This window comes from Heteronotia binoei, chromosome 1, assembly GCF_032191835.1.
Source record: "Heteronotia binoei isolate CCM8104 ecotype False Entrance Well chromosome 1, APGP_CSIRO_Hbin_v1, whole genome shotgun sequence".
NCBI classification, from domain to species: domain Eukaryota; kingdom Metazoa; phylum Chordata; class Lepidosauria; order Squamata; family Gekkonidae; genus Heteronotia; species Heteronotia binoei.
Window position 1 is genome coordinate 163,548,575 of NC_083223.1, and position 288,358 is coordinate 163,836,932.

The 288,358-nt window shown below is 43.3% G+C and overlaps 3 protein-coding genes across 3 annotated transcripts; 2 read left to right on the forward strand and 1 right to left on the reverse strand.

The window, feature by feature from the left end:
* The first annotated feature begins 4,844 nt into the window (after nucleotides 1–4,844).
* WDR64 (WD repeat domain 64) lies at nucleotides 4,845–172,553 on the forward strand. The gene is made up of 28 exons (XM_060242140.1): nucleotides 4,845–5,122; nucleotides 5,682–5,812; nucleotides 13,880–13,982; nucleotides 22,298–22,401; nucleotides 38,167–38,196; nucleotides 69,794–69,904; nucleotides 71,771–71,988; nucleotides 73,239–73,373; nucleotides 73,844–73,923; nucleotides 80,091–80,230; nucleotides 98,279–98,405; nucleotides 106,643–106,791; nucleotides 107,241–107,364; nucleotides 107,630–107,802; nucleotides 110,302–110,481; nucleotides 113,630–113,763; nucleotides 120,007–120,099; nucleotides 122,587–122,677; nucleotides 126,486–126,528; nucleotides 126,633–126,784; nucleotides 133,201–133,306; nucleotides 142,517–142,578; nucleotides 143,034–143,143; nucleotides 146,741–146,929; nucleotides 148,809–148,908; nucleotides 152,949–153,029; nucleotides 172,059–172,163; nucleotides 172,545–172,553. Exons 1-28 carry the CDS (start codon nucleotides 4,969–4,971, stop codon nucleotides 172,551–172,553), a joined length of 3,234 nt encoding a protein of 1,077 aa, XP_060098123.1. The 5' UTR covers nucleotides 4,845–4,968.
* A 12,166-nt stretch (nucleotides 172,554–184,719) lies between these two features.
* Nucleotides 184,720–204,296, forward strand: EXO1 (exonuclease 1). Its single transcript, XM_060243508.1, has 14 exons — nucleotides 184,720–185,047; nucleotides 186,872–187,052; nucleotides 188,648–188,767; nucleotides 189,819–189,942; nucleotides 191,487–191,624; nucleotides 192,281–192,493; nucleotides 193,224–193,411; nucleotides 194,927–195,023; nucleotides 197,110–197,329; nucleotides 198,249–198,495; nucleotides 199,377–199,863; nucleotides 200,094–200,195; nucleotides 202,659–202,849; nucleotides 203,935–204,296. Exons 2-14 carry the CDS (start codon nucleotides 186,892–186,894, stop codon nucleotides 204,074–204,076), a joined length of 2,430 nt encoding a protein of 809 aa, XP_060099491.1. The 5' UTR covers nucleotides 184,720–185,047; nucleotides 186,872–186,891; the 3' UTR covers nucleotides 204,077–204,296.
* Nucleotides 204,297–247,719: 43,423 nt separating this feature from the next.
* Nucleotides 247,720–258,266, reverse strand: MAP1LC3C (microtubule associated protein 1 light chain 3 gamma). The gene is made up of 4 exons (XM_060259174.1): nucleotides 257,743–258,266; nucleotides 257,019–257,074; nucleotides 256,776–256,882; nucleotides 247,720–248,250 (listed from the first exon to the last, which is right to left on the reverse strand). Exons 1-4 carry the CDS (start codon nucleotides 257,813–257,815, stop codon nucleotides 248,040–248,042), a joined length of 447 nt encoding a protein of 148 aa, XP_060115157.1. The 5' UTR covers nucleotides 257,816–258,266; the 3' UTR covers nucleotides 247,720–248,039.
* Nucleotides 258,267–288,358: the final 30,092 nt, after the last annotated feature.

Consider the following 288,358-nt stretch of genomic DNA (forward strand, 5'->3'; position numbering starts at 1 on the left):
AGACTACCAAGATAAATTTAATCTCAAACATCATACCATCATGGCCCTTCCTGAGACCCATCAGGAAACCATTCCCACTTTTTTTTTTCAAACTGGGAATCCATTCAAAAGGCCCTGGAAAACCCATCAACAATCATTAACTGGATCATTTCCCTGGAGGGAGCACCACTCCTCCAAACAGTGTAAAACATGAGAGCAAACTTGGCCTCATCATGCAATCTGTGGGCACCAATATAGATTGTACTCCCTGTTACTCTTAGTAACTGGGCCTCTTTGCTGTGTTATGCTGGTCGTGTATGTGTCCATCTCCATTTTTCTACATGGACGTCTGCACATCTGGACAAGTAATATTGCCTCTGTAATGATCCCTCAAAGTCTCTATTTCTCATTCTACTTTTCCTAGTTTTCTTTTATTGTATTTTTCAATGCTTCGTGATTGTATTTTCTGTGCATATTTTTCTAAGAAAACATTTTAAACCATTTTAAATCTGGGGTCTTCTTTCTGAAACTGGACCTTGGTATATATTTGGTTAGATACCACTCCAAATTAGCTCTACCTATGGTCTGCCACCTCTAATTTCCCCCTAAAAAGGGGAGACCCCAGCATTTCCAATGACACTTTGCTTGGATCCTACAAAGAATTATTGTTCTCACTGTCTGGTTTTGGGATGGGGTTGTGTGTAGCCAATCGAGCACTTCACCTCCATTGGGCTACCTTGGCCCAGGTCTTCTGCCACTGCTGTTCCCGTACTGTGAGAGTATCCCCTGGGGGGCTATGGGCCTGGGTTCACATCTAGTCCAGCAGTTATTTCAGGGGGCAGTTGTGAGGTCAACCTTGCAGGCTGTAGCAGAGGATCCTCTGGCTCTGCTGGAATATTGGCAGCCATAGTGCATTCTGTACAGTTCTATTTGCCCTGTCTCTAAGGGGCTACTGGAGACCTGGAAAAGTGCAAAAGGGTACACCATCAGGGAATCAACTAAAGCTTTTCAGATTAAAAAAAAAAAAGATTTAGGGAGTACATAATAAGAGTTTTATAAAATTATGAATGTCAGGCAAAAGTGGATAGAGAATCCCCCCCCCATCTTCCTAGAACCCAAGGGACTGGATTAGCCGCAGATTCAGGAGAGATAAAATAAAGAATTTCTTCACACATCACACCATTATGCAGGGAATTTTGCTATCCAAGCTGCGTTGATGGCTGCTAGCCAGCTGTTCTTCCCATTTGTTTCATGTCCCTTTTCTCCCATCCTCAGGGTCAAACTGGATAAGATGGAGAACACAGACCTCCTTTTCCCCACAGACCTTTGAAAATAAATTTTAGGCATATGTAGCCCTGATTTGGACTGGGGCTATGGGGAGAGTGAAGCTGTTTAATCCTTCCATGCCCATAAAATTCTGTTCATTGCAAATAGATATTTAAAGAGGAAAAAACCTTGCTTCTTTTTGCCCCTTGCTTTTCATTAAAAGGTTAATAACTGCAGGGGGATGTAGTTCCAGTTAGCCAAGACTTCTTTGACTGGTGGAAGGATTAAATCCTCTCTCCACTCCCATCAGGCTCTGATCTGAATTGCAATTGTGCAAGTCTGAAATTGCTGTTTTAAAAACTCTAACACAATCCAGTCATAGCTCTCCCAGGGTCTCCTGTGTTCTGACCTTTCTTTTCCTGAACATTTCCCTTAAAACATTTCCAGACGTTATAAGAGGTATTTAGCGTATTAAGAAGGATTTAGTAATGAAGATAGTGAAATGTAGCTGGAGATTAATTTCCGAGCTCCCAAGATGAAGCAGATAGAACTGATTTGTCAGCTGGGTGATGTGAAGTCTAAAATGCCATGATCAGCCAGTGATCTTGATTCTTTGTGGCATCTGTTCCATAGCAAAAAATAGGCCCTGAGCTCTTTAACTATAGTCTGCACATTTAACATTTGCTTTTCTCTTTAGTAAAGTTGGCATTTTGTTAGCCTTCAGGGCAGAGGACAATCACCAGCTCTGTGTCTATATATAACTGAACCACAAAAGAAGACCTTTAAGGAAAAATTGAGGATTTTTGTGTGTGTGTGTGGTGCATTCTGCCATTGCTGAATCCTGTGTGACTAAATCAGCTATAGTGATTTAAAAGTGCTGGAGTTATGATTATAGAAGTTAATTTGGCAAATATTGAGAATAGTAGTTTGACTGCAACCATACAATTAAGCCCCATTTGGAGGGGGGAGAGATTTCAAGATTTTGAATCAGCAGCTATATCTTCTAGGCAAACTGGGAAACCTGTGATGTCATCACAGGGACAGTTTGGGAATCCAGCCATCCAGATCTCCCCACCCAAGGTCTCTGGGACTCTAAGCTTCCTGCTCCCCCTCCCCCATTTTTTCTTCAATACATGATACTGGCAAGGCAAAATCACTTTGCATTCACTCTTCATGTCATTTAAACTGGGCTCCAATCCATAAACCAGGCTGATGTTGCATTGGCATGATAATTAAGCACACATAGCTGATTTGCAGGGATAGCATGCCTATTTAAATAAGATGCTGTGTGAATGTAAAGTTAATTCAGGTAAGTTGTCCTGTTCCACCAATAACATTTAAATCAGCATTGATACTTAGCTACTTTCAACTTTCAGTCCTTTATACAGTATATTTAGGCATTATATCTGGGGAAACCCGCCATATAGGGATGGGCATGAATCAAATTACAAAATGAAATTAATCCTAAACCAGACCCAGTTTGTGGTTCGCAAATCTCAGTTTGTGCCATCATGCCCCCCCAGACCTCCCACAAAACTGCCAAGTGGCTTTGGGTGGTTTGCATCAGAGAGATGCTGATGTCGGTGGTGGGGCTTGGGGAAGGCATTTAAAGAGACCACATTTAAAGACATACTGTTTGATGTAGTGTTTAAGAGTGGCAGACTCTAATCTAGAGAACTGGGTTTGATCTCCCACGCCTTCACATGGAACCAGATGGGTGACCTTGGGTCAGTCTCTGTTCTCTCAGAACTGTTCTCTCAAAGACTCTGAGTGAAGGACAGGGTATAAATCCAACTCCTCCTCCTCCTCTTCTTCTTTCACTTGCGAGTTGCACTGCTGCTACTATGCACAGCTTGCAAAAGTCATTTAAAGGGAATCATTTAAATGGCTTTTGCAAACCTTGCCACGTCACAAACCTCAAACTGGTTAATTAAATGGAAAGGTTTGTGGTTTGTGAGACCCCAAGAACCATGAACCTTTGTTTTCCCAGTTCATACGCATCCCTAGCAGAGACTCTTACCTTCTCCGTTAGTGGTCCTATTCTGCAGCTTTCAGTATCTGCCAAAAACTCCATTTTATGTCATGACTGAAGAGATCTTTGAAGTCAGAGAGTTCACATTAGTGCTTGAAAAAACTAAGAATCCTGAGGTTTCGGTATGTCTGCTGTTACAGGGATGCTGACAGGGTATAAGTCACAGTTCGCAACTATGTGCCATAAAATTTGCTTCAGTATCTGACAGCTTTTATCGGATTGGGGACTATCTGAAAGATACTCTGAAAACATTGTCCACAAACTGTGGTTGGGCTCGGTAGCCATTTGTTATTTTCTGCTAGCCAGCTGTAAAATCCAGTTCCATCACAATATTACTTCTAATGATAAAATAATTCCTAGTGTGCTCAGACTTTAACTGAGTTAATAATAGGAAATAAATTCATTAAATGTCTGACCTTGCTCAAGTTATCTAATACCTCTGGTTTTTTGTTCCTCAGAATTTGAGTTTCAAGTCCTATTGAGTTTTGCAGCTTCAATACCTCCTGCAACCTTAGTTTAATTTAATTTAATTTTTGGATTTATATCCCGCCCTATCCTCCAACTGGGCTCAGGGAGGCTTACAACAGTGCCTACTCCTGTTTTCTTACAATTTCCTGCCTCACACTGCATATGGATCAGTCCTTCATAGCCCAGTAGGGATGCCAACTTTTAAGAAGAAGAAGAAGACTGTAGATTTTTACCCCACTCTTTTCTCTGAATCAGTCTCAGAGCAGCTTACAATCTCCTTTATCTTCTTCCCCGACAACAGACACCCTGTGAGGGAGGTGGGGCTGGGAGAGCTCTTACAGAAGCTGCCCTTTCAAGGACAACTCTTGCAAGAACTATGACTGACCCACAGCCATTCCAGCAGTTGCAAGTAGAGTGGGGAATCTTTTCCCAGATAAGAGTCCACACACTTAATCACTACACCAAACTGGCTCTTTTAAATAATTACCTTGTCCCTTTACTGGCAATTTGTAGGTGATTACATTTAGCTCCATGGCATGGAAACATGTCAGTTTCTGCATGTCAAATAAAGGGACAGGAGCAGGTTCTGTTGCTTTTTTTCTAGCTACTTGGCAACTCTGTGTATTCAAGGTCCCATCTGTGGCTATAGATAGAATATTTTCTTACTTTCCTGTTTATATACATTGTGTTGAAATGAAATACACAGTTTTTAAACTTTGCTGATCCTCCTTCTTGTGATTTCTTTAAGAATCTCAGGCAACTCTTGTCCCATTTCACAAATCCAACTGAGAATAGAACAAAAAGAAATGTATCTCCCATGTAGCTGGATGGAGGAAGAAGGCTGGAATCCCTGTATGAGCACTTCACCACATCAACAAGTGTTTTGAGTCTCATTAGTGAGAGCATTTGTTTTCCAGTTTGTACCACCTTCAGCAACCTCCCAGTGATGCTGGTTTGTGATCTAGGCTCACTCTATGACCAATGAGACTCAATGAGGAGTTATGACATCAGGTATTTGCTGGCACACTGGCGTGCTAGAGATGTCTTGCAGGTTAGTCTAGAAATCACTTTCCATTCACCTAAGCAACACTTAAGGCCATGCAGCTGCCATTTCCTTAAACATTCACGGCAAATGGTACAACTAAAAGAAGACAAGCAAATAAAAGTAACCGTGAATAGAAATAAGAGCTTGCCGACTTTCATCCATTCCATCAATTAGCCTAATGTCTAGAAGAAAGATTCCAGAAGATACAGACCATCCTGAAATTCCTGATGGAGCCCATTTTAAAAGTTCCTTGAAGGAATTTCAGAAACTTGTTGACAAAATAGTAGCTCAGAAGAGGGAGGAAAGACTAGGGTTGGAAACCAAAGATGCCGGTAAGGAAAATTCTGCTTTCAGTGTTAATTGTGTAATTTGGGGCAAGAATAGAAAGCACATATTTTAAAAGTAAGCAAATCAACCCTCATAGCAATCTACATTCCTCCCCCTTAATTGTTCTAAATGTTAAAAATATATTTCTTTTGGGGGACTGGGAAACCAGTTTCAGGATTAGAGATGTTGGCCAATGTATGTCAGAGAACATACACTGCATGCAAACGATCATGGATTTAATCCCTGCTATTTCTAGTTAAGGGGTTAGGTAAATGGGGATTGGGAAAGACTGTTCTGCTGCCAATCAGATTCAGAATAGACAATATTGAGCTAGATGAACCAATATTAATCTGTATAAGGCAGCTTCATATGTTCAGGGTTTGCTGCAGATCTTTAAAAAATACCGAGATTTTCATTCATATAAATGAAAATGAAGTAGAAAATGAAATCACTAATGCCATGAAAATTAAGCAGAGAAGAGGGGGAGGAAAAATGAAGCAGAGGACTAACACTACTAGAAGCAATATTCTGTTAGATTTTTATTTACATTTTATTTCATTGCAGAGGAAATGGATTATGATAAATTCTGTGCTGCAGTCCAGGCTCTGTTTGGTCCTGAAGTGAAGCCTCAAGATGTTAAAACCTTCTATAGAAAGATCAGTAACAACCCAGATGGTCGGACAGAATGGTGTGAGGTATATTTTTTTGCTTGTTATGGTATATTAATATGCCTTAGTCACACCAAAAACAAAACACCTGATCTGTTTTCAGACATCTTATTAGGGGTCAACAAATGCAAAGTCTGACACTGATGTGCTTACCCCCACAAGAACCACTTGTATTTACCCCCAAAGTGTTAAGAGCACAATTACAGGGCCCCTGACTGAGGGATGTCTGTATCACATTCTCCATTGTTGCTTGAGCCCAGCTCCCTTTCTGCCATCACTGCTGCCCCACCTGCCCCCTTCTGGGGACACCAGAAGGTCTCAGTTTGGCTGGGCACAGGGCAATTACTTCACCTTTACCTGTTAGCACAACCTGTCAGCTCCTTTCTCTCTCTTGGCACCAGGGAGATTGATATCCTCCTTCTTGACCTTGGACTTTTTACCCTTTATATATTTATCCGAGATTGCACACCCTTTTTACTGTTGGCCCTGCTTCCTTCATAGAGTCTGATGAGCTCCCTTTGGCCAAGTATAGTCCTCCCTGTACCTCCAGCCTCTACATCAAGACTGCTGGCTCTTTTCACTTCTGCCTGAAGTCTTGCCCTGCCCATCCCTCAAGCCCTGCCTGCCTAGCCAGTGCTGTTAACATGCCTGACCAGGCTGCATTCCACTTCCGCTGCTTTTTGTAAGGAGGCTGCATCACAGAGCTGATCAGTGGTGGCCCTGTGGATGCAGACAGTTGTGTTTTGCTTTGCGGTGAGTTGACTTCCTCGGGGCTTTGCCAGTGTTCTGCTCCATCAGTGGGCTGGCATAGGGCTCTTCCCTCAAAGGGTAGGCCAGGGTAGACAGGCTGGAGACACCCATTCCCAGGCAGTCTGGGTTACCTTCTCACACAGAGAACAGCTAAGCTTTGACCTTGCGAATGATTTGATCTTGTATCCTTTGATTTGTCAACAATGAAGCAGAAAATGTCCAGGTAAGATAGCAGTTCCTCATTTACAACTCCTGCATAAAGTGTCACAGAACTTTTGTATTTATACTTGTAGATAATCTGCCTGTGTGATAGTAGCAATGCTTAGTGAATTGTGAGGACATTTTATCTGCTCTGGGAAAGTGGATTGGCCTCTGTACAGTGAGAATGAGAAGCACTATCATCCAGAAGGTGTGGGCTGCTGAATATATCGTGACTATTTTCTGCTGTTCTCGAGAAGCCCATGAATATGACTAAGAAAAGCCATGTTGGATCAGGCCAATGTCCCATCCAGTCCAACACTGTGTCACACAGTGGCCAAAAAACCAGGTGCCATCAGGAAGTCCATCAGTGGGGTCAGGACACTTGAAGCCCTCCCACTGTGCCCCCCCCCCCCGCAAGTACCAAGAATACAATACGTTGTGGCTAATAGACACTGATGAACCTCTGCTCCATATGTTTATCCAATTCCCTCTTGAAGCTGTCTATGCTGGCAGCCATCACCAACTCATGTGGTAGTGCATTCCATGTGTTATTTACCCTTTGGATGAAGAAGTACTTAGGACACAGCAATCATTCAGCAACCTGTGCCATTGGCTTTGGATAGGAAGCTATGTTCTTTTTTTTTTTTTTAGATTGATCTTGTCAATCTAGCATGACCCAAAAGTGAATGCCATGCTATAAATCTAATGAGCTGGTGCCCTAAGAATACAGAAATCCTTTCCTACAATGCTCCCTGGGGTATCTTATGTTGTTTTAATTTTTAAAGGCTACTTATGAATGATCAGGAATTATAAATAACATTTACAGGCCTTTCAGCTGTGAGTTGTTCTGACAGAATATAGATTTTTGCACTCTGGAGCCTTCAGTTCACCCCCCTGTTGGAAGTGATGCAACCAGTTTTTGTGCTTAAAGTATTATGCTTCAGTAACAATAAAGGTTCTGACTATCTACAGCAGCACTCATTTAGCTGCTCTTCACAGATTAGCTAGGTAGGCATTCAGATTCCACATGGCCCTCTTCAGATGAATGTGCCACTGATGATAAAGCCTTTTTCACCAGCAATATCAGTAGACCATATCTAAGCACTTTATATATTATGCTATTAATCTTTGGAATGTTGGTCTTATATCATTTTTTCCTTCTCTCTCATTTTTTCTCTAGCTACTAGCAGACATTAAAAGTAGAAGAGAGCAAGAGTCCAGTAGCACCTTAAAAACTAACAAAATTTGTGGTAGAGAGAGATGAGGAGGTTACATGTTCCATGCCTGTCTCCATTTGGTATAATCTTGAGCAGTTTAGCAGGAAAGGAATAGTATAAGAACTACTCTGGTCTTTTCCAAACCTCTTCATTATTTGTATTATTTCTACTAAATAGCACTCAATATATAAAGTAGTAGATAAATCCTGTCTTTATTCACCCTAACAACAGCACCCTGAAATAAATTCTTACTGTTTATTTTTGAGAGCGAGAGAGATCAAATACATTGTATGTGTATAGTTTCAGGTGGGTAACTGTGTTAGTGTGTAGTAGGAGAACAAAATTTAAGGGCACTTTAAAGACCAACAGAATTGACATGACCTCTGTTGGAGGTTCCAGTCAAATGTAGATTCAAGTAAAGCATAAGGTTTCCTATAGGCCATCAAAGCAAACACAGATAACCTCACATCTCACAGAGGTCTGAGAGGAGCAGAGCAGAGCAGCTCTGATAGCTGAGACAGCTGGAGAAATTGCTGAGAATTTCTGAGTTTTGAAGGACTACATTCTAAGGTTTGTGGGGCTGCCTAAAATTCTAAGGTGTGATAGCTGGGGAACTGCTCTTTGTTTGGTTGACTGCTCTTTGTTTGGTTGACTGCCTTAAGGGTGAAAGAGATTGAGAGTGATTGCTGCTGATTGAGAGTGATTGCTGAGGAGTGCCTCTGCTCCACCTCTTTGCATTTTAAGCTGCGCCTTGCCAAAGGCGCGAGCCTTTGGCGCGAGCCGAAGGGCGAGAGCTAAAGGGCTCTTGGCCTGTGGCTCTTCGCCTAGGGGCTCCCTAAGGAACAGGAACCCAGATCCCTGGCTTCCTTGTTCTCCAAATAAGGTAAGTTCCCAATAAGGTAAGTTGAGGTAAGGTAAGTTGACCCACCAGAAGGGGAGCCACTTAAACAGCATTTAAAGAGGACTGTATATTTTAATATATATATATACAATGAAGATAGAATGCCAGCAGGGGGTTGGGGGCTTTCCAGTGTTTTGCACTGAGTGTCACATGTATGACTATCTGCCCAAAGGACAGAAGTCTTGGGTGTGTGCTCGATGCAAGGAGCTCCTGGTCCTCAGGGGACGAGTTCGTACCCTTGAGGCCGAGGTGACTGCCCTGGAGAAGCAGAGACGGTCAGTTAGGCACTTGGGGAAGACTCTCGGGGGCGTATTAGATGAGCCCCGCTCTGAACGTAGCAGCCCCGTTGCTGCCAGAGAGCGTGAGGGTCGAGAGGGAACAGGGCACCGTGCTGAGGATAAGGGGAATGCGCCCTCAGAAGGGACCTCTTCTTCGGTTGGTGAGCGGGAATCCTTTCACGCCAAGGAACCATCCCTGAGCAGGGGGAGAGGGGGGGTATTGGTAGTTGGTGATTCGATCATTAGGCAAGTAGACAGCCGGGTGGCGAAACCGCGTACTGACCGTATGGTGACTTGCCTGCCTGGTGCGAAGGTAGCGAACATTACGCATGTAGTAGATAGACTGATAGACAGTGCTGGGGAGGAGCCTGTGGTCGTGGTGCATGTTGGCACCAACGATGTGGGGAAATGCAGTCGTGAGGTCCTGGAGGAAAAATTTAGGCTGCTAGGCAGGAGACTTAAGGCCAGGACCTCCAAGGTAGCCTTCTCGGAAGTGCTACCTGTTCCACGTGCAGGGCAGGAGAGACAGGCACAAATTAGAAGTCTCAATGTGTGGATGAGACGATGGTGTAAGGAGGAAGGGTTTAAGTTTGTTAGGCACTGGGATGCTTTCTGGAACAAGCGGGAGCTGTACAAAAGAGACGGTCTCCACTTGTCCCCGGATGGAACCAGGCTGCTGGCGCTTAAAATCAAAAAGGTGGCAGAGCAGTTTTTAAACTAAATCTTGGGGGAAAGCCGACAGGAGATGAAATGTCTCTGGTTCGGGAGGACTCGTCTCAAAGAGATGAAGGGTTAGCTACTATTTTTCTACCGGGTAACGGACCGGAGTTGTCCACTGTGAAGGTGACAAACAATATGGACTGTCTGCCAGTGTCTCGAGGCGGCAGGAGGAAGGTGGCGGGCCTAGCTCGCCTGGGAAATTATAGATGTTTGTATGCAAATGCTAGAAGTGTTCGAAGTAAAATTGGTGAATTGGAATGTTTAGTGTTGGGAGAAAACATAGACATTGTGGGAATTTCAGAAACTTGGTGGAATGAGGAGAATCAGTGGGACACGGTGATTCCTGGATATAAGCTATATCGGAAGGATAGGGAGGGAAGGGTTGGAGGTGGGGTGGCTCTGTATGTCAGAGAGGATATACGGTCCAGTAAGGCTGAGATCAGAGAATTAGATTCACTTTTAGAAATGCTTTGGGTTGAAATAGAGGGCCCAAAAGGAAATTTAACTATGGGAGTTTGTTATCGCCCACCAAATCAAAAGAGAGAGGACGATTATAATATGATGGAAGGCTTAAAGATAGCGGCTAAACGTAAAAACTGTGTTGTAATAGGTGATTTTAACTACCCGCAGATTGGGTCAATATGTGTTCTGGTCGAGAGAAAGAGATTGAGTTTCTTGATGCTCTCAATGACTGTGCTATGGAGCAGATGGTCTCAGAACCTACCAGGGGTGGGGCGATCCTGGATTTGGTCCTAAGTAATGCCCAAGACTTGGTGAGAGATGTAAAAGTGATTGCGCCGCTTGGGAGCAGTGACCATAATGTTATTGATTTCACCGTTTGTATAAATAGGGAGTTGTCCAAAAAGACCGCCACAACCACGTTTAACTTTAAAAGGGGTAAATACACTGAGATGAGGAGGCATGTGAGGAAGAAACTGAAAGGAAAGGTACATACGGTCAAAACCCTTGGGGAAGCTTGGACGCTATTTAAAACTATAATCCTAGAAGCTCAGATAAAATACATACCACAAGTTAGGAAAGGCACAAACAGGCATAAGAAAAGGCCTGCGTGGTTAACAAACAAAGTAATGGAAGCTGTAAAAGGTAAGAAGGACTCCTTTAAGCGGTGGAAAACCAGTCCAAGTGAGATTAGTAAAAGGGAACACAGGCTGTGGCAAATCAAATGCAAGACTGTGATCAGGCAGGCAAAAAGGGACTATGAGGAGCATATTGCAAAAAACATAAAGACCAACAATAAAACTTTCTTCAAATATATTAGAAGTAGGAAACCAGCCAGGGAGGCAGTGGGGCCCTTGGATGACCATGGGGTAAAAGGATTACTGAAGGAGGATAGGGAAATGGCTGAGAAGCTAAATGAATTTTTTGCCTCCGTCTTCACTGTAGAAGACGAGAACTTTTTGCCCGCCCCAGAACCACTAATTTTGGAAGGGGTGTTGAAAGACCTGAGTCAGATTGAGGTGACAAATGAGGAGGTCCTACAACTGATAGACAAATTAAAAACTAATAAGTCACCGGGTCCGGATGGCATACATTCGAGAGTTCTGAAGGAACTCAAAGTTGAACTTGTGGATCTTCTAACAAAAATCTGTAATCTTTCATTGAAATCTGCCTCCATTCCTGAGGACTGGAAGGTAGCAAATGTCACCCCCATCTTTAAAAAAGGTTCCAGAGGAGATCCGGGAAATTACAGGCCAGTCAGTCTGACTTCAATACCGGGAAAGTTGGTAGAAACCATTATCAAGGACAGAATGAGTAGGCACATTGATGAACACGGGTTATTGAGGAAGACTCAGCATGGGTTCTGCAAGGGAAGATCTTGCCTCACTAACCTGTTGCATATCTTTGAGGGGGTGAACAAACATGTGGACAAAGGAGACCCGATAGATGTTGTTTACCTTGACTTCCAGAAAGCTTTTGATAAAGTTCCTCATCAAAGGCTCCTTAGAAAGCTTGAGAATCATGGAGTAAAAGGACAGGTCCTCTTGTGGATCAAAAACTGGCTGAGTAATAGGAAGCAGAGAGTGAGTATAAATGGGCAGTCTTCGCAGTGGAGGACGGTAAGCAGTGGGGTGCCACAGGGCTCGGTACTGGGTCCCATGCTCTTTAACTTGTTCATAAATGATTTAGAGTTGGGAGTGAGCAGTGAAGTGGCCAAGTTTGCGGATGACACTAAATTGTTCAGGGTGGTGAGAACCAGAGAGGATTGTGAGGAACTCCAAAGGGATCTGTTGAGGCTGGGTGAGTGGGCGTCAACGTGGCAGATGCGGTTCAATGTGGCCAAGTGCAAAGTAATGCACATTGGGGCTAAGAATCCCAGCTACAAATACAAGTTGATGGGGTGTGAACTGGCAGAGACTGATCAAGAGAGAGATCTTGGGGTCATGATAGATAACTCACTGAAAGTGTCAAGACAGTGTGTGTTTGCAATAAAAAAGGCCAATGCCATGCTGGGAATTATTAGGAAGGGAATTGAAAACAAATCAGCCAGTATCATAATGCCCCTGTATAAATCGATGGTGCGGTCTCATTTGGAGTACTGTGTGCAGTTCTGGTCGCCGCACCTCAAAAGGGATATTATAGCTTTAGAGAAGGTGCAGAGAAGGGCAACTAGAATGATTAAAGGGCTGGAGCACTTTCCCTATGAAGAAAGGTTGAAACGCTTGGGACTCTTTAGCTTGGAGAAACGTCGACTACGGGGTGACATGATAGAGGTTTACAAGATAATGCATGGAATGGAGAAAGTAGAGAAAGAAGTACTTTTCTCCCTTTCTCACAATACAAGAACTCGTGGGCATTCGATGAAATTGCTGAGCAGACAGGTTAAAACGGATAAAAGGAAGTACTTCTTCACCCAAAGGGTGATTAACATGTGGAATTCACTGCCACAGGAGGTGGTGGCGGCCACAAGTATAGCCACCTTCAAGAGGGGTTTAGATAAAAATATGGAGCACAGGTCCATCAGTGGCTATTAGCCACAGTGTATGTGTGTATATAACATTTTTTGCCACTGTGTGACACAGAGTGTTGGACTTGATGGGCCGTTGGCCTGATCCAACATGGCTTCTCTTATGTTCTTATGTTCTTAACCTTCATGGATAAATATTACAGCCAGTTTTTCAGGGAGAAATGGACTGTTGACTTTTTAATGACTCTAGTCCAATTGCCATGCTAAAAATTTCACATTCGTTGCAGCTTCAGCTCTTTAATATTCTGGTAGAATATTAAAAGAAATTATTCCTTGCCCAGAGTCCCTCTGCTGAGGCCATGGATAAATCAACCCTTGAATGTAAGACAAAGATTGTTTTTTGTGCTGCCCAAATGTATAAATCAAAGGGGAAAGATATACTGATTTTAAAGTACATTGACTTTAAAATAACCCTTTCCCTCTCTGATAAACCAGCCTGTATTGGGCATGATGCCTTAGAATGCCACTCTGGTTTCTATTTCAGAAGGTGCCCTAAATCCTGTACTGGACCTGATCTGTCATCAGAATAATACAAGCCATGTTTTTTTTTTATCTCCAGTGACTCTCCTAGTCTTGTTGTTTATCAACAAGAGGTGTGCATTCGGCTAAATCCTAGCTGAAAAAATATCAAAAAAATACCTTCTTGGTATTTTCCACACATTCTTTCAGCCAGATAGATTTGGCTGCTTTTTGGCTATCCAAAATGGTTCAGGCCCAAAAAACTGGATTTTTCTGGGCTGATGGGATTGCAGTCCCCTTAGAACACTTTCCAGGTGAACTTGCCACTTGGATAAGGTGTTTATGGACTGTGAGCCCTTTAAATGCCTTCAGAGTTCATTTGCAGAGTCCTGATCGTGATCCCTTTGAACACCTTTCCCCCTCCATTGAGCTACATACATACACTCACACACACACACACACACACACACACACACACACATTTGGTACATATATACACATTTGGTATGCTGGGGTAATTTGAGCAATTAGGTTTTTAAAAATCTTTGGTGTTATAATTGTATGCTTTTTGTTTTGTTTTAGATCTTTGGCTATTTTATAGTGGAAGGTGATGCTCTTGCTGCCCAACTTGATGAAGAAAACATGGTTTTCCTGGTATCCAAAAAACAGCGAATTACAAAAGCAGGTTGGATGTTTAGTCCCAAATAAAATTTCTGCATAATTTCTCATGAATATAGATAGCATAATTAAATTCATATAGCTACTTTTGTTCTCAAACTGTCATATGTTCCATTAACAGCTTCCTTTTAATGCTGGTTACTATCTTGATTAAGTTTTCATTCTTCCGAAATGAGTGGAACGGATTATGCCCTTTGTCTCAGTTTTTTCATCCAAAATCCATACCAATCTGTTCTTAACTTTAGTTAAGAAATATATTTTAAGTAAGTATCCTAAATTATTATTTTATTTATTTTACCTAAAATATTTATATCCTGTCTTTTGACCATGATCACATAAAAGCAAAAAGTATCAAAATGCCAGTAGCAGCAAGAATGGCTAAAACAAATGAATTGCAGGGCCAGATGAATTGTATCCAAGGGTTCTAAAAGAGCTTGCGGATGTAATTTCTGAGCCTCTGGCTATTATTTTTGAGAATTCTTGGAGAACAGGAGAGGTGCCAGAAGACTGGAGGTGGGCGAATGTTGTCCCCATCTTCAAGAAGGGGAAAAAAGACGATCCAGGTAACTACCGACCCGTCAGCTTGACGTCTATACCTGGAAAAGTTTTAGAACAAATCATCAAACAGTCGGTCCTGGAATATTTAGAAAGAATTGATGTGATTACTAAGAGCCAGCATGGTTTTCTCAAGAACAAGATACGTCAGACTAACCTGATCTCTTTTTTGAGAAAGTGATGACCTTGCTGGATCAGGGGAATGCTGTAGACATCGTTTATCTTGATTTCAGTAAGGCTTTTGATGAAGTTACACATACTATCCTTGTTGACAAGTTGGTAAAATGTGGTTTGGATCCTGTTACCGTTAGGTGGATCTGTAACTGGCTGACAGATCTCACCCAAAGAGTGCTTGTGAATGGTTCCTCATCCTCTTGGAGAGGAGTGACAAGTGGAGTGCCTCAAGAATCTGTCCTGGGACCTGTTTTGTTCAACATCTTTATCAATTATTTGGATGAAGGAATAGAGGGAATGCTTATTAAATTTGCAGATGAAACTAAATTGGGAGGGGTTGCAAACACAGAAGAAGACAGGATACAGGATGACCTTGACAGGCTGGAAAACTGGGCTAAAATCAATAAAATGAATTTTAACGGGGATAAATGTAAAGTTCTGCATTTAGGTAGGAAAAATCCAATGCATGGTTATAGGATGGAAGAGACTTGTCTTAGCAGTAGTATGCGTGAAAAGGATCTAGGGGTCTTAGTGGATCATACGCTGAACATGAGTCAACAGTGTGATGCAGTGACCAAAAAGGCAAATGCAATTTTGGGCTGTATCAACAGAAGTATAGTGTCCAGATCACGTGATGTGATGGTATCGTTTTACTCTGCTCTGGTAAGACCTCACCTGGAGGTCTTACCAGAGCAGTTCAGTTTTGTGTTCAGTTTTGGGCACCACATTTTAAGAAGGATATAGACAAGCTGGAACGGCTCCAGAGGAGGGCAACAAAGATGGTGAGGGGTCTGGAGACCAAGTCCTATGAGGAAAGGTTGAAGGAGCTGGGGATGTTTAGCTTGGAGAAGAGATGGCTGAGAGGTGATATGATCACCATCTTCAAGTACTTGAAAGGCTGTCATATAGAGGATGGTGTGGAATTATTTTCTGCGGCCCCGGAAGATAGGACCAGAACCAATGGGTTGAAATTAAATCAAAAGAGTTTCCGGCTCAACATTAGGAAGAACTTCCTGAATGTTAGAATGATTCCTCAGTGAAACAGGCTTTCTTGGGAGGTGGTGGGCTCTCCTTCCTTGGAAGTTTTTAAACAGAGGCTAGATGGCCATCTGACAGCAATGAAGATCCTGTGAATTTAGGGGGAAGTGTTTGTGTGTTTCCTGCATTGTGCAGGGGGCTGGACTAGATGACTGTAGAGGTCTCTTCCAACTCTATGATTCTATGAAATGTTTATGGTATGCAACTAAACAGTTTTATGCAGGCAAAGGCAAATAGAACTGTTTTTTTTTACCAGAAGCCTAATGTTCTTTATCATGGGCAAACATATAAAGGGAGGGAGGAGCACACGGAGATGATTCTCAGTAATGGTGCCTCATTGCTGGTAGCCACCCACCTGACCTCCAAAGGGGGAGCATCCAAAGCAGAGTCTCTGAGGAATGCTCAGGCAGGTTTGTGTGAGAGCAAGTAGTCCTTCAGATATCCTGGCGGCAGGCCATTTAGGGCTATATAAGACAACATCAAATCTAGTAGTAATGTATGGCTGTGAGAGTTGGACCATAAGGAAGGCCGAACGCAGAAGAATAGATGCTTTCCAGCTGTGGTGCTGGAGAAGAATCTTGAGTCCCTTGGACTGCAAGAAGATCAAATCAGTCAGTCCTAAGGGAAATCAACCCTGACTGTTCTCTGGAAGGTCAGATGCTGAAGCTGAAGCTCAAATACTTTGGCCACCAAATGAGAAGGGAGCACTCACTGGAGAAGATCCTGATGCTGGGAAAGACAGAAGGCAAAAGAAGAAGGGGATGGCAAAAGATGAGATGGCTGGACAGTGTTACTGATGTAACTAACAGGAATTTGAGCAGACTTCAGAGGATGGTGGAAGACAGGAGGACCTGGCATGACTTTGTCCATGGGGTCACAAAGAGTCAGACTCAACTGTGCAACTGAACAACAAGAAGACAACATTGTGATTGCAAGCAAACTGGTAACCAATACACAGTACACAATCTATTCAACTCAGCCATGCTGGGGCACCAATAAGTCAGGGTTTTTTTATGGCCTTCATGAATAGTTTGTTTATTTAAAATCACTCGCACAAACAGATTTCTGATTGCCTCTTGGCAAAACAGCTCTCTTATGAAATGATCAACTATAGCAGGGCTCCATTGACAGCAACAAAACAGCACTCAAGAAAGTCCCAGAAGAAGATATTATTGGGATCACAAAGACTCAGATTCAAAGTGTCCAAGCTTTAAAAAAAATGTTCTTGACTCTCCAAAGACACTATTGTATTAGCTGGAAAATGCACTGTATAACCCTGCTGGAAGACACAGTAAATGAACATCAGCCATCTGTTCCATTTTACACATCTGTTCCTGTTTACACATCTTTAAGCTGTTCTTTTGCTTAATAAAGCAGCTGCATGCTGAACTGAATGTCTGAAAATGCCCACTTTGCTATTAAACCCGTGCCTTGTTTTCATTGCAGTGATAAACTTGTAGTGTAATTTGTTGGTGAGGTGTGGAATGGTATAATATAGCCCAGTCTTGTCAGATCTCAGAAGCTAGATTCTTGGATGGGAGGCTACCAATGAAGACTTTGCAGAGGAAGGCAATGGCAAACCATATCTGCTTAATCATTTGCCTTGATAACCTTATGGGGTCACCATAAGTTGGCTGCAGTTTGACAGCACTTGACACAATTTGCTAATACTCTAGAAAGGGCAATATATATCCTCTCTCTGTGTTAGGGTTGCCAAGTCCAATTCAAGAAATATCTAGGGACTTTGGGGGTGGAGCCAGGAAACATTGGGGCGGAGCCAGGAACAAGGGTGTGACAAGCATAATTGAACTCCAAGAGACAGCACACCTTTTAAAATGTCTTCCTTCCATAGGAAATAATGAAGGATAGGGGCACTTTCTTTTGGGGCTCATTGAATTGAACCCCCTGGTCCAATCGTTTTGAAACTTGGGGGGTACTTTGGAGAGAAGCATTAGATACTATACTGAAAATTTGGTGCCTCTACCTCAAAAAACAGCTCCCCCAGAGCCCCTGAAACCTCCAGATCAATTCCGCATTATACACTATGAGAATTGATCTCCACATAGGGAATAATGAAGTGCTCAGCAGACGTTCTCCCCCCCACCCCTGTTTCTGGTGACTCTGAAGTGAGTCACAAGTTGCAGCCAGTACATGTCAGAAGCAAAAGCCTACTCATGAGTTGCAGCCAACTTCTTCCAAGTAACACAGACACCCCATCCCAAGAGAAAGCCTTTCCAATCGGAGATTGGCGCCTCCGGAGGGGGAAAGTCACATGGTGGCTTTGGGGGCGGGGCTTCCCCCGCCGCCAGCTGACTGGGGGCAGGAAGGAGCCTGGGAAAGCGGAAGAACCCCCGTTGGGACCTGAGGATTGGCAAGCCTACTCTGTGTAGAAGGAACAGAAAATGCCTGAATAAATAAGTTGTTACGTTACTGAGACCACTTGTACAGATTTGTTTGTGGGAAACCAGATATATAAAACAGGGAAGCATTTCTAAAAACTCTGTAGAGATACAACCTGTCCAGATAACCCATCTGTTGACTTCTTCAGAAAACCCAGAAAACAGGCAGCCAGGCATGGAAAGGGGGAGACTGGGGAGCAGGGACATAGGTGAGCAGCTGTCAACAATGGCATGCCATTACTTCTGGGAAAACCCAAAAGTGATGTCACACCTCTGTAGGAATTGCTGGAAACTCTGTGGTAAAACTATAGAGTTTCTGGCAACTTCTGAGAGGACTGATGTCATGTCCATGTTTCCTCTTGATGCTACTCAACATGACAATGGGAAACAGAAGCCAGGTGGGAGATCCCCTGCCTCAGTGGGGATCTGGCTACCCTATTTACCACTGAAAGATATATTCCTGGGTAGAAAAGCATCCCAGCTGCTAACAACATTGGCCATTCTTAATGTTAAGTGTCTTGTGTGAAAGCCTTATTCAGGCTCTGGGTATTATGAAACATATTTTCTGCCATGACAAGCAGTTTATTTTTTGTTTTGGTTTTCTTATGGGACATTTTTCTATCACAAGATACATTGTAATGCAGCTTGAGATATTAATTTTTTTGTTCCCCCTCCCCCACTGGGTTAAATTTTAGATGAGGACTCCAGTAATAGAATACTCCTCAAATAAAATTCTGCCCCATAGAGAAAACAAGTACAGGGGTGGGGGGTGGGAGTAGGGCTAGTTTAGTTTCCTGACACATAGTTTAACCGGAGGGAATTCAATTTTTGATGAAGATGCATTCAGTCATGTGAGTCCTACCTGTGCTATGAAGTTTCACAGCCATGGACCTAGGTTAATTAACCCACAGTTGCTGCAAAATACTCCAGAATCTTTAAGATGCTTAACTATATCCAGACCATGCTCATAATTTTCCTTGGCATTAAATCTGTTTAAATATAAGTATTTCAGCCTACCTGGTTATGGTTCGGAGTGCCATATACTTAGTATCTATCTCAGTTTTATTTTTCTCTTCCTCCAAGCAGCACAAAGCAGAATATAGTAAGGTTACCAACCTCAAGGCGGGACCTGGAGTTCTCCCTGAATCACTAATAGTATTCAAGATTCTCTCCTGGAGAAAATGAGAGCTTCAGTGGGCATAGCTTGTGGTATACCATAGAGTCAAGGAGAAACTAAACTCCTAGATTATTTACGAGAGAGTGGATGCTCCAGGATATCCATTTCTCCTGCCATTTTAATATAGCGATTATGTGAAATTGATCCCTACCTGTAAAAGACACTAAAGGCCAGAGGCCAGCTGGGGATTAAGAGAAAGATGGGGTGATGTTGACTGGTATCTTCCAAGGTACCTTCAAAGAGGATTTTTCTCCTTGACAAAACCCAATGAAGCTATTAAGAGGTTTTTTACAGCTGAGTGGAACATAACTGGATAGCTGCAAATTATACACGTACAGGTATTTTGGATCAAAGAATGAATATGACATTCAGAACATATGCATACAAAATCCTATAAGTGATATAAGGCGAGAGGAAAAAGCAAGGAGAAATGATATGAAGTAGAAAATTAAATTTTTAAACTTGAATTTTCCAGGGAAAATAGCTGACCAGAAAGGGGAGGGAAAAACTGAGCTTTGAACTGATCATATCATTAAAAGATGTAACATCATAGTGAATGACATCACTTCCTGTTGAGTCCCCTTCCCCTCCCTGGACTCTGCTCTCCCCAGGCTCTGCCCCCAAATCTCCATACATTTCTCAAGTATATATAGCTCTCTCCTCTGTTTTAGCCTCACAGAAACCTGTGAGGTAAGTTAGAAACTAGTGGTTGCAAATTTACCCAGTTTACCTCGTGGCTGAATAGGGATTTAGACTGGGGGAGACCTGAGATCCTAGTCCAACAATCCAACCATTATGCCATTCTGGCTTTGGTGGAGCAACATGTATAAACATGGATATTTTTGGAACTACTGTCCTACAGCTTCCTCTAATTTCTTACATAACAGGGCTTGCAGTGGTTGCCTCCTGCACACTGCTTTCCAGCTCTTTTTTTCTCTTGGTAAGTGCTTTTATGTTGTAGTGAGTCTTAGGTATTGTGAGTAACCAGAAGCCATGAATTATGGTGACAAAACAGACTGGGAAATCTATCTTCCTATCATGCCCTGCATAATTACTGAGATAATAGGCAGTTTAAATGGATCAGCTGTGCCTACAGAATATCTCCCCTGATACAGATACAATTGTCCTGATAGCTGTTGTTCAGACCATAAGTTAGAGTCAGGTGTAAATGTCAGTGATGCATACATAATCATAAACATGGAAGAAATATCTTTTTTTCGTTAGAACTATTTATCTTATAGGCACACATTTGCTGATTTATAGTTTAATCAATTAAAACTCATTAGTCAACCAAGATTCTATAATTAGGTGCCAGCCTCTGAAAATAACTAACTATAAATCATCTTGTAAATACAAAAGTATTAAACTTTCTATTTATTCTCTTTTATAATGTAGTAGGCCATCTAGAACTAGTCTGGGGCCACGCTGTCTTTTTCAAAGGGGCAATAGTATAATTTTGTCAGGCTTGGTCACTGTGAATGAGTTGGAAGAAAGAACAAGAAAGGAATGGGATTTTCTCGCTAGGATTAGCTGGAGTTGGAGTGCAGCTTTTTTGGGGGGGGGAGGCGTCCATTCATGTGTGAGATCTAGGGTTGCCAAGTCCAATTCAAGAAATATCTGGGGACTGGGGGTGGATCCAGGAGTTGGGGGTGGAGCCATAAGCAAAGTTGTGACAAGCACAACTGAACTCCAAAGGAAGTTCTGGCCATCACATTTAAGGGGACCACATACCTTTTTAATGCCTTCCCTACATTAGAAATAATGAAGGCTAGGGGCACCTTCTTTTGGGGCTCATAGAATTGGACCCCCTGGTCCAATCTTTTTGAAACTTGGAGAGCTTTTTGAGGGGACACATCAGATGCTATGCTGAAAATTTGGTACCTCTACCTCAAAAACTCGCCCCTCCAGAGCCCCAGATACCCTGGGATTAATTCTTCATTATACCCTATGGTCCAGCAGAAATTTCCCTCTCTCCCCCCTCCCCATTTCTGATGACCCTGAAGCTCCAGAGTGCTTCCAAATAGGGCTCCCCTGTCCCCCACCTGGGGATTGGCACCTCTACTCACAAGTTGCAGATCTTTCAAGTTTTTCACAGTAGCACAGAGCAACCAAATGTTCAAGTTTACCTTCACACTATGCAAATGACCTCTGCAAGGATTGTGCAACAAACGGAGGGTCTGGGCTCCTTTCACAGCCATGTTGTTCTGCCTCCTCCTCCCCCCCCCCCACTCCCCTTCAGCCTTAAAGACGCAGACACAACATCCAAAGAGGAAGGCTTTCTCAAGTAGAGACTGAAGCCTCTGGAGGGGAAAAGGCACATGATGGCTATGGGGGCGGGTCTTCCCCCCATCAGGCAGCTGACTGGGGGCAGAAAGGAGTCTGGAAAGCAGGAGAACCCCCACTGGGACCTGGGGATTGGCAAGCCTAGTGAGATCTTCTTGTAGCAGGAAGTGCCTCCATTTATCAACTTCTTGTATGTAAAGCAAATATTGGAAAGGTAGCTTGAACTTCTACTCTTCCATTCAAAGGAAACTAAATTCAGAACGTCTCACTAGGAATGCTGCCATGAATGTGTTCAACAGTTGAACTTAGTGTGTTCAAAGGTATCAATCATATATGAGCCAATCATTTAGCCTGTTGAGTTTTCATCAAACAATCATGAACGCCTGTTAAATAAGTTTGCTTTGGGGTTTTGGCAAAGTGATTGACAGCCATTAGGTCTCTAGGGACTACTTAGATGAATACTGAAGCCCTAGCCTTTTTATTAGAACACATTTATTAGAGCATTTATTTATGCCTGATCTAATTTTTTTGTAACTGTTGAAATTGCCTATTTATGTGATAAGGATAGTAGAACTCAACCAGGCTGTATGAAAATGTTCATGTGCGAAAAGCCATTTGCGCTATATTGCATGTTTTGGAAGGAATGCATTTAATTGTGGTGCATTTTTAAAAAATAAAGCATTTTGTCTTTCACAGGAGTCAAGAGACGTGATGTGATAAAATGCATGGTAAAGATATCACAACTGGATTTCTTGGTAACAGCATCTCAGAAAGGAACACTAACTATTTTTACCAGCCAGGTAATTTTAAAGCAACTTCCATTGTTCTTTATTGCAGTAACTGTTCTTAATATGAACAGAATGGGCAAATGTTTCTTCCCACACTCAGCACAATATTTGCTGACCTTCAGCTTGTTCTCTCTAATAGGCATCAGGCCATTGTGCTTGCTGTTGCCTTATATAGGCCATTCACAGACAAGGGTGGAAACATCTCCAGGGATTTTTTTGGTTGAGGACAGCAATGGTTTCCACTCCAGCTGGTATCTTTTCTTCCTTTCAAGGCTGCTGTTTCTTCCCCATCCCTCACCATCTATGAGGTAGCCACAGTCAAGAATAGAAAACTGAAAGAAATTTTGCCATCTGACTTTTTTAGATTTATTGTATTAGTACTGTTTTGTATTTATTTTATGGTTTTGATGTTTTTACGAAATGATGTACATTGCCTAAAGTGAAACAAGGCTGTCAATAATAGGACATTTTGGAGGTCATTAGTTCATAGGGTCTCTATAAGTTGCAAGCTACTCAATGGCACTTAGCACAAATGCAAGCCAGTCAGTAAGCAGTGATTATCAACACTAGGTTTTTTTAGAAATGTCTAACAATTTCCAGTTTATGTCTCAGATACTGATGCTATTTTATGAGACTTGATGATACAGAACACACACACAGGGATATTTGAAAGCCTATTCACTGCTGAATATAAATATTCTGTATATAAATAGCTCCACTATCCACTCAGAAAGACACAGAATCAGAATTTGAGCTTTTCTTAGCCATTGTTCCCTTGCATTTTACATATGTACGCATGCTGTGCAATTTTGTCAGAGTATCCATTTCCCAATTTACACAAAGGGACAGACTGGCCCTTTGACTGATTGGGAAATTTCCTGGTTGGCTGCTGCCCTGGAGGATTGTTGCCAGCCAGAGGCAAGCCAAGCTAAGCCCCAGTAGTGTTGGAAGTCCCTCAAGACCTACTTGGCTCAGACCCAACCAATGGCAGTGATGCCAGGAACAGATTCACGTTGCCTTCTTCATCAGCCAGACCTGATGCTCATTCACATCACAGATCTATTTTTTTTTCTGTTTTCTCCTCTACATGAACAACCATTACAGCTCAGAACATCTGTAATGGATTGCCAAAGGATTAGCTAAAGTGGTGCCTTAATCATTTTCAAAACAGCAGGTAAGGTTGTGCTAGCATGACTCAAAGGTTCCGTATAAAGCTTTCAAAGATCAGGGTGAGAAATTGGCAATGAAATGGAGGCACTGATGTCAACATGACATCAGTGGGAAGTCTGAGGGAACAGCAGCAGCAAAGGACTATCTGAACTACTTGGGGAATTTTTTTTTAGAGCTCTGCTTTGTAGAATGTCAACTTCCCTTGGTGTACAAGAAGCAGATGCTGACAGATAAATTGCTTTTCAGATACATTTATTCAACAATGCCTCTGTTTGGCTTAATCACCCACAAGAATCACCACGTTGTTTACTCCTAACATGCACATTATGGCCTTTTTAAATAAAACCCCTAGAGTGTGTTATTGCTGCTTTGAACTATAACCACACTTTCACAAATTTTAATAGATAGTTTATATTAGAGATACAGATTTGTAAAGTTATAATTTGCACAAATGGCTTATATTGGTCTGCTGTGTCTTATACCAGAGTTGTGTACAACATTTTAATAGATAACATAATGGATTAATGTTAAACATGAGGATTCATTAGCATGGCTTTTTCTTCTTCCAAACACCTGGTATTGAAATCACTCTTAAACTGCTTGCAAAATGTAATATTAAAATGAGGAATGCTGCAAACAATCCAGATTTGATTGTCAGGTGAATTTATCTCTCTCAATGCCCTTGATCAAAAATTATCAGATCACCTTGATGTTCATTGTCAAAGTTTATGTTGAATTTTATTGCTATGCAGTAGTCACTTATTCTATAAGGCAAGGTTGTTGCAGCTGAAATTCCAGTTGTCAACCTCAGAACAGGTTGCTCCAGTTGCCATTAACTCCATTAAGTATTATACCATTACTCCATTTCCACCATTACACAATATTTCTGGTATCATAGCTAATCGCATTCATTGGCTCAAAGCTTTGCAGGATAGGGTAATGTATAAATCACAAATTAAATTAATTTTTTAATATATATATAAAATGTATATATATATGGTGGTATACTTCTGCCATGTCAGTAAACAGAGGGAGAAATGAGTTCATGATAATAAAGAGCAGACACTCTCAAAAGACTTGCTTCAATTTCTTCATTGTATTCCAATTTATGTTGGAAAGGCTGTGAGCATGTTGGTTCATTTGCACATTGTAGGTGGCAATGCCCACTAAAAGAATATTTCTGGAGACAGATTCTTGAACACATTAAATGCATTACTGGTTACAACATTCCACACTCTCCTGAAGTCTTTTTTTTTTTTTGCAATACTTGCAAACTCTGAAGATTCCAAAGCTTTCTCCCGATTTGATTGAAAGTCGTCTTGCTAAAATGACTATAGCATCTGTATGGAAATTCAGCACCTTACCATCACTTGAACTCTGGTTTACAAAAATCTGGGACATTTTAATCATGGAGAAAATCATGGCACAACTTTCCTTGTACAACATTTACCCCAAGGTTACAACTTTTGAAGAAAAATGGCTTCCGTTTCTGGAATATATTGAATCTAAAAACATCTTACCAATTAAAACAATTTACCTTCAATTTCTCTAACTATAATTCTTTCTAACTTACGCTATCTCTTTCTCTTTTTATTTAAGTATTCCTTTTTGTTTGGCTTGGGGTGGGACAAGGCAATATTCTTAATTTAAGAGTAAAAAATGCTGGCCCAATTATAAATTAATTTATCTTTAATAGGATATTTATTTATTTATTTGTGAACTGGACTTTATATTAAATGCTAAATAATATGTGCTACAAGGTTATATATACTATAGTACTTTATGCACAGTAGAATTTTGTTATGTGTGGAATTAATCTACTTGATACTACTTCATTCAACAAAGTTCTGTATAACTTGGAGACACATAGAGATACCAAAATAGTAAGTCTAAATACATTTTTTTCTTTTAATTATCTGCCTTTTAAAATTGTAGGTGACATAGGACAAGTGGTAAGGGAAGGGAAGGTGACTGCTATGATAAATCACTATAATTGCTCATGACACAGATTCATTTAGACCAGGGGTGGCCAACGGTAGCTCTCCAGAGGTTTTTGCGTACAACTTCCATCAGCCGCAGCCATTGGCCAGGCTGACTGGGGCTGATGGGAGTTGTAGGCAAAAAACATTTGGAGAGCTACCGTTGGCCACCCCTGATTTAGACACATTTAAACAGATTAATGAAAGATCAACTTCTTGCTCACAACCAGTGAACAAAAAATGAGCCAAATCAGCCAAAGCCCAAACATGCCTCATTAATATGCAGTTAATGACTAATGAAGTGGAATGGATTTATTATTCTGAGAAACAGATGCTTGAGTATGTGAACATATAAATATTTGCATAAGTACATACACATTGTTGCACTTGAACACTTAACATGGTAACACACACTCTCACTCTCATACCCCACAATGCCACAAACTTGCATATACATGTTCTCACACTGACACATATTCTGTTTTGCATGTTTATGCACTCATCCTTTCATGGAATGTATAGAAAATGATATTTTTGCTTTTTTCCTCTTCATGCTGATCTACAAAAGAATGAGCCATCTTGCAAGTAAATACTGTAGTTTTTCAGCACCCCTCCATATGCCCAGCCTCAGCAGCTGAGTACAGCTATGATTCATATCTCACTCTTTGTTTCTTCTCTTCCCCATTCTAATTCTGAGGATCTTGAGGAGACTACAGCAGACTCCTCCCTCCAATGCCCCATCCCCACCACCAACAGCGCTGTGAGGTGTGCCTCCTCTGTGGCTGTTCAGACATGCAGTGGTGACAGAAGTGCCCTTTCCCTTTGCTCCTCCACCCACTTCCAAGGCCGGGACATCTTTTCCATTAGAGCAGCACATACAAAACAGTCCAGTTGCCTCCCAATCCACATACCAGCCCTTCTCCTCCTCTTTCTCCTGCCAGCCCCATCTCTTTGTCAGCAAACCGCGGTTCCGAGGACCTGCTCTCACCAACCCCCTCTCAGTCACTGTTTGAAAGACATGCAAAGCTGGTTGGTACGGCAGCAGCAGCAGCACCTGCTTGGCTCTGCCCCTCCCATGTAGTGGCTTTGCCAATCCTTGCTGAGCTGTAGTCAGGAGGGAAAAATACCATGTCTCCTCTTTCTCCATCTTCACTGCCATTCCCTCCCACTATTTTTCCTCAGCCTCTTAGCCCTGTCCCCTAGCCTTTTCCTTTATATTTCTTGACAGTTTGACCAGACACATGTCATCATGTGCATCCACTATGGTTGCCAGATTCCGTCATCACACCAGCAGAGGGATTTGGGGGGGTATAATATAGTGAGATCAATGCAAGGAAAAGATGCTGATGTAGTGATCATAGCTCTTTTATTAAGTACAGCATGGTACTGACTGAACTCAAAAGACTGTTGAACTGGGCCAATGGGGCCAACTATATACACTTCAAGGTTCCCACACTAGGATGCCAGTGGAACATTCAAACCAGCAGAGGGCTCATGATTGGAGCAGGGCAGCAGGGATTTGGATCCTACTGCCCATTGTTCCTGAGTCCCCAAGCTCAGTCCTCAAGGCTCCAATGAGCCAGGCAGGAACACTACTAATAACATACATATTAGTCCATATACACAACATCCCTCCCCCCTAGTTTGCAAGCCTTAGCAGACATAGTCCTTTAGGTGGGCCGACTTGCAGTGCTCCCATGTAGACTGCCTGGGTGCCGGAGGGGGGGGGGAACCAGAGTGGGCGGACAAGCGGTCACCACTTCTGGCGTGGCATGCAGAGGGGTTGGCGAGCTGCTGTTTTGGCCGGTGTCTCAGATTCTGTGGGAGCCGGGGCCTCTGATTTTGCCAGCTTGGTCAGTGAAGGTGGCAATATGGCTGGTGGGTCATAGAGACTGTAGTCCCCTATCTCGTCTTCTGGGACCTCAGTTGGCCAATGTGCCGCCTAAGTGTGGTCCCGCCCTCTGTGGTCACCTCATATGAGACTGACCCTAAAACTCTGGCGACCCTGGCTGGGATCCATGTTGGTCTGCCCCCAAAGTTCCTTGCATACACCAAGTCTCCTGTATCAAACCTGTGGGGTACCTGGAGTGCCTCTGGCAGCTCCTGTAAGTCCAGGGCTCAGTCTGGGTACAACTGGTCCAAAAGGGTGGACACCCATTGGCCTATTAAGAGTTCCGCTGGGCTACAACTGGTGGCATTGCAGGGGACAGCATGCTGGTACAAGAGAAACTTGGCAAGGTGGGCCTCCCACTCCCCATGGACAATGCAGTGGAGTGATTCCTTAGTCGTCCTCACCATCCTTTCTGCCTGGCCATTCATGGCCGGTGGAAGGGGGCTGACCTGATGTGCCTTATCAGATTCCTGGTGCAAAAGTCTTGTACTCACCCAACATAAATGGTGTCCCATTGTCCAAAACGAGGCTGTCTGGCAGGCTGTGCATGGCGAAAACGATACAGAGGGCTCCGATGGCAGCTGAGGAGGAAGTTGACGCTACCAGGGCCACTTCCAGCCACTTGGAGTAGGAGTCCACAATCAGAAAGAAAATCTGTCCCTGGAAGGGCCCTGCAAAATCCAGATACAAACAGGACCAAGGGTTGTGGGTGGCCTCCCAATGTTGGGGGGGGGGCACGAGGTGGCACTGGTCAGGTCTCTGGCAGAGTTGGCAATGGGCGACCCAAGACTCGATTGCCTCATTGATTCTAGGCCACCATACATAGCTGTGGGCAAGCGCATTCATCAGCATGATCCCTGGGTGGGTCTCGTACAGCATGGTTAGGACTTAGAAACATTGAATTGGAAGGGATCTCCAGAGTCATCTAGTCCAACCCTATGCACAATGCAGGAAACTCACAAATACCTTTCCCCAAATCCACAGGAACTTCATTACTGTCAGATGGCCATCTAGCCTCTGTTTAAAAACCTCCAAGGAAGGAGAGCCCACCACCTCCCAAGGAAGCCTGTTTCACTGAGGAATCGTTCTAACATTCAGGAAGTTCTTCCTAACGTTGAGCCGGAAACTCTTTTGATTTAATTTCAACCCATTGTTTTCTAATCCTACATTCTGGGGCCACAGAAAACAATTCCACACCATCCTCTATAATATGACAGTCCTTCAAGTACTTGAAGATGGTGATCATATCACCTCTCAGCTGCCTCCTCTCCAGGCTAAACATTCCCATCTCCTTCAACCTTTCCTCATAGGACTTTGTCTCCAGACCCCTCACCATCTTCGTTGCCCTCCTCTGGACCCGTTCCAGCTTGTCTATATCCTTCTTAAAATGTGGTGCCCAAAACTGAACACAATACTCCAGGTGAGGTCTTACCAGAGCAGAGTAAAGCTATACCTGTCATGGGCCTCGTTTGAAGTTCTTCAAGTTCTGACATTACCATCACTTCAAATGATCTGGACACTATACTTCTGTTGATACAGCCCAAAATTGCATTTGCCTTTTTAGTCACCACATCACACTGTTGACTCATGTTCAGCGTATGATCCGCTAAGATCCCTAAATCCTTTTCGCACATACTACTGCTAAGACAAGTCTCCCCCATCCTATAACCATGCATTGGATTTTTCCTACCTGAATGCAGAACTTTACATTTATTCCTGTTAAAATTCATTTTATTGATTTTAGCCCAGTTTTCCAGCCTGTCAAGGTCATCCTGTATCCTGTTTCTGTCTTCTTCTGTGTTTGCAACCCTTCCCAATTTAGTATCATCGGCATATTTAATAAGCATTCCCTCTATTCCTTCATCCAAATCATTGATAAAGATGTTGAACAAAACAGGTCCCAGGACAGATCCTTGATCCAAGACTTGTTAATGCAGAGCTGGGGGCACCACCACCCTACTCCCCCACAGAAGGCACCCCTTGTGAACAGAAAGTTTGTCCCGGTGGGGTGCGTAAGCTGTAAAATTTGGGCCCACCTGAGTGGTGGGCTATCCCTTCCACACCCTGTGCAAAAGGCAGGAAAGGATCCGGTCCTTTGACAAGAGACAAGCAATGTCCTTTGCATGGACTGGCCGGTCCAGAAGGGACTCGAAGAGGAGGATCTGGTGTGCTGGAGCAGGATCCAGGTCCTCCGATGGCAGTGGCAGGAGGCTCAGGGCATCTGTGTGGCCCATTGCCTTCCCCGCCCGGTACTGGAGAGCACATTGGTACCTGGCAAGGAAGATGGACCGCTGCAAGACCTGGGATGAGAGCATCTGGGGTGTCTGGCGGTTGGGAGTAATGAGGCCAAGCAAGGATTTGTGGTCTGTCAGGATGGTGAAGGGCCAGCCATCAGGGTAGTCATAAAACTTATTCACCCTTGCCACTTTAGACAGGCCCTCCTTGTCGATTTGTGCATAGTTGCACTCTGGTTTCTGCAAAGTTCTTGAGTAGTAAGCTACTGAGACTTCTCGGCTGTCCAGCAGCACATGGGCCAGTACAGCACCCACCCATAGGGAAAGGCATTGCAGGCCAAGATTATGGGCAGCCGCTCATCGAAGTGTACCAGCAAGCTGTTTGAGGATAGGAGGTTCTTTACCGCCTGGAAGGCAATAGCTTCCGGTGGTCCCAAACTCAGGGAGCTCTCTTGTCCAAAAGTCTGTGGAGAGGCTCAGCCATGTCCACCTTCTGGGGAAGGAAGGTGTGGTAAAAGTTCAGGAGGCCAAGAAATGCTTGTAGCTCTGCCTTATTGGTGGGGTCCGGGGCCTTAAGAACATAAGAGAAGCCATGTTAGATCAGGCCAATGGCCCATCCAGTCCAACACTCTGTGTCACAGTGGCAAAATTTTTTTATATATACACACACACTGTGGCTAATAGCCACTGATGGACCTCTGCTCCATATTTTTATCTAAACCCCTCTTGAAGCTGGCTATGCTTGTGGCTGCCACCACCTCCTGTGGCAGTGAATTCTACATGTTAATCACCCTTTGGGTGAAGAAGTACTTCCTTTTATCCATTTTAACCTGTCTGCTCAGCAATTTCATTGAATGCCCACGAGTTCTTGTATTGTGAGAAAGGGAGAAAAGTACTTCTTTCTCTACTTTCTCCATCCCATGCATTATCTTGTAAACCTCTATCATATCATCCTGCAGTTGACGTTTCTCCAAGCTAAAGAGTCCCAAGCGTTTCAGCCTTTCTTCATAGGGAAAGTGTTCCAGCCCTTTAATCATTCTAGTTGCCCTTTTCTGGACTTTCTCCAATGCTATAATATCCTTTTTGAGGTGCGGCGACCAGAACTGCACACAGCACTCCAGATGAGACCGCACCATCGATTTATACAGGGGCATTATGATACTGGCTGATTTGTTTTCAATTCCCTTCCTAATAATTCCCAGCATGGCATTGGCCTTTTTTATTGCAAATGCACACTGTCTTGACATTTTCAGTGAGTTATCTACCACGACCCCAAGATCTCTCTCTTGGTCAGTCTCTGCCAGTTCACACCCCATCAACCTGTATTTGTAGCTGGGATTCTTGGCCCCAATGTGCATTACTTTGCACTTGGCCACTTTGAACCGCATCTGCCATGTTGATGCCCACTCACCCAGCCTTAACAGATCCCTTTGGAGTTCCTCACAATCCTCTCTGGTTCTCACCACCCTGAACAATTTAGTGCCATCCGCAAACTTGGCCACTTCACTGTTCACTCCCAACTCTAAATCATTTATGAACAAGTTAAAGAGCATGGGACCCAGTACCGAGCCCTGCGGCACCCCACTGCTTACCATCCTCCACTGTGAAGACTGCCCATTTATACTCACTCTCTGCTTCCTATTACTCAGCCAGTTTTTGATCCACAAGAGGACCTGTCCTTTTACTCCATGACTCTCAAGCTTTCTAAGGAGCCTTTGATGAGGAACTTTATCAAAAGCTTTCTGGAAGTCAAGGTAAACAACATCTATCGGGTCTCCTTTGTCCACATGTTTGTTCACCCCCTCAAAGAAATGTAACAGGTTAGTGAGGCAAGATCTTCCTTACAGAACCCATGCTGAGTCTTCCTCAATAACCTGTGTTCATCAATATGCCTGCTCATTCTGTCCTTGATAATGGTTTCTACCAACTTTCCCGGTATTGAAGTCAGACTGACTGGCCTGTAATTTCCTGGATCTCCTCTGGAACCCTTTTTAAAGATGGGGGTGACATTTGCTACCTTCCAGTCCTCAGGAACGGAGGCAGACTTCAATGAAAGATTACAGATTTTTGTTAGAAGATCCACAAGTTCAACTTTGAGTTCTTTCAGAACTCTTGGATGTATGCTATCCAGACCCGGTGACTTATTAGTTTTTATTTTGTCTATCAGTTGTAGGACCTCCTCTTTTGTCACCTCAATCTGACTCAGGTCTTTCAACACCCCTTCCAAAATTAGTGGTTCTCGGGTGGGCAAAAAGTTCTCATCTTCCACAGTGAAGACGGAGGCAAAAAATTCATTCAGCTTCTCAGCCATTTCCCTATCCTCCTTTAGTAATCCTTTTACCCCATGGTCATCCAAGGGCCCCACTGCCTCCCTGGCTGGTTTCCTACTTCTAATATATTTGAAGAAATTTTTACTGTTTGTCTTTATGTTTTTTGCAATATGCTCCTCATAGTCCCGTTTTGCCTGCCTGATCACAGTCTTGCATTTGATTTGCCACAGCCTGTGTTCCCTTTTACTAGTCTCACTTGGACTGGTTTTCCACTGCTTAAAGGAGTCCTTCTTACCTTTTACAGCTTCCATTACTTTGTTTGTTAACCATGCAGGCCTTTTCTTATGCCTATTTGTGCCTTTCCTAAGTTGTGGTATGTATTTTATCTGAGCTTCTAGGATTATAGTTTTAAATAGTCTCCAAGCTTCCCCAAGGGTTTTGACCGTATTTACCTTTCCTTTCACTTTCCTTCTCACATGCCTCCTCATCTCAGTGAATTTACCTCTTTTAAAGTTAAACGTGGTTGTGGCGGTCTTTTTGGGCAACTCCGTATTTATACAAACGGTGAAATCAATAACGTTATGGTCACTGCTCCCAAGCGGTGCAATCACTTTTACATCTCTCACCAAGTCTTGGGCATTACTTAGGACCAAATCCAGGATTGCCCCACCCCTGGTAGGTTCTGAGACCATCTGCTCCATAGCACAGTCATTGAGAGCATCAAGAAACTCAATCTCTTTTTCTCGACCAGAACACATATTGACCCAATCAATCTGCGTAAACAATTACGACACAGTTTTTACGTTTAGCCGCTATCTTTAAGCCTTCCATCATATTAGAATCGTCCTCTCTCTTTTGATTTGATGGGCGATAACAAACTCCCATAGTTAAATTTCCTTTTGGGCCCTCTATTTCAACCCAAAGCATTTCTAAAAGTGAATGTAATTCTCTGACCTCAGTCTTACTGGACCGTATATCCTCTCTGACATACAGAGCCACCCCACCTCCAACCCTTCCCTCCCTAACCTTCCGATATAACTTATATCCAGGAATCACCGTGTCCCACTGATTCTCCTCATTCCACCAAGTTTCTGAAATTCCCACAATGTCTACACAAGTTTTTGAAATGCCCCACAAATTCCACAATCGCAGATGGCCCTGATCTTGTCCTGCACTAGGTGGATCCCGCTGGCATCCACTGTGTAGCCCAAAAAGTTTATACGCGGAACTCCAGGAGGCACCTTTTCCGCTTTACCTTCAGCCCAGCCGAATCAAAGCGTTGGAGCACAGCATGGAGGCGGAAGGCAAACTCTTCCTCAGTGGTGGTGCTGATCATCACATCATCAAAGAACAGCTGGACCCCAGGGATGCCTTTTAAGAGAGAGTCCATTAAGTTCTGAAAAATCCCTGGGGCTACGCTGACCCCAAACTGTAGGCACTTGACCCTGAAAGTGCCCCTATGCATGACAATAGTTTGCACTTCTGCCATGGCTTCGTCCACAGGAAGCTGTTGGTAGACCTGGGCCAAGTCCAGTTTTCCAAAAATCTTGGCGCCTACCAGGGAGGCCAAGACATGGCTGACCACCGGGACCGGATAGGTGTGGTTCTGCAGCACCTTATTGATGGTGCATTTGTAGTCCATGCAAATGCAGACACTGTCGTTGGGCTTCACGGGGGGTTACAATGGGGTCTCCCACTGTGCACTGGCTACCAGCTCTAAAACACCTTGCGCCATGAGGTGATCCAGCTCTTCCTCTATTTTTGGTTTTAAGGCGAAGGGAACACATCTGGCCTTGAGCCTTACAGGCTGCACTGCTGGATTGAGCTGTAGGGAAATGGGGTCCTACTGTAGGTTCCCATAGACCTATTGAAAACAGACAGAAACTCTGCACAGACCTATTGGAAATCCATGCTCAAGGGGGCCTGATTGATGCCTGCCACACGGAACTCCAGCGAACCACAACCAGCCCAGCAAGCTTACAAGGTTCCCTGCCACAACTAGCAGTCGCAGGGTTCCCTCGTAAAGCCCATATTTGACCCGAACAATTCCGACCCCATGTACAGCAACCTCCTGTTTTTGAAAGTCCCAAACAACTATCGGTGAGGGGTTCAAATGGGGTCCCCCCTTAGGGCATAGTTGCTTAAGAGTCTTGGCCGAGATTACTGTAAAGGTATCCCCCAAGCCTATCTCCATCCTACATGAAGTGCCCTCTATGAACATGGTCATTTTTAGCTTATCTGGTGAAGGCATTGATAGCTGGCATACCTGGCTGGAGGACGTGGTGAGGAAGTGCAGCTCCTCTATGATGGTGGCCTCATAGTGTCAGCCATTTTGGTGTTGGGCCATGGAGCAGGATGGCTTGGAATGGCAGACCCGTGCCAGATGGCCCGTCTTCCCACACTGGTGTCCCTGAACTTGCACAACCTCCATTCGTGGGGCTCACCACAGCTGGCACAGACCTTAGATGTCGCTGGCTCTGAGGCATATGGGGGCTGGTGTCGCAGGGCCCTCTGTGCAGCTTGAGAGCGTCGTCGCCCTCTGAGTCGTCCAACACTGCAGGCAGTGGAAGCTGGTGGGCGCTTGCTTTGGGACAGCCGCTTTTGTCCTTATCTGCCTCTTCAGCTGCTGTGGCTACGTTGAGGGCCTTTTCCAGGGTTGGGTTGTCCTCTGCTGCGATCTTCTGGTGGGTTTTCCCGTTGTGGAGGCCGTGCGTGAATTTCTCAAGCAGGGCCTCTTCCAGATGGGCGGCGTATTCCGTTTTCACCCCGATTTCACACAAGAAGACGAGGTAGTTGGCAGCGGACTCGTTCAGCTGCTGATGCCTGTCAAGGAACTGCAGCTGTCAGGTCAGGCGGGTCAGTTGGGGAGCAAAGTGGCTGGTCAGCGCCATGATGATCAGCTCATAGGATGAGGATTTGAGCATGGCGGGCGCAACAAGGCTCTCGGCTAGCCTCAAGGTGGTGATGCCACAGGTACTCAGTAGGATTTTTTTTTCATCTCCTGGTCTTCTTCCCGGGTTCTGATTTTTTGGGCCACAAGGTAGTATTTGAGTCATTTGACCTAAGATTCCCATATCTTGGGATGAGCTGTGTTGAACTCGGGCAGCGTTCCCGGAGTGGTAGCCATGTCGTCCGGCAGTGCCGATGTGATGCACGGAGCTGGATATGGAGAGCAGTGATGCGCAGTGCAGTGCCAGTTGCCAGGGCTCCTCGCTCACTAGGATCCCACCTTCGTCACCACTATAATATAGTGGGTTCAGTGCAATGAGAAGACGCTGATGTAGTGATCATAGCTCTTTTTATTAAGTACAGCATGGTACTGACTGAACTCAAAAGACTGCTGAACTGGGCAAATGGGGCCAACTATATACACTTCAAGGTTCCCATGCTAGGATGCCAGTGGATCATTCAAACCAGCAGAGGGCTCATGATTGGAGCAGGGCAGCAGGGATTTGGATCCTACTGCCCATTGTTCCTGAGTCCCCAAGCTCAGTCCTCAAGGCTCCAATGAGCCAGGCAGGAACACTACTAATAACATACACATTAGTCCACATACAGAACAGGGGGCATTCTGGGATGTCCCTGATATGATGACATAACTCAGAAACGATGTCATCACATTGGGGATGTTATGTGGCGACACTCTGATTTCTGGGCAAAGCTCTGTTGTAAAACCGGGTTCAAATCATAGAGTTTTGCCCTCAAGCCAGAGTGTTGCCATGTGACATCCCTGATGTGATGATGCCACTTCCAAATGATGTCATCACATGGGGGGCATCACACAGTGATGTTGCTGTTTGTGGGCAGGGTTTCCCCTGGCTGGTGGTGGTCAGAAGCAATGTTCCCTCTAAGCTACAGATTCTTGTGAGCAAAAATTCTACTTTGTGAGCTACTGGTATTAAAGTTATCTACTGGCATTAAAGTTGTGAGCTACTGCATAAATTATTGTTCTCTGGGGTCATCCTTCCTGAGCTAAGACAAAAATGTGTGAGGTGGAGGCTGAAAATCTGTGAGCTAGGTCATGCTAACTCAGCTTAGAGGGAAGACTAGTCAGAAGCCCCCCAAAATGGGGGAAAACCAACCAGGACCTAGGGACTGGCAACTCTAGTGCCCACTCGCCCCTCTCCCTAAGCAGCCTCCTGCCTTCCCTACCTCACAAAGTTGCTTGGGCTGGGTAAGAGCCCTGGATAGGCCAGTTTCACTCCATAGGCTGTATGTTTGACACCCCTGGCCTAGAGACTCACTTTCAAAAATAAAAATTAGGAATTCAGAGAACCTGGTACAGGTATTGGTATAACTTTATTTTGATGCAACAATGTTCTGGTGATGATTTTTCTACAAAAGATAAAAAAAGTCCTGGTGGTCCAAAGGGGAAGGGGGGTGGCCACTGCTGGGAGACTGGGGCAGGGAAACTTGCTGTGTAGAAGTTCTGTTGCTGCTGTGCTTTATCAGTAGCCACACCAGCAATGGGCAAACCATGCAAGACCATCTCATGTGGAAACAACCTCCATATCTCCTGATAAGCGATGGGCATGTTCAGCTGTCATCATGCTTTTTGAGGTGTGTGTCTTTTTAAAATTTCAGAAACTGTTTTGTTTTATATATTAATTAAATTAAATTTATGGATCTCCCAATCCCTGCTAAATGCATTCTCTAAGCCACTGGCTGGCTTCGAGAACTGATTTAAAGAGAGAAATGCCTTCTCCAAGCCAGCCATCAGTGGGGGCTTTGAAAGCCACATCATATGTGTGAAAGGGCCACATGTGGCTCCTGAGCCACAGTTTGGCCACCCCTGTTCTATATTATGCACTAACTGTGGATTTTGGCCATCCAGTTCTGGTTGAAACATATGTTTTTTCCTAAGGGCTTGATCAGTTTAATTCTGCAAGATACCTTGGTCCCAAGATGGAATAGGGCCATAGAGGAAAGAATTCATTACTACGGCCTTTCAAAACAATACCTCAGTTCTCTCACTTACGATGATGCTAGGGAGATAGTGAAACAGAGAATATTGGATGTTGTCAGACAAAATGATCTTAATAGCACAACCAAATGGCGAGCTCTGACAGAGCCAATTAACAGGATGACCTCGATGCCCTATCTATACCGCTTAACAAATAATGAATACAGGAGAACGTTTACTCATATGAAGTGAGACGTTGTCCCGTCAGCAGTGGTGGTGGGGAGATACAAAAAAGTGCCATTCCAAGAACGATTATGTACCTGCTGCAATGATGGTATCAAATCTTAGTCCATGTCATATTTGACTGTGAGGCTTATAATGATCATCGAGAAGTACTTCCATTTTCCACGGCCATACTTTTTACCAGTAGCCAAAAATTGTAACTCCTTAAGAATCTTCTTGGCAATAAAAACCCTGAGGTTACATACCAATTAGCAAATTTCAGCTGGCTTGCCACAAGGAAAACTTTAATAATTCAGTCAGGAAATGGCTAAATACCTTTGCCAATCTGTTTGCTGTAACTGCCATGTTCTGTTATATTTGTAGTTTTACAACAGTATTTTATACCTTTTTATGTATGATTTTATGGTCATTCAGTTTTAATTTTGTATGATTTTACTGTTTTAAATGCTGGCTTAGGCTGTGAATAAACAATCATCACAAATCATCAACTTTGTGGTCACTGACTGCATTCCTATGCATTTTTACTTTGGAGTAAGCTCCTTTGCATTCAGTAGCACTTCATAAGAACACTTTTCACCTTGCCATAAGACCATGTCATGGCATTCCACAACAGAAACACGAATTCAGTTACAGATATTGACACTTACATTTGAAAACATTTAAAAGATTATCCCCATCATTTAAAGCCAGGCATGTTTTTAATTATAAGTCCTCCTGAAATTAATAAAAGTTTTTAGCTGGCATTGGGAAGTTAGCAGGAAGGCACTGGGAGGTTGGCAAGAAGGCGTTTGGAGGTTAGCAGGTTAGGAGGTCTTTGCTTGTGTCTCCATCCCATATTAAACTCAGAGAATGTGCTGTTTCTGCAGCATAGCCACATCTGGTAGTCTCAGAGTCCAGATGGGTATTAGACTGTGTGTTTGATGTACAGACACTGACCTGGTGGCACATTGTTGTTTACTGCTACCTTGCTCAGAAAACATGGATCAGCAGGAACAACATCCCTTCATTTTCCTTGAGCTCAGCAGGCTGAAGAAATTTTAAGTTTATTTCCAGTTACTTATTGCTATGTTTTGTTCCTGTTTTCCAGATGAGAGTGATGACAACCACCAGCATTCCAGTAAGTTTAGTATTTCTAACAAATTCAATCACAATTAGAAATTAAACTGAAATATTGAAACTGTTTATTTGAGCTTTTAATTTTTCCCTAATGTTGCATAGTGCAATATTTGCTATTTCTAATTTGAGTATGATGATACTACAAATGAGAATGAATAAGAAAACCATATTAAATAAAGTATAACACACTGTCACACATTATTTCTGTTGTGTATGCGAACTTTAGTAAAGACTTATTGGGTGTTCCTGCAAGACTCATTGGAGCCATAAGGACTGAGCTTGGGGACTTGTCACTAGCACCTCGCCTCTTCCTTGATTGAACCCACTATATTATAATTTCCTTAGTCCCCTTTTAATCTTTGAGTTGCAGCGGGTGGTATTGAAGACCATTTCAGTAATTGTGTTTTTTGAAATTACAAAAGTAACACTAAGACAAGTGCAGGCTGAGACTGTTTCTAATTAAATTGTGGTTTGCAGATTAAACTACATTAATACATTCCAATGCAATCCTAAACAGAGTTCCTTCCTACTAAGCTGATTGACCTTAGTGGCCTCAATTTGTAGTCCCAAACACTTGCAGCGTGCAAAAGTCTGTTTTAAGCCTGTGTCTTAAAGATTTCTGAAAAATAAACTGCAAGTATGATTGTGGAGGAATTTCAACCCAAGGTCAAAGAAAACTTTAGCTGCTTAAATCCACTCAGGAGTTTCTAGAAGATGAAATGAAACAATACAAGAATGGCTCTCACCTGATATCTCTATATGTTTGAGCACATAAAGAAAGTTTCTGAGATGAAAGATCTCATTTGGTTGAACAATTTGTATAATGGAGTTCTGACCCTCTGTTCTGGAAGAAAGCCATTAGGTTTCATAAATTCAGGTTTTGCTGACATCTTTGTAGAACTTGCTCACATCTATGATGTATTTTAAAACTGGTTTTACATAATATTTGATTTGTAACACAAAGTGAATATTATTTTAAGCTATGGAATTAGGCACATCTTTAAAAAGAAAACAAGTTTTTCTGAGAAACAAGTTTTTCTTAGGATTTCATGAATGCCTACTTCCATTATTAGTGATGAGGCAAAAGCTTGCATATTGGACTGTTCTGAGACATCCCATTCTATAGCAAATTTTGGTGATATAATATAGTGGGTTCAATGCATTTAGGAGACAAGGTTGTGGTGATAATCGTCTCTTTATTAGATACAGCATAGTATAGGGCTGCACTAAAAGACTGGTGAACAGGGCCAATGGGGCCAACTATATACAATTCTGGATTCCCATGCAAGCGTGTTATTGGATCATTCAAACCAGCATGATTTGGAGCAGGGCAGCAGGGATTTGCTGCCCATTGTTCCTAAGTCCCCAGGCTCAGTCCTTCTGGCTTCAATGAGCCCAGCAGGAACACCCATCACAGTCTTCACTTTGGTCCACCCCCCACCCCCCTCTTACTCCTGTCCTCACCCTTTGAAGCTCTGAGGCTGCCAAGATTCCCAGCTCCTTCTGCCTTGTCTTTGCCAGTTTAATTAGGAATCTCTTCTGGGCTTGCAAAGCTGCAAAGAAAATGCCAAATGGGTTTTCCATTACAGGAATAGTCTTTCTGGGTCCATTCTGTGTTTTCCTTGCAACTTTTCCCATGCTGCAATGTATTTCAAAGGAGTGGAGCTTGTTTCACTTTCCATCATTTGTATTGCCAGTTTATGTCAGATTCAACCCACATAACAGATGAGTTTTACATCCCTGTGCTAATCAGTTTGACAATTCAGAAATAATAATTTGGATACAGCACTTTGCTTCCACCAGCAGTCCCTTTGGTCCCATCTTCTAATTTGTAAGGTTTTTTCCCTGTATGAAAAATATATATAAGCTGATTTGCATGTCGTTGGATGTCTTTTTCCTTTTTATTGTTACATTTTTCTGTGTCATGTTTTTACATTGCTTCAGCACTCACAGTTTGGGACTGGAAGCTTAAACAAGTATAATTTTTAAAGTTAATACTCCTGAGTATATAGCTAAACAGCTGGAGAATCCTCCTATACTTCCATCTACTACTCATCTACTACTTCAAACATCTGGAAGTAAATGATACATTTGCAGAAAATACAAACAAGTATTAGAGAAGTGGAAAACAAGGATAGAGCTGCGTCTTCCTTCAGAATGATATGTTGAAATGTATACTAATAGGAACATGGATTAACAAAGAGCTTGGAATATTTTAGCAAGATGAAAAAAATTTAGTGCTATATTTAGTCATTGGACAAGGATTCTTATTTTGGGCAGTCCAGTAAAGAAGCTGACAATGTTAATGACTCAGCCTGGCAACTCTCTGTTTTCAGTGATCTTTCTGTATTCATGAAGAAGAGCATCTTGTCTTAGGAGATGCAGGGGAATGATCTGGCACAATGGGGGTAGCCAATAGGTCAGAGTGGTTCAATATATCCGCTGATGATTCTCATACTTCTTGTTGTTGTATACTGAGTTCAATTATACGAATGAGGATGCCAAGTATACTGATCAGCTCCTTTTATTGTGATTTCAGCAAAAACTGACTTGCAACACACAAGATCCAGCATGATTATATACACTAAAATTCCACCCACTCCCTAAACTATTGGAAGGTTTAAACTGACCCCAGACACCCTACTGGCTGGCTGTTCGCAGCCCATCCAATCAGTCTATGAATTCCACAGTCCTAGTGGTCTATTGTTCCAAACACCAAGCTTCCACTGGGTTTTGGAGGACAAATCCAGGCATGCCTCCTCAGTCAGTCACAATTCAGCAAGGTATAAGAAAACAACTTGTCAACCTGAATTGAGTTGGGCATCAAGTTTGAGGACATGGAGGCTGTTTGGCCACACTGAAGCACCATATTCTTTAGTACTACACACCAACTCCAAATTGAGCATCTAAGTGTTGTTGCAGATGTACCCCAAGTTGTACCACAATTTTTGGAGAATCTTGTTTCATGTGCATATTTTTTGCTCTACATTGGTAAGATGGTGCTACCCTTAAACAAGAAAAGAAGATTTTAATTTACTATTTATTGGACAAAATTGCTACCAAGGACCAATAAGATTAATGAGTAGGGAATTGCCATTGGTTCCTTCTCCTCACTGTGATTACTTATGGGTCAGGACAGACATTACTAAATGTATGCATAACTGGAGAAGGAGAGGAGAGAGAAGAAACTATGAGTTGTGTACAACAGCTGTTATCTTTTTATTCCCAGCTTCAGATTTATTATTTCAGAACTAATGGATGCACCCAGAACAATTTTTGAAAAGCCGATTGTTTGATCCTAAGGAGTGTTACAGTAATTGCAGCTATTACAGTTTTTTAAAACATTGCCTCCTAGATTGTTGTTCACAATCTGGGCTTTTTTTGCAGAAAAAGCCCAGCAGGAGCTTATTTGCATATTAGGACTCACACCTGACAGCACCATTGTTTCACTCGGCTTTTTTTGTAGAAAAAGCCCTACAGGAACTCATTTACATATTGGGCCACACCCCCTGACCCTAAGCCAGCCAGAACTGCATTCCTGTGCATTCATGCTCAAAAAAAGTCCTGTACCTGATGCTGTGAATAAAGTAAGGAGGCAACTGAATCATAATACAGAAAAGCATCGTAATCAGGCATTCGTGGGAAATGAGCAGTTGCCGGTTAATCAAATGTGTTGGATAGTCAAGCTCATTGCTCTGCCTTGACCTCCAGCCAGAGAAAACTGTAGCTACCAAGGCCCATCCCACTGGGACCAGCATGGGAACTGCACCAATACCTGGTGGGACCCTTCTCCTCCCAAGCCACAGAGCCATCCTATACACAGCTTGAGGCAAACGGAGGAAGAAAGAAGCACCTGAGGATGATATCAGCTTGAAGAGCCAGTTATCAGGAGTCAAGCACAAGCCAGAAACATCCAGCTAGGGAGGTAGGAGTGGGATGCTCATGTGCCCAAAGCTGCAGTGTGGCAGTGACCGATGGGGAGGAGCTTGTCCTATGGGCAATATTATTTAACTGAGCATTCTGGATCTTCAAGTGCCAGATAACAAAGCTTTAACTGTAAATGTGACTATGATCTTATATGTGAGACCATTACTTTGATATAGTGGGTTCTTAGGCATTGAAGAGGCAAGGCAGTTGTGATAACAAGCTCTTTATTGAGTACAGCATGGTGGGTGGCTGCACTAACTGAACTGAAGAATGGAGCCTGTTGGGCCAACTATATACAATACTGGGTTCCCGCGCTAGCATGTTATTGGATCATTCAAACCAGCAGGGGGCCTGTGATTGGAGCAGGGCAGTTGGGATTTGGATCATCCTGCCCATTGTTCCTAAGTCCCCAAGCTCAGTCCTTCAGGCTCCAATGAACCAGGCAGGAACACCATTTGGTACACACAGATTCATATACATAACAATTGCCATTAGGTTTGCTGGGAGAATGTTGACTGGGGAAGGCAATGGCAAACCACCCCAGAAAAAATGTCTGCTGTGAAAATGTCATAACGCGACGTTACCCCAGAGTCGAAAATGACTGGTGCTTGGACAGGGGACTACCTTTACCTACCGTTTATATAAGCAAGAACAAATATGATTTTGTCCTGAATACCAGTCCCACACTCCACTGTATATACATCCTCATGGAGTTTTTGTCTTGAAAAGGAAAGAATATATATAGGTACAATTCTGCATCAAAGCCTGTTTTGAAATATAAATTGTTTCTTTTTGTGACCTCAATAAAGATTGAATCTAAAAGTTTCAACAAATTTCTAAGTATAAAGTAAAAGCATAAAAAGGTGCATGATGGTGGTTTGGATTGTGGTTTGATTATGCTTGATGCCACATCATTGTACAAAAGCATTCCCTAATGTTAAGTATTGGAAATAACTGAGGATATCAGAGATAATGTCCTAGCAATTATTTATTTATTTATATGTGTTATTTATAGTCTGGCTTTCTCACTAGGACTCAAGGCAGATTACACAGAGTAAGTCAATAAATACATTCAATAGGCTTCCAGTTTTGGTCATGGATGATTGAGCTGCTCTTCAGCATACGGGCAGATCAGAACCTCTGTTCTGAGCAGAGAAGGTGACTTCAACACCTGCTGCCTACCCCTTCCAGGTAGGGAGGGGGCCAAGATATGCATGTGAAATTCTGAGGGGATTTACTTTGGCTGACGAGGAACTCCAGTGGGGTTTCTTTTTGGCTTTGAAGAGTCCCCCGAGAAGGACTTCATTCCATCATCTACAGAGGATCTCTGAGGCCATTAATTGGCTTAAATCCATCAAGATACAAAGCTTCTATGAGACTGATTAACATCTGAGAACTTATGGAACAGTGCGAAGAAGGATAAATGAACTGAAGGTAATAGATTAATATCTATCACTCTGGGGCAAATAAAAGACTAAATAAAACTAAAAGCAAAGGTCTGGAGCCAGAAAAGTAATAATATATCTAGGAGTTTAAAGGAGGGGCTGAAATTGGGACTTTAAAATTGTGAGAAACAAGCTTAAAAGAAGAAAAATAGAAGTTGTTTGGCATTCCTGTGGTTTGAACAGAAAGCCCCTCCCAGCAGATCGGCTGAGCTGGTGACTATAGTACAGGAAGTTTTATCATTGAAACAACATGAGACTTCATAACAATAGAAAACAAGATTTCGTGTCAAGAAAGGAAGGAAGGTAAAGGATGGCGCCATTAAGAGAAGGGAAAAATAACAAGTCCTTCAGCCCTCTCTAGGACCCAAAACCATAGAGAAGTATCAGACACCATTAAAAGAAGGTCAAAATTTTAAAAGTTAATAAAAAGAAATTTGGACATTGAAAAATAGCAGAGCTGGCAGATATCATCATTAAAAGGTAAAAACTATTGTACTATATACTTAAAACTAATGTTGGTGCTGTTTTGGAGAAAAAAAGGAAAAAAGTTTTTAAACTGACAGAAAAACTGTGGTGGCCATTTTGTACAATTTTTTTTTAAAAAAAAAATTAATATATTGACTTAGGAGTATCGGAGAACAGCGGTTTTGGGCTTATTTAACAGGGCATGATCTAATCTATAAGACTGTGTGCTCAAAATTTGAATTTGAGAGGTCAACTTTTGAACCTATTTAAGGCGACAGCCAAGCAGCTATGATGGAGCTGAGATCAGCAGCAAAGCAGCAACATATGAGGGCTGGATCACTTGAAGGCGAGGGAATGGCTAAACCTAAACCTAAACCAGACAAGATAGATAAAGCAGAATGGCAAGTAGCAATGAATGCTATGGAAGCAAGATTGGCAAATATAATTAGAGAAACAAAAATAGAGCTAAAAAGAGATATTGAGATAAGTTAAGAAGATGTGAAAAATAGATTTGAAAAAGGATATTGAAGATCTTAGAAAAGATTCACAAGCAGCTTTGCAAAAAGTGCAAAAAGTAGAAGAAAAGGTGAAAGACCTAAATATGAGAATGGACCATGCAGATTCCACTATGCAAAAATTGCAGGAGAAAGCATTACTAGTTGACTATAAATTTATGGAGAACCAACTACAGCTAAGAGGTGTGCCTGAGTCTACTACTACTGATCTAAGAACATATATAATTAAAATTATTGCTGAATTTTTAGGAGAGGACCCAGAAGAAACTGATCATCACTATGATTATATCTACATAGTAAATTTGGAATATGTAAAAAAAATAAACTACCAAGAGATGTGGTGGTAAGATTTGTGACAAGAGACATGGTGGGAAGAATTCTCAGTAAACAATTTAAGAGCCCACTGGAGGTGGATGGCAGCAAAGTAAGAATTATGAAAGAACTGCCAAGGAAAGTCATCAGTGACAGGAGACACTACAAAAGGCTGACAGAAAAGCTGAGAGAAAAAGAAATAAGATACAGATGGGAACTTCCAGAGGGTTTGAGTTTTGAATTCAAAGGACGGAGATTTACCATCACAACCAGTCAGCAAATGGCAAACTTTTTGAGTGAGCATAAAGACTTTGGGGAATCAGATCAAGAATAAAAACCATTATGGGTTACAATAATATCTTGGAATATAAATGGACTTAACTCACCACAAAAAAGAAGGGCAACTTTTCATTTGATTGGGAAACAAAAATGTAACATAATTTGTTTACAGGAAGTACACATCAAACAAATGGATTACAAATTTTTATGGAATAAACAACTTGGTGTGGAATTTTTTTCATTAGCTAAGGAGAAAAAAGAGATGTAGTATTTTATATCAAACAAGAACTTGACCTGAAATTAATTTTGAAAGATGATGAAGGCAGATATATTGCAGTAAAAGTGACACTGAATTATAAAAGAACCCTGTTGCTGGGAGTATATGCTCCAAATGGATGCAACAATTGGATCAAGTTGTGCACGATCAAATTATGATAATGGGAGACTTTAATGGAACAGTGAAAAATACTCTGGACAGAACTGGGGGAAAAATAATGAAGGGAAACTACTGAAATCATTCTTTGAACTGGTTAAACAAAAGAGTTTAGGGGATATATGGAGGGAATTAAACCCCAAAGAACATGATTATACTTATTTCTCAGCAAGGCACAACTCTTTTTCGAGAATTGACATGATCTGGACCACAAAAGATCTTGGACTTTTAACGAAGAAAATAAAGATACTTCCTAAAATAAGAGCAGACCATAATCCAATATCATGGTCTGCAAAATCAGGGAAAAAGACTCTAAGATGGTGGATAAATGAGAATTTGCTGCAGAAACAGGAAATAGTGGTTTCTCTGGAAAAGGAAACTAAATGCTTCTTCCAAATAAATGAAAAAGAAGATACCCAGTTTCAAATTGTGTGGGATGCATATAAAGCAGTAATGAGGGGCATTTTGATTACATTGAACAACAAGGATAAAAGACCAAAAATAAATAAATGACAGACATTCAGAAAGAAATTGGCAAAAAAGAGAAAGAGCTTAAAAAACAACCTGGGAAAAAAAGATTATAATAGAAATTACAATACTACAAAGCCAACTGAGCCATTTGCTGAATAAAGAATTGCAATGGAATTTAAAAAGACTACAGCAGAAATCTTTTAGGTGCGAATAAACCCGGAAAATATCTTGCAAGGCAAATGAAAAAAAGAAGGGCAAATAAAGTAATTAACAAAATTGTATCTGGAAAAAAAGACATTATTGACCATGAAGGCATTAAAAGGGAATTTTACAATATTATGCCAAGCTGTTTAAAAGCCAAAATGTTGATAGAAAAAGAATTGATGAGTATCTACAGAATATTAAGGTCAACTCATTAACAAAAAACATGGAGAATTTGTTGAATAAACCAATTGAGAGAGGAGAAATAGAAGAGGTGATCAACTTAATAAAATTAGGAAAAACACCTGGTCTAGATGGCTTCACGGCAAAATTTTGTAAAGTTCTCGCTGAGATGCTATTACCAAAACCTTAGACATTGATGAACACTATAAGATTAGATGGGAAAGTTCCTAGTACATGGAAAGAAGCAGTAATCTCTTTGATACCAAAAGAGGACAGAGACACCACAAATGTGAAAAATTATAGACCAATTTCATTGCTAAACAATGACTATAAAATATATGCAAGGATCTTAGCAGAACGCCTTAAACAGCATTTTAACAGTTCTATTAAAGAAGAACAAGCAGGATTTCTTCCCAAGAGACAAATCAGAGACAACATAAGGACAGTTATAGATATTATTGAATATTATGAGAAACACCCTGAAAAAGAAGTAGCATTATTTTTTGCAGACGCAGAGAAAGCATTTGATAATGTGCATTGGGACTTTATGTTTGCAGTGATGGAGAAAATGAGATTGGGAGAAAATTTCATTAGAATGGTAAAGGCGATATATTCTGAACAATCAGCAAGGCTCTGCATTAATGCAGACTTAACAGAAAAAATGATGATATATAAAGGAACAAGACAAGGCTGCCCTCTATCTCCACTGATATTTATAATGACTGATATTTATATATTTGTTAATTCAAATCCAAGACGATAAAGAGATAGAGGGGCTAAAAATGAAAGGTTTTTCTTACAAATACAAAGCATTTGCAGATGACGTGATGTTTATAAATGAAAATCCCACTCATGAAATACCATTGCTGCTTCATAAGATACAAGAATATGGAGAATTGGCAGGTTTTTATATAAATAAAGAAAAATCAAAAATTTTGTGTAAAAATATGATAAAGAGCAAACAGGAAGAACTACAGCGATTAACAGAGTGTGAAATTACTTCAAAAGTAAAATATTTAGGTATGGAAAATAAGAACGAAAAATATTGATTTGTATAAAAACGATTATGAAAAACTTTGGCGCAAGATTGATGGAGATATGATTAAATGGAACAAACTGAACCTGCCTATGCTGGGTAGAATCTCTGCAATTAAGATGAATATTTTACCGAGAATTATGTTCCTGTTCCAAACAATCCCAATAGTGAAAGACAATAAACAATTTGATAGGTGGCAAAGGAAACTTTCAGAATTTGTATGGGCTGGGAAAAAACCAAGAGTTAAAATGAAAATTCTGATGGATGCGAAAGAAAGAGGTGGATTCCAACTGCCTAACTTAAAGCTGTATCATGATGCAGTTTGTTTGGTGTGGATTAAGGAATGGATGACATTATCAAATAGAAAGTTATTGACATTAGAAGGACATGGAAATGTCTTTGGATGGCATGCTTACATGTACTATGGGAAAAATAAGTTGGATGGTTTCTTCTCACATCACTATATCAGAAACAATCTGTTAAAAACCTAGTCAAAATATAAAAGATATGGTGATGAGAGGAAACCGCTTTTGATCGTACCAACAGAAGTAATAAAATTGTATTCAGATATTAAAGAAAAGAAGTGGCTAACATATGAACAACTTTTAAACATCCAAGGAAAAAAGGTGGAATTAAAAACAGCTGAAGAAATACAATATAAATATAATTGGTTTCAATTGCAACAAATAAAGAGCTTGCTTGAACAGGATATTAAGAACTATGGAATAAGACAAGAACAAACAGAAATGGAAAGAATGCTATTTGGAGAAAGTGAAAAGCTGATTTCAAGGACATCCAAACTATTATTGAAATGGTTTACGGAAGATGAAGTAGTTAAATCACAAATGATAAAATGGGCGGTAAATATAAATAAGGAAATACAGATGGAGTTGTGGGAACACCTTTGGAAGAACTCTGAAAATTTCTACATGTTATAACATTAAAGAAAGTTGCTTCAAAATGTTATACAATGGTACATGACACCTAAGAAACTGGCAAAAATGAACAATCAGTTGTCGGATAGATGCTGGAAATGTAAATGTCACAAAGGAGCTTTTTATCATATGTGGTGGACTTGTGAAAAGGCGAAGCAATTCTGGCAAATGATTCAGCAGGAGATCTCGAAAGTTTTCAGATATAATATTAAGAAAGCACCAGATATCTTCCTGCTGGGATTACAAATGGAAAAATTTCAAAAGCAAGATAGAACAATAATTTGGTATATGCTTTCAGCTGCACGGACATTATATGCGCAAATGTGGAAACAAGACAAAATACCAGAAGTATGGGATTGGACTCTGAAAGTTATGCATTGGAGTGATATGGACAAATTTATGAGAATCTTAAAACAACAAGATTTAGAGAAATTTAAAAACGATTGGGGAAAGTTTCAAAAATACATTGAAAAACAATGGAATGTTAAAAGACATTTGGTGATCTTTGACTATGATTAATTTTTAAAGAAACAATGTATGGATTACAGTTTAAAAGACATGATTATTGGATTATAACTTTTTTTCTTATTCCTAATGACTAAGAAGAAATATGAAGACGGATTATAATTTTTGAGTTGTTTGGAGAAAGATTTTCTAATAGACAAAGTTTATTACCTTATAACAAATTAGATTAAATAATAATACAGGGATGTTTGATGAGGAGGCATGCACTGTTGGGGGGTCACAAAAGGGGGGGGTGTGGTGGAGAAAATGTTATATATGTATACTAATATTTAATGACAAATGAAGCTACGTTATTACAATATATTACAATAAATTGGTTTAAATTTAAAAATAAATACAATCAATAGAATTGGATATCTAATAAGCAATACAACAGGATTTGAATTGCAGAAATCTGGAACCAATCAGAAATCTGAACACTGAACTGAAATAAAGTATAAGTATGGTAGTAATATTTCCATGGTTGAGATCATAGTCAGAACTCTGTTTTCAGTGCTAATGTTTTTGGAAAACAAAAAGTTGCAACAGCTTCTTCCATGGCATCTGAGTGCCAATTTGTTTGTGAATCAATTTGAGGGCTTATATATTTAGTCTCTGACTAATCCTTATGCCAGAGACATTAAATGTTAGTTGAAATATATTGCTGGCATGTTTGTCATTTGGCAAGAGAAACATATTCTAACTTGGACAAATACAGGAAACATTAACATCAAATCCAATTTGATGGTGATATTTGATTCAACCAGAATATACAATTAGATGCTTAGACAGTAGAATAAAAAAAGGATTGCTTTCCAAACCGCTATGTTTAGGAAATAACTTGAAAACTGAAGTTTGATAGTTTTCTCCCTGGATGTAGTTGCTATTTGATTACAAAAATTATATTTCTGCCCAATCAGGGACACCAAGATGGCTAAAAATTAAAAACAAAATCAATTTAAAATTAAATAAATATATAAAAACACAACCAGAAATTAAAATATAGGGCAGGGCAGACAGGTCATTGAGGAAATGCTAAAACAAATAAAAATGTTTTCAGCAAATGGTGGAAGGCCATAGCAGAATAGGAAGGGAGCATGGTTCAGTGGTAGACCATCTGCTTGACGCACAGAAGCTACTAGGTTCAATCCCTGGCATATCCATTTTTTTAAATTTAAAATAATTATTAGCCACCTTTCTTCCTTACAGAGCTCAAGGCAGCTTACAACATAGTTAGAACAGATAAAATACATTAAAAACATAAAAAACAAAAATTAAAATCACAACTCAGGACTGTTACTAAACTTAACCAAATTATGTCCTAAATAACATCCTCTTCAACTATCTCCTAAAGTTTGAAAGCGATGAGGGCAGGCACATCTTCCTGCTGAGGTTGTTTCTTAATTGTAGAGTTGTCATGGAAAGGGACCTCTCTTATGTACCTAGTTAAAAGGGCCAGGCTGTAGGTGATGTGAAAGACCCCTACCTGAGATGCTGGTGAGCAACTGGCAGTCTGAGTTGACAATATTGATTTTGATGAACCAATAGTCTGATTCATTATACAACAGCTACATGTATTCAAGCGGACAGAAGAGTATCCAAGGGAAGGGAGTGCCATAATTTTGCCACCATGATGGAAAAGAAGACTCTCTTTCACATTTTCACCAGCCAGATGTCAGAAGGAGGGGGTCCCCAAAGCTGGACCTCAGAAGATGAACATAGGACTTATGTAGGTTTGGGCTGCTGTTGTCATGTCTTAGACCTGATAGTGCAATACTATCTTTACAGTCCATGCAATTGGATGTTCCTGCGATAAACTCCAACTTGGGGAAATATAAGCAGCGTTCCATCTAAAATGAGTTAGTGTGAGCTAGCTCACAGTTTCTTAGTCTCTGGCTCACACATTTTTGTCTTAGCTCAGGAAGGATGGCCCTAGAGCAAACTAATTTAACCAGAGGCCACATCACACACTCAGAACTTTAATGCCAGTAGCTCACAAAATAGAATTTTTGCTCACAAAACTCCACAGCTTACAGGGAGCATTGGTCAGAAGCCTTGAAAAGGAAATGGAGAGTGTCTAAGAAACTGGACAAAAATAATAGGGAGGAAGGGACGGTGGCTCAGTGGTAGAGCATCTGCTTGGTAAGCAGAAGGTTCCAGGTTCAATCCCCGGCAACTCCAACTAAAAAGGGTTCAGGCAAATAGGTGTGAAAAACCTCAGCTTGAGACCCTGGAGAGCCGCTGCCAGTCTCAGTAGACAATACTGACTTTGATGGACTAAGGGTCTGATTCAGTATAAGACAGTTTCATATGTTCATATATGTTCACAATACAGGAAAGTCATTATTTCAACATTGGAATTTCGGGCATTATTGAAAAAGCTATGAAATTGAATTAAAAAATTATTAGAAAGGTAAACCTGATGGGTTATCAAATTACATAGTCTGGTACCTATTGGGTAAATAAGCTGTTTGATCTCAACCCACTGCTATAAAAGCATCCATACTAATTGGCTTCAGGTGCAGCACCCTGTTGATAGTACAAAGGCTCTTGTTTAAAATAGTAGAATGTTGTCTTTTAAAATTCACATGTGTGGAGAACAGGTCTGACATAGTGTAAAAAGTACCTGATTTAATTTGTATATTTTGAGTACAAAATGAAGCTTTTTAAGGTAACAGATTTCATATGGCTTTTAACAGTTTGTGCAATGGAATGATCTCATGTTTTGAAAGCTGTTTTCTAAACCTATGGTTGGGACCAATAGCAAGGGCAAGCAGGTGCAGCCTCTCCAAGAGTGCCTTCCACCCACAACTCTGCATTCCCTTCTGACCCAAATGTTCCCCCTGCCCCTGTCAAGGGACAGCTAACCTCAACAGACCTTTAGAGTGAAAGAACTGAATTGATTCAAGGAACCATCATGACATTGTACTGCTGCAAACATTAGCAGGCATAGTGGGACCCAGCCCCCATAGCTAAGAGTCACAGGCAGAGGGGACCATAGGAGGGGGGCCATGGGGGTGGTGGCCACCCCTCTCCTTCCCCCCTCCAGTGTGATTTAAATTGCATGTAAACTCTGATTCCCTTCTACCTTTCCTGGAGCTCAGCCTGCAGTGATCAACTTTCAGTTCTGAAGTTCAAAAGAAGGCTGATTTGTATCTCTGCACTGCCTCATTTCACTGCTTTCCTACGTCTTTCCCCAACTAGGAGCAGCAGGGAACGCACATGGCTTGTACACACTGGCTGGGGATGACATGTCCTGGCTGTCCTCCTCCCTCCCTCCCAACCCCAAAAGGACTCTAGCTGCCCTTGAAGCCTGAGCAATCTAGAGACCTCTCCTGCCACCCACCCAAGAATGTACTGTTCAGACTTATGGTGGTGGAAAAAAGGCAGCACGTGGAGCCCCTAGCTCTTCATGGCCAGACTAAGGGCTTCTGGGAGCAGGGGCTGGGGCTGGCTGCCCACCTACCCACTTTCAGAATCAACTTTCAGAATCTGCCCACCCAACTCTGCTCAGACTGCTTCAGGGGAGAGCTTGAAGGTGCTGCTACCTGCTTCATGTGCTGAGGCAATGGGGAGAAGGGTTCCGAGGAAGGGGGGGAGCCAAGGCTTGGGGAGGGGGCCTGTAAAATCCACAAGGAGGACCCTCTGGATCCTGTAGGACACTACGGGTCTTGTGCAGTCCAGTGTGTTTCCTTTTGCAGTGTGTTCTCAGAGCAAGAGAGGAAAGACAGTCATAAACAAAGGGGCTCATGAACTGCTCTTCTTCTCACCAGCCATCATAAGTGCTGTTCATCTTACAGTGAATGCACTGACAACCTACTTATAGGGGTGTGGATTCGGTTCGGCCGAATCGAAGAAACCTCCGAATCACCCCTGATTCGGAAGTATACAGCGCCATATACTTCTGAATCCAATTGGAAGTCATTATACGGGAGCCGTATACAGCTTCCTGTGTACTTCCAAATCGGAAGTATATGGAAGTCCATAGAAAAGGCGGGAAAGGAGCTTCTGCAGCCACAGGGGAGTTGCTTACCTCCTTTCCCACCTTTGGAAGCCTTTTCCCGCCTCTCCCATAGCCTCCCTGGGATCAGGGAGGGAGAGGTAGAGAAGCCCCAGCAGCCATTCCAGAGCATGCATTTGCAAAATGCATTGTAAATGCATGCTTTGCAGGGCTGTTGTGTAGCTGATGGCTGGGCTAATCCCCCAGCCATCAGCAACATTGTTGTTCTTTTGTTTACTTTGGTATCCAAGTAAACAGTGTTCTCTGGCCAATCACAGAGCAGTGCTATTTTTCGAAACTGCTCTGTGTAGGGCCAGAGAACCTTTTTAAGGAGTCTGCCTGGCTGGATTCCATTCCATTGCTGCTGTGTTGGGGTTGGTGTGAGAGAGAGATTGTGCTGCACTGGCGCTTGGCCTCAGCTGCTGCTGCTCTGTCTCAGCCTTGCCTGACCTGCCTGGAGAAGAGAAGAGAAGACATCTAAGGTAAGACAGTCTTGGGGTTCTTGTTTTTATTTTAGTTAGTAAAAGGACTTTTTAAGACTCAGAGTCCCTTTACTTATCCAGATTTGGGTGGGTGGGTACTGGGTAGCTTATTTGGGGTTAGGGTTAGAGGGTTCTGCTGGGGGTGGGGGCCTGGGGTGGGGGGGTTGCCAATTTGCCTATATCTTACTTTAGTGAGAGGACTTTTAAAAGTGCAGTGTCCTTTTACTTTTCTGTGGCTTGGATTTCTTGGGGTTAGGTTGAAGGTTTTTTGGGGGGGAGGGGTTGGTAAAGTTCCTGTATTGTTAAAAGTCAAGGGTTTTTTTACTGTTTTAAAAGGATTATGTGTTTGAATTGTTGCTGCTGTATTGTGCTGCTGTTGTTCCTTTTCTCTTCTGGTTCTGGTTCTTGGGGGGGCTCTTTGGCTTAATTTTCATTGTTAAAAAGGTCACTTTTTTAACAGTTAAGTTTGTTGGCCTTTTCTCAGTGATTTGGATCTGTTGTTGTTGGTTTTGCATCTTGTCCTGTTGTCCCTTTTCCTGGTTCTGTTTTTTTTTTTGGGGGGGGGGGGTTGTTGACTGATTTGGCCTGAGGTTTTTTATTGTTAAAAGGTCACTTTTTAACAGTGGTTTCTTGAACTTTTCTCAGTGATCTGTTTGGATCTGTTGTTGGTTTTGCATCCTGTCCTGTTGTCCCTTTTCCTGGTTCTGGTTTTGGGGGGTGGGTGGGTTACAAGTTAAGTTTCTTTCTGTCACGTTTTGGTTGTTTAAAATTACCTCTGGTTGGTGTGTGGGCTGTGTGGGGTGGGTCACTTTCATGTTTTTATAGTGTTAATTTTGGAGTCTGAGGGTGCTTTCGGTTTGGCTAGGGCCACTAAATAGGCTGCCCCACTAATAAGGGTGTTTTTAGGCATTGTGTTTTTTTGAAATTTAAAAAACAAATTAATCCAGTTTAGAGCTTTATCTTCTTTCAAAATTCAACTAGACCAGATAGGGGCAATGAAAAAAGATTTTAGGTTTGTCATAAAAGGCAGCGTGACTACTAAGCCATATCAGGCTCACTTTTAACGAGACTAGAGTTGCAGTGCATCGTGCTTTCAACCACTGAAAGCTGGTGCATCCTTAGATTTCCATAGGGTAAACCACAGCTTCTTTCTAGTTATAGGGGACACCTGATTTCTAGTTTGCAAGGAAATCTGGTTTGTCCCAGGATCTAGTTAGGAGAAGTTTAAATAGGAAGATATAACAAGGATTGCCTTCATCTCAAGGTAGCCTTTTAAAAACTGAAGCCAGGTAGAGGCAGGATCACCTAATCTGCTAAACTTTACCAGACTACTACTACCCCAACCCAAAGAAGGACAGGTTAGGAACAACAACAAAAAAGTTTTGGTGGGAGGGTTTTTAAAAAGAAGTCAGGGCACCTGCTGGTTCAGGGTACAGTGTAGTGAGTTAAGTTTGTAAAAAACCACACTCTCAGTTCAGGTTGTGTGAGACTGGCCAAGGGTGACATGAGTGACAGGCAGCAGAAGAGGGGCCTTGGAGGCAAGGCCAAGGAGAAGACTAGAGGGGTGGAGGGGAGGGGGAGGACCCAGGTTTCCCCCCCACACCACCTGTGCATAGGGCCAGAGTGTCGTGCAGGAGCTAGAGGAGAAGCTGGTTGAGGAGGACCAGCCCCCATCTTCAGATCCTTCGGGCACCAGCAGTCCTTCAGGGGATGATCAGGAGGGGAGGCTGCATGGGGTAGAGGGGGAAGAAATGGAGACACACGAGGTGCCTCCATCTCCGCCCACTTCCCCCCGGTGGCCAGCCCTTCCTGCCACCCCAAGACATAATGTGCCTGCCCCGAGCACCTCACAGGAGGTGGCTCCAGACACCCAAGCTGCCGGTCAGTTTGGGCATCTGTACACCTCCGAAGTCTGGAAGCATTTCCAACTTATGGAGGATCCACGCTATGCACAGTGCCAGCTGTGCAGGGCCTGAATCAGTCGTGAGCGGGACCCTGTCCACCTGACTTGGGGGGGATGCAGAACCACCTGCGGAAGCACCACCAGGCAGTGCTTCTTAAGGGGGAGAAGCAGGCTGGTGCTGGGGTGCCCAACTGGCCAACACCACCCACCCTTGAGCTGGCACTAGAAACGAGGCCAGGTGCTCACGGGCCATGTGGACCGTGGGGACGACCAGTGTGATGCTTGCCGTGTTAGACGAGAGCATTTCTGTGTGGCCTGTTATTTCCCGGATCTCATCTGCAGCCCTTTTTAAAGATGGGGGTGACATTTGCTACTTTCCAGTCCTCAGGAACGGAGGCAGATTTCAATGAAAGATTACATATTTTTGTCAGGAGATCCACAAGTTCAACTTTGAGTTCTTTCAGAACTCTTGGATGTATGCCATCTGGATCTAGTGACTTACTAGTTTTTAATTCATCAATCAGTTGTAGGACCTCCTCTCATCACCTCAATCTGACTCAGGTCTTTCAACACCCCTTTCAAAATTAGCGGTTCTGGAGTGGGCAAACACTTCTCGTCTTCCACAGTGAAGACGGAGGCAAAAAATGCATTCAGCTTCTCAGCCATTTCCCTATCCTCCTCCAGTAATCCTTTGACTCCTTGGTCATCCAAGGGCCCCACTGCCTCCCTGGCTGGTTTCCTGCTTCTAATATATTTGAAGACATTTTTATTGTTGGTCTTTATGTTTTTTGCAATATAACATATCATCCCTTTTTGCCTGCCTGATCACAGTCTTGCATTTGATTTTCCACAGCCTGTGTTCCCTTTTATTCATCTCACTTGGACTAGCTTTCCACCGCTTAAAGGAGTCCTTCTTACCTTTTACAGCTTCCATTACTTTGTTAACCATGCAGGCCTTTTCTTATACCTGTTTGTGCCTTTCCTAACTTGTGGTATATATTTTATCTGAGCTTCTAGGATTGTAGTTTTAAATAGCCTCCAAGCTTCCCCAAGGGTTTTGACTGTATTTACCTTTCCTTTTAGTTTCCTCTTCACATGCCTCCTCAGCTCAGAGAATTTACCCTTTTTAAAGTTAAACATGGTTGTGCTGGTCTTTTGGGGCAACTCCCTATTTATACAAATGGTGAAATCAATAACGTTATGGTTACTGCTCTCAAGCGGTGCGATCATTTTTACATCTCTCACCATGTCTTGGGCATTACTTAGGACCAAATCCAGGATCGCCCATTCCTGGTAGGTTCTGTGACCATCTGCTCCATAGCACAGTCATTGAGAGCATCTAGAAACTCAATTTCTTTTTCTCGACCTGAACACATATTGACCCAATCAATCTGCGGGTAGTTAAAATCACCTATTACGACACAGTTTTTACGTTTAGCTGCTATCTTTAATCCTTCCATCCATAGTTCTCTTTCTTTTGATTTGGTGGGTGATAACAAACTCCCATAGTTAAATTGCCTTTTGGGCCCTCTATTTCGACCTAAAGCATTTCTAGAAAGGAATCTAATTCTTTGACCTCAGTCTTACTGGACTGTATACCCTCTCTGACATACAGAGCCATCTCACCTCCAATCCTTCCCTCCCTATCCTTCTGATATAACTTATATCCAGGAATCACCGTGTCCCACTGATTCGCCTCTTTCCACCAAGTTTCTGAAATTCCCACAATGTCTATGTTTTCTCCCAACACTAAACATTCCAACTCACCAATTTTACTTCCAACACTTCTAGTATACAAACATCTATAATTTCCCAGGCAAGTTAGGCCCGCAACCTTCCTCCTGCTGCCTCGAGACTTTGGCAGGCAGCCCATACTGTTTGTCACCATCTCAGTGGACAACTCTGATCCATTACCCGATAAAAAAGTAACAGCTAACCCTTCATCTCTTTGAGATGAGTCCTCCTGAACCAGAGACATTTCATCTCCTGTCGGCTTTCCCCCAAGATTTTGTTTAAAAACTGTTCTGCCACCTTTTTGATTTTAAGCACCAGCAGCTTGGTTCCATCTGGGGACAAGTGGAGACCGTCTCTTTTGTACAGCTCCTGCTTGTTCCAGAAAGCATCCCAGTGCCTAACAAACTTAAACCCTTTGTCCCTACACCATCGTCTCATCCACACATTGAGACTTCTAATTTGTGCCTGTCTCTCCAGCCCTGCACGTGGAACAGGTGGCACTTCTGAGAAGGCTACCTTGGAGGTCCTGGCCTTAAGTCTCCTGCCTAGCAGCCTAAATTTTTCCTCTAGGACCTCACGACTGCATTTCCCCACATTGTTGGTGCCAACATGCACCACGGCCACTGGCTCCTCCCCAGCACTGTCTATCAGCCTATCTACAACACACATAATGTCCACTACCTTCACACCAGGCAGGCAAGTCACCATACGGTCAGTATGTGATTTTGCCACCCAGCTGTCTACTTGCCTAAGGATCGAATCACCAGCTACCAAGACCCTCCCCCTCTCTCCCTTCCCAGGGATAGTTCCTCGACATGAAAGGATACCCACTCACCAACTGAAGAAGAGGTCCCTACTGAGGGTGCATTCCCCTTATCCTCAGCCCGGTGCCCTGTTCCCTCTTGACCTTTATACTCCCTGGCAGCAACGGGGCTGCCACGTTCAGAGTGGGGCTCATCTAATACGTCCCCAAGAGTCTCCCCTGAGTGCCTAACTGTCTCTGCTTCTCCAGGTCAGTCACCTTGGCCTCAAGGGTATGAACTCGTTCCCTGAGGACCAGGAGCTCCTTGCATCGAGCACACACCCAAGACTTCTGTCCTGTGGGCAAATAGTCATACATGTGACACTCAGTGCAAAACACTGGAAAGCCCCCACCCCCCTGCTGGCATTCTACCTTCATGATACCCTTTTTCAAAAATATACAGTCCCCTTTTAAATCCTATTTGTTTATGTGACTCTCCTTCTGGAGGGTCTACTTACCTTATTGGGAACACAAGGAATCTGGGTTCCTGGTCCTTACAGAACCCCCAGGAGAAGAGCCACAGGCCAAGAGCCCTTTAGCTCTCGTGCCTCTGGCAAGGCGCAGCTTAATAATGCAAAGAAGGTGGGTAACGTAGCCATTCCTAATCAATCAGCAACGATCACCTTCAGCCCACTCAAACCAAACAAACAGCAGTTCCCCAGCAACCACAAACTCAGAATTTTCAGCAATCACACAATCACACAAACTCAGAAATTCTCAGCAACTTCCCCAGTTCAAGAACTAGCGTGCTTGTTGTGCTTGGCCAGCTCTCCCCACATTGTTCGGGGCAGGGCTGGAGAGCTGGCATCTGTAGATTGTGTGTTCTGTGGCAGAGAAGCTGGCACCTGGGTGAGAGACCCAGAACCAGCATGCTTGTTGTGCTTGGCCAGCTCTTCCTGCATTGTTTGGGGCAGGGCTTGAGAGCTGGCATCTGTAGATTGTATGTTCTGTGGCAGGGAAGTTGGCATCTGGGTAAGAGACCCAGAACCAGCATGCTTGTTGTGCTTGGCCAGCTCTCCCCGTGTTGTTTGGGGCAAAGCTGGAGAGCTGGCATCTGGGTTTGTTGCAGCTGTTTTGTGTGACAGTGACATTGGCAACTGGGTTTATATTGGTTCCAGGCCAGCAGGGTTCATAGAGTAGATAGATGGATGTAGTGCATTTGGGTCCTATAGAGATTCTCTGGTGTGAAGTTAGGTTTGGCTTTGGGTGCCCCAGGAATTGGACCCCCTGGTCCAATTTTTTTTTTTTTTTTTTTTTGCCTTTTGAGTTTTGTGTGGGACAGTGTCCTGAAGCTGCACAGCAGTTTGGGAGGCTCTCTTCAAACCCCCCTGCTCTCCAGAGCCACTTTTCCCACAACAATTATAGTGGGGGAAGTGGCTCTAATTGTTTTTTTCTCACAATTGGGAACAGTGTTCCTTTTGGGGTGCCCACAGATAGGTGCAGTCTTTTTGGGCCAGGGGGGCTGCATGTGAGGGAGTCCCCTGAAGCTGCCCTGCAGTTTTGGGGTCTCTCCCTCAAACCCCCCTCTGGCCAGAGCCACTTTCCCCACAGCAATTATATTGGAGGAAGTTGCTAATTGGGCTTTCCCCAGCATTGGTGGCAAAGGGCCTTTTAGGGAGCCCAAAGACAGGGACCCCCTGGCCCAATCTTTTTGGGACTTGGGGGTTTTGTAGGGGAGAGTTTCCTGCGGATTCCCTGCAGTTTTGGGGGCTCTCCCTTTAACCCCCTGTCCCTCAGTAGCCTCTAATTATGCCCTATGTTGCCATTGATTTCAATGGCCCATATGGTATAATGGTGGGATAGGGGCACCCTCTTTGGGTGCCCCTGGAATGGGACCCCATGGCCCAATATTTTTGGGACTTGGGGGGTTTGTAGGGGAGAGTTCCCTGCAGGTCTCCTGCAAATTTGGGGGCTCTCCCTCAAACCCCCTCCTCTCCAGGCTGCTTCCAATATACCCTATTTTGCCATTGATTTCAATGGCCATAGGGTATAATAGGGCCGTATATTGAGAAAAAAACGTACATCTACTGTATATACAGCTATTCCGAGTACCAGTATTCATAAATATATGGTATTCTGAATATGTAGGCCCCATATATTTCTGAATCTGATTAATTCCATTTTTTTTTTTTTGCATACCCCTACTACATATATGTGCATTAGGGATGGGCACGAACTGAGAAAATGGTGGTTTATGTTGGTTCATGGTTTGTTTGGTTTGAGTGGTGGTAGAACAGCCTACTTCTGAGTTAGAGATGTCAAACTCACAGAAAGTCTTCAGCCAGCTCTTCTCCACCAGCCCTCCAAGGTGGGCAAGATTTAGTTATTATTTGTTTGTTATTTTGGAGTTCTATCATGCCCCTCCCCCACAGGCAGGCTCAGGGTGGGTAACAGATTTGATTTGGGATGTCCAAGTTATAGCCTCCCAAAGCATCAGCCCCCAGGAAAGCTCAGTTCTAGCTTCAGGTTCAGTCCCTGAAACCGCAGCGAGAAACACCTTCCCACCCAGGAGATGTGTTTAAAAAATTGTCCGTCTGTGTGGGGGGAAAAGGAGTCCCTCAAAGTTTCCCCTAAATCAGTGACAGCAAACAACAACTGAACTAACTCTTCTCTCTTTGTGCTGCAGCAAAGTGAAAGCAGCTGAGTCAGGGTGCGGTGTTATACTGGTATATAATCTGCTCCCATAGAGTAGAATGGGAGCCCCATGGTTGGCTCCCAGAGCTGTCAATCAAGCTATGAACAACTGCTTTGGGTGTTTCTAGGGCTCTCCACAAGTCCACCCCCAGCGCTGCCTAGAAATTGGTTGAAATGGCACCAAGCTGTCTGGAGAGCAAACTTCAAAAATTAACCAAATGAACCACCATGGAAAAAATGTGGTTTATTTTTTGGTTCAGGAATTATGCAACCAAACAAACTGGTTCAAAGTGAACCACAAACTGACATGTTAATGGACGTCCAGCATTACAGTGCCTTAGAATAAGATACTGTATCCTGTTTGAGTTAGGCTATGTTCAGCCACTGCTGATTTTTCAGGTTGGCCAAGTCTGCAGTGCCTTTCATGTTCTTTTATTCTTGTCTGGATGCTACATTGTGTGGTCCCACTGTAAACCTGTCCACAACTGCAGGGTAGAGGAAACTACAAGAAAGAAAGTTTAAAAATGAATAGGGCATGGTTTCCTGTCCTGAAAAACACAAAATGCTCTACGTCTTACAACAGCACTACAGATAAGATTAGAATTTCAACAGCCAATCCATATGCAAAAGAACCTCCTCAGGGAAGCTCCTCCATTAGCATGTCACAGCCTGGGAAACTTCTACAAGATGATGATTCAGCCCTACACCACCTTTCTTAGTAGATATAAATTACCTGCCTACCATCGTCTTCTCACTTTGACACAGAGAACACTCTAGCCTTCTGCATTATACCTCAGAGGATGCCAGTCACAGCTACTGATGAAACATCAGGTTCTACAATGCCAAGACCACAGCCATACAGCCCGGAAAATCTACAACAACTAATGAACTCTGGCTGTGAAAGCCTGCAACAACATAGTTTATTATATGGTTGGCTGGCTGCCTCCTTTGGCTGTCAAAGGCCACCCTGTGCTCTTTTTGTGCCACTGCCTCCTTTCATAGGAATGCAGCCCACATGTTTGCTGCTGTTGTAACTATGTTCTGCCTTCCAAGGTATGCTGAATACTTGCTCTGCCCTACTCTGCTGCTGCCTGCCTGTTTTTCTTCGGAGGAAAGCTGAGGCTTTGAAATGTGTCAGGATCTTTTTATAAATACTAGTTTGCACAACTGTGGATTTTTTTTTCATTTTGTTGTCATCTTCCAAATCTTAGAATGTTGTATCTTTCATGGCTTTTAAAAGAAAAAACTGCAAGTTTCCTGGATCCACTAGGCACAGTGCAACAGAACAATCTCATTTTAAAAGACTTTAAATAGATTTAGTGGTGCAGCTGTAGTTCCCTTTGTTAATGAAATACTCTGAAATGAGATACAACATATTATCTTATTCTTTGTTCCTGCCATAAGAGGTCAGGTTCTTCCTGCCAGCACACTGTAATTTTAAAAGTTTAATTTTATATTGTTTATTAATCTACCTTTGACCTTTTCTTGGCCATGTTGAAGTTCCCATGAGCTGTGGCATATCCTGTTTCAGAACAGTGTTTCTTACTCAGTTTGTATGGTTTGTATGTTGTATTGTTCTGGGAGGCTGAAGAACATCACACTATATCTACATGGAGAACAGTTGGATGCAGATTTTCTGCACCACTTACCTGGAGACCAACAACTGCCAAGTTCTATTTCGAGCGAGTCTGAGTTGCTAGTTAAGCACTAAGAATTGCTAGCACTGAGTTAACTAGCACTGAGTTGCTAGTTAAGCACTGGGCTAAGAATCCCAGCTACAAATACAAGTTGATGGGGTGTGAACTGGCAGAGACTGATCAAGAGAGAGAGTTCGGAGTGAGCAGTGAAGTGGCCAAGTTTGCGGATGACACTAAATTGTTCAGGGTGGTGAGAACCAGAGAGGATTGTGAGGAACTCCAAAGGGATCTGTTGAGGCTGGGTGAGTGGGCGTCAACGTGGCAGATGCGGTTCAATGTGGCCAAGTGCAAAGTAATGCACATTGGGGCTAAGAATCCCAGCTACAAATACAAGTTGATGGGGTGTGAACTGGCAGAGACTGATCAAGAGAGAGATCTTGGGGTCATGATAGATAACTCACTGAAAGTGTCAAGACAGTGTGCGTTTGCAATAAAAAAGGCCAATGCCATGCTGGGAATTATTAGGAAGGGAATTGAAAACAAATCAGCCAGTATCATAATGCCCCTGTATAAATCGATGGTGCGGTCTCATTTGGAGTACTGTGTGCAGTTCTGGTCGCCGCACCTCAAAAAGGATATTATAGCTTTAGAGAAGGTGCAGAGAAGGGCAACTAGAATGATTAAAGGGCTGGAGCACTTTCCCTATGAAGAAAGGTTGAAACGCTTGGGACTCTTTAGCTTGGAGAAACGTCGACTGCGGGGTGACATGATAGAGGTTTACAAGATAATGCATGGAATGGAGAAAGTAGAGAAAGAAGTACTTTTCTCCCTTTCTCACAATACAAGAACTCGTGGGCATTCGATGAAATTGCTGAGCAGACAGGTTAAGACGGATAAAAGGAAGTACTTCTTCACCCAAAGGGTGATTAACATGTGGAATTCACTGCCACAGGAGGTGGTGGCGGCCACAAGTATAGCCACCTTCAAGAGGGGTTTAGATAAAAATATGGAGCACAGGTCCATCAGTGGCTATTAGCCACAGTGTATGGAGCACAGGTCCATCAGTGGCTATTAGCCACAGTGTATGGAGCACAGGTCCATCAGTGGCTATTAGCCACAGTGTATGTGTGTATATAACATTTTTTGCCACTGTGTGACACAGAGTGTTGGACTTGATGGGCCGTTGGCCTGATCCAACATGGCTTCTCTTATGTTCTTATGTTCTTACTAAATTTAGTGATCTCTAACAGCTGCAGTTGCCACAACAGTAGGGAATAAATCGGTACATTTGAGATTACTTCTGTTGCTTTCTCTTGATTTCCAAGCTTTATCTTCTGTTCTGATTGTATTTCCCAGGTGATCAAATGATTGGAACATGGTTCTTATTAAAAACATTTTTCCCCATGGCAGGCTCGCCTAGTTCTCACTATATTCATTTGGACAAGTTATATAATGTCACTGCATCTGCTTCCCTTCGTTAAGTCTTGCATGATAAGCTAGAAAGAAATTCTGGGCACTCTGCCAGCCATAGGAGTTCTCTTTTGAATTTGATTTAGAATCCCATATACTAGCTTTTCAAATTGCTGTACTTTCTTTTTGTATCGCAAAAAACATAAAGATGTGAAATTAATTTCCAGTTTTATTGAAGTTCAGAAACTTTGGGTGGGTTCCATCATAAACTGATCATTTATAGTATGTGAACAGTTGTGCTGACTGCAAAAATGTAAATAAACACTGAAGGGAGATATGATTCCCCGTTCTCCAGAGATTACCTCAGCAGGTTCAAGGCTGCTCTTTTCTCTCACAGAGCACCTTACCACAAAATCTACGCACACAAATTAGGAATTATGAGCCCTTGACAGGATGTTTATTTCTCACACTAAAATAAGCTTTCTTCCCTAAACCAATTCCCAAACCCTAACTGAAAGCCAAATAAAAGCCCTCCTCCTTTCTAGAACCAGAAGGGAAGAGGGAAAACAATTCTCCCCCACCTTTCTTAAAGTGAAGTTGATTCACCCCCCCTCCCATCCAGTGGAGTTCTAAGGGCTCTGATTGGCTGACAATCACTTGGCTTTGTATGAGGCCTGAACCACAAGGATTGGTTCAGAGCCCTAGAGGAGAGGCAGGACTTTTGAGGATGATCATAGAATCATAGAGTTGCAAGGGACCTCTAGGGTCATCAAATCCAAACCCCTGCACAATGCAGGAAACTCAAAACACTTCCCTCTAAATTCAAAGGATCTTCATTGCCGTCAGATGGCCATCTAGCCTCTGTTTAAAAACCTCCAAGGAAGAAGAGCCCACCACCTCCCGAGGAACCCTGTTCCACTGAGAAATCGCTCTAACGGTCAGGAAGTTCTTCCTAATGTTATGGAAACTCTTTTGATTTAATTTCAACCCATTGGTTCTGGTCCTATCTTCTGGGGCCACAGAAGACAATTCCACACCATCCTTTATACAACAGCCCTTCAAGTACTTGAAGATGGTGATCATATCACCTCTCAGCCGCCTCCTCTCCAGGCTAAACATTCCCAGCTCCTTCAACCTTTCCTCATAGGACTTGGTCTCTAGACCCATCACCATCTTTGTCGCCCTCCTCTGGACCCATTCCAGCTTGTCTATATCCTTTTTAAAATGTGGTGCCCAAAACTGAACACAATACCAGAGCAGAGTAAAGCTATACCATCACTTCATGTGATCTGGACATTATACTTTTGTTGATATAGCCCAAAATTGCATTTGCCTTTTTAGTCACTGCATCACAATGTTGACTCATGTTCAGCGTACGATCCACTAAGATCCCTAGATCCTTTTTGCACATACAACTGCTAAGACAAGTCTCCCCCATCCTATAACCATGCATTGGATTTTTCTTACCTAAATGCAGAACTTTACATTTATCCCTGTTAAAATTCATTTTATTGATTTTAGCCCAGTTTTCCAGCCTGTCAAGGTCATCCTGTATCCTGTTTCTGTCTTCTTCTGTGTTTGCAGCCCTTCCCAATTTAGTATCATCGGCAAATTTAATAAGCATTCCCTCATCCAAATCATTGATAAAGATGTTGAACAAAACAAGTCCCAGGACAGATCCTTGAGGCACTCCACTTGTCACTCCTCTCCAAGAGGATGAGGAACCATTCACAAGCACTCTTTGGGTGCGATCTGTCAACCAGTTACAGATCCATCTAACGGTAACAAGATCCAAACCACATTTTACCAACTTGTCAACAAGGATAGTATGGGGAACCTTATCAAAAGCCTTACTGAAATCAAGATAAACGATGTCTACAGCACCCCCCTGATCCAGCAAGGTAGTCACTTTCTCAAAAAAAGAGATCAGGTTAGTCTGACATGAACTGTTCTTGAGAAAACCATGCTGGCTCTTAGTAATCACATCCATTCTTTCTAAAGGTTCCAGGACTGACTTTGATGATTTGTTCTAAAACTTTTCCAGGTATAGACATCAAGCTGACGGGTCGGTAGTTACCCGGATCATCTTTTTTTCCCCTTCTTGAAGATGGGGACAACATTCGCCCGCCTCCAATCTTCCTGCACCTCTCCTGTTCTCCAAGAATTCTCAAAAATAATAGCCAGAGGCTCGGAAATTAAATCCGCAAGCTCTTTTAGAATCCTTGAATGCAATTCATCTGGCCCTGAGGACTTAGTTTCATTTAAAGAAACTAGGTGTTTATGCTGATCCTAGGTTGGAACTTCATACCTTCCTTATATGTTCTGTTTTTGCCATGTTGAGCACTGTTTCCCTCAGAAGAAAAGACCGAGGAAAAATAGTAATTGAGCAGTTCCGCCCTTTCTTGTTACAGTTTCACTTTCTTGCCCTTGCAATGGGCCTACCATGTCCTTGCTCTTTTTCTTACTCCGAACATAAGAAAAGAACCCTTTTTTGTTGTTTTTAGCATCTTTGGCCAGCCTAAGCTCATACTGAGCTTTAGCTTGCCTAACTTTTTCTCTACAAGCACTGGTGATTTGTTTATATTCATCCTTGGTTATAAGGCCCTCTTTCCAATTCCTAAAGGAGTCTTTTTTATTTCTCAAGTCTTTAGAGAGCTGTTTATGGAGTCACGTTGACTTTTTTAGGCTTTTCCCATTTTTTCTTCTCATAGGAATCATCTGTGATTGCACTTTCAGTATTTCAATTTTAAGAAACTCCCACCCCTCCTGAACCCCCTTTTTCCTAAGTATTTCTGACCATGGGGTTTTACCCAGCATAGTTCTAAGTTTATCAAAGTTTGCCTTTCTGAAGTCCAACCTATTAGTCTGACTACATATAGCTTTTCCCTTCCCTAAGACTGTAAATTCCAAAATCACATGGTCACTACTGCCCAGGATGCCCAGTATTTCTACTTCTTCAATCAATTCTTCCTTGTTGGTGAGAATCAAATCCAAGATAGCAGATCCCCTTGTTTTCGTCTTCACTTTCTGGAAAAGGAAGTTGTCAGCAAGACAAGTCAGGAATCTGTTTGACCTTTCATTTTTAGCAGAGTTGGACTTCCAACAGATGTCTGGGTAATTGAAATCTCCCATGATCACTGTATCCCTTCTATTGGAGAACTTTGCAATCTGCTGTAGAAGTATTTCATCCAAGTTCTCTGACTGACTTGGTGGTCTATAGCAGACCCCCACAATAATATCACTGTTATTTCTTATGCCTTTTATTTTTACCCAGAGACTCTCAACTGAGCTGCCATGCTCAGAGTCACATATTTCTTCACAGGTATATACCCAGCATAGTTCTAAGTTTATCAAAGTTTGCCTTTCTGAAGTCCAACCTACAAGTCTTACTACGTATAGCTTTTCCCTTCCCTAAGACTGTAAATTCCAAAATCACATGGTCACTACTGCCCAGGGTGCCCACTATTTTTACTTCTTCAATAAATTCTTCCTTGTTGGTGAGAATCAAATCCAAGATAGCAGATCCCCTTGTTTCCATCTTCACTTTCTGGAAAAGGAAGTTGTCACGTATTTCTCCTTCACATATACTGCTACGCCTCCAACTTTCTCATTTGCCTGTCCCTTTTAAATAAGTTGTACTCCTGAATCCTAATATTCCAGTTGTGAGTGTCATCCCACCAAGTTTCAATAAGGTCTATTATGTCATAGTCTCCTTCCTTTATTAGGACTTCCAGTTCCTCTTGTTTGTTTCCCATACTCTGTTCATTAGTGTAGAGACATCGGAATCCATGTTTTATGCATCCTGAGGGTTTGTTTTCCATACAAGCCTGCTAGTTAACAATACCTAGTGTATGTGCCACTCTTTGCAAATTTTTAATGTTCTTATTCCCAGTTTCTGGCATCATATGAGGCTTTGAATTATTGTCTCGCTCCCCCATACAATTTAGTTTAAAGCCCTCCTTATTAGGTTAGCAAGGCTGTTACCAAACACCCTTTTCCCTACTGCCGTAAGGTGCAAACCATCTCCCGATAGAAGACCACTATCTAGAAAGCGTAAACCATGGTCCAGAAATCCGAATATTTCCTGACGACACCATCAACGTAGCCAGTCGTTTATTTTAAGTATTCTTCTTTCTTGTCCTAAGCCACGGTCTTGAAGCACTGATGAGAACACAACCTGTGCGCCCAGCTCCTTCACCTTCTGACATAGCCACATAGTCCTTTCTAATACGTTCAGGGCTATGATGGGCAGTATCGTTCGTTCCCACGTGGATCAGCACGAAAGGATAGTAATCTGGGGCTTGATAAGTCTTCCAATCCTTTCTGTCATGTGCTGGATGCGTGCACCTGGCAGATAGCAGACCTCTCGGGATGACAAGTCTGATTGGCACACTTTGGGCTCCACCCCTCTGAGCAAGGAGTCTCCAATCACCACCACCTTCCTCTTCCTATATTGGGGAGCAGAAGCTCCAGGCTTCTTATCCACAGGATCCTGAGAAACTTTCTTCAAGCTTCGTGGAGGCTGGGGAAGTAACCCTTGTTCCAATGGCTCAGAATCAGTTACTGTGGGGAGATCCTGGAACCTATTGCTGAGCAGCAGGGGCTCAGAACATCGCCACAGTTCTCACAGTTTTGATTGCTTCATGAAATCTGAAATAGATGTTTTTTTCTCTCTGAATTGCCAGATCTTTATTTGCAGGACAGCATTAAAAAATTCTTACCTGCAGTCTGCACTGCTATAGTCTTCTATTGCCTCAGGATTCCACCACCTCATACTTTAGTAATGAAACATGTCCCATAGTATTCCTTAAATAGCAGCACATCTGCCACACATGAACCTGACAATTGTAAAATGGGGATTTCATAAGGAATTTTCATTATTTGCATTCTTCCTCTCCATAATCTGATGTCTTACATTAAAACAATATATAATTAATAAAAAAATAGTGCATTGAAATGTATTAAGCAAAACTAATCTAATTATATTTCATGGGCCCAAACCACTGTAGTATCTACTTATCTACATACAAAGGACTTCCCCTGTTTCCCTCATTTCCTGACCAACACCAGTGGGCTCAATCCAGATAACTGGGAAGGTTTAGTGGAAGTTGATCTGCTTTGCATGCAGAAGATTTCAGGTTCTGTCTCTGGCATCTCTAGTTTAAAGAAGCAGGTATTAGGAGATGTAAAAGATCCTGGAAAGCCACTGCCAGTAAGCTCAATATGAGGTAGGGATGCTCACTTCCAGGTGGGACCTGGGGATCTCCTGTTAGTACAGCTCATCTTCAGACTTCAGAGTTCAGTGCTCTTGGAGAAAATCGATGCTTTGGAGCATGGACTCTATGGCATTGTACTCCACTGAGTTCCTGCCCCCCCACCCCGGGCTCCATCCCCCAAGCTCTAGGAGTTTCCCAACCTGGATCTGGCAATCCTACCCTACATTCCCCACCAGCGACCAGGGGGGACTTGCCCATATTATGGGGCAATTTCATGTGTGTGCTTGAATACTTGTACCTGAGCACAGTACATGGAGAGTTAGGAGGCACTGCAGGAACAGCATGTCCTTGTGTTCTGTTCCTTTTGTTCTGTTGTGTATGTGTGCTGATGTAGTATTAACCGCTTTCCTGCCTGGTTCATTGAAGCCTTTAGGCTTGAGCTTGGGGACCCAGGAACAATGGGCAGCAGGATCCAAATCCCTGCTGCCCTGCTCCAATCACAGGTCCCCTGCTGGTTTAAATGAGCCAATAGAGTCCTTGTGCGGGAACCTTGAACTGTATATAGTTGGCCCCATTGGCCCAGTAAAGCAGTCTTATAGTTTACTTGTTACCATGCTGTAACAATAAAAAGCTATGATCACTGCAATCTCGTCTCCTCCATGCATTGAACTCACTGTATTATATGTTCCTTGCATCTTCATTATTTACATGGATTCAGGATAAAAAGAGCAAACAGATGTGATTGTCAAATCTAGTTTGGGCACATCTACCTTGCTAAACCTCTCCATGGAAGAAGTCAGGTCCAGATGTAAGAAATCCTAAAAAGTTCTATATAAATTATTAATAAAATACTTATATACACTGCCACACACATATATTTCCATGGCTGAGATTATAACTGTTAAGCAAGCTAGAGTTTCATGTCTGTGATTAACACTTTCATTACTGCCTGAAGTCCTCCTCTCCATTTGTATTAATCAAATTGATGAAAAGATCTTCAGATATCAGTTAAGAAAGAAATTTCCTAGTAAACCAACAAAGGAGTTGATTCTGCCAATGTTTCTCTTTCATCAGGATAGTCCATGGATCAATGGATGCGATTACCTATATCAGCTCAAGCGTGTTGTGGCTGTGACTGAAAGAAGCATCATCATCTGGGATTACAAATCACAAGGGAGTATTCTGGTACTTTGCTGAGTCACACTGATGTTTCTAACTGTTTAACTGAGTACGTTCTGGTCTTTGTAGTGAAAGGCTATGCAGAAAGAAAAGTTAGAGTGTGCTGTTGAATATGTTGCATTTTAATAATATATCTGAGAAAGAGCTGATGAGAGAATTCTGAAATCAGATGATATATAGGAAGTATCTCTTCAGAGCAAAAAGACAGAAACCTGGGCAACATAGGGTCATAACTCACATAGAAAGATTACCACTATGTTAGTGAAGGTATAAATGCTTGTTGTGGTCAGTAGTAAAAACTCGTAGTAATGCAAATACTTTTCAAGTGCAGTCCTATATAGTGTGCATTATAGTAGACTGTCCTGAAAATGATGGGGCTAAAGCATATCTCTGCAAATAGGAGTCACCTACTCAGGACACATACAGTACCTGGACTTCTTGAGCCTCCTGCATGAGAATAGAACTACATTCTATTTAATACAGATTGCTTTAAAATTGACATCTCTAAGTCTCCACCATAATATGCAAGTTCACTTACCTAATGTGGCATCAACATGGTGTGCATTTTGCTACTTGCACCTCTCCATATCTTGGCTGCTGCTGGAGGGTGGGCAAACATGCAATATGATGATATCACAACATGGTATATATGATCTTACATTAAGAATTCAACATGGGTCTGCCATTTAAGGCAGTAGCCCTGTATTCAGCCTCTTTGATATTTCATTTCTGAGCACTATTTGATAGTATTGCATATCCTTCCTATCTAGAAAGGGTTCAAGCAAGTATAAGGAGGAGATTTTGGACACTTATTTTGAATGATGCATTCAGTTGTGTGTTTTTCAGTATGGCGCTGAGTGGCATACATAAACAAACATATTTGATTGTATCTATCATTTGTTTTCTCCTTCCCAAAAAGGACTCTTCTTCCTCTGTGGGGAGAATGAGTTTTGCTGATTCCCTCCTCTCACAGAAGACCCTTCACATTGTGCTCAGTGCTGTTCCTTGGAGATCCCCTGAAATTTCATTTTTTTCCCCTTAAATAATTTTGATTCCCTGCCTTCAAAACATGTCAATTGGTGGAAATACCAATTAGGGTTGTCAGCCAGTGACTGGCACTTGGTGGAAGCCTGGAGGAGCACAGACGTGGCAGAGGCAATGTGGTGGCAATGCTATGGTATCATTTCTGGGGCAAACTGGGAAGTGATATTATGGCATTGCCACAATGCTGATTTTCCCATTGTTTTTGCCCCCACTGTCCTACTGAGTGGCAACAGGGGTCAGGGGTTGCTATAGTGAAAAACCTGGCAGTCCTAATGCTAAATGATTATACAATATAAATTGACTGGTAATAGCAGTTAAACCTGCAGTTAAAGATCAAAGGTATATTTATATTGCAAATGCATAGCTGATTTATACCTGCTTAGTTACCATTCGCCCCTCCCAAGAATCCTGGAAAATTTAGTCTGGTGAGAGTGATGAGAATTCTGAAGATCCAAATACAGTAGCACCCTTAGGGACAACAAGATTTCAAGGGTATAAGCTTGGGAGAGTCAAAGCTCCCTTTGTCAGATACAAGTAGGGATGGAAAACCCTGAGTCCTTATATCCCAGACAGAAGGTGGATGTTGCAAAGAATTTTCAAGTAATAGAAATACAGTTCCTCTCATAAAATGCTTTTCTCATCAGGAAACCAAAATATGATACAACCAGCTTAAAGTTGTGGTGATCATATGACTTATCTCTGAGCTAATTTTAATTCATCATTTTCTCTAAAATTGTTTGCCTTTGAAACTGGAGGGTGGTTTTTTTGTCAGTAGGGCAATAGCATCAAAGCAAAAGCATCCAATAAACAAGTGCTTTTATTTCACAGGATACTTGTTTTATCATCAAGCCCATGGAACACTGTATGCTCTGCATTTGTTCAGTTTACCATCCAACAGAACAGCTGGTGAAGGATGATGTCTTAATGGGAGATGATGCAGGACATGTCAACTTGTTTACCTTGACTAGTGATGACTTTGGGCTAAAACAATCTAAGTCTAAAAAGAAAGCACACATCCAAGTTTTAGACTCTAAGAAATTCAGGCAGTAAGTCCAGTTGTTTTGACAGTTCTTATCACTGAGATGTTAGTCTGTCTGTAGCAGTAGAAAAGAGCAAGAGTCCAGTAGCACCTTAAAGACTAATAAAAAATGTAGCAGTGAACAGTGACTCATCCCTGCCACAAATTTTCTTAGTCTTTAAGCTGCTATTAGACTCTTCCTCTTTTCTATTGTTTGGGGGGAGACAGAACAATGGGTCTGATGTTCTCACAGATGGAACAAAACAAACTGGGAAACAACTTATCAAGGAAATGTTCCTTTCAAATCTAACTATGATCAATGTGATTTACATACTGCTTTTATTTTTTTCTCTGAGGTTAAGATAAAGAATGCCAAATGTTCATAGAACAAGTATGCATTCCTAACAGTTGGACAGGTTTTTTGAAAGAAAATCTACCTGAGTTTGTGTCCGTATGCATGTTGAATGTAGCATAAAAAATGTTCAACATATGTGTAAAGAAAAATTAAGTGTACACTGTTCCCAAATTGTTCTTATATTACCTGTAACTTGTGAACAGGGCTAGTAATAAACAGCATCATGGTAATACTAATACCCATTTTAAGAGCCCCATGGCACAGAGTGGTAAAGCTGCAGTACTGCAGTTGGAGTCCTCTGCTCATGACCTGAGTTCAATCCCAGCGGAAGCTGATTCAGGTAGACGGCTCCAGAATGACTCAGCCTTCCATTCTTCTGAGGTCGGTAAAATGAGTACCCAGCTTGCTGGGGGGAAAGTGTGGATGACTGGGGAAGGCAGTGGCAAACCTCCCCATAAAAAGTCTGCCGTGAAAACATTGTGAAAGCCATGTCACCCCAGAGTCGAAAACGACTGGTGCTTGCACAGGGGACTACCTTTACCTTTGTACCCATTTTGACAGGGCATTAGCTAGAATGCAAAATTCACAAAAATGGGAGTGTAATTGAGACAGCATGTGGGATTTGGTACATGCTATGCAGGTATTTGTGATTTTTAATATAGCTGAACATGCAAAAAATAAATAGGTATACACATCTTAAGAGCTCTCCCTAGTGCCTAGTTAGGTAGGTGGAATACAGTTCTATCAGATAATTTTAAAGGACCTCATGTCCTGAGATTGTATGCAATCACACACACACACAAACAAACAAACACCCTGAAGATGCTCTGCATTCTTGGTGTTGTACCAGCTCAGAAAGGAAAATGATGCTAACTTACTGATCATATGAATATGTGTTTTGTTCTTTTTTTTAAATCTCCCAGTATTAAACGCAAGCTGCATGATGACTGGGTTGTGAAAGTTAAATATATTCCAGCTTTGAATTGTTTTGGCTCTTGCTCTTTGGACAGCATCCATTCACTCGTTTTGGATGACCTGAAAAGACTGGAGGACAACCTGTAAGTCATGTGTCCCATTTAGCTAGCCACATTTACAGGATAAGGAAGTTTGAAAATGCTATTTAAAGGAATAATGTGTTATAATAGTGTTTTTCTTCTAAATGGTGGTTAGTTCCAACTCAAAATTGTTAATTCCACCTGATCCCCAGGAATGTCTGACACAGGTCTTTCAGAGAAATAACTGAGTCGGTTGATAACTTTTGAATGAGAGAACAAACAGGACTCAAGGCTGGCTCTTGCACTCCTGTGGTCCTCTATGGGACAGCAGCTAGAGTGGAGGAGTCATTTACAGTCCTTTACAACTGACTGCTCCCTCATTGTGGGGAGAGGTGCACATTGTATTCAGATAGAAGTCCTGATTCAAATTCTCCTACTGTGAGCTCAAAACTTTCAAGGCATTTCTAAGATACAGTAAAGGATAAGAGTTGGAATGATCAGAGTTCATATCACATGTTTCTTCATGATTGCAGACCTGTCAGGGACTTTTCAGTACCAAAAGGAGTCAATGCTTTCACATACTGTGGAAAAGCCAACATCATTGTTACTGGGGGTAAGTCAAATAGATTCAATCCAGTAAAAAAATCTTGGTGATAATTTTCAACATTTCTTGGTTGCAGAAATGATGACTACTGTAGGATTTCATCATAGAGTTGGAAGGGTCCACATAGGCCATCTAGTCCAACCCCCTGCTCAATGCAGAATCAGCCTAGAGCATCCCTGACCAGTGTTCATCCAGCTGCTGTTTAAAGACTGCCAGTGAGGGGGAGCTCACCACCTCCTTTGGTAGCTGATTTCACTGTAGAACAACTCTTACTGTAAATTTTTTTCCCTAATATCCAGTCGATACCTTCCCCACCCTTAATTTAATATCCAGTTGATACGTTCCTGTCCTCTTCTCTGCTGCCAACAAAAACAGCTCCCTGCCCTCCTCTAAGTGACTGCCCTTTAAATACTTATAGAGAGCAATCATGTCCCCCCTCAGCCTCCTCTTCTCCAGATTGAACATTCCCAAGCCCCTCAGGCTTTCCTCATAGGGCTTGGTCTCCAGGCTCCAGATCATCCTTGTCACTCTCCTCTGCACCTGTTCCATTCTGTCCACATCCTTCTTGAAGTGAGGCCTTCAGAACTAAACATAATACTCCAGGTGTGGCCTGACCAATGCAGTGTACAGCAGGACTAGGACATCTTGTGATCTGGAAGTTATGCTTCTTTTTGTATTTGTATTCCTCTTTTGTATTAGTATTTCTCTTTTCCCTGCAGGGCAAACTAAAGTTGAGGGGTAAGGTACAGAAGTGGTGCAAAAATCAAAGTGATAAGCATTGAATTGGTGGTGGAAAGTGCCATTGAATCACAGTCAAATTAACATGACTCCACATGGTTTTCAGGGCAGGAGATGTTTTGAAGTGATTTGCCATTCTCTGCCTCAGCCTAGCAACCCTGGAATTCCTTAGTGGTCTCCCTTCCAAGTACCAACAAGGGCTGACTTTCAGACAAGATCAGGTTAGCCTGGGCCACCAAGTCAGGGCAAGTATTGTGTTACTGTCAGGCCCAGTGCTAGGGTCCCGGGTGCCCCAGGCCGGCACCTGCCCCTTGCCCTCTGCCCCATTGCTGTGCCCATGCCTGCAGGGAGGGCTGGGCAGATTCTAGGCAAACCACAACTGTGCAGTGCACTCTCGGAGACACTCTCCAAGAGCGCACTGCAGAGGCACAGCTCGTCTGCAGCCCCCACTTAGCCTTCTTGGGCAGACCCAAGAAGGCTTAGTGGGTGCTGCGGGTGAGCAGCACTGATGCCCCGTGGGGGCACTTGGCAGCGCCCCATAGGGGAGGTGGTGTCCCAGGCAATGGCCTACTTTGCCTACTCCCACAAGCCAGCCATGGACTGTTACTATTAAATAGCCTGTATTATAAACTAGCAAGACAGTGATTTGATTAAGTTGTAACACACAATTTGGCTTTTTTAATGCCATTCTAGCTTAGGCGAAAAGAGCCTGAAAGTCCATACAAGCCTTTGATTTGTTGTAAGTAGCACAGAATGGATATGGCTGACTAAGCAATGAGGTGAGGTGAGCCATTGGCCTTGGGAAGTATATTTTTTTGAGGGAGGGCTCAGCCTCACCTTTGCTGTCCAGGAACTGGAGCACCCAACTCTATTAATCCTCTTGTTCCACAGACATCCCTATATGCAGCATGGCAAAACCCTGTGTGCAAAATAGGGCACTGCAAATTCTCATGAGATGTAAGAGTTGGGAAGGCCCAGGGGGCAAGTGTGAATTGTCAGGCTGTGTTTAAAAATGCCTGAGGAACAAGACTGGAAAGAGCATTATCTGCTGCAGATCCTGGGAGGTGCAGTGAAAGGGAAGGGTGGTAACAGCAAGGAGAGCAGCTGGGGTCAGTAGCATAAGGTGGCCAAGCCGCCACTTGATATGAAGATGTCAATTATGCATTCTTCATATTTTTACTTGCTGCAATTTGGAGAGAATTTTAGCATTACTCTGAAGGCCTTCTTTCAGATAACAAACAATCATAACAACTGGGACAACCCTGTCACCTCCCTACAAAAGGCTCCTTCAAATGTGGAAGAATGAGAATGAGAAATCTCCATGTTTCCTGCTGTTCTGCCTGCCTAGGATATCACAGATGGAAGACAGGTCAAAAATTTTAGCAAATCATTTAGTCAGATTTCAGCATCACAAAGAGCTGCCAGTTCCGGTGTTTTCCTGACACCTTCCTGGGGCAGCAGTAAGCCACTAGCAATGTTTTGTTTTGTTTTTAATTAAGCACATTTGGGTCCATCTATAGAATTTCTCTGCATAGCTCAATTAGCAACATACACACATACACACACACGCAAAGTCTGGAACTAATAGGATAATGCTGAATCATTAAAATAGTTATTTCAAAACTTCCCCTCCTTTAGATGGATTATTTATATAAATTCAAGTAAAATAATTTAAAGACTCATCTTCTGCTATATTGAAGTGTGCCAGTACTTGCTGAATTAAAATCATGCTAACACTAATCAGAAATATTTTTTAAAAAATGATTTGGTTGTTACTGAATGTTAACATCAGCAGTTCTACGATATTATTTACTATAATCATGTAACCCTGACACAATGTTTCAGGTCCTGCCTGCTTGTGAAATATATTGCATTTGTGAAAATGGCTTTTTTAGAAAAAGGAATCCTTTAGAACTTAATAGATTATTATTTACTGATGGAAATAAATCTTAAATACCTGTTAATCATATCACCCAGAAAAATTATGACATCTGGGGAGTGACAGCAAAGAACATAGTATTTCATGATCATTCTTCAGGTCAAGAGAATTCTTAAAATGTTTAAAAAATGAATGCTGTGGAGGTCTGACTGTATTTCACATCTATGCGTTATATTATAGCATCTTTATCTACCTCAAATTCTGATTAACATCTTGAGCTCTCCAGGCCAGTTTTTTTTATACATGCTGTCTCTTGATAAATGCAGGAAATTATGAACTCATTTCTGATTTTTCCACACATACCTACCCACACAGCGGATCATTTTGTGTTTGAAGGGCAAGTGTTTGCTATGTCACTGAAACTGACTCAGAGAGCCCCCACGTTGGGCTATCATTTTAAACTGGTGAAGTGCAAGGAAGAAGAAGAAGAAGTGGTGTATATACCATCAAGTTGCATGTCACCAGCTGAAAATGACAGGGGTTTTCAGTGAACGGGACTTTCAAGGCAAGAGATGAGCAGAGATGGTTTGCCATTGTCTTCCTCCACATAGCAACCTTAGTCTTCTTGGTGATCTCCTATCCATGTACTAACTATAGCTAACACTGCTTAGCTTCCAAGATCTGGTGAGCTTGAGCTAGTTTGGGCTACCCAGGCTGTTACAAGAAAGAACAGAGTTTTATTTGCGATTGTCAGGAATAAAACATCAAAAGAACCTCTGATTGCAAACTGAACACAACCTTATATTGAGTCACAATGGCTAAAAATACATTTGGAAATTAAAACACCCCTGGAAAAGAAAGCATCATGGTGGCCCTACATATGTTCCTGATCAGATTGAAGTATGGAGTGAGGATTGCCAGCTCTGGTTTGTGAAATTTGGGGTAGCATTTGGGAAGTGAAGAATCTGGGAAGACGAAAAAGTTCAGCAAGGATGTTATGCCATAGAATCCACCCCCTGAAATTGCATTTCCTCACTTCTGTAGATGGCAACTCACAAGAAATGGGGGAGGTGAGGGACATGCAACCTGGAGGTGATGTCATCATGCCATGATGTGCTAGCATCTACCCAAAACTCTGATCATAACTGTGAGAAATCATGTTTAACCCTGCCCCTGCTTCTCTGGATTTTGAGATCTACTGAGGCATTTCCACCAGAAAATTTCATGAATGAGTGGGATGGTTTTAATGACATGAATATTTTGCAGGTATAGTTTGGTTAGGGCTGCATCCATGCTCTATGAAGGTCAGTATTGTCTACTCTAACTGCAAATGACTCCCCAGGGTCTCAGGTAAAGGTTTTTCATATCACCTGCTGCTTGAGGCTTTCAGTTAGGGCGTTTTCGCACTCACCTTCAGCCGGCGCGACCCCCCTCTTCACCGCGCAGGATCTGCGCGGATTTCGCACTAAATGCCGCGGAGCAGCCTTTTGCGCCGGAAACTCCCGGCGCAAAAGCCGCTCAAACGTAAACCGCCAAAAAGCAGTTTCTGTTTGCACGGCTTTTGCGACGGGAGTTTCCGGCTCTTCCGGCTGCTCCGCGGCATTTAGTGCGAAATCCGCGCAGATCCTGCGCGGTGAAGAGGGGGGTCGCGCCGGCTGAACGTGAGTGCGAAAACGCCCTTAGAGATACCTGTGTTCAGGGATCATTTTGTAGAAAAAGAGGTGCCAGAACTCATTAGCACAACTCATTTGTATATGCCACGCACCCCTGACATCATCGGAACATGTACTAAATTATATCAGCTCAGCATCAACCTTAAAATGCTTCTTGAATTATAACTGTCATAATAAAACCTTATTCCCATCATACTTTTAAAATTACTTTCTCCTATGTGGCACAGTGGCATGATGAAGATTTCCATCTATCTGCTTTATATGTTTTGGTTATTTTCCCAATTTTTTGTGGGGAAAAATATTAGAAAACTTGTCAAATCTTAGAGTTCAGCAAAATTCTCACAGGGGTTTGGGACCCAGAAGCAAGTATTTTTTTTTGGGGGGGGGGGGGTAAGAAAGCACAATAAAATTTAGAGATTCCGGAGCTTTGCTCCTGTGAGCTCCTGCCCAAAATGAGGCCTGAGGGATTATGTCATACCAAAAGAGGTGCCAGAGCTCATTAGCACAACTCATTTGTATAACTAATTTGCATATGCCACACACCCCTGACATCACTGGAAGATTTACTAAATTATATCAGCTCAGCATCAACCTTAAAATGCTTCTTGAATTATAATTGTCATAATAAAACCTTACTCCCATCATACTTTTAAAATTACTTTTTCCTATGTGGCCACAATGGCATGATGAAGATTTCCATCTGTCTGCTTTATATGTTTGGGTTATTTTCCCATTTTTTGTGGGGAAAAATACTAGAAAGTTTGCCAAATCTTGGAGTTCAGCAAAATTCTCACGGGAGGTTGAATAGTGGAGTCCAGAAGCAAGGTGTTTTTTTGGGGGGTGGTGGTGGTGTTAAGTAAGGAAGAAAGCACAATAAAATTTAGAGGTTCTGGAGCTCTGCTAGTGTAAGTTCCTGCCCAAAATGAGGCCTGCCTGTGCTTGAACATTCTGCATGCAGAGTTTGGAGCAGATGCTAAAGCATTGCCCAACATTATGATGTCACTGCTGGGGCATGCCAGATGTGATATCACTGTGTCAGGCAACACCAATCCCCCCCTCCCCATTTTGCCCAGCATATCCCCATCATCTCCCAGCTGAGCAGTAAAGGCAAAGACAGTGGAGGGGGTGGAGGTAGTCCACTGAAGTGAGAGTTTTTGTAACCCTGCTATGAGGTAAAGAACTAAAAATGCTATCACTGCCATTTCCAGTGACACTCTAGGAACTGACCAAATCTCTATGCTATTTATGTAGAAATAATCTCAAAGATTCAGCAATACTTTCCCCTCCTCTGGCCCCACCCCCAAACGCCTCATGGGGAGCACAGACCTGGAATCTTTATTTATCATTGAGGTTCAGTCCTCTCTTATTAGATGCAAAATAGCATTCTGCTTTGTGGTACCTGATGGCAGGGAAGAAAAAGAAATAAAGGAAGAGCTTGTGTTTACTGGGAGGACCTATCAATGTACTTCAAGGTCTTCTGGTTTTGTTTTCTTCTTTTAGTTAAGCAGTTTATTAGAGTTGCCATACAACCCCCAAAATGGCTTCTGCATTCCCATGACAGTGTCATGAGATCTCTTCCCCCACCCCTGCCCCCAGTAAATTGTGATGTTGCACAAATATGGATATTACTTCAACAGCTTTGCATTATTTTAAAAAATCCACTCACTTTTTGTTATCCAATTTTCTATAAATGTGGGGATTCCCTCCATCCATGGGTGACCTGTCCCTTACAGAATTTTTGATCTGCACACAGAAACCACATTCAGGATTGGAAATATAGACTAAATTGTTATACAGCACAGTTATCACTGTTGAAAATGAATTTATTTCTGATATCTCACAGACAAAAGGAGCAAACTGCATAATTGGTCAATATCTCTTTGCAGGAGAGGACAAAGTCCTTCGTCTGTGGCATCCAAACATCAACACCAAGCCAGTGGGGAAGCTGATGGGGCACTTATTTAGTATTATGGAGATTGTCACCAATGAAAAAGATCAACACATTATTAGTCTTTCCACTGGGAAGGTAAACTATTTTTCATGAAGTTCATACAAGCAGATATGGTTGTACTTAAACCAGAGGGCTAAATCTTTACAGAATATTAGGCAGAGCCTTTTTTGTGATGGCACCTTGGTTGTGAAATGCTCTCTCCTTTGCAGTTTTCATGGCACCAAGTCTTTTAAGTTTTAGGTACCAGGGGAAAGGCTTTTAATTTGCCTAGGTCAGAATCTGCATCGAGGTCCGCAGGCTGAGGCATCTCCTGTGACTCCCAGGCAAGCATAGGATTACAATTAATCTGAGATGCTTGGCCCCTCTGCTCTCACCAGGAATGGAAGATTGTCTCACAGGGACCTCTGATGTCACACTGGTAGGGGAATGTGTTCCATTTCGAGCTGTCAGAAGAAAGCGACCCAGTGAGGAACTCTTTTCTTTGCTTTTAACCCTACCAGTATCAATTAAAAGTTTAAAAGAGTGGAAAGAGTCACATGTTGCTCCTGCTTCAAAGAGAGTTGTATTGCATGTGCTAATGAAAGAGTAGTATGTAATAGCCTTTGATAAGGAACTTTATCAAAAGCTTTCTGGAAGTCAAACATGTTCCATGAAATGTTACATTCCCATCAGTATTTGTTCAAGGGATACTGCTGTACTATTTATATTGGCTTGTATCCTCTGGAAGACTTCTGCATATTAGGGTTTTTGCATAGGCAAAAGTGAGAAAACACCTTCATGCATCCCGTACACTGAGTTGCTTGAGCAAGACTTGGTGCAACCAATTCCTAGGTATTAGGAAAGCACTAGGTATTGTGCTAGTGGGAGTGAGCTATGTCCATTTATGTTACTGCTTGCACATCACTGATCTAAGCCACTGACTTTTCTTCACATCTAAAATAAATACTACAAATCTAACAAATTTCAGGAATCTAAAAGAAAGATTAAATACTTTTAAAAGTGTGTGTGTGTGTGTGAGAGAGAGAGAGAGAGTAATCATCTAAACAATGGCAAATTCCTTCTAATGATATCATTATGCCATCCCTCAAATCCTAAAAATATAATAGAGAGGAATAACATTATTCATATGATTTTCAGCACAATGAATACAATACTGTCAAAATTAATAGCACTATTCTGTATAACTTTCCTTTCAAGCAGACAATGCACATAAATACAGTAATTTATTTATCTGACCTCTTTAGCCTAGCTTTCCAAGTGACTTACAAAAAGATCAACATAAGATATGAAATAAATTATAAAACCACCAAAACCTGTGCTTTATCAGTAATGTAGATAAAATAAATAAAACAGTAGAGTAAAAAAGCAGCAAAATGATTGGGTCAAGCCCGGCTCCATTGTTCAAACCCCCTGGGATGATTTTGCTGAAGTCTTAAAGATTTGACAAACTTTCTAATATTTTCCCTCACAAATAATGGAAAAATAACCAAAACATATAAAGCAAACAGATTTGTATAAAGTTCTTGAAGAGAGTCAAGCGTTTTTAATAAAGAGATATAGAGTCAAGTTAAGTTTGTTTCTAACTTAAGATGCTGATCACCATTCCCATTACATCCCCTGACAGAAAATTGTGCCTATGACAGGCATGCAGTCAAAGTCATCTGCTTTCCCTGCATGCCAGCATGATACATGGGCATTCTCCTGGTGAATAATACAAGTGTGCCCCCTGCCAGGGCTCCCCCAACACAGCCTCTGAGACCCTCTATGTTGCCATGACACCCTCTGCTGTGTGCACAGAGCTCCTCCCCTGGTGGCCGAGGAACACAGAGTGTTATGCACCATCCTATTAGCGCCCCCCCCCATAGGTTGTGCCATGAGCACAACAGCCTGGTGGGGTTTTGCAGGCTGAGGAGTCGGGCAGGCTGAGGGGATGGATTTGGCCAAGGCCACCCTCCCTTCCATGGCATGAGTGGGGAAAAGACCCACAGGGTCCCCTGTCCAGCCTTGTGCAGAGGTGGCTCATTGGTTCCCACCACCACCCTTGCTCCCCCCAGAAGCAAATGAGCTCGCCCCCTTAGACATTCCCTTGGGGAGCCCACAAACAGAGTAGCAGAGGGAGAGGGGCACAGAGGAGCATGATGCAGAAGCCAAGCAGGAGAGACAAAGTGGGGGAACACCTAAGGCTTTATTGCACTGGAACCAAGTGGAACAGCATCCCAGGTGGAACTCAGAAAGTCTTGCAGGGCACAAGGCTCCACTCTGAGAGAAGGGCAGAAACAGCTGGCTGAGTAGAGCATGGGTGGGTGGGTTGAATCACTATAAATGGAAGCCTCTCTGTTGAATCCCCACCAAAGAAATAGACCCATAGCACCAGGCAAGGGTGGTCTGACTCCCCATGGCACCCTAAGCAGACTTGCTACCTGGTGCTCCTCCACAGCGCCCCCCCCCCATGGCTCAGTGCTCCCCCCATGGATCCGTGCTCCGCCTGCAGCTTTGCACCCCCCGCGCCTCCTCCCCCTCCCTCCCTCCCTTCCCCACCCCGTATCTATTTCAAAGCCAGAACTGGCTCTATTGACACATTCCGGCAATCTAAAGCCCCCCCCCCCCGTGAATCGCTCCAACGGCAGATAAAACCATGCTGCAGGGCCATGCTCACAGTCTGTGAGGACTGGCATCCTGAAAGAGTGACCTTGCTTTTGCTGAATCCTCCCCTCCCCACTTCTGGGATAGGAGAGGAGTCAGTGGAAGAGGGGCCGCCCTTTCAGGATGCCGGTCCTGACAGACTGTGAGTGCAGCCCCGCAGCACAGTTTTACCCGCCGTTCAAGCAATCTGGGGGGGGGGGGCTTGAGATGGTGGAATGCGGTACTAGAGCCGTTCCGGCTTTGAAATCAACACAGGGTGAAGGAGGGAGGGAGGAGGAGGTGCGGGGGGGGGCAAACTAGGTGTTTGCCTAGGAGGGAGGGGGGAAGGCCAAATTTGCCGCCCCTGCCCTGCCAGTGCCCTAGGTAACCACCTAGTTTGCCTAGTGAGGAAGCCTGGCACCAGGAAAGGAGTGCTATGCCACCTGCAGCCATGGATGTCCCATTCTGACAGGGTTGGCAGAGGTGGGGGGTGGGGGTTTGACTAAACACCCCACCTCTCAGCACATGATGGAACCAGCCAACGCTCACCCACCTGTCCCGGATTAGGGGGGCTGTGATTGGGTGCTGGAGAGGGGGCTTGGCCAGTCCAGGGCACAAGGGGATTGGTGCAGCATTTAGTCAGCTCCCTGAGGGGTTCTAAGGCTTTGCAGCAAACTTTGTTTTCAGGATCCATCCATGAGTGTCTATAGGATATGCTGGCTATTTCCTTGTTGTAACTTTACACCTCTTGCAGGGGGACGTTTCCAGGCTGAAAAGTCTTAGGAAGATGACTACTGCTGGCCACGCCCCTGGGGCCACCCCCCAGCTACACTGGCATGGCTGTTTACGTCCTGGTTGTGCTGAGTAGGCACACGCTGAGGCAACCATACATGGGTGTAACTTTCATTTCCGCTGGCATGGAGTGCAATTACGCCCACTGAGGAGTTAGTTCACTTCCAGAGGACTTTTGACCCCCCCCCCCCCCGCTTTAGGATTGTGCTGTAAAGTCAGTATATACGCTATCCATCTCCACAGCAATTAAAGCAATTGGTTGATCTTCCCCTCACTACTGCACTACAGCTAGTCTTATCTAGATTTCTTAGAGCCACTAACTCATTTCATAATGTTTCTAATCTGTCCATAATTAATGTTCTTCTGTGGAGCAATTGTGGCAAGAGCTAATCAAATCATTATCACAAATTGCTTTCCTTGTATCTTTGGATCTAGATAGGAAGTCACAAGATGGCATTTCTTAATTTAGGTTTAATGGATTATTTTGGCAGAAGGACTTTCTTCTGTATCTTCAGTCTTCGTGATTGTTTTGTCAGTAAAGACTCCCTTGGCTGAAAAAAGTCTGGCAGGTGATGGTAACCATCTGGAGGCCTGGGCTGCATGAAGAGGCTGCTGTTGCCACCTGGGTGGCCCGTCTGGGGAAGCTGCCTTCACATCCTGTTGGCCCTTCCTTTGAGGTCCTCCATTGTCCCTTAATGGTTGTTGCTAGGCAGCCATAGTGTTCCAACCTTCGTTCTGTCAGTAAAAGGGGGAGGCCCTTTCCAGGCCTATTTTAGCCTTTGAGGGAGCAGCAGCTCCCCTATGACAACCAGTGTGTGACCCAGCAGTTAGCACTTCAGAGCAAGGTCTGTCAGACCCAGGTTCTTGCTGTGGAAGCTGACTGGGTGATTAGACTTTCAGCCTAATCTACCTCAAAGGGTTGTTGTATAAATAAAAGAGGGAGAGAAGAATGATATAAGTCGCTTTGGTCCCCACTGTGGAGAAAGACTGTACTTTTCCTAGGTAGAGGCTGCAAGGAGGGGGGAAGAGATGGTAAGCTGAAGTCAAAGGAGCAGATAAAGGTCGGTTGATGGTTGGCTGGAAATGAGATAGGATTGCCAATTCCAGGTTGGGAAATTCCTGGTGATTTGAGGGGTGGAGCCTGGATAGCATGCAGCTTGAGGAGGGGTGGGAGCTCAGACAGGTACAATGCCATAGACTCCATCCTCCAAACCAGCCATTTCCTCCTGAGGAACCATTATTGTCAGTCTTCAATTGAGGACTGGAGATTACTCAGAATTACAACTGCTCTCCAGATTCCCTGGAGAAAATGGTGGACTCTGTATCATTATGCCTGGCCAAGAACAGCCTTCCCCCCCCCCCGCCCCCATGACAGCCAGTGTGATGTAGCAGTTAGCACTTCAAAGCAGGGTCTGTCAGACCCAGATACTTGCTTTGGCAGCTGACTGGGTGATTTCAGACCATTCACAGACTTTCAGCCTAACTAACCTCATAGGATTGTAGTGCAGATCAGAAGGGGGAGAGGAAAATGATGTAAGCTGCTTTGGTCCTCACAGAGTCTTTATGACCATCATCATGCCCCCCTGCATCCCACCCATAATTATTCTTCCTTCTCTCCATTCTACGCCTGTTTCAGGGCTTTGAGCCACCACACACATGGAGACACAAACACACACACACACGCAGGGGGAGTGAAAAGCTGGCATCTGTTTCAGCTGCAGGGTAGTGGGGATGAGTGAATGCCAAGGGTTGGGAGTGGGTGGGAAGATAGTAAAGGTGAGGGTTAATGAATGTCATAGTAGAGGGAGTAGTGGAGTGCCAAGGGTGTGGGGGTAGTTGAGAGGAAAAGGTGGTTTGGGGTGGGTGATAGTTGGAGGGGATGAATAGATGGAAAGTTGGGTGGTAGGTGGGTGGGAAGACACCACGGGTTGGGGGAGCAAATGCCTTCACTTGGGTGAGTGTGTGGGAGGGTCACCCAAAGCCTCCTTCTAGAGCCCATTGCATTTTTCTCTTATTCCTAGTTCTGTAATAGTTTAGTACCTTCCTCCTTCTGTTTATTGTATTATCCTATTAAAAACAAAACTTAAAAAGAGCTGCTTTGTGTAGTATGTTCCCAGAAGAGGTTCAAATTTTATTAGGCCTATTTATCATAATAAGATCCATAGGAAATATTGTAGTATCATTCTTTTTGAGCCCTGATATGGCATACATCCCATATATGGGAATACAATCAAGGCAACTTGATAAGACTGAAGCGCAAATTTAAATTTGGAGTCTGTGCCCAACTCCTTATTTTTTTAGTTCCTGTTGATTTATATCCAGCTGTCTTCTTTCTCATGTATATCCTTATGAACCAGTGAAGTTAATACATCCAGTTTATTTATGATTGTATTGAGCAGAGTGTAAATCTGATTAGATGAATCAGCAATTAAAATGCATTGATCTGAAAGGATGTGATCATCTGATTTGTGCTGCCCTTTATTATCATTATTGCAATGTATAGCCTCTCTCTCTCTCTCTGTAAATTTCTTTAGGAGAACAATTTTTTCTTCAGAAACTTTATTTGAGGCAGGAACATTATATATTTTACTCTTGTCAATGGTCATGACCTAGAGATTCTCTGGTATTTGCCTGTTTAAAAGGGGATATATATTTATCTTCTGTGAAATAGAGCTGCATTTCTTTCTCATTGTATACTAAGTAAGAAAATATTCCACACTTGTATAGGAAAACAATATCTGTGAGTAGTACTTCAGGTGAACTTTGCTCTTACTCTTGTTTCATACTGCTGTCAATTACTTATATGTAAATTAAAGTTAGAAGATAAAGCAAGACAAAGATAAGGCAGTGCTTATTATGGCACCTGTTCTAATACTGAGAGGAAAAAAAAATTTCTTCTGTACTCACATATATGACAATGCATTTAGAATATTAAGACCCACAAAATGATCCCAAAACATTCCAGTATGGAAAAGCTAATATGATGGATTGAAGTTATCTTTGTTAGAAAGAAAGTCCAGTTGAGAATTTTTAGCTTAGAGGAACAGGGAGATTTTCAAGATTGTGAATAATTTTAAGAGTTAAGGCTGAACTGAGCCTCAGTTCTCTGCTAAACCTGTTACTTTAAATTATATAGCAAATTAGCTTCTATAGTTGAATCTCTGGTTCTGTCTCCCAGGAGGTTGCAGAACTTTGCTGTTGCTGTGGCCTTCTGGTGTTAATAACGCACATGATTTTTGCCTTAGAGGATGTTTACACATTCCAAGAGTTAGTGGAGCCACTGTCAAAGTTTAAGTAGATAGAGTATCAGAACCTAGTTTCCTTAACTTTCTGAGAGCTTCCTGATTCCAGAGATAGAGAGAAGGGGAGGAATTTGAATCAATACATCAGGTTAGTTCTAGTATGTCAGTAAGTACATTAGCAGCTGTAGGTCCAAGAAAGATATATACCTCTGGTTTACATATGGTCAGGGCTGTTGACACCGGACCTTCGTGTATAGTGGAATATATTCCTTAATCCTATTTGTCTGAGTGTATACTGTATATTTCTTTATTTGTTCTGTGTCTTTTCAATGTTCTACTTGGAATCTAATAAGCTGAATTCACAAAGGAGCATTGGTTTATGTCTCTCTCTCTCTCTTCCTGGCAAGGAGAGTGCCCAGCCAGCCCTCCCCACCAACTTGAAACTTGGGTCTGGGGGGGAAATAGTTGCTTCCATCAAATACAGTAATTTTGGCTAATCCTGTGAAATGATAACTAGCAAATGAATGAAAGCAAATACTTCACATAATACAGAATTACTCTGGAATGTATTGTTCCAGGATGTTCTGTTGGCTTTCACAAAAGATTAAATTTATAGAATATAAGCTTCTCAGTGACTACTAAATATAACAGCACGAAAAGAATCTTCCATGTCCAGAGTTGATTTATCTTTGTTATCTTGCTAGAGGCAGTCAAAAAGGCATAGCCTATAGAAAAAACAAAAACTGAACCCTTAGAAAGTTCTGTTCTTATGGTCTTGCTGAGAAGATCAAACTGATGAGAGGCCTTTCTAGATTTCAGCCTAAGAATTTTGACAGTTTCATATTGTGCTGGTCTGTTATAACAAAAAGAACTGAGAGTTCCCAAAGAATTTCAGTTCAAGAACAGAACATTAAACAAAAAGAGTATGCATTTATACTCATCTTTTCTGACCACTGAAGACTCCATACAGCTTATAGCATTGTTCTCTTCTCTCCATTTTATCTTCACAACATCCCTGGGAAGTACAATAGGCTGAAAATGTCTGACTGGCCTAAAATTACAACAAACTTTCTTGACAAAGTAGGAATTTGAACCTGGGTCTCCAATAGGGTCGCCAATCCCCAGGTGCGGGGAGGGGATCCTTCAGTTTGGAGGGGCCCCTCTTCAGGGTCATCAGAAAGGGGGGGGAGGAATGTTTGCTGGGCACTCCATTATTTCCTATGGGGACTGATTCCCATAGGGTATAATAGAGAAAGATCTACAGGTATCTGGGACTCTGGGGAGCTGTTTTTTGAGGTAGAGATACCAAATTTGCAGTATGGCATCCAGCGCCTCTCCCCAAAATACCCTCCAAGTTTCAAAAGGATTGGACCAGGGGATCCAATTCTATGAGCCCCCAAAGAAGGTGTCCCTAGGGTGGCCAGACCGTCCCGGTCTCCCGGGACTTTCCCGGTTCTGGCCACCAATTCCCGCCTCCTGGGCTGCCTATACCGGGACCATTAAAGGTCCCGGTTTAGCCAGCCCCGGAGGCGGTGGGCCACGGGCGCCGGCGGGGAAGGTGGCGAGTGAGGGACGCTCCCTCCCTCACTCGCCGCCTTCCCCGCCCGCGCGCGGGGCCCGGCGGCGGTGGCGGAGGCCCTCCAGAGACTCTGGAGGGCCTCCAGCGACCAGCGGAGGCCGCGGAGAGGCTGCGGAGCGACCAGCGCCGAACAGCTGAGGCCTCTCCGCGGCCTCCGCTGGTCCCTGGAGGCCCTCCAGAGTCTCTGGAGGGCCTCCAGCGGAGGCCGCGGAGGCCGCGGAGAGGCCGCGGAGCGGCCGGCGCTGGTCCCTGGAGGCCCTCCAGAGACTCTGGAGGGCCTCCAGCGACCAGCGGAGGCCGCGGAGAGGCCGCGGAGCAGCTGGTGCTGGTCCCTGGAGGCCCTCCAGAGACTCTGGAGGGCCTCCAGCGACCAGCGCCGAACAGCGGAGGCCTCTCCGCGGCCTCCGCTGGTCCCTGGAGGCCCTCCAGAGACTCTGGAGGGCCTCCAGCGACCAGCGGAGGCCGCGGAGCGACCAGCGCCGAACAGCTGAGGCCTCTCCGCGGCCTCCGCTGGTCCCTGGAGGCCCTCCAGAGACTCTGGAGGGCCTCCAGCGACCAGCAGAGGCTGCGGAGAGGCCACGGAGCGGCCGGCGCTGGTCCCTGGAGGTCCTCCAGAGACTCTGGAGGGCCTCCAGCGACCAGCGCCGACCCGCGGAGGCCGCGGAGAGGCCGGCGCTGGTCCCTGGAGGCCCTCTAGAGACCAGCGCAGGCTCTCCCCGGCCTCCGCAGCCGCCGCCAGCCTCGCCAGCAGCACCAGCCGCCGGGAGGAGAGGCCGCCATCCGCCCCCCTGGAAGAAGGTAAGCTGGGAGGGTGGGGGCCGAAAGCGGGGGGGGCTGGCGGGAGGGGCGGCCTTCCTTCCTTCCTTCCCTTCCCTCCCTCCTCCCTTCCCTCCTTTCTTCCTTCCTTCCCTCCCTCCCTCCTCCCTTCCTTCCTTTCTTCCTTCCTTCCCTCCCTTCCTTCCCTCCCTCCCTCCTCCCTTCCTCCCTTCCTTCCTTCCTTCCCTTCCCTCCCTTCCCTCCCAACCTCCTCCCTCCCTCCCTCCCTCCCTTCCTTCCTTCCTTCCTTCCCTCCCTCCCTCCCCCCTCCCTCCCTCCCTCCCTCCCTTCCTTCCTTCCTTCCTTCCTCCCTTCCTCCCTCTCTCCCTCCCTCTCTCCCTCCCTCCCTCTCTCCCTTCCTTCCTTCCTTCCTTCCTTCCTTCCTTCCTTCCTTCCTTCCTTCCTTCCCTCCCTCCCTTCCCCCCTTCCCTCCTTATGTTCTTATGTGACACAGAGTGTTGGACTGAATGGGCCACTGGCCTGATCCAACAGGGCTTCTCTTATGTTCTTATGTGACACAGTGTGTTGGACTGGATGGGCCACTGGCCTGATCCAACATGGCTTCTCTTATGTTCTTATGTGACGCAGAGTGTTGGACTGGATGGGCCACTGGCCTGATCCAACAGGGCTTCTCTTATGTTCTTATGTGATGCAGAGTGTTGGACTGGATGGGCCACTGGCCTGATCCAACAGGGCTTCTCTTATGTTCTTATGTGATGCAGAATGTTGGACTGGATGGGCCAGTGGCCTGATCCAACATGGCTTCTCTTATGTTCTTATGTGACAATACTGACTTTGGTGGACCCAAGCACTGATTCAGTGTAAGGGAGCTTTGTGTTTGTGACTGGAGTGGACAATACTGACTTTGGTGGACCCAAGCACTGATTCAGTGTAAGGGAGCTTTGTGTTTGTGACTGGAGTAGACAATACTGACTTTGGTGGACCCAAGCACTGATTCAGTGTAAGGGAGCTTTGTGTTTGTGACTGGAGTGGACAATACTGACTTTGGTGGACCCAAGCACTGATTCAGTGTAAGGGAGCTTTGTGTTTGTGACTGGAGTGGACAATACTGACTTTGGTGGACCCAAGCACTGATTCAGTGTAAGGGAGCTTTGTGTTTGTGTCTTCTGGTGCAATTTTGTTCTCAGATCCTGTATTTACTTCATCAGTATATGGGATAAGGCACTTTCTCAACTGTGCTGCATAATGCAGCCTATTTATTTTGTCCTGTTTGCTCTGTTGGCTCTATCTGCGCCACCTTCATCACTTTCGGGGTGTGGATCCCCCAGTGGGGTGGTCTCACGACTCCCTCCGCCGACTGTTTCTGATAGCCCTGCGCCCCTTCTTTCATTTGATATGTGTCCCGTGCGGGTGCCACCCTCCCGCCGGGAGATGCCGCAAAATGAGCCCCCTTGAGGCTTATGGCGACAGGGCTCGGGGGAAGCGAGCTAGACTGCTGTTCTTTTGAGGGGTTATAGAGTGTTTCGAGCCCGTCCCTGTGGCATCGGTCCCATCATTGTGGGGCCCAGGGGGCCGGCGCAGCGGCACGCTGAAGCAGCCTGTCGGTCACTTCCGGGTTCCTGTCCTGCATCTCGACCTGTGTTATTAGTGACAGGCTGCTTCGGCGTGCCGCTGCGCCGGCCCCCTGGGTCCCACAACAATGGGACCGATGCCACAGGGACGGGCTCGAAACACTCTATAACCCCTCAAAAGAACAGCAGTCTAGCTCGCTTCCCCCGAGCCCTGCCGCCATAAGCCTCAAGGACCCTAGGTGTCCCTATCCTTCATTATTTCCAATGGAGGGAAGGCATTTAAAAGGTGTGCGGTCCCTTTAAATGTGATGGCCAGAACTCCATTTGGAGTTCAGTTATGCTTGTCACAACCTTGCTCCTAGCTACACCCCAAAATCTCTTGGCTCCACCCCCAAAGTCGCCAGATATTTCTTGAATTGGACTTGACAACTCTGGTTTCCAAGCTCCTAGTCTGACACTCTAACCACTGCACAACAGGCTATACAAGATAAGAATCACTTTTGCAAAGCAAACAAAATATCAGATTTGGAATGAAAGTCTTGCATGATAGTCCTGAAACAGAAGCTTACACTTGGAGGCTGTCTATAGCTGCAGAGTAGCTCAACTTTTTTGTGTTTTCTATTGATTTTAACTGTTATGCCTATTTAAAGGACAAAGCTGAGCTTTCCTACTTTGTCTGTCAGTATTTACTTATACAATGAAGCTTCTTGAAAATGTATTACTGTGAGAGTTAGGTTTTATGGGTTTTATATTATTTGAACGTTATCCTGTTATACAAGAGTGGCTAACAAAACCTGTAAATAAACAATGAGGTACAGTAAGAAAAGTCCAGAATGTACTTTCTGGAATCTCCAGTTTAAAGGCTCTCTGATAGCAGAAAAGAAAACTGCCATAGCTCTTGCATTGTAGCAGATAGAGCACAGGACTAGATGGATCTATGTTCAGATGGAATAGGAGGCATGCCGTGTATTCAGAACCTCAGAAGAGGGCATATGGAACAAACACAACAAATGACAAACAGATGAACAAAAAGCAGGCCTAGTACAATCCTATGCAGAGCTACTTCAATCTAAGCCTGTAGATTTCTATGTGTTAAAAGGGAGTAACTCTGCTGAGCATTGTTATCTTGTTAGTTTGGCAACACAGCACTGGGAGCCATCTCAGGCAAGTCTATTCAGAAGTAATAGGGGTCCCAAATCCCCCGCTAGGCCTGGAGACCCCCGATTTGGAGCCTCCTCCTCCCGCTGGCCATAAAAGGGAAAGCGGGGGGGGGAGGGGGAGAACGGCAGCCCTTCGCACCCAGCCCCGATCGCAGCAGCCAGAGCTCTTCCGTTTTCTCAGGCTGCTTCCCGCCCCCAGTCAGCTGGCCGGTGAAGGGAGGGGAGCCCAGCCACGCCCCCAAAGGACCATGTGCCTTTGCACCTCCGGAGGTGAGTGAGTTCTGTCTCCTGCATCAGATTTCCCAGAAAGGGGGGGGGCGGGGGGGAGGGGGGTGGAGAGGGAAACGTCTTCTCATAGGGTATAATGGGGAATTGATCTGGAGGTTTCGGGGGCTCTGGGGGAGCTGTTTTTTGAGTTAGAGGCACCAAATTTTCAATATAGTATCTAGTGCCTCTCCCCAAAGTATCCCCCAAATTTCAAAACGATTGGACCAGGGGGTCCAATTCTATGAGCCCCAAAAGAAGGTGCCCTTATCCTTCATTATTTCCTATGGAAGGAAGACATTTAAAAAGGTGTGCTGTCCCTTTAAATGTGATGGCCAGAACTCTCTTGGAGTTCAATTATGCTTGTCACACTCTTGTTCCTGACTCCGCCCCAATGTCTCCTGGCTCCACCCCCAAAGTCTCCTGGCTCCACCCCCAAAGTCCCCAGATATTTCTTGAATTGGACTTGGCAACCCTAAGAAGTAAACTTCATGTAATTCAGTGGGGATTACGCCAAGGAAAGTGTCCTTAGGAATGTAGCCTTAACATGTGGTTGTGACTTGTTATCTCATCCTCGTCTTTTAGAAATAACACAGAAAAAAGGCAAGGAAGGTTGCATTTAATTGTAGTGCAGTCAGTATTCTGTGTCCTGTGTACAAACATACATGGTGTATCATTTGTCCATTTTCCAAAGCAAACTGTTTCTTGCCAAGCATAGAATACTGCTGTTGTTATGAAGAACAACTTCCTGTCAGGACCTTATCAGGAGTCACCTCCAAATGTTCCAAGTACATATACTGGAATTTCTCAGTTATTCCTTGTGCTTGAGTGTGTGCATTATCAGAAACACAGTGGTGGCACTAACTCTTCCAGGAGTGCTTGCAGCAAACTGTGTCAGATTTGTTCATGTCTGAAACTGTCTCTTGCGTAATCACTGCAATCCATAGCCACAGGGAGAAGTAAAGAACTAAGGAGGAGGAAGGGAATACTTATTCATGTTATTCTTTATGGAAGCTTTGGACTTTACTTATGCAATAACCTCTTTCCCCTTAACTGACACAGCTATGCTGAACGGATACCAAGCAGCCACCCACAAGATATTTATTTATTCTTGTCCATGACCTGATAGTAGAGAGAGCTGGCACAATTTCATTGGAGAAGTTAGAGTCCAGTAGCATCGTTAACTTTATTCGGTTGTGTCAGACCAACACAGCTATCCACCTGGATCTATAGTCACTGGAGAAGTGTTATGCAAAGCCACCTGGCACTCAAAATCACATAAGAAGTGGAGAAAGGGTGGAACAGGCTTTTCTAGGGGTTAATGGGGGCTGCTGGGGGTGTGGTAAAGCTCCTGGTGGCGAGCTGGCTGCCCCCTCTCCTAATCCAGGGATTGTTATGCAGCTATACTTACTATTCAAAGAACAAGGTAGCTGGGGAAGAAGAGGGGGGACTGTCAAAAAGGTTCAGGAACTGTGCTCCTGTGAGCTCCTGCTGAATTCACGGCCTGGAAACAAAGTTGTTTTCTGTCATCAGCAGGGCTAGCCCTAGCCTTTCTGGTGCCTTAGGCAGCACAGCTCCACCCCCACCCCACATCACCAGGCCTGCCGCCTACTTGCGAGTAGTCCCACGAATTGGCAGCAGGTGCAGGGCTACTCATGAGTAAGTGGCAGCCACAGCTACTCATGAATAGGCGGCAGATGCTGGCTACTCGCAAGTAGGCAGCAGGCATGGGGCTACTCATGGGAAGGGGCAGCAGGGGGGACAGGCAGGCAGGCAAACTTGGTGCCCCCCCCAGAGAGTGGTGCAACTCGGCTCAGCCCTACCAGCTTTGATGTGACCGGCTTCTTATCCTTCCTTGAAGAACGCCCTGGAGGACGTTTCTCCCCGCTCCTTTCTGTAACTGGAAGGATAAGATGCTGGCTGTGTCAAAGCCGGTGGGGCCAAGCCTCGGCACGGTGTGCTCCAATTGCAGGGGAGGGGGGCAGGCAGAAAGGAAGGGAAGGAAAGGAAAAGAAAGTTGCAGCGGCAGTAGTGGGGGGGGGAGGCAGGCAAACTAGCCGTTTGTCATGGGCACCAGTGCCCAATTCGGCACCCCCTCCCTCCTTGGCAAGCGCCTAGTTTGCCTAGTAGGTGAGCCAGCCCTGGTCATCGGTGGAGTATAACTGAAGTAAAATTTGATTTTGGTTTTATATTAATGACATTGGCAGCTGTCATATTCTTGTTTCTATGACTAATTTCCATCAGTGTTAGAGGAACTGATTTAGAATTAGAACATTTTTAGAAATCAATGACTCTTCAAAACTGTAGGAGATTCTAGGTCAGTTACATTCTGGACCTGACATGTTCTTCTGAAGACGTTTTAGGTCACTGCTAGGTCACAGCCTCATGTTGTTATCTGGATTTTTGTCAGTTGCCCAAAAATATATAAAAGAAAGTTTTGTCAGTTGCCCATAAATATGTAAAAGAAAGTGTCTACTAAATAAATTGTTTGGGAGGGGAGAGGAATGAGAAGATTTCAGTTTCTGAAGAGTTAAGAAAACTTTCAGGTAATTTAGCTGACTAATACTTATTCAATTGAACTAATTTGTGATTGGTTGCCATAGTTGCTGCCTGCAAGTTTTTGCAGGATTGAAAAACCCAGCTGAAGTTAGGACTATCATGCCTTTAAGCCTCTGTACAATGTATTTTATTTGGGTGTGGGGGTGAGTGTATTTTGGATGTACCAGGTGTTAGAAGGGTGAGCTGAGACAGGGGAATGTACATTGTCATTATTTCTCTTCCAGCTCTCCCCTGCTCCCCTTCTGTTTGTGCTGGAGGAACATTGTGGTGAAATCTTTCAAGCAAGCACAAACCCCCTAATGCAAATAAGCCAGCCTATCTGTGAGCTCAGGCACCATTTACCCTCTAAGCTATAGTTGCAACTGGGACTTCATGAAAAGCAGCTAGAGCTTAACTTGCCCCCCCTCCTCACCAATCCCATTACAGTTACTATTACCTCTCTGTGTTCCCATTGCCCTTAGTACACCTTGAAGCCAACAGAGAAGAAGCCATGATGAAGGTTAAGGATAAAAATACTACTGAGAGGCAGAAAAAAGGGAAGAAAGGTGTGTGCAAAATGGAAAAGGAGAAAAAGAGAGAGAGTGAACATGATAAAGGAGAATAAAGAAAAGAAGGGAATTTGAGAAGGAATAAAGAAGGAATGTTGACGAGGTTAGGAAACAGGGCAGCAAGTGGACACCAGGAAATGTATCAAAGGGTTCCGTGGTGTCCTTCAGTGCCATGTTAGGGACTGCTGCCTTAGTTATCACAAAGACTGAATTTGATTACTATAATACTCTTTGGAAGCTATCATTGAAGAGTGCTGGAAACTAAAATTGGTCAAAATGTAGCCACAAGATTGCTGGGGGTCATGAAGGTCACATGGAGCATATAATTCCTACTTTGTATTATGTGTGTTGTGCCATTTGTCTTTTATTTGCGTAAAGGTGACATAGCATGCCTGGAAATGGGGGAGGGGAGCTTTTGCATTAGAACCAGATTGTGTGTATGTTATGTTCTCACTGAATAGGTTGTCTCTCTTTGTCTAAACTGGGATTTCCAGGTTTCTTGACAGAACTCTGGTGAAAATTCATTTGAGACCTAGCACTGCCATACGCAACCTACATCTTCTTCTGTGCTTCCTGACAATGAACACATTTCTTCTCTTTCCTGTTACATGTTTTGAAGGGGGTGTTTTTTTGTTTTGGATTACTTTGATGTTGGTTGTCTTTTTTTCTCCCTGTAAGTGGCCTGCAAGATCTTAATAAAGTTTCCTGGACAATCGCACCCCCAAAACAGTCAGTCAATGCAGTGAAGAAGGGACAAGAAACTTGGGGAATGATGGTATCACATTACACATTTTGCATTATTACATATGACAGAGGGGAGAGGAGGAGACACATGGCTGCCAGTTTTGGCAGCAGCCACCCACCCTCCATTGCAGTTAGTTCCGACTTCATGCCAACACTTTTTTCCATTTGCTGACTAAACAGCTTTAGGATGTATCATTATTCTCACCTGTGTCTTGGAAAGTGGGATGCAAAGGACCAAACACAGGTACTTTGTAGCAGATGTGCTAATACCAAGAAGCTGTACAAAGGTATTAGGCAGCCATCTGGCTCTCAGCACACAGCATGAACCCAGGACACTAATCAGATTAATTCTATTTTTGGCTCACCATCCCCAGAACATTAGTAATTTAATAAATTGTATACACAACAAATGCCCTTTGCTTTGGAACTTTGCTTCCTGCTTTAGACAGGCTTTCCAAACAGAAAGGTATATTTGAGCCAAATATTTGAATAACTGGTATGCACATACTCATTATTAGATCTCCATTCAGGAAATCACAGGACATAGAAGTTTGTAATTGATTATATTTCTCTGCAACTGCTAAGAATGTGGACATGTGTTTGTGTTATGTCATTAGTGAGTGTGATGCACTCATCACCACTTTCTGTCATTCCCTGAACTTAATAGTGCTCACGCATGCTGTCTGCTGACATACTTTTGGTACAGAGGACCAACTGATGTACATCTCCAACCGGAACTTGTTGGCGATGAAACAATATTTTTTAACTTGATAATTATCATAATTTATTTGAAATTTAATTGGTTTTCTCATGCTGTTACTGCTGCTGAAAATGATTATATTGTGAAAAACAATGTGATGTGCTGGATTATAACTAGGGAGATTCTGGGTTCAAATTCCCTCTCAGCTATGAAGTTCATTGGACCTGTCACATTCTCTTCACAATGGAGGAGAAATTTGTGCCTGGGGCTTTCTGGTCCTAATCCAATACATGGACTGAAATCCCCCCCCCCCCCACCCCACTGTCTTTAAGGAAAAATTGCAGCTATCTTGAGTTTTGATCACTGGAAGGGGAAAGTTGCCATTCTGATTGTGACCTCTCAGGATGATTTTCCCCCTTCTTCTTTGTCCATAGGGAAGGAAGAACTGATGCAGATAAGTGTGCCAAGCTATTTTTTGTATGGTCGTTCTCCAGAACTTTCTGCATCTAGCTTTATTTCATGCTTTATCCATTAAAAAATTATCTCAAGCCAGTCCTCTCTGAGGTGATTTTTGTAATTGTTCTGCTTTTTTTTTTGGAGCACTGCTGTTATGTATTAATGCAATTTTATATATTTTAGCAGCCTGCTCGGAGAAGCTATTCTGGATAGAAAGATAATTTTAATTTTTTTAAAAGTAAATAGTAACTAAATTGAACTTTTGTCTCTTCTCTCCATGGCAAATCTAACTCAGTGGTGTGATCTTCTTTGGGCCATGAATGGTTACGTGGTTTTTCATAGTGCATTGAAGTAGGAGAAGAAGCAGTATGAGTGCCAGGGCTTTTTTTTGGTAGCAGGAACTCCTTTGCATATTAAGCCACACACCCCTGATGTAGCCAATCCTCCTGGAGCTTACAGTAGACCCTGTACTAAGAGCCCTATAAGCTCTTGGAGGATTGGCTTCATCAGGGGTGTGTGGCCTAATATGCAAAGGGTTCCTGCTATAAAAAAAGCCCTAGTCTGGCCACTTCTAAATACAACAAGGAACTTTATAGTATGAAATGGGTAATATCCATATTTAAAATGAGCTTGCATATCTTTCCAAATTCTCTTCCAAACATTATGCCAGAAGCATGGAAGGAATACTCATTGGTATTCTCTTTTGCTGTGATAAATGCATGTTACATTGAACATATGAACATATATGAACATATGAAGCTGCCTTATACTGAATCAGACCCTTGGTCCATCAAAGTCAGTATTGTCTTCTCAGACTGGCAGCGGCTCTCCAGGGTCTCAAGCTGAGGTTTTTCACACCTATTTGCCTGGACCCTTTTTTGGAGACGCCGGGGATTGAACCTGGGACCTTCTGCTTCCCAAGCAGATGCTCTACCACTGAGCCACTGTCCCTCCCTAAGATATATTAAGATATATTTACATTGTAAGATTAAGATATATATACATTGTAAGATGTATATTACATTAAGATATATTTACATTGAGTACCACTAGGAAGAAATGTGGCTCATAAATGTTTTAAATAAATAATATATTTTGTTTTCTTTCAGATTTTCAGAGTATGGGATATCCATACGCTTTCACTGATGCAGATATTCCATGATACTCAAGCAGGACCCAGGGATGCACAGATCTTTGCTATGGTATTTGACAATAACCATGGCATACTCATTACAGGTATGCTTGACTAACTAATGAGTGAGAAACCCACCCCTTCTCTAAATAGATGATTAATATGCTAATAAATAATTATAGAAAATAAAGATAGACATTATCTTTCAGTTGACTTGTCTAGACCAAAAATGTGAAGAAAACAAGTTGCTGATGGACTCCCCTGGTTCTTCCCCACTGCTGTGCAAAAGTTTGTATAAACTGATGTTTATCATCACAGATAGATATTACTAGAGATGTACGTCAGGGCTGCCCCCATCTTCAACTTTGTTTCTTTTCTTTCTAGAGCCACTAGCTATTGTTCTGAGAGAAAAATCTGAGATTCGTTGCACAAAGATGGGATCATCCCACTATAAAATAAGACTTTACGTTGATGATGTTGTAATCTTTTTAACTGATATTGCACAATCTTGTAGGGCATTAGCAGACCTGATTGTGCAATATGGGAATACCTCTGGGTATAGATTAAATGCAGATAAATTAGTGCTCATGTGTTTTAATATAAATTTTGATTATATAAAAAGGATGGTTGGTTAAAAGAACTGAAGCTGTCAGATCAAATCAGATATCTAGCTAAGCTAAAGTAATAAAGATCTGTTAAGAATTAATTACACCGTTGTTGCTAACGAGAATACAAGAGTTTGGGGAGTTGGCGGGACTTTACATAAACAAAGAAAAATCAAAAATTTTATGTAAGAATATGCAGAAAAATAGACAACAAGAACTACAAAGACTAACGGGTTGTGAAGTTACCTCTAAGGTAAAATACCTAGGGGTAGAGATAACAATGAAAAATATTGATCTGTTTAGGAACAACTATGAAAAGCTCTGGCGCAAAATAGAAGAAGATATGCTAAAGTGGAACAAGCTCAATTTGTCATTGTTGGGCAGAATAGCTGCAGTAAAAATGAATATCTTACCAAGGATTATGTATTTGTTTCAAACTATCCCCATTGTGAAAGATGCTAAGCAATTTGATAAATGGAGAAGAAAAATCTCGGAATTTGTGTGGGCCGGGAGGAAACCTAGAATTAAAATGAAAGTCCTGATAGATGCAAAAGAGAGAGGTGGGTTTCAATTACCAGATTTGAAACTGTATCATGAAGCAATTTGTTTAGTATGGTTGAAAGAATGGATAACGTTATTAAATAAAAAACTTCTAGTGCTAGAAGGCCATGGGAAAAAATTCGGCTGGCATGCCTACTTGTATTATGGGAAAAAGAAGATGGACGGTCTTTTCTCTCACCATTATATAAGGAGCAACTTACTAAATGTGTGGATAAAGTACAAGAAATATGGCGATGAGAGAAGACCTCTGTGGATAGTGCCGGCTGAAGTGATAAAGTTAACGGCCAAAACAGTTAAGGAAAAACAACTATCATACAACCAACTATTAAAAATACAAAGTGGGAAAATAGAAATGAAAACTGCAGAAGAATTGAATTATAAATATGATTGGTTTCAAATGCAACAAATAAAAAGCTTGATGGAGAATGATATCAAAGCTGAAGGAATAAGGAAAGAGCAAACAGAAATGGAAAGAGTTCTGCTTGGAGATAATGAGAAATTAATTTCAAAAGTGTACAAATTACTTTTACAATGGACCACAGAAGATGAAGTAGTGAAATCTCAAATGATAAAATGGGCAATTAATGTAAATAAAGAAATAAAAATGGAATCTTGGGAACATTTGTGGAAAAACTCTATGAAACTCGCAACATGTCATAGTATTAAAGAGAACTGTTTTAAGATGATGTATAGATGGTACATGACTCCAAAAAAATTAGCAAAGATGGACAATAAGATGCCAGATAGGTGTTGGAAATGTAAAAAGCATGAAGGCTCTTTCTACCATATGTGGTGGACTTGTGAAAGAGCTAAAATGTTTTGGCAGATGATTCAACAAGAGATATCTAAGATCCTAGGATATGAATTTAAAAAAGAAGCAGAGACATTTTTGCTGGGATTACAAATGGAGAATTTTCCAAAAGAAGATAGAACTTTAATATGGTACTTGCTCTCAGCTGCTAGGACATTGTATGCGCAGTTGTGGAAGCAAGAAAAAATACCAGAAAAATGGGACTGGACTTTAAAAGTTATGTCATGGAGTGAAATGGATAAGCTAACAAGAAAATTAAGAGACTGCGATTTAGAACTCTTTAATCGGGAGTGGAAGAAATTCAGAAGATATGTTGAAAAAGAGTGGAAAATAAAAGGACACTGGACAATTTTTGAAGATTAAGACCTTTAAGACAAGAATATAACTTTTGAAGGGTTTTTTTTTCTCTTTTTTTCTCTTTCTTAATCAATTTTTGTTTTTTCTTGATAGTTAAAGGTACCTTTAATATCTGTTTTTTAAAAAATAACACTGGCGGGGGTCAATTATTGGGGGGTGGGGTGGGAGGAAAGTAAGATGTGGGGTAGAATGATGCTTTCATCTTAAGGCTTTTTTTTTATAAGCTGTAGAAATAGTTCTACTACCATATGTTACTAATAAAATTGTTTATAACCAAGAATTAATTATATCCCAATGATTGAAGAAATTTTAAAAAACAGTTAATATAATGGGAAAACTTAAAATTATCCTTCCTTGATCATATAAATTCCATAAAAATTATGATCCTCCCTAAATTTAATTTTTTTATTTGGCAGCTTACCAGTAGAGGTGTGCATTTGGTTCAGCCAAACCAAATAGACCCCCAAATCACCCCTGATTCGGAAGTATACGGTGCCATATACTTCCGAATCCATTTTCAGCCCATTATATTCAGAAGTATTAGGAAGTCAATGGAAAGGCTGAAAAGGAGCTTCTGCAGCCTCAGGGGAGCTGCTTGCTTCCGTTCCCACCTTTGGAAGCCTTTTCCTGCCTCTCCCATAGCCTCCCTGGGATCAGAGAGGGAGAGGTAGAGAAGCCCCAGCAGCCAATCCAAAGCATGCATTTGCAAAATGCATTACAAATGCATGCTTGCAGGGCTGTTGTGTAGCTGATGGCTGGGCTAATCCCCCAGCCATCAGCAACATTGTTGTTCTTTTGTTTACTTGGGTATCCAAGTAAACAGTGTTCTCTGGCCAATCACAGAGCAGTGCTATTTTTTGAAACTGCTCTGTGTTGGCCCAGAGAACCTTTTTAAGGAGTCTGCCTGGCTGGACTCCATTCCATTGCTGCTGTGTTGGTGTGTTGGTGTGAGAGAGAGATTGTGCTGTGATGATCCTTGGCCTCAGCTGCTGCTGCTCTCTCTCAGCCTTGCCTGACTTGTCTGGAGTAGAGAAGATGTCTAAGGTAAGACGATCTTGGGGTTCTTGTTTTTATTTTAGTTAGTAAAAGGACTTTTTAAGACTCAGTCCCTTTACTTATCCAGATTTGGGTGGGTGAGTACTGGGTAGCTTATTTGGGGTTAGGGTTAGGGCGTTCTGCTGGGGGTGGGGGCCTGGGGTGGGGGCGTTGCCAATTTGCCCATATCTTACTTTAGTGAAAGGACTTTTAAAAGTGCAGTGTCCTTTTACTTTTCTTGATTTGGGTGGCTTGGATTTCTTGGGGTTAGGGTAAAGGTTTTTTTTGGGGGGGAGGGGTTGGTAAAGTTCCTGTATTGTTAAAAGTTAAGTTTTTTACTGTTTTAAAAGGATTCTGTGTTTAATTTGTTGCTGTTGTGTTGTGCTGCTGTTGTTCCTTTTCTCTTCTGGTTCTTGGGGGGGGGCTGTTTGGCCTAATTTTCATTGTTTAAAAGGTCACTTTTTAAACAGTTGAGTTTGTTGGCCTTTTTTTCCTGTTGTCCCTTTTCCTGGTTCTGGTTTGGGGAAGGGGGTGTTGTTGACTGATGTGGCCTGAGGTTTCTTATTCTTGAAAAGGCCACTTTTTTAACAGTTGAGTTTGTTGGCCTTCTGTTTGGATCTATTCTCTGTTGCTGCAGGTTTTGCATCCTCCTGTCCTGTTGTCCCTTTCCCTGGTTCTGGTTTTTTTGGGGGTGGTGGTGGTGGTTAAAAGTTAAGTTTCTTTCTGTCACATTTTGGTTTTTTTTAATTACCTCTGGTTGGTGTGAGAGGGTTGGTGTGTGGGCTGTGTGGGGTGGAGTTTTTATAAATTTGTTTTTGGAGTCTGAGGCTGCTTTCAGTCTGCCAAGGGCCGCTAAATAGGCTGCCCCACTAATAAGGGTATTTTTAGGGATTGTGTTTTTTGAAATTAAAAAAAATTAATCCAGTTTAGGGCTTTATCTTCTTTCAAAATTCAACTAGGCCAGATAGGGGCGATTTAAAAAGATTTTAGGTTTCTCATAAAACGCGGCGTGACTACTAGGCCACATCAGGCTCCCTTTTAAAGAGACTAGGGTTGCAGTGCATCTTGCTTTCAGCCAATGAAAGCTGGTGCATCCTTAGATTTCCATAGGGTAAACCACAGCTTCTTTCTAGTTATAGGGGACACCTGATTTCTAGTTTGCAAGGAAATCCAGTTTTTCCCAGGATCTAGTTAGGAGAAATTTCACTAGGAGGATATAACAAGGATTGCCTTCATCTCAAGGTAGCCTTTTAAAAACTGTAGCCAGGTAGAGGCAGGATCACCTAGTCTCCTAAACTTTACCAGATCACTACTACCCCAACCCAAAGAAGGACAGGTTAGGGCATCTGTTAGTTCAGGGTACAGTGCAGTGAGTTAGGTTTGTAAAAAAAAAACCCACTCTCAGTTCAGGTTGTGTGAGACTGGCCAAGGGTGGCATGAGTGACAGGCAGCAGAAGAGGGGCCCTGGGGACAAGGCCAAGGAGAAGACTAGAGGGGTAGAGGGGAGGGGGAGGACCCAGGTCTCCCCCCACCACTTGTGCGTAGGCCACTCCACAGCTGCCTTCCAGCACTCCGACCTCTGGCCAGAGTGTGATAAAGAAGAAAGCCCGCCTGGGCCCTTCATTGAGGCTGCTGCTGGGGCGCCCCCAGCAGAGGTGCCATTAGGTGCTGGCACTGAGCAGGGGTGTGCTGCTTGGGCAGTCTCTCCTCCAGCTGATGTCGCTCGGCCTCAACAACCAGAGGAGGGGAAGCAAGAGCAGTCCTCCTTGGAGATGAGCTTTGTGGACAGTTTTCTGTCCAAAACAATCACCCCAAGGAGGGTGCAGAGTGTCGTGCAGGAGCTGGAAGAGAAGCTGGTTGAGGCGGACTAACTCCCTTCTTTGGTTCCTTTGGGCACCAGCAGTCCTTCAGGGGATGGCCAGGAGGGGAGGCCACATGGGGTAGAGGGGGAAGAGATGGAGACACACAAGGTGCCTTCATCTCCGCCCACTTCCCCCTGGTGGCCAGCCCCTCCTGCCACCCCAAGACACAATGTGTCTGCCACGAGCCCCTCACAGAAGGTGGCTCCGGACACCAAAGCTGCCAGTTAGCTTGGGCATCCATACACCTCCAAAGTCTGGAAGCATTTCCAAGTTATGGAGGATCCACACTATGCACAGTGCCAGCTGTGTTGGGCCCGGATCAGTCGTGGGTGGGACCCTGGCCACCTGACTCCAGGAGGGATGCGACACCACCTGCGGAAGCACCACCCGGCGGTGCTTCCTAAGGGGGAGAAGCAGGCTGGTGCTGGGGTGTCCAAGCGGCCAACACCACCCAGCCAGGTCTGTCCCATCACGACTACCTCCAGAGCCCTTCAGGAGAGTTCCATGGCAGTGCAGGGACAGCAGCCATCTCTGCCTGAGATGTTTGGTGGGGGTGGCACCTGTGTGCCAAGAGGGGGAATCAGGCATGGCAGGAGGGTGATCGCCTGGAACCTTGCCAGGTCGATCACCCATGGGCTTCCATTTTCAGTGGTTGAGAATCCTGGGATGCTAAAAGAAGAAGAATAATTGCAGATTTATACCCCGCCCTTCTCTCTGGATCAGAGACTCAGAGCGGTTTACAATCTCCTATACCTTCTCCCCCCACAACAGACACCCTGTGAGGTGGGGGGGGGGCTGAGAGGGCTCTCACAGCAGCTGCCCCTTCAAGGACAACTCCTGTGAGAGCTATGGCTAACCTAAGGCCATTCCAGCAGCTGCAAGTGGGGGGAGTGGGGAATCAAACCCGGTTCTCCCAGATAAGAGTCCGCACACTTAACCACTACACCAGACTGGCTCTCTACACAAGACTGCTAGTGTTGCTCGAGTACCTCGCACCCTGGTACAGTGTTCCTGCTAGAACCACCATTAGCAGGACCATTGTGCCAGCTGTTTTCAGGGCAACCAGATCTGTGGTGAAGGCATATTTGTCTCATGCTGCCGGGGGGACTGCGCATTTCACCTCAGATATCTGGAGCTCCCAACATGCGTTCGAGGGGTATCTCTCCCTGACTGTGCATTGGTGGCAACCCAGAGAGCTGTAGGCAGTGCAGGGTTGGGGTGGCACTGGTAGTAGTGGGAGGCAGGGTCAGGGCCGCCAGGCCAGCTATCGCTGGGCCTTGCTGCACGCTGAAGCAGTTGACGTGCCGCACATGGCGGACACTCTCAGAGCCATCCTCTCACGGCAGTTAGAGGGCTGGGTAGGCAGGGACATCGCCACGGGCTTGATAGTGCACACCCCTACTTACCAGTTGAACTTCCAGGAAAAATGATAAGAGAATGGCAATCACTTCTGAACACATTTATTTGGGGTAAAAACAGACATAGGATACAATGCAATAATATGTATGACAAGAAATTAAATGGTGGTTTAGTGTTCCCCAAACTTAAGTTTTATTACCAAATTTCTAGAATTAATTGGTTGAAGGATTGGCTAGCAAATGCTGATGAAAATATTCCAATAGAACAGTCCTTTTTGACAATTCATTTGAAGTACTGGCCTTGGGTAAAAAAAGAAAACAGGAGGAAATACTATAACAATGATAATACCACTATTAATGCTGTACTCAGTGTATGGGACCAAGTGAAAAATAAACTGTCACCAAGATTCTTTCCTTTATTCTCAGTTATCAGTGATATGAATGATGACGTCCAGAACTTACCCCCTTAAGAAGATGGGAAATTTTTAGGTTACAATTCTTATAGAGAGTTGATAATTAATAATCAAGTAATCCCATACAAGGAATTAAAAATGACCACAAATCCCAGCATTTCAGAATTCAAGTACCTTCAAATTAGAACCTACCTCCATAAGGAGTTACAGAAAAATGTCCTTAGATCAACAACAGACTTTGAAGATTTACTAATGTCTGATAATAAATTATTGATATGAAGATTATACTTCTGCTTATTGAAAATATTTCTTGAGCCTGATTTTAATTTTCATTGTAGATAGCAGAAAAATATAGGTAAAATTATGGATGACAATACCTGGAACTGGCCACATCATTTTCCTGTAGGGATGATTTTTAAAGTGAATAGCCAAGGGAAGGAGCCCTGAGCCCTGAACTGATGCATGATAGACACTAAGGGCTCATTGATGAGGTCCTTACATATTTTTAACAGCCTAGAAGCATAAGAATCCAGGGCACAAGTAGTGTCCTTCACCATTCCCAGGATCTTGTGAACATCCATCATGGAAAGAGGATCAAAATGGTCCATAACTAGACCAGACAACATATTATACCGAATCAGTATTTGAATTTGAATAGAGTGTAGCTTCACGACCGCTGTCTGATTTTTAACGATATGTATATTTATAACAAATGTTGGATTTTAATTATTTAATGTGAAATGTTAATTTTAAAGTGTAATATTTTTTATGTTAGTTTTACATATGTTGTAAGCCGCCCTGAGCCACTCGGTGGGAAGGGCGGGATATAAATCCCAGATAAACAAATAAATAAATAAATTAGGCATTTATTCTGATGAACATATGCTATAACTGTCATCTAAACCAAAGGATATTTGTGATATTTATTTTCAAGCAGCATTCAATAGCAGGCAAAGTAACCTGTGTGTTCGTGCTGTCTATCATGCATTATCAGCTATTTGAAATAGAGTCTTGACATGTTTCTAGCATGACAAGTGGTAGTATTTTTTGCCCCATAAGATGCACTCCCCCCCCCAAAAAAAAAAGTGGTGGGAAAGGTGTGTGCGTCTTAAGGAGCGAATACTGCAAAAAATTCACACAAACGCCTCTAAAAACTAGGTGCGCCTTATGGTCAAGTGTGTCTTATGGAGCAAAAAATACAGTAATTCACGAACAATTTATTTATTTCAACAATTAAGTTTCCCATCCTGAGGAACAGGGCTCAGGGTGGCATACAACATAATGAAATCCCAAAATGGTTTAAATTACATTTTATTTGCTTCTTCTGTATGACCCACAGGATCAGCTGTCATTGATATTTATCCTCTAACACGGATGATACAAGACACAAAGCAGGTCCCTCAGACACATGAAAGGAACATCAATGTGCTGTTATACAATAGGGCATTTCACCAAGTTCTTACAATCTGTTCTGAGTCCATTGTAAGAGTGAGTATAAATCCTGTCAGCCATTCAAATGCAAAATCTATTATTTTGAATAGATAAATTAAGAACAATTAAGTGCTAAGCTAAAAACTGTTGCTTATTATGCAGATTATAATTTTGAAGCCATTTTAAGGACTTAATTCTCTTAAGGATTGATGATCTATGATAAATAAATGATTTAGGTGCAGAGGAGACTTTTGTGTGTTGGGAAACTTTCAGTTGAACTGCAGACTAAAAGTAATTACTTTTGCTTGTCTGTTAAATTGTACAGATTATGTTATTAATGGAAGTTCTTGGTCTTCCCTGTGGATTTTCTTTCAGTTTTGAATTTTTTATTCGTTTAATATTTTGTACAGCTATTTAAGAAAGCTACATGTCAGCTTTTGTAGAGAAAATAAAATACCTAATATACTCACTTAGGTTGGATTGCATATAATTCACTTTACATTTAGATCTGGGAACTGGAATCGGGGCAACTAATATACCAGATTGAGGACGCCCATGGGCCTGGCGTTGAGTTGACATGTGCGACAATTGATAAAAATGGATTTCACCTTGCCACTGGAGCATGCGATGGTAAAGTAATGAAAAAGTTGCTAACTGCAATGACATCTAACTTTAAAATGATGTACTGTTTTAAGGGCTATAAAGCTAAAGTATGCAATCTCAATTATTGTCAGGGCTTTTTTTGAGCAGGAACATAGATCAGGCTGGCTTGGCATCAGAGGATGTGGCCTATTGTGCAAATGAGTTCCTGCTGGGCTTTTTCTACAAAAAAAGCCCTGCACTTTCTGATGAAAATTCATGCCACAATGACTCTTCTGTTTTGCTCCTTGGTCAGGGACTGTGAAAACATGGGACTTTGGCAGTGGACAACAACTGAAAGTGTTGCCTGTATCCAAGGAAAGCTGTGACAATGAACACTGGCTGATTCAGATGATTTACTTGAAGGCTAGTGAGAGCAAACATGTGATCTTGGTCTTGGAATACAGTGGGACAATCAAAATTGTTCAGGTAGTTAAAGTTTTAATATGTTTTTACTCTTTCATTTTGCAGTTATTAATTTTGAAGGACAAACACTCTTTCAAGAAATTAGCTTTCTCAATAGCAAGCCTTTGAAATGTTGCCAAAGTTGGATCTGCACAGCTAAATTATCAATAGTGTGCTTGCTTCATGTCATATTGTAATATAACAGAGCCTTGTCATCTTTTTCATATAAAGCTATAGTATTATTCCCAAATGTCTATCAAATTCATCAGTGTGATTATTGTTTATTCCTCCCCCTCCCTATTCTTCTGCCTTTACTTCCTATTACATCCTTGTCCATAACCTTCATTCCCCCAGACCTCAGCAACTCCATGGCTGATCCCCTTGTCTGGAACGCCTTCCCAAAAGAGCTATGTGGCACCATGCTATTCTTTTTCTTATTTCAGATCTCTCTTCAAGACATACCATTTCTATGATGCTTTGGCTGTAATCCCTTAAGCTTCATCCCCAACAGAAACTAACTGCATTTGCTCCTATTTATCCTGTTAGTTCTCCATTCCCCTTCCTCCTTTTGGTGCCATCATCATCTTTTATTCGTATATAAAATAAGTGGATTAAAACAAAATACAATATTACTGTAATAATAAATAGTTATTGAATTACAGTTAAATGTCAGCAAATTATTTCTATAATTTATCATGGTGCAGCTCCTTTTGCTGTTCTGTTGAAACATGATTTGTGACTTTCCTGCAGCAGAGAATATTCTTCTCGTTGATGTTATACTCTAAAGTGTCATGGACCCTCAAGGAACAATGTAAATATTTGCCACGCTATTAGGATACCATGAACATTCAGCGCCCAATATCTGGACATTATTTTGTATTCAGTTGTCCAGTTCAAATAAGTGATCCCAGTGTGACAGATCCTTAAAAAAAGATCTCAAGAATGTTTTTTGTGGTAATGCAAAATGATTCCTCAGTGTTGCTGGTGGAAATCACTTTTGCCTTGTCCGTTGTTTAAGACAAGATACTTATTTATTTAAAATATTTATATCCCACCATATCTCAAGGTAGGCTTTTAAAGCAGTAACCATTTGTAAACACAAAAGCAATATAACAATCCATCAACAGGATAAAAACAATTCACAGGTTAAAAAGACATCCCAATCTGCCAATTGCCCACTGAAATAAAACCATCTTAGCTGATATGACAGGAGGGGGCTGTCCTGTCCCTGAAGGGAAGGACAGCCAATCAGCTGAGCTAAAGGGAGTGCTGCTCCAGCATCCAATCACCTTTCAGAGGGGGATGGCATGTTGGAGGGAAAGACAGCAGGAGTTCAGTTCAATTCAGTCTCAGGGAGAGGGCACTGGTAGATCTGAGTCTGCCTCAGCAAGAGCCATTTGAAGAGTAGCTGCCTGATATTTATTTCATTCATTCATGTATACCCCACCTTTCTCCTGCATTCAGCACATAAACCAACCTAAACCAAAAAAGGTTAAGACGAATGATTAGATTAAAAACCAAATATTTATAAATGTCATAAAGGGACCACTGACAAAGACCACACTTTGAATTGTATTTGTTTACATAGTAATTTTCCACAGATTATACATATGTTGTTTGTTTGTTAAAGGATATTCAGTTTGTTTACACTGTGTTAGTTTCAAAGAGTAGCCTTGATTTTTATCTATATCTTTGCCACTCATCCTTTTTCTGGTTTGGGGTAATACATACAGCATGTTCAGGAAGATGCCCATACTCACAAATGGTGCTTCCATTTTAGTATTCTCTGTAAGTTTTATAAGCCCCGTGGCGTAGAGTGGTAAAGCTGCAGTACTGCAGTCTAAGCTCTCTGCTCACGACCTGAATTTGATCCCAACAGAAGCTGGGTTCAGGTAGCCAGCTCAAGGTTGACTCAGCCTTCCATCCTTCTGAGGTCAGTAAAATGAGTACCCAGCATGCTGGGGGTGGGAAAATGTAGATGGCTGGGGAAGGCAATGGCAAACCACTCCGTAAAAAGTCTGCTGGAAATGACTGGTGCTTGCACAGGGGTCTACCTTTACCTTTATACATTTTTATCTCTCCATCCATCCTTCAGGGTCCTCTAAGAGGGTCATGGACCACTGGGTAACCAGCACTACAGCTGCTGTTTGCATTATTCATCTTCAATATTCATCTCCCAGTGAAACAGAAATGTATTTCCCCATGCCCAAACCCAGAACATTCAGATTAGAAACCTAAGTTTGAATGCAGTGGCGCCTTTAAGACCAACAAAGTTTTATTCAAGGTGTGAGGTTTCATGTGCACATATGAAATAATACCCAGAATTAAGCTCATTGGTCTTAAAGGTGCCACTGGACTCAAACCTTGTTCTATTGCTTCAAACCAACACCGCTACCCACCTGAATCTAGATTAGAAATCTGTTAGTAACCTGAGAATTCTCCCAAACAATTGATAAAACAAATCATGCAATTTAATTGCCAAATGCATCTTTCCTGCTATTCTGCAATTATTTGTTCTTCTAGGTTAATGAAGGTGAACCTTATCTATGTATTACCTGGAGTCTTCCTGAAGCCCTATCACTGGCACTTCAAGGCAATCCACTAATACCCCTAAGACTGAGTCCCATTACCAAGAAAGCAAATGGATTTTTTCCAGATGTTCAACTATTGCCTGAGAAGGATCCTGTGGAAGCAGATATGGAGGTGAAAAGTGTTTTCATACCTTTAGAGATTTCTAAATTCTACAAACAGCTAGATAGCCTGTAAGTAGCCTAACCAATATTTTAGAGCCTGGCTGCATCTTATTATGTGACAGATATATATGAGCAGTGTCAGCTGGCTACTAGTGTAATAGCAGAGCTGCTGGTTGGCTCCCTGTGGTGGCAAGGGAACAAAATAGCCCCCTACCAAGCTTGGCTCCATAGTGAGCACATCATAGTCCCTAGCAGCTCTGGCAGCACCCACCAGTCAGAGAGCTGTGGCCAATGACATCCATCTGAGTGCCACAATGGATACAGCCAACTAATGCCAGCCAGTGCAGTCACAGCTCCTTGATGTCATACCCTCCCACCTGCAGATGGAGTTTTGCTTTCCAGTAAAACATAAGACAGAGGCAGGGCTTGAATCCACAGGCTCAACACCCAAGATGCATACCCAAACCACTGGGCAATGCAGGCCCCTGCAAAGGTGGAATGTCATCAGGCATTGTGTATTCTACTGCATCTCTGATGTCACCACCAACCACATGAGGCTGGGCAAAGAACATCACAAAAACAGGCATGGTCTAGTGAAAGGCACTGGGACAGCATGGCCAAGGCCCTGGTTTAATCCCTACATGGGGAGAGGGTAAGCAATATCCTCTCACCACTAACTAAAAAGGGGAGGAAGGGACAGTCTAGCTGAGGAGCCGCCCAGGACTAACATTTTGGCTGCCATACCCTTTCACAGACCTTCTGTAGCACATGCAAAAGCCTGTTGTCATCACCCTCCCTGCATCCCAGCTTCTCCAACATCGAGAAATTCACCTTGCAAGGGTACATGTTCCCCCTTGGACTACCCCCCATCCCATCCCTCCTGCACTCAGCAGCCAGCAGTATATGTGAATGGGAAGCATGTAGAGACTGTTGTAGCTGAAAACAACAAAAGTCCAATGTCACTGTGAATGAAGATTGACAAAAAGCACCCCAGCATTAGCCTCTCGTGAATCAGAGCCCACTCCCTCAGATGTGTGCAGAGGGAATCATTTGTGGACATCAGGGGGCACAAGGTGGCACAACATGAGAGGTTTGGAAGTGGGAGGGGTCAGGGCAAGCCTTAACTGCCTGACATCAAGCAGACAAGGACACAGCTTTTGAACATGCCAGCCTTTTTTGACCAGCAGCTGGGAAGTAGAAATGTGGTCCACTGAGCAGAGCTGCGGAATCTCATTGTCTAGTACAGCCCCTGTGCCTTTGCAAGCTGCTCCAGGGAGCCATAGGGAGATAGGGCGAGTCCTCTATCATGGTGTGCTTGTAAATGGGACAGACATGCCAGATGTCTGAACATCCTGACGATACAGCAGCTGGGCTGCAACCAGTGAGATAGCAGCCTCATGGCAGAGTGGCAGGATCCACAAGTCACCACACCGGGAATGTCAACCTCCCAGCTGTCCTTCCTGTTGGATCACCACCTGCACAGATGCAAAAGAGAGACATAGGTCATGATGACAGACAGCACAGCAGTTGAGGCCACTACAGCTATACCTCTGGGACAGCAACAGGTTCTACAGTTCGTCCACTACCATGGAGGGGGCTCTATTTGCGGGCATTCCCCTTCAGGGCACCCATCCCACCCCCTTCCCCTGAATGGAGTTACATTTCAATTGTCTCTATCCCATTCATGGGTGCTGCTGCATAGTTCTCCTGTCCTGCAAGACAATAGGTGCCATGACTGTTTGGCCAGCAGTTTCACTAGGTACAGCTGCCAGCCAACTCAGGATCCAGCTGTAGTTAGTCCTCTGCCTGGACGAGATGCTCTGGCAACAGACCATGCTGATATGGGGCTTCCAGCATCTCTCCATCATAGGCAGCACTCCCAGTCAGACTTTTCTGGGTGAACACCTCAATTGCATGTCATAGGGTATATTGGTGGGTGGCCTAGTGGACTGTTAGCCTTAGCTGCAAAACCCACATTTTGGAGGTGGTGCATAGGGTGGACATGAGAAGAAAAGGAATGGTGATTGCAGACTCTCGGTCCAAGGCTACTGGATCTCTGCCCCTGCTTTCCTGTTGGGACGCACTGCTTTCTTCCTCTTGGCGCATGGGTTCATCTCTTTGGTGTGTGTCTGCAGAGATGAGGTACCTGTGTGGGTTCTCCACAGAGACACGTTAGCCAAACTACATCAGTGTTCACTTTTTCCCTTGGGTGTTAGTGCTAAGTGCTCTATGCTTTTCCCTCCCACAATCAAGATGCAGTGCTGCATGCTCTGTGTGCACATCAGGGGTGTGGAAGACACAGCCCCATGCTGTACACCCTAACATGTTCTAAGCTGTAGCACAGGATGCTGCAGAGCACTATGCTAGTCTATCTAGTGTAACAATTGGTTGGCTCTCTCTGCTTTCGTCCCCCCACCCAGGGCTGGCCCTGCCACTAGGCAAACTAGTGGCAGTTTGAGGCCGGCCCTGCCCCCACCCCTTCTCAGGATTGTGCTTTCGTTTAAGAGCCACTGCAGCATAGTTAGAATATTAGATTAGGCTGAAACTCCCACACTGATGTGAAGACCTGGATAATCTTGGACCAATTATTATCTCTCATTTTAAGCTCTCTCAAAGGGTTGTTGTAAGAATAAAATGGAGGGGAAGAGATCTATGTATGTTATCCCTGGACTCATAGCATCATTCCTCCAAGGAAGTCAGGGCAATAGAACGTGAGTTTCTTCTCCCTCATTTCATCCTGACCATCCACCCTATGAGGTAGGCTAGTCTGAGTGACAGTGCCTGGCCTAAGGGACTAGTGAGGATCTGGACCAATTAGCCCAATACCCTACCTGTGGGGAGAGTTTCTCTCTCCTAAAATAGATCAGGATGGGTAGCAATATTTCTCTGTAGCAGTAGAAAAGGGTAAGAGTCCAGTAAAGCCTTAAAGATTAACACAATTTGTGGCACGGTATGAGTTTTTGTGAGTCACTGAAGAAGTGAGTAGTGATTCAGGAAGGCTCATTCTCTGCCGGAAATTTTTAAGGTGCTACTGGACTCTTCGCTCCTAAACTGTATGTACAATGTTTAGTTTTAAGTGATGTATTATTGTTTTAGTTAATAATATTTCAAACAGCAGCTTTGCCATGGTTCATAAGTCTTTTTTATGCATCCTCTAGAATCCTTTACCACCTGAAGTAAAAGTTAAGTGCTTTGATGTGCTAAGAGTTGAAGGTTATAATTTGTTAGCAACTGCAAGTGCAAATGGTGGTATCATCGTGTGGGATTTTGAATCTGCCATCGCCAGACACATGTAAGTTACAAAAGATGCCAAGAAGCACCCACAGTGTGACTAAACCTCTGTGTGGGAAATGCCACTGTTAGGAGAGTCAGCTCATGTTTATTTACTCAGAAATGTTTTTACCTCACTCTTCAAACAAAATTTCAGAACAGCTTGTAATCATTACAATAACATTTCTAAAAAAGATTTTTAAGATTGTGTTATAAAATCATATTAAAGCCTAAACAATAAACAGGGCAATAAAACGACCAGAGATGAAAAACCAAAAGAATCAATGAAGTAAAGCCAAACCTTGATTTTTTTAAAAAATACACAGGTCTTTATCATATCCAGATAGGATATGATAAACAGACCTGGGAAAAATGCCCTTTCCTTTTAACAGAGGTTGGTGTTTAGAAATGGGTACCCAGTTGAAGCTGCTTTATACACAATCAAATCATTGGTCCATCAAGGTCAGTACTGTCTTCTTAGAGTGGCAGTAGCTCTCCAGGATCCCAGATCTTTCACATCCTATAATTCCACGTCTTTTTAACTGGAGATGCCAGGCCATGAAACTGGGACCGTCTACATTCAAAACAGATGCTCTGATCCTGAGCCACAGCCCATCCCCATGATTAGTTAGCAGCTGAAGCTTTTCCTAGTATGGAGGTAAATAACATTACCTGATAACATCCATCAAGCCTCTGCTAAAAGGACAGGATAAATTTTCTCCTTCCAGGCTCTCAATGCAGTGGGAACCAGGACAATCACTTGTGGGAGGGGATTCCAAAGCTCAGATGTCTACTGAGAAGGTCTGTCTCTTCAAAGAGGCCACTCTGATCTCTGGATAGGTTGGTATCTGGAGTAAAGCCGTTCTAGATAATCCTAAATTTCAGGGAGGTTCATAGGTTGGTATCTGGAGTAAAGCCATTCTAGATAATCCTAAATTTCAGGGAGGTTCATACAGGAATAAACCCCTCTTAAGATAAATAGGAAAAATAGGGCTTTATAGGTCAAAGCCACTATGTTGAACTGGGCCTGGAAACATATGGTTGTTTTGATATAGTTATTATGTGATTTTGCCAACTAATACTTAATATCAGTGTGCAAAAGGAGCAAAATACTGTTGCCAGTTTCTGATTGTCTTCATTCACCACCAAATGTAGAATACATGTAGAATACATTCTCTCTCTCTCGGCTTGACTTCGCGAACGAAGATTTAAGAAGGGTGCAGTAGTCCACGTCTGCTGCAGGCTTGCTGGTGGCTGACAAGACCAATGCGGGACAGGCAGATCCGGCCACAGTGGCTGCAGGGAAAAGTCTGATTTGGGGTTGGTGCTGTAGCAGTGCGATTCTTCCTCAATCTCCTTTTGTCCTCAAGACCAGCTATGCGTGCGTTCTCAAAGGAAGAGACAGCCTGGTGGATGGTATGCCTCCATGCTTTGCGATCTGAGGCTAGGTCAGACCACTGGTGATGGTTGATGCGACAGGTGCCAAGGGATTTCTTCAAGGAGTCCTTGTACCTCTTCTTTGGTGCCCCTCTATTTCGATGGCCGGTGGAAAGTTCGCCATACAGAGCAATCTTGGGAAGGCGGTGGTTTTCCATCCTAGAAATATGCCCTGCCCAGCGCAGCTGCGTCTTCAACAGCAGTGCCTCGATGCTTGTAACCTCCACTCTCTTGAGGACTTCAGTGTTGGTCACAAAGTCACTCCAGTGGATGTTCAGGATGGTGCGAAGGCAGCGCTGATGAAAGCACTCAAGGAGTCGCAGGTGATGACGGTATAAAATCCACGATTTGGAGCCGTAGATGAGGGTTGTCATCACAACTGCTTTGTAAACATTGATCTTTGTGCCTTTTTTCAGATGCTTGTTGCTCCACACTCTTTTGTGCAGTCGGCCAAATGCACGGTTTGCCTTTGCCAGCCTGTTGTCAATCTCCTTGTCGATCTTGGCATCTGAGGAGATGATGCACCCCAGGTAGCTGAACTGCTGGACTGTCTTCAGAACTGATTCACCCACAGTGATGCAGGGAGGGTGATAATCTTCCTGGGGCGCAGGCTGGTGGAGAACTTCTGTCTTCTTCAGACTAACTTCTAGGCCGAATAGCTTGGCAGCCTCTGCAAAGCAGGACGTCATATGCTGCAGAGCTGATACCGAGTGGGAGACGAGTGCAGCATCATCAGCAAACAGTAGCTCTCGGATAAGTTTTTCCATTGTCTTGGAGTGAGCCTTTAGTTGCCTCAGGTTGAACAGGTTGCCATTAGTGCGATAGCGGATGTAGACACCATCGTCATCATCTAGATCTACTGAGGCTCTTTGAAGCATCATGCTAAAGAAGATCGTAAAGAGAGTTGGCGCGAGAACGCAGCCTTGCTTTACACCTGTGCCTATTGGGAAGGGTTCCGAGAGGTCGTTGCAGTGTCTGACTTGGCCCCACTGGTCTTCATGTAGCTGGATGATCATGCTGAGGAACCTTGGGGGACATCCTAAACGTTCCAAGATTTGCCACAGGCCTTTCCTGCTAACGGTATCGAAAGCTTTGGTAAGGTCGACAAAAGTCACATATAGACCCTTGTTCTGTTCCCTGCATTTCTCTTGGAGCTCCTTAGAACAAATACCATGTCGGTGGTGCTCCTGTTAGCTCTGAAGCCGCACTGGCTCTCTGGGAGGAGTTCTTCTGCAATGGTGGGCACCAGTCTGTTCAGGAGTATTCTGGCAAGGATTTTGCCTGCGATGGAGAGCAGGGTTATCCCCCGGTAGTTGGAGCAGTCTGACTTTTCCCCTTTGTTCTTGTGTAGAGTGATGATGATTGCATCGCGAAAGTCCTGTGGTAGTTTGCCTTGTTCCCAGCAGGTGACAAGTACTTTGTGAAGTGTGATATGTAGTACTGTGCCCCCATGCTTCCGGATCTCTGGTGGGATTCCATCAACTCCCGCTGCCATGCCACTTTTCAGTTGCTTGATGGCTTTAACAGTCTCTTCTAGGGTGGGGATCTCATCCAACTCTGTTTTCACTGGTTGAAGTGGGGTGAGGTGGATTGCTGAATCTTGACCTACGCGGTTGGCACTGAAGAGAACCTGAAAATACTCCGACCACCGGTTCAGTATGGATGTCTTGTCTGTGAGGAGCACTTGGCCGTCTGCACTACGCAAGGGACTCTGAGTCTGATATGATGGGCCATATACTGCCTTCAGGGCTTCGTAGAACCCTCTTAAATCACCAGTGTCTGCACACAGCTGGGTTCTCTCTGCAAGCTTGGTCCACCACTCGTTCTGAATGTCTCGAAGCTTGCGCTGGAGGTTGCTACATGCAGCGCAAAAGATTGCTTTTTTCCCGGGACAGGAGGGCTGAGCAAGATGTGCTTGGTAGGCAGATATCTTTTTCGCTAGTAATTCTTGTATCTCTTGATTGTTCTCGTCAAACCAGTCCTTGTTCTTCCTTGTGGAGAACCCAAGGACTTCTTCAGAGATCGACAGGATGGTAGTTTTTAGATGTTCCCAGAGTGCTTCTGAAGAAGGATCTGTGGGGCAACTGGGGTCCTCAATTCTTGACTGGAGTTTTGCCTGGAAGGCAGCTTTAACTTCGGCTGACTGAAAACTGCCAACCTGAAGCTTCCTCCGAGGGATACCTCCTCTCCTGGGTGTGGGTTTAAAGTGAAGACGGAGATTGCAGCGTACAAGACGATGATCCGTATGACATTCTGTACTGGGCATTACTCAGGTGTGTAAGACATCTCGGAGGTCTCTCTGGTGCACCAGAATGTAGTCGATAAGGTGCCAGTGCTTGGACTGTGGGCGCATCCAGGTTGTCTTCAGGCTGTTCTTCTGCTGAAAGATAGTGTTGTTGATGGTGAGCTGGTGCTCCGTGCAGAATTCTAGCAGGAGGCGCCTGTTATCATTGCAGTTGCCAATGCCGTGTTTGCCAAGTACTCCTTTCCAGGCTTCCGAGTCTTTACCTACTCTGGCATTGAAGTCGCCAAGGATGATCACCTTGTCCTCTGTAGGGGTCTTCCGTACGAGGTTGCGTAGATCAGCATAGAACTTGTTCTTTTCTGCAGGATCTGCTTGAAGGATTGGGGCATACACACTGAAGAGTGTTGCATGCTGCTTGTTTTGAAGTGGGAGGCGCATGGACATGATGCGATCTGAGTGACCTGTTGGCAGGTTTTCGAGTTTGGAGGCAATGGAGTTCCTGACCATGAAGCCAACGCCAGAAAGGCGGCTCTCAGCCCTTGACTTACCCGACCAGTAGAGGGTATAGCCAGCACCATGTTCTTGAAGACTACCTTCCTCAGGGAAACGGACCTCACTGAGAGCTGCTATGTCAATATTCAACCTGAGAAGTTCGTGGGCAACTAGAGCAGTCTACCACTGTCTACTGTGTCAAGCATGGTTCTGATGTTCCAACACGCAAGCTTTAGTCTTTGCACACTTTGTGAGGCAGGTGCATGCCTTTTCTTTGTTGTTATTTTTTGACCACAAGTAAGGATGTCCGTTGACCGCGGCTAGCCAACAGGGGTGGGGGAGACGAGCTTTGTTTAGGCCACCTTTTCTAGGCCCCTCTCCATGTGGAGCAAGCAGTGCTGTCCTTAGATAAGGCTGCTTGGTCGTTCAGGGTGCTGCCGAAAAATGCTCCAGGTGGTAGGTGTTACATTAACGAGCTCTATCTGCCCGGGTTTGATGTTAGAGTTTTCCTTCTCTTGGCTGGCGAGGTTGGTGAGCCCAGCCTGCTCATCCGGTTATACCGCCGGACATTTGGTCGCACCGTGATGTGGCAAACTCTGTGAGAAACGGGGGGGGGGACCAGCGGGAAGGTGTTGCCACGGATGCAGTAATGCAGGAGAGGCCATTGCAGTGACCATCTGCCAGGCATAGCCGGACAGTGACCGCGCAGCGTTCACTACACCGGGAGAGGCTATGTATTGTGCATACACTTTCCCTGGGGGGCAGGATACCCAAGAGGGAGCCCACCCCTCCCCCCCTAACAATTGGATATTCTGCTTTCTCTCAGAGATAGTTAAATTACTCTGCAACACTATTGAGCAGAGTTCCCCTTCACTCTGCCTATTCTTTTTCTGAGCCAGACCTGAGCTCTCACTGATCTCTCTGAGGCAGACCTTAACTCCTTCTGCACTCTCCTTGAGGCAGACCGGAACTACACTGTTGCTGTGCTTCCCTCCAACATTCCCTCCCACCGTCTAAATGGGAAGTCGCCAGGACATGCAGGGTTGAACTGTGAAATTCCTGGAGATTTGGGGGTGAAGCCCAGGAAGGGCAGGGTTTTCGGAGGGCAGAGACATAAGGCCTACTTTGCTCTAGAAGTTTCTGAAATATTGCAGCAATGCCAGGGGGGAGGAAAGTTTAGATTTACCATGTCCCACCACATGGCAGCCATTTTCCTTGCAATAAGCATTTCCCTCCCCTACCAAGAAGGGTTTATTTGACAGCAACTAAATATCATGATATCATTATAATATTCTAATAATGTGTAGGTTCTCTGAATTCCCAGCTTTCATCTTTTTAAAAATACGTCACAAACATATTTTGTTGGAGAGACACAAGATAAAAAGCAGATCTCTGCAATGAAATGGACTAGAGACTTGCTTGTTAAAAAATGAAATCTGGGAATCAGAGAACCTGATACACATACCTTTAGAATATTATAATATAACAATATTCAATTACTTTTTAAAAAAACTTTAAAAGCCCCAGGGGGTGGCTATTGCTATGGGACTTGTAACTGTATCTGAGCAGTAAGGGGAAAATTATACATATTTCTCCTCACATGGAAAACACTCAAACACCCAGGACATTTTTCTCCTGGCCTGTTGACAACATCCACCTAAGGGGAAAAGGTTCATAACTGTAAAATTCAGGGAGATTTTACTGCAACTCAGTCTGAATTCTGTACCTTGGAAAGTAAAAAATGATTACAATTGTCTCTGGATTGTGCCTCAGTTTGTTTTTTCTTTTTTTAAAAAATAGGCACAATCTTGCTCTTACTCTTTCTAAAGCTATGTGAACATGTAATAATATGCAGTGAGATTCCAGAAGCCCTATAGAGCGATGTGTGGGCCTTTTCAGTTATTTGCATGTTTTCTTATACACAAACTACATGTACTTAAATTTTAGATACTGGCTGACCAGCTAGCACCTTTGAGAATGTAATATAGAAGCAGGTTGTTTACCTTAGCCCTTTGATTCTGTACAAGAGAAATGTGGATTTTATCAAATGAGTGTGGAAAAAAAATATAGGGGGGAGATCTTTATTTCCAGATTCAAAGCTGGCCAGCCTGTTGAAACCCATGGACCTGACATACTTGGAATCAACATGTTACTGTTCCTCTGTCGAAGTGTTCTTTCCATGAGGTAGGTAAATTGTACAACAAGTACATGTTATGTCCACAGTCTTAGGCTCTCCTAGGTTAGGAACAGTAACGACAGCTTTGCCTTTGATACGCATCCCATCAAACTCTACATCCTCACACCAAGAAAGCAAAGGCTGTGTTTGAAGAAGTAAATTGTTTCAGGTTTTCCCAGAAGGCAGTTTCTGGATTATAACTTTATTCTTTATAACTTCAGACCAACATAGCTACCCACCTGAATCTACATACAAGTTTCAGGTCAGGCCAGTAATGAACTTTTAAAATGTAAATGTTGAGGGGAGGGGCATCTTACATTAGGGTCATCTTTTGAGTAAATCTAGTACTTAGCCTGCAGTATGAAATATACACAAGTGCCTTTTAAGTTTTTTAACATGTACTAGTAAATAAATTCTTAAAACAATGTTGCTCCTTTGCTGTTCGAAACAAGTGAAAGTTAAATCAAGCATCTATGGTTTTGAATGTATTATTCAAGACATGGCACTGCCTTTTACTGAATCAGACTATTGGTACTTTCTCCTCTGACTCAAAACAGTTCTCCAAGGATTCAGGCAGAAGCCCTTCCCAGACCTACTCACTAGAGATCCCAGGGACTATATCTGTGAACTGTTTCATGTGCTATACCACCAAGCTGTAACCCTCACTTTTAGAAGCCAGAGATGTGACAATGTTTGTTTCATAAAGTTCCAGCAGAGTTTGTTGACTAACATTTTTGTAAGCATTGGAGAGGCAAGCAGCAGGATAGGCCTCCTTTCCTGAATGAGCAGGGATATCAGCTGCCTCTTTGTATATGTGTGTGTGTAAAGTGCCATCAAGTTGTAGCCAACTTATGGCAACCCCATAGTTTTCCCAGGGCAAGAGACTAACAGAAGTAGTTTGCCGTTGCCTTCCTCTGTATAGAAACCCTAATATTCTTTGGTGGTCTCCCATCCAAATACTAACCAGGGTGGACTCTGCTTTGCTTCTGAGATTTGATGAGATCAGATTAGCCTGGGTCATCCATCAGCTACCTACAGGCTTTATCATTAATTCACAAGCCATGGGAATTTCTCACTTGCCTTGGGGTTGTTCAGAGTCTGCATGAAGAAGGATGTTTCAGAGGGTAACCATGTTAGTCTACAGTAGAAGAGCTAGACTGGAGTCCAGTAGCAAAATTTTTGGGGTATGTACTTTTGAAAGTCAGTTTCCTGGGTATCTGATGAAGGGAACTTTGACTCTCAAAAGTTTATACTTTGAAGATCTTCTTGGACTCTTAAGATGCTTCTAGACTCAAAACTAGCTCTGCATGATGAAGGCAATCCCCTTTTCCTTTGGAGCTCCAAAATGTTCTCCTTTTCTACAGACATTTAAAATCTAGAAAGTATCAGTCTGTTGCAGATGTGTTAAAAATATGGTTTGCAGAATCATAAAGATGTTCTTTATGAATCTGCAGTTGGCAGTTGTGTTTAGTGTCCTCAAAGCTATGACCCCAGCCCCAACCTGAATAACTCAGGCAAGCCTGATCTTATCAGATCTTGGAAGCTAATCAGGGTAGACTCTGGCAAGTACAGGGATGGGAGACCTCATTGGAATACCAGGAGTTGGGAGGCGGGGCAGGCTTTATTCAGCCATTTTCCTGAATATCTTCCAGGACCCCAATAGGGGTCAGTCACTAGAGATCGCCATGACTTCCAGGTATACACACACACACACACACACCAATAATAAAAAAGCTAGGGCCCCAAACTTACCTAGGCCCCATATGTGGGTCTTCTGGGTTGAGGCTGTTGGAAAAAACAATGTCTGGTGTACAAAGAAGAGAAGCACCAGAAGGGGGCAGAAAGAGGACAATTTGATAGGATAGTGAGGTCAGCACCTTCTCTCCTGTTAAGTGTCATTCCTTGTCTGTTTCCAGATTGCTACTCTTAGGGCAGTTTCCCCCTTTTTCTCAGAAGTGCCACACTTAGTGCCACATTTCTCAGAAGTGCCACACTTAGTCTTACTCCCTCTCTCAGCTAGAGAGGTAGTTAGGAACCTCACTCTGACTCTCCTCTTTCTTATCAAGTATTTTAATTCCTAAATAAATCTTTATCTACTCTTTAATCAGGTTGTTCACTGTTGTGGTGCTAATTACTCTGCCAACAGAGGAGAGAAGCAATACAGTGGTGTTTGGGTTGTCTGGATCCGGCAGTACAGCTGGGTAATGTCTAGGGAGTCTTACACATCTGCCTGGGCTCCCCAGACCTCCCCTCAGCCTAGCCAATCAGGGTCAGCTGACACAGGCACAGGGGACAGCACTTGGGCCAGCAAACCTCACAGAGGAAGCTTTCCTTCTGCTCTACCTGGCTAGGTTAAAAGGGCCTTGCCACACTGCCTGGCCCTGTCAGCCTCATGGCTTTTCCCATCCCTCCCTGCCTCCCTTCGTTTTAGCATCAAAAAATGTGTTTCTTACCTCTTAACATTCTGGGCCACCTGGCTGCTGTCTTCCATGCAGGCAACCAAGTCAGTCCTCCACCTACAGTTCAGAGCCTCAGAGTGATGAAACTCCTACACAGGATACAGAAGGTGACAGCAGCAACATAAAGGTATGTCTCCATTTTGATTTCAGTGATTGCCAAGAATCCTGATTAAGATTTTATGTTTGCATCACCACACGGGAGTCTGATGCTGTGATGAACTCTCAGTTAAGATGGGAAAAGAGGCACCCAACTCATAAACCCAAATGAGAAAATAAGGAGGAGCCAGGAATGTTACAGAGCTGATATTCATGTGCAGTTTTAAACTGCACATCAGCAGCATTTCCAGCGATAAAGATGAAAGAAACAGGAACACAATATCCTTTGAAAGAGGACAGTCAACTTTTGCATAGGCAATATTTACTCCATGCTATATATTTTTTTAATCTTCCTCTCATTTTTGCATACCAACTCTTTGTTGGGCCAGGTTATTTGACCAGTAAGCAGCCCTGTCTCTGTGTGAGAGAAACTGCAGGGCACCACTCATATGGCAGAAATTGCTGCAGGAATCATTCATACAAAATAAAAGTTTTGTAACTCCTAACAGACTGAGAGGAGATGTTTTAAATAGGGTCACAGTCAAAATATTGTACCAAAACAATATAGAGAAAAGACACCTTGAAAGAAAGATGGAGAAAGCAGAGTAAAGAATGTTAACTGGTGTAAATTGGTGTTTATCTTTTTTTCTATTCTGGCTATCTTATTAAACATTTGATAATTGTATGTATGGCCCTCTTATCTCTCATTAAACAATGGCCCTCTTATCTCACTGAGATAATTAAATTAGAAACTGGTTTTCAAGATTGATAATCAAAGAGTGAAAGTCTAGTTAATTTTTTTTGTTGATGTTGCATATATAAGACAAAAGGCCTTATTTCCATTATATTCCATAAGCTTCTGCATCTGGAAATACAGAAGCTATCATTGATTACTCAGTGTGCTGTTGACACTGCTTTATTCTGTTTCTTTAGCATATAATGTATATAACTATATGTATATGATTGTTATTGAAGATAAAGTTTGCACATAAAAGAAATAAAGAATTGCATAAGATTTAAATGATTAATATTGAATATTATTGATTAAATCATTAATGATTTGGAGTTTGGGAGTAAGCACTGAAGTGGCTAAGTTTGCGAATGACACTAAATTAATCAGGGTGGTGAGAACCAGCGAGGATTATGAAGCACTCCAAAGGGATCTGTCAAGGCTGGGTGAGTGGGCATCAACGTGGCAAATAAGGTTCAACGTAACCAAGTGCAAAGTAATGTACATTGGGCCAAAAATCCTAACTATAAATACAAATTAATGAGGTGTGAACTGGAGGAGACTGACTAAGAGAGAGATCTTGGGGTCGTGGTAGATAACTCGCTGAAAATGTTGAGACAGTGTGCAACTGCAATAAAAAAGGCCAATGCCATGCTGTGAATTATTAGGAAGGGAACTGAAAACAAATCAGCCAGTATCATAATGCCCCTGTATAAATCGATGGTGTGGCCTCATTTGGAATACTGTGTACAATTCTGGTCACCGCACCTCAAAAAAGATATTATAGCATTGGAAAAAGTGCAGAAAAGGGCAACTAGAATGATTAAAGGGTTGGAACACTTTCCCTATGAAGAAAGGTTAAAACACTTGGGGCTCTTTAGCTTGGAGAAACGTCGACTGCGGGGTGACATGATAGAGGTTTACAAGATTATGCATGGGACAGAGAAGGTAGAGAAAGAAGTACTTTTCTCCCTTTCTCACAATATGAGAACTCATGAACATTCAATGAAATTGCTGAGCAGTTGGGTTAGAACTGATAAAAGGAAGTACTTCTTCACCCAAAGGGTGATTAACGCATGGAATTCACTGCCACAGGAGGTGGTGGCAGCTACAGGCATAGTGAGCTTCAAGAAGGGATTGGATAAGCACATGGAGCAGAGGTCCATCAGTGGCTATTAGCCACAGTGTATTGTTGGGGCAGTGATGCTCTGTATTCTTGGTGCTTGGGGGATGACACAGTGGGAGGGCTTCTGTACCCACGGGTGGACCTCCTGATGGCACTTGGGTTTTTTGGCCACTGTGTGACACAAAGTGTTGGACTGGATGAGCCATTCAACATGGCTTCTCTTATGTTCTTATTCTGAGATTGACATGTCTGAACTATAAATTAGTTTTAATTTCTGCCAGCATCCATATATAAAGACAGGCACACACTCCTAATTCATCTGTAGGAAATCTGAACAAATCATTTCACCTAAATCAATATACCAAAGTCCCATCTATAAACATGGTGTTTTGAAGAACACTAGCAAAGGGAACAGGATGGGCCTGTGGAAGTATTCTCGAACAATTTTAATTATAGTGCTATTGAATTGAGATTACTCTGAAGCTATTTTCATGTAACAACCAATGGAGGCTTTATAAAATGTTTTAAAAATAGGTATGCTACTGTAATAGAGAAATGAATCCAGGTGCCCCCTCCAGCTGAATGGATATTTTTATCTCCACGAGTAGCACCATCAGAGACTTTTTCGTGTAGCTTTTGGAGAATTTGTAACAGAATTTTGGAGAGCAGTTTTGACTTATGGAAGTATGGACTTGGGAGTATGTTTGTGTATTTTTGTTGTGTGTAATTTCTAATTGTACTATTTAAAGTTCATTGCTTACTGTGTATTTTGATATTGTATGAGAAGTGTCTGTTTGATATTATTATATACTATTACATGGTAAAGTATTACTGTAGACTAATCCCCAGGTCCCAGCGGGGGTTCTCCCTCTTTCCCAGGCTCCTTCCCACCCCCAGTAAGCTGGCCGGTGGGGGGGGGAGCCCCGCCCCCAAAACCACCATGTGACTTTCCACCTCCAGAGGCTTCAGACTCTGATTGGAAAAGCTTCCTCTTGGGATGGTGTTTCTGTGTTTCTTTGAAGAAGTTGGCCGCAACTCGTGAGTAGAGAGGCCAATCCCTCGTTGGCAGAAATGGGGGGGGGGGGAGAGGGAAGGAAATGTCTGCTGGGCACTTCATTATTCCCTATGTGGAGATCGATCTCATAAGGTATAATGGGGAATTGATCTGGAGGTATCGGGGGCTCTGTGGGGGCTGTGTTTTGAGGTAGAGGCACCAAATTTTCAGTATAGCATCTACTGCCTCTCCCCAAAATACGCCCCAAGTTTCAAAATGATTAGACCAGAGGGTCCAATTCTATAAGCCCCAAAAGAAGGTTCCCCTATCCTTCATTATTTCCTATGGAAGGAAGGCATTTTAAAAGGTGTGCTGTCCCTTTAAATGTGAGGGCCAGAACTCCCTTGGATTTCAATTATGCTTGCCACACCCTTGCTCCTGGCTCCACCCCCAAAGTCCCCAGATATTTCTTGAATTGGGCTTGGCAACCCTAGTGTAGACTGTAATGTACTGTTTACTGAGGGTTTCCTTTGCTTGAGCTGTTAAAAGTGCAAGCTGACTATTTTTAACCTGTGCAGTGAACTGTTGTTCATTTTATGTAGATGAAGAGTCATTGTGAAACAGAGAAATTTCTATTTCAAGTTGACATTTGGAGTGTAGGGAGCCAGCATTTCAATTTTTCACTGGTTCTGGGGCCCAGAGGACCCCTTCTTTTCCTACTTTTGTGGTCATATTTCTCAGTTTCTTCTCATTTCATGTTTTCCTCTTAATTTGTAGATTTTTTAGTTAGATTCTCATTTCCCCAAAGTTGTATAAGTGCAGAATTTTTTTTAAAAAATTATTTGACATCCAGAGCAGTGTGCCCTTGTCAGCATTGCCGAGAAGTGCTTTCTCTTAAAATATCACTGACTGAAGGCTTCTGTCTCCACATGTGCATTATCTCATTTCCAAATTTCTAATGTGATGTATGTGTTGTCATATGATTTCAGGAAACTGTTAAAAATGAGCCATCCATTGCAGCAAATATTCCAGGTAATGATTCAATATTTACTTCTGGATGTGGCAGAATGACTTTCATGTTAAAAGGGGGGCGGGAATATGAGCTGTGGTGAGAAAGTAACAAGTCTGTTCCAAAGCAGGAAGCCAAGAATTAGCAAAACTACCAGATTCACCTAACTTGGAGAACAAGGGATTACTCAATGTATTAGAAGCTGGAGGAGAACCTAAATACATACCTGTCCTTGCCTCTGCCCATGAAGATGGTTGTGTTTATCTCTGGACTATACAGGTAGGATCTTTTGCAAAGCTAGGCTTGTGAGACAAGGTATTCAAGAGCTTTTCAGTTCTGCTTTCTGCAAATGAGCATATAAGAGGGATTCTTCTGTATCTTTTTTTTCTCCTGTTACCACCTTTCTCTGTTCATACAGAAAAAAAAAATTAAGGCAAAAAGGACAAAGCATACTTTGTATATTATATAATAGTCCAATTACATGAATCTTGTAAGCATCCAAGGAGCCCTTCCAACTTTATCTTAGCTACCCCAGTTCTCAGGAGGGAGGATGCTATCATGGAATGCTCCCACAGGACCTGAGGACTCTGATCAGTGCAGGATGGAGCCATGTTGCTGCAGCTTCCATGACACAAAGATAACTTTGGAGGGAGTCCCAGATGTCAGCAATAGACTACTCAAATATAAGCCCTTGGTCTGATTGTGGAAATAAATGTGTTAGTTCAGCAGTTAGTTCCCCAGTGTTGGTTCAGCAGTAACCACTTGACTGGTCATAGCTTGATGTTATTTTGAAATAGGCATTAGCACAGCAATAGCTGAATATGAACTGGCAAGAGGCTTCCAATATCTCATTAGATATTAACCTTTGGGGTTTTTTTAAAGGTATCAGTAGCACTTCCATAATGCCCTATTAGATAGAGGCAGGATGCCACTGTAGCTCCTGAAAAGCAAATTGATCCATGATAGCAAAAGAGGATTTTGCTGCTAGTATAGATCTGATACTAATAATAATAATAATAAAATTTTATTTATACCCCTCCCTCCCTGCCGGGGCAGGCTCAGGGCGGCTTACAGGGTGTGGCAAAAGCCATGTTGAACAATAAAACAATTATACATTTCTATACCATTTAAAATTTACCATTAAGTTTACATAATATAAAAGTCTAAAATCAATCTAAAATAATCTCATCTTATTGCTATCTCAATTATTGATGTTAGTGATGGCATGGTGTTTATTTCAGGTTGCATCTTGGAAGGCTAGCCGGAAGAGGGCGGTTTTGCACGCCCTACGGAATTGGCTAATGTCCCGTAGGGCCCGCACCTCTTCCGGCAGCTGGTTCCACCATTGGGGTGCTTTTATAGAGAAGGCCTGTTCTCTGGTTATTTTTAGTTTGGCCTCCTTTGGCCTAGGTACTTCCAGAAGGTTTTGTGAGCTGGATCGCAGTGCTCTCTGGGGAACATATGGAGAGAGGCGGTCCCTAAGGTAAACAGGTCCTCAGCCATATAGGGCTTTAAAGGTAATAACCAGCACCTTGTAACGAACTCGGTAAATAACTGGCAGCCAATGCAGCTCCCGCAGCCCAGTCTGTACATGTTCCCACCGAGGTAGGCCCAATAGCAGTCTGGCTGCTGCATTCTGCACTAGCTGCAGCTTCCAGGTTCGGCACAGGGCAGCCCCATGTAGAGGGCATTACAGTAGTCTAGCCTCGAGGTGACCGTTGCATGGATCACTGTTGCCAGGTCACTGCGCTCCAGGAAGGGAGCCAACTGCCTCGCCCGCCTAAGGTGGAAAAAGGCGGATTTGGCTGTGGCTGCTATCTGGGCCTCCATTGTCAAGGAAGACTCCAGTAGCACTCCCAAGCTCCTGACCCTGCGCACTGGTATCAGTGACGCACCGTCAAAAGCTGGAAGGGAGATCCCTCCCTCCGGACCACCACGCCCTAGACAAAGGACCTCTGTCTTCGCTGGATTCAGTTTAAGAACATAAGAGAAGCCAAGTTTCAGCCCACTCGACCTGATCCAGTCTGCCACGGCTTGCAGCGCCCGGTCCAGATTTATAGGAACATCGGCAGCCCGGCCGTCCATCAATAGATAGAGCTGGGTGTCATCCGCATATTGGTGACAACCCAGCCCATATCTCCGGGCAATCTGGGCAAGGGGGCGCATGTAGATGTTAAATAACATCGGGGAGAGAACTGCTCCCTGGGGCACCCCACAGTTGAGTGAGTGTCTCTGGGACAGCTCCCCCCCAATTGCCACCCTTTGTCCCTGACCCTCCAGGAAAGAGGAAAGCCATTGCAAGGCTAGCCCCTGAATCCCTGCGTTGGCGAGGCAGCGGGACAGCAGCCGGTGGTCGACCATATCGAATGCGGCCGAAAGGTCTAACAACAGCAATACTGCCACACCGCCTCGGTCCAGGTGTCGCCGGAGATCATCCATGAGGGCGACCAGAACCGTCTCTGTCCCATGGCCCGGGCGGAAGCTGGACTGGAATGGATCCAAAGTGAAAGCGTCATCCAGGAAGCTCTGTAACTGCAACGCCACAGCCCTCTCTATAACCTTGCTCAAAAAGGGCAAGTTTGAGACTGGCCAGTAATGAGCCAATTCGGCCGGGTCTGATGTAGCTTTTTTCAGGAGGGGGCGGACCACTGCATCTTTCAGAGGGGTTGGAAAAGAACCCTCCGAAAGAGATCTATTTATGATGTCCTGTATAGGACATCTCAGCTCCTCCTGGCAAGCTTTAATTAGCCAGGAGGGGCACGGGTCCAGATCGCAAGTTGTTGGGCGTGCAGTAGAGGGGATCCTGTCAACCTCCTCTAGGTCGAGCGGGTCGAAACGGTCCAGGATCAAACCAGAAGACAGGCACGGAGCCTCAAGTTCACATACTGTATCTAATACATCACCAGTACACTAATGACACCCAGCTCTATCTGCTTATGGACGGCCGACCGGTCTGCGCCCCAGAAAATCTAGATCGGGCACTACAGGCTGTGGCTGAGTGGCTCAGACTGAGTGGACTGACACTGAATCCGGCGAAGACAGAGGTCCTTTGTTTTGGTCGCCGGGGACCGGGGGGGGGGGGAAATCCCCCTGCCAGCTTTTGACGGTGCTCCGCTGATACCGGCGGGCAGGGTCAAGAGCCTGGGGGTGCTATTAGAGCCGTCCCTAAAGATGGAGGCTCAGATAGCAACCACTGCCAAGTCCGCGTTTTTTCATCTCAGACGGGCAAGGCAGTTGGCTCCCTTCCTGGATCGCGACGACCTAGCAACAGTGATCCATGCTACGGTCACCTCGAGGTTGGATTACTGCAATGCCCTCTACATGGGGCTGCCCTTGTGCTGGACCCGGAAATTGCAGCTGGTGCAGAATGCCGCGGCCCGGTTGCTATTGGGCCTCCCAAGGTGGGGGCACATCCGGCTGGGTCTTCGGGCTCTGCACTGGCTCCCAATAACATACCAAGTCCGGTACAAGGTGCTGGTTATCACCTTTAAAGCCCTATATGGCCTGGGACCTGCCTACCTGAGGGACCGTCTCTCCCCACACGTTCCCCAGAGAGTACTGAGGTCTGGGACTCAAAATCTCCTCACCATCCCCGGGCCTAAGGAAGTCCGTCTCAAGGCGACCAGAGACAGGGCTTTCTCTACAATGGCTCCAACATGGTGGAACCAGCTACCGGAAGAGGTGAGGGCCCTGCGGGATCTTACTCAGTTCCGCAGGGCCTGTAAGACAACCCTCTTCCGGTTAGCCTATGCCTGACTGGATAAATGTAGCCTGCTAGACTGCTGTGTTTTATACTGTGTAGTTTTAATGTTATAATGTTATAGTTTTTAGGTTTTTAAATGCTTAACTTTTAAATGTAATAACTTTGCTTCTGTTTTATTGTTTTATCGTTTGTTGTGAGCCACCCTGAGCCACTCTGTGGGAAGGGAGGGATATAAATTACGGAATAAATAAATAAATAAATATGGAGGGGCAGTCATGGCGGAGCGACTGGACTTTGTCTGCAAAGAATTTCACGAATGCCTCACAGCCTATCTCTAATTCCTTAACATTTGGTTTGCCTTGTGGCAATGTAGTAAGGTTCCGAATTATCTTAAATAATTGTGCCGGGCGCGAATTTGCAGACGCAATCTTAGCCGCAAAGTATGTTTTCTTTGTGGCTTTGACTGCCATCTCATAGGACCTCATAAACTCTCTATAAGATGCTCTAGCCGCTTCGTCATGAGTACGCCGCCATTGCCTCTCTAGCCGTCTGAGGCCTTGTTTCAGCTGGCGTAGTTCCGGGGTATACCACAGCGCCAGCCTATTCCGGGGTCGCAGAGGGCGTCGGGGTGCGATCTCGTCAATGGCTCTGGAAAGCCGGCTATGCCAGGTCTCAACCAGGTCATTGAGGGAATCACCAGAGGGCCAGGGATCCCGCAGAGCCATTTGGAACCGTCCCGGGTCCATCTGGCTTCGCAGGCGAGCCAAAATGCGCTCGTCGCCTAGACAGGTTTGGCGTGGAGCGTCCACACGAGCCCTAAGGGTGAGGTGGTCCGACCATGGCACCGCTTTTGCGATTATATCGTCCACCATAACCCCGGCCGCAAAGATCAGGTCTAACGTGTGCCCGGCCTGATGCGTGGGAGATGATGCTGTGGTTTGTGTTGATTGTTAAGGGATAGAATATTAAATGACTCCTCGCCTTCCCTGCTGGCCGGTAGGGTTGCCAATCCCCAGGTGGGGGCAGGGAATCCCCCGGTTTGGAGGCCCTCCCCCCCTTCAGGGTCGTCACAGCCTTGATCTTGGCTCCACCTCTAATGTCTCCTGGCTCCACCCCCAAAGTCTCCTGGCTCCACCCCCAAAGTCCCCAGATATTTCTTGAATTGGACTTGGCAACCCTACGCCTTGGTCATGAGACTGTTCTGGTCACTCTCACAGATGACCTCAGAAGGAATCTGGATCAAGGCGGGTCAGCGCTGCTATTGGTTCTAGACCTATCAGCAGCGTTTGACATGGTCGATTATGATCTAATGACCCACCACCTTGCCAACATTGGAGTTCAGGGGGGTGCCTTACAATACTTTTCTTCCTTTCTCCATGGTCAGGGACAAAGGGTAGTGCTTGGCGAGCAGACCTCCCTGTGGCACCTCCTTGAATATGGCATGCCTCAGGGAGCCATTCTCTCACCCATGATGTTTAACATCTATATGTACCCCCTTGTCCAGATTGCTCGAGGTTATGGGCTGGGTTGTCACCAGTATGCAGATGACACCCAGATCTATCTGTTGATGGATAGCTATTCAGACTCCACCCCAGATCATCTGACCAGGGCCTTAGAAGCTGTGACTGGATGGTTGCAGTTAAGTCGGCTGAAGCTTAATCCAGCTGAGATGGAGGTCCTGTACTTGAGCCGTAGGGGGTTAGAGTTGGGCATCTGGCTTTCAACCCTGGATGGTGCACCTCTTGTGCTGGCCCAGAAGGTAAAGAGCCTGGGAGTGATACTGATTTGATGCCATTTCGTAGGGCCTGCAAGACGGAGCTGTTCCATCGGGCCTTCAGTTGAGGCATCCTTATTTCCATCTGCTTGGCCTCCCTTGCCTGTCATGATGCTATATTATTTTATCTTAATTTATTATTTCATATCTGGGCTGACTGCTGTACTGATATATAAAATGCAGCCAATGGAAACCACCACCTGTGATATATGTGCTATTTGTTTTATTGTATTTTATGGTTTTAGCTTGTAGTTTTTAATTGTTTTAACTCTTGTGATCTGCCCTGAACCCGCTTGTTGGAAAGGGCAGAATGCAAATTAACAAAAATAAAATAAATAATAAATAATTTCTTCAATTAAAAGGGGTCTTATATAGCAACTAAAAGAGCCCCATGGTGCAGGATGGTAAGCTGCAGTATTGCAGTCCAAGCTTTGCTCATGACCTGAGCTCGATCCTGGCGGAAGCCGGGTTCAGGTAGCCAACTCAAGGTTGACTCAGCCTTCCATCCTTATGAGGTCACTAAAATGAGTACCCAGCCTGCTGGGGGTAATGTGTAGATGACTGGAGAAGGCAATGGCAAACCACCCTGTTAAAAGTCTGCTGTGAAAACGTCGTGATGTGACGTCACTCCAAAGTCGGAAACGATTGCTGCTTGCACAGGGGACTACGTTTACTATTTTTTACATGGCAACTATGGGACACTGGACACCTACATCCAGTTGAATTTGGCAATACTGGACTACACAGAACATTGGTCTGATTCAGTACAAGTAAGGCATGTCTATGCATGTATGATTGAAAACACTGATCTTGAACTTTGTTAATGTGTGATAGCTATTTTCCCAGTGTCCTTTTAGCTGTTGTATTAATGTGGTTGATGTTGCTTTGTAATTGGGGTCTTTTGTATTATGTTAAATGGACAAAAACTAGAATATCCCTTGTTTCAGCTTTTAGACGCTTTTAAAGCCCTTATGACTAAGGAAATAAGGAAATCTGGCTAAAGGAATAATTAAATTTGACTAAGTCAGGGCACAAATTGGTATGATGTGTCAATCTAGTTAGTATTTTTTAAAAAAATATGGAACAACTAAAGAGGATGAGTTCAACATTTACTCATACATAAACATTTGAGGTATGATAAAATAGACCAATATGATTCATCTGTCTTCCAAACCCTACAGTGAAAAATGCTGCATTGTTATGATTTTGTTTGCTTAGGGAGATCTACTGAGAGAAATTTTACCTTTCACAAAACACCCTCCAATTCCTTTGACAGCTCTGTGTACAGACATCTCTGCTAAAATGCTTTTTGCAGCTAACCAAGGTAAGCAGTCATTTCTCAACCATGCCTGTGTCAGATTGTGAGGATAAAGAAATATATATTGCAGCAAACTAAAACACAGGACCAAATTCTAGTAGATAATTTTTTTCAAACAAAAGGATTACTGAATCCACAGGGAAAACTTGAAGAAATAACAAACAAATGCCACAGTTAACTAAAGAACAACCATAAGCATTCCACACTACAGCTGTGTGATACATTACATTATGCTGATTTCCATATATGAAATTTCTTTATTGTTACTTTTTTATGGTTTTATGATGTGACCTGCCTTGAAGACTTTATTAGCCTAAGAAGGTTAGTTCAAATAAGCTAATATATGCATTTCTCAAAAAGCTCACAGGGTACATTATATGTACAGTGAATTTCCACTTTGTGCACATACTATAACTTTGAGCTTCACATGTCACAACATTACCCCTATATATGCTAAGAAGCAGGAATATGCACAGACTTCTATTTATGTCTTGTTCAAATAAAAAATCAATTTCCTAACTTTCCTCTACCAGATGGGATGTAATTCTCAGACATTCTACCCCCTAAAAAAAGAGAGTATACCTTCTATATTATGAGTAGATATGACAATAGGCTAATGAAAAGCACAGCATATTTTGGGCTTTTTCTCCCCATCCAAAGAAAATGAAATTTTCAGGGGTTGTAGGCTTTATCCATTGGATACCCTTTGTCAAACTACAGACAGGGGAGAAGAGAATCTCTTTCTGATAAGCTATTTTTAAAATTATTTGTTGGAGACTGACTAAAATGCAGTTGTTAGACTGGCAACAATATTTACTTTCTGTGAGGATTTCCTCCAATTTAGTCCCAAAGTTATTTGAATAAAATCCAAAAGTAATAATAGCCTGATAATATTTATTTATGAAAAAAAATGTTTCCCTAACTAGCAAGCTGCAAAAAATATCCCATCAAAATGAAAAAAGATACACTTATTTTGAAGCGCTGCCCCATACATTTCATTGATGGGTATGAGGAAGGGGGAGGAATAATCTATTCTGTCATTCATAAAATTCTCATACATCTGTTTTGCCAAATGTAGTTGTTCTAGAGATACTCTGCATGTAATCCATAGCTTGACAATGTAGGTACCCAGTCAAGTGTGCTATTTTATCACATTCACTGACATAAGAACATAAGAGAAGACATGTTGGATCAGGCCAATGGCCCATCCAGTTCAACAAGCTGTCACACAATGGCAAAAACCCCCCAAACAGGTGCCACTAGGGGCCAGGAGACTAGAAGCCCCCCCAAGCAACAAGAATATAGAGCATCACTTGCCCCAGACAGAGAGTTCCATCTATACCCTGTGGCTAATAGCCACTGATGGACCTCTGCTCCATACGATTATCCAACTTTCTCTTGAAGCTATCTATACTTGTAGCTGCCACCACCTCCTGTGGCAGTGAGTTTTAATCACTCTTTGGGTGAATAAATACTTCCTTTTGTCTGTTCTACCCCAACTGCTCAGCAGTTTCATTAAATGTCACATATTGAGTGACACACACAAAAAATTCCCTCCACTATATATACCAATGTATTCAAAATATTGTGTGGGAAGCAGAATGCAAAATTTGACAAACCTCTCTTGGTTGTTAGGAAGAAGTTCAGGGAAGGAAGCCGTTTTGCAATTAGAGATAAATATCACTTTGCATGTCTTCAAACATTGTAATCTCATATCTCGGCTTGGCTTCGCGAACGAAGATTTAAGAAGGGTGCAATAGTCCACGTCTGCTGCAGGCTCGCTGGTGGCTGACAAGACCAATGCGGGACAGGCAGGTCCGGCCACAGTGGCTGCAGGGAAAAGTCTGATTTAGGGTTGGTGCTGTAGCAATGCGATTCTTCCTCAATCTCCTTTTGTCCTCAAGACCAGCTATGCGTGTGTTCTAAAAAGAAGAGACAGCCTGGTGGATGGTGTGCCTCCATGCTTTGCAATCTGAGGCTAGGTCAGACCACTGGTGATGGTTGATGCGACAGGTGCCAAGGGATTTCTTCAAGGAGTCCTTGTACCTCTTCTTTGGTGCCCCTCTATTTCGATGGCCAGTGGAGAGTTCGCCATACAGGGCAATCTTGGGAAGGCGGTGGTTTTCCATCCTAGAAATATGCCCTGCCCAGCGCAGCTGCGTCTTCAACAGCAGTGCCTCGATGCTGGTAACCTCCGCCCGCTTGAGAACTTCAGTGTTGGTCACAAAGTCACTCCAGTGGATGTTGAGGATGGTGCGAAGGCAGCGCTGATGAAAGCGCTCAAGGAGTTGCAGGTGATGACGGTATAAAACCCACGATTCGGAGCCGTAGATGAGGGTTGTCATCACAACTGCTTTGTAAACATTGATCTTTGTGCCTTTTTTCAGATGCTTGTTGCTCCACACTCATTTCTGCAGTCAGCCAAAGGCACAGTTTGCCTTTGCCAGCCTGTTGTCGATCTCCTTGTCGATCTTAGCATCTGAGGAGATGATGCACCCCAGGTAGCTGAACTGCTGGACTGTCTTCAGAACTGATTCACCCACAGTGATGCAGGGAGGGTGATAATCTTCCTGGGGTGCAGGCTGGTGGAGAACTTCTGTCTTCTTCAGACTAACTTCTAGGCCGAATAGCTTGGCAGCCTCTGCAAAGCAGGACGTCATATGCTGCAGAGCTGATACTGAGTGGGAGACGAGTGCAGCATCATCAGCAAACAGTAGCTCTCGGATGAGTTTTTCCATTGTCTTGGAGTGGGCCTTTAGTCGCCTCAGGTTCAACAGGCTGCCATCGTTGCGATAGCGGATGTAGACACCATCGTCATCATCTAGATCTACTGCGGCTCTTTGAAGCATCATGCTAAAGAAGATCGTAAAGAGAGTTGGCGCGAGAACGCAGCCTTGCTTTACACCTGTGCCTATTGGGAAGGGCTCCGAGAGGTCGTTGCAGTGTCTGACTTGGCCTCACTGGTCTTCATGTAGCTGGATGATCATGCTGAGGAACCTTGGGGGACATCCTAAACGTTCCAAGATTTGCCACAGGCCTTTCCTGCTAACGGTATCGAAAGCTTTGGTAAGGTTGACAAAAGTCACATATAGACCCTTGTTCTGTTCCCTGCATTTCTCTTGGAGCTCCTTAGAACAAATACCATGTCGGTGGTGCTCCTGTTAGCTCTGAAGCCGCACTGGCTCTCTGGGAGGAGTTCTTCTGCAATGGTGGGCACCAGTCTGTTCAGGAGTATTCTGGCAAGGATTTTGCCTGCGATGGAGAGCAGGGTTATCCCCCGGTAGTTGGAGCAGTCTGACTTTTCCCCTTTGTTCTTGTGTAGAGTGATGATGATTGCATCGCGAAAGTCCTGTGGTAGTTTGCCTTGTTCCCAGCAGGTGACAAGTACTTTGTGAAGTGTGATATGTAGTACTGTGCCCCCATGCTTCCGGATCTCTGGTGGGATTCCATCAACTCCCGCTGCCATGCCACTTTTCAGTTGCTTGATGGCTTTAACAGTCTCTTCTAGGGTGGGGATCTCATCCAACTCTGTTTTCACTGGTTGAAGTGGGGTGAGGTGAATTGCTGAATCTTGAACTACGCGGTTGGCACTGAAGAGAACCTGAAAATACTCCGACCACCGGTTCAATATGGATGCCTTGTCTGTGAGGAGCACTTGGCCGTCTGCACTACGCAAGGGACTCTGAGTCTGATATGATGGACCATATACTGCCTTCAGGGCTTCGTAGAACCCTCTTAAATCACCAGTGTCTGCACACAGCTGGGTTCTCTCAGCAAGCTTGGTCCACCACTCGTTCTGAATGTCTCGAAGCTTGCACTGGAGGTTGCTACATACAGCGCGAAAGGTTGCTTTTTTCCCAGGACAGGAGGGCTGAGCAAGATGTGCTTGATAGGCAGATCTCTTTTTCGCCAGTAAATCTTGGATCTCTTGATTGTTCTCATCAAACCAGTCCTTGTTCTTCCTTGTGGAGAACCCGAGGACTTCTTCAGAGATCTGCAGGACGGTAGTTTTTAGGTGTTCCCAGAGTGCTTCTGGAGAAGGGTCTGTGGGGCAACTGGGGTCCTCAATTCTTGACTGGAGTTTTGCCTCGAAGGCAGCTTTAACTTCGGCTGACTGGAGACTGCCAACCTGAAACTTCCTCCGAGGGATACCTCCTCTCCTGGGTGTGGGTTTAAAGTGAAGACGGAGATTGCAGCGTACAAGACGATGATCCGTATGACATTCTGCACTGGGCATTACTCGGGTGTGTAAGACATCTCGAAGGTCTCTCTGGCGCACCAGAATGTAGTCGATAAGGTGCCAGTGCTTGGACCGTGGGTGCATCCAGGTTGTCTTCAGACTGTTCTTCTGCTGGAAGATAGTGTTGGTGATGGTGAGCTGGTGCTCCATGCAGAATTCTAGCAGGAGGCGCCCGGTGTCATTGCAGTTGCCAATGCCGTGTTTGCCAAGTACTCCTTTCCAGGCTTCCGAGTCTTTACCTACTCTGGCATTGAAGTCGCCAAGGATGATCACCTTGTCCTCTGTAGGGGTCTTCCGTACGAGGTTGTGTAGATCAGCATAGAACTTGTTCTTTTCTGCAGGATCTGCTTGAAGGGTTGGGGCATACACACTGAAGAGTGTTGCATGCTGCTTGTTTTGAAGTGGGAGGCGCATGGACATGATGCAATCTGAGTGACCTGTTGGCAGGTTTTCGAGTTTGGAGGCAATGGAGTTCCTGACCATGAAGCCAATGCCAGAAAGGCGGCTCTCAGCCTTTGACTTACCTGACCAGTAGAGGGTATAGCCAGCACCGTGTTCTTGAAGACTACTTTCCTCAGGGAAACGGACCTCACTGAGAGCTGCTATGTCGATATTCAACCTGAGAAGTTCGTGGGCAACTAGAGCAGAGCGTTGTTCAGGGCGACCACTGTCTACTGTGTCAAGCATGGTTCTGATGTTCCAACACGCAAGCTGTAGTCTTTGCACACTTTGTGAGGCAGGTGCATGCCTTTTCTTTGTTGTTATTTTTTGACCGCAAGTAAGGATGCCCGTTGACCACAGCTAGCCAACTGGGGTGGAGGAGACGAGCTTTGTTTAGGCCACCTTTTCTAGGCCCCTCTCCGTGTGGAGCAAGCAGTACTGTCCCTAGATAAGGCTGCTTGGTCGTTCAGGGTGCTGCCGAAAAATGCTTTCGTCTCCGGGTTAGCATTAGGCGACCAATACCCTGAACTGCCTACATGCAGGATCGGGACTGCGGCTTCCAGTGGCACCTTCCACCTGCCGTTTCGCCCCTTGCCCATCGCTGCAGGACTTGATGCGTTGTGGGTTGTGTATGTGGATATGCCCTTCAGGCCTGCGCAGAGGAATTTTTTAGGTGAAGCCCAGTGTGCGCGGTACTGGCTCCACCCTTTCACCTGGGGGTCATCTGCCATGGCCCAGTAAGCCGGGACGCCGGCAGCGAGTCCTCCAGGTGGTAGGTGTTACATTAACGAGCTCTATCTGCCCGGGTTTGATGTTAGAGTTTTCCTTCTCTTAGGCTGGCAAGGTTGGTGGGCCCAGCCTGCCCATCCGGTTATACCGCCGGACAATTCGGTCGCACCATGACGTAGCAAACTCTGTGAAAAACAGGGGGGACCAGCGAGAAGGTGTTGCTATGGATGCAGTAATGCAGGAGAGGCCATTGCAGTGACCATCTGCCAGGCATAGCCAGACAGTGACCACGCGGCATTCACTACACCGGGAGAGGAGAGGCTATGTATTGCACATACACTTTCCCTGGGGGGGTAGGATACCCAGAGGGAGCCCACCACCCACCCCCCACGCCCACCCCCCACAACATTGTAATATAGCTTGCAAATATACTTTCCTAGCCAATGTGCAATATTCTTGATTATATGAAGATTGTTCCCCAATTAGGTCTGCCTCTTCATAAAGGAAATACATGTGTAAGCATTAAACAGTTCAGCGTGATTAAAGTGATAGTCTGGCACTCTCATATCCTCTCCACCTCCTTCCTTATTCTTTTATATCCCTACCACCCAAGGTTTGGTGAGAATGCATAATTTTGTCTGCCATCAGAATGCTATATTGATTTATTGTTAATGCTTAATTATTTTAATGTTTTAATTTCCACTATTTATTGTCTATATGCATGATGTAAGCCACCCTGAGCTTTATTTTTTAGGGAAGGGCAGCCAATAAATTGAACTTAATAAATAAATAATAAAGAGTCATTGGTGCATGAAGCTGGAGAAGGAGCTGGTAAGTGGAGCTTTTGTAAGCAATTGATTATAGTTACCAGCTCCCTAGAGTTCCCATTTGAATCCAAATGAACATATTTGAAGCTGCCTTATACTGAATCAGACCCTTGGTACATCAAACTCAGTATTGCCTACTCAGACTGGCAGCAGCTCTCCAGGGTCTCAAGCTGAGGTTTTTCACACCTATTTGCCTGGACCCTTTTTAGTTGGAGATGCCGGGGATTGAACCTGGGACCTTCTGCTTACCAAGCAGATGCTCTTACCACTGAACATAAGAACATAAGAGAAGGCATGTTGGATCAGGCCAGTGGCCCATCCAGTCCAACACTCTGTATCACACAGTGGCCTATACACACACACACACTGTGGCTAATAGCCACTGATGGACCTCTGCTCCATATTTTTATCCAATCCCCTCTTGAAGCTGGCTATGCTTGTAGCCACCGCCAGATCCTGTGGCAGTGAATTCCACATGTTAATCACCCTTTGGGGTGATTAACCTGACTGCTCAGCAATTTTATTGAATGCCCACGAGTTCTTGTATTGCGAGAAAGGGAGAAAAGGACTTCTTTCTCTACTTTCTCCATCCCATGCATAATCTTGTAAACCTCTATCATGTCACCCCACAGTCGATGTTTCTCCAAGCTAAAAAGCCCCAAGCGTTTTAACCTTTCTTCATAGGGAAAGTGTTCCAAACCTTTAATCATTCTAGTTGCCCTTTTCTGGACTTTTTCCAATGCTATAATATCCTTTTTGAGGTGCGGTGACCAGAATTGTACACAGTACTCCAAATGAGAATGCACCATCGATTTATACAGGGGAATTATGATACTGGCTAATTTGTTTTCAATTCCCTTCCTAATAATTCCCAGCATGGTGTTGGCCTTTTTTATTGCAATCGCACACTGTCTTGACTTGTTCAGTGAGTTATCTACGACGACCCCAAGATCTCTCTCTTGGTCAGTCTCTGCCAGTTCACAACTCATCAACTTGTATTTGTAGCTGGGATTCTTGGCCCCAATGTGCATTACTTTGCACTTGGCCACATTGAACCTCACCTGCCACGCTGACGCCCACTCACCCAGCCTCAGCAGATCCCTTTGGAGTGCCTCACAATCCTCTCTGGTTCTCACCACCCTGAACAATTCAGTGTCATCTGCAAACTTGGCCACTTCACTGCTTACTCCCAACTCCAGATCATTAATGAACAAGTTAAAAAGCATGGGACCCACTACTGAGCCCTGCAGCACCCCACTGCTTACCATCTTCCACTATGAAGACTGCCCATTTATAATCACTCTCTGCTTCCTATTAATTAGCCAGGTTTTGATCCATAAGAGGACGTGTCCTTTTACTCCATGACTCTTGAGCTCTCTAAGGAGCCTTTGATGAGGAACTTTATCAAAAACTTTCTGGAAGTCAAGGTAAACAACATCTATTGGGTCCCCTTTGTCCACATGCTTGTTCACCCCCTCAAAGGACTGTAACAATTAGTGAGGCAAGATCTTCCCTTACAGAACCCACGCTGAGTCTTCCTCAATAACTTGTGTTCATCAATGTGCCTTCTCATTCTGTCTCTGATAATGGTTTCTAACAACTTTCCCAGTATTGAAGTCAGACTGACTGGCCTGTAATTTCCCTGATCTCCTCTGGAACCCTTTTTAAAGATGGGGGTGATATTTGCTACCTTCCAGTCCTCAGGAACAAAGGCAGATTTCAATGAAAGATTACATATTTTTGTCAGGAGATCCACAGTTTCAACTTTGAGTTCTTTCAGAACTCTTGGATGTATGCCATCCGGACCTGGTGTCTTATTAGTTTTTAATTTGTCAATCAGTTGTAGAACCTCCTCTCTTGTCACCTCAATCTGACTCAGGTCTTTCAACACCCCTTCCAAAATTAGGGGTTCTGGAGTGGGCAAACACTTCTCATCTTCCACAGTGATGATGGAGGCAAAAATGCATTCAGCTTCTCAGCCATTTCCCTATCCTCCTTCAGTAATCCTTTGACCCCTTGGTCATCCAAGGGCCCCACTGCCTCCCTGGCTGGTTTCCTGCTTCTAATATATTTGAAGAAATTTTTATTGTTGGTCTTTATGTTTTTTGCAATATGCTCCTCATAGTCCCTTTTTGCCTGCCTGATCAGTCTTGCATTTGATTTTCCACAGCCTGTGTTCCCTTTTATTAATCTCACTTGGACTAGCTTTCCACCCTTAAAGGAGTCCTTGTTACCTTTTACAGTTTTCATTACTTTGTTAACCATGCAGGCCTTCTCTTATACCTGTTTGTGCCTTTCCTAACTTGTGGTATATATTTTATTTGAGCTTCTAGGATTGTAGTTTTAAATAGCCTCCAAGCTTCCCCAAGGGTTTTGACTGTATTTACCTTTCCTTTCAGTTTCCTCTTCACATGCCTCCTCATCTCAGAGAATTTGCCCTTTTTAAAGTTAAACGTGGTTGTGCTGGTCTTTTGGGGCAACTTTCTATTTATACAAATGGTGAAATAAATAACGTTATGGTTACTGCTCTCAAGCGGTGCAATCACTTTTACATCTCTCACCAAGGCTTGGGCATTAGTTAGGACCAAATCCAGGATCGCCCCACCCCTGGTAGGTTCTGTGACCATCTGCTCCATAGCACAATGATTGAGAGCATCTAGAAACTCAATATCTTTCTCTTGACCTGAACACATATTGACCCAATCATTCTGCAGGTAGTGAGTCACCATCCCTCCCCTATCCTGGGCACCTTGAAGACCAATCAAGTTTTATTCAGTATATGTTTTATAAATAAAACTTTGTGGGTCATAAGGGTGCTACCGGACTCCTACTTTGTTCTATTCTATGTTATAAGGGTGTTGTATGAACTAACCCAACCACCATCTTGGCCTTATTTACAGAATTTATGAGTGACATGATTATCATGGGCTAGTTTTGTGATGTGAAAATACTATTTCAGTGGCGTTTTTCTCTTAACAGAGGGGCATGTAATACGATGGAACATTGGTTCATTCTTAGAAGACCCATTGGATACCAACAAGGTGAGAAAATGGGAAAGTGATCATAAGGGCAATTTTAAGAAATCGCGTATTAGAAATTTTCACCCAGCAGCTCAGCTTATTGTCCACCACCAGTCATGAGCAGGGAGCTGAGCCCTCCCAGTGGGCTGTTCAATTGCTCATGAGGGGCACAACCCTATTTGGTGGGTCACTTTTCACATGTAGTGCCCCCACACACACCACTTTGCAACTATATGCAATTTTTCAGCCTGGGTCTCATGCACTACCTTTCTAAGAGGATAGATTCAATTGCAAATGCTGCTGGCAAAGTTACCCCATCCACTAGGTGAGCAATTACATGTTAATTGGGTAGCGTAGCTGTGTTAAGTTGACCCACCACACCTAATCATGGGCTATGTTTAGGTGTTAGTTTCCTGCTGTCCATCAAGGAAACCAAAATGCCCTGACACATATTAATGGCTTTTCCCTCCCTGTAGCATGTGAAACAACAACTTTGCTGGCGAGCTCATTCCACCAAAATAATCAGCTTGTTCTATGATGAAGAAAGGGGGTTAGTAGTGACTGCCTCTACTGATGCTTCTGTAAGGTTAGTAATAGCCAACACTCAGCATTGATTTGGAATTTACGTAGCTGTAAACATAGCCTCAGAGTTACCATTGGTTTGATGATGCCATGCCACAGTTTTGTGTGTCACCATAAAGCCTGCAAAATAGGCTAGGTTAAGCTTGAGAATGGCTTTGTATATGCTATTGGGGAGAAATTTACACCAGGTCCTTCTGCTTGCCCTTATATTTGCATAGAAGAAGGCCCACTGTTTATTCAGCTTGAGTGCCCTAGACTGCACCCTCAACGTATTCATGTGGACACTAGTTAATGTTGCCTGCAATGCAAGGGAAAGAACTACTGTGAGTATCAGGAAAACTTATCAGACTCTGGAAGAATTCATGCTAAAGCAACGGTGGGGATAGAGAAGCTAGTTGTTCATGAGGGTCTGTGGCTGAGGCAGAGCATCTTCTTGGCATGAGGAAGGTCCCAAGTTCAATCCCCAGTAACTCCAGTTAAAAGGTCCAGGTCATGCGATAGCCTGAGACCTTGGAGAGCTGTTGCCGGTCTGAATAGACAATACTGACCTTAATGGACCAATGGTCTGATTCAGTATACCACTTCATATGTTCACAAGTATTGAATAATCATTTTCTAAAAGCAAGGAGGCACCACAGGTTGAAAAAATATGTTCAGCACAGCTCCAATAATAGTGTCTACAAACTCTTAATTCATCCTGGGATGGATATAAGAGAAGACTAAAACCATGGTTCAGTTGAGCTGTGCTCAAAACAAACAACCCAAAACCTATTGCAACTTAAACCATTGCTTAACTTTCATGTCCCGTCTTTTAGTTTGACATTAGGCTTGTGTCTATACAAAAATTCAGGTGGTGCAGTTTTCCCCAGCACAAACCGAATGATTTTCTGTCTGATGCATCCTGAAGGAACACTAAAGCACAGCAATAAGTGACTAGCTCAAAGCCACTCAGTGAATCCATGCCAGGGAATCCTTTACAGAGCTCAACTCAGCTCTCTTCCCCACTCCACAGACATAACACACATGTACTTATAAGTGTTATTGGTCCCATCTTACAAATGCTATTGGTTCCATCTTGCTCAAGCAACACTAAAAGTCAGGGATAAGTGTGATTAAGAACTTCTTGACAGATCAGAGCTATAATATAGTGGGTTCAGTGCAAGAAGAAGACACTGAAATAGTGATCATAGCTCTTTATTAAGTATAGCATGGTACTGACTGAACTCAAAGACTGCTGAACTGGACCAACGGTGCCAACTATATACACTTCAAGGTTCCCACACTAGGATGCCATTAGATCATTCAAACCAGCAGGGGGCTCATGATTGGAGCAGGGCAGCAGGGATTTGGATCCTACTGCCCATTGTTCCTGAGTCCCCAAGCTCAGTCCTCAAGGCTCCAATGAGCCAGGCAGGAACACTACTAATAACATACACATTAGTCCACATACACAACAAATGCCAACTCACTGCATGTTAGAATCAGACTTATTGTATAGATGATCAGTGAGGCTAGGGAATCCTTAAACTCTGAAGTACAAGCAGAAGTACCAAGAACAACCATGGATTTTGCTATTCCAAAAGACTCAATAGTCAGGAAAAAAATAATTTAACTCAAGTACTAGCATTTGTTTTTGCACAGCAACATAATATGTTAAATATGTTATAAAGCATAATATGTTTTAACTTTTTGGCATTTTCAGCACTGATCTCATACAACTGTCATTCTGTCTGTGAGTAATCCTGTCAAATTAGGGATGCAAAGGAAGAAGTGCCTTGATTAATTTCTGCCTGGACATTCATTACAATTGTGGCTATGGTGGTGGAGCATGGTGCCTTTCATATAATTTCTTTGACTTTCTGAAAAGGGAAACGAAATAGCTGGCATCCAAGAAAAAGCTCCATGTTCAGTTGTGTTCTCTCTCTCAATTACAGGATTTAAGGGGATAGAGCAGGGAATGCTTTGAAGAGAAAGGAAAACTTGGGTGAAGAGGACCCTCAGTGGGGGTTAATTCCTTGCCCCTACATCACTAGGGTTTCCCCTCAAAGCAGTCTTCAGTGAAGGCTTCAAAAATGTTTTGTTTAAAAATGTTTGCTTTTTCCTTTGTAACCATTGCACATGAAACCCCACAACACCACAATCCAAAAGAGAGGGGGGTATTTTGCTTACTCCATTGAATGTGAGATAAGTTTGTTTAAGTAATATAATGAAGGTTTGTAGGGGTTATTGTTGTGTTTTGTGGTGACTTCAAACCACAGGACCAAAGGGGAGGGGAGTAAAAAAATAACCTTATAAAACTATTTTTACTCCAACAAACCTTTTCCAATATGTTCTTTTCTCTCTCTCTCTCTCTGCCTAGATCTCCCTCCCCAAAATAACCAGTTTTGCTGCTACTATCACTGTCACTTGTTTCTCCATTCAGCTCAGCAGACATCACCTTATTTTTTTTGAGCATGCTGGGGAAAACTTTCAAAATACACTACTCTTCATGAGCACAAATACTCATAACTTATCTTGCTCTACAAAGTTAAAATGACATGACAGGGTTTTAATAATGTTAATAAAAAGAAGAAAAGTAGGATCATTTCTGAAGTTTTCAAATAATTAAAGCTGAATATGGGACATATTGAAAGGTAAAATATTACCACAAAAATTTTAAAAAATGAAACTACTGTATCTCCTTCATTTCACAGTGGGTCTGAAAGTACTTTCTCCCTTTCTCACAATACAAGAACTCGTGGGCATTCGATGAAATTGCTGAGCAGACAGGTTAAAACGGATAAAAGGAAGTACTTCTTCACCCAAAGGGTGATTAACATGTGGAATTCATTGCCACAAGAGGTGGTGGTGGCCACAAGCATAGCCACCTTCAAGAGGGGTTTAGATAAAAATATGGAGCAGAGGTCCATCAGTGGCTATTAGCCACAGTGTGTGTGTGTATGTGTGTGTATATATATACATATATAAATTTTTTTGCCACTGTGTGACAGAGTGTTGGACTGGATGGGCCACTGGCTTGATCTAACATGGCTTCTCTTATGTTCTTATGTTAAATTTGGTTATCTTAAACCTGTCACCAAGTAAGCTAACTATGCCATATTTCAAACAGATGGGACATAATGTCTGGATTCCATGAGGATTAGTATATTCAGGAATTTTAATGTTAAGACAATCGTATGTGGTTAGCTTGTTTGGCTTATTTGGTTGGCATAACTGTGTTTGTTAATTTAATCCCAGTTTTCAGCCAAGTATTGGCTGCTGAAGTAGCTCACAGGAATCAACACTGGATACAAATGCCAAGTTTCTACACAGAATATGATTCAGGAAGGGGATTCTATCTGACCTGGATTCAAATGAGTTGGAGAGGTGCCTGACTTCTTCCCGGCTTCCCTACAATGGCTTCACTGATGGCTCCTGGAAGCTGGAGGAGATGGTCTCCTGGATTTTGATTCAGGCACAAAGGAGGGATTCCCTGTGCACCTGATATCATTGATAACAGTTGGAAGGTGGAAGAGCATGGCATAATTAGGCTTTATTACTTCTTTTTTGTTAAAAAATGATTTTAACATTTTTCCTTGGGCTTTCCCTAAAATTTATGTAGGCTCTGGCATGGACCCAGTGGACACTACATTGGCTATTTTGGGCAGCGACGATTGTTTGAACTCTCTGAATCCACAGATATAATTTTGCCTTGTGATGTGAATGACCTACCCTTCACAATAAAAGAAGACAACAAGTATATGGAAAAAAAGCAAAAGTTCGAATATCCTCTAGTGCTTGATAGGGAAAAGTAAGTCTGCATGTATATTGTTCTGTGTGTGCTTGCAGAGTCATACAGTCCTGGAGCTATTTAGTACACTGCCAAGGTGCAAAATTCAAAAGACCACCAAAGAATTGAGACTTCATCTGCTTTTTAAATCAGAAATATAATAAGCTTCCTTTCCATGCAGAGTAATTATGTCAGTCCATTGGAAGAGTGGAATTTTTGCTGATTCCCCCTCTCTCTGTAAACAACATGCCAATCCTATTTATATTTCTTTATATTTATAGCCTGTTTTCTCACTGAAATTTAAGGTGGATCACAGGTGGATAAAGCAACATATTCAGACAACATAAAACATCCAGAAAACAATGTAATTGGACATGATTACAAAAGTTAGGAAAATAATGCAAAAAGGGAAAGGTATCTGATGTGCACATTTCATTTGTAAAAATGTCCTTCTGAATAATTCTGTTTTAAATAATATGTGAAATGAGAGAAGGGTGAGAGTCTTTCTAATGGCTTCCTGAGGCTGGCTGTTCCAAAAAGTGAGAGCCACAACAGAGAATGCACATGTACGAGTAGCCATCAATCTTGCACATATGCAAGGTGGCATTTTCATTTTGCTCAGATGAATGATGCTGGCATGATGGAGCATAGGAAGAGAGGCAGTCCTGCAGATATATGGGTCCAACGCCATGAAGAACTTTTGAGGTAATAACCAGAACCTTGAACTGATTGGTAGCCAATACAGTGATTGCAGAATGAGTGCAACATGCATAATCCACCTAGCTCCTGTGAGTAACTGAACTGCAACATTCTTTACCACCTTAAGCTTCTGAATTCACTTTAAGGAGAGGCCTATGGTAAATTGTGATACAGTAGTCTAGCCTTGAGGTCACTGTGGTATAGATCCACATGTTCAGATTAGCTGGGTCAACATAGGGAGCCATCCTCCAGGCTACATGAAGATGGTTGTGTGCTGCTGAATTAACCTGCTTCTTCAGCAATAGTGTTGGGGGTTAATCCTAGGTCTCCTAACACAGTTAGCAAGGGGCAGCTGAACTTCAAGAAATGTGGAAAGCTCAGTGTCCTTCAAGATGTCAGCCTTCCAAACCAGCATTATCCATCTTGTTATGTTATGGTTTCGACTAGTTCAACATTAACCATATAATCACAATAGCCAGGCAGTCGTCCAAGCCCTCTACCACATCATCAGTTGATTTAGATAAAGAAATACAGCAGTTAAGAAATGAACTTTAATTCAGACAGTCCCCTAGTTCAACACTGCCCCAAAGTCACTGAGTGACTTTACAGCAAACCACTCTCAGCCTTGGACTCTCATCTGCTGTCTGGGGATAATGCTGGCCCGTCTTGCAGGGACTGTTGTAAGAAGTACAAAATAATGTATGTGAACAACTTGGAATACTGAATGGATTATGTAAAATGCTAATTATAATGGCTCAGAATCCATATCACTGAGTTCAGTGGGCCCTACAAGCATCCATAGCAATGCAGCCCTTAATTCCTTTAAACTGACACAGTTGAATGTCATTATATTTCTTATCATTTTGGTGTTATTCATAATATATAAAAGGTAATAAAGGTAGTCCCCTGTGCAAGCACTAGTCGTTTCTGACTTTGGAGTGATATCGCATTACGACATTTTCACGGGAGACTTTTTACGGGGTGGTTTGCCATTGCCTTCCCCAGTCATCTATACTTTCCCCCCAGCAAGCTGGGTACTCATTTTACAGACCTCGGAAGGATGGAAGGTTGAGTCAACCTTGAGCCAGCTACCTGAACCCAGCTTATAATATATACAGTGATATAAATCTGCATGTTTGGTAAACAAAATATGGTTTTCCCTGATTTCTCCTACTGTTACCCTGCCCCCCCCCCCCAACAGGTGGAAGTCATTGACTAGAAGCGCTTTAACTTTCAAAAAGCCTGGAGTTCTGGAAGTGGAACAGGATTTCAAGTTTTTCAAAGCTCTGGCTTCTCCTAAGGTATGATGGCCTAACTGCCACTTCAGGTCTCTTTTTCTAAATTTTGCTGACATAGTGAAGAGAAAAAAGTACTTGCACACATGCCAATAAAAGCATCATTGGCACTAGGGTTGCCAGGTCCAATTCAAGAAATATCGGGCGAGTTTGGAAGTGGAGCCAGGAGCAAGATCATCACAAGTACAGCTGAACTCCCAGGGGAGTTCTGGCCATCACATTTAAAAGGACTGCACACTGTTTAAATGCCTTCCCTTCATTGGAAATAATGAAGAAGGATAGGGGCACCTTCTTTTGGGGCTCATAGAATTGGAATCCCTGGTCCAATCTTTTTGAAACTTGGAGGGTATTTTGAGGAGAGGCACTGGACGCTATGCTGAAAATTTGGTGCCTCTACCTCAAAAAAGAGGGGGGGGGGCCTCAGAGCCCTAGATACCCACAGATCAATTCTCCATTATACCATGTGGGAATTGGCCTCCATAGGGAATAACGGTGTGCCCAACAGACGTTTCCCTCTCCCCCCCACACACACTTTCTGATGACCCTGAAACAGGGGGAGGGCCTCCAAACCAGGGATCCCCTGCCCCTCCCTGGGGATTGAACAACCCACAAAGAGCAACATGGATAATGGAGCAGGGAATTAAGGTGAAACACCTCCGCGAAAACCAGCCTCTATGTTAATATACAAACAATGTGTTTTAAACAGATTCCAAACTATTAAAAATATATATTACAGAATTATTCATACATATTACAACAAATAAATATAGAGAACATATACCCTCACCCATGTCATTCAAAGACAAACCAATGTCTGTAAACTTCCAGTAGCTGGGTGTAGGTAGAAATTCAAGTGATGTAGTCTTGTTCGAAGAACAATGCTTCCAGAGGTTTATGTTCCAGTAGAATAATTTCCAATAGAGAACAAGGCTCCAAAAAACTCTTCTTCTGTACAGCAAGGCATAGAAAATGAAACGCGACATTGTAGTACTTTGATCCCACGTTTCTCATTCGCTTCTACGAGCTGTCACAAAATATTAGCTCATCCTACTGCTGCTTCTTCCGATAATCTTTATTTGGTATGGTCAATTTCTGCCATGATCAAGTTCTGCACCCACAAAAGAAGGGTTTGGCCATCATGTGGGATCACTTACTACTCAGGTTGGTGGGGCTCCCTACCTGCTGCTAGGTTTTGTGCAGGGGGAGTACTGCCAAGTGGTGGCGCAAACAAACTAGTGCACTGCTACCACCTTCACCCCCTCCCCTGGCAGCTGCCTTGGACAGCCCCCAACACGCCTACCTGCCTGGTACATGGGGTCTATGTGCCTCTGGAGGACCGCTGCTTGCCCCCCTGACTGCTGGGTTTAGGAGCAGGAGACACCATGTCAATGTGGCTTGTTGCCACTGTTGTTGGCCAAGGGGGGAAATGGGGATTGGGGAAGGAGTGCCTTGCACATCTCTTCATGTGTGGCTGCCTCTTGGAATCCCAGTGGACAAGCTGGTATACCTGTGGGGGCTAAAAACTGGGAGAGGTCAGCCAGAGACTTGCTCTCCCTGTGATGTATTCCCCGCAAGTGCTTGCCCTTTCAATGTTTTGCCTGCCACCAAGGTATGTGTGCACTTAAAGTAAGTGTCCAACACAGGCAAGGGCAAAGTAATGCACACTGGAACCAAAAATTCTGTCTATAAATATACATTGATGGGGTCTGAACTGGTGATAACTAACCAGGAGAGAGAGAGAGAGAGAGAGAGAAGGGGATTGAAAACAAATCAGCCAGTATCATAATGCCTCTGTATAAGCTGTTGGTGTAGTCTCATTTGGAATGCTGTATACAGTTCTGGTTACTGCCCCTCAGTACAGATACTATAGCACTGGAAAAGGTGTAAAAAAGGGCAAGTAAACTTGTTGTATATATGATCTGAAATGTGTATCTTTTATGGTGTTCTTGCCTGGCTTATTGGAGCCTGTAGGACTGAACTTGGGGACTCAGAAATGATGGACAATAGGATCCAAATCCCTGCTGTCCTGCTCCAATCTCGGGCCCCTGCTGGTTTGAATGGTCCAATAGCATGCTAGCATGGGAACGCTGAATGTATATATAGTTGGCTCTGTTGGTCCAGTAGCCAGTCTTAGAGCACAGCCCTATACTATGCTGTGATAATAAAAAGAGCTATGATCACTACCACCTCGCCTCTTCATTGCATTGAACCCACTATATTATAAAACTGATTACAGGGATGAAACACCTGCCCTATGAAGAAAGGTTAATGAGGTTAGAGCTTTTTAGCTTGGAGAAATGATGATTAAGGGGTTACATGATAGAGGTTTACAAAATTATGCATGGTATAGAGAAGATAGAGAAAGAAGTACTTTCCTTCCTTTCTCACAATACAATATGGGCACTCCATGAAATTAATGAGCAGTAGGCTTAGAACAAAAAAAGGAAGTACTTCTTCACCCAAATAATAGTTAACATGTGAAATTCACTGCTGCAAGTAGTACAAGCATGGACAGCTTTAAGAGGGGATTAGATAAACATACGTAGCAGAAGTCCATTAGTAGCTCTTAGTCACAAGGTATAGATGGAACACTATGTCTGGGACAGGGAAGCTCTGTGTTCTTGGTGTTTGGAGGGCAATGATGGTAGTGCTTCTGGAGTCTGACCCCACTGGTGGACCTCCTAATGGCACCTGGTGTTTGGCCACTGTGTGATACAGAGTGTTGGACTGGATGGGCCATTGACCTGATCCAACATGGCTTCTCTTATGTTATTATGTCAACATGGCAGAAAGTTGTCAGACAGCATTGTGTGTCAAGAATGATATTTCTGGTGTTGATTTAGTATGCATTTGGTGTTCATACCCCCCCTCCCTCTCTCTCTTAACTATTCCCCTTTTCTGAAAAAAGATTTCTCTTCAAAGCTTCCCCCACCTGGGGACTCTCAAGGATGCAGGATACGCAAGTAATCTCCATACTGTAAATTAGATGTACCTCCCCCGAGTTCCATTACATATCAGCAAACCAGGAATGTGTGGGAACCGAGAGATGTTGTAGTATCCAAATGGCTAGTTGATAGTATGCTTTGAACCTTCTATGCAATTGCAATTCACATCTGTATGTTTTGTTTTGAAGCTATCTGAACTTTGTCTTTGAAGTAGCCTTTAAGATGCCATGCTATGTAACTTACTGTATCACTTCCAAGGTATCGTTCCTTGGCCAAGTTTTGGATTATCAATAAAGCAAGTCTTTGATTTAAACAATAGCTTGATTATTCAAAATACCAATGCTTGACATTCTGTGCCATTTGCCCGACATCTGGAGTTGTGGGGTAACCTCCTGGAACTATTTGTAGGCTGTGATTGGAAAGGCTGTGATTGGGTGCTGAGGAAGGGTGGGGCTGGTGTGGTGGGTGTGTTGATTGGGTGCATATTGGTTGGTATCCTAGCTGCTTGGGTTCCTGAGGCCATGGCTGCAGCTGTGGGGGGAGTGAATTAGGAGTTACCATGGCTGCCAATGGGCTGTGCTGGTGTTTTTGGTGGTGCAATTTTGCATCTGTTCTGGGGGATATTTCCATGCTAAAACCATTTTGGGAGTCACCTAACTAGTGCCACGTCCCCTGGAATGCCCACATTTATGTTGGTGCAGAAGTTCATGCCTTCACTTCACTGGCATGCAGCTGTGATATAGCTGCACCAATGGAAGTGTGCCCTGCACCAGTGTAAATGCCTCTGACTCTGAGTTACGTCTGTGTGGGGGAGTCAACTGGCTCCCTGTGTTGACTGCACACAACCTCCCTCTTAGGATTGCACTGTGAATTTAAAGTAAGCAAGATTCCCTTTTGTTTTTGAGCAACCACATAGCTCAGGTTTGAAGGATGTAAAAGCATTATTGCCTCCAACTGTTGTGCTTACGGATGTACATTTGGGTTCAAATAACCATATGAAAATCAATATTGCTCATAAACAGTTATGTAAATGCTATAGTTGCCTTGTTTCTTTTCCTGGACCTGAAAATACAATAACAATGTTTTTTTTCTATCTTACAGATTCACAAATATCCTCTGGAAAGTTTTAAGTCTGGAAACAAAGATATTGGTATTGTGTTTGGGTCAATACCTATATATAGGGTGAGTTCAAAGTAAATAAATGGGACCATCATGAAGAAACATTAAAAATAAGCAGTTTGGAAAACCATTGTCAGATTCTGACTTGCCCCATTTGCTTCTTAATGTGGTAATATTTCTAACATACCTTGAATGTTGCTTAAATTCCCCTTCTTAATATATCAACCTTTTTGTAATATTCATCTTCCTCCTCTCTCACTTGTGACAGTCAGTAATATCAGACCCATTGTAAGTCACTGGGCATAACATACGGACTTAACCCATCTGTGCTCAGCATAATACTCAAGTTGTCTCTACAAAAAATACTGAGCAAGATTTAAAGGTAGTTTGCCTCCTTGGAATACACGATTCCTTCCATTGTTTGCCCTGAGGAGAATTGATTTTGCATTCCATCCTATTCTACATTGTCTTCTTCCATTACATCTTTTCATTTCATTTCTCTTTTACACCTTGCCTCCTCTTTTTTTTTTTAATATGTATATTTTTATTATTAATACATTATCCGTTTCTCTACATGGTTTCTGGTATCCATTTTACATTTACCCCCAACCCACCCCCCTTAGTCTATGCATCCTTTTCTTCTTCCAGCCAGGGACAAAGGACTCGAAGCTTCCACTGAATGTCCACTCTCCTTTCTTCCTTCGCCCATTTCAGATACGTCAGCCACTTTTCTTTAATTCTTGATCTTTTTTCTTCCCATGATTCTTCTTGCACCATTATAGCGGCTATATCTGACTGGACAAAATCAAAGAGGTAGTTATGCCAAGTACTTTCCTTCCATTTACTTTTGTCCTTCCATCCTGCCGCTATTACCGCTTTACCCGCTGATATCATTGCTTTTAGTAAATGTTGGTTGTTTTTCCCTGTTTTTTCATTCCCTAATAAACTCATCTGCATTAGTTCAAAGTTAATTCTCGGCTCTACCTGAAAGAATTTCTTTATCATTCCCACTACCATATCCCATAGTTTCTTGGCCTCAGGACACTCCCACCACATGTGGGAATACCATCCCTTTTCTTTCTTACAGTGCCAACACTTAGGACTCAACCCAGGAAACATATTGGCTAAAGTAGCCGGAGTTCTATACCATTTGGTGAAAAATTTCAATTCCATTTCTCTAACCTTATGTATCTTAACTTTTTTTAAACCTTCCATTATCTTCTCCCCTGTTCGTTTCGTTATTTGGCCTTCTAAACTCCATGACCGTTGAAGGTAGCTTATTCTCCTTCATTACCTAAATTTATGCTCCTGTATAGGATGCCTGCTAATCCTTTTTTTGTTTTACCCATTAATTTATAAAACTTTTCCATAGGTTCTTCTTCATTTAAGTTACTCTTTTCCACTTCCTTTTTAACCTTAGTATACAATCCTGTGGCCTTAAGCCAGTATTGTATTCCTACGACTTCTTGAAATTCATGTAATGGTTTTAACTTATCTAGTATTAACAAATCTTCTACCCTTCTAAATCCTTTAGCCTTAAGTAGTTCGCTCCACCTATGCTCCTTGTCTCCTTCCATCAACACTTCGAATGGCGTCCATCTAGATACCCGATTCAGCCATTTTGGTTGCCATTTCTTCCAAACATTTAGCCCATTTTTCCTTGGTCCCACGTTTAAATTAAGTTCCTTCACCCCCATGTTCGTAAAGATGCCATGTTTTCCTACCCCATTATTAGCTTCATTCTCAAACATTATCCATTTCTGGTCCCCTTCCTTCTCTATTTCTAATAATGCTTTAAGCTGAAATGCTTCATAATAATTGACTATATCTGGGACTCCCCATCCAAGTTCTGATTTATGATTGTATGCCAATTTTTTTGGAAATCTAAGTTTCCTACTACCAAATATCCATTCCCTTATTTTAGTGTTCCAGTTAGTCATTTTTTGCTTATCTAACTCCAGTGGTATCGTTTGAAAAAGGTACGACAACCTTGGCATCCAAAACATCGATACACTCTTTATTCTAGTGGTCAGGCTCATCGTCCTTTTCCCCCACTGCTGCATATCCCTCTCTATTTTCTCCCAGATTTTATTATAATTTCCCTCCACTATCCTGTTAATATTTTTATAAATTTCTATCCCTAGATATTTAAATTTCTTAACTCCCATCCCCATATTAGTTATCCTATTAATCTCTTTCCTTTCTTCCAAACCAACATTAAAGTACATTATTTCAGACTTTCCCATATTTATCCTTAAGCCTGATACTGCTTCAAAATCTTCTAAAATAATTTTCGTTTCCCTAATGGCTTCTTTCGGGTTAGATATTGTCATGATTATGTCATCTGCAAATAAATTGATTTTTATTTCCTCCTTTCCTATTCTACAGCCTTCTATTCTCCCTGAATTCCTAATCCTTTCTGCTAGTTGCTCTATCGCCATTATAAACAGGGATGGGGAAAGTGGACACCCCTGCCTCACACCTCTCTCAATTGGGAGCTGATCCGTATGTTCGTTGTTTACTCTTACCACTGCTGACCCCTCCCTATAGACCTCTTGAATGGCTTTTAAGAATAGTGGGCCAATCCCACACTTCTTCATTATGGACCATAAGAATTCATGGGACAGCGTGTCAAATGCCTTGTATACATCTAATTTAAGTAAAGCAAGTTGCCCAGAACGTTTATGGTACAACACATTAAATATATTCCTTATAGGATGTGCAATACTCCTATTCTTTACAAAGCCATATTGATCCTCTTTTATTATATGAGGTAATATGTTCCTTAACCTATTTGCTAAAACTTTAGCGAAAATTTTGTAGTCCTGGTTAAGTAAACTTATTGGTCTATATGAACCCACTTCCCGAGGATCCTTCTGGGGTTTTAATATTACGGTTATTTCAGCCATTCTCCAAGAGTCGGGAGCTTTCCCTCCCTTCAATATAGCATTAAACACTTGTTGTAATTCGGGGATCAGTAACTCCTTCATCTCCTTATAAAAATCCACAGTAAAGCCGTCAGGCCCTGGGGATTTACCCACTTTTAAATTGTTCACAACTTCCTCTATTTCTTGAACTGTTATTTCCTTCTCCAAACTCTCTCTATCTGTATCTCCCAACACTTCTCCACTTTCTTCAATATGTTCTGTTATATCCCTCCTAGCGTATAACTCTTTGTAGAATTCTTGAAACACTTGCCTAATTTCTCTCGGGTTCTGCGTGACCTTTCCTTGTCTCTTAATACTTTCCACCTTTTGCTTTTCTTTCCTAGTCTTGAGATAATTAGCCAATCTCCTAACGGAGTTTATTGAATCTCTTTGAAACTCATTTCTTACCATGGTTTGTTTTTTCCATAATGCCCTCGAATCCATAAAGTCCAATTGTTTCCTAATTTCATCGATCTTTTTTTTCCTATCAGGGCAGAATCTAATACCTTGACTGCTCTGCAGTGCGCCTGAAGTTTCTGTGTCTTGTTAGCATACCATTCTTTTTTTATTTCTTTCTCCTTCATCATACAATGACCTCTTAACACTGCTTTTGCTGCTTCCCACAAGATATTTGTGGCCACTGTTCCCTTATTTTCTCTAAAATATTGTTTTACTTGATTTTCCATATATTGTCTATTTTCTTTTTTTAATAAGACCATACTGTTAAATCTCCAAGTCCTTCTAATTTGTTCGTTTTTTATCACCAGTTCTATATTTAGTGGAGCATGATCTGAGATCCATATTGGATGGGTTGTTACTTTCCTCAACTCCCAATTATTTGATTTTTTAAGAAATATATAATCTATACAAGAAGCTGTCTTGTGTCTACTTGATAAATGTGTCGGCTTTGGAACCAAGCCTAAGACCTCATGTGCTTCTACCAAATTCCTTTTCCACCTGGCCTCCTTCTCCTTGGTCATATCTATGTTAAAGTCTCCTGCTATAATAACTTCTCCCTCTGAGAATTTCTGAACCTTTTGCATAACTTTATTCAAAAATCTCCTCTGTCCTGTATTTGGGGCATATATATTTATAAGCGTTATTACTCTATTTTGAAACCTACCTTTGATAAACAAATATCTCCCTTCCCTATCACTAATGAGATCTAGTATCCTAATATCGATCCTTGTGTGGACTAAAATTGCAACTCCTCTCGTCTTAGTTCTACTTCTTGCTTCAGCCAATACTTTCCATCCTGGGTGTATAATCAACGGTTTAATATCATCCTTTGCCTTATGTGTTTCCTGTAAATACACGATATCTATATTGTGTTGTTTTGCCATTCTTGTTAATATATCTTTTCAGGTCTGAACTTAGTCCGTTGACATTCAGTGAGAGCATTTTCAAAGTTTTAGCCATAATCATTCACCTCCCTTCCCTTCCCTGGCTGGATAACAAAGTCTATTCTGCCTCTCCCCTTTCTCCCTTCCCCCCTCCCACACCCTTTCCTCCCACTCTTCCACATCATCCCCCCTCCCCTCTTCTGGTATAGGGCTCGCTTTTGGGTTGATCTCTCGACCCTCCCTATACCTTCGGGTGGGCACACCTCCCCCACCTCCTGGATCTTTTATTATTTCCTTCCTTCACTTAAGACCGTGATATTCCCTCCCTCTTATTTGTGGGGTACTTCCCTTTTTTTTTTTGGAGTTCCTCCTTTTCCTTGAACATCTTATAGTCTCGTCCTCTGTCGTTTCTCCTGACGTGTAGAAGGCCCCTCCTCTGGTTCGTCGACATTAAGCTCTTCCTCTGGTTGAGTTCCTGTTTCTCCTGGGTCCAGACCCATCTTCTCCAAGAGTTTCCTTGCTTCAGCTGGGTTCCTTGCTGTGAGTCTTTTGCCTTCTTTGTAGATCACAATAGTGGCTGGGTAAGCCCATGTAAACAATATCTTGTTCTGAAAGAGTTTATCTGCAAATGGCTTCATTTGTCTTTTTTCTTCCAGTGTTTCACTGCAAAAGTCTTGTCTCACATATACCCTTTTCCCTTTAAATTCCAGCGCCCTCTTCTTCTTCAAAGCCAAAAAGACTTGCTGCTGCACTTTTTCTCTTGTAAATTTGACTATCACTGGTCTCGGAGATCCTCCTGACCTTCTAGACCTAAGCCTATGGACTCTCTCGACCTGGTCAGCATTAATCATAACACCTGTTTGCTGTTCTGAGAGCCAATTTATTATCCCGTCTTCCAAGTGTCGTGAGTCAATGTCTTCTGAAATACCATGAATGATAAGGTTTGCCCTTCTTGCTCTGTCAGAGAGGCTTTTAATCTGCTCCTTTAAATAAACTATCTCCTTCCGATTTGTTGACGCTGCCTTATCATCCTTGTTGGCCAGCTGCCTAATATCTTGCAGATCCTTGTTTATCTGGCTAACTTCATTATTAATTTTAGCAACAGTCTCCTCTGTTTTGTTCTGAGACTGCATCATTAAAGCTTGAAACTGTGCTATCTGTTCGGAAAGCTGTTTCACTGTAGTGGCAGCCATTTTAACGGTGCTAATCACTGCCTCCGGTTCTTATCTGTTTTCCAAAATACTCCCTTTTTCTCAGTGCTAGCTGTCTTCTGAGCACGCCTTTAACTTCTTTGACTCTCTAGCTTCACTGCCAAATATTATGACCCCAAAACTTCAATATTTACTTATCTTTCGGTCCTAATCTCTTTTCTTGTCCGGAGAGGGGCGAGCCGAGGCTGTTTCTCTTCAGAGCATGCGCATTTCCACCCTACACCTTGCCTCCTCAAAAGAGCAGGTTCTGTCATTGAAGTCTTAACATGTAAAACGAGAAATTGCTCATTAAAATTTCATATTTGTCATGAACACAGTGGATTTTAAACAAGCCTGTTGCTCTCTCAGCCTCAGTTGTGCAATACAGAGACAATATAGATTGCAATTTTGGTGTAACGGTCACCAAGAAATTATACTTGAAGCACTTTGAATGCTAAAAAAGTACCATTTAAATATTATTTATTATTATTAAGAAGTAGGAGATCTGCAAGGGCTTGCAGGGGTGTCCAGAGATGGCAGAACCACCCCTGTAGTCACCTGCTTCAGAGAAGACTCCAGCAGGGGACAGCATTGCTGAGGCAGGCAGTCTAAAACAAGGCTGTGGGGGGAGGGCAAGGGTGACGTTATGCCCTGAAATGCACCGGCAGCAGCCTCAGAGCCTAGCAGGCCCAGCAAAGACCTCAGATAGGAGGTGAGGCTCAGGCAGCAGGCTGCAGAAGGAAACAGGATAGGGGAGGATGCCAACAGCAACTGGGGCCTCCTGGAGCCTGTGCAGGCAGGTAAAGCAGCCTCTTGAAACCTCAGGAAAAGCAGGGCAGGAGAAGGGACATCCCAGCCAAGGAAACCAGTGGCCCAGATTCCCTCCAGTCACCATGGGCCTCAGGCAAGGGGGAGATGGACTGGAGAAATCTCATTTTCCCCTCCCGCACTGTCTCTTCATTCCCTTCCCTGAAAGCTCCCATAGCTTCTCCTTTTTCCCTACTTCCATCTCTCTATCCCATCCACCACCCAACTAATCTTCATTTATCCCTCCATCCCAATCTTTAGCTTTTCCTCTTTCCCTTCCACTGGCAGACTGTACATGGGGAAACTGGTATAGTTGTCCAGTGCTAGCCAACAAGCCAGGCCCAGATGGGCACTTCATTTTCACTGTATCTCCTTCCCACACTATTTTCTCCTTCCCTCCTCCTGGCAACCCCATGTTGTCACCTTTCCCTGACCCCTTCTCTCCTCACCAACCTAACTTTATCTCTTCCCCATCCTGGTCACATTTATTATTCATGTATACTCTGCCTTTCTTTACAGTGGGGACTGAAAGCAGCTTACATCATTGTCTTCTCCTCTATTTTATCCTCCCAACAAGTTCAGCTGAGAATGTGTAACTGGCTCAAGATCATTTAGTGAGCTTCCATGGCAGAATGGAGATTTAAACCCGGATTTCTAAAATCCTAATTTGAGATGGTGGTGTGTAATAATAATAATAATGATGATGATGATGATGGTTTCCCCCCCGATTTGGGTCTATTGGACCTGAAAAATATCACTATTGCATTGTGATTCAGGTAAATATTTGGGAAACCTGAATTTATTCAGCTCCATTATGCCATATGGGGACCATCCTCATATAATATAATGATGTTTAGAAGGCATGAGTTCACTCGCTGAGTCACATTGTGGCAGTGGCATGACTCTGCAAGTTCAGAAGTTTACCTTCTGAGTTCATGTGCCAAGTTGCACCACCATGATGGCACAACTCTGTGAGTTCAGAAGCAGAGCAATTCAGTGAATTCACTTAATGAGTTGCTCCACCACAGCAGTGTGACTGTGTGAGTTTAGAAAAAATTTCAAGTCATGATGTGGCATGACTCAGCCAGTGAAATCAGAAAGCATTTAAAGAAACTGCATTCTCTTTAAATGCCTTCTAGCTGCGCCCAAATAAAAGCCAAATACTATCAGCTTTTATTCAGATATGGCTATTTTGGTAGCTGAATCAGATTCTCTAATCTGATTTGGCTGAACAAATACTCCCCAAATACTGATAAGGTATTTTCCAGGTATTTATTGGACTCGGTATATACCAAGTGCACATCCTTAGTCTGAAATTCTAACTACTATACCATTTCATGGGGTAGTTGCTGTTGAACAGTAGTGAGCAGCCAGATCTGGGTGAGTCATGCAGGCATCAAGTTGCCTAGTGGGAGCTGCTCAATCTGGCCCCAAACAGTCTTCCCTTAAAGGTCAAAACAGCCCTGTCCCCTCCTCTGCCTTTTACAGATAGAAACCAAGGCTGGCAATACTTTTGTGGTTGCCTAGCTATGGTCACTCAGAGGATTTATTTCTTAAAGCTACTGGTACTACTTTTTTTTAAGTGTTTAGGTTTAGATTTCATATTTTTCTGCAACCTCGGGGCAGCATATTGTGCCTTCTCATATTTATAGTGAGACCATTGATTCTTCTAACCTGTCATATTGCTGTTTCTTCCTGCCCAATCCAGTCATTCCAGTCAGTCCAAGTTCCCATCAGGGCTGGATTAACAATTAGGCCAAGTAGGCACCAGCCTATGGGCCCCCATGCCTTTAGGGGTCCTGGACCAGCTCCCCCCACTCTTTTCCCCCTGCTTACAGGCCTCCCAGCATGTACTCACAGCCAGCAACTGAGTTGCTCTTTGCCTGACTTGTCTGGTGCAGCTGCTGCTGGTATAGTCACCAAGAATAGATAACTTGTTTTGCCCTTCATGAGGTCTAGGGAAACAGTGGGTGGGGAAGGCAGATGGTCCAACCAACAACTTCGCAATCTTTGCAGAGCCAGGGACTAGAGTCCACTGCCCCATTTACTTGCTGGTCTAGATTTGTAAGTGGTAGTTTCATATGAACAAGAAAAAGGAACTGCAAAAATATTTGCATCTAAAAAAAAAGAATTTGTAAAGTGCTCATGCTACCTAGCTGTTTGATACTGTCAGTTAGCCAAAAACTGTTCCTGTTTTTGATGGAATACTACAAAATCTCATCATTTTTACCCCACCTCTCCAAGTTGCTCAGGGTGATGTGCTCTCCTCTCCTCCATGTTAGCCTCATAATGACCTTGTGGTATGGAGGGGCAGTGGGACTGACCAAGTAAGCCCAATGGTAGGGACTTGAACCTGATTTCCTGGTTCTAGTCTAAGCCTTACCTCTTCACCCTAAACATCTTCAAATAGCATTGCCTGGAGAGGATTTTCTTGTTGCTACACCCTGATTTGCATCATACTATAGTTGAATGATGGATAAGTGCAAAAAATGAGGAAGGCTTTAGGAAACACGAACCTGATGCCTTCCAATACCTATGATATACTTGGAGTATATATATTACTTTGTGTGAAAACAACTACTTCTTCTAGAACAGAAGTTTGTATCAGAGTTTTATTCCATTGATGTTCTTGATGCTCCAGAGACTATCACCATTTCAACTTTAAGTTCATTTTGCAGTTATATAGGAGTTTTCTGTATTAATTTCATTAAAAGATACCCAAGAATTTAATGAATTGTCTCTAAGCAAGGACAGCCAACATTCTTCTGTTTCCAGATACTTAGTATCAGGAATTCTGCATCAAGCTTTTATCTAGAGAAGCAATAAAAACTGCACAAGATGTTTAGTTTGTATTCCCCATCATACTACTATAAATCAGGAGAATATCAGTTAAATGGGAAATTTTCAAAAAAACAAAACACCAGTGTAAACTGAAACCATTTCACTGGTTGTAGTTAGTATCCAACATTTTAAAAATGTTCTTATTATAAAAGAGGTTCTGAGTTGATATCAAATGAGTAATTGAAAAAGACTCTTCTCTCACTGAAAAAAACCTGTTGTAATATGATAGAACGGATTGTCAGTCATTTGGCTGGCAGTATATTGAGGACTGAAAATGTATAACCATTTATTTTATTTTTATTTATTTATTTTTGCTGGCTTGTATTCCACCCTTTCCCACGAGTGAGCTCAAGGTGGATAACAACATAAATTAAGTCACAATGAAAACTTAAAGATTAAAATCACATAATTATACAATAAAACCATAAAAACAATAATGTACAATTTCAGCAAATTCAATTGGGCACATTCTGTAGGTCAATGTAACTATGGCCCATACAATACAACAGTAAGATGGTGATGACTTCCAGAGTTGGAAGATGGCAAATTGACCTTCTTTTAGGAGGAGCAGACCAGAGCCTTAGTTTTGGGCATAAAAGGCAATTCCAACGCCTGCTGCTTACATTTTCCAGTAAGGAAACTGTCTAAGACATGCTTGAAGAATTTTGAGGGGACTTACTTTGGCTGACGAGGGATCCCAGCAGGGTTCCTTTTCGGCTTTGAAGAGTCCCCAATGAAGAATTGCATTCCATAGTCTACAAAGGATCTCCGGAGTCATTAAATTGACATAAATTCACCAGGACTCCAACTTTCTATGGATTACAATAACATCTGAAGGTGAAGTGAACGGTATGAAAAAGAATGGACTTTTGTTAAGGTAAAAGATCTTTATCTATCACTCCGGGACTAAAATAAGACTTTTAAAATAAAAGATTTAAGAGCTGGAACTAACTGTAAGAGCATAAAGTCAAGAAGAAGTTGAAGGGGGTAAAACTGGAGTTTTTGGAGTTAAACATAAGCAGAAAAGTGCAGAAAAATAACTGATGTTTGAAATACCTGTGGCTTTGAACCCCCCACCCCCGACATAACAGAGTTGCTGATTCTCAAGACAACACAGGAAGTGACATTTTATAACTATCGTGGGATTATCAACCATTGAGAATGAGACTTCATGGCCAGAGAGTCAGGAAATAAACATTGAAAGAGGAGAATTTTTTAAGCATCCGGGTCTTCTCTAGAGCCAGAAATCATAGAAAAACATTGGCGGCCATTAAAGAAGGGTAAAAAGTTTTACATTTTTAAAACTGAACGGGACTTTAAAAAATTATAAAACCGACATGAATCATCCCCAAAAAGGTAAAACAAGCTGGACTATATGTTTGAAATTAAATTATAAGGGCTATTGGAAAAAGAAAAACTTTTTTTAAAAGGGGCTTGGAAAAATCGCAGCCGCCATTTTGGAAAAATTAAGAACTTTAAAAATTAATATCTTGAACTAGGGAGCTCAGAGGATGGTGATTTTGGGTTTGTTGGAAAGGGCATGCTCTAATCTACTGAACTCTGTCATCAGATTGCTAATTGGTGAAGTCAACCCAAGAACCCATTATATGCAATGGGAGGACAGTGATGTCTGACCAGAAATTGGGACCAAGGCTAACACGTCTGAGAGCAACCTCTTTGGGTGAAGAATTTTTCTCATTAGCTAAAGAAAAAAAAGGGAGTGGTTTTTTATATCAAAAAAGAATTGGAGCCTAAGCTGATTTTTAAAGTCAGTAAAGGCAGATTTGTTGCAGTGGAGGTGCTGATGAATGAGAAAAAAATATTGTTACTGGGACTATATGCTCCAAATGGGGCAAAAGATGTTTTTTTAAAGACATTATGCAACAATTAGATCAAGTGACATATGATCAAATAATGCTAATGGGAGATTTTAATGGAACTATTAAGAATTCTTTGGACAGATCTGGAAATAAAAAAAATAAAGATGGCAAGCTGCCAAAGTCATTTTTTTAATTAGTAAAGCAAGAAAGCTTGGAAGATGTATGGAGAAAGTTTAACCCTAACATACGTGATTATACTTTCTTTTCAGCAAGGCATAACTCCTTCTCAAGAATTTATATGTTATGGTCTACTAAAGATTTGGGACTTATTACAAATAAAATAGAGATTCTTCTGAAAATAGGTGCAAACCATAATCCATTAATGTGGTTGGCAAAAGAGAGGAAAAAGGTGAGGCGATAGAGGCTAAATGAAGATTTATTGCAAAAAGTAGAAATAGTGACATCTCTTGAAAAAGAAAACAAAGCCTTCTTCCAAATAAATGAAAATCAGGATGTTTAAATTCAGACCGTGTGGGATGTGTATAAAGCTGTAATGAGAGGAATATTAATTACATTGAATAACAAAGACAAAAGAGATAAAGAAAAACAATTGGTGGATTTACAAAAAGAAATAGGTAAAAAAGAAAAGGAACTGAAAAAGAGACAGGGGAAAAAGAAAATGTTGAGGGAGATGACAATTTTACAGAGTCAACTGAGACATTTACTGAATAAAGAGGTGGAATGGAATCTAAAAAGGCTACAGCAGAAATCCTTCGAGGGTACTAACAAACTGGGAAAATATTTGGCGTGGCAAATGAAGGAAAAAAGGGAGAAAAAAATTATAAATAGAATTATATTGGAAGGTAAAGATATTGTGGATCAAGCCGGAATTAAAAGGGAATTCTACAAATATTATGCTAAACTATTTAAAGGTCAAAAAGCAAATAAAGAAAAAATAGAAGCGCATTTGCAAAGAATAAAAGTGAACCCCTTAAAAGAAAGTATGGAAAAAACTTTAAATGAACCAATTAAAAAAGGAGAAATTGACGCAGCCATCAGTTCAATGAAATTAGGTAAAGTCCCAGGTCCTGACGGTTTTTCAGCAAAATTCTATAAAGTTCTGGCAGAAATACTAGTACCAAAACTTAAAAAATTGATGAACAAGATGGGAAGGTGCCAAATACATGGAAAGAAGCAGTTATTTCATTGACACCGAAAGAGGCTAGAGATGCCACGAATGCCAAAAATTATAGACCGATTTCATTACTTAATAATGACTATAAAATATTTGCTAGGATACTAGCAGAATGACTCAAACAGCATTTGAACATTTCTATTCAAGAGGAGCAAGCAGGTTTTCTCCCCAGAAGGCAAATAAGAGACAATATTAAAACAGTAATAGACATTGTAGAATATCATGAGAAACATCCAGAAAAAGAGGTAGCTTTATTCTTTGCTGATGCTGAAAAAGCTTTTGACAATCTTAATTGGAACTTTATGTTTGCAGTGATGGAGAAATTGAAATTAGGAGATGATTTTATAAGAATGGTCAAGGCAATCTATACAGAACAACAAGCTAAACTCTGTGTGAATGCAGATCTGACAGAACAAATGATAATCAGCAAAGGTACAAGGCAAGGATGCCGTCTATCTCGGTTGCTATTCATAATGACTTTAGAGATTTTGCTGATGCAAATCAAAGAGAATAAAGAAATAGAGGGGCTGAAACTGAAAAGTTTTTCCTATAAATATAGGGCTTTTGCAGATGATGTGATGTTTATTAATGAAAATCCACTACAAGTGACGCCCCTGCTGTTAAATAAAATTAAAGAGTATGTAGAGCTGGTGGGTTTCCATATAAACAAAGAAAAATTGAAAATCCTGTGTAAGAATTTGTCATTAAGCAAACAGAAAGAGTTACAAAGCATTACTGGATGTGAAGTTGCCTCAAAAGTAAAATACTTAGGTGTGGAGATTACAATGAGAAATATTGATTTATATAAGAACAACTATGAAAAGCTTTGGTGTAAAATTGAGGAAGACATGTTAAGGTGGAACAAACTGAATTTGTCCATGCTGGGGAGGATCTCTGCAATTAAAATGAATGTTCTACCAAGAATTATGTTTCTTTTTCAAACTATTCCAATAGTGAAAGACAAGAAACAATTTAATCTCTGGCAGAAACAGATTTCAGAAATTGTATGGGCGGGTAAAAAACCTAGAATTAAAATGAAAATTCTGACAGATGCGAAAGGAAGGGGTGGCTTCCAACTGCCTGACTTAAAGTTATACCATGATGCAGTTTGTTTGGTATGGATCAAGGACTGGATAACTTTGTGTAATAGAAAATTATTGGCATAGAAGGCCATGGAAATATTTTTGGTTGGCATGCCTATATGTATTATGGAAAGGAGAAGATGGATGGATTTTTCTCACATCATTACATAAAAAGGAACTTGTTGAACACGTGAAAAAAATATAATAAATATGGTGATGAGAGAAAACTAGTTTGAATTGTGCCAACAGAAGTTATAAAGTTGTCTTCAGATCCACAGGAAGAAAAATGGTTATCATATAAACAACTGCTAAAAATCCAGGGAGGCAAGGTGGAATTGAAACTGGTTGAAGACTTGCAAGACAAATTTAATTGGTATCAATTGCAACAAATTAAAAGCTTGGTAGAGAATGACATTAGAAAGACAGGTATAAGGCAGGAACAAACAGAAATGGAAAAAATGCTGTTGGGCGAAAATGAAAAGTTGATTTCAAGATTTATAAGTTGCTATTGAAATGGTCTACAGAAGACGAAGTGGTGAAACCTCAAATGATAAAATGGGCAATAAATATTAACAAAGAAATACAAATGGAGATGTGGGAACACCTATGGAAGAATTCTATGAAAATATCGACGTGTTATAATATAAAAGAGAACTGTATGAAAATGTTGTATAGGTGATTCATGGCACCTAAGAAACTAGCAAAAATGAATAATCAAGCTTCAGATAGGTGTTGGAAGTGTAAAAAACATTCTACCACATGTGGTGGACTTGCGAAAAGGCGAAACAATTTTGGCATATGATTCAACAAGAGATTTTGAAAATCTTGGGCTACAGTATCAAGAGAGCACCAGATGTCTTTCTGGTGGGATTACAAATGGAAAGCTTTCCAAAACGAGATAGGACATTGTTGTGGTATCTGCTTTCAATTCCGAGGACATTGTATGCGCAAATCTGGAAGCAAGATAAAACACCAGAGAAATGGGACTGGATCTTAAAGTACTAAACTGAGAGAAATGGACAAACTTACTAGAATCTTAAAAGAATGTAATTTAGAGAACTTCAAAGATGAATAGGAGAAATTTCAAAATTATGTCGAAAAACAATGGAAAGTGAAGAGACACTTAGTGGTTTTTGATAATACTAATTGAATTTTTAATGGGAAGATGTGCTGTAAACATTGATATTTGATTTAATATGTAAATGAGCTAGATTATTATATATTCTTTGCTAATCTTGTGTTTAGTGTAATAATTTTTAGTGAAGATTCTATAATTTTGAATTTTATCTTTATGCTGTTTTTTCTATATTTTAAATACCAGCGGTCATGAAATAGAGGTGATGGGAGGGAGGAAATTTTGTAGCGTATTGGTTGGTTATTTTAAGTGTATGATTAATGATTTTTTTTTCAATATATTGCAAAAACAATAAAAATTGGTTTACACATTGAAACAGTAAGATGGTGATAATTTAAATAGCTTGATACTTTGTGGAAAAGACCAAGGCTCATGCCCATCACCCTATCCATTATTTCTACACTTTCCCAGTGTGTAACCAGTGTGGCATAGTTTTTAAGAGTGTTGGACTAAGTCTGAGAATACCCCAGTTCAAATCCTCACTTGCCATAAAAGTAGGTGGTGACAGCAAGGTCGTGTGCAGAGTGTAGGTGGATCACAACAGGAAGTTGCCTTAGCAATAGGAAGGTCGATATGAAGAGCCAACACACCAATTGCTTTTATAACAAACGGTGTATTATACAAAATATTTACAGCTAAAGATAAATACATACGCAGTCCAGAGTAACAAAATGCTTCACCAGTAATCCAAACACATTGAGAGAAAAACATTCTGGCACTCTGCTGGCTAAATAGTACAGCCCACCAATCAGCTAATTCTGCTGACTCATTGTGACTCCTCTGAACATATCCAGTTACTACTAGTTATTGCATCAGCCCGGGTAGTCTTGTGACTCCTGTCATGTGACACCTATCATTCTGACAGTTCATAATCTACCATGCTTCACAGCAGGCTACCATATATTAACAGGTGGTTGTAGGCCAGTTATTCTCTCTCACTTTAAATAACCTCACGGGGTTGTTGTGAAAATCAAATGGAAGAAGGGACATTTGTGCCCTTGGGGGAAGGGCAAGATTTCTTAAAAAGATATTTTCCACACAGGCAAAGGCCTCTGTAGTTTTCCTGCTAATATTGTACAGTAGTCAGGGCCAACCTGAGGGCGAATGGCACCCTAGGCAAACTCCCGGGCCCCCCCCTCCACAGCACCCCCCTCCACGGGGTCGCTGCGCCCTGGCTTCCCCCCCACACACACCTCCACCTCCCTCCCTTCCCTCCCTAGTCAATTTCAGTGCCGGGGAACCGGTGCTGGAGTGCCGCACTCCCTGGCGGGCCATCTAAAGCCACACACCTAAAGTGCTGCGGGGCTGGCCAACTGGCCAGTCGCAGTGGGAAGGAAAGGACACGTGCTGCCACCGCCTCCTGGATGGGAAGGGAGTGAGAGGAAGGAGCGGTGGCAGACGCTTTCCTTTCTACTGTGGCCGGCCAGCTGGCCGGCCCTGCAGCACTGACTTTGAGTGAGTGATTGAGTCTTTATCAGGTGTTCAGTGAGGGGGGGGGGCGACTTTAGATGGCCCGCCAGGGAGTGCGGCACTCAAGCATCGGTTTCCCAGCACTGAAATTGACCAGGGAGGGAGGAGGCAAACTAGGCGTTTGCTGAGGGAGGGAAGCCCAATTTGGCGCTCCCTACCTCCCAAGCGCCCTAGGCAACTGCCTAATTTGCCTAGTGGCAGGGCTGGCCCTGACAGTAGTGACAGAGTTTTCACACATTAAGTTTCCCAGTTAATATACATCAGGCTCCATGAGTTCCCAGCTTTCATTTTATTAAAAAAAAAAGAAGAAGCTTTCCCCCATATATATCTTCACTAGGAAAAAAAACTAGAGACTTTTTCAAAAATGAAACCTGTGGATTCTGAGAACCTGATGTATACTTTGGTATAATGGTATGTATATACAGCACTATTAAATTGCCAATTAAAAAAGAAAATCTCTCTGCAGTAGGAAGAGGAAATGCTACTGCAGGGGAAATGGCTACTGTGTGGGCAAGATCAGGAATATCCAAACTTTTCCACACACAGCAGTGCAGCCATCAAGACTTAGCTACAGTCTTTCCCAAAACTTGGGAGCAAAGCAGGTTTGACAAAGATCAGGAAAAAAGTCAGGGAAACCTCAGGAAGTTCACAAATGAACCATAATGCTGTGAGGAAGCATGAAAAAAAATCCTAATAAACTGTGTAAATACCGAAGTGTTCTACTGCCAAGAGCCTTCCTCTGTACTGTTGACTCTCTCAAAAGCAGATCACAGCACTTGTGGGATAGCTACGTGTACTTAATTGTGTCTAAGGTCCAATGGCATTTAACAGAAAACCACCCTGTGTTTATGCACTAAACTACAGAAAATCAACACTACCTATGCATATTATTCTATCACAAAACATTAATTGCAAAACTTTGTTATTTTTATATACAGCTAATAGCAAACAACAGAAATACAGAATACCACACACTTACTTTTTCTGGTTAGGAGTATTTATTACACCAGTGGAAAGGCTAAGTGAAGCTGGTATATGAGTTATTTTTAATCAACCTATCTGATAACTTAAGTGACAGCAAGCATGATTTTCAGTGTACCCTGACAAAGTCTGGCAATACGACTTACACAGCCATCTTGAGCAGGTCTACTCAGAATTAGGTCTATTCAGTGGGCCTTACTCCCAGGAAAGTGTTCTTAGGACTGCAATATTGATGATATCCAATCTCATAGCCTCCACTCCCTTCCCCACTAAGGTGGTGTGCTGGAGGTAACAGTGGTGGGTCCTATGGTTTTCAACATTTTCAGCTGTTTAGATGAAAAGATTGGCCAAGCCATGGGTCAGATTTCCAGAAGATAGTCAGGAGAAACACTACTGAGGACAGATAATACATTCAAATGATCTCATCAAACAGCTGGATATTTAGAAGCAAAATAAAAGTCAGCATGGACAAATACAAGTATGCAGGAAAGAAATAAGAATCAAATCCTCTTGTGTAAGATAAGAAATAATGGACATGGGTGAGATTCCAATCCAATAGCACATTAAACACCAACAACATATCCAGGGTATAAGCTTTCAAGAGTCAAAGCTCCCTCTGTTAGGATTTTTGACTCTTGAAGGTTTAGACCTTGATGGTGTTTAAGGTGCTACTGGCCTGGAATCTTTCTTCTTTGCTGCAGACCAGCGCAGATAGCCACCTGAAAGTGCCCTGAGTGGCAAATGGTGATACCAGGGATTGAACCTAGTACATTTAGCATGCAAAGCAAGTGCTGTATCACAGCCACAGCTCCTGCTCACCAAGGTAATGCTGTGGCACAACATGTCATTTTGAGTTATGCTTACAAATAGTTCAGTTTGCAGCTGTCTCAAAAGTAGTAATGCTAGTGTTTGTGCTTAAGACCTCTGGTTAAAAGAGCTTATTAGTAAAAGGAAAGGGATAATCCTGCTGTACCCAGCAAAGCTGAACCCTCGATTGGAGTACAAATTTCAGGCTGTTCTACATAGGGGATGGCCAGATACAGAATGGAACCCTTCACAAACTTTCACCTTATCCTACACCAAGTTTGCACAGAAGTTAGTGCATTCAGTGGGATTTACTTCCATGTTAGGATGTCTATAACTGTAGTCTGACTACTTCCATGAATATTCGGTCAAAATTATTTCGGAGTAAACAAGCTCAGGTCTGGATAACAAAAAGAAGGAGACATGCTGGCAGTTCTTAAATACGGAGGGTGGGAAGAATGAATTATTGTACAATCTGCCAATAATAGCAGTACAAGAATAATGGTTTTACAATTGAAGGGAGAAAGATATGGAAGCCATCTACCATTTGCAGCACATGAATGCTTCAAGATATGCACATTAAATACAGTAACAATGAAACTTCTTGCTAATGGATCACAAAGCAGTATAACACAGAGGTCTGAGTTTAGTGTTAATAAGCAAAGCCTCTTAGCTCTTGTTATAGTGCTACCTGTGCAGGTTTCCTTTTAAGAGAAGCAGAGGAATCCTTTGGTTCTAGGAAATATTCCCTCCCTTTGTTTATCAATATATAAATAGAGAACAGATGGGAGTAGACATAACTAGTGTTCCCTCTAAGCTGAGTTAGTGTGAGCTAGCTCATAGTTTTTAGCCTCCAGCTCACACATTTTTGTCTTAGCTCAGGAAAAATGGCCCCAGAGCAAACTAATTTATATAGTAGCTCACAACTTTAATGCCAAGAGCTCATAAAGTAGAATTTTTGCCCACAAGACTCCACAGTTTAGAGGAAGTGTTGGACATAACATCCCGAGAGAGCAACTGCACCTCAAGGTGCTTCAGACAAATCACACCTACTCTGTGTGTGCTTCTTTGCCTGTTCAAAATTCAAACCTGCTGTTTCTTCATGTACAGGAACAACCCTGCCCTCTTCCATTTATCTGAAGGGGTCACTTCTTGCAAGCTCTGGGCACACCTGAATGTAGCTAACCCTCTCCTAAAAAACACACTGAGGAGCATTAACATTTTGTCCCAGATGCTGGTTTGCCACCAACCATGTTGTATTAGGGCAAATCTGTAAACCCATTGTATTCTGGTAGTCATTTTAAAACACCAGCAGTTCAGCAATGGAAGAAGCTATCTTGAAGATGTTACAGAATTTTGTGCAGTAACAATGCTCAAGGAAGAATCATAATATCAGGCCAATTAAAGGATTTTTCCTTAGTCCAGGTTTCATTAAATGTTTTCTCTATCAAGCTATCCACATAATTCTTGATTTTTTTTCTAAATTACTTATAAAAGGTTGTAAGTCCTACAAAGATGAAACATTGTCCTACAAGACACTCAGACTCTGACTCTGCTGACAGTATCACCAAGCGAAGCAGAATTATGGCACCTTCTTACACAGTAAGTGCATTAAGCTTTTCTCCTGAGAGGGGGCTACTGTGAACCACATATGGGGAGATTCTGAATTTAGATTCCAAAAAGGTTGAAAATAATTTGGTAGGTCTTCAAAGAATAAGGCCAGGCTAGTATTTCTGGGGCCTAGTAACTGCTGAGTCTGTGGTTATAGTTAAGATTTTTTTCCAGTTCTAAACTTTTTCCCTGAGAAAGCCCCATCAACTAAATCTGAGCATCTTACCATTAAAAAAAATGTGCAGCTTTGGCTAGATATGCCTCAAAGAAATGTGACTTGCTCTAAAGCAAGTGGAGGACAGTTTGATGGAAAGTGGTCAGACAGATGAAAATTTTTTCCTTTTCCTACCTATGCCTCATATTTAAACCCAGGTTTCCTAAGAAGGCCAAATACCTAACCAGCTGCTACTACCAATGAAGTTCAGGATTTTATGCAGAGGATTTTATTCATCACATACATAGAAAGAGAATTCATTTGGTTACATGGCATTAAAATCAATATAAACATTCATCTGTTCTTTGTCTTACAGGCATCACGTTTAACCAGTGGAAAAAGTGGAAAACAAGTTCTCCAAGTTCCGATATCAGCAGCACCTTCTTCCTTTCCCACTGTTCCCATAACTAACTCAAAAAAACCTATAAAACAGAAAGAGGTGTTGCAGCCAAACTAGGTGAAAATAAAACAGTGACAATGATGCAAAAAACGTTTTTCATTCCACCCCTTTCAAGCAAACAGGCATGCACAACATCTACCATGTATGCCTGTCCCTTTAGTGGCCTCTGCACAGTTCATTTCATAGTCATGCTTCCTGTGAGAAGAGCTGCAGAAAGTCAGTGCAAGGTCTGGGACAAAATACAGCCATGGGGCCCACCTGCACTGTCCCAAATGTTGTCAGTAGGTAAAACACCCTATTGAAATATGTTAAATAATGACACAGGGAGCATTTAATGATGATGAATTCATTACTAACTATAAATGTTGATTGATTAGATAAGTAAATACACTTCTTATTTGATGCGGTACTCCTCTGCCCTGAAAGAGTATGGTGGAAGTTCAAACAGGCACGTTTGTTTGTCCACCTGAAGCAATATGAAGCAACTAATACCCTGGGCTCCCTCAATTTTGTGGGGCACCAGGGAAGTTTGCCCCTCCGTCCCCATATCTGCACTGCTGCTTGCAGTTCCAATCTCTTCTGTCACTGCACTGAGCAAGAGCAGAACATAAGAGAAGCCGTGCCAGATCAGACCAAGAGATCACTTACTGCAGAAGCATGTTTCCCAGGCAGATGTTTCCAGGTCTTTCTGGAAGCCCATGGGAAGAGCATGAAGCTTTCTCTAACTGTTGTGACAGGGGATCACATTTTTCAGCAGGAAAAAGCCAAGGAGAATTCAAGATTACCTCTAGCTTCACAGCATTCTTCTTGAGAAAACCAGTTTCACACTGCATCTAGAAAAGAAAAACTCTTTTTAAATGAACACAGAAGACCTCCCTTGGAAGAGGCAATATACACCTACTTGTTCTTATTGTTCTTCTGATCTTATTGCCTTTGGTGTGAGATTATGTACTGCCAGCTGAGCCATACTCATTTGGGGTCATAGTTCAATAGCAGAGTAACCACTTGGGATGCAGAAGGTCTCAGGTTCAACCCCTGGTATCTCCAGTTAAAAGAGTCAAGTAATAGATTATGTGAAAGACTTCAGCCTCAGACCGTGGACAGTCACTGACAGTCTGAATAATTAGTGCTGGCCTTGATGAACCAATGTTCTGATTCAATGTAAGGCAGCTTCATATGTTGCATCACACCAGCCCTCAGAAGAATTTGTTTGTGGCTTAAGACAGCTCACTGTCATAATGTTTAAGAATCCCCTTATTAACACAGAGAAGACTGCACTCAGGAAGAAACCAAATGGAACATGAAAGAGAACAAAGGCCCAATGCAAGTGTGAACATCTTGCTTGTTTATAGTAAGTTTTATGTAGAAAAGCTACACAAAAATTAAGCTTTTCTACTGATTCTACAACACATGCTAAGCAACTATTATGGTTAAGCTTAACCATGAAACACCAGGTGAAGAAGAAGAAAATACTTCTAACCCACCCTGCATAAGCCCAAGAACAGTACACACTTTCTTATTTGTTTGGTACAGCTCGTTTCCCTGGCAATGAAGTAGAATCTCTTCATATAAAAAGTCCTAACAGAACTAGCTTATATTATAATACCCCAGAATCCCAAGCAAAGCACAGAACAGTTCAAAATGTGTTCTAAATAGAAGCATCCCATTTCAACAGGCTTTTTTCTTAAATTGGATTAGGACATGACATTGGCTTTTATTCCTGTGGACAAGATGTGTCTTGATCTGTGTTCTTTGGGATCTACTGTATAACTCTCTATATTTTAAACTTCTAACTGGCAATATTTTTGTCACATCTTGTAAATTACCTTCAGACGAACAAGGAAAGGCAATATGGAAATATTTTAAACAAATAAAAATGAATTGATTTCCCTTAATGAGTTAGTTATTAAGAGGTATGTATAGACAGCTTTAAAACAACATTGTTCCATAAGCAACAACAATATGTTTTACATAACCTGCTTTTGGCCAGTTAATATCAATGGAACACGGTCATTTTATGGGTGACCAGATGGGCTTAAAATGATTTCTGGATTGTACTACTAAGCTTCAGTTCTTAAACCTGCACACAAGAATCACGTTAACATGCTATATGCAACACTCCTGAATTTCATAAAGTGCTAGTTGAGATGTGTTAGCCAATGTATCTTGTGACTGGCACCATTATTCCTCTAGCAAACTGCCTCTCAGTAGACCCAGCAAAGAGAAAACACTATTTGTTTTTTTAAATTGGTCTTATAAGAGATTGCATTTTCCAAGGCACATCAGGCACACTACTATCCCCCTTTGAGAGAGACACTATTAGTCACTTTTGAGGCAAAGAAGGGTAATGGAGCTGATACACAGTCAGCATATAGATCCAGGTGGGTAGCCATGTTGATCTGGAGCAGTAGAACAAAGCAGAGTCAAGTAGCACCTTTAAGACCAACAAAGTTTTATTCAGAATGTAAGCTTTCTTGTGCTCTAAGCACACTTCATCAGACAGTAGGATGGAATGGCAAGCAGTCCTAAATATAGAGAAAGTGGGCAGTGAATCAGCATGCAAAATCATTGAAATGTCCCTTAGCTGATTAAAAGAATCACAAGCTGGGGCCTAGCGACTGCCAGCCTGTGTCCACTGGGCTAAAAAAACAAAAACAGTAATAAATGTCAGAATAGCAGACTGATGTCCATTATCCTGCAATAAATGAGAGTCTTCTCTGGGTTAAAAGGAGGGCATAAGGTTCTCAGAGGCTTAATTTAAACATGTAACACATATAAAAACATCATTCTAGTTTGCCATTTTTAAAAAATGCATTAAAATAGTAGATTAGTATTTGTAAGGAGATAAACAGCCAATATCCCTTATTTGAGTATGTCAATACAAAAAACATTTTTCTGATACACTATTCTAAAAGAGAAATATATTGGAATACTGTGGATATATAGCTATACTTGGTGAAAGTGGGTTTAGTATATGTTATGAGATAAAAATCCAATATCCCTGTTCAGTCCTGAGGAGGTGTTTGTAATTCAGCAATTTCCCACTCAATTCTGTTCTTGAAGTTCTTTTGCAACTTTCAGGTCACCCACTGAAAGTTTTGGAATGGAGAAGGAAATTGCTGAATTACAAATTATTATGAAACTTGGAACAAACATGGTAGAAGACAGAGTCACTATACAGTATAATCTTGACAGGAGGAAAACTGAGCTAAAACAAATTGAATGAATTTTAACGGGGATAAATGTGAAGTTCTGCATTTAGATAGGAAAAATCCAATGCATCATTATAGGATGGAGGAGACTTGTCTTGGTAGTAGTATGTGCAAAAAGGATCTAGGGGTTTTAGAGGACCATACCTTGAACATGAGTCAGCAGTGTGATGCAGTAGCTAAAAATGCAAATGCAGTTTTGGGCTGTATCAACAGAAGTATAGCATCTACATCACACCAAGTGATGGTATCACTTTACTCTGCACTATTTAGACCTCACCTAGAGTATTTTGATCAGTTTTGGGCACCACAATTTAAGAAGGATAAAGACAAGCTGGAACGTGTCCAGAGGAGGGCAATGAAGATGGTGAGGGGTTTGGAGATGAAATCCTACGAGGAAAAGCTGAAGGAGCTGGGTATGTTTAGCCTGGAGAGGAGATGACTGAGATGTGATACGGTCACCATCTTCAAGAACTTGAAGGGCTGCCATATAGAGGATTGTGCAGAGTTGTTTTCTGTTGCCCTAGAAGGTCAGATCTGAACTAACGGGTTAAAATACAATCAGAAGAGTTTTCAGCTAAACATTAGAAATAACTTCATGACAGAGTGGTTCCTCAGTGGAACAGGCTTCCTCAGGAGGTGCTGGGCTCTCCTTCCTTGGAGGTTTTTAAGCAGAAGCTAGATGGTCATCTGGCAGCAATGCTGATTCTGTGAATGTATGGGGAGGTATTTGTGATTTTCTTGCATTGTGCAGTGGGTTGGACTAGATGAAGAAGAAGATGGTGATTGTGATTATAATATTGGATTTATGCTCCACTCTACACTCTGAATCTCAGAGTCTCAGAGTGACAATCTCCTTTACCTCCCTCTGCCCCACAACAGACACCCTGTGAGGTAGGTGGGGCTGAGAGAGCTCTCCCAGAAGCTGCCCTTTCAAGAACATAAGAGAAGCCATGTTAGATCAGGCCAATGGCCCATTCAGTCCAACACTGTGTGTCACACAGTGGCCAAAAAAAGCAAGTGCCATCAGGAGGTCCACCAGTGGGGCTAGAAGCCCTCCCACTGTGCCCCCCCCAAGCACCAAGAATACAGAGCATCACTGCCCCAGACAGAGAATTCCAACAATACGCTGTGGCTAATAGGCACTGATGGTCCTCTGTTCCATATGCTTATCCAATCCCTCTTGAAGCTTGATATGCCTGTAGCTGCCACCACCTCCTGTGGCAGTGAATTCCACATGTTAATCACCCTTTGGGTGAACTTCCTTTTCTCGGTTCTAACCCAACTGCTCAGCAATTTCATTGAATATCCACAAATTCTCGTATTGTGAGAAAGGGAGAAAAGTACTTCTTTCTCTACCTTCTCTGTCCCAAGCATAATCTTATAAACCTCTATCATGTCACCCCGCAGTCGACGTTTCTCCAAGCTAAGGAGCCCCAAGCGTTTTAACCTTTCTTCATAGGGAAAGTGTTCCAACCCTTTAATCATTCTAGTTTCTGCACTTTCTCCAATGCTATAATATCTTTTTTGAGGTGCGGTGACCAGAATTGTACACAGTACTCCAAATGAGGCCGCACCATCGATTTATACAGGGGCATTATGATACTGGCTGATTTGTTTTCAATTTCAATTCCAACATCAAGGTCAGCTCTGAGATAGCTATGGCTGACCAAAGGCCATTCCAGCAGCTGCAAGTGGAGGATGGGGAATCAAACCCAGTTCTCTCAGATAGAGTCTGCGCACTTAACACTACACCAGACTGGTCCCTTCCAACTCTATGATTCTATGTGAATAGGGCTTTTGAGCAAGTGAGGCAGGGAGTCATTTTTCACTGAGAGCACTTATAGAGTCTTCGATTAAGATGGATAGTCATGTTAGTCTGTCTATAGCAGCAGAAAAGAGTAGCACCTTAAAGACCAGGGATGGCTCTAGACTATCTTGTACCCTAGGCAAGGCTAACTTCTGCCTCCCACCCCCCGATAACCAGTTTTCAAAAACAGATGAATTGTGGGAAAAATGAAAAGCACAAAACTTTAAATTGCTTCCTGATTTGGATATCCCAAGTAAGCCTGATCTTGTCATATCTTCGAAGCTGAGCAAGGCCAACTCTGGCAAGTATTTGGATGGGAAATAATCTTGAAATAACAAAGCTGAGAGGACAGGCTCTATTCAGCCACCTCTCTAAATATCCCCTAGGCCTGTGAAGAAGCAGGCAGGGGTTGTGGGCAATGTTTCCTCTAAGCTCTGTGTGTAAAAATTTTCCTTTGTGAGCCAATCCATAAAAGTTGTGAGCAAGCCTACATTTGATTTTTTTTTTTTTAAAAAATTCAATTTACAAACATACAAAACATAAAATATAAACATAACAATAACCTTGTAAGAATCTCAGAATGAACATCAGGCAAGAATAAAAGCAGCCTGCTGGCACTACCTCTTTTTTATTTCCTCATTTTTTTTCTTGAAAGTGAAATATTTTGGCAAGCAATATTCTCTAGCTCCCACACTAGACACCACTTGCAAGGGGGAGAGCACATTAAAAACCATCTAGGGTACACACACCCTCTCCCATCACAAGCATAAGTCAAACCACTAACCCAGGCTTCTTCTCTTACCTGCCTTTCTGCCTTTCCCACATTGTAAAGCCTAGCCAGGCAAGAAGCCAAATCCCCTGAAGAGGGAGGAGGAAAATCGTGGTTGCAAAGAGGAGCCCTGGAGGCAGCAGCACTGATCGCTGCTCTCCATGTGCTGCTGGCTCTCTCTGCTGCTAGCACAGGCACAGCCCAGTGCTTCACAGCTTAGGAGGAAGCCTGAGACAGAAGTGAGACAGGTTTAAGGAGACGGTACCAACATGGGACACAATTGGGGATTAAGAAAATGCCCTTGATGAGCTCTTGCAGTACACAGGCATCACTAGCCCTGAGTGCTTGCAGAGTTAGTGGTTTGACACATGATGTCACTGAGTCACATAAGAGGAGCCCAATTTGGCGCCCCCAGAAGGCTGGCACCCTAAGCAATTGCCTAGTGGCAGGGCCAGCCCTGTTAAAGACTAACAACATTTGTGGTAGGGTATGAGCTTTCATGAGTCACTGCTAACTTCTTGAGATATTTCTTCAGATAAGAAATCTTGTGAGCAGTGACTCATGAAAGCTCATAAGCTACCACAAATTTTGTTAGTCTTTCAGCTGCTACTGGACTCCTACTCTTTTCTACTGTTATAGAGTCTTCATACTCAAACCTCAAGGAAAAAGGAGTATTATAAATGAAGTAAATAAATTATGTTTAAGCCAGTTTTGTTGCTAGTGTGGCATTACTGTGATGTTATGTCAGTGATGGAGGTGGATCATGACCTGAGGGAGCTTAGCATTCTAAGTTCTTTCCTCTCCTAGCATGCCCTCCAGCGCTGCCCTTATCCTCCACCACCACCCTATGTGCTACGGAGCAGATGGTCACAGAACCTACCAGGGGTGGGGTGATCCTGGATTTGGTCCTAAGTAATGCCCAAGACTTGGTGAGAGATGTAAAAGTGCTTGCACCGCTTGGGAGCAGGGACCATAACGTTATTGATATCACCATTTGTATAAATAGAGAGTTGCCCCAAAAGACCAGCACGACCACATTTAACTTTAAAAAGGGCAAATTCTCTGAGATGAGGAGGCATGTGAAGAGGAAACTGAAAGGAAAGGTAAATATAGTCAAAACCCTTGGGGAAGCTTGGAGGCTATTTAAAACTACAATCCTAGAAGCTCAGATAAAATATATACCACAAGTTAGGAAAGGCACAAACAGGTATAAGAAAAGGCCTGCATGGTTAACAAACAAAGCAATGGAAGCTGTAAAAGGTAAGAAGGTGGAAAGCTAGTCCAAGTGAGATTAATAAAAGGGAACATAGGCTGTGGCAAATCAAATGCAAGACTGATCAGGCAGGCAAAAAGGGACTATGAGGAGCATATTGCAAAAAACATAAAGACCAACAATAAAAATTTCTTCAAGTATATTAGAAGCAGGAAACCAGCCAGGGAGGCAGTGGGGCCCTTGGATGACCAAGGGGTAAAAGGATTACTGAAGGAGGATAGGGAAATGGCTGAGAAGCTGAATGCATTTTTTGCCTTTGTCTTCACTGTGTAAGATGAGAAGTGTTTGCCTGCTCCAGAACCACTAATTTTGGAAGGGGTGTTGAAAGACCTGAGTCAGATTGAGGTGACAAGACAGGAGGTCCTACAACTGATAGACGAATTAAAAACTAATAAGTCACCAGGTCCGGATGGCATACATCCAAGAGTTCTGAAAGAACTCAAAGTTGAACTTGTGGATCTTCTGACAAAAATATGTAATCTTTCATTGAAATCTGCCTCCATTCATGAGGACTGGAAGGTAGCAAATGTCACCCCCATCTTTAAAAAGGGTTCCAGAGGAGATCTGGGAAATTACAGGCCAGTCAATATGACTTCAATACTGGGAAAGTTGTTAGAAACCATTATCAAGGACAGAATGAGAAGGCACATTGATGAACACAAGTTATAGACTCAGCATGGGTTCTGTAAGGGAAGATCTTGCCTTACTAACCTGTTACATTTCTTTGAGGGGGTGAACAATCATGTGGACAAAGGAGACCCAATAGATGTTGTTTACCTTCACTTCCAGAAAGCTTTTGATAAAGTTCCTCATCAAAGGCACCTTAGTAAGCTCGAGAGTCATGGAGTAAAAGGACAGGTCCTCTTGTGGATCAAAAACTGGCTAATTAATAGGAAGCAGAGAGTGAGTATAAATGGGTAGTTTTCGCAGTAGAGGACGGTAAGCAGTGGGGTGCCGCAGGGTTCAGTACTGGGTCCCATGCTCTTTAACTTGTTCATAAATGATTTGGAGTTGGGAGTAAGCAGTGAAGTGGCCAAGTTTACAGATGACACTAAATTGTTCAGGGTGGTGAAAACCAGAGAGGATTGTGAGGCACTCCAAAGGGATCTGTTGAGGCTGGGTGAGTGGGCGTCAATGTGGCAGATGAGATTCAACGTGGCCAAGTGCAAAGTAATGTACATTGGGCCAAAAATCCCAGCTACAAATACAAGTTGATGGGGTGTGAACTGGCAGAGACTGACCAAGAGAGAGATTTTGGGGTTATGGTAGATAACTCACTGAAAATGGCAAGACAGTGTGCGATTGCAATAAAAAAAGGCCAATGCCATGCTGGGAATTATTAGGAAGGGAACTGAAAACAAATCAGCCAGTATCATAATGCCCCTGTATAAATCGATGGTGCGGTCTCATTTGGAATACTGTGTACAATTCTGGTCACCGCACCTCAAAAAGGATATTATAGCATTGGGAAAAGTCCAGAAAAGGGCAACTAAAATGATTAAAGGTTTGGAACACTTTCCCTATGAAGAAAGAGCTTGGGGCTCTTTAGCTTGGAGAAATGTCGACTGCGGGGTGACATGATAGAGGCTTACAAGACTATGCATGGGATAGAGAAAGTAGAGAAAGAAGTATTTTTCTCCCTTTCTCACAATACAAGAACTTGTGGGCATTTGATGAAATTGCTGAGCAGCTGGGTTAAAACGGATTAAAGGAAGTACTTCTTCACCCAAAGGGTGATTAACATGTTTTATTTTATTTTATTTATTTTATTCGATTTATATCCCGCCCTACCCCACCGAGGTGGAATTCACTGCCACAGGAGGTGGTGGTGGCTACAAGCATAGCCAACTTCAAGAGGGGGTTAGATAAAAATATGGAGCAGAGGTCCATCAGTGGCTATTAGCCAGAGTGTGTGTGTGTGTGTGTGTGTATAAATATATATATATTGGCCACTGTGTGACACAGAGGGTTGGACTGGATGGGCCATTGGCCTGATCCAACATGGCTTCTCTTATGTTCTTACCCCATGCCAGCACAGCTACTCCAGAATAGTCTTCCCTTTTTCCAGAATGATCGTATCCAAAATCCCATGTTTTCATCAATAAGCTTTTGATATCTAAAACATTTTCTTTGACATGTCTCCTCACTGTTAGCAGTCTCCTCCCAAGTATTACAGCACCCTATACATTTTAAACCATGCAGCTATTTTTAGCCATGATTTGACTAAGAAGTGCAGGTTTTATTGATGCTCCATCACCACAGAAACAGCAGGTGACATGTGAAACATGGTATTTCTATCTTTAAACTTATTTGCATACCTTTTATACTGCTGTTGGTCATCATGCACACTTCCAGTTACTGCCAGAAGTGGCAGCTTGTGAACTTTATTTTATTCCTTAAGTGGTTTTGTTAGTTTACATCTGCTAGAAAAGAAACTGTTTTGCACACTAGTTACAGAAATTTACAGATGTCCACAGATGAACAGCAATAAATATTGACTTTGCTACTAACCTGTAATGTGTGTTGAATTCCTCTAAAACGGTTTCACTAAAGCACATAGAACATTTAGCTAGCCATTGACAGATTGAAAGATGGATGCCTTTCTCTATCTATAAAAGTTAAACAAAATATGTATTAACGTTGCATTCTTATGACACAAGCTACTTGTATCTTGCTTGAAAGCCAACAAGTTGTGTACCATGTTGCACATCATTTAACATTATTTTTGCATTCAGAAACAAAATGGGCTGCAGATTGAATGCATGATTATCAATATACTACCCAATACAAGCCACAGTAGATTTTATAGTAAAGAATTTCCCCAAACAAGTAGACAAATAATCACCTAAGGGATCGGTTCATGAAATTTAAAAAATCACAAACAGACCTACATAACTGCTGTAAACTATTTAATGTATTTTAATATTCATTAATCTTATTGTTAGAATTTTATGTTGTGAGCCGCCCTGAGCCACCTCGGTGGGGAGGGCGGGATATAAATCGAATAAAATGAAATGAAACTGGGAAGTATGAGATACAGATGACACAATTGTAGTGAAGAAAATAGCCTCCCTTTCTGCGGAGGAGGAAGAAGAAGGATTTGATTTGGCAGGGATCTTCCACCTATGGTTCTCAAGTCATCTCCCCACACTTTTCAGCTGAACAGGTTGCCAAGGCTTTATTAATAAAATAGGGAACAACCAATTCACATGACTTATGGTTGCCAGGTCTGGGTTGGGAAATTCCTAGAGATTTGGAGGATGAAACCTGAGGAGGGTGGAGTTTGAGGAAAAGGGACCTCAGTGGGGTATGATGCCATAGATCAGGGGTGGCCAAAGTTGCTCAATGTAAGAGCCACATAGAATAAACAGATGTTTGAGAGCTGCAAAACAGGAAGGAAGAGAAGGAAGGCAAATAGATGGGGGAAGAGTGGTGGAAAGAAAGCAACTTTAATTGTATTCAAGTCACTTGCTGGCTTGGAAAAGTGATTTAAAGAGAGAAATGTCTTCTCCAAGCCAGTTGATGGGGTGGTGGAGGCTTTAAGAGCCCAAGCAATATGTGTAAAAGAGCCACGTGTGGCTCCCAAGCCAATTTGGCCACCCCTGCCACAGAGTCTATCTTCCAAAGTACCCATTTTCTCTAAGAAAACCTATCTCTGTTGTAACTCCAGTGGTAATTCTAGGAATCTCCAGCCACCACCTGGAAAATTCAACTTAGTTGGTGTTAAAGGCAAGCCTGGTGCTAGGACCTCAGCCACCCCAGGCCAGCACCTACCCTGGACCCCCCCACCACACCTCCGCCCACTGGGAAGGCAGGCATGGTGGTACAGCAGGGGAGGTCTGGGCAGGCTCTGGGTGAGCTGTGCCTGCACAGTGCCAGATTAACAATTAGGCCAAGTAGGCACTGGCCTATGGGCCCCCTGTCTTTAGGGGCCCCACCCAATTTTCCCTCTGCTTGCAGCCCTCCCAGCCTGCATGTGCAGCCAGCAACTGAGCTGCTCTTTGCCCAATTTGCCTGGAGCAGCTGCTGCTGTTGCTAAGTTTGCCTCTCCTCTGCAGCTTAGGAAAAGGGGCTTTGGAGAAGGGGCTTGCAGACTGCAGCAGGGGTGGCAGGGCAGGCGCTCAGACTCTGAGACAATTTGCAAGGGGGCCCCCAAGATTTCGACTGCTGAGGGGCCTCCAGAGGGTTTAATCCAGCACTGCACAGTGCACTCTCAGAGGTGCTCCAAGAGCATACTGTGCAGGTGCAGCTCACCCACAGCCCCCACTCAGCCTTCTCAGGTGACTCAGGAAGGTTGAGTGGGGGCTGGGGGTGAACCATGCCAACACCCTGCCCAGCAGCTCTCACCTTCAAGGTTGGCAGGGTGTGTTCTCCTCCAAGCCCAAGGGAAGCCAGGCCAACACCCTGCCCGGCCTCTTTCACCTTCAAGGCAAGAACAGCTGGATGGGTATGTTCTTCCTTAAGGGAAGCCGCGCTCAGAGAGCACACACCTAAGTGCTGTCCCACCACTTTCAGCTTCCAGTGTCTGCGACTTTGGGAAGCCAAGGGGGGGGGGGCTCCCAGCAGTACACCATATTACTTTTACTCCCACGCGCTGCACAGGCCATGAACTTAAAGGTGCCACCGGACTCAAACTTTGTTCTGCTGCTTAAGATCAACAGGCTACCCACTTGAACCCTAAGGGCTTTATATGAGTTATAAGAAGCTAATTATGTAAAATGCTTTGAATACGGAAAGCGTTATATAACTGCTGGACGCTATTACTACAAGCTAAGATTGCCTCCCATATGCCGCAGACCAGCGCTCTTTTTGTCCCCCCCCCCTTCGCTTCTGCCGTAAAGCGAGTCATGTACACTACATCGCCCAGCATGCATTCGCTAATTGAAGACAAGCGCTATCACGTTTCTGTAGACTTAGCTGCATGCTGGGTAATGTAGTCTCAGTTTGTCGGCGGCTAACGTGAAAGGAGGCGTGGTCTGGATGTTCGAAAGCGCGCAGCTTGAAAAGGTTTTTTCGGTTTCCCGCGCCTCGTCACTGTTCTTGTAGATCTTCCTAAGAGAATGGGACTGGCTGTGCTGGAGCAGTTGTTTTTTTAACGATCAGCGGCGTCGTCAGTCAGGGACGGACCGGCTGGGACTGGATTGCTTCTTCCCTCCCGTTTTAGAGCTGGGTGAAATTTTTAGCCTCCACTCCGAACCAGGTGGGGAAACTCAGGATACAGTGGTTAAGCGGCCGAGGATAGGGATGCCGCAGGTATTTGTTTTGTACTCCTCTGTTATGAATCCTCCTAGCGGGTATTGTTGCCGGTGGGAGAGGCTGCTTTCTTTGACGAATGACCCGCATACAAAGGGGTTCGGTTTTATTTACTTGCTATCCCCCGCCCCGCCTGCTTAAGCTGCCGTGTCCAGCTGAATTCATGCTTTCTTCGGTAGCATAAAATGGGGCTGACTTTGTTGCCCCGATTCTACCCACGTTTACGCCTGTCCTCGTTTGAATAGTGATTTCTTTGAAGGAAGCCTGTTTCGAAGTGCGGCCAAAGGCTGCAGTCCTACCTCAGGCAAAGTGTAGTGCTATTTTGCATGTGTTGTTGAGCAGGACTGGAGCTTTAAAAACAGGAATTTTCCGTGTACAGTTGTACTGAAATCATGGGGCTGAGTGGGGGAGGGCCGTCTGGTTGCCACTTGTTAAACACTTCTTCCGGTTCTGTTGTTACAAATGCTTGATGAGGATGCAAATCGCTTTGTATTTATTTTATTGCGGATCTGTCTTCCAAAACTGGAGATCCTCTTCTTAGAATTTAGGGATTTGCGCTGTCACGTCAGACTTGCTAAACTTTCAGTCACCATACTTGTAAGCGGAAACAATTCCACTGAGATATTATTGGTAATATTGTGTACCAATTAACTTTAGATAGCCTTTGGCTGGTCCCGAGCAATATGCAGAGATAAAAAGATGTGAGCTGTAGATTTCCTTCTCCCAATTGGCAAGGGGTATATATTTATTGAATTGGTGAGATGACAACAATAAAATATTTTTGAACTAGAATGATAACCAGTGAAAACATAGCAGCCAAAAATTAAATCTATGGCAAGTTCTTTAAAGGACAGTTAGAAGCATATTCCTAAAATTTGCTAAAAGCACTTAGAGGCAGAACAGATGAAAACAGTATGTAAGGACTTTAAACCAGCAAAAAGCATCATTAGCATTGAATCACAAGAGAAGGCAACCCACATGTAGACAAATCATATGTGGGCTTGCAAATATCTGCATTCCACCGGGTGTATATGTTAAGTGGATGTTAATTTCCACTCAAAATTGCTTTCCAGGTATGATTTGAGTTGAAATTGAAGTGGGATTAGAGTACAACTGGCCACTTGGTGCCAGTGACTTCCTTGCATGTCTTTTGCTTGTATATGCAGTCAGTCATCATATGGGATTGATTACGGGTGGGGTGTGCAATGATTGTTATATGCAAATATGTTCTTTGTAAGTTTTTTTTGGGGGGGAGGACTTTAATGTGCTTCTGGAAAAAAAATCCATACAAGATTAATGGAGTAAAACTGGCAGTTAACTGTTGTTTCCACATTCTATTCCTTGCTGATAAGGCACTTTGCATTAGGCTCAGCCACTTTGCATCAAGTAGGATGGTTCATATTTGATGGGAGACCACTAAGAAAGTGCAAGGTTACTATGCACAGGCAGGCAGTGACAAACCACCTCTGAATCTCTTGCCTTGACAACACTATGAAGTCACCATAAATCAGCTGCACCATCAACAAAAGTGGGATAATGTAGTAATCTGGAGATAGTTATTAGGGGTTTAGTGGTGCCTCAGCCAGCATCTAGATCTGCAGGTTTCTTCAGATGGCTAATGCTATAATATGAAGCCTTGTCCTGTCAATTATGTGCGTTACACTGCTTATACCTGTGTGGGATTTCTTCCCTCCTCTGTTTTGCATCATGCCTGCAGAAGGATTATTGGACTAACAATTGTATTTTATCTTGGACTGTGTTTCTGTTTTAGTTTGTTTTTAAAGCAGACTCATGGGAATCCCAGGTTTGCTCCAGTTCATCAAAGAAGCTGCAGAACCTACTCACGTAAAGAAGTACAAAGGGCAAGTTGTTGCTGTTGATACTTACTGCTGGCTGCACAAAGGAGCTTACGCATGTGCCGAGAAGTTAGCCAGAGCAGAACCCACAGATCAGTATGTTTTAAAGCAACTTGATTTACCAAATTGGGGTCTGAGTATGGGGTGCCTTTGCAATATGGCATATAATCCATTCACACCAGAACAGGTGAATCATCTTTGTGGACTTTTCTGGGGCTAATGGGCTGTGAATTGTAGTCTGTAGTTTTGAAAGCAAGTGGTATTCCAGTGGTAAGTGCTGTGGGACTCAGCTTTAGGTGGGAAGACCACAAGTATGCTTAAGTAACACCCTTAATGGTTAACACACAGCTAGGCCTAACTGAGAATAAGTAAAGATAGAAAAGTTACCAACATTCCAGTCATATCTATAACACAAACATAACTTGCACTATGCTTTACTAATCTCTATTGTAACAATAGAACTGGAGGGTTCTTAGAGCCCAAACTGGATTTATCTGGTCAAGATGCATGTGAAGTAGAATTTCTTTCTGCAACATAATCCTGACAAATGAGTTTATGCCACCCTGGCAAATTGTATCAATAATGTGTAGCTGGCTCTTACAATGAAATTATGCTGGATGTTGCAGCCAGTTAGTATTTATTTATTTATAGAGCAGCTTGGTATTGCAGGCTTTGGCTTAGCTCTGCTCTCCATTTATTGCAATAAACATTTTTCCTTCCTCCTCACATGGACTTTGGCTGCATGTCTTTTATTGGCCAAAGACATTTCAGATTTGCAGATCTGTACAACAGTGGAAAGAAGAAGAATTGCGGATTTATACCCCGCCCTTCTCTCTGAATCAGAGACTCAAAGTGGCTTACAATCTCCTTTATCTCCTTCCCCCACAACAGACACCCTGTGAGGTGGCTGGGACTGAGAGGGCTCTCACAGCAGCTGCCCTTTCAAGGACAACCTCTGCCAGAGCTATGGCTAACCAAAGGCCATTCCAGCAGGTGCAAGTGGAGGAGTGGGGAATCAAACCTGGTTCTCCCAGATAAGAGTCCACACACTTAACCACTACACCAAACTGGCTTTCTGCAAGTGGTATTCAAGTGGGGGGAACTGTTTTCATATATTATGCTGAGGTCTAAAGAAAATTCTGCAAAGTCATCATTCTCTGACAGTAAAAAAGTAGAAAACAGAGTGTACCCAATATGCTGTCAAATGCACAAAGTAAATTGGAAGAGGAAGTACCTTTGTGATTGCCTTTCAAACAGTTTTCAGAGGTTTTGGTCTTGTAATAGGCTGCTTAAATCATATTGACAACAGAAGAAGTTAAGCAGCCTGTGCACATGATTAATACAAAAAATCAGTAAGTCTCAAAAAGAGGGCAATTTTCCATTTCAATCTCATGAATAAACTGAAACAAAAGCAGCAGGTGCATTCCTTGGGGTATGGACTGTGACAAATATGATAAAGCTTAATTTAGAAAGCTCAGTTGATGCATGTCCATTACACTCTGTTGGCTAGACTAGCTGTAAGTTCTGTGATCCACAAGGTTAGGATACTGAGTTGATGTGCTGATACTGCAAAGTCTCAGGAAAATTCTGTGTTAACTTCATTGGAGCTAAATTTCCTCTAGTAACTTACATTTTAGTGTAAGATGAAAACTTTGTGCTGGACATGCGACAAATGTATGTTTTTTTTACAGATATGTTATTTACTGTATGAAACTGGTAGATATGCTTCTGTCATTTGGGGTCAAACCAGTTCTAGTATTTGATGGATGTACTCTGCCTTCCAAAAAAGAAGTTGAAAAGTCAAGAAGAGAGTAAGTCGTTTAAATATATATATATACACACACACAGGGTATAATACGCCTTTATCTACAAAAGTGGCCAGTATTGACTCATCACGATATAAAGGCTCAGAAGTCACTCTGAGGTGGGCATCTTGCTGAAGCTAACTACCTCTGGGTCTGATCTGTGTGTGGGAGGTGTCCCACACAGAACCCAAAGTATGCCGGCTTGAGTTGTTTGATGGAAGATCAGCAGGACACAGATGTGTGTTAAGAGGTTGTAGATCTTGTATAAAGGGTTTTTGTTGTTGTTCAGTGCTTTTTTCTGCAAACCGCCCCCTCAATGATTTCTTGATCTGTTCAATGGGAGCAGAACTTGCTGTATTATGATGTCTAATCTACATCTCTGTCTGTTATACTGCTGAAGAATGATTCTGTCCTTGTTGATTTCATTTTTTTAACCCCCGTTTGTTAATCAGTTCATAATACACGCACACATAAAATCCCTAAGGTATTCTTCTCATCTTGGACTTTCCTTTTTACTATAGCTCATCTCCCTGTTTTGAAAAAGCCACTTTAGAGAGTCACTGAACCTTCTGGAGCATCCTTTAATATAGTGTAAGAAGTTGTGTCTGAAAGTAGAAGTTGGGACTGTCTAAAAGGGCACAGATATGGAAATCCAGGCTTCCTCTTAGTTGCCTTTCTATTCTTGTGAAATCCATAGGTGTATTCTATTACCATTCTAGTGGTACTTAAAGTGCAGAGAGGATTAATGCAACTAAATATAAAGTATTTAAATGGCCTCAATGTACCTAATATTGTTAGCATTGCTTTCTAATGAGTTTAGGATTGGGGATCTTAATCCATAGATTTTTACCACCTTTAGATCAAACAAGTCTTGTATAAGTTAGCCTACTCAAAGTCACATGGCCTAATGGACTAATACTAAATTTAACTTCTTCTGCCTTTGCATCGCTTTTTATCTCCATCTATTAATTAATGTGTGAAAAAGCACACTGAGACATGGAAATGTGTCTTTTGGTGCATATGTGCAATTCTGATAGCATTCATTGTTTATGACAAGGAAACGGCAAGCCAATCTTCTGAAAGGGAAGCAGCTGCTCCGGGAGGGAAAACTATCAGAAGCCAGAGAATGTTTTGCACGTAGCATTAATGTGACACACGCTATGGCCTGTGAAGTTATTAAGGTAAGTAGTGGGCTTTGATTCCTAAGCAGTTTGCTACTGTCTTATACATTCTGTATTTCATGGTGGAACATTTCTCTTTCCTGTAGTGTGTTATTCAATGTGGGCGCAGCCTCAGACAGCCCCTTTTGACCATTCTTTTGATGTAGGTAACCCAGCTGGCTTTGGTCAGAAACTGGGCTTCCTTAGAGAAGACCTTCTATTATGCAGTGTCCCCCTGATGAGGTACACTGGATACTTGAACCTCCTGGGATGTCTGTAGAGGGAGGCTGTTTGGGAGGGCTCTTTGCTGATGGCTGGTAGACTGAGCAATTATTAAACTGACCTATTTATTATTGTACCTGTTGATTTATAAGACTGTAATGGAATGATATTTTGAAATAGTAAGGGTGTTAAAAAGTTCAATTATCAGTGAAGTTTTAAAACTATTATAGTAGATACTGTTTTGTTTATATTCTGTGTTATTATAAGAGCCCTGCTGAATCAGACCAGTGGTTCATCTCATCCAGCATCCTGTTTTACACAGTGGCAAATCAGTTCTGGAGGAAAAAGATAAAAGAAAAAACAATGGTGCAGTGGAAAGACAATTTTATTCCAATATCCTAATAACTCCTATGTGTTTTGCAGTAAGCATAGGTGTTTTTAACATACTGGAATCAAATTGAATGCCCACTGCACCACTGTATTTTCTTTGCCTCTTTTCTTCAATTAGTGTGACCATTTGTTCTCTTCCAGTTCTGGAGGACCAATAAACAGGGCATAGATGGCAAGCATACTAATGTGGTGAGAACTGAACCAAAGTGTAATTAATTGGATGAAACTACCCTGTGCCGAAAACAACTTGAAAAGCTGTACATAGATATGAAACTGCCTTATACTGAATCAGAACATTAATCCAGTATTGCCTGCTCAGACTGGCAGCTGCTCTCTAGGATGTCAGGCAGAGGCCTTTCATATCACCTGTTAGCAGATCCTTTAACTGAAGTTGTCAAGGATTAAACACCAGGGACCTTTTGCATGCCAAGCAGATGCTATACAACTGAGCCACGGCTCCTCATCCTCTGAGTAGAAACTAGAGAATGTTTGAGACTAGAGCAAGTGGAAGTTGTTGAACTACTGGAGGCAATGGCGATGTTGCTATGCTGTTGCCTGCCACAGAGGCTGAAGTTTTCTTGACAGGGTTGATCTGGAGTTCATTAACCATTTCCACTATAAATTTTTGAAAAGGATTGTGAGAAAATTGTTGTGAAGGCAATTATTGTAAGTTTCAGACCTAAAAATCAGACAGAAGATGCTCCACTGACAGAGCATAAGACAATTGTGATAGAGAGCATATAGAAGGCTTCCTGGCCACTGTGATGTAGCATGACTTGCTCCTGCCCTACCATTGCCAATTGGGTAGACTGTACTAGACTAGGTGTTTAATCATAGCAGTTGTATGATAGTTTCATAAGTTCACAAGTCAATTGTATGACTTTTTAAAATAAGAACTTGTGTATACCATCAGTCTTTGGGGGCACAGTGTTGTTTTGTTTGTTTCTGTGTAGGCTGCTCGGGCAAAAGGAATAGATTGCATTGTTGCTCCATATGAAGCTGATGCCCAACTAGCTTATCTCAACAAGACTGGCATAGTCCAAGCTATAATTACAGAGGACTCAGATCTTCTTGCCTTTGGGTGTAAAAAGGTAGGAGAAATAACATACTCATGTTGTACTTAAGGCAGTACCAGGACTCAAATGTGCATCAAAGCCCATATCCCTCATGCTGTTTACTCCAGCATAACCATAGTGTTACTGATCTCTTAACCATTTCTGTGAGATGGGAGCAGGCCATAGGCTCATCCCTTTTCTCATCTCTCTTCTCTCCCTTTCCCTCCTCTGTGAAACTTCTCTTCCTTCCCTTGTTATCCTTATCAGTGTTGTATTTGAGCAACCCGAACCAGGATCTGAGTTTGGGTGTGAAGCAAAGGAGAGATATTGACTTGCCTAAGACCTAACTATGCAGCAAAGCAAAATCTGAATTGAGGACCTCCCAAATCACAGCTCATTCTCATAGGTGCTACCTTACTACTTAGTTGAATCTTCTGCCTTTATAAAGGATGAGTTTATATCTAAAAGGCAGGGTAAATAGAAAATGCTCTAGGATCGCTAGAGTGGCTAATCTCCTGTGGTTTAAGGCCCAAGTATGTTCTGCAGAATTTGTATCTGGTTTCTTAGGACCTTTAGTTTGCTAATTTTTTGTGGCCTCTCAGACTAGTACAGAGTCTTTGCAGATGAGGGAGAGTGTGGTGCAGTAACTGGCAATGCCAGGACTTACCTATTGTTTTTTCTTGTATTCAAAGGTGTTTCTGAAACTTGATAAGTTTGGAAATGGCTTGGAAATTGACCAGAATCGGCTAGGGATGTGCAAACAGCTAGGTGATGTGTTTACAGAAGAGAAATTCCGTTACATGTGTATTTTGTCTGGCTGTGATTACCTTCCATCAATTCATGGTATTGGGTTAAGCAAGGCGTGCAAGTTACTAAAAATTGCCAACAATCCTGATATTATAAAGGTAATATACAGTGTTCATGGGATATTGAATCAATTTGTGTTTCCCCAAACCTCCATAGAAAATGGAGGACCTTATTTGGGTGGGGAAAAACATTAAAATGTTTAACATAAATATAAATCTTGACAGTAGTTGCTTTAGGGAAGGTGCTAACTTCAATCATTTGTACACTGAAAGCCCTATCAAAACATTTTTGCTCTTTGCTTAGATTTCTGTTTCTGTGATTTGGTTACTGAGCAGTAGTGTTTTCTGTGAGCTCTAATTCGAGTCGTAGATTATTCAGATGCCTTCATATCTAACAAAGGGAACTTTGACTCTTAAAAGCTCATACCCCGAAAATCTTGTTGGTCTTTAAGGTGCTCCGGGATTAGAACCTAGCTGTTCTACTGCAGACTAACAGAACTATGCTCTGAAACTATATTTTCGAGCCCTGACATTGATGTGGCATGTTTCAAGTGTCTTTCTAACCCATGTGCTGAGCAGAACTTGTTTGTCCCTTCTATTTGCTCTTCTGATGTGATACTCTTTGTCTTCATTCCATAGAGAGGAATACAAATGAGCTCAGTGGATGTCCTAAAACGTTTTCTACCAATCTGGTGAATGCCTGTATATTGGTGTTCCTTGGAAGGAAATAATCATAATAAACATACATGCTGGGTTTTAAAACAATAAGAGAAATGTGTCAGCTAACTAAGTGAAATATATCTTAAATTATTTGCCTTTTCTTTGCTAGGTCATTGGGAAAATAGGGCAATACCTGAAGATGAATATATCAGTACCCAAGGAATACACAGAAGGATTTATTCGTGCTAATAATACTTTTCTCTATCAGTTGGTTTTTGACCCTGTCAGAAGGAAACTTGTTCCTTTGAATCCTTACAGTGATGATGTTGATCCAGAAACACTACTGTATGCTGGGAAGTATCCTTTCCTTGCTGAAAAATGTAGTACATTGCAGCTGTAGTACATTTGCAGCATTTCATGGAATCCTGACACAGTTAAGCATTTCTGAGACTGCTGTCTTGGACAAACTTCCTTCAAAGGGAGCGCCACCGAACTCTGTGGGAATTTTTTTGAATAAGTATAACTAAAATAAAGGTAAAAGCACTATTCATGTGGCGGCTAAAATAATGACTGAGGGGGGGAATCTATGTGGACTCATGTCCACTCTTCATATCTTAAGCAGAGGATGGGAAAGTTCTGTTTTTGTAACAGTACTGAGCACATCAGGGGAGCAAAGCCCTGTCTTCTCCTGTTGTGTGCCTTGCTGGGCTCTGTTACAAGCAGTGTTGTTCTTGCAGTCTGGCTTGTAGCAGCAGAGAACAACAAAATAAAGCATGGGAGTGGGCACAATTTAGTTCCCCTTGCTTTGGTGACCATATTTTAAAAATAGACCTACCCCACCCTCTGCTTTAAATATACATGATTCCCCCCTGCTTCCCCAATAGTATTTAGTTTGGCTCTCAGAATATACTTAGGTAGACATCTTTCTGTCTTTGTAGACATTCCCTTTGCAAAGAACTGCCCCTTCATGTTTTTATCAATATAAATTACTAGGTCAGTTGGTCATCTGATCTCTTGTTTTAATGTTGACATTTGTACAACACTTAGTATTTCTTCTAGGCTGAAATGTTTGTATTGTGCCCTATCACTTAGCAGAATGTCGAAGCTCCTCAGTTCCTATGTTAAATGTTCTGACGGTCTGCACATTAAGAATCTGAAATCTTTTAAATCATTTATTTTTGTCCCTGATTTTATTTAGATTGAATGTGACATATTTCTACCCACTCTAGGATGATGCTAAGCTAACCCTGAGGTAAACCAATACCTTTCCAGTCACAGGCAACTACAACATCATTGCCTATTGGCATAAAAGGTGGTTCCTTAATCTTACTGAATTATCCAGTACTATATTTGATTCTGATGTACAGGTTTAATCTCTTTAATAAAGTGCTTTTGGAAGTAATTAGGTGCTTTATACAGCAAAGCCTTTGTATACACCCTCCTCATGGATTAGAGTTTATCCCTAGTTTACTGTTAGGTCCTGCTCCTGGAACCTACTGGTGAACTGTAATGAAATGAGAAAAATGGAAAAATTTGGATATGCTGAATGTTAAGAGAAATCTCCATTTCCTCAAGGTTGTTCTTTAAATGCTGTTAGCTCTTAAAGTTAAGTTTGTTCAGATACAATTTGGGCTTAATTTCTGGGCTGCTTTGACATCTGGGAGCTTGATGGGAGGCTCCATCTCCGAACAAAGTTGCTTTGCCCTGCCTCCTTGTGCCAGGAGGTGGGACCTAACTGATGCATTTCCCTTCTAATGCTTCACATAGCCGTGTTCACATTTAAGAAAATTTATTGAAAATGGAATCCTCCCAACATTGAAAGAGGGGAATGCCATTAGCAGAACTGTGTTTTTTTCTTAACTCTTAACTTAGACACATTGGTGACAGCACTGCTTTTCAAATTGCACTTGGAAATAAAGACCTCAGTACACTGGAACAAATTGATGACTACAACCTTGATGTCTCAAAGGTAACATTTAAGCTTTTTAAATACATGTGCTGAATTTTCCTTGAGGTTGCATGAGTGAGACATTCTGAATCTTGATATCTTGAAGTAACTTCAAACACACAGCACTTGGTTCACATGGATGTTATACTGTACACTGTATACAAGAAGGCAGAAGTATACTGATCTTGAAGGCAGTTGTATTAGATGGGTAGGAAGCTTTGATCTTAGGGCACTTTTTTAGTATTTTGGTAAGTTTTGGGGCACTTCATGGAACACAAGTACATGCTCATGCACTACACTAGAAATTGATTGCTAGAGACTCAAGTTATATTTGGGCTGTGTAGCCTGAAAGAAGTAGAAGAGTGTGTGTTATGTAATCAACACTCATCTATGAATAGTTCCTTTTGTTTCCTTCTTGGGAAAAAGAGCAGCTGTCTACTGAAGCTGTGTTAACTGCTTGCCTGGAGGCTAAACCACCCTCCTGGATTTCCCCGGAGACAGAGGAGAAAATCTGCTGAGTTATAAGAGGGGCAGTTGAAGATAGAGGGAGAACTGGAGGTCATAGGCAGGACTGTCATAAGTGCAGGAGAGCTATTGAGAGCTTTAAAGAAGGGCAAATTGCTTATGCTGTTTGTTGAAAGGAACAGCTAGCCCGGGAAGCGATTTAAAGAGGTGTCAGAGTGAAAAGAAAGGCAAATTGTTTTGGTTAAAAGTGAGATGTAAAAGTGGAAGACCAGAGAAGACAGTTGCAGCGGAGGTCAAGATAGGAGATGACCAGGGGAATGAGAATGCTAGCTGGAGGGAATTTTAAAGGGAATGCTAGTTCAAGCCTTATAACTTTGCTTTTTGCTGGTAAGTTTCAGGATACAAGCTAATAATCTTTTATTTGCACTGACTGATAACTTGTGTTGTACAAAGAAATTCCTGATGCAGTTGTGGGGTGGATAGAGAAAACCACATCCTCCAAAATAACAAGAAGATAGCACTGAGGAAGGGGCTGTAGAGCATCTGCTTTGTACATCAAAGGTCTCATTCTCAGTTAAAAGGGTCTTTTTAGCATCTTCAGTTAGAAAGGTCAAGTAGTAGGTGATGTGAAAGACCCTCTGCCTGGGCTCCAGAGAGTCACTTCCTGTCAAAGTAGACAAGACATCAATAGATCAATAGTATGATTCAGTATAAGGCAGCTGCATGTGTTTTGGATGCTGAGCTCACTGATGAGTTTTAGGTCAGGATTCAGGGTGGTTTTTAGAAGATGGTTGAAGGGTTGGATCCACTAACAAAACAGTTTGCCATCAGTGGAATGGGACTTTCTTACCTGCTCCTAGTGCAGCCTGAAATGCTTATTGAAATACTGCTGCTGAGGGAATCATCTTCCCCTCATTAGCAGCAACCTGCTAATGAATCAAACCCAGTCTTCTGTTACATGCCTTGTGTAAAGTGCTGTCAAGTTGCAGCAGACATGGCTAAAGCATTTTTGTGGTAGCATTTTGATTTCAGTGAATTCAGTCCTTCCCTGTGGATTTGATTACGTCTTAGAAAAAGCAACTCGTATGCTCTTACATTTTGAAAGTTTGATTACCAAACTACTTCAGGGTGGCTGAGTACTAATCAAACCTGTATAAAAACACTATTTTTACCACTTATTTATGTCTAATGTTTAAACAGAGGCTAGAGAGCCAGTTTAGTGTAATGATTAAGTGTGTGGACTCTTATCTGGGAGAACCGGATTTGATTCCCCACTCCTCCACTTGCAGCTGCTGGAATGGCCTTGGGTCAGCCATAGCTCTCGTAGGAGTTGTCCTTGAAAGGGCAGCTTCTGCGAAAGCTCTCTCAGCCCCACCTACCTCACAGAGTGTCTGTTGGGGGAGCGGAAGGTAAAGGAGATTGTGACCACTCTGAGATTCAGAGTATAGGGCGGGATGTAAATCCAATATCATCATCATCAACTTAATGTAGTTTTCAATGGCTTACTTTGATACATATTTTGTACTAAATACACTTCTGTATCTGTAGAGTGGCATTCTTTTCCTTCAGTTCACTTTCTCTTTTGCCTCACCTGAGTAATTCTTCAGTACATTTTGCTGTCTATCTTCATTTGTCTTCTCAGCCAAGAAGTTGCAGCTGGAATGACAAACCTCTTGGTGAAAAGCCATCCAATTTAAAGAGTATTTGGAGCAGAGACTACAAGCCTGGTTGTGCTGCTGAGATGGTGCCAGATTCTGCACCATTGTTGGAGAGGCTCCCAACCAAAGGCACAGAGCGGCTTATTAGTACTAATGGATTGAAACTTCCACACAAAGCCATGTTGGCAAAAAGGCAAAGGCAAGGTATGACTGCTATATTACTAGAATGGTTACCTGTGAAAAAGAAAATGCAAACCCTATTCCAAAACAGCCTTCAGAAATATTTTTCTCCATGGCATGATTTCCCCCCTGTGTATTTCTTTTGACCATTGAATTGAAAGAATAGGTGGCACAATAGTAAAGTTATCTGACTGCCATAAGGATATCTGAGACATTTCATTTTGCGTGTCGTGTATTTTATTTAATGTCAATGAACTGTGTACTTTTAAAGAATGTTCACAGAGCTGAGTGACCTATCAGGCTACTGACACACAGTGACTTACAAATACTTTGTATGATGCTTTTTCTTGTTTGTCTAAACAAAAAAAGGGGGATGTTTTTCTGATTGCACTATTTCAGCTGTCTTTAAGTTTCTAGTCTTGTCCTTGTTTAATCACTAATCTTAAATTAGTGCACTCTGACCTTCAACAGATGTCTTTTTCCATTAAGCTCCCTGAAATCAATGAAGTGTGTTGATGGTTCAGCTGCTGGCCTGAAATTGTAAAACCACATCTTTGCTTCTGAAGTTGGTAGAACCTCTAGAGGATGCATGCTGTAGAAGTTAGTGTGACATTATTTATTGTAGTAGTTACACACCCGGCTGTCTGCTATAAAATGGCTTGAGAGGATGAAACCTTCGGTCTGCCTGCCAGCCTGTCTGCTACTACAAGCCAGTATATTGATTTAATATTTGGCAGCTCTGTGGTTTGTTTCTTCTGTTACAACCAACATAAGCAACATTGCTTACAATGCAGTCCTATGTGCTGAGTTCAGAGGGGATAACTCCCAGGTAAATGTACACAGGATTGCAGCCTTAATGTGTCTTTGCCAGTCATTCAATGTTACTAAAATTCCTTTCTGTATTTCAGTTTTGACTAAAATATACGTAATTATTTATATCCAGAGGAACTATCAGATGGAGATCTCTTGAGCCAGTATTCCATTTCCAACTCAAAAAAGCCTAGGACAGAAAAGGGTGAAGACATCAAGCACCATGCAGTTGTCAGGGCGGTGACCCCAATCCATGCTTCAGTGCACCCTTCTGGTAACAAAGAAACATCAAACTCCCAGCCTCGACTTAGAAATAAATTTGCCTTTCTTCAGAAGAAAGAGGAAAGTGGTGCAGTTGTTGTTCCAGGGACCAGAAGCAGGTGTGTTTGCTGGAAGTGAATTGCATCAAAATGAAACTATTAAGGTATCACAGAGTAGTAATAGTGCAGTATCCAAAAGCTGAATTAAATTAAATAAACTAACCTCTTTGATCAGTATTCCACAGAATGTTAGAAGATGGGAGCAATAAATTATGCTGCCTTCCTAGATACTCTGTTCACTGAATGCATGCTGCTCTTTTGCAAATCAATTGATCCACGTTTGGACCGGAAATATCCTGACGCACATCCCTACTAACATCTAGCTGCTTTCAACTAAAAATGTCCCTGGGACTTCAGATGCTTTGCTTTCATTTTTTGCATCTCCTTCCTTTGCATTTCTCACAATAGTATCTGCCAATCTCCATATGGCATTGTGTTTCGTTAGCATATATCTTGTAGTTATTTATGTAAATTTTGTGATTGAGGAGAGTGAAAGGAAATGAGTCTAATATCACAGAAGGTCTCATGTTCATCTCCTAAATGAAACTGTATAAAGTAAGGAAGGTGATGAGTCTTCAAACATGCCCATCAGCAAAAAGATATTTGTGCCAGTGTTTTCTGCTATAAAATTGTTCTGCATATTCAGCCTAGGAATATAAGCATTGGCCATTGTGCTGAGAGTACAAGTTAAAAAAAAATGAAGCTAGGAAATGTATCGCCCACCCTTTGACCCCTCCTACCAAACTTCTGACTTAACTTTGTGATAAGGTAAAATTTCTGTCTTAATGAGGTGCGTGATGCCTTTAGTGCCCCAGCTAAAATGCATCCTCTTCCTATGCTGGTACCAACAAGGTTCTAGCTAGGAAAGGCAGAGATTATGAACAGCCCTGATGTGGTAAGAACATTTCAAACCACTGTTTCCTATGTTCTTCTACCGTTAGGTTCTTTTGCAGTATCATGGATGCACCTGATGATATACCAAAAGGTGAAGACCACCAGCCATCCCAGGAAAGTGGAGTGGAATGTGAGGAAGTGGAAAGTTCAGAAGCAAAAGACTGCAGTTCTACCTCCCCAGGGACTGCAGAAGCTGGAAGAGCTGACTCACCTTCTCTTCGGATTGCACAAACAAGCTGTTTCAATTGGTCTAGAAGTTTTGCAGAAAGAACTGGAATGCCCAGTCCAACTCAAGGTGTAGCACTGTTAAAGCAGTTTCACCAACATATATCTGGCAAGACTGCATCTAAGGACTGTAAGATGTCTCGAGCACAGATGTTAAGCTCAACATTTGGTAAAGAGTCTGATAAAGAATCTTCGTTATTAAAAGGACTGGCGTGGTCATATGAACAGAATTCAAATGAGCTTTTCCAAAGCAATCTGAAGTGTCTAGACAATTCTCCAGTGCCCCGTCAGAAAGCTATTGATATCAAAGTAAGATCCATACCAAGTGTTTTGACTAAAGCAGTTGATAACATTTCTGGCTCTATAGGCATGGTACATTTAGGTTGTATTGAAATATAGATGTGGTACATTGAGGTTGTACTGGTTTTATATATATCTTCAGTCACAGTACTTGAAAAAAGTATTATATTTATAGTGTATATTATAGACAATTTAATATTTGCTTTTGATATAAGAAAATACTGTTTTCTTCTAAAAAGGAATCTGCCTGTGGCTCGGAACCAGATTGTAATCTGAATTCTCAGATCTCTCCATTCTTTGAATCATTACATACTGAGAAGGATACAGTCCTCGGAACCCTGGTATGTCACTTTTTAATTTTGCATGTCATATTTGGGTACTATATTGTACCTTTCAGGTGATAATGTGATTATAAATTTGTAGGATTAGGAGCTGCTTCTAGCATTTCCTTTCTGTTTGTATGGATTTCTTACCTGTTATTTCAAAGGTTTTAGGTGCAACATGTCTTTAATCTTAATTATGCAACAACTAGCCTGTCATGTAAATTAAGCTAAAAGGTTGCTCAGGGGTTTTAGCCTATTCTCCCCTTCCCCATGCAGAGAGCTTTGGCAAAAGTGCACCAACTCCTTTTAAGCTGTTTTGAGTTTCAAGGGGACAGAGGAGGAGTCTGGTGGACTTGCTGGCTAGCTTTAGAAACTGCAGCGACTAGCTTGGCAAACGGTAAGAAGTGGTAGGAACTGTAGGGGTGGATTTGCTCCTCTGCTGATCCATGTTTCTGGCTCAGAATAATGCTTCACCCGGCTTTTGCTTCTTCCTTTGTGTTTCAGGCTGGAGCTGCCTTGTAGTTTGGCCTCTTTTCTCCGAAGGAGAGAGAAACTCAAAAAGCCAGTGATTTTCACAGCAGTTTAGTACAACATTAGCTATAGATGTTATGTTTGTGGATCTTATAGATAGGGAAGGATAAGGCAGTTAGTTAATTTTAAATGACCCTGCTGGATTGGAGATATAACATCTGTTAGGAAAGTGTGACTTCCTAGCCTATAAAAGTATTGTAAACCAGGGGGGGGGGGTGTATGTGCAGTTAGTGCATTCCTAAGGAGAGATACACCTTACTAAGCCCATTGGTTTCACTGCCAGTTGGTAAATTTATGAGCCTTTGCCTAGGACTTTGACTGGGGGTGGGGCAGTAAAATCCCAGTTTTTTACCTTTTAAAATTTGGAACCACTTACGAACTGTCACTTTTTGTGTTTTTCCCAGTTTGGGGTAGTGGTTAAGTACACGGATTCTTATCTGAGAGAACCAGGTTTGATTCCCCACTCCTCCACAATGCACCTGCTGATGTGACCTTGAGTCAGTCACAAGTTCTCACAGAACTGTTCCTCTCAAGAGCAGTTTCTCTCAGCTCTCAGTTCCACCTACCTCACAGGGTGTCTGCTGTGGGGAGGGGAAGGGAAAGGAGATTGTCAGCCGCTTTGAGACTCCTTTGGGTACTAAAGAGTGGGGTATAAATCCAATCTCTTCTTCTTCACATGAACAGTGTATCACCTCACACTCAGTGTATCTGTATACCCGGGTAGAAGATGAGCCCCTTCTTTTTGTAGGAAGCTAAAAAAATGGGGGGGGGGAATCATGTTCCTTTCAAATAAATGCAGTAATAAGTTTCTGCTTTGTGGTAGAGATGGAGCCTTAACTTGGCTCGTCTTGATGAAAAGCTTTTCAAGATGCTACATACAATGCTGTTTGCTGGTGCAGACATCTTCTGGCTCTATCCCCTTAGTGCTGTAAGAATCTAACAAACAGTTTCAGGGACTTCTATCTGCTAGCAGTCTGATAAGCTTTACAAAACATTCAGTACCTTGCATATCAGTTCAGATAGCACTCTACATTCATTAGAATTATAGTGACATCTTGTGGTTTATGGATTGACTTTGTTGGGATGGTGTCTTTTAAAACGATATTTCTGTCTCTTGTAAGGTACACAGTATGTTCTTTAGTAATACCTCCAGAACCCCTCTTGCTCTTCAGGACTGTGATCACATACCTAATAATGTACTTTCAAGCCACTTTCAGTGCACTTTCCAACAGGATTTGACTGTGTGAACTGGCAAAATCCAGTTGGAAAGGGCACTGAAAGTGGATTGAAACTGCATTATTTAGTGTGTATGATTGCAGCCCAGGTTTACCATTTGTGTAATACACAAATAACACTTGAGCAAGTCAGAAATAAAACAGTTATAACATACTTTCCTTTACAGTGGGGAAACTCAAGGGGTATCTCTTGGTAGGTCCTGATTCTTAAAAGCATGCATGAGTGTGTATAGAGACTTCACTACTGGGTGACTGAATTCAGCCCTGAAAGCCCAGGTCTGTGCTAAAGGCAGTCAAGGGTTAAAAGAAATGCTTATCCTCTTGTGGAATGTCATGATGGTCTCTGAAGAATGATGCAATGGGGCTATCTCCAGTTCCACAACTTGATGTTATCTCACATGAAGATGAGACAAACATTATCAAAATATAGTTGTATCTGTATGTGTATATTCATTTCTCTTTTGTGCTTCTAATAGACTTGCTAGTTTATATTGTCATGCTATATAACCTAGTACTCCATGTGAGTGTGCCTGAAAAGGGAAAACAAACATGTTAACCCTTTAGTACCAAAATATATGGAACCAGATTTTCCCAATAACTGCTGTGCAAAATCCTGATTTGGACTGAGGCTTGCCATATGAGGAGGAAAATGTGTCTAACCCTTCAGTGACTGAATTTTTCTCAATTCTCTTCCCCCCCCCCCCCCCCCCGGCAGGTTTTTGGATCACATAAAACCAGCCCTGTAAGATCCCAGGTAACAAAATGCAAGTCAGTGATGCCTGCCAAAGTTAGTGGTTTAAGCAAAATAATATTAAGTACAAAGAAGAAAAATCATCATAATGCTGAAAATAAGTCTGGACTGCAGGTGACAATTAATGAACTGTGGAAGAGCTTCCAGTTTAAAAGGTAAATCAGTTTCAAATATTGAAACTAAGTATCTTTCCTCTACTAGACTGTAATATCTGAATCAGATGACTGCCAAAGGTGATAGAGCCAAGTGGGTAGCCATGTTGGTCTGAAGCAGTAGAACAAAGCCAAGTTGCACCTTTAAGACCAAACCTCTAAACCACTGCCTACCAGCTATATGTAGCTCTGCTCATAGTGCCTATTTCCTCGTCTGATGAAGTGTGCTTAGAGCACACGAAAGCTTACATTCTGAATAAAACTTTGTTGGTATTAAAGGTGTAACTTGAGGATCGCTTGGTGTATTGTTGGCTTAAATGGTTTTCTGCCAAAGTATTGTTCTTGAAGCACAAATGCTAGTGTTCCCAGAGAGTCAAAACTGTTGTGTTTGAGGGCTGGGCTTTCCCATGTTTTGCTAACTGTAGAAGGCCTTTTTCTTTTAACCCTAGTCCTTGGTGAAAACCCTTGGGATTTCCTCATTACTTCCCAAGAAGCAGACTTTGTCTTCTCTTACTATAGAACATTCTTCAAGAGCAATTTTTAAGCCAAGTGAAGATTTTAAAATGAAACACCTTGCAGTTGCTATCAGACTTTTTCCTTCCCTTCTTGAGAGCAAATCCTTCCTTGGATGATCTTTTGTACCTCTGCAGTGAATGGGTTCAGAATTGTTTTGTCTGGGAATTTTGTATCCTCTTTTCATACATGTATAAACATGTAGTGCAAGTGAGGTTGCTGCTGTGCTAGAGATAGCATCTAATAACACAAACAGCTTTGGGCTTTGAATGTGCTGCTAGGGGTCTCCCACTCAAGTGCTGTGGACAGTTTACTCACCTGCCTGTCATGAGGTGAGCTCTTGCTTGCTACCACAGGCAGAGAGACGGGAAGACAAACAATCCCTTGCAGCACAGAGGTTGGATTAGTGGCCCACTTTGAGGGAAAGGCCATGGCTCAGTGGTAGAGCATCTGCTTTGCTGACAATATTATTAGAACTGTTGAGGCACTCTCCTTTTGCTCACTTTCACAATGATTTTCACCATCTTATGCGCAAGTACTGGACAGTAATAATTATTTTTTCTTTGATTTTACAGACAATCTGAAAGGCTACCCTCTTGTAAAAAACCAGAACCATTGTCTCCAATCAAAGATAACTTCCAGCTCACTCCAGACACAGTTAATGATCCTTTTAATAAACTTGAATTCAGTCATGTACAACGAAAAATATTTCATTGAACTGAAGTCACAGGTCTGAACAACTTTATAATCACTGGCCAACAGCATCTTCTAAACATATTTGAATGCACTGTTCATGGACAACATGAATCAAAGTAACACTTGTTTCTATTGGGAAATGAGCTGTGTATTTTAGAATTCATCAGAAATTTTGTCAGTTTCTGTTTTGTAAGAAGCAAAATGTTTAACAAAGGCAAAAATAAAACCATTTGTATACAAATTCATCTTTTGACTTTGAAAAAGAAAGCAAATGTTTTCAAAAGACAGACTGCAGAGGTGATAATTGAAAGATTCAGGTTACAAAAGTTTGGTCCATACTTACGGTTGGGTCCTACAGATTCATGATTTTTTTCTGCTTGTGTGAAAGGACTTTCCTGTTCTTGCAGCAGCCTTCTGAATACCAGAAAGCATCTGTAGAGGGTTTGGGGCCCTGCAACCTTCCCTTGAATTTCATGGCACTTTCCTGACAAAGGTCTCTGACCCTTAAAGTACTGCTGGGGAAGATCATTTTGTGCAAACTCCTTCCACTCCTGCATACAGAGGATCAAATAGTTAATCTGTACATATGCATGATTGTGTTCAGTGTGAATCACAAAAGGAATAAAGCTTTTTAATACATTTAAGTTACATAATTGTTATAGACTAGATCCTCCCAATAGTGAATTCGGTTGGTACATCAGGTGTTTCCTGGCTCCTAAGTACTGCTGCTGGACACACCAATCGTTGAGGAGGGCCCTTGGGTACAACATGGAACAGGATGTTGGGGAGGCTACAGTTTAAGGAGAAAAATCTGCAGATGTTTGTTCCCCCTTGAGCAGAAGAGCCACCTGTCTACATAAGGGCCAGTTTGGATTCAAACTCTTACGTTAGAAGAACATACGGTAGAGCTAGTCTGCTCTAAGAACAGTAGTAGAGATGGTGGTGGTCATAAAAAAAAATTTATGCTCTATTTTTTGCTGTTCTGTGTATGGCAATTTGGTATGAATCTTTAAAACAGAACAGATTTTCACCTTTGAATTTCAGAAAATATATTTGATTTGTGGAAAGGTTGAGAGATGGTAATGATGTGGGGGGAAAGGGGTGGTAGTTTTCCCTTCCTCTTTGCTCAATGCATCCACTTGGCATTTAGCAACTAATTACATAGAACCTTTCCATTGAACAGCCTGCTTACCCAGCTGCTGCAGAGATGAGAACCTGATGGAAATTGTGTGTATAAAGCGTTCAATCAGATAATGCCTAATTATCTAGAGAGGAGATGGAAGGCAACAGTTTGAACAGTGACATATGAATATGAATCATTCAGAGTTGCACTTTGAAAACAGCAATGGATTTAGCTAATCAGAAGTAATGTAAAGATGCTTGCATACTAAGCTTATATTGGCACCGCAAGCAAATATTTGCTGAATCTATGAATGGCTTTGTTAATTTTTTATTTAGCTTTTACTCTTTTCTTTGGAGAGACTCAAGCTCACTGCAGCCTTTGGCTAGTAGAATCAGGGAACCCTCTTCCTTCTTGCAACACAAAAAGAACAGGCAGAACCACTGGAAGATTCACTTGTGGCATTTGCTGATGTTGGCGCAAATCTCTAGCCAACACCAGCTGCTGGAAAGTGCTCTCATGCCATTTCTCCACTAACAGAAGGAGCAAAGAGGCTGAGTCCAAATATTCAGTTTATATAAAAGTTATGACATGTAAATTGATTCAGGGCCTCACCAAACTGGACAGAAAGGACTTCTGTTGTAATCAGCTTCTAATGTCCTACCTATGTGAATGTTTGCCTCTGCAGAAAAGTTCAGTGGTTCTCCACTGCCCACATTCAAAAAGCAGATAGAAGTCCTGTAATGATGAACAGTTTGGACTGAAGCCCAGCCTGTCTCTGATTATTGAGAGGGCCGTGGCGTTGCAGCTACAGGGGTTTCTGGATGACGCTTCTGTCTTAGACCCATGTCAGTCTGGTTTCCGGCCGGGCCATGGGACGGAGACGGTGCTGGTCGCCTTAGTAGATGACCTCCAACGGCAACTGGATCGGGGCGGCGTTGCGGTACTGATGCTGTTAGATCTGTCGGCTGCATTTGATACAGTCGACCATCGGCTACTGACGCGCCGCCTCGCCGACATTGGGGTCGAGGGGTTGGCCTTGCAATGGCTTTCCTCCTTTCTCCTAGGTCGGGGACAGAGGGTGGCTATCGGGAGCGAGCGGTCCCGGAGGCGCACACTGGATTGTGGGGTGCCCCAGGGAGCAGTTCTCTCCCCGATGCTGTTCAACATCTATATGCGCCCCCTTGCCCAGATTGCCCGGCGGTTTGGGCTGGGTTGTCATCAATATGCAGATGACACCCAGCTCTATCTACTAATGGATGGCTGGCCCGACCCCGCTCCAGGGAATCTCGACCGGGCATTACAGGCTGTAGCGACATGGCTCAGGCTGAGTGGGCTGAAGTTGAACCCAGCGAAGACAGAGGTCCTATGCGTGGGTCGCGGCGCTCTGGGAAGGGAAATAGCTCTCCCGGCCTTCGATGGTGCGCCATTGAAAGCAGCGCGCCAGGTAAAGAGTCTGGGTGTTTTACTGGAGCCTTCATTATCGATGGAGGCCCAGATAGCAGCCACTGCCAAGTCAGCATTCTTCCATCTGAGGCGGGCAAGGCAGTTGGCCCCTTTCCTTGAGCGCCGGGACCTCGCAACAGTGATCCACGCAACGGTCACCTCAAGACTAGACTACTGTAACGCCCTCTACTTGGGGCTACCTCTGTGCCGGACCCGGAAATTGCAGCTAGTGCAGAACGCGGCGGCCAGGCTGTTGTTGGGACTCCCGAAACGGGAGCATATATGGCCGGGACTACGTGAACTGCACTGGCTGCCGATTATATACCGGGTCCAGTACAAAGTGTTGGTCGTTACCTTTAAAGCCTTATATGGCCGAGGACCTGCCTACCTGAGGGACCGTCTTTCCCCATATGAACCCCAGAGAGCACTGAGGTCAACGGGGAAAAACTTAATGACTATCCCTGGGCCGAAGGAAGTTAAATATCAGAGCACCAGAATACGGGCCTTTTCGATCGCGGCCCCTACCCTATGGAACCGACTCCCCGAGGAGGTGCGGGCCCTGCGGAGCCTTGAACAGTTCCGCAGGGCCTGCAAGACCATCCTTTTTAAATCAGCATATTCGGACTGCTAAGAAAAATGGTAATTAAAGATCCGCCAATGCGGTCCAAAGATCTATACCGCAGTATAATTGTATCTACTAGACTGGTTTTTAATTTAATGTTTTAATGTTTTATTGTTCTATAATGTAATTCTAATGTTTTATTTATTATGGTGTGTTTTTATGGATTGCTGTTAGCCGCCCTGAGCCTGCCAAGGTGGGGGAGGGCGGGATATAAATGAAATTAATAAATAAATAATATAAATAAATAAAAATTCAAACCACACAGGCCAGACACTCGTTCTCATCCCTGTCTGGACTGTGTGATAGTGCAGGCAGAAATGACAAATACTGTTTCTTGTTTTATGTGCAGACCCTTTTGCATATCTCCATGTTTATACAGCTGGAGAAAGCAAAAACCAGACATCCCTCCCTCATGCTACCTGTTTTTACCAATGCTTTGCCAAATGCAGTTATTACAGTGACAAATTACTTTGATAGAATCTTGGGTCCAAGGTGATAGAGCTGCAAATATCCAATGCATACACTGCTGGCACTGGACAACCAGTCAAGATAATCTTAGCCTTCTAATTAAACGTTCTGCTTCATCTTTCACAGCACTCCTCCCATCTCATGTTTTATATTTCTATAAATAGATATGCACATACAGACACACACCACCTTTCTCTGTTTCAGGAAATAGTTGACTTTGTTGTCAAACTGATGGATTGGGTTAAAACTAGTGATGGCAGTGACTTAGGAACCACTCCCCTGCTTCAGAAATCTGCATTATAAGCCAAGCTCAAGCCCAAAGTTTCTGAAGTTCACTGTCTTGTGAGAGGTTTGTTACCATTACTCCTCTTACCTGCAGGTGTTCACTCCTTCCCAAGTGAATTTACTGTTCTGAAGATTGAGATAACGAATTGAAGAAGGCTCACTGGAAACAGAGGCTTAGTAGAGTTCACCTTTAAGCACTAGGTGCTCCTGAGCACAGTCAAGAATGGCTTCCTAATTCCACTAATGGGTCTGGGAATCAGAAAAAATATGAGTCCCATGCAGCCCAGCAGGAAATGAACTCCTTGGACTTTGAAAAGACCCAAACTCTAAAGAATACTCCTAGATGCCTTACTATCCTCACAAGTCAAGAATTAGCCAATGAGCTTTCAGGTTTTCAGAGTCACTTGATCTCTGCCATCTCTTCTATAATTAAGCATAAAGGGAGATTGGAAATCACTGCCGCCCTCCCCCCGGTTGTCATATGTAACTGCATTCTGTACCTATGGAGAGCTTATTGCTAGGTGATGCCAACTGAAAGACCCCTGGACTGTCTTGGGTCTTTGAACAATGTCTGGGGAAGACCATCCCTTGCAAATGCCATTACCTGTCCCTTTTCAGGAATTTGCACTGGACTTGGATTGTGTTCTGCAAGATGCATAGCGTTATTGATTTTACATCATCTCTAAGCCAGGGGACAAAGTTAATCCTATCAGTTGGCAATGACTTGACTTTGGATTTCCTGCACTGAGCAAGTAGATTGCCAATGAGATCCCTTCCATTCTGTGATTCTATATGAGCTTACCTATACATGGTGCACAATGAGGTGACAGATGGAGGTAGAGTTCTAGAGTTTGCTACTTCAAACATCTAAACCCTCAAACTTAAGTTTAAATGTATGACTAAAGGTAAAGGTACAAACACCCTGTGCAAATACCAGTCGTTTCTGTCTCTGGCGTGACATTGCATCACGGCGTTTTCATGGCAAACTTTTTATAGGGTGGTTTGCCATTGCCTTCCCCAGTCATCTACACTTTCCCCCCAGCAGGCTGGGTGCTCGTTTTACTGACCTCAGAAGGATGGAAGGCTGAGTCAACCTTGAGCTGGCTACCTGAACCCAGCTTTCGCCGGGATTAAACTCAGGTCGTGAGCAGAGAGTTTGGACTGCAGTACTGCAGCTTTACCACTCTGCGCCAAGGGGCTGCTAAATGTATGACTGCTTCCCCACATAAGTGTAGACTGACTCTGATGTCTCATTTAAGGTGTTTTTTTAAACTGGTTGCCAGTAGGGTTGTAGAAACAAATTTGGTAAAATTCAGATTCAGGGTATTTGGGGCAAAAATATTTGGGAGGCCAAATATTCCCAAATATCAGGCTCGGTGGCCAAATCTGATTTGGGAAATATTCAGCCATTCCTGAAAATTCGACTCCATTATACCCTATGGGTCATTGAAGTCAATAGTAAAACATAAACTATAATGTATGGGGGCTGAGGAGGAAGGAGTTTAAGAGAGAGACACCAAATTTGCAGTGCAGCTACAGCAGCCTCTCCCACAGAGAACCCCCAAGTTTCAAAGAGATTGGACCAGGAGATCCACCCACTGTGGGTGCCCCAATCCCACCATTGTTTCCCATGATAGGAAAAAAAACAGTCAATTTTCCCAGTGTAATCTTACTGTAATGTAAGAACTAAAGACAACAATCACATTTAGAAATATAACAAACCTAGCAATTTACACTACTGCAGTGCACCACAACTAACACAGACTGGGAGCAACAACTGTGAAATACACATCCCATCCACACACCCAAGTCCCCTCCTCAGCATCCAGAAGGAATAAAACAGAAGTTTAAAAAAAACCTGACAACACAGTGCGTATGCAACCACAACACAAAACCACAAGAGGACTACACAACCAACAACCATGATAATACAAAGCACTGCACAATTAACAGCAATGAGCAACTCCGAGTCCCCCCCCCCACCCAGCAACAAAAAAGTTTAACAGCAATCCAACAATAATATTTTAAATGCAAGAGATAAAATCAAACTAAAAACTTTTAGAGCAGTTTAACTGTAAAATACAGCCAACCCCCCTACCCCAAGAGAACCCTACATAACCCACCCCAAGCAAGCTACCCACCCTAAACAGAATAAGTAAAGGGACACTTTTTAAAAAGTCCTTTTACTTCTCTCAAATCCTGCTTAAAAAAAAAATCCCCCAAACTTACCAGATGATGTCTTCAGACTTCACTGTCCAGGATTCCAGTCCACTTTGGTCCACACAGCCAGGCAAACCAAGGCACAGAGCAGCAGCAGCTGAAGTCAAGAGCCAGCAGCTACACAGTGTCTGTCCACCAGGCAGCCAGCCAGCAATGGTGTCTAGCCACTAGGAAACAGGACTCCTTAAATGCTCTCTGTTCATGCAAAGATCATTTTCAGAAAAGAACACTGTCCTGGGATTGGGCAGAGAGCATTGCAACCTGCAATTCGATTGGCAGAACTGCAAGTTTTCCCTCCCCCCTCCTAAACAAGGTAGGTAGTATCCAGCAGCAACACGAGCCTTGCAAAGCTGCACATTCATTTGCAAATGCATGGCACTGATTGGCTGTGGGGACCCCTCTTCCACCTCCACCTTCCACCCTGATGCCAGGGAAGCCTAGGAAGAGGTGGGAAAAACCCAGAAACAGGAAAGGAGGTAAGCGTGGTCCCTCTAATTCTTAAACCCCCTTCCCTACGTTAGCCATGCCTATATGGCTGTGAAAAACATATGGATTTCTGATTCTTCATTCTGGTAGGCCTATGTGTGTGTCTTCAAGCTTGTCTCAGTTCAGACCTGATTTCAACAAGAGACATGAATGCTGTTATAATATAACCAGGACTCTCAGTACACAGAGGCTAAAGTAAATATGCAAAAGTATTGATCAATCGTGGGACTTGATGCCAAAACCCTTTTTAAACTGGGTGTCAGTATTTGGAACCCAAATGGGATCAACAAATCTGGTTTGGCTGTATTCAGCACCAAATACAGCCAGATTGGCTTGTTTTCAGAGGTTTATTCAGTTTGACCAAACTGAATGCACACCTCTAGTTGTCAATAATCAAATGGTATATTTTTTATAGAGGTCATTACTTTTACTGTACAGAATCTTACACTGATCACAGATTCCATATATACCTTCCAAGAACTTACTGGCTTCATAGGAAAGGTATCATTTTACTTTGTCATTTTTAGAGGACAACATCAAAGTAACATTAGAGGGTGTATTTATTTTTGTTCCTAGTCTCTTCAAATTGCCAGCAATACACTAGCAAAATTTCTACAGACACAATGGTAAAGGCTAAGAAATTATTGCAAGCTTCACATGTCTAAGAATGACCACTTTTAATAGGTACTTGAGGTTGCTAAGCAACCTGCAGTTGGGCTGATCTTAATCATAGTGTAACTGGAATGTGCTTTGTTGTGTCTACTATCTTGCAGGGATGTGCAGGTCTTCAAAACATTACTATTTGTGTTGGATTAGAAAGCAAGCTCATTGAGGTCAGTTGCAATGAACACATACATCTCGTCAATAAGCTATAAACATAATGTAATTCCAGAGGCTGCTGTGGGTCATCACTGAATTGCTTTTGGTTTCCTGTGTCTAAAAAAACAGTCTGCCAATAATGGTTTCTTCCAACAGGAGAATGATACTGAACCATATTAACGCGTGTATATATATATATGCACAAGCACATATATGCACAAGCGTGTATATATATATATGCACAAGCACATAGAGTTGGGTAGGATTCTGCAGTGCAATAGAATAAGAGTTTTACTTAATGTAGTTGCATTTGCACAAGACACTGAACAAAAGCTACAGAAAGATCAAGTCCTTTCTCCATTTTCAATCAGTGCGGCTGTGTAAAGAAGGCTTCTGATGCAGTCATTACACAGCAATTTGGAAGTGTGATATAATTTGATTCAAGAAGATTATGGGAGGAGGGGGCTGCTGACATATGCCTATAAGCAGTAAAGTAAGAGGGAATGCAGTCACCTTAACACAAGACTTCTTGCAATGACTTTCTCTACCTGCTTGAGAGCTCTTGCATGTTCTGTGGGATCCAGCTGACTGCAATGGACAGCAGAAGATTCCACCTTTTTTCCTCCCCATTCAGTAAGGATCAATCAGATTCAAAAGGCAAATGGGATGTTGAAGGGGGTGGGGAGAGAACAACCTAAGGGGTTTAACAGTCAACAACCAACAGATGAAAAGGGGACTCAGGGTTTGGAGGAAGAAGGAATAGGAGGTATCCCAACTAGGCAGTGAGTCCAGCCCAGTCCAGCCGGGACTGTAGCACGTACTTTTTGAAAGATAGGGTTTGGATGTTGTTCTTCAATAAAGATAGTAAATTGTTAAAGCTATTTATTGTTTTTAAGTGTGCTGTCTTTAAGTCTAATACTGAAAGAACCAACCTTGTAAACATTAAGTATAGCACACCTCCCAGCTCTGGTAAGTATATCAGCTATCAATTTAGAGGGGGAAGGCATTACAGGTCACACTTACCAACTTAATAAAATCCATGTGTTTTGTTATGTATAACCGTGTTATCCTAAACCCAGATAACCCACTACACACACATTGTAGGATCCAGAGAAAATGACTCTGGGTTTTTGGCTGATGTGCTTCATCAAGGATAGGTCTATCAGGGCTACTAGCCATGTAAGTAAATGGGATTGCCATGTTCAGAGGCAGTCACCCTTTAAATCCCAGTGCCAGGAGGCAACATCAGGAGAAGGTCTTGGCCGCTATGCCCTGTTGTTGGACCTCCAGAGGAACTGGTTGGCCCCTGTAGGAGATGGGATGCTGAACTAGATGGACTACTGGTCTGATTTATTGTCTTTAAATCTAATCCAGCAGGGCTGTTATGTACTTATGCTCTCTGGTACAGGAATCCTCTGTGTGTGTGTGTGTGTGTGTTTTAAAAGCCAGTGTAGTGTAGTGGATAAGAGTATTGGACTAGTATCTGGGAGACCCAGGTTCAAATCTTCACTTGTGCCATGGAAACACGCTTGGTGACCTGGGCCAGTCACACTGAGCCCAACCTACCTCACAGGGTTGTTGTGAGGATAAAATGAAGAGAGGAGAACACCACTAGCTGCTGTGGGTCCCCACCACGGAGAAAGGCAGGGTACGTATGAATTAAACAAATCAAATAAGACACACTAATAAATGAAATCCACTTTATCTCATACACCTGAAGTTAACAGGGGACCTAATAATAATAATAAATTTATTTTTGTATCCCGCCCTCCCCCGCCAAAGGCAGGCTCAGGGCGGCTAACAAGGCATGGTAAGTACCATGGTTACAGTAAAATACAATAAAATACAATCATTACTATAACAGTTAAAATAGATTAAGTTACATTCATAAGTTAAACTAAAAATTAGATACAAGAGTAAACCAATTATGATTTATCAATTAAGGTGCTACGATTCAGAGTATGTATAGGATGGCTAGCTGTCATATCCCGGGCTTCATCCTAAAAGCGAGCTGAAAGAGGGCGGTTTTGCAAGCCCTGCAAAACTGATTTAGGTCTCGCAGGGCTCGCACCTCCTCTGGTAGTTGATTCCACCATTGGGGAGCCATTGTTGAGAAGGCTTGCTCCCTCGTTGATTTCAATCTAGCCTCCTTTGGTCCAGGGATTTTTAAAAGGTTTGGAGAACTAGATCTCAGTGCTCTCTGAGGAATATATGGAGAGAGGCGGTCCCTAAGGTAGGCAGGTATAGTGATATCACTGAAGGGTGTGGGTGGTGAGGTGGCTCACAACTCTTTAGCCTGAAAGACTTGTTATTGGCAAAATGGTGTAAAATAAAATGAAAAGGACTTGGATCAGAGGTTGTGATACCTACTATATGCATATGCACATATGCACACATCTATGCTGCTAATGCCATCCAGTTCTGTCCTCTACACAGCCAGAGCTGTACTGGTGCATGAGATTGGTGCATTAATAGAGATCTGTGTCAGGTCACCATACATTATGGGTGAAGGCTATTGGAAGTCAGGGCTGTATCAGCACTGGCAGGGATGTTTGTGTGAGCTTATTTTAATACAGCCTACATTTTTCTCCTCTCTTCCATTTTATCCTCACAAGAACCATGTGAGGTAGGTTAGCTTGAGACTGTGGGTGAAATCACATGAGAGATCTGGCCCAACCTAGCCATGCCTCCCATCTGGATTTAATGTGCATGATCACACATACACATCTGCCTCCCAAGTCCCACCCATCCTTACCTCGCCTTAGGACGGGCTGGGACTGGATTAAATAGCTATCAAGTACTTACCAGTAGCAAATCTCTAAAGTGTAAGTGGGGCATGTTTCCCAGCTGTCTAAATGGCCAGGTGCAGGCTCCAGGTGCCCCACATGCGTATGAGCTCCAGGTGCAGGCTCCAGGTGCCCCAATGCCTCTCCTTGCAGCAGGGCAGGGGTTGTGTGAATGCCCTAGCATACATAAAAGAGTACCAGCTTTTTTAAAGCTGGGATATTGCTGACTCAGATTCCTTGTGTGATCACACCCTGTGTGTGACTGACTCACAGTCACCCAGTAAGCTTCCATGCTAGAGTGGGGGTTTGAACCTGGATCATAGATCCTAGTTTGACACTAACCACTGCACCGCATTGGTTCAGTAAATGGTACTGAAAACAACTACCCATCAATTGTAAACAGTGGAATAGTACTAGACAAGTATTTAAATAGTTCACTGAGAAGAGATTAGATATGTGTGTGCGTCACTCATAAAGCTGCTATATAAGCAGTTACTGTGTAAAATATTAACAGCTTCATATAACTCAGCAATATTCACTTTGCTCTTCCATTCAGGTTTTTAAAAAATCAAGTGTTTTCCATAATCAGGCTCATTGGTTTAAAGCTTCTTTGCAGCCATTGAAATGTAAAGTATTTTTGAAATCCTGAACATTTTCTCACATTGCTCTGTCATCAGTAGCTTAAAAGGACAGAAATTTTTTCAATCTTCAGAACAGAATCTCCAAAGCAGCAGGCAAATGCTATCCCTTGTCATTATGTTGATTAAATTAATTTCATCCTGCCTTTCCTTAAAGAAGTTTGGACAGCATAGATAGACCATTATTTGCTCTTTAATTTTATCCTCACATAAACCCTGAGGTAGGTGAGGCTTGAGAGATAGTGCAACTGGCCCAGCACCCTAGCAAACCTCATGGCTGGGTGGGCTTGTTTGGTTCTCTGTGATCTTTGTTTGACACACAAACCACCACTACACCATACTGCCTCTCAATGGATTCCTTCTAGCTGACATAAAAGCCCTACATTGAGAAGGAATCTAAAGGTCATATAAATGATGGGACATCTTTCCAGACTGAATGTCGAGACCTAATGAAGCATGGGAAACATGTATAAGGCTGGACAGGACGAAATTTGTGATATTCTAAGTCTAAAAATCTCTATTTAATAAGTCTAAACAATGTAATTTGTCTGACAAGAATAAATCATCTGCTGCAATCCCTATCTGCTTGAGTTTGGACACAATTTCAGTTAACCATGCTGCATTATAAGGATCACACTCTAAATAAGTAAATACACTACTGGGCTCAGCTCTAAAGTCAATTTTGAGCCAGAATTTGAAAGTTATAATTCACACCTTAATTTCAATCAAAGGTTGACGATTTTCTGAACAAAGAGCAAAATATGAGACACACTTAGGCACCCCCAAAATTTGTCTAAAGAATAATGCTTGAATGATCTCCATTTTCCAATTAAATGCATTAATCCATATGGGAATACCATAGAAGATTTGTGATAATGTTTTAGTACTGAATACTTTAATTGCAGCAGGAACCATCAGTAATGTGTATTGGCATATGAGAGGAACTAGTCAGGGTCAGTTTGGGAGGGTGACTGCTATATTTTTTTTCCCCAGTCACCTTCCCTCAGACCCTTAGGCACACACACAGAAATCTTGTCAGGCTAAAGTAAACTAGGCACCAGACAGTTTTTGAGTCAAAACTACAAAATGAATATTTATTGGATCACAAAAGGCAAGGAAGAGAGATAAAATAATATTAAATTGGTTGATATTCAAACAAAGCAGTTGGCAGGCAGGTGGTTGGCAAAATAATTAATCTCTAAATACAGAGATTGGTAGGCTGAACAAATATAAACAGGCAAGCTTTAAATATATTTAAAACTTTTGGACAGGCAGGCAGTGCCTACTGGGCACTTGGAATGCTTATGCAGTGAAGATGGAATAGCCCTATGCTCAGGTTTCTCAAATCATAAAACTAATAAACTGTCATTCACTCTTTGCCACTCACACTGAGGACTCTTGTGCCAGATCAAATTCTCCCTCACAGACATATACGCTAGCATACAGGATCCACACTTTCTGAGTGCTATTTCCAGTCCCTCACTCCTGTGTGATCCATCCAGCTAGATTCCTAATCTGAATCTTGGGATTCTCTTCTAGCCACCAAAATCCATTCCTCCTTTCTGAGTGTTTGAGTGTTCTCAGTTTACTAGGAGTCTGCCCTATTGTACTGACCGATCCTCTGAGAGAGTTCCTCCTCACAGAAGGTGCCTGGTTTTGACCCCTTTTTGACTACCAACTTCCAAGGAACTCAGCCCCACTGGCTGTTCTCAGCTCCTTCCAGTTACTTCACAACAACTGCTCAGCTTAAGTATTCAGTCTTCACCTCACCGTTCAGTACTCTCCAACTGAACTCAATCTAAAAACCTGAGGTGTTTTACTTCCCTCCAAGCATCTCTCAATTCACTACATTTCCATTATTCCGCAGGGAGGGAGGGAGGGATATAAATGCGAAAAATAAATAATAAATAAATTACCATAGCTGCAGCCCAGCCAATCATTGCAAGGCTGCTCCCAACCTCCAGGCCAACTTGCCTGAGTTCGTCACAGCATATTAAAAAGGTAGTCCCCTGTGCAAGCACCAGTCGTTTTCGACTCTAGGTGACGTTGCTTTCACATTTTCACGGCAGACTTTTTACGGGGTGGTTTGCCATTGCCTTCTCCAGTCATCTACACTTTCCTCATTGGCATATAAAAAGTACAAAGATTTCCTCCTTCAAAGAAAAACCTTTCATGCCCCTCATTTTTTTAATTATAGATTTTATTCTTAATGTGCATTTCACTGGTTTTAACTAGTTTTATTTGACTATTCATTTGTTATGAAAATCATATTTTTATTATATTGTCCTGCTTCTTTGAACCTATTTGATAATGTCTTATTTCTGGAACTTTTTGAGATGACCTCTGTATAATGACCTTTTGTTACTGCTTGTACTTTGATGCCATATAGTGTCTGCATAACAGTGCCAGGAATGTGCGGCATGAGCATAACATAGACCCACAGTTTGGTGAAAAAGAACTGCCATTCTCCAGGTGGGACCTGGAGATCCCCCAGTATTACAACTGGCAGTTTTGGAGGGTGGACGTTATGGTGTTATAACCAGTTGAGGTAACTTCCCTCCCCAGCACCCCCCCCCTCCCTAGGCTCTACTCCCAAATCTCCATGAATTTCCTAACTCAGATTTGGCAGTCCTAGTGCGGTGAGCAACTCCAGAGACTTCATAGCAATGAATAAATTAGATTACCAGGTCACTATGCAGAATGGGTTCAAAACAGCTACAACCACTCTGATTTTATAAATTTCATTCACACAGGGCTGTAACCAGCACTAGGGCAGCACAGGTAGTGCCCCTATCAATATGGGGGTGCCCCAATCAGTTTAGGGGCACCCCCATCCCAATCTCCCCTTTCATATTGCTGGTGCTTGGGAGCTGCCTCTAGCTGCTCAGCCACAATAGAGTTCCTTCCAGATGGAAGGAGGAAGAAGGGAGAGTGGCTGCAAAGCCCGTAATGATCCTCTCCTTTGATTTCTTTTTTTTTGCTGTTTGCGTCGCCTTTTCCATCATGCTCAGAGACCTGGGCTGCTTCTTCCTCCTGCACCTGGAGGTTGCTCAGCACCTTGCACTTGTGCTCTTCTGCTTTTGGCCACAGAGAACAAGTGCAGCTGCAGTAGCGGTCACAGCAACTGCCCAGGGCCATCAGCGAGCACAGACACCCCACAGATGGCCCATTTCCTGGGAAGCAGCTTCTTGGTGTCTCCTTTTGGAGTGCTCATTGCTGGGGTTCACTTGGCTCCTCTCTGAGCTGGCCAGCTGCTGCTGGGGCTGTGCATGGATGCACCACAGTCACTGCAATGCAGAACCACTGCAGAATGTACTCGAGGTTGACTGGCTTTCAAGGAGGAGCAGAGATGCATTCCTGGGAGTACCAGGCTGGCCTGTAACAAGCAGGGTTTTTTCAAAGCCCAGTGCTCAGTTTAAAGTAATTTAAATTAATTAAATTTAATCTAATTTGATTAGTGCCCCCCCCCAGACTACAGCACTAAAGGGTGGCTTATAGATGGAGGTGGTGGCATGTCCCAAACTATTGACTTCATGAGAATGAACTGAAACCTGAGCCTGGACCTCTCATAATTCAGCACCAGTTGAGAAGGCTAATGTGTATGAGAATGAACTTGGTCTATCAGATCAGTGGCCCACTTAGTCCAGCATCCTGTTTCCTTCATTTGTCAACCAGAAGTCCCGGAAGGCCCACAGCAAGGCCACAGAGACTAAAGCTTCTCCTGGCTGATGTCTCACCCAGATACACGACAGAGGCATGGAAATGGAAAGCAATGAGATAAATTGCCCTGAAAGGTAGCGTCCTTCACTGAGATTTTAACAGCACAGAGGTTATTATGTGGCATTCTAAGTATTTGTACTTTGTGTTTCTTTTTAAAAATTTATTCTGGGCTGAAATTACAAGAACCGTGCTAACTGACACCTTATACAAAGCAAAAGAGATTAGAGCAAATCCTCTTTATTTTGTCTGTAAAACAGAGTAAACACTCATTTGTTTACACAGAGATAAGCCAGAGATTTTGGGTGCCCTCTAGTAAACCCAGGCTCCATAAAATCCATGATTTTGTATTGTTATAGGAATTGTGCAGGTGCTGTGTGTATGTTGTGATATGAAGCAGACAATATATTTTGGAAGCAACAACAGGAGATGTAAAAGGAGACAGTCTCAATACTACATGGAAATTTTTATGGATCAGTTGATTGCAACATTTTGAGATTTATTTATCTTTTAAAAAAATGAAAATGTGTGGCCTGTTGCATGAGGCTTCCTTCTAGCACAGCAGAAGTATTCTGGACTGATGCAATCTAGTGATGTAATGAGAAAACACTCCCTGTGTAACTGGCTAGAACCATGAACTGACTGTGCGTCTAATCACCAGCAGACCCATAAAAGCTTCCAGCCAGACACTAGAAGGGAAGATTTACAATCTGACTGACTCCCTTTTGTCACGCAGCAGATCACTTTATAACCCTGATTTCATGTCTGACTCTCTGAGTCTTACAAACCGCTTTTCTTATTATTCCTGCTCTACAGTATAATTTATATTAAATTACTCTGGACAGAAGGTATCTGCAAATAAGTGCGGGGCCTATAAGGTGGCAATAGAAGAAGAGATGTTGAGAGCCATCTCAGGCCTTCAGACAAAAAAAAAAATCCCTCCACCGATTTCTGGGGTGCATGAAGGGGAGAATATTAATTTTTTTTCTCCAAATATGATAGACCCAAGAATAAAGGAATGGCAAAAATTGTTTCAGGATTTTGTGTATGCAGACTCAAGTGAGGACTGAAATGGGTGTTCCTGCTGAGCTCACTGGAACCATAGAAATGGAGCTTGGGGACTTGGGAACAATGGGCAGCAGGATCCAAATCCCTGATGCCCTGCACCAATCACAGGCCCCCTGCTGGTTTGAATGACCCAATAGCGTGCTTGTGCGGGAACCCTGTGTTGTATATAGCTGGCTCCATTGGCCCAGTTCCTCAGTCTGGAAGTGCAGCCTACCTAATGCTGTACCTAATAAAGAGTTGGTGTCCACTACCACCTCACCTCTTCCATGCATTGAACCCACTATATTATACAGAGGTATTAAGTATTAGCAAATGGTCTTCAATTAATCAGCTAAGAAACTGAGTACATTAAGGCAATGCAAACATGCCAGGAATGTTTTCAAAGCATACTGTTCTCCCCCGTTCCCATATATGTTACTTGGGCAAGGAGATAAAGGAAAAAAAGAAGCTGGCCTTGCATATTGAATCCTTGAACCAAACATGCCTGTTTGAAAAATAATCATCTCATAGGTCCTTTGCTTGCTCCCTCTAATACCACAGCAGATGGCACTGTGACAATCCCCACAAACAAAGAGTTACTACATGCATGAGGAAAACGCCACATCTGGACAAGACTTTCCACCCCACATGATCCTTCATGCTGTCATGAAATCCTAGCAGCATGACAGAAAAGTTTGGGCCTTAGTTCAAATTTGCCCCGTTATATATTGAGACTGGAACATTCATGGGTGTGCTACCAGAGACTTTGCTGAGCATGAGGCTCCAGAACAATAGCCATCTGGACTCTGGGAGGTGGCCAATCAAGAGACAATGGTGAGTACTTGTATCTATAGTCAGGGCCAGCCCTAGGGTGCATGGCACCCCAGGCAGCCTCGCTGCCCCCCACCACTGCCCCCCCAGCCGCCCATCCCCCTCCGCAGTGCCTCCTCCTCCCTCCCTTCCTCACAATTTTAATGCCTGGGAACCAGCGGTGAAGCACCGTGCACCCAGGCTCTTTAAAGGCTGCCCCCGATCAGCTGATCGACGGGTAAAACCTCACTGGAGGCCGGCGGCTCCTATGTCAGCCCTCGTGAGTTTGTAATCAGTGCAGGGGCAGCAGCGGCAGGAAGGACAAGTGAGCCGCTGAGAAAGAGCAGCCGCTGCTGTTTCCTCCCCACTTACTGGATCGTATGGGAAGGAAGTGGGGAGGAGGCAGCAGAAGCTCTTTCTCAGTGGCTCACTTGTCCTTCCTGCCACTGCGGTCCCTGTGCTGATTGCGAGTGCACCTGAGGGCCGGCATAGGAGCTGCCGCACTCCGGCAAGGTTTTAACTGCTGATCAGCAGAGGGGGCAACCTTTAATGAGTCCAGGGAGCGCAATGCTTCACCGCCCATTCCTGGGCATTAAAATTGTGAGGAAGGGAGAAAGGGAGAGGCAAATAAAGATTTGCCTAGGGGGCAGGGTAGGGGCCGACTTTGGTGCCCCAGCCCTGCCGGCACCCTAGGCAAATGCCTAGTTTGCCTAATGGGCAGGCCAGCCCTGCCTATTGTTGATGGGATTAGGGTGGGGTCATTTGCATGCATATAAGCAGGGCTGTTGGCCCTGGGTGCTCAGTCTTGTTGCTGATTTCTCTAAATAAAGTAGAGCTGTTTCACTGCAATGCGTCTTGAACCCAGTATTTAATACCCCTGTAGCCTTTAGGGGAAAAACAGCCTGAGGTCTGGAGAAAAGCAGGGATTTTCATTACATTGTGCTGAGCCTGCATAAAACCTATGAAGCCTTTGCTCTGCTCAGCAAACTTCCTTCAGGCTTTGTGCAATATAAAGTTACCATAGTCAAGGTGGGGTTCTTCAAACTTTAGAGATCAGTTCCTCTGGAAGCAATGGCAACTTCAAAGGGTGGCATTTATGGCACCACAGCCCACTGATCTGCCTACCCTCAACAAGCTCCACTCTATCCACTGCCTCTGAATCTTCTGGAATTCTCCAAAACCAAGTTGGCAACCCCAGTCTGGGAGAATTCCCTGTGCCACCTCTCCCTCAGAGAATACGCAGGAAAATCTGCTTCAGTCCTATTTAGCCTAAGAGTTTACAAAACAGTGAGCCAACTCCCTGTTTTATTATTTATTTATTTATTTAGAATATGTTTATCTTATTTTTCTTACATTGGCTTACAAAATGACATGAATGTTAAAAATACGATTTACAAAAATACACAACCCAACAGGCCACCCCTCATTCATTATGAGTTTTCTTGGTGCTGAGTAAGACATTGGGGAGATCTTGTTTTGCTACTTCAGAAAAGGTGCAGAAGAATTTCCCTCAATGCAACATTTCATTGCAGGATCCTCTTGTAAATATTATTATAAAAATACTGTAAATAAAATGCAACCATAGTTAGGTTACTTTTGTCTTGTCCTACAAAAGGTCTAGACATATCAGGCATTTTAGCAGTAGACATCTAGTTGGAAACGACTGGTGCTTGCACAGGGGACTGACTATACCTTTTTTCTAAACTTCCTAAAGAAAAATAGTTGTTTTAGCTATTAACAGATGATTTTGTTGGTGACTAATACATAATGATACTGGAAAACGAGTCTTTTTCTGCACTTAACATAGTTCTTGCTATTTTTTTTATAAGTAAGGAGATCAGGTATGACAGACTGGTAAATATTGTTGGAATATGGATTTTACATTATCAGTAGTAAATAGACCTCCCACACATTATTAATGAAGGGGGCATGGCCGGTGACATCACCTGAAACTGTGTCAACCCTATGCATAATTAATGAAGGGGCGTGGCCAGTGACGGCACATCCGGTGATGTCACCAGAAACTGCATCATCAGGGTCATGACCCCAATGACGTCACCCAGGTCATGACCCGAGTCACATGACCGGAAACCGTCAAATGGAGGATGGAAGTGACCAATTTGGGGGTGCCACCATAATGTAGGCACCCTGCATATTTAATTAAGCACCTCCCACCAGGTGTTCTGTCTAGCCCCACCCCCACGTGACCTAGCCCCGCCAATCACCATCTATGCCCCACCATGACATAGCTACCCCACATATTTAATTAAGCACCTTCTCCAGGAAATGACCTTACTGACTCACACCACGTGACAGCCAGGCCAATCAGCATCTACGTCCAACCCGCTGTGATGTAGCTACCCCGCATATTTAATTAATTAAGCACCTCCTCCAGGAAATGATCTTACTGATTCACACCACATGGTGTAGCCAGGCCAATCAGCATCTACGTCCACCCCGCTGTGATGTAGCAACCCTGCATATTAATTGAGCAGCCCGGAAATCACATGTGTATCCCCCTCCCCTGCCCCCTTCTCCAGCACCACCTGCTATAGCGTCATTGAACTTCCGCCTGTGGCACCCCACCCCGGAAAATAGGGGCCGCCACTGAGAAGGCCTAAGTAGGTCCGTGTGACCCCTCTAACAACACGCCCAGTCACCCCTGGCCAATAGCAAATGGGCTGGGGGACTGGGGCCCACCCCCACCAGGTTATTTTAGGAAAGAAGCCATTTGTGCTTGAACACAAACTCCAGCCAGGTCCCACACCACCACCATTGAGGAGGCCTAGCTTCAACAACATTGACCCTCCTGCCAGGCAGCTGGTATTTGACATCCCTTCTGCATCTACTATGTACTTTGGCGGAGTTGCCCCTATGTGCTGTACTTATCTGGTCTCCAATGAGGCTGCAGAGATGCCCGAGCACTCTTCAACTTCAGAGGTAAATGGCAGAACAGAAAACACGATGATGCCTGCATGGAGAAGCTGGCATGATGTGTGGACGGCGCTTTCCAGCCGCCCTGAAGATGAGATGGACTTGGGAATGCCCAACCCGCTGTGGTATATTTACTAGGACCCTGCTGAGCAGTTTGAAGATGATGAAGAAACTCCAGAGGGAGGTGAAAATGAAGAGGTTTCAGACAAATCCATGGAACATGAGAACGCGGTGTCAAACTCACAGGTAATCAGGTAAAGCAGTGTTTATGAATGGGTGTATAATGAAGGCGGGTGATGGACTTTTTCACTAAGCTGTTCTTTTTATTTTATTTTGACAGCCTGATGAGAATTTTATCCAGGCTTTCAGTAATCTTCACATCAGTAACCCTGTTGACGTGAATCTATTGTGTGTCATGTTTCTGTACCAAAGTTACCTACTGCAACAAGAAAAAGAAGAATAAAATGAATAATAAGAGGAAGAGGTAGTTCTGTTACAATTAAGACATTTGTTTTATAACTTTGTGTGATTATTTCTGAGTTAAGCGGGCGATGATGGGGGCAGTTGATGAAGAGGTCTTAAGGCGCATGTATTATACACCCGGAGAAGCAGGGAGCTTTGGCAGGGTGAGGCCTCTCTTCCAAGAAGCCAAAAAGCAGTGTAAAGCTCTCACTCAAAATCATGTTACTAACTGGCTTTCAGAGCAAGATGCTTACACATTGCATAAGCAACCCCGCATCCGCTTTAAGAGAAACAAGACCATGGTTTCCGGTCTTGATGCCCAGTGGCAGGCGGATTTAGTTGATATGCAGAATTTTTCTAAAAATAATGATGGCTACAAGTACATTTTAACAGTGGTTGACATATTGTCTAAATATGCCTGGGCTTTGATCTTAAAAGACAAGACAAGGGGGGCGGAGGTGTCGAAAGCCCTTTAGGAAATTTTCAAACTAGGTAAAATACCTGCCAAGCTTCAGAGTGATGCAGGTAAAGAGTTTCTAAACAGAGTCCACCACTTTTACACCCATAATGAACTCAAAGCAGCTATTGTGGAGCTCTTCAATCGAACATTAAAAACAAAATGTGAAGGTGTTTTACTTCCAACAACACCTTCAGATATATTGACGTGCTGCCGCTTTCACAGGACAACCACAGCTTTCACAGGACAATCAGAGCCCATCCTGTGGATGTAAAGCACACCAACGCTCATACCGTGTGGAAAACGCTTTACGGAGACTGTGTTGGGGCAAATGTAAAGGAGAGGCCTTTCATTAGAAAAGGAGATCATATGCGTGTGTCTAAAAGCAAAGGAGTTTTTGTAAAAGGATATGAAAGGAGCTTCACAGATGAACTATTTACAGTAGAACAGGTCATCTGTAGAGGCAAGAGGCCTGTGTACCTGCTCAAAGATTATGCCGAAGACCCTGTCATAGGCTCATTCTATCCTGAAGAGCTACAAAAAGTTAAGAGTAAAGAAGACAGAGTGTATCGAATTGAGAAAATCTTAGCCTCCAAAGGCAGGGGGAAGAGAAATCATCTAATGAAGTGGTTAGGGTGGCCTGATAAATTTAACAGCTGGGTTCCTGCTTCTCAAGTCTATGATCCTATATATTAAAAAATGGCTGACAGCGGCTTCTTTATCACCCTTACTAGCAACTCATGTGCAAGTGTTTTTCCACAGAACACTACAGCGGCCTTTACCACCCATCTAGCATGGTCAATGGACCTTCCAGGGGCCTGAGAGGTTGGGCTTGTGGAAATACAGTATCCTCACAGCTGGAAGACCCTCACTGAAGATTCCACCATTGTAATCATTACCAAGGAGAAACAGTGGAAATACAGATTCAGTAGCAGCTATTATAAAAACATGCCTGACCTGGTGGTGAAACCGCGCAACACCATACAGTCACATTTCTTCCCCCCTGAACTGAGCATGGACTATGACCCACAGTATAGGAAGATCGATCTAAGAGCACTGCCTACTTATACCTTTTCAGCTTCTAAAGAATTGACTCACCTTTTAGGGGCACCCCAAGATGAGGCGATCCAAAATATAAACTTTACAGCAGACATCACAGAGGGGTTCAACACTTTGTACATTTACACAGACATTGCGGATCACCAAATTGTGGGTGATGCATATATTCCATTACTGCATTGTATCACTGTGCAAGGGGAGACTGGCGACTGTATCAATAATATCTATGACAAGCCACACTATATTCCTGTGAATAAGCACCACATAGACACCATCACTATTGAAATAAAGACGGACCAGAACAAGAACGTGCCATTCCAGTTTGGTAAGGTGATCGTGAAGCTTCACTTTCGTCTGCGGAAAGGCCTGGGCTGTTAAGCACACAAAGATGGTCATCTCAAAAAGCTATGGGGATCCTGACCTCTATCGGAATTACTACAAGAACCAGCCTGGCTATGCTCTTCCTGGTTACCATGGTGCCCCAGTGATGTATGAGGCTGGGGTAGGTGGAATTTTCCGGAACCTTTTCAGAAAAGCTGTTCCTCTTTTGAGAAGGGGGTTTGAACTCATGAAGCCCCATGTGAGAACCGCCGCCAGAAATATAGTCAAAGATGTAGTAGGTGACGTTTTTGGCACTGTTCTAAATAAAGTGAGTCCCCCTATGCCACAAGAGGGCTCAGGCCTCATGTACCTTAAAAGACAGTGTAGTTAAAAGAAAGGCATCATGGGCGCAACTAATTGGCCCACCACACCCATTTAAAAGAAAAGCTGTGAAGTGCAAGGTCCCTCAGAAGCAGAAGACCAAAAGAAGGGCAGGAAGATGTCTCCTGAGCCCCCGAGATACATTTTAAACAGCAATGGCTTTTGTTCACAGCCGGTCAGAAGAATGCACCAAATCTGAACTGGACCTATTCCAAATAGCCCCTACAAAAACCAGCATTGAGAGATATCTATATATTGAAGTTCCTCCCCTGGCTGCTTTGTCAGAATCAGTGCCACTTGACTTTTTCATCGCTGGAAATGGAGATATTATATAGATTTAAATAATACCCTGCTTTACCTGTGCTGCAAAATCGTGAAAGAAGATAGGACAGACCTTGACATAAGAACATAAGAGAAGCCATGTTAGACCAGGCAATGGCCCATCCAGTCCAACACTCTGTGTCACACAGTGGCAATTTTTATTTATATATATATATATATATATATATATACACACACACACACACACACACACACACACTCTGTGGCTGATAGCCACTGATGGACCTCTGCTCCATATTTTTATCTAAACCCCTCTTAAAGGTGGCTATGCTTGTGGCCACCACCACCTCCTGTGGCAGTGAATTCCACATGTTAATCACCCTTTGGGTGAAGAAGTACTTTCTTTTATCTGTTTTAACCTGTCTGCTCAGCAATTTCATCGAATGCCCACAAGTTCTTGTATTGTGAGAAAGGGAGAAAAGTACTTCTTTCTCTACTTTCTCCATCCCATGCATTATCTTGTAAACCTCTATCATGTCACCCTGCAGTCAACGTTTCTCCAAGCTAAAGAGTCCCAAGCGTTTCAACCTTTCTTCATAGGGAAAGTGTTCCAGCCCTTTAATCATTCTAGTTGCCCTTTTCTGGACTTTCTCCAATGCTATAATATCCTTTTTGAGGTGCGGCGACCAGAACTGCACACAGTACTCCAAATGAGACCGCACCATCGATTTATACAGGGGCATTATGATACTGGCTGATTTGTTTTCAATTCCCTTCCTAATAATTCCCAGCATGGCGTTGGCCTTTTTTATTGCACACTGTCTTGACATTTTCAGTGAGTTATCTACCACGACCCCAAGATCTCTCTCTTGACAGAAATGCAAGGTTTAGTCTGGTGAATTACCCTATCACGTCCATCTTTAGCCAGCTGGATGTGACTCTGGCTCATCACGTAGTCGTGTAACGCATATCCATACCGAGGGTTTATAGAAGCTGTACTGAATTACAGCAATGATACTCTGAACACTCAGTTCTCTGCAGGCCTGTTTTACAAAGACACAGCTGCTCAACATGAATCAACTGCCCTGGATGGAGACAACAAAGGGTTTGTTAAAAGAGCACCTCCAGTGCCTGAAAGCAGAAAAATAGATTTGCTGGGTCAGCTTCACAGTGACCTGTTTTTCCAAGAAAAACTGCTCTTAAATGGCGTGGATGTCAAAATTAAACTGACATGCAGTAAAGATGCTTTTTGCCTCATGGCGGATGATTTAAACAGGGGTTGCAAATTAAACATCTTGTCTGCTTCCTTTTTTGTCAAGAAAGTCAGAGTAGCCCCAGGTGTCCGTTTAGGCCACTCAGAGGCGCTCTTCACAGCTAATGCCAAATATCTTGTGGACCGCATGGGCATCAAAGTGTTTAGCATTCCTACAGGAAGTCATGTCAGCAACCAAGAGAATTTGTTTTGGGGGCAATTACCCAAACTGCTGGTTATTGGACTGGTGGATAACGAGTCCTTATTATTTATTTATTTATTTGATTTATATCCTGCCCTCCCCACCGAGGCGGGCTCAGGGCGGCTTACAACATAAAAGCATAGAACAATAACATTAATAAATATTAAAATACATAATCAATAATTTACAGTAGTTAAAACAATTAAGACAGTTAAGACAAACAAACAGAAACAGTCTATTAATTTGGTGTTAATCTGATTGTTTAGCGGGGCCCATAATAAAAACCCATCTAACTTTAAGCATTATGACATCAATTTCTTTGCTCTCTACTTGGATGGAGAACAGGTACCCAGAAAACCACTGCAGCTGGACTTTGAAGGTGGAAACTGCATGAGGGAATACATGCAGCTGGTTCAGGCCGCTGGAAAACATATGAAAGACAGATCTTTGTTAGTAAACTGCGAGGAGTTTGCACAGGGCTACACGCTATTTGCATTTGATCTTTCCCCAGATCAGGAATGTTCAGACCACTATTCCTTGATTAAAACTGGGAACCTGCGGGCTGAAGTGCAGTTTGCTAGAGCATTGCCTCACACTGTCAGCATGATTGTCTATGGTGTTTTTGACAATGTTATAGAGATAAACCACAGGCGAAATGTTTTGTTTGACTATATGTAACATGGATACCATGCAGCTAACAACTGTGTTATCTACTAACCCTTACACCAAAAAGACTTTCTTGGGAGTGTATTCAAGCGACTGGCTCCCCAAACAGAGAGTGGATCAAAGACCAGCAGGGCTAGTTGTAAATACCCACCCACATGACCTCCCTGAAGAACATTGGCTTGCCATATACTTGACAGAGGATGGGTGCGACAAGTTCTTTGATTCGTATGGACATGCGCCTAGCAGTATTTTATTTCCTAAATCCATTGTGAGATTTTTGAGAAAAAATGCCAATGAGACTGCATTCCAACCAAGGCAACTTCAGGCATCTGACTCTGTGGATATCACTGCATATTTTTTCCTACAGCTGCGCAGTAAAGGACTTTATTTTGAGCAGATTCAAGAGCTGTACTCTGATAATTTAGCACAGAATGACTGAATGGTGGAGCAATTTGTAAAAAAAGAAGGGCATGCCCAGACATGCACTAAACTTCTTTGTGCAACCCCAGGCCTGTATATCTTGCAATGGGTTCCACAACAACATTGTATTTCAATAAAGCGCCCCCTTGTGGGCTTAAAACCTGACCTTTTGTCTGTTCATTTTTTAAAAAAACTAACCAAACAAAATTTCTTTTAATTAAAAACATTTACTTACATGATTACAAGGTTATCCAGCCAGGGGGTGTGACAGCTTTGTGTTTTTTAGATGCTCTGCGAGACAGCTGTGGCGTCTCTGGAATGGAGGCAGGGTTCTTTAGGTATTCCAAAGCATGGCGATTAGCCGTGTTGCCCACAACAGAAGATGAAGCGTTTAGTTCAGCCATAGCCTTCATGACAACATCCCAACCTTTAGGCTTGCAATGGCTAGGCAGATCATGTGTTTGAGTGACGGCCTTCACCAAATTCATAAGATGAGATCCCTTTATATTTTCACCTCGATATACATAGGTTCCATTGCCATCCCAAGAAGAAATAATTTTGTTCTGTTTCATTTTGTTTAGCAGCATCTTTGCATGGTTCTTAAACCTGTCAGGCAAGCTGTCTATTATTTCTTGGAAGACCACATCAGAACTCGTATTGGTTTCTCCAGAGGCTGTCTCTGGCTGAGGCAGAAACAGGTTCAGTTTAGATTTTTCAGTTCTCCCCTGCTTCCCATGAGCTAAAAAAATTTGCAGCAGAGTTTTAAATAGGCTTACTTTTTGAAACACTGTTAAATCTTGCCTTCGGAGAACACCCTTCATTTCAGTATCCAGGGAATGCATTGCATTAGCTCTGATGTTCTCCTCTTTAAAGAGAGGGGGGTTTCTTAATTGTTCCAGCTGATGGCTAGGAACCAAGTACATTTTTTCTGCATATTCCATCACCTGCTTGTTAAAAGGCCAGTTAAGAAAGGAATAGCAAAGCTTAACAGAGGCCCTATAAATCTGCCAGATTGTTTCACCAGCTGTTTCTTCTTTTTAAGTAGTACTCTCTTGTTACTCAGTTTTTTAATGAAATGTCGCATTTTCCTCAACATGCACACCTGACGTGGTGAAAGAGGAATGTTCCCTTTTAAAGTTCTGAGTGCAATTTCTGAGATAGCTGCAACCAGATCTGAAACTGAGCATAGAATGGCTTTCTTTTGTTGCGGGGTAGTTGTCAGGCTCTGTAATTCTTATAACTAATAAATGTCACATACTAACCATATGGACTCTTGGTACTAACCCAAAGCTCTTTCCTGTAATGTTGTTACTGTGCATATCAAAAGAGACAGCAATTGATGTGTAAACATTGTTGATGCTACCAAGGAACAAAAGAATGCAGCCGTTAGTAGATAACTCAGCCGCAAGGCAACTTCTCAGGGAAAGGAGATACGCTGAAGCTTTGTGTGAAAGTTTGCACCTCCAACCCCTTGATGATATGGGAATGGGAGCTTCGTTTAGAAAGTCTTTGATGTAGAATCTTTAAGAATAGTTACCGCCTAGTTCCAGGCATCAGTCTCAATCTCTGTATCCAGCTATGAGTTTCCAATAAAGTATCATTTTGTTTCAAATGAATACTGCCTTGAGATTTCATCGCCTGACATTTTGAGACTGATCCCTGAAAGACAGGGTTTATCTGAACCGGCCACTTTGAAGTCGAATGGCTGAAAAAGTTCCAGGGAACGGAGAACCTCCAGGGGAACCGAAAACTCCTCCGTGGCACATCCTTGGACCGAGACGAGCTACGGGACTCGAATTCCCCTCCTACATTCAGATGCTATTCATCAGCCCTAAGTAGTGGAAGCCGAGAACCTCCACAGCCCTGATGGATGCTGCCCCGGCCCGCCACTAGAATCTTCTCACCCAACCGGCAACGGGAGCTACCGGAGAAGACGTTGACGCTTCCCAAGTAAGCCTGCCTGACTCAGAGGAGGAAGAGGTCAAAGAAGGCCCCGGGGAAGAGGATGAGAGTGCCCGACTCGAAGAGAGAATCCTGGGGAAGGTGAAAACCCAGATGAAGGGGTTGGCTAGAGATCTCCGCAGGGAGATAAAAAGCAACACCGACACGATAGTCAGGGAGGTGGGACGACAGATCGACCGTCTGCAGGCCCTGTGGGAACTAGAGCGATGGCAACCCCGAGGACCGGATCCGCCCAGTCGCCAACCTCCGGCAGGTCCGGCGCTGCCGATACCTGCGTCACCGGCCCCTCCTCCCCCTCCGGGGGGCCCCGCACCCTGGGAACAGGGGAAAACCAGAGAACTAGATCTCAAGTACGACGGAGATCCCGAAGAAGTGGAATACTTCACCATCCAAGCCACCAGCTATATGCACTACTGGGGGAACACTTTCCTCGACGAGGCGAGCCAAGTGGACTACCTGGGATCGAAGCTGACGGGAGCGGCCAGGAGATGGTACGTTAGCCTGTACGAGACCTGGGGTCCCAAGTTGGGAAGTGTACATGGGTTCCTGCAAGCAATGCTACACCAATACGAGAATCCCCTCCAAGAGACCCGGGCCCTCATGGCATTGAAAGAATTGAAACAAGGGAATAAGTCCGTGAGAGAGTACACGGCTGAGTTCCGGACCCACAGCGCGAGAGTGAGGGGCTGGAACAAAGCGATGAAGATCAAAGCCTACCAGGGCGGCCTCTGGTCTAATCTGCACGACCGGGCGCTCCACCAGGCCCGCCCGACCACCTTGGTAGGATGGATGCAGCTTGCGGGAGAGGTCGAAAGCAACCTGGAGCGAGTGGCCCTACAACAGCAGCAAGAGGGAGGAAAAGGAGGGCGTGAGGCTCGGTCGGGGGTAAAGACTGAGTCCAAGAAGTCTATACCACCAAGCAGTGTCACCAAGGGGCCCTCACCCCACAAGGGCTACCGATGCGGGGACCCCAGGCACTTGGTAGGAGATTGCCCCGAGAAACCTAGAGCCAGTACTGCAGAAAATGGATGTTTCCGCCGTACATCCATTTAAAAAATTGTATGGCAATGTTCTGTATTTGTCCACAAGGACCCTCTTATCATAAACGACTTTGAGGGTTTTCTTAAGTGGCCCTGTCTCAATAAGCCACTGATTCTTTTTTCTTATGATGGAGGGTTCCTGGACTCTGATCTCTTTAGATGTCTGCTTGGCAGTGTAATCTAAGACCAGGTCCTTCAAGGTATTAAAGTTAATTTTTTCACAATTAGAAACATTGAGGGTGATGCCTTTGGCTTTCATGCACAACTTTCCACCCGACAATTTGTAACGATAGGTTTTAGGACCTGCTGACGTAAACTCTGTGATATGTTCATCTGCTGGGAGTTCGGATGTGAGATCTCCTAAATAATCTCCAAGAGCCGGAATAAAATCCCCCTCCCTACTGACAAAAATGACTGAATCGGTGTCATGGTAAACGACGTGGTTCTGCAGCCTAAAATTTCATACAATTCTAACCGTTCATAGGATGTTATAAAACATGCAATCAGAACATTTGTATTGCCAGCTAAGGTAACTGTATCTTTTGCATGTTTCCAGGACACGCTTGCTGTTTCATCGTCAATTATGTCAAACCCTGACACATCATATGCTGGAGAAAAGGCAAATTCTAGAAGCTTGGTAGCATCCCTCACTATGGTAGTGTTTACCAAGTTTGAACGCTGGCCAAACTTGCCCCACAAGGAATTTAAAAATAATTTTGCAATCTGCCTCTTTGCAGGATTGACAGCTATGTGTTCAGGACGCAACTGAACACCCTCTTTTTCTAGGTAATCCTGTATGTATTTGGTCCTTTTCCCCTTATCTGTACACCAGCTAGGATAGCCAGAAGATTGTTTTTGGCGGAGGTGCACTTTAATCTATTCAGAAAACAGGTCTTCAGAGCTTTCCTCAAAATGCCACACCTCGCTAATAGACATGATCTGATACCCCTTCTCGAGGGCCTTCATCAGTTCCACTGTGCACCACATGGCTTCTAGCAATCTTTCCAGTGAAGAATGCATACAATGCTCTTGTTGCTTAGTCTCTGCACATGTGCATAGAGGGGGAACAGAAGTTTGCCCCCCACCTTGTAGGGTAATACAGGGAAAAAGACCTTGAGGTGGCACCACCTTCAGTTTGATCAGGTCAAAGTATTCCAATACTGGGGCAAAGTTCTTATAATTTGGGGGTGTCCAATTGGATATTTATTTGTCTTGTTGAGAAAAGGGTACAGGCTGGTGAAATCATAGTAATGTATTTTTTCACCAGCTTCAGCATTGTAGTAGAGGCAAATGGCATTTGTTCTGCCCCCAAAGAGAGCATCTCTGCGGAGCAGTGGTGATGGAAATTTCTTCTGACTCAGAAAGTCTCCAAGCTCACTGTCAGCTGTCACCATCTCCCTCTACTCATGTTCCCATATGGACCTAACAGCATACTCATGGCTTTTCAAGTAACTTTCTTTCCTCAGGGTTCTATAGTGTAAGTCAGCAAAAGATGAATCTGTCAGTGGGTTTCTATCACTGTGGCTGTAACATGTGGGGCAACCATGGAAAAAGCACCCATTAAATTCAAAGGCTGTTGGCCACCCCCCAACCACCACATAACCATCAAGAAAATAATTTCCTACTTTTAGCTCACAACCTTTCAGGGCGTGCTGTCTCTGGAGACCTTCCTTGTGCTCAATATATATTAGCCACTGTATGGATGGGGTTGAAAAATGCTTTTCTTGCCTGTGGTAATGGTCATGTGGCAGGAGGGCAATTGTATCAGGTTTCAAAAACATGTGCCTATACATTGCCATGCACACCCCAGCGAGAGTTATGTGGTTAAAGGGGTCAATTCCTGACATGGATATAATTTCCTCCCTGTACAAGAGACAAGCCTTTCTCAGGATTTTAACATTCTGTTGACAATAATAGGCCAGATCTTTTTGTAGATTAAATTCATTGTTTTTGTTCTCCATGTACCAGGAAAGAAACTCTGCTTTCTCACCCTTCATCATGCTATCAACACCAGAGGTAGAGCCAGTTTGGTGTAGTGGTTAAATGTGTGGACTCTTATCTGGGAGAACTGAGTTTGATTCCCCACTCCTCCACTTGCACCTGCTAGCATGGCCTTGGGTCAGCCATAGCTCTGGCAGAGGTTGTCCTTGAAAGGGCAGCTGCTGTGAGAGCCCTCTCCAGCCTCACCCACCTCACAGGGTGTCTGTTGTGGGGGAGGAAGGTAAAGGAGATTGTGAGCCGCTCTGAGACTCTTCGGAGTGGAGGGCAGGATATAAATCCAATATCTTCTTCTTCTTCACCTGCTGGCCTCCTTACAGAATGCAGGGGATTGCTTAGCCCCGCCCCATCAATATGGAGCTGCACTAAATCACCATCCTGGACTCTGGCTCTCATATCATTAAGAAGGCCCTGAATAGCTTCCCGTATTGCCTCTTGTATGAGGGTGGGGTGGCTTAACTGCTCTAAGTTTACAAACCTGAAGGCCTCTGACTACTGATCCATTGGCAAGTTTGCAAGATGTTGTTCCCACTCTCCAACTTTTTCTAGGTAAACCTTTGGTGTGTCAGGGCTAGGGAATGGTTTTTGTGGGGGTGACGAGGGGCCTTGCTCAGCAGCAGCATTGTTATTTGCCAAATTGGCGACAGGCTCTACCTCTATGCTGAGAGGGGCACCATGAACTGAATTATCATTTGCACACTCAGAGGCAGGGACTGCATTGTTATTTGGCAAAATGGAGGTGGCAGCAGGCTCTACCTCTGTGCTGAGAGAGGCGCCATCACCTGTGTTAACATTTGGCCTCTCAGAGGCCCTGACTCTGCTAAGAAACCTTAAAAGAGAGTCACTTCTTTTTTGTCTAGATTTAAACTTTTTTGCATTTTGAGGCACTTTTGAAGGACTCTTTGCCAAACCTTTCTCAGTTTCAAATGCTTGCTTTTCCTATGGTGTGTGTGACGAGGCCCCCTGACGTGCCCCGCACCTCTCTGCAGGGCTCCACCATTTGGACATACAGTAGAACTTTGTAAAATTCTTTCAGAGCCTTTCCAGAAACCAACAAGACTGTCTTTTAAAGCAGCATTGAAGGGATTGCAAGAGCCATCTAGCCCCAAAGAATGAAAGCTTGTGGCTTGGCCATTACGTATTTGCACAGCAACTGTTGTAATGCCAAGCAATTTCAACACACGCTCACATATCTCACTAAAAGGGGCATCTGTAGGGATATTAATGCGGGGCTGACAGCCTCTAACCTGGCCTGCACCCCTTTCCCTGCTTTTACACACCGAATCAGTTTGTGAAATAATTTCAGAACCTTTCCAGAAACCCATAAGGTTGCCTTTAAAAGCAGCAATTAAGGGATTGCATGATCTGTCTATACCCAATGATTGAAAACTGTTTGCATGGTCAGCAATTGTTTGCATTCCAGCTGTTGTAGCCATCAGCAATTTTAACATGCGTTCACATGTGTCCCTAAAAGACGCATCCACATTAGCATTGTCAATTTTCTGTTTCTTAGAGGGTGGTTCAAAAGCACCCTTTTGTAGGTGTTTACAGTCTGTTGGGTTGTGTGTTTTCTTTTCACTTTACCACATTCTTTTGGCTAGGGCAGGGTGGATGATCCTTTCATGGAAGTCTGCAGCTTGGATTACTGTGCTGATGTTTTGTGGCCGAGTTCAGACCTCAGCGAGGTGGAGATCATTGTGCTCTGAGGATAGCTCTGGTTTGTGACATCTTTAGGAGAGAAGATTAAATGAAAATAAAATGCCAAGCCTCAGCAAAAATATTATTAACATAGCAAGTCAAAACAGGCATGCAGTTTATATATATATATATATATATATATATATATATATATATATATATATATATATATATATATATATATATATATATATATATATATATATATATATATATATATATATATATATATATTCCTTTGTGTTTCATAACACCCGCTAGTGTTTGCTGGCCTGCTATGTTTTGCTTAGAGCCCACATGCGCTTCATCAGATTGGCACCTTTTCTCATCTACAGTGGAGAGTTATTACATAGGCACAAAGTTAAAAATCATTTCCCCACCATATAAAAATTAAACATTAAGCTTGTTTTTTAAAATGAAAATCCAAAACTGCGAAGCAAAACTTAAAATTTACCCGACAGTGGTTTTAGTTTTGGTTTTCAACAGGGATAAGGGAGGAGGGAAATTTTCCTTAGAAGTTCCATCATCATCTTTGTCAGGGGTATGCTGGCCTAATGAAAAAAAATTAGCTTTTTCAAACTGTTTTTTTAAAAAGGAAAAAGCCCTTAAATTCATTCACCCACCACCCTCACACACAAAGGCAAATAAAATATTTACCACATGGTATTTTTGAACATATCATTTTCCACACTTCTTCACAGCCATGTGGTTTCTTCTGGCCTGCATATTAAAATGTAAAAAATATGAAATATAATGCAGCCACCCCATTTTTAAATTATCCCCCACCACACACCCCTCTTATAAAAACAAACTGATTTTAAAACTGAGAGGAATGCAAAATATACCTTTGTTTTTTTGAAGACTTTTCTTCTGCCATATTCTTTTTAACCCTTAAGATTTACAAAAAATATTGAAAAGGACTGATCACAAATAAACCTTTTTACAGCATTAAATTATTATCCCCATTTATGAAGCTTAAGACAAACACCTCAAGATAAAAAAGTCTCCCTCTAGTGCCTCTCTGTGAGCTAGAATAGGATGTGCCTGGCCCCTTAATCTAATCAAGAAAAACTGAAGCAGCCCATACTACCCCCCCAGCCATTCATTTTCAGCCAGAGGAAAGAAATCTGCCTCTTTTTAAAAAGCATATTGTAAAATATATAAAACAAACCTCTGCCATTCAAAAGAGCCACCATAAAAAGTAGTTCAATATCTTTGCAGTTTGCAAATGTCTGTTAAATTAAAAAACAGGAGTAGATCCCCTCTTTCTTCTCATTAAGCATGCTTGGGGCAAACAGGCCATAAACTATCTGCTTTACAGGTAGTACAAGGGTTCAGACAGACAAAATTTACAAGCAGTGTTAATTTCTAATCACTTAGGAAAAATAGTAGCACACAGCTTATCTGCAACCTCAAGGTAAAGATGTCTTCTGATCTTCTCCTCCTCTGGCCAAAAAGAATGTGACTCACCCCCCTCAATCTAATCAAGACCAACTGACCACTACTGTGTATGAAGGAGCGCTGTAATTGGTCCCCATCAGCCATGTGACTTGCTAATCCAATAGAAATTGTCCAAGAATTGTAAAGGTAACCAGGTTCCATCCATGTGACTGCAAAATACCCCCCCCCCTTCCTTTCCGCTCCCACACAATCTCAGAGAAGCAGCAGCCATGGTTTCAGGAAGCACATGGGAAAGAGGGTAAGTAGTTTTTCAGAATACACCACAATATAAATATAAAATTAGGCTCTCCCTTCCCAAACCTTTTTTTAAAAAACAGCAGCCAGTAAATGTGGGGACTAACCATCCCAAGCAATTTTTAAAATGCTGCCAGATTTAATCAGAGTGCAGCCCCCCTTCCTCTCTCCCTTGCAACCACCAGCCCTTCATTTCATGGGGGCATGCCTGGGCATGTAATAACAACACTGATTTCTTTTAACCAGTTCCTTTTTATTTACAGAGTGAAAAATGGAGTTGCAGTCTATTTACAAGGTTTATTTCAAAAACAGACAGTAAAAAGCAGCTGCAATCTCTCTTTTATTCACATCACAGAAACACCTTTTTTTTCTGGCGCAGAAAAAATGAACAAAAATGCAAATTTTGATATAGCCTTGAAGTTCCTGAGTGTCTGGGAAATCTTCCAGGAGGCCTTGCAAAATTTGGGAAGCACCATTTTTAGCTAGCATGTCAGCTGTTGTCTCCCTGCTGTCCATACGAATGCATGTCTCTTCATCAAAAACAGGCCCTGGGAAATGGAGTTTTGCTGAAACAAATTCTTCATTCTCAGAACTGCTCACGTATCTCCTTTTAAAATTTTGTCTCACTAATGGCGGCGGGCTGGAAAGTACCAAAGGTCTGGCCAGAGTTTCTGTGTTCTCAGCAAGAGCCTGCACACGTGTGTTCAAGCACAAATGGCTTATTTCCTAAAATAACCTGGTGGGGGTGGGCCCCAGCCCCCCAGCCCATTTGCTATTAGCCAGGGGTGATTGGGCATGTTGTTAGAGAGGTCACATGGACCTACTCAGGCCTTCTCAGAGGCGGCCGCCATTTTCCGGGGTGGGGTGCCACAGTAAGAAGTTCAATAACACTTCAGTGGGTGGCACTGGAGAAGGGGGCAGGGGAGGGGGCTACACATGTGATTTCCGGCCTGCTCAATTAATATGCAGGGTTGCTATGTAACAGCAGGGTGGATGTAGACGCTGATTGGCCTGGCTGCACCACGTGGTGTGAGTCAGTAAGGTCATTTCCTGGAGGAAGTGCTTAATTAATTAAATATGCAGGGTAGCTACGTCACAGTTGGGTGGACGTAGATGCTAATTGGCCTGGCTATGTCACATGTGAGTCAGTAAGGTCATTTCCTGGAGGAGGTGCTTAATTAATTAAATATGCGGGGTAGCTACGTCATGGTGGGGCATAGATGGTGATTGGCTGGGCTAGGTCATGTGGGGGTGGGGCTAGACAGGACACCTCCTGATGGGAGGTGCTTAAATATGTGGGGTGCCTACATCATGGTGGCACCCCCAAAATAGGTCACTTCCGTCCTCCATTTGTCGGTTTCCGATCACGTGACTCTGGGGTCATGACCTGGGTGACGTCATTAGGATCATGACCCTGATGACACAGTTTCCGGTGATGTCACTGGACATGATGTCACTGGCCACACCCCTTCATTAATTATGCATAGGGTTGACACCGTTTCTGGTGTCGTCACCAGAAGTGATGTCACTGGCCACGCCCCCTTTATTAATAATGCATGGGGGGTCTATTTACTACTATTATCAATTTCAGAGGTAAATCTGAATCACACTTTGCCAGATTTAGTAGAAGGGAATTTGCTGGGGGTCCTGTGCCTATCAACTGCAAGTTCTTGGGGAGAGACATCAGGTGCTCAACCAAAACTTTCAGAGCCCTACAGTATCTCTTGGCGAGCCAGAACAGGGGAGGAACGTGTGCAGCAGATACTACAAAAACCACTGTCTGCAAAGCAGAGGGGCAGCAGGTTGATAGAGATGTGAAATTGGCCGCCCTGAGCCTGCCTCGGCGGGGAGGGCGGGATATAAATAAAAGCTTATTATTATAATTATTGGAAGAATTCACTTTTAGAATGAAGGAACCTATAAAGCTGAAGTTCTGTCAGTAGCTACCCAGCGAAGGGCAACAAAGTTTTGGCTGGAGTCCTTGGGTTGCCAGCCTCCAGGTGGGGTCTGGGTATCTCCTGGAGCGATAGCGATCAGTTCCCCTGGAGGAAAGGGCAGCTTTGGAGGGTGGATCCTATTGCATTACAACCCTGCTGAGCTCTCTCTCCTCTCCAGACTCCACCCCGCCCAATATGCATTCCCAAATACCCAAGAATTTCCTAAACAGGAGTTAGCAACAGTACAGTGCACTTGGTTGTCCTTCTTAGGCTGGCTTAAGGGTCTTCAGCAGAAACACTTGGGCTTTAACAAGCACAGTATTGGACATATTAAAGGCACTCAAAAGCACAGAGTTGAGACAAGAGAAGATTAAACTTCTCCCCTCAAATGTTAGTCCTTAGGGAACCTATGATATGTCAGTCACATAAAAAGGCTGTAAGTCTTTTAAAAGTCTTTTTTAAAAAGTGCATGCAGACTACTGGTTTCTTGACTGGGGGGTGGGGGAATACTGACATGAATGAACCTAGAACCAGATTCATATGCTTGAATGCTAGATTTAGATTACTTTTCATTTTTGTTCAGAAATAGGTTCCTTATTTCAATACTGGAGTCAAGTTGCACCTTTAAGACCAACTAATTTTTATTTAGAACGTAAGCTATCATGATTTCTTAAGCACACTTCATCAGATGAGGAATGCAGCACAGTGAGCAAAGCCATACATAGCTGAGCAGAGCCATACATAGCTGATAGGCAGTGGCCCAGAATGCAACATGGTACAGATTTAAGAACCAATGACTGTACCATGTTGCATTCTGGGCCACTGCCTACCAGCTATGCTCCGCTATGTATGGCTTTGCTCACTGTGTGAGCTCATCTGATGAAGTGTGCTTAAGAGCACATGAAAGCTTACGTTCTAAATAAAAATTGATTGGTCTTAAAGGTGCAACTTGACTCCTGCTTTGTTCAACTGCTCCAGACCAACACAGGTGCCCGCTTGGATTTATTTCAATACTGTCCCACATCAGAATTCTGGCTGCAGGAAAGAATGGAAGAAATAACTGCTTTACCATGCATCTATGTGCCCACTCAGTATAGGAGAACTTTAAGGCCTGAAAAACTGGGACTTCCCCCTGCTGGCTGCCTTACCTTTAGGACAAAGCTTCCTTGAGTGAGGACTACAGCATTAGAAAATTTCATACCCATTGGGGTAGGGAAAGTTGCAGATGACGAAAATGCATTAGCTGAATCCAATCTAAAAATCACCCGAACTCATGTCCAAAGCAAACACTATGACTCCAAAATAAATAACATCTGTGTGCAGCCTAATGCATAAATGTCCATTTGTGAAAGAATTACCTGTGTGTGTCCATTATTCAGCCTCAGCAGGACCCATCAGATTTTACTGTATTTAACACAGGAAGAAGTTCTTGCATGAGAGAATGAGTCCAAAGTGTGATGTTGCAAGGGAATGGTTCAGGGCAGTCATCTTGAGCTATTGGCTTTTGTACTCATCTCATTAATTCATAAAATAATTAGCTCAATTAAATTGCTAAGAGGTCCTATGAGCCTCTTTGATTATGTGCTTGTTGAAAGGAATGACACATGTCAGTGAGGACTGCTCTCTCATTGCAATGTTTATTACCTACTTTGGCAAAGAGTCCACTTTCTCTAGTCTATGAACACTTATGGCAGAATAAATCTGTTTGCTACGTCTTTAAGGAGCCACAAGACTCCTTTTTGTTTTGCTGAAGCAGCCTAACATGGCTACCCCTTGGGGATGTTTTACTGAACAAGTTGGTGATTCTGCTGTCTTGAAAGAACATTAACAGCTGTGCTAAACTGAGCATAAACTGCTGACTCTGATCACAGGAACACTATATGCCTATTTCAAGGTATCTCAGACACAAAGTATGAAAGTACAACCCCCCAACTGGACAAAATATCTGCAATCATTCTATAAAATATATATATTTTTTGCATTCTTTATTTTTGCTTCCTTGATGATTATAACACACGATGGTTATCTTGAAAAAGGCTTAAATTCACCCTGCCTTTCTCAGAACCATAGATAGTCTGAATGCTCATCAAAAAGTATCTGCTACTGCTAAGACTGCCAACTCCAGGTTGGTAAATTCCAGGAGATTTTGGGGTGGAGCCTGGGGAAGGTGCAGTTTGGGAAGGGAAAGACATATTGCCATAAAGTGAAACCCTCCAAAGTAGCCATTTTCTACAGGAGAGGGGATCTCTACAGTCTGGAAATCATTTGGAATTCCATGAGGTCTCCGGGTAGGACCTAGAGACTGGCATTCCTAGCTATTCAGATATTGGGTGGCAACTAACACAAACATATAATACATTCCTATCAGTACATTCCTATCAGTGTAGATGACTGGGGAATGCAATGGCAAACCACCCCATAAAAAGTTTGCCAGAAAAACATTGTGAAAAGCAACGTCACCCCAGAATCGTAAAGAACGGGTGCTTGCACAGGGGACTACCTTTACCTTTATCAGCTTCTTCGATGATTCCATGCTCTAATTTATGAAAGTTTATACTGGAATATATTTTGTTAGCCATTGGTCTCTTGTGTTCCTAGTAACTTTTGATTTGTAATAGTGTGCTTGTCTGTTAAGTATTTCACATCTTTAAAAAATTGCAAGAAGGGAGTTAAGAGGTTATCACTGGTGTAAAGATTGCTCCCAAAGAGGAAAGTGCAACACATATATAATGCTATACTGCAGAGATTAATATCTGTTAGCAAGTATCTGTACTACGTGACAGGTGATGTCTTTATTTTACCAACATGGAGCTGGCAATCCTAGGAGAAGCCGATACTTTTTGCTGAACAGTCAGACTACCCATGGTCCTGAAAAGTTGGGTTGAATTATTATTCATTACTTTAGTGGGCTAGAACATTTTTTAATCATGACATGTACCTGGCTAAATCTAGGCTAAATCTTTCCAAGGGAACACTTCAGACACTCTCCATGCAAAAAAAGAATACACAAAGGATTTCTTTTTGTGCTGGTTCATCTTTGAAAGATCACATTTTTATGATTTCCTCATGCCAAAGTCCACATATATAATGTCTACTGTGTCACTGTTGTCTACATACTTGTTCACTTTCTCAAAGAACTCCAAAAGGTTGGTGAGACAGGACTTCCCTTTACAGAAGCCATGATGATTTCCCCTCAGCAGGCTTCTTTGTTCCTCTGTGTGCTTTGCAATTCCATCTCTGATTACCATTTTTACTAATTTGCCTGGGACAGACATATGGATGACTGACCTATAATTTCCTGGTTCCCCTCTAGATTTCTTTTAAACACTTCTTTTTAAAAAATGTGCTACTCTCCAGTCTTCTGGTATGTAGTGAATTTAGTGACAGATTACAGATGAGTTAGTAGATCAACTAGCTCATATATGAGTTCCTTAAGAATTCTTAGGTGTATGTCATCAGGACATGGAGACTTATCAGTTTTTAATTTCCACAATAGGTCTAGAATTTCATCTCTGGTCACCTCAATCTGGATCAGTCCTTCAGACTCGCTTCCTGAAAATAGGGACTATGACATTCTCAATGTCACTGGTGCCAACATGCACCATGACTGCTGATTCCTTCCCATTAATGTTCCCTCTAAGCTGCAGAGTCTTGTGAGCAAAAATTCTACTTTGTGAGCTACTGGCATTAAAGTTGTGAGCTACTGCATACATTAGTGTGCTCTGGGGTCACCCTTCCTGAGCTAAGGCAAAAATGTGTGAGCTGGAGGCTAAAAATCTGTGAGTTAGCTCATGCTAACTCAGCTTAGAGGGAACACTGCTCCCACCACTATCTATTAACCTATCTAGACAGCACGTGATGTCCATAACCTTCACACCAGGCAGGCAAGTCACCATGCAGTCAAAATGCCTGTCACAGATCCCACTGAGATCATAGTCACAGGAAAGAGTGCTGCTGCCATGATTATTTATTTATTACATTGAGTTTATATCTCACTCTATCCCAAGATGGGCTCAGGGCAGCATACAATGAATGGATATAAACAAACAACAGTTAAAACAATCAACAATCAAACAAAAAATCAAAAATCAGTTAAAACAATCAACGGTCAAACAATAAACAACAGATAATGAGAACAAGATGGCAGTAAACCAAGTAAAAGCCCAAGGCAGTCCTTAATCTCTCCTGCAAGATGACTCTTCCAGTGGTGATTCTAAGGTGTTGTTCAGTGTGCAGGGAAAGCTGAGATGGACTGAACACCTGCTGCCTCAACTGAAGGCCTGGCAGAACAGCTGTTTTATAGGCCCTGATCTCACAAGGGTCCTGCAGAGCCCTGATCTCACAAGGGTGTGTGTTCCAATAGGCTGAGGTCAGGGCAGGAAAAACCCTGGCCCTGGCTGAGACTAAGTGGATGTCTTTTGGGCCAGGAACTACCAGTAGATGTTGAAGAACTGAGTGCAAGGCTCTCCAGGGCTCATATGGGGAGACAGTCCTGCAGCTAGGCTGGTCCCAGGCTGTATACAGCTTTAAATGATCACAGAAACAGCTGCTGCCTTAATAGAACAATCTGTGATTTGCACTACCAAAAGCCTCTGTTTATGCATCCCAAGTGAAAGCTCCTAACAGAAATAATCTTAACTTTAAAATGTCTCCCGCACTACTAAACATGTTTAAGACAGGAATCAGAATCACTAAGAAGAGAAACATGGTCTAAGGAATGCATGATGGCTAAAACAAAACCAAAGCTGATGTATAAACTGGATGACACATCCCTCAGTAATGCAGACCTTGGCAGTAGCTAATTTGCTTGGATAATACCATAGATTTTGTTTAAGTGCATTTAAAATTTTTTACACTCTTTTTTTTTTTTTACAATCTTGACTGTTAGGAGATATCTGCTGCTTTTGCATGCAGCTCTATTAGGCTTCCCAACCCTCCCGCCCTGGCGGGGGACCCCAGGATTTCCACCCTCTTCCCCCGCTCCCCAAAAAAACAGAAGCGGGGGGAGGGGGGAAATGGCGAGCTGCACCATCCCGGAGCCGGCGAGGCCGCCGCTGCCGCCCCCTCCCCGCCCACCGCAGCTGCTCCTCCGAGATGGGCCCAGGCTGAGCCCATCTCGGAGGAGCAGCCAAGAGGCGGCAGCAGCGCAGGCAAAACCAGAGAAGGGGAGTAACTCTAAGTTGTTGTTTGGAATGAAAGTTTCCATTGCAAGATCCCCCGAAACTCCTCCTTTAATGTTGCTGGCCCAGACTACCCATATGTGTCATTGCACCCTCAACTCCCCTCCTTGGAAGCCAGCCCCATAACCGGCTTAGTTCCGGCTCCTGTGTAAACATTGTCAGGGCGCAACGGCTACACATGGCGGCGATCGCGGCGCTCCCTCTGGCTCCCAGCCTAATCCCAGCGCAGCAGCCGGGCCGGAAGGAGCTGCCGGCCGGGCTCAGGAATGCAAGCCGCTGAGTGGCGGCGACGCATCATGTGAGATTCCCGGGCCGGTCTGGACTCCTACTGCAGCTCTTGCCTTTGCCCTCGCCAGAGGCGACGCTGCCCAGCGGCTCTTCGGCACCATGTCCCACCAGACCGGCATCCAAGGTACTTCTGGGGGGGGCTCCGGATCTCCCTTCCTGCCTCCTCCCTTGTCCTCAGCGGCCCAGCCTAGGGTTGCCAATCCCCAGTTGGGGACAGGAGATCCCCCGGTTTGGAGGCCCTCTCCCGGCTTCAGGGTTAGCAGAAAGGGGTGGGAGGAGGGAAACGTCTACTGGGCACTCCATTATTCCCTATGGAGATCGATTCCCATAGGAAATAATAGAGAATTGATCCGTGGATATCTGGGGTTCCAGAGGGGCTGGTTTTTGAGAGAGAGGCGCTAAAAATTCCGCACGGCATCTGGTGCCTCTCCTCAAAACACTGTCCAAGTTTCAGAAAGATTGGACCAGGGAGTCCAGTTCTACGAGCCCCAAAGATGATGCCTCTATCCTCCATTATTGCCTGTGGAAGGAAGGTATTTAGAAGACGCATGGTCCCTTTAAATGTAATTGGAGTTCAGTTGGCTCCTGGCTCCACCCCCAAAGTCTCCTGGCTCCGCCCCCAAAGTCCCCAGATATTTCTTGTGGTATACTTGGCAACCCTAAGCTCTATACAAAAAGCAAACTTGCTGTTATTCAGAGTTGGCTGCTTCAAATCAGTAAAGCTCTATCACGTAATTTCTTTCATGCAGCACTTCTGTATTTTTTGCTGGAATTTAATTGTAAAAGACCTCATGCAACAGCAATTGTCAAGCAGAAGACAGCATCTGATGTTTCTCAACAATATCAGCAACATAGCACAAGCAGCTCAGTCTTCTAGCTTAGTGGCTTTGAGTTTCCTATCCTTGATTAATCTTTTCTGAAAGGCACCATAACTTTGTGACAATACTAAATCAATTTCTTCCATAGGAAATGGTTTTAGTAGATTGGATATATTTAACCATGTCATTCTTTTAATTGTTCAGTTAATTTTTATCATAGTAACACTATGTTTCACACTTTTTGTCTGAATTCTCTAGGTTCAAAGTGCAAACTCATAAAAAAAGCCATTTTTGAGTCACTTGTGGAATATGTAAGGTGGGGGAACCCAGCTGCTTAAGTGGGAGACAAATTATTTGGGGTCAGACTGCTCTAAAGTCTGCAAAAATTGTACTGGATGATTTTATTGCGTAATCTGTTTTAATGTTTTATGCGGTTTAATTTGTTGTTAGCTGCCCTGAGCCCACCAGGGGAGGGCCGGTTAAATTTGATAAAATAAAATAAAGTATACTGCATTACAGCTTGCTTGCACCTTCATCTTTTATACACATTCTTGTGGCTGTTCCCATCTCCTTGCCTCTTATTCTAGCCAAACAGGTGTTGACTGAATTCTTTGAAAGTTGAAACATACTTGGTTGCTTTAAAAACATTTTTCTAAGATACAAGCACAACACCAGCTGCAGGCAAAGTAGTCATATAGACTAGATAGCATTTACTCACCATCACATTTGCCAAAATTCTCTTTTGGAGGCAGGGATGCCTGTCAGTTTATAGGCTAGTGTAGCAGTTTCTTAGCATGCAAAAATGACAGATCAAAGATAAAAAGATGTTGAAGAAGCACTGCTTTAAGATGCATAACTTATAGAATTAAAAAAAAACCACCCGTTCTCTTCAACAGACAAAACTCCCCATTAACATTGAAAAAGAAAAAGCCTCAGATAAACTTTTTTTCCTCAGTAGCATTAGATAGATTTCATTAGTTCAGTACTTCTTAAGTTTATTTATTTAGTTATATTCCACATTTGTCTCCAATGTAGATCCTACAAGGCTTACAACATAGTTCTCCTTTCTTCCATTTACTCCTCACAACAACCCTGTGAATTAGGTTAAGCTGAGAGAGACTGATGGATCCAAAGTCACCCAGTGAACTTCATGCTGAGTGGGGATTGATCCCTGGGTCTCTCAGATCCTAGCCAGACTCTCTACCCATTAATATCCCACTGATTTACGCAGAAACGTTAACTCATGCTGTTTTTCAGAACTAGCAGTTTCGTAAATCTAACTGCAAGTCATGTCAAGGTACAATTTGTTCACCACACAGTAAACGCCTATTAAAAATAAAACTTCAGCCACAAAGGCTTACTGTTCCCAAAGCTTGTGTTACACACTCCAAGTCATGTGGTTTGTGACATTCTAGAGACCTGAACTTTAGTTCTGATGACTAAAGTGCCCTTTAAATTAGCTAAGCTCTGCTGTACAGCCATTTTAAGCTAGATGTTGGTGCAACAGACTTACTGGTTTGATTTTAACAACAAGGATTAGGCTGAGCAATTCCTAATCCCCTTCCACTATGTGATGTGAACTATGACAGAGACAAATACTTTTGACAAGGCTCATTTTAACACAGAAATCAACCAGAGTCAAGTTTAAAGGGTCCACCAAGGCCCAGAGCAGAGCTCTAAAGGCAACACTCAACCTCAGGATAAAAGTCCTTAAGCCACAAGAGGTGCTGCTTTTGCACTCCAGCCTCACCCCTATTTAGTCAGCTGTGCCTCTAGATTTCCTGACCCCCACTTTGTACATTTATTTTTATAGGTACTATGAATTAGTGATCAGTGTGCATTAGTACTTCTGAAGAAGCCCATCACATGGTGCAGCATTAGCCTCCTGTCTGCACATGGGACTCACCACTTGGCAATGCCAAGCCAAAAACAAGCAAGAAAGCAAACTTCTAAACCCACCCTTGGGGAGTCTACCTCCCACAGGAAGATTAGCAATTGACTGTAGAAATATATTAAAAGCCAACAGATTTCCCAAACAAGAAGTGCTACAGTAATCAGAATTCTGATTAGATCTTCTGTGTACACTACAAGACAGGTTTGTGGCAGGTTCCCATATTTAACTTTCCCCCCATCCAATCTTGAAATTAATTTGCATCTTACTATTGTCCAGTTTTATTAACATTTTTAAAAAGTTACATAATTTAGGGCATTTTTAAAACAAACCCACTGAAGCATACCCCAACTATTTTCTTTTGTCACACGAGCATCCATTCAAATACAAAACAAATGTCCATGTCCTTTGTTTAGGATGGTTTATCTCACCACTTGCTTCTTTAGCTGGGCCTTGCCAGCTCCTGGGTCATTAATGTTTCAGCTGAGCCCATGTCAAACAGAGCTTCTTTTTAGTACAAGTAACTTATGTGATTCACAGCACAGCTGCCTAGCCACAGCTGCCTCTCAAAAGACACTTATGTTTTCTGGAGACATTCATTAGATTTCCCTTTATCAGCGGCCAAGTGGTATCCAAACATTTCCTGGGAAGCATAAGTCATGTATACAAATCCATCTTCATCTTTGTAATCCTGGTATATTTCAGCCAGAGTCAAAGACATACTGGCTAAAGTCTTGTTGTTCACTAGCAGATAGAAAGCTTGCGTAGAACCCAATCCCATCCTGCCCCTAGGTTAATAAAAGAGAGAGAGAGAGATTATTAAAATGCAGAAGTCTTTTTCATGTCATGCCTGATTGGGGACAATTACGCAACTGCTGTGGGGTGGGGGGGAGAGAATAAGACTTATTTACATCAGTAGGAACTTCATAACATTCTCAACATCAGCTTGCTCTTTGATTTTTAGATACTGGCAGGAAAAAAATCTAATGGCAAAATCCATCATGCCTGGATCCACCTCTGAGTCCCTTCTTCCAACTCCCATCCTTGAGGCCAGATGGAGATGAGGAACACTTCCACTGTACCTAGACTGGAACCATGGAGCCCCCTCCTGCATGGATCGATATCTCACTAACAGACACTTCCCCAATTTTTTAATTAAATTTTAACTGGTATTGATTTTAATTGCAGGGAGCCTCTTTAGAAGCTAATTTGTTTTGGCTGAAAGGCTGAGTAAAAATACAATTTAAAAAATAATCCATGGTGCCGTCAATGGAAAATTGAACACAGGTATTAGCATGGTCCAATTTCCCTGCAGTAAACACAGAAACAGCAGCTCATCTCCTTCCCAACCACCACATCTGTGTGTACTGTAGAGGAACACCACAATTTCATTGGAGTGTAGGAATTCAGTCCTGACCATTCTGAATCTTTATTTTGCCATTTTCATGCTAGCACTTTTGGCTTCACTACAAGAGGAGCACAATACAATACAAATGTGCAAAAGGAAGCATTTGTTCAAGGTAAATTGATCAGGCAATACCCAGGCAGAGGAAAGGGGATCACCTGCCACATGCACAGGCATCCTGTAAGTTACCAGTCATTCATACAGGCTTTACAGTCATTCATACAACTGTAATTGTCCCCAATCAGGCATGACACTTTGAAGCTCTGAGGCTGCTGACCACTTCCAAGCTCTTTCTGCCTTGTCTTTGCCTGCTTCAGCTGGAAGCTCTTCTGCGCTTGCAAAGTTGCAAAGAAAATGTTGAATAGGTTTTCCATTAAGATCTCTGCACCCAAATAGACTGGTCTATCTGGGCGCAGAGACCTTAATAGAAAATCCATTCCATGTTTTTCTTGCAACTTTGTCTATGCCATAATATATTTCAATGGAGTGGTTTGTTTCACCTTCCAGCGTTTGTATGGCCAGTTGAAGTTGTTGCTTCCTGGAGTGGTCTCCTTGCAAATAAAGGGTTGATGCTTTGAGCCAGCTTGTCTCTGCTGAATGGACCTGAGAACTGGTGCCTAGTAAGTACTCTAACCTGGGAGCTCATAGCCAAAGTGGGATATTACACTGGAGAGCCATTGCCAATCTGAGTAGACCGGGGGGGCGGGGGGAGTTCGCAGTGCCTAGCTAGTTCATGTTTTTCTAGACTCAGAGCATTTTATGTTTAGTTTCTGCTGTGTCCTTGTGCTTTTTCTTGATGTTTGTTTTTAAAATGGCATTGCCAAATCCAACTATTTCCTCACATTTCCATTTTAAACAAAATATCACTAGAGTTTTAAGTATTTTGGTATTTTAAGTAAAAAAAATATATTTAATTGTGTTTTTCTATATACTTTATTAAGTTTTTATCTCCACTACCCGGCATTACATTTTATGACATGCATAGCTCAGCCCCAGAAAGTCCCATTTGTGTCAAATCTGGCCCCAATAACAAGTGAATTTGACACCCTTGCTCTATGCAGATAATGCTGTATTATTATCTTGTTCCAGAATTGGTCTCAAACATTTATTGAACAAATGTTTTCTTTTCTTCTCAATCAACAAATTATGTTTGAATGTTGGGAAATCAAAAATATTAGCATTTGCTAGATCATGGGAAATGCATAAAGGGGCAATTGGAGGGAAAGAAAAAGAACAAGTCAAATGTTTTAAGTATTCAGGCTTATGGAAAATCATGGGTAGTGCATGCTCTCTGTTTAGAAACTGGTTTGAATTTAGTAGAAACAAGAGCATGGCTCATGACCATTAAGTTTTGGTTGCATTTGCATTATTATTTTGATTCTGGGAGTCTCATTCAGCAAATGCTCACTGAGTTCACCCTTTTTTAACTGATCAGGTTATATTGAGAAAAAGATCCTGGCCATTGGTATTTCCCTAGATTTGCTGGCCTTGCTCCCTTTCATGGGTGTGTATTTATTAATTAAACACAAAATCCTTGATATTGAAGTCCAGAAGCTTTATAGTTTAGCTAACAAGTCCTGTTCCCCTCTTAGCTTCAAGGTTGTGAGCCGCCCTGAGCCTGCTTGTGCGGGGAGGGCGGGATACAAATAAAAAGTTATTATTATTATTATTATTATTAAGGTTCCTCATACAACAGGTTGGATGGCTCCTTACCTATTGCTTCTACAAGTTCCCCAAACCCAGAGAGCCTTCTCCCTTGCCAATTTTAATGCAGTGCCATCAGTGGTACCATATAGTAGGTTTAATAAGACTGAATATTTGGCTAGTACTTGTCTCTGTAATTCTGGTTGCATTGAATCAATATCACACGTTCTCCTCCACTGCTATTTATATGCAGACCTATGTGCTAAGTATTCAAACTTGACTTTAGTTAGTATGTCGAGCCTTTCTAACCGTATTAAGGTTTATCGTCTCTTGAACAATCATTTACCTGAAGTTACTGAGAAGGTAGCCTTGTTTTTACAGACAAGGTAATAACAGCCCACCAGGAATTGTCATAGTATTAACCTCCTCTTTTTAAATACTGCATTTTATAGTATGACTTTATCTTGATTATATTGACTTTGTACTCCTCTCTTTTAAACTGCTGTTTGTAGCATTTGTAATATTTGTACATGCCAATAAGGGTGACTGACTGACATACAGGCTTTAGCATGTTCACAAGTTCAGAACAGTCAAATTACAAACAGCAGGTATATTATTGTTATAGTGCCAAGAAGCTCACCTAGGCCAAGGAGAAAAGACAAATAAAACATAATTATGTCATACAGCCCTACAATGCACCAGGATCCCTTAGAGCAGGGGTGTCAAACCCATTTGTTATGATGGTTGAGCGGCGGGTGAGATGTCTCTGGGACTGGAATAACAGCCCTCAGAGTACAATGACAGTCCTGGACCTAGAATCAGTGCTCTGGGACTGGAATAACAGAATGCTTCTGCTCCATTAAGGAAGGTATTGGGGGATTTGTTTCCAGCACACTGCTGGCAGTGATGGGTGGGGGTGGGTCAGGGGTGCCAGCTGGACTGCCAGGAGGAGTTCCCTAGCTGGGCATTGTCGTCTCCCTGTGTCCCTTTCCTGGTGATTGCAGCCTTTGGATGTATGGGCTGTGGATATATTTGAGATTGCTGCTGTTGAGAGACTGTTGTGGTCCTTGCCAACTCTGTCAGCTGCCCTGTTACTGTGAGGCAAGCCTCTGTTCCTTTATGGAGACAGGGGTGTGTGCCACAAACATGGTCCTGCTCCTTGGCCATGAAGTGTGGCAGGCCTGGATTGGTCTTGCCATCCTGTGACTGGTTCTGTCCACTGTTTCCATCACAGCCCTGCCATTGCACCTTGTGATCTGTACCAGACACAATGACATAGTTGCTAGAGATGTTGGCATGATTGCAGCCTGTGTGGCCCTACTTCTCAGACTTTTTCCTGTCTCCTTGTCTCTGCTGGAATCCTTGTCTCTGCTGGAGGGGACTAGCAGCTCCAAGAAAACACCAGCAACCCACTGCTGTGGTGCAGGCAGCCCTTAAGATTGCACTGCCCCTGTAGTATAAGCAATTAGACTATAACTTGACAGACCACGGTTCAAACTCTCTGCTCAGCTGTGAAATTTGCTGATCATTTGAGAAATAGTGACCGACCACTAGTCTAAGTATGGTTGCCAAGTCTGACTCAAAAGTATCTGGGGACTTTGAGGGTGGAGGCAGGATGTGGCATCACTTTTGTGATGTCACATCCTGTGATGTCACTTCAAGGTCACCAGTCAACTCATGTCACTTCCCAAACTCATCACCTTCCAAGGATGTCACTTCCAGCACATTGCACCAAACACCCACTCCTTCCTGCAATATTACTTTCAGGATACTCCCCCAAACTTGCAATTTTCTCTGAAGTCATGGATGGGGGCATAGAATTGCCAGCTCCATGTTGGGAAATTCTTGAAGATTTGGAAGTGGAGCCTGGGAGTAGGCCATGTAGGCGGCTGCCTAGGGTGCCGTATGGCCTACGGGGTACCTCTAGGCATCCCTTTCCACATGCTAGCGGGCCCGCTCGGCTTCCCCGCACTGCGGGGAGGCAGAGATGCCCGGCATGCAAACGGGGCCAAATCTGGCCCCGCTTCACCTCCCCACCCCTCGGGGAGGCGGAGCAGGGTTGGCCGTTTGCTTGCCGGGTTCTCCGAGAAGAGCCCAGCGTGCAAACAGGGCCAGATCCAGGTGCCAAAGAGTGTAGGGGAGGGGGAAAGCGGCCTCACGGTGATGTCACATAGTGATGTCATTGTGGCGTGCGCGCGCGCGCAGAGTGTGCATGAAAAAAATAAATGAGGGAGTTGGGAGGGTGGGGGGCATGGCGCAGGGGTCTGCCTCTAGTGGCAGAACCCTTAGTGCCTGCCCTGCATGGGGAGGACAGGGACCTCAGTGGGGTACAACACCATAGTGTTCACCCTCCAAAGCATCCATTTTCTCCAGTGGAATTTCTGTATTCTGGAGACAAACTGTAATTCCAGATCTCCAGGTCCCACCTCGAGGCTGGCAGGCATCCCTAACTGCATCATACCAGCTACTACCTCAGAAAGAACCGTCAAAGGTTGACCCAGACAGATGAGTCGTAGTCATCATTCACCTTCTATCTGAACACAGACAAAAATTGCCTTGTGGTTTGGCAACCTGTACCTGAGACGAATAGCTGTGAACAATACCAAATAGCTATGAACCTATCACTTTATTATATTTGTTAACATTTCCCCAATGTTAACTTGTTCTTGAGTGATCTTGTTCCACTTCTCCCCCCACCGCTTTGCACACATACACTCCCACCCACTCACAATGTTATTAGACATGGCTATTAGAATATAAGATATAACGTTTCAATTACAACATTTAATTTAATATAGAACTATAACATTGTAAAATAACATTCCATCCTGTGCTTCCCACACTTCGTGGCTCCTTGGCCCTGCTGTTTCTTTTTTGTCTTTGTACACCTCTTACAAAAAATGTCTATAAAAATTTAGATGCTGCAGGGTACCTAATTACATTTTAAGGTTCACTGTCTTTCAATACCATCCACCACCCCATCTGAAAGATGAGGATAGCCTACCGTCCAGGGCTGTTGTCGAAACCCACACCTGGCAGATTAACTCACCCTCTGTTATGGACAGAAGAAAGCAAACATCAATAGCCTCTGGAGAGACATGGGGGTAAGGTTGCCAACTTTCAACTTGGAAATTCCTGAAGGATCTCAGTGAGATATAATGCTAAAGTCCACCCTCTAAAGCTATTATTTTCTCCAGAGGAACTGATCTCTGTAACCTGGAGATCAACAGTAATTCCAGGAGATCTCCAGGACCCACCTGGAGGCTGGAAGCCATACATGATGGGAACAGCAGTCCAGTCCTCCTAGCATCCACAGAACATTGTGCAAAACAGTGTAACTGGTGGACCAGTTGGGTTTCTTCTAGGGTCTGAGCAGAGCAATTAGGCACAGTTGAAAGAGCACTGTTTTGCCTGTAGAACTGTGGACTAAATAATACTAACTGTATTTTGATTGACAATAATAATATCAAGATGTCTCTATCAAATACCTCTAACTGGAGATTCCAAGGACTGAACCTCCCCATGCCCCTGTTATTATCTGCCAACCCAACCCTGCAAAGGATTTGGGGGAAGCACATTGTTTTGTTGTCAATTTACTGGGGGGTGGGTTAAGCCTTTGCTGAGCATAGCAAGATTACTCAAAAACAAGTTAAGTCCACTCATGCTAGGCTTTGGCGTTTCTTATTGCCAGGGGAATCCCCTTCCTCTTCTGAAGAACAGCCCAGCCATACCATACCTCAAGCCCCAGTCTTAGGCTCAGCTGCTGGGCAAACATGGGAGAACTTATTGCTGCCTGTTGATCACTTTCAGCTCCACTTTTCCCTCCTTACTTTCTCTTCCTGGACAGCCCCAGGAACCAGAAATAGCCTGGACAGCTCCAGAACATAAACACATACAAACTTTTTTTCATTCCACTTACCCACCCATTCTCAGGCAGCCTCTCTCTCACAGTCAGAGACCTTTACACTGGCTGGTGATGGTGGCAACAGGGAAAATCAGTGCCGTGAACCAGCACATCCTAGGGGGGAACCAACTCAGCAGTGCACATGTCTCTCTGGAGGACTCTGCCTGTGTTGCTCTAGCCATGGTCTCTATGGTACCAGAGATTAATCCTAGAACATCACAAAATGGTCACCATTTTGTCCCCCACCTCCATATTTTTGACAAGCAGGGAAAGGAGTTACAAACCGGGGAGGGGCCCCTGCCTCCAGCTAGGGATTGGGAAGCCTAAGTCAAAGCTACTTCACAGAGTTCTTGGGAAATTAAAACAAGGGCAAGAAAATCTGTATGAGGCTCTGAGCTCTTAAGAGGAATAGTGACATAAAATTATTAGAGACTGATCTCCCAGGGTCTTGTTTCACTGTGCCTCAGAGTGTCATTTTATTCTCAAAATAACAGTTTAAACCCCCAGATAGCTACTTGTGAAAAACAATCAACAATGGCTACCTTCACACCATTCATTTCATAACAGTATCTGCAAGAAGTTTTAATTGCAAATAAAATATACACATATGCCATATGAGAGCATTTACCAAGGAGCCATGGTTTGCTAACTCTGGAATAATACTTTATGGCAAACCCAGCTTCACCATTACATTTTGCATGAAATAACTGAAACCCACAGTAGAGCAAGAATTTGAACCTGGCATTCCAATAGCCATACCATATCATCTTCCTTTGATCAACAAAAATGTTATAAGCCAGCCCTTGCACAGATTAGATCCCATGGCCCATACTAGCAAACCTAGGACTCTGTAGAAAGGCTTGAGAAGAGGAAGAAGACCTAACCAGCAGAAGGCACCGCCACTTCCATGAAACCCCCAAAAGAGCTACCTATAACAAAAGTATTTGTTTCTGTGTCATCTTAAAACACACTGGAGGGATAGAAGAGCAGGAGGGCTGTCCAAGATTATCCACATGCGGAAAAAATGGTAAGTGGCACTGCTGCAAACATGTGAGTTAGCCTTTTAAAAAAAAAACCTTAACGGTCATGGTAGAACAACAGAATGATTCCTGTGACAAGAAGCACACAACTTAGTTTGTCTAAAACAGGGACACTGCTGCACCTCTAAAGAGGTAGTAATTTTCATGGCATGGAACCTGTAAGTCAAATGCTTGCTGAGGACAGAATGCTGGGTATTGTGCCAACTGCACCATCTATTCACAGCCACAGTTCGCATAATGCAAAGAGAGTCTTGCTCAAGGGTTCACTCTGTTTTGAAGAGGTTGCAGATGGAAAAGGCAAACATTGAGGGGCTAGCCAGTTTGCTTAAGATCAAGAGCAGCTTTCTGGAACACAGCAAATTTTCTAAGGCCAAGAGAGGCTGTAGCTCAGGACCACTTCAGAAGGCAATCAATGGCCAAACATGCCTGTGGGTAGGCCTGACAGCTGAAATGAAATACTGTCTTGGCAATGGGAAAACTGACAGGAAGAAGCATGGAGTCTGTGTCTTTATTCTTTTATTCAGATTTACAAGACCTTCCGAATATAATTACACATTTCAGGCTATGGTGCAACCCTTGGAGGCAGAGTAAAAAGATGAAGTGCAATATTTCTCTGGGGCTCAGCATTAATATCTTCATCTGCTCAATTTTGAGCGTAAAAGCCATTCTGGCCTTGGAGAATTATTGTTAATTAGGACAGATACAAATGGATACTTAAAGAGTCGGTGCAGAATTCACATAACTAATTCTGTTGGCCCCACAGGTCTTTGAACTTTTATTTCTTGAGCAGACCCCTTTCCAAAGCCCATGGCAAGCAGGTTTTGAATTTCAAGGGGAGAACAAAAGTAGTTTGAAATATAGTTGTAGAGGGCCCAGTTTTTATTTTAAAAAGCCAAAAGGAATTCTTTAGCTCTGGACACAGAATTAAGGTCTGACCAGACCCAAAGTCTTTTAATGAGATTATTTATTTCATAAAATTGGGCACAACACACCATAACTTAGACTTGCAGAATGCACTGACAGCTATTGCATCCCTGAATAAAATTTTTTAAAATAGACAAGGGAATATATTAATCTAATGTTGATTTCTCATGCAAACGAAAAGGAATCATTTGCAAGAAGATTCCAATAACAGAGTCCCATCAAAAGCATGGCAGGAAAGAATTCACAGAAAGCTGTTGGATAACATAGGACACATTATTGTATGATTTCCAAATGCTTCAGAAGTTTTGTGCCAAAAATAGAACACAGAAAGAATTACACACAGCAGTGCAAACAGCAATATGATTAACAGGCTATCATCAGTGACTTGCTACATACCTAATAATGGTTACAAACTGTGTCATGGTCAGCTCTTGAGGTACAAGAAATTTTGTTTTGTCTAGCAGTGGAAGGTACCTTTCTCTCTGATATCTTTCAACAATTACCTGTTTAAGGGAAAAAAAAGAAGTTAAGGATGAACATATTGTACAATATTGTTACTAAATAACAAAGCTTTATTTTAGAAAAAATCATGCAGTCATCAGTAATTAGCAGTAAAGGAAAGAGAAACTATATACTTACAGGGACTTTTGTGGGAAATTTTTCCCGAATGCCTGTAACTTCTTCCATCCTGCTTGCTGTCCAAAAGAAAAGAAAGGATCAGCAATTTGCATTCCTTGCTGTCCAAACTGCAATCCAAACAGACTAACTAGGAAATACATTAAAATCAATGAGGGAGGGTTATTTCCTAGAAAAAGTAAACCTGTAACATTTTATTTTTATATTTTATTTATTTATATATTTTATTTTTAACCGCCCATCCCACAAGTGGGCTCAGGGCAGGTAACAAGAAGCAGCATAAAAACAATCAAATATATCACAAGCCGTTTAACAATCAAAATAAATATCAATTAGAACATAGATTAAAATATCAATTCAATATCAAATCAATTAAAATATGTCCAGCAGGGTAAAGCTATACAGACTAGTCTAAACTCACTGCAAGACACTGTCTTGAACAAGAATAACTCTGAACTAGACTGCACTATAAACCAGCAGTTGAAATTCTACAGGCTCACCCAGCGTGGACTACACCTTGAAGATGCCATCCTAATACAGGATATCAATGGGACATGTTCTACCTAGGGTTAGATCTTATTACCTCCAACGCGAAAAAACATTACAAGGTAAGCCCCCTTCATTTCAATAGGTGTTACTTCCAAATAACCATGCAGAAGAACCATTCGCAGCCCAGGTGCAATTAAACTTTCTGCATTTTAAAAATAAAAAACATCGAATACCTTACCAAAACTCTTTCTTTGTTTGAAAGGTCTGATGGATTGGTACGTATGCATCGGATGCATTTTCCCCTGCTGCATTTTCCCTCCAAACCCCTCCCCCTAGCTGCTTGTAATCCCGATGTCTTGGACCACAGCCACCGCCGTCAAACTGTAAAGTTGCTAAATAGAGCGGGCCCTCCTTATAAAGACTTGGCTGTGACATCAGCCCCGCTCTGTGTCCTGCCTTTTGTTGCCCCCCCCCCGGTAGAAAGGGGTGGGATCACTGTGGATGAGGCAAGGGCTGGAAGGGAGCGTACGGTCCTCGAAGCAACAACTCGGTTACAAAACCGCACAAACCCACCCCGGCTTTGTCCCGAGGAAGGCGCCTGTTCACCAGGTGCGTGCTTTATTTGGCTCAAACGTGGCCGCCTACGCGTCTTGCTTCCCTGGGAAGCGTAACACATTCTAACGACCTGTAGAGTCGTTCCGCGAGTGGCGTTCCGGTTGAATTAGGTGGAGCTCGAGTCCCAGGAGCTTGCAGGCGTTCTGCGTCTGCGCAGTGCGTTCTCGGAGGCTCTCTGAGACTGCCCTAAGAAGGGCAGGCTGGGGCTACCTGTCGTTAATCCTGATTTACAAATACTGAGGTTGCTAGTTCTTACTTTCAGCCGTGCCCTCCCGCTTGCAGGTAGTGGTAGAGCAGCTTATTTGTTACCTGAAAATTATAACATCAAAAGTTTGTTACTGTTTTCGTGGACAATACATTTCGTTTAGTACAACGTGATTCTGATTGCATCTGACGTGGAGCCCTATCTCGTGCATGTTTGCTGTGAAATAAATTCCATTGAATTAACTGGACCTTACTGTCAAATAAACAGGCATAATAAAATGAAAAACGCATTTATATAACGTCATACAGACACGGAGGAACGCTGTGTGGATACTTGATTGCAAAAGTGAGGAGCATCCAGCCTGCAATTTTTATTTTTTTTGGAGGGGAAGGGGTCCAATTAAACCAGAGAAAGCTGAGCAGCGGCTGCAGGCCTAGTGATGGTAGCCTAGTGATGATGACAAAACGTTCCATAGGTGGTTCAGGTTTGGGGGAGCAGTTTAGAAAGGAATAAAATCTCCCAGTCTGTATCTCCCATTCAGTACCTATGAATTTGATTGTTTTTGCCTAGGTGCAAATCTTCCTAACCTATCAAGGTCCTTTGTTATTTCTGTCTTTTACATGTTAGCCATCTCTTCTAGTTTTGTGCCCTCTAAAAAATTGATAAGGGCTCCCTTCACCCCATTGATAAGCACTCTTTGAGTCGTGGTTCTTCAATCAGCTACGGATTCACTTGATGCTACTATTGCCCAGCCCACATTTAATCAGCTTGCTAATCAAAATAATATAAAAAATTGAACCATGGTAGATACATAGATATGCACACAATAAGACAATTAATCACCAAGAAGAACAATGTAAATTATGGTAATAAAGTTATATTGAATGGTTTGAGTTTGGTTATAGTAACGTATAGCAAATCACAAAATGATGAATATATTCTAACCATGATAAAAAAGTTAAATGGATAAATCAACAATAATCATAATGACAATATAAAACACATGAAATCCCAATAAGTCCTTGGAAAAGAGTCCAGAAGACCCTTACAAGTAACTGGATTTCTACTTGTTTCAATGAATCTTCATCAGAGCCAGGACATTCACTGAACTTCAACAATTTTAAACCTGGAACCAGTGTCTACAGAAAATTTTCACACAATGGTGAGTCTTTAATAATGCATGGAAAAACAGGTACCCATTTTTTGTTCATTCTTTTTCCTTCCAAGGATAGCAGAGATAGGGTGGTGATATCAGTAGATGGATATTAATTCCCCTCTGTTTGTCCCCAATCCAAATTGGGGCTGAACATGCCTGGATTTCACCTCTTATATTACTAAAAGATCTGGGAACAGTGCTTCATCTAATTTGACCATGAATACAAATGTAAAATGAACAGGTTTCCCCCCATGATTTAGCAAGCACGAAATCTTGAAATGGAAGTACATGAACAGATTGGGGTGTGCAGGGAGTTTCCACATATCCCCTGCTTGGGCGTCTTTTGTTACCATATAAAGTGCTCATGCACCCCAGGAAGATTATCACCCTCCCTGCATCACTGTGGGTGAATCAGTTCTGAAGACAGTCCAGCAGTTCAGCTACCTGGGGTGCATCATCTCCTCAGATGCCAAGATCGACAAGGAGATTGACAACAGGCTGGCAAAGGCAAACCGTGCATTTGGCCGACTGCACAAAAGAGTGTGGAGCAACAAGCATCTGAAAAAAGGCACAAAGATCAATGTTTACAAAGCGGTTGTGATGACAACCCTCATCTATGGCTCCGAATCGTGGGTTTTATACCGTCATCACCTGCGACTCCTTGAGCGCTTTCATCAGCGCTGCCTTCGCACCATCCTCAACATCCACTGGAGTGACTTTGTGACCAACACTGAAGTCCTCAAGCGGGCAGAGGTTACCAGCATCGAGGCACTGCTGTTGAAGACGCAGCTGCGCTGGGCAGGGCATATTTCTAGGATGGAAAACCACCGCCTTCCCAAGATTGCCCTGTATGGCGAACTCTCCACCGGCCATCGAAATAGAGGGGCACCAAAGAAGAGGTACAAGGACTCCTTGAAGAAATCCCTTAGCACCTGTCACATCAACCATCACCAGTGGTCTGACCTAGCCTCAGATCGCAAAGCATGGAGGCACACCATCCACCAGGCTGTCTCTTCCTTTGAGAACACACGCATAGCTGGTCTTGAGGACAAAAGGAGATTGAAGAAGAATCGCACTGCTACAGGACCAACCCTAAATCAGACTTTTCCCTGCAGCCGCTGTGGCCGGACCTGCCTGTCCCACATTGGTCTTGTCAGCCACCAGCGAGCCTGCAGCAAACGTGGACTATTGCACCCTTCTTAAATCTTCGTTCGCGAAGCCATGCCGAGAGGTTCTATACATGGAAAGAATGATCTACTTACATTTTTTGGTGTGAGACTGGAGAGTTATTTTGAATTTCAAGTTCCCTTGTCAGCTCAGTGTCACTTATGAGTCTTTTAGAGTTGTCAGTTTGCTCTTGTGTCATTTTATTCTGATAGCTCTAATATTTAATTTAATTTTTTTATTTATATTCCGCCCTGTCCTGCAAGTGGGCTCAGGGTGACTTACAACAGTAAAACAACATATTAAAATAAGATTAAACATCATCATAAAAACATGTACTACCAAATCAGGGGCAGCATAGAAACAATAATTCAAACATTGGCAACAAACCACACAGCAGTATGCAGACTGGTAGCTGACAACACAACATAAGCACCATGATGATAAGGTGCTGGGGGAAGTGGTGACTTTCAGAGGACACCCGCTGGCTCAGTTAAAAGCCTGGCAGAAGAGCTCTGTCTTGCGGGCCCTGCGAAACCTGGATAAGTCCTGCAGGGCCTGGATCTCCAGTGGGGAGCTCATTCCACCAGGCAGAGGCCCAGACCGAAAAGGCCCTGGCCCTCGTTGAAGCCAGTCAGGTGTCCTTAGGACCAGGGATCACAAGAAGATGTTGTGTAGCAGACGTCAGAGCCTGGGAGGCTCACATGGGGAGAGGCAGTCCTGGAGACACACTGACCATAAAAGGCCTTAAAGATAAGGACCAACACCTTGAAATGGATCCGGTACTCAAGGGGTAGCCAGTGCAGTTTGTGCAGCACAGGATGCATCTGTGCCCGTATAGGCCAACAACCAGGCTGCTGTGTTCTGCACCGGCTGGAGTTTCCGGAGGAGGATCAAGGGTAACCCCACATAGAGTTACAACAGTCTGATCTGGAGGTGACCATTGCATGAATCACTGTGGCCAGATCATAAGAGGTAAGGTAGACGACCAGCTGCCAGGCCCATCTCAGATGGAAAAAGGCAGCCCTAGCAGTAGTGGTAACCTGAGCCTCCATAGATAGCGAGGCATCCAGTATTACCTCCAAGCTCTTCACCTCTGTCAACTACACTAATTGAGTTCCATTGAAGGCCCACTCCCTGCTTTCCCCAGACCCAGAACTTCCATCTTTGATGGATTCAGCTTCAACTGGCTCTAAGGCAACAAACCTGCCATGGCTTGCAATGCCTCGCCCAGTTCTTCTGGGGCAGAGTCTGTGTGGCCATCCATAAGCAGAGCTGGGTGTCATCAGCATATTAGTGACAACCCAACCCATATCTTCAGATCATCTGGATGAGGGGGTGCCTATAGATATTAAATAGCATCGGGAAAAGAATTGTCTCCTGTGGCACTCCATATTCCAGTGGGTGCTGCTGGGACAATCTCCCCCCCCCCCAAGAGCCACCCTGTGTCCCTGACCATGGAGAAATGAGGTCAGCCAATGTAAGGCTGATCCCTGAATCCCCCTGTCAGCAAGGCAGTGGGCCAATACCTCATGGTCAACCGTATCGAACACTGCCAATAGATCTAAATGTAGCAGCAGTGCTGAACTGCCATGATCCATATGTCTCTGGAGACTATCTACTAAGGCGACCATCACTGTCTCTGTCCCATTGGCAGGACCAAAGCCAGACTGGAAGGAGTCCAGGACATCAGTTTCCTCCAAGAAAACCTGGAGCTGTGTTGCCAACGCCTTCTCTACTACCTTGCCCAGAAATGGTAAATTCGTTACTGGGTGTTAGTTAGTGAGGACCATAGGGCCAAAGATGTTTTTTTCTGGAGAGGTAAAACCACTGCCTCCTTCAAAGTCCCTAGGAATGTCCCTGATAACAGAGATGCATTGATAATCTCCCACAGGGGAATCCCAACCTCATCACCACTGGCTTTAATTAGCCATGATGGGCAGGGATCAAGGGGGCAGGTGGTTGGTTTCACAGTTGCCAGGGTCTTGTCAACCTCCTCCTGAGAGAGTGGGATGAATTTGTCCAAAACCAGACCCAAGGATGAACAAGGGGCCTCCAGTTCACACTTTGTATCAAATGTGGCTGGGAGGTTGCAGCAGAGTGTCAAGATTTTATCTGCAAAATGATTCACAAAAGCCTCACAGCCAATAGCCAATTTTCTAGCATTTGGGATGCCTTGAGGTAAAGAAGTCAAAGACCGAATTACTCCAAATAACTGGGCCAGGCGCGATTTTGCAGATGCAATGGAGGCCAATAGAACTCCATTGTGGCCTTCATAGCCATCTCATAGGTCTGAATGAAGGACCTATAGGATATTCTCATAGCCTCTTTGCAAACCTTTAGGATGCTCAGCGTAGCCTCTTTGCCACACTCTCTCTAGTCATCTTAGCTCTCGCTTCATTTGTCTCAGTTCCGTGGGATACCAAGGAGCTGTGATTGTGAGGGTGAAGAGGGTGCTGGAAGGCGACCATGTCAATGGCTTCAGAAAGATGTGCATGCCAGTCTTCCACTAGACCATCTAGCGAGCCGCCAGGGGGATAAGATCCCGCAGAGCCTTTTGGAATGCATTAGGGTCGGTCCATTTGTGGGTGAGCGTAAATGCACTTGCCGCCTAAACAGGGAGGGCCAGGTGTGCATAGCAGGGCCTTGAAGACAAAGTGGTCCAACCATGGCACCACATCCATGGTGATATGGTCTACCGTGATCCCTGAGGCAAAGATAAGATCCAGCGTGTGTCCCACTTGATTTGTTGGAGCCAAAACAAATTGGGAGAGCCCTTACATCACCATGGATGACATTAGGTCCTTAGACGGCAAGGACCTAATGTCATCCATGGTGATGTTAGGGCTCTCCCAATTTAATACCATGTAAACAGTTGAAACTCCAAAGAACTAATTTGTTTGATGTAATCTTGCTGGTGAAGCTGTCTTGATGTTCTTGCCTGCCTAAAGCTGACACCAGAAAACATTTTCTTGTTTCATTCATTCTACCCAGCAGGAGATCACTATTATCTCATTATCTCAACAGTGAGCACCTGAGACCAGTAAATCTTGACTTGTCCAAGAACAGCTGATGGGACTGAGCTGAAGTGTGACTTTAGTACTGCAGATCCAAATGCAAGATGCTGTCCACCAAATCATAGCTTATATCTAATTCATACCAACAGGTTCTAGAGTACCACTTTTTCACTGGCTCCATCCTTTCACAGAATAAATTTAACCTGAGAAGAGTTTCCTTGCATTAAGAGAAGCGTTGTTGTCATTAAAAGCGCAGGTATAGGGCTGCTTTAAAAAAAAAAAAGTGGCAATCTTAATGAGCACTATCCATAAAAAGTTATTAACACTTAAAGGCAAAATGATACATTATTATTTTTATTAAAATAGCTATACTCTACTGTGACACCCTTTTCCTCTAACATTCCCACTCAGGACTCTCTTTCCCCTCGCTATTCAGGGCCCAGATAAGTTGGCAGTCATAGGTTTATCACCTCTCGGATCTCTATTTATTTTATTGAGAGCTCTCTTTAAACACCAGGTCTCCATTCTCTTTTTCTGAGACACCACCTGACAGGGTAGACCAGTTCTCTTATCAACCGTCACCCAGATATTTCACTGAGCTATTGGGGTAGAGTATATAGCTAATTATAAAGTTTGAGGCCTCACTTATTTGTATGTTTGTAGTTTTCTTCACTGAGTCAATTCACTCTCTGTCAATAGGTAAACAAATGGGAGTTAACTTTTATTTAAATTTTAAGCAATATTGGAATGCTGTATGTACATTGAATAGAATATTCCTCAATGCTTGAACTCTTGATCCCTAACTCTCCTCATCCTTATAGATACAAGTGGGGAGCCGTGTTGGTCTGAAGTAACAGAATAACTTTAGAATCCAGTAGCACCTTTAAAACCGACTAAGTTTTATTCAAGGAATAAGCTTTGTGTGCATGCATATTTCTTTAGATTATTTTATGCTATGCTGCAGTCTGCATGAGCAGAGTTCGCTTTCCTGGATGGGAAGAATCAGGGGGCACCCGTTTCGGCGCGCAGAGAAAAAGGCGGGATCTGACAGTTTAACTGTAATGTACTGAGTGATGAGACGTGTTGAAGGCAACATACTTTATTGGCGAGTACATCACAAGAGAGAGACACACAGGCTGGGTCCCGATTATATCCATACCCCGGAACAACCCTCCATCTGGCCAGGTCCAATCCTGGCCAGTTAAACTTTCCACCACAGATCTTGATTGGCGGAGCGTATTAGCGAGCTACATCCGGAGACCCGTGGGCTTCCACTGGTCGCCTCTGTAGCATTTGCTGTGTTGTAACATTAAGACTGAAATGCAAGACATAACACTAACTGTCAGATCTACGCTCCTCGTCGGCTCCTTCGTCTAGGCAGATGATCGGTTGAGGCTGAGGCTTTTCTTTTGTTTTTGGTTGGACATCGGGGTTTGTTGGGGCAGTCAACTGGGCAGCGGCGGGTGAAGCGTTGGCTAGAGCTTCGGCGGCAGTGCTGCGGGCTGGTGGCGGCATTGGAGGTGGTGGAGGACGTGGCGTTGTCCTTCTTGTTGGCTGAGTCTGCCTAGGGTATGGGGTCTGCTGGGGCAGGGGTTGTGGAGCCCAGAGGTTGGTCTTTCCACTTTTAATTTTTGAGGGTGTGGGCCTGTGGGGCAACCTGGTTTTTTTATTATTGCCCTTGAGGTTGGCCTCCCCCTCCCCCCCCATTTTTCTCCTACTGGAGACATTGGTGTGCAGCAGAGGCTTTTGTGGCCATTTTGAGTTCCCTTTCTTCTTCCAGGGGAAGCCATTTTAGAGTGGAGCTGCAGGAGGCCGTTTTGTGGTCTTGTACTTGCTATTTAGATGGCTGGTGGAAAAGGGTCGGGCAAGCCCAAAGGAAAAAAGCCAGCGCCTAAGGTGCCCAAGGCTCCTGCAAAAAGGCCACCACCACCATTATCCTCTTCTAATGAGGAGGGTGATATGGTGGTTGATTCCAATATTGCTTGTAGATTGAGAGCATTGGAACAGGCAGAGGGCATCCTTTCTCCGGGTGGGGAGGATGGTGTGAGGCAAACTAAGAAGGGTAAGCAGGCGAGTATTCTCACCAGGCTGTCTATTCTTGAGGGCAGGTCTGGTGGAGTCATGCCTGGCAGGGACGCTGGCCTTTGAGGTCCGGAGGTGGGTTTGATGGCGGCAGCTGGAGCATCAGGGGTTGGTTTGCCATTGGTTCCTGCTGGAAGAAAACTATCCAAACTTATAGACAGAGACTGAACAGCAAATGTCTGTCTGTAAGTTTGGATGGTTTTCTTCCATTTCATTTTATCTAAAGAAGTGTGTGTGCACACCTAAGCCCATATCTTGAATAAAATTTTGTTGGTCTCAAAGATGCCACTGAATTCTAACTTTATTCTCCTTATCCTTCCAGTCCTCCAGTTACAAGCTACCTTTTCCCCCTGTTCTGCTTCCAACTCCACTTCCAGACTCAATCTCCTAACTGCTATCTGTCAGCTCTCATTGGTTGCACTCTGAGAGAACTGAAGCCAGATATATCACCACGCAGTCCTGAAAAACATGCAGAGGAAGGTATCCAAGATTATTTGAGGGTTGGAACACCTTCCTGATAACGAAAGGCTGAAGAGTCTGGGACTTTTCAGTTTAGAAAGGAGACAGCTAAGGGGTGTGGGCATGATAGAAGTTCATAAAATAATGCATGGGGTGGAGAAAGTTGACAAAGAACGTTTTTCCCTCTACTAAAATAAAACTCAAAGGCATCCAAAAAATGATGATTGGCTGTAGGCTCAGGATGGACAAAAGGAAATACTTCTTTACACAGAGAGTGACTGAAGTGTTAAATTCACTGCCAGAGGATGTAGTGGTGCAAGGATAGGTCTATCTGTGGCTACTACTCATGGTGACTAAAGAAAACTTCCACATTTAGAGGCAGTCCTAGTGCTAGGAGGCAACATTGAGGAAGTCCTCAGCCTCTATGCCATATTGTTGGTCCTCTAGAGGAGGTGGAATTTCTGTGTCACACATCTTAACAACGAAGATGGTGAGGGGTCTGGAAACCAAGTCCTATGAGGAAAGGTTGAAGGAGCTGGGTATGTTTAGCCCGGAGAGGAGATAACTGAGAGGTGATATGATCACCATCTTCAAGTACTTGAAAGGCTGTCATATAAAGGATGGTGCAGAATTGTTTTTTGTTGCCCCAGAAAATCGAACGAGAACTAAAAGGTTGAAATTAAATCAAAGAGTTTTTGGATAAACATTAGGAAGAACTTCCTGACAGTTAGAGCGGTTCCTCAGTGGAACAGGCTTCCTTGGGAGGTGGTGGGCTCTCCTTCCTTGGAGGTTTTAAAGCAGAGGCTAGATGGCCATCTGATGGCAATGCTGATTCTGTTAACTAGACAGATCATGAGAAGGAGGGTGGGGGCAAGGTATTTGTGAAGTTCCTGCATTATGCAGGGGGTTGGACTAGATGACCCTGGAGGTACCTTCCAACTCTATGATTCTATGACTAGATGGACCACTGGTCTGATCCTATAAGACTCTTCTTATGCTCTTATGCCAGTCTTCCTCTTCAGAATACAACCTTGGAAATGCTTTTTATAAAGATAAAGAGTATTCCTTTAAAGGAACGTGTCCCTATTGAAATCAATAGAACTTAGATTTATTTCAGCTAAACCCTACTTGCTTATTCAGCTGGCCATAACTGCAACTAAAGATGGGTTGGATTCTAACTGGTTGTGGTCCTTACCATGTTTTCTATTTGCAATGAAGTTTTTTTTAAACATATGACCCCATTCCTACAGGCTGAAATGGTATAGCTCATTCTACCACCACATTCCCTGCATTTACAGACTAGCTCTCCTCTACACACACCCAGGCAGCCTGACACCTGGACAGCAGTGTTAATGTCCTCAGCAGGGTACTGTGGTCTGGCTCTCAAAGTATGTAAGCACAACAAAACAAACAAACCATGGTGAACAGCTTGCTTTTGCTGAAGGGGGTTGAACTGAGTCACTGAGTTAATGCTAAGATCCTCAGTAGCCAAGGATTTATGAGATCCTGATAGCACAGTGTTCTAAGGCCCATTTCTGGGAGGGAATTACTATTGGAACCTGCTAGTTTTAAAGGCCCACAAATAAAATGTATCTAATCAAAGAGGCTGCTGAATCAGCTCTATCCCTGGCCTCTGCCAAAAGCTGTCTCTCTCTATTTATTTATTTATTTTGCATTTATATCCCGCCCTCCCCGCCAAAGCAGGCTCAGGGTGGCTAACAACATTGAAAATCAACAATAGAACAATAAAACTATAAAACAAAAAAAGCAGTTACAATAATCAGTTAAAATTAAACAATTTGCAATTTAAATTATTAATACAATTTTAAAACAACAGTTTTGGTGCTACTTCCATATTATGATGTTAAACACTATATACCTTGGTTGAAGGCCATTCAAAATAATGTTGTTTTGCAAGCCTTGCGGAATTGGGCTAAATCCCGCAAGGCTCTAACATCATCTGGGAGCTGGTTCCACCAGTGGGAGGCTGCAATGGAGAAGGCTCGTTCCCTGGTAGCCTTCAATCTCACCTCCCTTGGCCCGGGGATTTCTAACAGGTTTTGTGATCCAGATCTAAGTACCCTCTGGGGAATGCATGGGGAGAGATGGTCCCTAAGGTAGACAGGTCCTCGGCCATATAGGGCTTTAAAGGTAATAACCAGCACCTTGTAGCGAATCCGGAACACTATTGGCAGCCAATGCAATCTCCGCAGCCCCGGCTGCACATGGCCCCAATTAGAGAGACCCAGTAGCAGCCTGGCTGCAGCATTCTGCACCAGCTGCAGCTTCCGGATTTGAGACATGGGCAGCCCCATGTAGAGGGCATTACAGTAGTCTAGTCTCAAGGTGACCGTAGCATGAATCACTGTTGCTAAGTTGCCGTGCTCCAGGAAGGGTGCTAACTGTCGTGCCCGCCTAAGATGGAAAAAGGTGGATCTCGCTGTGGCTGCTATCTGGGCCTTCATAGCCAATGTGGGCTCCAGTAGCACTCCCAAGCTCTTGACTTTAGGTGCCGATATCAGTGGCGCCCCAGCAAAGGCTGGTAGAGGGATTTCCCTTCTCAGGCCACCGTGACTTAGACAAAGGATTTCTGTTTTAATTGGATTCAGCTTCAGGCGACTCAGCCTAAGCCACTCCACCACAACTTGTAACACCGGGGCCAATTTTTTTGGGGCGGAGGCAGGCTGGCCATCCATCAGCAGATAGAGCTGGGTGTCATCTGCATACTGATGACAACTCAGCCCAAATCTCCTGACAATCTGGGCAAGGGGGCGTATATAGATATTAAACAACATCAGGGAAAGCACCGCCCCCTGAGGCACTCCACAATTAAACGGATGCCTCTGGGACGATCGTCCCCCGATTGCCACCCTTTGTCCCCGATCACAGAGAAAGGAAGAAAGCCATTGTAAAGCCAACCCCTGAATCCCTGCATCGGCGAGGCGGTGAACCAGCAACTGATGGTCAACCATGTCGAACGCCGCTGACAGGTCCAACAACAACAGTACTGCTGACTCGCCTTGATCCAGTTGTTGCTGGAGATCATCAACTAAGGCGACCAGCACCGTCTCCGTTCCATGGCCCGGGTGAAAGCCGAATTGGTGTGGGTCAAGGACGGAAGCATCCTCCAAAAAGCTCTGCAACTGTAGCGCTACTGCCCTCTCGATAATTTAACCCAAAAAGGGTAAATTTGAGACCGGCAGATAGTGTGCCAATTTGGCCGGGTCTAATGTTGGTTTTTTCAAGAGGGGATGGACTATCGCCTCTTTAAGAGGTGTTGGAAAGAGCCCATCCAAGAGGGACCTATTTACAATATCCCGTACAGGATATTGAAACTCCATCCAGCAAGCTTTAATCAGCCAGGATGGGCAAGGGTCCAAATCGCATGTTGTTGGGCGTACAGTTGCGAGATTTCTGTCGATTCCTCCAAGCTGAGTGTTGCAAAGCTGTCTAAAGCCGATCCCGAAAACAGGCACGGAGCCTCGAGTTCACTAACTGTTTAAATTGTGGCAGGGAAATCATGGCGGAGCAATGAGACTTTATCCGTGAAAAATGTTGCAAAAGCCTCACGGCCTATTTCCAATTCCCTATGGTTTGGTCTGCCTTGTGGCAGAGTTGTAAGAGTCCAAATGATACTAAATATTTGTGCCGGCCGTGAATTCGCAGATGCAATCTTGGTCGCAAAGTAAACTTTCTTTGTGGCCTTGACTGCCATCTCATATGATCTCATATACTTTCTATAAGATGTTCTCGTTGCTTCGTCATGAGCCCGCTGCCATTGCCTCTCTGAGCCTCCATTTCATTGATTGCAAATCCGCATTATACCAAGGTGCCATCTTTCCACGGGGGCGCAGAGGGCGTCAAGGAGTGATCTCATCAATGGCCATGGTGAGCCGATTTTGCCATAACTCAACCATGTCATTGAGCGAGTCGCCAGGGGTCCCGCAGTTCCCTCTGGAACCATATTGGGTCCATTAGGTTCCTTGGGCGAGCTAAAATACGCTCATCGCCTAAACAGGGTTGGGGTGGCACATCCATACGGGCCTTCAGGGCATAGTGGTCCGACCTTGGCACTGCATCTGCAGTAATTCGGGTCACTGTAGCAACAAATTGAGAGAGTCCTAGCATAGCCATGGATGTCACTAGGTCCATCGCCCAATTGGAGTTCGCGTCATCGGCATGGACGTTGAAATCACCCAGGATTAGAAGCCTTGGGTGTTCCAATGCCCAGCCTGCTGCAGCCTCCATCAGGGATGGTAAGGCTCTGGCCGGTGCATTAGGCGATCAGTACACCAGCCAGATCGCCAAACCCTCTCCCACATCCCACTTCAGACCTGCACATTCAATGCCGTCGATCTCTGGCGTCGGTAGCGCCCGGAAGCCTCCCATATGAATAGTGCCATTCCGCCCCCCCACCCACTAGTCCATATGTCTCCAAATGCTGTTCCAGAAGCATCCGCAAAACCCAGCATGCTTGAGATCCTGTTCTGAAGCCCAGACCTGAGTAGGGTTGCCAAGTCCAATTCAAGAAATATCTGGAGACATTGTGGGGTGGAGCCAGGAGCAAGGTTGTGATAAGCATAATTGAACTCCAAAGGGCGTTCTGGCCATCACATTTCAAGGGTCCGCAAACCTTTTAAATGCCTTCCCTCCATTGAAAATAACAGATAGGGGTACCTTCTTTTGGGGCTCATAGAATTGGACCCCCTGGTCCAATCCTTTTGAAACTCGGAGGGACCTTTGGGGAAAGGCACTGGATGCTATGCTGAAAATCTGGTGCCTCTAACTCAGAAAACAGCCCTTCTGGAGCCCCAGATATCCAAGGATGAATTCTATATCTACATTATTGTTATAGCAATGGCTGTGTTCTAGAAATGGAAATGTTAAGGTAAGCTGAGCTCCCTTTCTCTATTTTCCTTTCTCTAGGACATTTATTTTTTAGCTTCCATTCTATATATGTTTGTCACCACTGGTCTTTGAAGAATTGCCCAATATCTTGCAGGCCCAATTGCCTTGTATTTTTGCATCAATATGAGTGAACTGAACAACACTGTTGTTTGGTGATGATAGGGGGGGCCTTTCCAAATTATAACTAAGTCTGATTGCTGCGGCTAAATATTTAACCGTGTCTTTGTTTTTCAGACGGACATCAGCAAGAGTTAACACATATGCATGATAACAAAAACCATTCCCTTTCTGCTGATTGGCATTTATTGCATTGTTGTTTGAATGGAGCAGATTATGCCATTGTAAATACTAGAGTGGAATCTTGACATGATTTATCTTAAGGTTATACAGATTAATATTGTATGTTTTGTTAAACGATTCATTGCCGTTAATTGGTAAGGGCTGTACAAGACCTTGTGCTTGTAATTGCCCTGTCATACTTCAGTCATGACAGTAGTCCCTGGAACAGGGTGTCTATTAGTCATTTATAAACCCTGGAATCTCAAAAGAGGATCTTGATCCATACCCACTGTGCATTTCATTGTTGTGAAGTTCAGTTTTAGAAAATAGTAGAGGGGCCTGATCCTTCCCAAACAAAATGCTGCTTATTCGGAGAGTTCCTCTAGTATTCTGCTAGTAGTGGTTAGAGTGTCAGACTTGAGTATTTTTCTTAGGAGACCAAAGATCAAATCCTAACTCTGCCATAGAAGTTTGTTAGGTGACATTGGGCCAGTCATGTACTCTCAGTCTAACTACTTCATAGGGCCGTTGTGACGATAATGTAGAGGAGAGAAGAATGATGTAAACTACTTTGGTTTAAGGTTTATAGGATTTATATCCTGCCCTCCCCGCCAAAGCAGGCTCAGGGCGTCTCACAACCAGTAAATTCATAACAATTGAACAATTCAATAGTTAAACAATTAAAGCAAATTAAACAGTTAAAAACAATTTAAACAGTCTGGTGCTAATCATATTTGATGTTTTCTTGCTTCAGATGGTGTTCAGTATATATTAGATGTATATTGGTTACACCATATCAGTCCTTCCATGTTAATTAAAGGCCTGCCAGAATAGAGTTGTCTTACAGGCCTTGCGGAACTGGGTGAGGTCCCGCAAGGCCCTAACTTCTTCTGGCAGTTGATTACACTAATAGGGGGCAGCAATCGAGAAGGCCCTCTCTCTGGTGGACTTTAATCTAGCCTCCCTCGGCCTGGGGATCACGAATAGATTTTTCATCCCAGATCTAAGTACCCTCTGGGGAACATGTTGGGAGAGACAGTCTCTAAGGTAAGCAGGTCCTTGGCCATATAGGGCTTTAAAGGTAATAACCAGCGCCTTGTAGCGAATCCGGTATACTATTGGGAGCCAGTGCAGTTCCTGCAGCCCCGGCTGTATGTGGTCCATTTGGGGAGCCCCAATAACAGCCTGGCTGCCGTGTTCTGCACTAGCTGCAGTTTCTGGGTTCGAGACAGGGGCAGCCCCATGTAGAGGGCATTACAGTAGTCCAATCTCGAGGTGACCATTGCATGGATCACCATTGCCAAGTCGCCGTGCTCGAGGAAGGGAACCAACTGCCTCACCCCCCCTGAGATGGAAAAAGGCAGATTTGGCAGTGGCTGCTATCTGGGCTTCCATTGTCAAGGAAGGCTCCAGCAGCACCCCCAAGCTCCTGACCCTGGACACCATTGTCAGCAGAGCCCCATCAAAAGCTGGTAAGGGAATTTCCCTGCCCAGACCGCCACAACCAAGGCAAAGGACCTCTGTCTTCATTGGATTCAGCTTCAGTCGACTCAGCCTGAGCCATCCCACCACAGCTTGCAGCTCCAGGTCCAAGTTTTCTGGAACACAGCCAGACCAGCTGCCAATCAGTAGATAGAGCTGGGTGTCATCAGCATATTGATGGCAACCCAGCCCATACCTCTGGGCAATCTGAGCAAGAGGGCTCATGAAGATGTTAAACAACATTGGGGAGAGCACCGCCCCCTGAGGCAGACCACAATTAAGTGAGTGTCTCTGGGACGACTGTCTTCCGATCGCCACCCTTTGTCTCTGACCATCAAGGAAAGAGGAAAGCCATTGCAAGGCCAACCCCTGAATCCCTGTGTTGGCAAGACGGTGGGTCAGCAACTGATGGTCAACCGTATCAAACGCAGCTGATAGATCTAACAACATCAGTACCGCCAAACCGTCTTGGTCCAGATGCCTTTGGGGCCCCATTGCAGAGAAACTCATGCTATAAATGAAGTAAAGTAAAAATAATAAATATTTAAAATTTGTTGGCAAGACATTGGTCAGTACCAAGGATTGTTGCTGCTGTGCGTGTTGGGTTAAGATAACAAAGGGCTGAGTCAGGCCAAGGCTCCCACTCAGCAGGTTCTTTCTGCTCTCTTCTTGTGTTTACATTTTCCCTGGCAAAAATGCAGGGCAACGTATGAAAGCCAGTATGCTTATATGTGTTTAACATTAATGCTGTAAAGTATGGACAGCATTTTTCCCCTTTATAGTCTGCCCAATTCAACAGATGCCAAGATGGTTCTTGAGGACCATTCATCTGGACAGTGTAGGCAGCAGAGGCCAGGGTCTTCAAATGTCTGCCACCTCACTAAAGGCCTGGCAGAACAGCTCGGTCTTGCAGGCCCTGTGGAATTGCACTATATTCTGCAGGGCCCTGATCTTGTGGGAGCAAATTCCACTAGGCTGGAGCCAGGCTGAGGCTAAGTGGACATCTTTTGAGCTGGAGACAACCAGCAGATCTTGGTCAGCAGAGTGCAGAGTTCTTCAGGGCACATGGGGAAGAGGTGGTCCTGCAGATATGTTGATCCCAGATCACACAGGGCTTTGAAGGTCATTTCCATACCCTTTTAAAGGATCTGGTACTGAATAGGCAGCCAATGCAATTGGCTTAGCACCAGCTGAATGTGAGTCCACATGGACATCACAGTCAGCAGGCATGCTGCCACATTTTGCACTAGCTGAAGTTTCCAGATCAGTCCCAAGGGCAGCCCTCCATAGATCATGTTACAGTAATCCAGTCTGTTACAGTAGTTCAGTAATCCAATGTGTTATAGTAATCCACCAATAAAAACAATACAAAAATATGATAAATAATCTTAATATAAAAAATCTATCCCCGTTAAAATCTATCCACTTTCAAGTAGGGTAGGATGAGTGGATGGTGAAGACACAGCTGAAGCATACCAGCTGCCTAGTGGCTCACAGTCACCCAAAGGCCTCCAAAAAAAGAGCAGCCTTGAATGCCCTGTGGAACCTAGGGAGGTCCTGCGAGGCATGCTTCTCTTCGGGCAGCAGGTTACTCAGGATGGGAACCACTCCTGAGAAGGCTCTTGCCCTTATTCACACAAGGAGGACAATTCATGGACCAGGGACCTTCAGTAAATTCCTTGATGAAGATTGGAGAGGACAGGGAGGATCATGCCAGGAGTGGCAGTCCCAAAGGTATGAGGGTTGCAGGCTATTTATGGCTTTAAAGGTAAGTACCAACACCTTGAATTGGCACCAGAAACTAAATGGGCGCCTTTATAGCTGCCATAGGATAAGTGTTATATGTGCTGACCAGGACACTCCTGTGCACAATCTGGCAGCTGTGTTCTGGACTATTTGCAGCTTCCGAAGCATCTTCAAAGCCAGTTTGGTGTAGTGGTTAAGTGTGCGGACTCTTATCTGGGAGAACCAGGTTTGATTCCCCACTCCTCCACTTGCACCTTCTGGAATGGCCTTGGGTCAGCCATAGCTCTGGCAGAGGTTGTCCTGAAAGGGCAGCTGCTGTGAGAGCCCTCTCCAGCCCCACCCACCTCACAGGGTGTCTGTTGTGGGGGAGGAAGATAAAGGAGATTGTGAGCCGCTCTGAGACTCTTCGGAGTGGAGGGCGGGATATAAATCCAATATCTTCTATCTTCTTCTTCTTCAAAGGTAACCCTGCAAAGAACACATGTAACCCTGCATAGAGACTCCTGAGTGAATTAATGTGGCAAGGTCCAAGACAGGTAGAAAGCCAGTTGACGGGCCTGGTGTAGATGATAAAACGCAGTCTTCATCCTGAATGTTTATGACCATCATGCTCCTGGTTTACAATCCTGGTTTGTGGTGTACAAACAATCTCCCATTCACTCAGATGCCCATGTTCAGACATTAGGGTGAACTGAAATTTGCTTCATGGCTTTGGCGGTGAGGAAACTACAACTGTGCTCTGCATATGAGGGGAGGAGCCCCCTGCCATATTTGCTTTAAGGCAAGCCATTAATATGCAGTCCAAACAAGAAGACCTTCAAAGAAGTTTTCAGAATGTGTTCAGACCAAACTCTTTACCAGGGAGTTAAATTAAATCTCCCTGATTCATCTACTGGAGAATATGTATATGGAAGAAGACTTTCTTATCTGGATGAGGAATTTAGTACTAGGAACACAAAATGGTTCCCATGGTCATTGGTTTATCCCCGATGCTCAGATGTTAACTGCTGTGGAGGTTGGTGCTATTACAATTTCATTACACACAAGCCCCGAGCCAACCATTTGTGCACACAGCAACCAATGCAGAATGCACATAAACACTGGGATTGGGGCATGTGTGTAAAGAAAATTGTACTAGTATCAGCCACTGTAGTTAATTAGTTTATATATTATTTGTTATATGTCAAAAGGAGTGTGATTCTTAATCTATGTCACTAGGTGGCACAAGTCACTTAGTAGTTTGATACAGCGCTGTAGCTTCGTTTTTAGCATTTAACATTCAAAATGCAGGTTTCTACAAAATTCTGGAATGCTGTGTAGGACAAGATTTGTTGGTTCCACATTCCAAATATTGGCAGGAGGTCCCTCCCAAGTGTGGAAGTCACCTCTACCTGAAAGAGAGCTGTATGTGCATTATTTCTGCTTTTACAGCTATGTGCTGCTCTCATGTGGCAGGACATCCACCAGCTGACTGTACAAGTGAAAAAGAGGAAACATATTTGAGGGAAATAATTTATGTACATATATTTGTCAAGCCATTTTAATATAGCGTACTGTCTGCTAGGGAAGGAGGGACAATTACAAGAGTTTGTAGGAGAAGCTGGAGGCAGAAGACCCCTCCCCCAGCAAAAAAAAAAAAAGAAAAGAAAGGACATTACATCTCAGTTTGAACAGCAGCCTAAACTGTTATTTAACAGTTCTTTAACCATAGGCATAATTGGCAGTAAAACTACTTGGACTCAGTCTCTCCATCTCTGACAGTTTCTGCAAAAAGGCTGCATTGGGGCATCTGCTAGAAATGGATTAGTTGCTGAGTTACTGCTTGTGTGACCCTAAAATGTTGAAAGTGTGAGTGTGGTGCCATGCATGACAAATTAGGTAATGGAATCAGGATACAGTTAGTTTAGCATACTTTCACACTGCTGTTTCATCTGGACACAGAGACAGTCAAGATGCTAACGCATCAGACAATGACTTTAATGTGTCCGGCATACTGTGGACCACTGCTTTTAGTTGTGTTTCTGTGAATGGAAAAACAAGACACTTCATTGCTAGGGTTGCCAAGTCCAATTCAAGAGATATCTGGGAACTTTGGGGGTGTAGCCAGAATACTTTGGGGGTGTTGCCAGAAGACATGGGGTGGAGCCAAGAGAAAGGTTGTGACAAGCATAATTGTACTCCAAAGGGAGTTCTGGCCATCACATTTAAAGGGACCACACACCTTTCAAATGCCTTCCCTCCATTGGAAATAATGAAGGACAGGGGCATCTTCTTTTGGGGCTTATAGAATTGGACCCCTGGGTCCAATCTTTTTGAAACTTGGAGGGTTTTTTGAGAAGAGTCATTGAATGTTATTCTGCAATTTTGGTGCCTGTACCTCAAAACACAGGCCCCCCAGAGTCCCAGATACCCACAGTTCAATTATCCATCATTCCCTATGGGAATCAGTCTCCAAAGAGAATACTGAGTGCCCAGCAGACACTTCCCCACTCCCCATCCCACTTTCTGATGACCCTGAAGCAGGGGGAAGGCCTCCAAACTGGGGGATCCCCTGCCCCCACCTGGGGCTTAGAGGAAACTGTGCTTGTGTCATTCAAAATGCACCAGTCTAAATGCAATACTTCATACAATATACATTATACATGCAACATGAATACCAATGAGCTGCTTAATACTTCTTTATGAACATACATAAGCATAACAAAATATGCAATACATATATTTAGTTGTGACCTGGAAAGTCCACAATGCATTCACATAAGCTACAAAGTCCACAATGTTTACACAAGTAAGTATTAGGCAAGGTAACAAAATAGGATGCTCCAGAAAGAAAACAAGTTGAAGTTGGACATGCTTCCGGTAATAGGCGTGTTTCAATGGCGTATCTTCATCCACAACACAACTCTTCTGGAACCACAGAAAGGATATTCTATAAGTATGTGCATGTCAATTTCCAAGGCTATCACTTTCTAACGTGGCTGTGCGCCGCAGTCTAGAATGTTTTTATCTGGAACCAGGGCTCTTATAAGCTAAGCACGAAGCTGCTAGTCAGTTACTCCCACACGGAGAACCGATAGTGCCGTGTGGGAGTAACTGACTAGCACCTTCATGCTTAGCTTATAAGAGCACTGGTTCCAGATAAAAAAATTCTAGACTGCGGCACACGGCAGCGTTAGAAAGTGATAGCCTTGGAAATTGACATGCACATACTTATAAAATATCCTTTCTGTGGTTCCAGAAGAGTTGTGTTGTGGATGAAGATACGCCATCGAAACACACCTATTACCGGAAGCGTGTCCAACTTCAACTTGTTTTTTTTCTGGAGCATCCTATTTTGTTACCTTGCCTAATACTTACTTGTGTAAACATTGTGGACTTTGTAGCTTATGTGAATGCATTGTGGACTTTCCAGGTCACAACTAAGTATATGTATTGCATATTTTGTTATGCTTATGTATGTTCATAAAGAAGTATTAAGCAGCTCATTGGTATTCATGTTGCATGTACTGTATAATGTATATTGTATGAAGTATTGCATTTAGACTGGTGCATTTTGAATGACACAAGCACGGTTTCCTCTTAGTCTTTCCTTCTCTGTGCTTTTTCCTTTGTTTTTTTTATTATACCCACCTGGGGCTTGGCAACCTTATTCATTGCCAATATAGACTATAAAGCACCTATGTTTTTCTCCTGGAGATGAGGACAGCCAGTATTGTATAGTGTTCAGAGTGACTGGGAGGGGAAAGGGGGAAATCCATTTATCCACTTTCTGTATCTTGTTTGTAGGAAAACACATCTGTACTAAAATCTTCCCATATGACTATAGTTGGTTAAGGGCTACTAAATATGTGAATGTGGCCAGGACTGAATGGAGTATGAATGGCAGATGGATAAGCTAATAGATAATTGGTTCTGCTTCTGTTGCAGTGTAAAAGGCAGGCTTCCTTAGGGTAATGGTGTCTGGTTTCTGCATCTTTGTAGCTGACAAAGCTATGCCTTCATCTTCTAGTAGCAGCACACCTCCCCGCCCCCATAATTTCACTTGCTGATTTGCAGAACATCTTCTTCCCTTTCAGAATAATTGAGGAATGTGCAAGGGAGGAAGTGGAGTGGTCCTTGATGTGAATTTTTCACACATTTTTTCTGAAGGTCTTCTGCATTTATCCTTTAGTCATAAAACTGAAGCCGTGGTGGCAATTTCCGGCATCCTAATTACTACTGCCTCTCCTCAGTCCATTTCCACATACCCCAACAACACTGTCACCGTATTGCCGCCTCCAACTAACACTCCCCGCTGAAGTTGCACTTGCCCAGTACACCCTCTCACCCCTACTGTTCAGGAGTTGAGGTATATATATTCCATTTATAAATATGCCAGAAACTCCTCCTTATGGGGCAATATTCCACCTTTTCATTTACAGTACAGTCCGTGGTTGAATCCAGTGTGAAATAATATCACGTGGCAGACATACTTGTTTAAGTAACATCGAACATCATTTAATAACTATATACATTGAAGCAAACTCTGACAGAAAACAGTTAAATAGCATCAATGGACAAAAAAAAGAATGTTCAATCACAACAGGGGGAGGGGAAAGTTCAGCACCAGAGAAATAGACTCTCTATAGTCTATACTCTCTATACTCAAGCCCCCTTCCCACATGCAAATAGTCTTCACTCTTTCTATTCAAACAAGGCTACAGTTGGCTGCTTGCTTTAAGAGGTAGGAAGCCATTTGAAGGCTCCTTTTCACTCCTCCCCCCACCTGCAAGTGGGAGGGGGTGAAAGGCAGGCTTCTAATGACTGCCTACCTTCCTGCCTGCTTGCCTGTCTTTGTGTCATTTCTGTCTCCCTTCCTTTCTTCCCCTTTATTTTATTCCTTTCTCCCAAACTTTGTGCACCACTATGAGGGGCGGGGGTCCTCGCTTGGGGCAGCAGGAACCATGCTTGGCACATGGAAGTAGGCAAGGTTGGCAGTGACCTGGGGCATCCTCTCCCCGCTACTCTCGGCTGAGAGCGAATGGATGGCGTGTCGGCAGCATTCTCCACCAAGCCTGGCTTCCCTCGCAAGGGAAGCTGGGCTCAGAGGAAAATGCACTTCGCCCAGCTGCTTTCGCCTTGAAAGTGAGAGCAGCCAAGCAGGGCGTGTTCTTCTCCTTCAAGCTCCGGGCTGTTATGTATATGGACTCATGTGAGAACTGAACGGGGTGTTCTGGCCTGGCCTGTTGGAGCCAGACAGCCAGAGCTTGGGGACTTGTTTCACTACCACCTCCACTCATCGATCCATTGAACCTATTATATTATAGTGGCAACGAGGATGGGATATTGGTGAGCGGCCCAGTCTGGCACCGCACTGCGCATCGCTGCTCTGATTCCCAGCACCGCACTCCACACTGCCACAACTGATGAAATGGCCACTACACCAGGACCATTTCCAGACTTCAACGTGGGCACCCCAGAGAAATGGGAGACCTGGTTGGAGCAACTGGAGAATCACATCAAATACAATGATGTCACAGGCTGCAGGAAGAAGGCGCTGCTCCTCAGTTCTTGTGAAATGGACGTCCTGGAGCTGGCGCAAGACCTCATGGTACCCATGACCCTCAAGGCAACCACCTTTGATGAGATCACCATGGCCCTCACAGCTCACTTTGCTCTGCAGCTGACAGTCCTGGTGTGCAGCCTCGAGTTCTTGGAGCGCAACCAGCAACCCAATGGGTCTGTGGCCAAATTCAGCACCACTGTCTGCCAATTATCCATCCACTGCGATTTCCCGGTCCTGGACAAAACCCTGAGGGACCGGTTCATCTTTGGCCTGTGGGATGAGAAACTGCGGTGGAAACTGGTCAGTAAGGACGACACTGACCTGGCCTACAAGAAAACAGGAAAGGAGCGAGCCGCAACATCCGCACATCAAATTGCTGCTTCATCATCAGAATCGGAGGATGTGGGGGAAGATGACACACTCAAGCTCTGACACACGGCTCAGAAGCAACCACCCAGATGGCCATCGGAGACTGCGCCTGCCTGTGAGTGTGCCAGCTGTGGAGAGGACCATGAGCGATGCTTCTGCTGATTCAGAGAGATGGTCTGCCACCAATGCAGAAAGATGGGCCATCTAGCTAGGGTCTGCTGCTCCCGGTCCAAGCAATCCAGCCCAAGCAGTGCAGCCAGGCAGAATCTGGCCCAGCGCCAGGATGCCACCATCGTGGAAGACCTCCACTCCATCGCCACCACAGAAGAACAGGTATGCCCTCCCCCGGTAAATTGCAAGTAGCTGTGCTCATCGAGGGCAAGCCATGCAAAATGGAGGTGGACTCGGGGGCTGGACAGACTGTTATTTCTCTCAGGACCTTCCGAAGGTTGTGCCAGTGTGTGGGTACGGGGGGGGGAAGCCCAGCTGCAGCCATCTCTGTTGTCTGGGACTATCAGAAATAGAAGATAGCAGAAGGGAGTGGGGTTCCTGAGGGTGAAGTACGGCGGCTTCTCCAGGAGGCTGCCTCTGATAGTCGGGGAAGGGGACTTGGGCAGCTTGTTGGGCCAAACATGGTTTGTGCCCCTGCGAATCCAAGTGACTGGACTAAATCAGAGACTTTCAGAGCATCTGTGAGGAATTCCCAGCAGTCTTCCACAGGACCCTAGGAACATACACTGGCCCGCCTCCGTATCCCTACAACTAGACCCTAACATCCAGCTCATAAGGCTGAAGACCCAGTGTGTCCCTTTTCCCCTTAAACACAAGATAGACGAGGAGCTAGAACTCCTAGTGGCACAGGGCATGTTGGAACCAGTTACTAACGCTCATTGGGAGACGCCCATCATAACCCCAGTCAAGCTGGATGACCACGTCCACCTCTGTGTGCACTATAAGTGCACTATAAATAAAGCGTTGAGAGGCCATGCCACCTTCCAAACGATGAAGGACCTACTCACGTCCAACAGCCTGTTGGTGCACTTTGATGAGCGGCTGCCCGTCGTCTTGGCCTGTGATGCAGAGAGAACACAAGCACAGAGTGAGTATAAATGGGCAATTTTTGCAGTGGAAGATGGAAAGTAGTGGGATGCTGCAGGGCTCAGTACTGGTCCCATGCTCTTTAACTTGTTCATTAATGATTTGGAGTTGGGAGTAAGCAGTGAAGTGGCTAAGTTTGCAGATGACACTAAATTGTCCAGGGTGGTGAGAACCAGAGAGGAATGTGAGGCACTCCAAAGGGATCTGTTGAGGCTGGGTGAGTGGGTGTCAATGTGGCAGATGAGGTTCAATGTGGCCAAGTGCAAGGTAATGCACACTGGGGCCAAAAATCCTAGCTATAAATACAAGTTGGCGGGGTGTGAACTGGCAGAAACTGACCAAGATCTTGGGGTCATGGTAAATAACTCATTGAAAATGTCAAGGGAGTGTGCGATTGCAATAAAAAAGGCCAATGCCATGCTGGGAATTATTAAGAAGGGAATTGAAAACAAACCAGCCAGTATCATAATGCCCCTGTATAAATCGATGGTGTGGCCTCATTTGGAGTACTGTGTACAATTCTGGTCACTACACCTTAAAAAAGATATTATAGCATTGGAAAAAGTGCAGAAAAGGGCAACTAGAATGATTAAAGCAGGAGTGCCAAACATGCAGTTCAGGGGCCAAATCAGATCCCTGAAGGGCTCCTAGCCCCCCCACCCCGCCCCGAGCAACTGGCTATCATCTGCTTACTTCTCCCTCTCCCTTGTTTCTTTCTGCATAAGAGCTTGTTTTGCAAGGCTTGCTCAATTGCACAGGAGCTACCAAGCAAAACCTCTATTTTCTCCATTGGCTGAGGCTCCTCCCTTGCGGAGGAAAGGGGGGGAGGCAGAGCTTGCTTTGCCAGGCTCTTTCAATCGCACAGCAGAGCTACTGAGCCAAGCCTCTCTTCCTTCTATTGACTGAGGCTCCTCCCTGCCCGAGTTCCCTGGGGAAGGAAGCAAAGAGCCAGAGCTTCCTTTGCCCAGTTCCCTGGGTCCCATGGAAAAAATACAAAGAAAACATCTTTAAGACCAATGAGTGCTAATGTTTTCAGCATGTTTTAAGTATTTAATATACTTAAGATTGAGGGTCCAAAGATTGAGGGTATTGAATGTGCCGGTTTAGCGTGGGATGTCGGAGAGGGGTTGGCGATCTGGCTGGTGTACTGTCCGCCTAACGCACCGGCCAGCGCCTTACCATCCCTGATGGAGGCTGTGGCGGGCTGGGCGTTGGAGTACCCAGGGCTTATGGTCCTGGGTGATTTCAACGTCCATGCCGACGACTCGGCCTCCACTCAGGCGATGGACCTAGTGTCTTCCATGGCGACACTGGGACTCTCTCAATTTGTTACGACACCCACGCACCAGGCCGGGCACATGTTAGACCTGATCTTTGCGTCCGGGATTTCGGTGAACGATATCGCGGTAGAAGCGGTACCATGGTCGGATCACCTAGCCCTCAAGGCCCGTGTGGAGATGCCACCCCAACCCTGTATGGGCGGAGAGCCTATTTTGGCTCGCCCCCGGAGCCTGATGGACCCGGAACGGTTCCAAATGGCACTAGGGGATCCCTGGCCCCCTGGCGATTCCCTCGATGACCTGGTGGAGGCCTGGCAAGGCCGGCTGACCAGGGCCATCGACGAGATCGCACCTCGACGTCCTCTGCGCCCTCGCAGGAGGCTGGCCCCATGGTATACCCTGGAGCTACGCCGGCTGAAACAGGGGCTCAGACGACTAGAGAGGCAGTGGCGGCATACTCGGGACGAAGCGACGAGAACATCTTATAGAACGTTTATGAAGTCTTATGAGATGGCAGTCAAGGCTGCAAAGAAAGATTACTTTGCAGCCAAGATTGCATCTGCAGATTCGCGCCCGGCACAATTATTTAGAATAATTGGAGATCTTACTACATTGCCTCAAGGCAAACCAAATGTTAGGGAATTAGAGATTGGCTGTGAGGCTTTTGCGAAATATTTTGCAGATAAAATCACGTCGCTCCGCCAAGACCTGCCTATCACATTGGATGCAGTACGGGAACTTGAGGCTCCGCGCCTGTCTTCGGGTTTGGAGTTGGGTCGGTTTGACCCGCTCAGCCTGGAGGAAGTCGATGGAATTCTCTCTGTTGCGCGCCCAACAACTTGCGATTTGGACCCTTGCCCCTCCTGGTTGATTAAAGCTTGCCAGAGGGAGCTTAGATGTCCTTTACGGGACATAATAAATAGATCCCTCTCGGAGGGGCGTTTCCCATCACCTCTGAAAGAGGCTTTGGTCCGCCCCCTCTTGAAAAAATGCACAGCAGATCCGGCCGAATTGGCAAATTACCGACCGGTTTCTAATTTACCGTTTTTAGGTAAAATTATTGAGAGGGCAGTGGCGCTGCAACTACAGGGTTTTCTGGATGACGCTTCCGTCCTAGACCCTTGCCAGTCCGGCTTTCGCCCGGGCCACGGGACGGAGACAGTGCTGGTCGCCTTGGCAGATGACCTCCACCGGCAACTGGATCGAGGAGGCGTGGCGGTGCTGATGCTGTTAGACCTGTCGGCAGCGTTCGACACGGTCGACCACCGGCTACTGACCCGCCGCCTCGCCGACATAGGGGTCAGGGGGCTGGCCTTACAATGGCTCTCCTCCTTCCTCAAAGGTCGGGGACAAAGGGTGGCAATCGGGGGTGAGCTTTCCCGGAGGCGCACACTAGATTGTGGGGTGCCTCAGGGAGCAGTTCTCTCCCCGATGTTATTTAACATCTACATGCGCCCCCTTGCCCAGATTGCCCGGAGTTTTGGACTGGGCTGTCATCAATATGCGGATGACACCCAGCTCTATCTGCTAATGGATGGCCGGCCTGACTGCGTTCCAGTGAACTTAGACCGGGCACTGCAGGCCGTGGCAACTTGGCTTAGGCTGAGTGGGTTGAAGCTGAACCTGACGAAGACAGAGGTCCTTTGCGTGGGGCGCGGCGCTCTGGGAAGGGAAATACCTCTCCCGGTTTTTGACGGTGCGCCGTTGAAGGCGGCGGGCCGGGTCAGGAGCCTGGGAGTCCTACTGGAGCCTTCACTATCAATGGAGGCCCAGGTAGCGGCCACTGCCAAGTCGGCATTCTTCCACCTGAAGCGGGCAAGGCAGCTGGCTCCTTTCCTGGAGCGCCGGGACCTGGCAACAGTGATCCATGCGACGGTCACCTCAAGACTAGACTACTGCAATGCCCTCTACATGGGGCTGCCTTTGTGTCGAACCCGGAAGCTGCAGCTAGTGCAGAACGCAGCGGCCAGGCTGTTATTGGGACTCCCGAAATGGGAGCATATACAGCCGGGGCTGCGTGAACTGCACTGGCTGCCAGTTACATACCGGGTCCGATACAAAGTGCTGGTTATTACCTTTAAAGCCCTATATGGCCGAGGACCTGCCTACCTGAGGGACCGTCTCTCCCCATATGAGCCCCAAAGAGCACTGAGGTCGGCAGGGAAGAACACGCTGACTATCCCTGGGCCAAAGGAGGCGAAATTACAGAGTACACGGGCACGGGCCTTCTCTGTTATAGCCCCGTGCCTTTGGAATCAACTTCCGGAGGAGGTACGGGCCCTGCGGAATTTGGACCAATTCCGCAGGGCCTGTAAGACCATCCTTTTCAAGCAGGCGTTTGTAGAACTTGATAGGATGGCTGTTTAATTACCAACTATTTATCTAGTGACCCCTGCCATAATACAAGTGTACAGATAACATCAGGAAGATCACCGCCGTTTAAACTATGGAATGATCCAGACATTTGGAACTGGTTTTAGATTGTTGTTTTAAATCAATGTATAACTTAAATGTTGTTTTAAATTACCTTATATTGTATATTTTATATTGTATAATTTTATCGAACTCTTGTCAGCCGCCCTGAGCCTGCCTAGGCGGGGAGGGCGGGATATAAATAAAATTTATTATTATTATTATTATTATTATTATTATTATTATTATTATTATTATTATTATTATTATTATTATTATTATTATTATTATATATATATTTGTGTTTGTCTGTGTTCTCTATAAAATTTATATCTCTGCTACCTAATCCTAAATAAGTACACACATGGCCCAGCCTGACATGGCTTGGCCCAACCCAACATGTCCTGGCCCAACAAGGTCTCAATTATGTCAGATCCAGCACTTACAACAAAGAAGTTCGACACCTCTGGATTAAAGGGTTGGAACACTTTCCCTAAGAAGAAAAGTTAAAACGCTTGGGGATCTTTTGCTTGGAGAAACGTCGACTGTGGGGTGACATGATAGAGGTTTACAACATTATGCATGGGATGGAGAAAGTAGGGAAAGAAGTACTTTTCTCCCTTTCTCACAATACAAGAACTCGTGGGCATTCAATGAAATTGCTGAGCAGTCAGATTAGAACTGATAAAAGGGGACTTCTGGGGGAGGAAAATACCGAGCTGAGCTGCTTCTCATAACGGGAGCAGGCTGGAACTTCTGTTTGGGGTAGTGGAAGGCAAATTAATGCCTACTGCCTACTTTTCTCAGTTAAAGATTAGTCCAAGATATGCACAGGAAACTTTGAGGAGATTTACCTTGGCTAAAAGGGAGTCCCGGGGGGGGGGGGGGCTCCTTTGAGGGGTCTCTGGAGAAGAGTTACATTTTCATCATCTGCAGAAGTTCTCTGAGTCATTTATTTGACATAAGCTCGACAGAATCCTAACCTTCTTGGACTTTGGTAAACATCTAAAGCTACACAAGACCGGTGTGGATCTGGATAATTTTTTTTTCAATTTTTAAAATGCTTTATTGAATTGAGAAACATGGTACAAATACATCAACAAATCAGTAAGTGTGCACCAAGTACCAATACAGAACAGGGAAGTAGGTGCATACACCATAGGCCATCTTAGAGCAAAATTACAGCAACAATTGACATGACATCAGTATAGCATGGTATGAGTTACTAGGAATATTGTTATCAGCTAACTCTTTGTCTATAAAGGGACGCCATTTTTCTATAAAACTCAGGGAAGCAATTTGTTGAGAACGATGGGGGTCTAAATCATAAGTAAGCTTATCTAAAACAAAATAATCCCACAATTTCAACCACCAAGTCCATCGTGAGGGAGGAGATTGCTGCTTCCAGACTAGGGCTATTGCAAATTTAGCAGCCACAAACATATGCGAGATCAATTCCTCTACAGGTTCGGAAGTGTTTGAGGTGCCTATAAGATTCAAAAGAGCGTATCCAGGCATAAGTGGTGGAGAGTGTGAAGTGAGAGCTAGTACTTCTTGGTAGATTTGCCTCCAAAAGCTATTTATGACTGGGCATAGCCACCAAGAGTGAAAAAATGTGCCCTTCTGGCCACAATTCTTAAAACAGAGAGGCAAGATAGAGGATGAGTGTGCTAACTGCACTGGAGTTCTGTACCATCGCGTAAGGACTTTTAAGGCTTGAAGTTGAACGTTCATTGCTTTTGTTTTGTATATGGAAGAACACCAAATAGCCTGCCACTGCTCCTCAGTCAGCTCCATGTGCAGGTCTTGGACCCAGGCACCTTGGTAAGAGTGTGGCACTGCGTTAAGGGGGCGGAGTAGTATTTTATAAATCTTTTATATCAATCCTTTGATCGGGATTGAGTCACAAAATAAAATCTTTTCAAAATCAGTAAGGTGAATGCGTAAAGGAGGTGTATAGAGATGCGAGTCAAGTAAATGCCGAAGTTGAAGATACTCAAACCAGGGGAGCCGAAGGTTGGAGTCAGCCTCCAGAGTCCCTTTGTCTTTTACTACCCCATTAAGAAGGACATCGACAAAGCGAGTCAGCCCCAATCGTCTCCATTTCACAAATGAGTTTTTACCCAGTCCTGGAGCAAACCAGTGCTGACCAATAAACGTGGTTAAGGGAGAGGTTGGAGGAGCTATCTTAATATGATGTTTACGCCAAACCTGCAATAAGGAAGCTAAAAAAGGATTTGGAGAAAGAGAAGATTTAACTCGTTTGGGAACATTCCAGAGCTCTTCTTGAAAAGAAGGGGCCTTAAGATAAGAATTTTCGATCAACTTCCAGTCCGCCACATAAGAGAACCTATAATATTTCACCAAGTTAGAAAGAATAATAGCATCATGGTATCTAAAAATATCTGGGATCCCCAGTCCACCCATTGAAATAGACCGTCTGCACGATGCAAAGTTGAGCCTTGGTTTCCGATGTTGCCAAATGAATTCATTCATTTGGGATTGCCACTTATGTAGCAAGGAGGCCGGGACACACAGAGGGACAGCGCGTAAGTAGAACACTATTTTGGGAAGGATCAAAGATTTAATTAAGTAAATGCGTTCCAAAAGGGTGAAAAATTGTTGTTTGCCGGAGTAGGTTAGGAGTGACTTGATAGATTTGGAGATTTCCGCCTGATTGACAGCTGGGAGAGTATTAAAGTCAAGTGGGATGTGAATGCCAAGGTGTTTCCAAGATTTGTTAACCCACTTATAGCGATAGTGCTTTCTGATAAAGGAGATGGAGGCTGGGGATAGAGTAATAGAATGCAAGAGAGATTTATCAAAGTTTATGGTAAGGCCTGAAGCATTGGCAAATTCAGAGAGGTGAGAATGAATTGCTGGAAGTGACGAGGAGGGATTAGTAAGATACAAAGTTATGTCGTCCACGAAGAGACTTACCTTAAAAACTTCGGTCTCCACAGGGACACCCTGGATGCGAGTATCATTCCTGATTTTGATGGCAAGAGGCTCAATTGCAAGAGCAAATAAAAGGGGT

Bases quoted from the DNA above. Each gene is read 5' to 3' on its own strand.
- EXO1 (XM_060243508.1), top strand. From the start codon at position 186,892: ATGGGAATCCCAGGTTTGCTCCAGTTCATCAAAGAAGCTGCAGAACCT. The intron at 187,053-188,647 runs GTATGTTTTAAA...TTTTTTTTACAG, and splicing joins AGAGCAGAACCCACAGATCA to ATATGTTATTTACTGTATGA. The intron at 202,850-203,934 runs GTAAATCAGTTT...TTGATTTTACAG, and splicing joins AAGAGCTTCCAGTTTAAAAG to ACAATCTGAAAGGCTACCCT.
- WDR64 (XM_060242140.1), top strand. From the start codon at position 4,969: ATGTCTAGAAGAAAGATTCCAGAAGATACAGACCATCCTGAAATTCCT. The intron at 71,989-73,238 runs GTAAGTCCAGTT...TAAATCTCCCAG, and splicing joins GACTCTAAGAAATTCAGGCA to TATTAAACGCAAGCTGCATG. The intron at 148,909-152,948 runs GTATGATGGCCT...TCTATCTTACAG, and splicing joins AAGCTCTGGCTTCTCCTAAG to ATTCACAAATATCCTCTGGA.
- MAP1LC3C (XM_060259174.1), bottom strand. From the start codon at position 257,815: ATGCAGCAGGGGAAAATGCATCCGATGCATACGTACCAATCCATCAGA. The intron at 256,883-257,018 runs GTAAGTATATAG...TCCCTTAAACAG, and splicing joins AATTTCCCACAAAAGTCCCT to GTAATTGTTGAAAGATATCA. The intron at 248,251-256,775 runs GTATGTAGCAAG...TTATTAACCTAG, and splicing joins CAGTTTGTAACCATTATTAG to GGGCAGGATGGGATTGGGTT.